The sequence below is a fragment of the Podarcis cretensis genome (assembly GCF_951804945.1).
Source record: "Podarcis cretensis genome assembly, chromosome: 1".
Classification (NCBI taxonomy): Eukaryota; Metazoa; Chordata; class Lepidosauria; order Squamata; family Lacertidae; genus Podarcis; species Podarcis cretensis.
Window position 1 is genome coordinate 111,459,714 of NC_137170.1, and position 283,196 is coordinate 111,742,909.

At 43.0% G+C, this 283,196-nt stretch overlaps 3 protein-coding genes across 15 annotated transcripts; all 3 read right to left on the bottom strand.

The window, feature by feature from the left end:
• Positions 1 to 45,407: 45,407 nt before the first annotated feature.
• Positions 45,408 to 92,388, bottom strand: GRB14 (growth factor receptor bound protein 14). Of its 4 annotated transcripts, none has more exons than XM_079979738.1 (14): positions 92,244 to 92,388; positions 85,676 to 85,808; positions 64,777 to 64,933; positions 56,842 to 56,963; positions 55,383 to 55,457; positions 53,368 to 53,505; positions 52,664 to 52,774; positions 52,338 to 52,433; positions 51,210 to 51,287; positions 49,444 to 49,560; positions 49,278 to 49,347; positions 49,088 to 49,175; positions 47,816 to 47,909; positions 45,408 to 45,839 (listed from the first exon to the last, which is right to left on the bottom strand). In XM_079979738.1, exons 1-14 carry the CDS (start codon positions 92,288 to 92,290, stop codon positions 45,693 to 45,695), a joined length of 1,473 nt encoding a protein of 490 aa, XP_079835864.1. In that variant the 5' UTR covers positions 92,291 to 92,388; the 3' UTR covers positions 45,408 to 45,692. The 4 variants fall into 4 exon arrangements, with proteins under 4 accessions (XP_079835864.1, XP_079835862.1, XP_079835865.1 ...); XM_079979736.1 differs by lacking the exon at positions 92,244 to 92,388 and adding an exon at positions 89,518 to 89,898; XM_079979739.1 differs by lacking the exons at positions 53,368 to 53,505; positions 92,244 to 92,388 and adding an exon at positions 89,518 to 89,898.
• Positions 92,389 to 102,493: 10,105 nt separating this feature from the next.
• COBLL1 (cordon-bleu WH2 repeat protein like 1) lies at positions 102,494 to 190,873 on the bottom strand. 5 transcript variants are annotated; one of them, XM_079986471.1, is made up of 15 exons: positions 190,706 to 190,872; positions 132,261 to 132,446; positions 128,546 to 128,747; positions 127,623 to 127,851; positions 122,187 to 122,225; positions 120,693 to 120,784; positions 119,669 to 119,908; positions 114,362 to 114,512; positions 113,923 to 113,997; positions 112,647 to 112,805; positions 111,186 to 111,423; positions 109,930 to 110,015; positions 107,811 to 109,378; positions 107,439 to 107,618; positions 102,494 to 104,441 (listed from the first exon to the last, which is right to left on the bottom strand). In XM_079986471.1, the coding sequence occupies exons 1-15, from the start codon at positions 190,750 to 190,752 to the stop codon at positions 104,352 to 104,354; spliced, it is 3,582 nt and encodes a 1,193-aa protein (XP_079842597.1). In that variant the 5' UTR covers positions 190,753 to 190,872; the 3' UTR covers positions 102,494 to 104,351. The 5 variants fall into 5 exon arrangements, with proteins under 5 accessions (XP_079842597.1, XP_079842598.1, XP_079842600.1 ...); XM_079986472.1 differs by lacking the exon at positions 190,706 to 190,872 and adding an exon at positions 180,371 to 180,408; XM_079986474.1 differs by lacking the exon at positions 190,706 to 190,872 and adding an exon at positions 174,530 to 174,627.
• Positions 190,874 to 219,562: 28,689 nt separating this feature from the next.
• On the bottom strand, positions 219,563 to 245,504 carry SLC38A11 (solute carrier family 38 member 11). Of its 6 annotated transcripts, none has more exons than XM_079980602.1 (12): positions 245,484 to 245,504; positions 237,784 to 237,901; positions 236,623 to 236,697; positions 234,291 to 234,425; positions 233,365 to 233,430; positions 231,937 to 232,046; positions 231,087 to 231,166; positions 226,254 to 226,324; positions 224,569 to 224,730; positions 222,204 to 222,316; positions 220,464 to 220,595; positions 219,563 to 219,975 (listed from the first exon to the last, which is right to left on the bottom strand). In XM_079980602.1, exons 1-12 carry the CDS (start codon positions 245,487 to 245,489, stop codon positions 219,709 to 219,711), a joined length of 1,335 nt encoding a protein of 444 aa, XP_079836728.1. In that variant the 5' UTR covers positions 245,490 to 245,504; the 3' UTR covers positions 219,563 to 219,708. The 6 variants fall into 6 exon arrangements, with proteins under 6 accessions (XP_079836728.1, XP_079836727.1, XP_079836725.1 ...); XM_079980601.1 differs by lacking the exon at positions 245,484 to 245,504 and adding an exon at positions 243,075 to 243,104; XM_079980599.1 differs by lacking the exon at positions 245,484 to 245,504 and adding an exon at positions 239,677 to 239,923.
• Positions 245,505 to 283,196: the final 37,692 nt, after the last annotated feature.

Consider the following 283,196-nt stretch of genomic DNA (forward strand, 5'->3'; position numbering starts at 1 on the left):
GGCAGTGGGAGGGCATAATTTCTCCAAATCTTGTCTTTCCCCCCTCACCCACAACTGAATGTGTCCTGGGTCAGAGCTAGTTTTAAACAAGCCATGCCTAGCTTAGCCCAAATCACCATTACATCTAGTTCAGCCCTAGCATGAGTCAAGTGCAGTCATGGGCAACTAGTGAATGCCCATAAGCTAAATGCAGAGCACATGTGCAGAGAGCCAGCTGTCAGAGTGTTGGAGGGGGATGAGGGAGACCCAGGTTCAAATCCTGACTTAACCATGAAACCTGTGGATGGTCTTCAGCCAAACAATCACTTCCTCTCATTCTGCCTCACAGGATTAAAAGGAGGAGATGAATATATACCTCCCCCGGGGGGGGGGAGGAGAGAGGATATAAATACAATCAATAAAATAAATATGGAAGCTCATGGAGGGGAACGCTAAAACCTCTGGATGTCAAAGCTTCTCAGGCCTTTCAGAAATAAGTGGAGTGGGTTGCCATGTATGAGATGGCCTGTAATACACAGTGGTGTCAACTTGCATTCTCCTCAACAAGTTGTCCAGGCTTAGGCATGTAAAACGTGAAACTTTTGCTATGATTAATATAGGTGTTTTATAAAAGCTGAGTCTTGACTTGCAAAGGTTTTCATCCAGTGTTTTAGAATTGTATAAATAAAATAAAATAAAATAAAATAAAATAAAATAAAATAAAATAAAATAAAATAAAATAAAATAAAATAAAATAAAATAAAATAAAATAACACCCTTCATTCAGGATCACAGTGTGGTTTATAGTATAAAAACACAAAAAAAACCACATAGCGTAATAAGAAACAGACTCATAACCCTCCCCCCATTTCATTCAGAGATATATTTCATTGATGTGCATGTATGTAAATGAAATGGGGGGTTATTGGTTGGTTGGTTGATTGATTGATTGGTTGGTTGGTTGGTTGGTTGGTTGGTTATTACATGCTTTTGTGTTTTTGTAGTGTGTGTGTGTGTGTGTGTGTGTGTGTGTGCGTGCTATATGCAGTGCTTTTTTCTAAAACAAATGTTTAGGGGTACAGTCATACCTCGGGTTACAGACACTTCATGTTGCATTTTTTTGGGTTGCGGACCGCCAAAACCCGGAAGTACTGGAACGGGTTACTTCCGGGCGTCGGCGGTTGCGCATGTGCAGAAGCACTAAATTGCGCTTTGTGCATGCGCAGAAGCACCAAATCGCAACCCGTGCGTGCACAGACATGCCCCTGCAGGTTGCGAACGTGCATCCCACATGGATCACGTTCGCGACCTGAGCGTCCACTGTATTCTCATTTTGACTGAAGAAAATCACCATTTTATAGTTCAAATTAGGAAAAATAAATACAATAAATGGACAAAAGTACAAAGATTCACATAATGCTTAGGGGTATGCATACCCCTGCGTGCCCACAGAAAAAAGCACTGACTATATGTATATACACAGTTGCCCCCAACAGCTGCAGATAGGCAGGGACATAAACACTGCTAACAGGGGTGTTTTCTGAAAGAAAAGGGGTAAAAGACTACTTAGGGATCAGAGAGTGCAAGGGAGAGGCTAAGAAATAAAACTGAAAGTGATCACATGTCATTAGATGGATTTGTACGATATGAAGAGAAACCAGAGTGATCATATGCTGTTATTCCAGTGACTTTTCTTTTTGCCCTTTAGTCAAAAATTAGTTGTTGTTTCTAACTGAAGTAGAATATAACTTAAGCAAAAAAAAGAAAATTAAGTTCATTGCTTCATTTGCAAGGTTTTTTGGTTTAGATGCAGACATTTCTGTTGCATCAAGAAACAGACACAGACAGACCATGGCTATATAGCAACAGACCATGGGGATGAATAAATGGTGTTGTGCAATTCAAATAGAGAAGAGAGAAGATGGGGGCAAATAAAGCAGCCACATTTCACCTTTGCAGAAAGGCGAATGAATACAGCTTTGGACAAAAAAACCAACGAAGCACAAAGACCGCAGGAAAATGCCTGTGCTGAACTCTAGTCAGGCCACTGCAGTTTCCGCAGTGGTCAGTCCTGCAACCTTTGTTCTGTAAAGCCGCACAGACCAGAAAGCAGAGTAATAGTTTAAGGATAAAAAGGCTGCAATGCCCCATTGCATGTGGTTTTAAAAATTGAGCATCACAATAACACTGAGTAAAACCATAGTGATTGTGGACCCAGCATTAAAACAAAACAAAACAAAAAAGAACTTCTTAAGGAAATTTGACCAATGGAAATTCCAGTATGAACTTACCCAAGCAGCTCCTCTGGAGTAATGTGTAGATTATAATTTAGTTATCCACCAGCTCTCCTTCCTAACACTTTCTGGCTCAAACTGAGATGGATGCGTGTGTGTATGTGCTTTAAATTGCATATTTGGATGGTAAGTATATTTAGAAATATGCTTTTTCAAGGAAAATACATTTTTAAATAGTTTTTAAAACACAGATTTTGTCTGTGTGTGTATGTTTAATTACAGATAAATGCAGAAACAGAACAGAATGGACTTTTTAGCAAACATATGTGAACACAGAATAGAAATACCAGGTTTCATCAATCTGTAGTTAAAATGTGGCTGGTTGTCTAGAATAATACAAGCACATCCCATAGTCTGGAGAAGTCTTACTGTAGAAGAGGGTCACCAAAGGTCTCAATTTACATGACTCAACTCATCTGATATATTTTGGTGCCACTGAATCCAAATTTTCACTTTAATCAGCCATTGGAAGTTGGCTTTTGACAAAAATAGCCTCTGTTGCTACGAGGCATATATTTGTGAATCATTCCTGAAAGGCTCTCTACAATAAAGATATGACATTGAAGGTTGAACATGTCAATGGACCCATATCTGCAAGTATCCTTTTCTGCTATAGTGCCCAGTTCTCTTAGCTCTATTCAAAATCACATTTGTATCCAATATTTGCAAAATTCAAATAAAACACATTACACATGTTGCCAATGAAATCATTATGTGATTTAAAAAATACAACAATTTAACATTTTAACATTTCACATAAAAGTAACCAACAGCATTCTGTTTCTGATTAAAGTATTCCTGTGATCATACAGATGTAGACAATATGGCACCAGCCACAAACACAAGAGGGAGCGATCAACTGATTCTGGGTAACCTTGAGGTTTGCAGGAATATGAAGCATCTTTTTGGGGAGGGAGAACTTACAGAGAGAAACATTTGTGTGTGAGAAAGAGAAACAGAGTGTATGGGAAAGTGAGATGAAGAAGGAGATGTGGAGGTGTGGAGAGAACCATCTTGTTTTCTGGATAGTTCATTTCCTGGTTCACACTAAGATGCTATTTGTAAATATCCCAAAGGTCAAAACTGAGACTGGCATATAGAAACCCACAAATACAAGATTTTAACATAGCTGGAACTGGGCAGCCAAGTGTCCTCTCTCTCTCACCCCCCCCCCCCCAAAAAAAATAGAGACAGAAGAAATCAGAACAGCCCAGTGAGAACAGAGGTGATCTATGGGAACAAAGTGTAGACTGGTGGGTGGGTGGGTGGGTGTGTATGTATGTGTGTGGAGTGGCCAAAACTCAGAACAGAAGAACTCCACACTGCAACATTTTGTTGCAGACCCCACCTCACTTGTGATAACTCTATATGAAGCATTATGCACCAACTTGCCATGGAAAATACACAAGCAACATATTGTGATCATGGTTTTCTCTGCACTGAATATCTGTACAATGGTACCTTGGGTTACATATGCTTCAGGTTACATACGCTTCAGGTTACAGACTCTGCTAATCCAGAAATAGTACCTCGGGTTAAGAACTTTGCTTCAGGATGAGAACAGAAATTGTGCTCTGGCGGCGTGGCAGCAGCAGGAGGCCCCATTAGCTAAAGCTAAAGCTTCAGGTTAAGAACAGTTTCAGGTTAAGAACAGACCTCCAGATCAAATTAAGTTCTTAACCCCAGGTAGCACTGTACTTTATTATGCTAGCATCATGTAAAAAGTATAGTAGTACCTTGGTTTGCCACCGCTTTGGATTACAGCCGTTTTGGATTACAACCACGTCAAACCCGGAAGTGTGTGTCCCTTTTTTTGGATTACAACCCATTTTTTTGAATGACAGCCATTTTTGCGGGGAGGCCGCATTGGTGAAAGTGCGCCTTGGGTTACCACCTGTTTTGGTTTACAACCAGACCCCCAGAAGGGATTATGGTTGTAAACCAAGGTACCACTGTATCTATTTGGATCAAAGCTGCTGGAGTTTTAATTCTCTCCCCTCATTTGCTGCTTTCTGGTGCACCGGCCACATTTGAAATGATCTACAGCATTATTGCAAATCATCTGCTGTACAACATATGCATGATAATACATAATATTAAATAAGTGAAAGGTGATGGATGCATGAATATTAAGATAGCTTCTGCTAGTCAAAATGTGTGCATGATACTTTATACAAATTCATTGGTTTGGGTGAAGTGACTAAGTTTTGATGCTTTGGAATCAAAGTTTTATTGCCGAAGCCTCTAACGAGTCCACATGAATAGCAAAAGGAAAGTTATAATTCAATTTATAAAGACAACTGACAAAATAAAAGTAAAGGGAACAATGATACATGTTTATTGACACAAATGATGTTAAATATTATATTTATATCATCAGCAAAACAATGACAAATGAAAGATTCAGCAAAGGTTACGGCTTGACAAAGTAAGGTTTTTTTGAAATGTGGACCCCAATCAAATTGATAAAAGCATAAATGATGCAACACTTTCTGACACTAAAGTCTTTACTTCTGCTTATATATATATATGGAATCCTCCACTACGGTGGCCTAATGTCAGCATTTGTCCATAAACTCTTTCATAAAACAGAAATGGGAAAAATGATTTAAAGCAGCTCAATTTGTCTGTTTACCTTAATCTTTAACTATTCCCAGATGTCTTAGCTACATGATGTATGACTCCTTATAAAACAATTTTTCAAAGATATCCAAGACAGGGCGGGGGGAGGGGAGGGAGTCAGACTTCTGTCCTTTTAGCCACATAACTTTACTAAACAAGTGACAAACAGCAACACTTTTTAGACTGTCAGGAAAAAAATAATTAACGGGTTGTTCATATTATTTTAATCACTCCTGTCTCTTTTCGTAAATGTCCATATACAACTCATATTCTCTCCTTTAACCAAAGGCCAAAGAAAATTTGGTGTCACAACTTCAGCACTGACAATTGCCAGTACAGTGGTACTTCGGGTTACAGACGCTTCAAGTTACAAACTCCACTAACCCAGAAATAGTACCTCAGGTTAAGAACTTTGCTTCAGGATGAGAACAGTGGGAGGCCCCATTAGCTAAAGTGGTACCTCAGGTTAAGAACAGTTTCAGGTTAAGAACGGACCTCCGGAACAAATTAAGTTCTTAACCAGAGGTACCACTGTACGATCCTACTCCTGTTTCAGATTTTGAATATACAGTTGCATTACACAGCCTGTACCTGCAAAATTCAGGTTTGATACAACCTCAGGTTATAATATTGAGTGCAACATGAGATGGAAGAGACGGGCTTATGAATATATTACACAGGGGAATGATAATCAATTCATGTGGATGAATGATGCCTTGAGTCCTCTCTGACGAGTATTATTATGGTGATTATCTTCTATATTACAGACTCCATGCCAAAAAAGAGAACAAACCAATGTGACTGTTGGGCTCTTTCTTTGTTCTAGAGTTTTATATGTTTAGAGGTGCCGACTGCTGTTTGTTTTATTACTGGTGGTGGTGGTGGTTTATTTCATTCATGAATACCTTCCTATGGAACATCTCAAAAAGTTTTCAAAACACATAAGAAACATATACAACACTGTTAGTACACACACAGGCACTGTCAGTACCTGGGACCACCCCCCACAACCCCACCCCCACAAAATCCTGAGCAAATGAACGAAGTACAACATAATTTCAATGAGAAGATTCCATTTGTTATTTAATATTTGCTTTTCTTCTGCTCTTTTGAACCAGTGTACCAAAAACAAAATAGCTCTCAGTTCTAGTAATTGAAATTCACCTTCATCCATTAAAAAATGTCCCTTGCCAGTTTGCCAACCAAAGCGGGGGGGGGGGCATCTCAGGCTTCGAGGCCAAATGCCCCTTTGGTGCTTCCCAGGCCAAATACCCTCTAGGAAGCCACAGAAACCCTCAGCAACCCTTCTCCACTCCCTCCTTGGGCTCTTTTGCTTGAATGTAATGTGTTCTTGAACTGTATCATTCCTCTTGTTTCCCAGTATTTATTTATTTTTATCAGCAGCCTGCAGGCACAGCAGACCATTTCAAAAAGAAGGGGGTGCATGTAAATTCCCACTCAAGGTTTGATCACACAGTGATACATTAAAATTAAAGGCCACAATCCACCAGACAGGACATTGAACCAAAATGGGAGCAACACAACTCCATGACAATGCTGTTGAGCTACTCTCGTTCACTCTGATGGGCTCATGCAAGGGGAGATCTTGAGGGACTTGGGCCAGACTCACAGATTCTCAAAGTCAGAGAGTAATTATGTCAATCTCCCACTTGATTTTCCCAAAGGGAAATGTGGCACTGAAACGCCGTGTTTTCTTTAAAAACCTGCCTCTCAATTAATATTCCAGGAAGACAGCTGAACACTATGGTGAAAACAAGCATTTCTCATGAATAGCTTTTCCAAAGTATCGCATGAAGTGTGTGCACTGTTTTAATGTTACACATATATTGTACTGTGCTTATCCACAAGGCAACTAGAGAGAAAAGGGATGGAAATCCCTCCAATAGAGAAGCAATTTTCATTTGGGATCCCTCACCACAACATCACCACCCCCTCCTCCACCACCAATTTCTAGGACGAAAATGGCTGTTTTAAAAACTTCAAGTAAGCTTGAGAAACTGACTGTGGATCATGTATACAACACAGGGTCAATGCTGTATTGAATTTCTAGACCATTTTCAGACTACCTTCTGGCAATGGAAGCATTTTGACCACTGACACTCCCTATGGGTATATCTGACTATCCCGGTACAATGCGCCATTCTCCATTATTGAATCTACAACAAACTGCTGTAGGTTATTCATTGATTGAGTGTTTAAGTGTATTCTTTGGGAGTAAATGGAAAGTGAATTCTGTAGACAGCCACATAAAATAAAATTCTAAAAAATCAGCAGAATTCCTTGCTGGAGAGAGATGTGCATTGGGGCCAATGTGATTATTTTTGTACTTGTTTTGTTTTTCTGCATCACTTGCTACCTACAGGAATTATTATTATTATTATTATTTTGTTCATCTATTGAACAGGCGTGGGTGGGTGTGTGAGTAGTTTATTCTCACAAAAAATTAAGCTATCACGAAGATGACAACATAGGGATATAAGGTGAAAGCCTATCTCTCTCTCCACCCCCAATGTCTTTAAATCAATTATAACAGGCAGACTGTTAATCAACCAACACAGATGCAAGAAGGTAGTCTTTAAGTATTCCTAAAAGAGGCCAGAGGAGGAGGATTAAAAGTGAGCATTTGTTCAGATTTAAGGCAAGTGTTGTGCATGCTGTAACGTGTCTATGCAAATCTTCAGTTACAGCGCTCAGAAAATATTCACAAATCATTGCCTTTCCAGATGTAGCTGGAGTCCAGCTCCTATCAGCCCCACCTGCATGGTCCATAGTCAGGAACAGTGGGCGTTCCAGTTCAGCAACATCTGGAAGGCCAATGTTTCCCCATCCCTGATCTAAACTAATTCAGCAGGGGGCCTTGAAGGCACATGAGGGTCCCCACCTCATTAAAGAAGTTGGGGTCTTGTCAGGGCCTGGATGAATGATCACCTGGAAAACACACGTGCGCCATTCTGGGTAGCATGATGACAGAAATGTGGAATTTAAATAAATTTAATAAAATGCCCATCTGTAAGAGATAGGTCAGCCCGACTTTGTTCACAACACTGTTGCACTACAGTGGTACCTTGGGTTACAAACACTTCAGGTTACAAACACTTCGGATTACAAACTCCGCTAACCTGGAAGTAGTACCTCGGGTTGAGAACTTTGCCCCAGGATGAGAACAGAAATTGCATGGTGGCAGCGGGAGGCCCCATTAGCGAAAGCGCGCCTCAGGTTCAGAACGGTTTCGGGCTAAGAACGGACCTCCGGAATGAATTAAGTTTATAACCTGAGGTACCACTGTATTTTGAGTGTGTGGCATATTGCCCCTGGCTGGTATTCAATCTGCTGTAAGTCACCTTTAAATGTAGTTTTAAAATAAAACAGAATGTATACATATTACTCCAGAAATTCACTTGCAAACAAAACAAAGCCCAAATATTACACAGCATTCACTTACTGTCATTGGTCTTTTTAAAATACAAAACAGAACACTGATTTCTACCATGTATATGAATCATAAGATTGCCAGCATTCATCTGTCTCAAGAGACTATGTAGTGCAGCTGCAGAGGTAAAGTCAAACCGCAGGAGAATCACAGCGCCTGCTGTGGCTGCAGAGACCAGTACAGTGGTACCTCGGGCTAAGAATTTAATTCATTCCGGAGGTCCGTTCTTAACCTGAAACTGTTCTTAACCTGAAGCACCACTTTAGCTAATGGAGCCTCCCGCTGCCGCCGCGCCGCCAGAGCACGATTTCTGTTCTCATCCTGAAGCAAAGTTCTTCACCCGAGGTACTATTTCTGGGTTAGCGGAGTCTGTAACCTGAAGTGTATGTAACCCGAGGTACCACTGTAACCAGTTTTTGCTGCATTAGCAGCACCAAAGTGACCTCTCTGGTGCGCAAGCCTGGCCAGTGTGGATGGAGGTCCTGGGCTCCCCAGATGGACCCCCCCCCCAGCCTTGCTCATGTGGTCCAAAGGAAAGCAGAGCAGTATGTTTGGCACCGGCATAGTTGCAGGAGTTGCCGGCAGGAGGCATACAAGACGCCATCCAACTGTCTTAGGATTTACTCCTTAGCCTTTTCTTCTCCCGAATATGTCCTGCAATGCAGTGGGTATGTATTTTTCCTCCTGAAGCATTTCTCATGAACGAGTACAGATGCAAGGCAGTGGAGGTTTAAGATCAGAGTTTTCCTTCTCCTGGATGAGCTACCTTCCCATCATAACATCAGCAACATACTGCTGGCATCAAAGAGTCCTCCACAAGCAATCAGTTCAGATCCTCCTGTCCTCAGTGGGCAAAGAGAGGAAGTTGCAGATGGAGAAAGAAAGAGTTTCAAAAGGAATGGGGATGGCCTAAAGAGGGAGACATTTTGGTTCCACCCCACACACTGCTGACATGCAGTCCCCAGTAAATTACACCCAAGGGATGGAGTGACCCTCAGTAGGAAAGAAGTTTACCAAAACTGATGCTCCAATGCTCTGGTTTAGTATAATGCAGATTCCTATGACACAATTTCCCACTGCTAGGGAGGCATCTTCTATGGTCTTCTGGAGCCTTTTCCCACCACCACCCCTTACACAACGTGAGTCCCTGGGGGAAAGGGAAGCAGGTTGAGGATTCTGCATATGAGCAGAATCAAGGGGAGGGGCCTTCTGGACTTGAATTTTGATTCTGCTCAAAGCAGTTCAGGCAGAAATGCTTGCATAACCCAGAATCCTTGCTTCAAGCACACCTCTTCAGTTGCAGTTTGCCATACTGCAGAGAGCTACTGTTTGAGGAGAATCAGTTCTATGGCCCCCTCAAGCTCACAGAATTAGTTTGGTGGGTCTCTGGATCCTGGCCCATAAATTCCAGAAGGAACACTCTACCATACCAAACGTTTAACTACCTTGTGGATTTTTAGCCATTTAAGAAGTTGCATTCACGAGACCTTGCTTTCAGGACCGTTCCTAGCTTGGGTCAGTTGACAGCCATCTTACATGCTACAGCTTAACTCTTCACGTACAAAAAGGAAAAGGAAAAATCAAGGCAAGTACTTTCTGAACCAGGTGGCACTGCAGGAAAGATTTTCAGCCGAAAGAAATTCTGGTATTGAAATTCTGAGGGAACACCAGGGAGCCTAGCTGGAGAGTGATTGGCAGACTTGTGGGGACTGAGGTTGGAGGTGGGGAAGATTGATGCCTTGGCTTGACACACACAAAGAGGGCTGTGTGTGTGTGTGTGTGTGTGTGTGTGTGTGTGTGTATGTATGTGAGTGAGTGAGTGAGTGAGTGAGAACCCACCATAAGGCATGGCACTCCCTATAAACATGGGGAATGTCAGTTTACTGTTTTGCCTATGGTACACAAAAAAAATGCTTCATTCAAGTGCTGCATGCCATAGAAAAGGGTAGCATATCTAAAATGTTGCCATTCGCCTTCAAAAACACTGCAGCTCCCTTTATGTATGGAGTGGTGGCTGCTATTGAGTTTTTAATGTAGTGTTGTGAAGGGTTTTTTTGGAGGTAGGTATGTGAGACCCTTCTAACCTCTGGATGCAGCAAGTGTTAAAACATGAGCCAGGCTAGCTTCCTGTGTTGAGGTGATCACCTGGCCATTAAGAAAACAAAGGAAAGGGGCTCTGTGCCAAATGGGTGGGGCTAACAGGGATAGTTAGAAGGACAAAGCCTTAGTTTTAGTCGAAAGTGGGCAGTGATGTGACCTAGAAAGAAAGTAGCAAGCTGGAGAAAGAGAGAGTCAGAACAATGTTTGAGAGAAATGATTGATTTCTGTTTGAATCCCAAGGCTACAGCTATGGGAGAAACAAGGCCCTTTGGGGTGTTAACGCTGTAAATCCCTCCATCGTAGGCTCAGGTTGTATATATGTGTAAATAAACCACATATCATAAAGACACCAGAGTCTCCACTATGCCTCATTTCCAAAAGGGAACATGAACCCTGAAATTGCGTGCCGCTCAGAGATTGGGGTAATGTGCAACAGTATAGAGACCAAAGCTTCAAGAGACTGAACTGTGGTAACAAAGAGGGTCCTTTTTTTCCACACACACAAAAATCAGATTTTAGGACACTTGTGTAAACACATTTTCATAGCAATCTCTCAAGCTTCCAGAAAGGCACTGCTCAGGTTCGTTGAGTAAAGCACACCGGCTTTAACAACAATTTACCAAACCTGTATAAAAACCTTGGTGCAATTCACAAACCCTCCAGTCAAGTGGGCAGAGACGACTAATAGTTAACACCCAAAGGAATTTAAAGAGTTCATTGGGAGTGTTGCATTAAAAGACTTTAAAAAAAAACACACCACCACCAAATGCTTCTCTAACCACAAGATTCATGCTTCATCAGGAGATTCTAGCTAGACTCTATGGAAGTTTTCCAGAAAAAGAAATCACCCACATTGTTTACCTTTTAAAAATTAGAAACAGGAAGGCAACTGAGGGTGAAAAGGTGTACTCTCAAGTCTAAAATTCATTACCAAGCTTTATGATCTTTTAAAACCCAGAGGGAAATTATGAGATTTGCCATTTTTATTCTTGTTACCAAACCCCGCATGGGGTTTTAAAGATGGGATTTGCCATTTTATGCAGTGTTTGCCATTCACCCCCAGATTAATCATAAGGACCTGTGGGTGGGGAGCATTCAAGCTTTCTAGCAGATGCCGGCATTTTGCTTCCCCCAGATGATGAGCAGCAGCGCAGGCAATTCACACCCCTGCTGTTTTCGCTGCACACCTGCACCTGCCGTGCCTGCAGCCAGTGATGGAAAGGAAAGGTGTGAGAGAGAAGCCACCTGGTCACTGCCTTCAGAGAAACCTTGATGTAACCTCCTTGGTAAGCAGTGAGTAGCAGGGAGGAGACTTGTCCACAAGTCAAAGAATAAAATTGAGATACAAGAAATGTAGGAATATCCTGAAAGGCATATTGACAGTGGGGAGCCCTTGTGCGGAAGACTCCTTTCCACATGAAGGAGGTCACAAAGTCATATGCATTGTGGATTTCTTTCCCTCCACTCTAGGGTGTGTGTGTTTAAGAGGAAGTCCTCCACCCTGTCACTGCTGTACTACTATAAACTGGCAGCCTGGTTCCATCCGACTCCAGCCTTGACGCTACTCATCTTTGGAAGCGGAGTGCTAACTTTTGCTCATTCCCAAATTATCTTGTGTATGTTTATGTGTGTTGCGGGGTGGGGGGTGGGTGGGTATCATTTTGACTTTTGCTGCAAAGTGACAAAATGACAACAGGTGATACAGCAAACAGTCAGAGAGGGTGGGGTGACAAAGTCGAGGCTGCTACTGGTACTAATGTTCCCCACATTTCATTTTACAGTATTATCTGTTTTAATTATGGATGTTTGTACAACTTCTTCTTTTTACACTTTGCAAACCACTAAGCAGCCTGTTTTGGAGTTATGTAGTATATAAATTCATAAAGAACAATAGTTCAGAGGTGCTAAGACAGCTGCATTACAGGTGGAGCTTCTTGCTGGGTGTGTGTGTGTGTGTGTGTGTGTGTGTGTGTGTGTAGATCTCAAGAAAAGTGTCTGCAGCTGCTGGAGATGCTCGTTCCACCATCCTTCCTATCTGTTGCCTGAGACAATTTGTCCACTGTGTCTATTGGTAGGGCCAGACCCATCTGGAGCTCTGCTCTTTTCTAGAGAAAAACTACCTTGGATATGTGCTTCATAGGAACCTAAAAGTGGGGAATAAAGATGAGGATGAGGGGGGAGAGAGAGAGAGAGAGAGATCCCTGTACAGCACTAAGAAGCCTTTATCTCTGTATTTACTATCAAGTGATCCCATGATGTATTAAAAAGGTGCACTATCAATTACAGCCGCACATTCATGGGAAGATGGCAGGCTGCTTTCCACTGGGTCAGACGACTGATCCATTTAGCCTTTGAGAGGGACTCTTGCTCCCTAGTGCTGCTAGACATCAGGGTCTCTCCTTCTCTTTCTCGATGGTAGCAAATTCAGGCATTAAGAGGAATCCTTGTTTCCCAGTAGTGCATCTCCTGTACACATCCAATATACGCAACCTGTGCTCTGCTGAAAAGTGTGCAGCTGCACATAGAAATGAGCCATAGCACCAGATCTTCTGCCTGAATTTGTCTGTTTTCTATTTGGGATTGTTAGCTTCAATGTATGGGTACGCCCTGTAGGAAGAACTGCAGGTACACGTAGTATAGCCCCACGGGTTCCATTTTATGGGGTGAGAGGAACATATATCACAAAGATATAGGACAAAAATGGGAGGAACAAAACCAGCTCGCTGTTTTATAGGGAATCTACTAAACTATTCATTTCCCATAACTTGGTTTCACAACCTTAGCTTTAAACGCACAGCCTTTCACATTTTATGGAAAACAGCATTGATCAGGAGTTATATAATAATGGCTGAATGTGCCAAGCTCAGCATATATTTATAATTATCACAGGCTTTGTCATAGGCTACACACCAGCAGCCGAGCAGTGCAAATTAACAGTAGAAATACCTTTTTTTAAAAACAAACTCTTTCAAAACCATTATGTTACCCATATCCGTATTATCTGTGTCCGTTTTCAAAGCAAACAAATAATGATGTTATATATTAAGGCTACTTATTCTGCGTAAGGAAATGGGGAGATGGTCGAGCTGTGAGCTTGTAGAATGGACTGTAGCACTACAGACATTCACAATGTGAATGTTCCCCAGAGTTCTGAGAGAAAACGCAAGGGAACAGGCTACACTAGAGTCTTCATACGTCATGTGGTTGCTGTTCTCCATTTTGTTTTACTGTTTTAGTTTGTTTTAGTGTGGGAATTTTTTTAAAAAATAAGCACCCCAATACCTGCAGTCTGAGTGGGGTAAAACCTCAGCGCCTAGGACTTGCCGGTCGCATGGTCGGAGGTTCGAATCCCCACGGCGGGGTGAGCTCCCGTCTTTCGGTCCCAGCTCCTGCCCACCTAGCAGTTCGAAAGCACCCTTAAGTGCAAGTAGATAAATAGGTACCGCTTTCTAGCGGGAAGGTAAACGGCATTTCTGTGTGCTGCGCTGGTGCTGGCTTGCCAGAGCAGCTTCGTCACGCTGGCCATGTGACCCGGAAGTGTCTCCGGACAGCGCTGGCCCCCGGCCTCTTAAGTGAGATGGGCGCACAACCCCAGAGTCGGACACGACTGGCCCGTACGGGCAGGGGTACCTTTACCTTTACCTTTTACCTGCAGTCTGAAGTGGCACAGCCCACACCACCACCTCTTAATTCTTAAGAGCCAATGCAGCATCTTCCAGAGGTTGTGGAGGTCACCTCAAAAGTGCATAAGAAGAGCTGGATCGTGCCAAAAGTACTCTCCCCACTTATGATTCTCAGTGAGTTTTATTCAGAAACACGCTGCCTCTTACACTGGAGGGACTTGCTACACAGCTACCACAGCTTGTAGTCACGAATAGTCATATCCACCATGAATATGTCTAAACCCCTTCTGAAGCCATCCAAATCAGTGGCTATCACTACTTCCTGAGGAAGAGATTTCCGCAGGTTAACTAGTAGAATTTCCTTTAGTCTATACAACATCGTCCGGCATTCACAAGCCTGCAGCCAGCACAGCAAATCCTTGGGGATAATGGAAATTTTAAGGGTAGGTCAGGGCTAAGCTAAAGCATTGATTCCAGCAGTAAAATGTAAGTTGTTCATTCATTTATAAAATTTATACCCCACCCTTCCTCCCGAATAAACCCAGAGTGGCAAACCCTAGAGTGATAAAACAAAACAGTCATACCTCATGTTACATTTGCTTCATGATACATTTTTTCAGGTTCCGTCCCGCAAGTACTGGAAAGGGTTACTTCCAGGTTTCACCACTCACGCATGCGCAGAAGTGCTAAATCGTGCTTCGCACATGCGCACAAGAGCCAAATTGCACCACGCACCTGCGCAGATACAGCGCTTCAGGTTGAAGGCTTTTCATGTTGTGAACGGGCCTCCGGAACGGATCCCGTTCACAACCAGAGGTACCACTCTAGAAATGAACAATTGACTCTATACTGAAACTATACAACTGCTATTGGCCTCGGACTATATGATCAATGGTTAGGCATGATTGAAACTGGGAATCTAATGGATTATAGGTATCAAATTGGGGAAGGCTGGTGCATAGGATTGAAGCCTGACTCCAGAAGAATTTTTTAAAAAACCAAAAACTTATTGCTGATTGAAGCTTAGGATTCCAGAACAATTTGCTTCTAATATAGAGGATTCTTCTGGCGCTGCCTGTCCTAAACCGTCAAGGCCTCCAGTTTGAGAACATGTGAAGACCCGTGACAGATATATTCTGTTAAAGCCAGTCATTCAAACTATACCCACTGAAGTATAACTCTGATAACTGTTAACTCTTAGTGTTTAAGATTAATGCAGGAGGAAATTGTTTTGCCCAGCCATGCCTGGTTTTATTAGGTATGGTGTCTATTTTTCGGATTAAACATAAAGCTCCCAGCTCCGACATAAAGTCACCCATCGTCAGCAAGGGGAAAGTATGCTCAAGATGGCAAACATCTAAGACAACTTCCCCATATCCCTCTTTGAGGGTTGAGCCATGCAAAAGAAAACCTTTTCACATTTCTCAGCTTCACTTTGCTTTGTGTCCCATGTAGGAAAGGCAGACATGTTGTACAATAATTCTGTGTTCACATAGGAGCTGCCATACAGTTTTAATACAGTTAAACCTCAGATCCCGAACACCTCCGTTTTGGAACGTTTCGTCTCCCGAATGTCAAAAACCCGGAACTACCGGTAAATGCTCCGGTTTTCAAACAATTTCCAGAAGCCAAATATCCAATGCAGCTTCTGCTTGAGTGCAGGAAGCTCTTGCAACCAATCGGAAGCCGTGCCTCGGTTGTCAATTTCGGAAGCCAAACAGGCTTCTGGAACAGATTACGTTTGACAACCAAGGTTTGACTGTAATAATTATTATAATTTATTCTTCGCCCATCTGGCTGGGTTGCCCCAGCCACTCTTGAATGACTTTTCAGCATCCAATAGAGCTTCTTGTTACTCCATGAGAGAAAAGGATTTGGTGGGTGTGAAATTCAGAAAATGTTGGGATAGGGGTTGTCGGAGCCTCCGCTACGACTGAGCTACTCCTCCGGTCAAGTCCTTCGGAATCGCCTCCGATGATGATTAACGACCTGAGCTTCTGATAAGGCTTCAGGCACATTCCCTCATTATGCAGAGTATCCAGCAGCAGGGAAGGACGAGAAATTTGAGCAACATTGCTAGGTTTTATTTCTAACTACGCAGACAGAAAAGAAATATACATGCTCTCTCTGTGAAAGCAGAGAGCAACCGGAACACAAAGGAACAGGAAACCAGTAACGTCACATCCGTCTCCCATCTTCCGTGAGACTTCCAACAGCCTGGAATCTCTGGAATGCAAACCAGAGTCTTGTGACTCCAAGCACTGCACAGTGGCAAAACACAGAAACCAACAAGGGTATGAGAAAGATGGGAAAATAAGTTGCTCAAGGGACTGAACATGGATTTTCCAGGTGACTCCCATCCTTTCATTGACTAGACTCAGACCTGCTTCACTTCAAGTAATGCTGCTGTGTCATTCACCTAGACCCTAGGCTGTGGCATGGAACTGCGCCCTGGACCCTAGACTAGGGGTTCTCAAATTGTGGTCTGCAGACCACCAAAGGTCCATGAGCTTCATTCAGGTGGTCCATGGCCTAGATTTGAGTTTGAAGATGGGAGCTGCTACATCCATCATATTAAATATTTTATTTTCAACTGTATTTCAGCTGGTTCTTTTATTTCTTATATTTTATTTTGTGGTACTGCCACTTGAGGTGTATGGAATACAATATATAATAAAGTAAGGAATTAAAATACAATTAAAATCACACAGTATCTAGTACAGCACATTACAATTACCACAGCAAGCAGAAAAACCATTAAGTGGTCCACCAAAACCATTAGCAATTTTCAAGTGGTCCTGGGGAGAGCGAGGTTGAGGTTACCACCCCACAGTCTGAGGTGAAGGAGGTGGTGGCCAGAGACAGAGCCTTCTCAGTAGTGGTACCCTATTTATGGACGTCACTCTCTAAAGGGATTCGCCCAGCGCTCACTTTGTTTTCTTTTCATTACCACGAGAAGCATTGCTCTCTTCTGCCTTGGTCAGACCACACCTGGAGAACTGTGTCCAGCTCTGGGTGCCACAGTTTAAGTAGGATATTGGAGCATGTGCAGAGGGGGATTCAAGTCACAAAAAAGGAAATTCAATCTAAACATCAGGATGAACTTTCTGGCAGTAAGAGCTCTTCAACAGAGTCGTTGGTGGACTCTCCTTCTTGGAGGTGTCTAAGCAGAGGTTGAATGGCCATCTGTCATGGATGCTTTAGTTGCAATTATTTCATTGTAGGGGGCTGAACTAGATAACCCTTCCAGCTCTACAATTCTATGGTTCTATGAAGTGTTTTTTTTTTAAAAAAAAAAATCTTTTGGGCTTTCTTTGAAGCTTTAAATTCTATTCTGGGATCTGCTGCTTTATTGCTAAACTATTCATGTGTGTTTTATTTCTGTTGATTGCATCGTTGTTTTATTTTGAGGGGGGCCAATTGTTTGAAGCATTCTATGTAAATGCAGCCGCACAACACAACCATTTAACATGGAAATTAAGAGTATATTGAGGTATATGAACCTATGATCAGGTTAGGTGATAATGGAACTATACTATTGAAACTGTGCTTTAGAAGAAGAAGAAGAAGAAGAAGAAGAAGAAGAAGAAGCATTTCACTAATTTTTGAACTATTTTTAGTCAATCCAAATATTATTTCTAATCCTTTTTTAAAAAGATATTATCCAATGCAGCAAATATACATTTGTCATTATCTTGATTTATTGGAGAGGGGGAAGAAAAGCAGGTTAATTGAACCGATTTCATTCAATATTTTCCCAACCTTAATTGTTAGAGACACAGATAGGGCTGTCATGATCAATTATACTGTTTTCTTGAAATCCCCGAAGATGGGAAGATGGGGCGCTTGGGGGGTGCACAGTTAAGGAGCTTCAAGGCCTAACCTTTCATGTGTGTGCTAATTGCAATCTTTTATTGGCCAGAATATTATACTTCAAGATATACCAAGGAGAGCTCTGAAACCTTTCTTCCCTTTGAAAGGTTAAAAAAAATGTTCTAAAAACCTAGCAGGGCTAACCCATCTCTCTCTTTAAAGTCTATTTTTGGCTAATTCTTTCTCTCCTTCCCCCACCCCTTTGTCTGAGGTCAAACCAGAGAAAAAGAATGTGAAGGATATGAACGAGAAATTTAAGTTTACTGGCCTGGGGTGCAGGGGGGGGGGAGGGGACGGAAACACAAACGGACAGCGGCAGACGCCAGGAAGAAATTGCAAGACCAAAGCAGTAAATTCTCCCCACCAGCAGAGGGAGCCTCTGCACTTCAAAGGATAAACTGTGAAGAAGCCTTTGCTGCTGTTTTTTAAAAACACAACTGCACAAGGCTCTCTAGAAGCAGCAGACAATTAAAGCATGCTAACAGATTTGTAGGTGCTAGAAAGCAGGAGCAGAGAGACAAAAGGTTTTTTTGCTTAAGCACCAAATTTTGAATCTAAGCCGTATCAGAAGTTCTTTGGGTTAGAGGGGAATCCACAAAATGGAAAAATTCAGAAAACGTCTGATTAGGGATCGCAGTGATCTTCTGAGTAATATAAGCGCCACCGAGAGAGGCTGAAAGCAACAGCTCTCCCTGTGTGTTGCTATTTTGCAGGCTAGCATTCCATTCACACCAATATAATAATAATAATAATAATAATAATAATAATAATAATAATTTTATTTATACCCCGCCCTCCCCAGCCAAGACTGGGCTCAGGGCAGTTAACAACCAATAAGAAAAACAAATTGATTGAAATACAACTTAAAAAACAAGATTAAAATACAATATTAAAACATTAAAATGCAGCCTCATCACAGGAGGAGAAAGGAAAAAAGAAAGAGGGGGAGGGAATCAAATTGATTCCAAGCCAAAGGCCAGGTGGAACAACTCTGTCTTACAGGCCCTGTGGAAAGAAATCAGATCCTGCAGTGCCCTGGTCTCATGAGGCAGAGCGTTCCACCAGGCCGGAGCCAGTGTTGAAAAAGCCCCGGCTCTGGTTGAGGCTAATCTAACTTTCTTAGGGCCTGGGACCTCTAGGGTGTTGCTATTTATGGACCTTAAGGTCCTCAGTGTGGCATACCAGGAGAGGCGGTCCCTTAGTACGAGGGTCCTAGGCCGTGAAGGGCTTTAAAGGTCAAAACCAGCACCTTAAATCTGACCCTGTACTCCACTGGGAGCCAGTGCAGCTGGAAAAGCACTGGGTGAATATGCTCCCATGGCAGAGACCCCATGAGGAGCCTCGCTGCAGCATTCTGCACCCGCATAATCTCCAAGGGTCCTGATTTTCCAGGGCCAGTCCCAGAATTACAAAAGCCATTCCGGCTTCTGGTTTGATCCCAGAATGTCCTTATTTCTCCTGCTGGTGCTGTAGCCACTGAGCTCAGGCAGGACGATGAGCCGGCACTTGTCCCAAGCAAAAGCTATAACTGCAAAGGAGCATCTTGTTGCTACTCTGTGGCCTCTTCATGGCTGCCACTTCTGGCTTCCTTCCTTGCGCAGCAAATAACATTCTGTGAACAGAGTTGACACAACTGCAGCCACACGAGTGTATGGTTACACACACACAACTCCGACTGGTGTCAGTCATGAGGCTGGGGTAATGCGAAACAGCATTCAGCGGTGGCCAACGCAAACTTTTAGCGTGGGAATCAAAAGTGTTTCTAGCTGAAACTGCAGAGGAATTTTAGGTAGGCAGAATAAAATTACTAAAGCTTGGACTTTGGCCAGGTCACTGGCATTAACATTCCTACTCCAGCAAAAAATAAAAAATCCCATTAAGACATTAATGACCACAAATGGCCAAGACCTTGATTTGCATCTCATCGGAAGGAGCTTAAGTAGGCCACACTGTTATGTATCCCTTCCCCTCTCACACACCAACCCCCACCCCCAAAATTAAGCCATCTTAATGGGGCAATTCTTCCAGTTAAACTTTGGGTTGAGAACGACTTAAGAGCAAACAGAAAATGATCTATGAGCCAGTCTGAAGAGAGACACAAGAGCAGCCCCCCAGCCGAGGTCAGATTCCTCAAGCACAGGCCATCCAACTTTTGGAGAGCGCCTGAGAAATGACTAAGTTAAAACCTAATTAAAATAAACATGCAGACAATAGCTTTTGATGCCACTCAGCAAAGATCACTCCTTTCTCTGAAATTAAGATACACCAATTCCAGGAACCTAAACTATTTTTCATCCCCCAGATTTGGAGGGCAAGCGCACGGCATGAGCGGATGTGCCAAAAACATGTCAGTGGTGCATACGCTGATGAGAAAAGAAGGGGAAGACGGATGGTCGTGCTCCTGATAATTTATTTCTATACTCAGATCTACAAGCGGCAGGAAAGCCGAGGGAGGGGAGGAAGCAGAGGTTGCCAGTCGCCTCCTTCCTCAACAGCCACAAGGATGTTTAACTGAGCATGACTCATCTTCACAGTGACTAGTCAGCCTATAGACAATAAAAGGATCTGGCTAGCAAGGAAAGGTCAGTATAGGACACAAAGCAATGGATTTCTTTTCTTTTAAGAAAAAAAAAGGAGGATATTGCAGGGTTACAACAAAGCTACTTTGCTAGGCTGAGTCTGTGCCATAATTATGAATGCGCTCCATTATTAATATGCCGTTGTGATTTCTGCTCCATGCAAGGAATGGATTGGCGGGTGTTCCGGTGCCCCAGACCACGACGGACTAATTTCAAGAAAGAACAGAGTGCCGCAGAAGCATTAGATACAGAAGCCACAGCAGAAGATTCAGATATTACCTTCATCTTAAGATATACCGCTATTTCCCCCATCTCCTACTTACTCGGAATTCTCTAGTAATTTTTAAGAGTGCTTTACTGTCTTTATTGTGTTTACCTATGAAGTGGGCTATTCCCATTTTACAGATAAGAAAGGGAGAGAGCTGGGATGAGCCTGAATCAAGTCATACTCCCCTAAATCCCTTTATTCCCCATCTGTCTGCTCCTCAAGCTCCTGTGCTTTGTTTGAGAAAATACAAAAACTTAGCCTCTAACTTTGTGGTAGACTTGAGACTGCCTGCACAGGGAGCCAGATTCCTTCTGACAGCAAGGCCAGAGACCCTCTTATCCCCCCTCTTATTGGAGACTATCTTCTACTATTTGTCCATACTACTCAGTATGGTCTACTCTGAGTGGCAACAACTCTCCAAGGTGAGTCTCAGACAGAGAGAGGACTTTCCCCATCTCCTGCTTCTTGAAATCCTTCTTACAAGCAATTCCAGGCCTGAACCTGACACCTTCTGCACACAGAGTGTGTCCCTTGCCATTGAACAAGAACACTTCTCCCTTGCATCCTTTGCTATCTGAATGTAGACAGCCTTGATGGCTCCAAGATCTTCTGTACTGTTATCCTTTTACCTGTACAGCATGCTTATTCCTCAGGGGAGGGGAATTTTGCACCTGTAGGCTAACTGAACCAGCACTTTTAGAAACCTGTGCTCCCTGGGACAAGGTGACCACTTGGCATCTGCCTCTCATTCAGAGAGGTTATCTGCATTTCGAGAGGGAAGGGTTGACCTGCCATCTCTACCACAAGGACCGGGATGTGTGTGTCTCCCTGTTCTGCCTCAAGGTCCCTCAACACAGGTTGCTCCTCTGTGGCATTTGGCTTGGGGAGCTCCAGGGGGGCTAGACTGGTGGCTGGGAGTGGCTGCTGAGACCATAGAACACTGGTCCTGAAAGACCTACATTGGTTCTCAGTACATTTCTGAGCACAATTCAAAGTGTTGGTGCTGACCTTTAAAGCCATAAATGGCCAGTATACTTGAAGGAGCCTCCCCACCCCCATCGTTCAGCCCAGACACTGAGGTCCAGCTCCGAGGGCCTTCTGGCGGTTCCCTCCCTGCGTGAAGTGAGGTTACAGAGAACCAGGTAGAGAGCCTTCTTGGTGATGGTGCCCGTCCTGTGGAACGCCCTCCCATCAGATGTCAAGAAAATAAACAACTATCTGACTTTTAGGAGACATCTGAAGGCAGTCCTGTTTAGGGAAGTTTTTAATGTTTGATGTTCTATTGTGCTTTTAATTCTGTTGAGAGCTGCCCAGAGTGGCTGGGGAAACACAGCCAGATGGACAGGGTATAAATAATAAATTATTATTATCTATTACCCTCTTAAGAGGATTCCTCCAGCTGAGACATGACACTACCTAACAACAACACCACCACTAGCACCATGAAACTTTGAAAAGGATATAGGGAACATACTCAAGTTATATGAAGCGCTGAGCCCACAAGCAAATATATTTGCACCCAGAATTTGGGCAGTGAGAATAAATTATTTGAGATTCAAATGGGAGAATGGAACGGAGCACAACTTCAGAGACATCTGCATCCAGGCCTCCCTGCTAACCAAAGTGGTGGTCAATCTACCACTCCTCTGATGATTTTTGCAACGAGCCCTGAGCCAACGGCTGTTCCCTTATCAGTACAGACTGTACAAAGTTCGGTGAAGTAGAGATTTGTGGCCAATTCACAAAGACATTTTTATCAAGCGGCAGTGGCAATCCGAGGGGGGGGGGAGGAAATTCACATGGATCTGCAGAATTAATCAAACTGAACATATACTATGAATATTCATCCCCACTGTAATTAATATATAAAACAGTTTAAAGGATAGAAATGACAGCAGTTTCTACATTTCTCCGAGCCTTGTGATGAAAGTCTCATTGCCTTCCTTATTTCTCTCCCCTTAGGGCAAGGCTGAGCCAAGTCATTTTCCCATTATCTGTCTCTGAAACTACTAGTACAGAAACCTGCTGCAATCGGAGGTCCTGAATACTTTCCTAGCGATTCTGGAAGCCAGTTGCCATCTTCATGCAGCAACTGTAAATGCTAGGGCTACATTAGTGTTATACTAGGCATTCCTGCAGTAAAGGTAAATGCAAATTGGAACTAAGCTAGTCTAAACTGTCAAAATGTCGATTGCAAACCCCTTGGGGCAGAGACTCTCCTTTTATAAAGTGCTATCATGTTCCTTGATGTCACTGTTATGGCTCAATATTATAATCTAACTAACTCAGCTAAATGTCTCTTTCCTCTTTTAGTGGCACTAACTAAGAGGCATCCACCATCAATGATTTGCTCTCAACTCCTGGCAGTTGTGACTCAGGAATGAGCTGTACAGTGTATTAGTAAAGTCTGTAACTTGCCCCCCCCCCAAATCTGGCAACAGATCTACTCTGAATTTGCATTTCCCTTGTAGGTTGTGGCAAGGTGGGGCTTTTGTCTGTCATGCATCATTCCCTAAACTGATTTTGAAGTTGCAACAGCTAAGAATTCTGGGGAAATAGAACTCCTGACTTTGCAGCGGAACTGAATATATAGAATTAGGAGTATGCTAGTACCAACTGCTTGATTTTTTTTTTTGGGGGGGTGTAGCTATTTAAAGCAAAGGTGGGGGACCTGCAGCCCTTCCAGATGTTGCTGGACTCCCTATTGAGCCACGCTGGCTGTGGCTGGTGGAAGCTGGAGCTCACCCACATCTGGAAAGCCACAGGATTCCCACCCCTTTGAGTGTGATGCAACTCTTTCAATCAATTTATGCTTATCTATTTCCTACTGCCCCCACCAGCACCACCACAATCAGTGAGCAGGTATCACCTGCACATGGCATCCCAAAAACTGAAACGTGTGTACAGGTATATTCTCATTTGCAGGCTAGAAAGCTCATTCGTGCCAAGAATCTGCAACATTTGCTTTGGAAGAATGGAGTTGAATTTCTACAATTTATTGTCAGGCACAGAACATCCAGAGTGAGGAGTCCACTCTTTATTGTCCAAAGTACACTTGCAAGTTAGGGAGAGGCGTGTCCTACATCTCTGAGCTACTCCTTGACTTGGCACCAGCCTGACGGATCTCTCTCCCCTCCTGCACCTGTTCATCATTCTCCAACCCTGCAGCTTCTCCTGCGTCTGATCTCCCGGCTGTTACAGGTTCCCCCAGATCACCGATCCCTTCATCCAAGGCAGTCTCCAATACCCCCCTTCTCATCAAGATCCAGCCCCCACTCCTCAGTGCCCAACCAGTCCCTGACATTTATTAACTATCGTCACCTCTCACCAAGATATGCAATAAATAGTAGATTTAATAATTGATTTAATTCTTTGGCTACGGTCATATCAAATTTTCATATGCATTTTTGGCTGTCATATTTTATTATGCAATTACTTTTCTGCCTTGTTTTAACAGGCATGTGGGAAATAAACACTATCCTTAAAATGTCAACCATTTCTTACACATTTGCCTAAATGTGCATTTTATATTTGAGTTCCTTTAACAATGTTTTCTTTTGAAATGATTAAGATATTTTTTTTAAAAAAAACTGTTAACTTTGCTGCGACAAATGTGCATTCTGTAGTTGACCTTTGTAATGTTTCATTTTGGAATTTTTAAGATAATATTTTATTTGCCTGTTAATTACATTTCTTTGAATGTATACTTTTATATTTAGCTTTCTTCAGCAATGTTTTTCCCCCTGGATTGTTTCATTTGATGTTTTAATGTGCTGTAAGCCAGACTGAGATTTTCCCCCCTTACAAATATAAAGCGGTAAAGAAATGAAATTAATAATAATAATAATAATCTACATACTCAGGGATAGATCCTCTTTCTGCCTAAGGCAGGCATGGGGAACCTTTGACCTGCCAGATGTTGCTGAACTACAACTCCCATCATCCCTTGCCATTGGCCATATTTGCTAGAGCTTATTGGAGTTATTTCCTCAGAAATAAATGTCACCAGCTATCCTTATATCTCTCAGTTACTCAAAATACTACTCATACTCATATAATGCTAAGTGAGATAGTAATAGACTGAGAAGAAATGTGGAGAGGACCAAATTTAGCTCACTGTCCAATATATCAACAGGATTTGAACCCAAGGCTTTTAAGGCGGAAAGGAGATATAAAAGACAGCCTCATCCCCACACCTCACAGTGTCGATCATATTTTAATACTAATTAGTCATTTGGCTGATTATTCAGTCAAAATATGCTAGACCGAAACAAATTATATTCTTAGCACATATTTCACATATTGGATCAAGTCTTGCAAGGGTTTTCTTTTATTATTTATAAGATCATATGATGCCTTCCTGCAAAGACAGAGAGAGAGAGGGAGGGAGGGAGAGAGTCTGGCGTGAGGAAAAAGGTAAAAGAAATGCAGAGAAATGAAACAATCAGATATTCCCTAATGATATTTTAAAATAGAAAATTTTGCCACTGCTACATACAGCATGTTCCATCTTTTGAGATTTAATGGCTCTCTTGTGGTTTAATGGAGAATTACTTTCAGTAATTGATTATTAAAATTTAAAATTGCTAACCATCTTCATTATTAGACGAGTGAACATGTTATCCTTGTAATTAAAAAAAGCTTGAGATTCGCTTTCATCCTGTTGACAGACTGGGCAGACAGGCTCAGCACTCTAGCCTGATGGTTTCGGGCTGGCTTCCCTGTTTGACAAAAATAACCAGCACGTTATTTTGCGATAAAAATGCAGAACATCCGCAGAGACCGAGCAGAAAATAATGAACAAAGATAAAATAATAAGAGAAGTGACAAAGCCTTAGAAGCTAATTAAACTGCTCAGGCCCAAATGTTGCCTACTCTCATTTGAGAAGCGCACATCCTATTTCCTTGTAATAACATATTTTGCATTGCATCAGAAACTTCCCCACTCAGGGAAGAATTGAGTGTGGAAGGAGGGCCATAGCTCAGTGGGGCAGCACCCACTCTGCATGCTGAATCTCTATCATCTCCAGATACGGGTAAGAATGTCAGTTAGTATAGTTAAAGCTATGGTTTTCCCAGTAGTGATGTATAGAAGTGAGATCTGGACCATAAAGAAGGCTGATCGCTGAAGAATGATGCTTTTGATTTATGGTTCTGGAGGAGACTCTTGAGAGTCCCATGGACTGCAAGAAGATCAAATCTATCCATTCTTAAGGAAATCAGCCCTGAGTGCTCACTGGAAGGACAGATCCTGAAGCTGAGGCTCCAATACTTTGGCCACCTCATGAGAAGAGAAGACTCCCTGGAAAAGACCCTGATGTTGGGAAAGATGGAGGGCACAAGGAGAAGGGGATGGCAGAGGACGAGATGGTTGGATAGTGTTCTCAAAGCTACCACAGCATGAGTTTGGCCAAACTGCGGGAGGCAGTGGAAGACAGGAGTGCCTGGCGTGCTCTGGTCCATGGGGTCATGAAGAGGCAGACACGACTAAACAACAACAAATTTAATTTAATTTAATATTGTTTCAGAGCACTTATCAATAGCTGTGACGTTGCCTTGAGTATTGCCACACAATGCTTCAGTGTTGACCTGCAGAAAAAATGAGCTGAAAGTGCAAAGGAAAGTTTGAGTGCTTGGAAACTAAAGTGTAAGTGGTCACAATTTATTTACTTACTTGCCGTATATACTTGAGTATAAGCCAACCCGAATATAAGCCGAGGCACCTAATTTTACCACAAAAAACTGGGAATACTTATTGACTGGAGTGTAAGCCTAGGCTGGGAAATGCCGACAGCTGCAGAGGCAGAGGAGGAGGAAGGAACAGCCCAAAAAGGCTGCTTTTGGGCTGCTCGTGCCTCCTCCTCTGTCGACAACAGCCTCTGCTGCTTGCAAGGGCAGGCACAGGAGCCACGCTTGGCAGAGCGGTGGCGGCACGAGCAGCGGCAGCAAACAGTAAGTGGGACCCTCACTCAAGTATAAGCCAAGGGGGGCTTTTTCAGCATAAAAAATTGTGCTGAAAAGGTCAGCTTATACACGAGTATATACGGTAATTTAGATCCTGATCCTTCAACATAGATTTATGTTCCCAGGGCAGCTAAAATATATTATTATTTTGAGGAGGGAAGGAGTGGGAGAAGAGGGGAAGAAGATTGCACTGGCAGTGTTTAGCCTTAGTGCGATGCAGAATACAACGTTGTTGTTGTTAAGAAAGAAACGAATGAGTAAATATAAAAGCTAAAACAGCTAAAGCAGCAAATTAGGTCAACAAACTGAAACAGCAACTGCTGAGTTGAATGCCTACGCTGGGAGCTTCTAAAGGTCTGGGAAAATTAAGATTTTTTTGCCTGGGACGTAAAAGATAAGTGTGCCTCCTCTGGGAGGGCATTCCAAAAGCAAGGAGCCACCACATAAAAGGCTCCTAGTAGGAGACTATGGAATATGTTTATTGCTGATACAATGCAGAAGAAGGCGCCTTAATTTAACATTTCCATGATTAGGGGCATTAGCAGATTTATAGGCACCTTAGCTTTCTACTTCTATCTGAATATATATATGGTTGGATCCAGAATTTCCATAAGCGCAGTGCCACATGGGGATGCTTCCACTGTATGTGTTTTTGACCTTAACCCTGTTCCTCCTCCTCCTGCTGCCTCCCTTTATGCTCCCTGAAAATCCGTTCTGGAAGACTGGGAGACCGAGGTCACAATTTACAGAGCTGTTACTTGCCAAACGGGGCAGCCATTCATTCAAATCCTAATATATGTATCGCTTACTGTCAGGGTAAAACAAACATCACTGCCGATTCCTAATACCACTCACTGTGCTCTCATATTGTCTCCAGGCTATCATTTCCTGGGAGATCCACACTTAAAATGTTACCCCATTAAATTCAGAATCTGCCAAGCTACTCTATACCCTGCCTGCCCCCAAACGCCATAATTTACTGTTTTAATTAATGGAAAGTGTGTGCACAACATCTGTTAGTAAATGGCAACATGTCAAAATCAACAGCTATTACTGGACGGCGATGTTTTTCTTTGTCTGCCTACCAGCGAAACTGGCTTAGCCAGATCGTGGGAGAGAACATCCCCCACCATTTCCCTTCCCCTTATTCAACTTTAGCAAAAAGTTGGATCTTTCCACTACTCTCTCAAGAGCCTAGTAATGTTATTTGCTCAATCTTTTTGTGTCAGCATGGACAGAAGCAATCTCACTACAATGGAAATGGCAGATTGTGAATAATTAACATCAGGCATCAAGGCATTGACATGTCATTCACTGGTAACACCATGGGACGGAATGCCAATAATACTTTCTAAATATGCCATAGAGGGAATTCCCAGATCCTTAACAGAGTATGCCTTGATACATAATGTATAAGGAAGCATCCACCTTCTCCTGCAACAACTGTGCCCAGATGAGAAAAGGTAACTGCATTAGCTGTAAAATATTGAGGATATTGGCTCCAAGCATCAAACAATTTTGTACAGTTAAAAAAACACACACCATAAGCAGAGTAAAGTTTTTAGGGTAAACTTCAACCTTTTGTTGAAAATGCCATACATTGCATAAGCAAACGGTGATGCAGTTCTTTTCAGAAGTGAAAAAACCAGATATTCACATCCTACAGTGCAATAGCCAAAAAAGAAGAAGAAACTGAATCATGACTCCGACCCAATAAAGGAAAGCTGCTCACAGGAAACAGGGTTCCTTTCGTGAATGGATTGCTCCCTCCATTAAGATAAAATTCGCCTTGTGGAACCTCCTACTTGGTCCTGCAGTCAATCAATGGAGCTTCGGCTATTGAAACTGTGGAGCTCCCCTCTCACAGCACCATAATCCTCCTGGGGATTCAAGCGCCCTGTATCCTCCATCAGCTGTCATCAGTTCAGTAGGGGATGAAGGAAGGAGACGCCAGTTGTTTCGAAAGAAATCAAGATAAGCACTTGGGAAACTGAGTGCCGCAGGTACAAACCTTTAAACAAATTCATTCTAATCTGTTGTTTCTACTTTCAAAGAAACCTTAGAATGCAACAATGTTTTAGTAAGTGACACACACTCACACATGTCTGCAAAAATGTCGGTGTTACTTCCCATCTGCTTGGTAATGTCCTTCTTTGTTTAATTGGCATAGTTTAATGTGACTCATTATGTAGTCGGTTAACAGCTCTCTGTTAAATGCAAGGTGGACATTTTCGATGCTTAACTTCAATTGCTTGCTTTTCCCCTTTTTGGGGCAGGAAATTCTGTCTAAGAACAGGAGTGCTGAGAAGAGGAGACAGGCCTACGAATAATTTCCAGCCCTATGATCCGACGACAGAGCAGCAATAGTAGCAGCTGCAAAATTTCTGTTTTAGCAAGCTTCATTTGATTCGAATGATCATGGGGTTGTTGTTTTTTTGGTTGTACCACCCATTCTGTTTAGGATGGTGTAACAATAATTTAATTTGCAAAACAAAAATTAGAAGAATTTAAGTGCATGGACTACATCCCTCCCTTACTCTGTCTCACTGTTTATTGTGGTAGCCCATTAGATAGTTTAACTAAGCATTGTGTAAATAAGAGAATACTTTTGTCCATCCAGAGTCTCCCACCATTCAGATTCATTGGATGACCTCAGGATGACCTCAGGACCTCCCCAATATTGTGGGAGGGGAAAAAATATTTTCCCCTTCCACTGTCTTCATAACATGAATAACTTGATACAACTCTATCATACAGGCATCATTTTGTTTGCATGCCACCTTTCCATAGTTTAAGCCATGCTCAAGGCAGCTTACAACATGAAAAAAAACACCACCACACAGAATTACAAACGTAACAAAAGTCACAAATAAAACATAAAAAGTGCACAACCAAATAAAACAATTTCCACATAAATCATAGTAAGATAAAGAAACAAAAAATAAAATCAACAGCAGCAGCAACAACCTCCCAACAAAACTCCCCAAACCTTGCCCCAACCCAAGAGTCTGTTCAGCAGCCTCAGCTTTTGCAGCTGGAGTCAGTCCGGGCCTTGCATTCCCAGGCCAGGTGGGAAAAGGTCTGCAAAGCAAGGAGCAGGTCTCCCAGGACTCATAGCCAAGACAAATGCAATTACAGTCATACCTCAGCTAACAGATGCTTCAGGTTGCGTTTTTTTGGGTAACGGACCGCTGAAACCCGGAAGTACCGGAACGGGTTATTTCCGGGTTTCGGTGGTCGCGCATGTGCAGAAGTACTAAATCACATTTTGCACATGCGCTGAATCACAACCCGTGCGTGCGCAGATGCGGGTTGCGAACGTGCATCCCGCACGGATCACGTTCGCAACCCAAGCATCCACTGTACTCACAGTATCATGTTCTCCCTTATTCATTCTTTTCTAACCTAAAAGTTGTGGATGTTGTAGCTTTTCCTCATAAAGGAGTTACTCCTGATCATTTTGAATATCCCTTTCTGCACATTTTCCAATTGTGCCATATACTATTTGAGGTGAGGCAAGCAGAACAATAATCTATTAGGCATTACGGCATCATTTTCAATTCCTTTCCTAACAATCCCCAACTGGAATTTCCCTTATTCACAGCAGCCATACATTGGATTGATGTTTTCATCCAGCTCCTCACCACAAATCCAAAATCCCTTCCTCAATCAGTCACAGAAAAGTCAAATTTCACACTGCACTATGTAACCAGCGACAGAGGAAGTATGCCATGTATAACTGATGACAATATTAGCCTTTCCCTCCAGTAACTAATATATGTAACAAGCAAAAACGATAATGAGAACAACTACATTCTAGAATGTGATTTTTTTAAAAAAATTTAAAAGAATGAGAAAAGCAGTAGAGATTTGAGAGAGATGTTATTTTACATCAGAAGCTGCACCTTCCTCCAAAAATGGATTTAAAGGTGATATGCACACACAGAATTAGGAAATACCAACCAACAATAAGGGAAACAAAACTATCCAACCAGCTAGAATATAATTGTAAATGCTTTGGCAGATAGAAAGGGTTCTAACCTGTTGCTGGGAAGAGCAGAGTGTTTGGTTGATGGGAAGGACTGGAGACGAAGGGGAAGGGGAAATGCCTGGGAGAAGCACACCTGAAACTGAGTTTATTTCTGCTCCTCCTACTTAGCTGGGAGCTGCTTGCACACAGGTGTGATCTGGAGAGCGAAATCAAGGGGTTTTCAGCTTTTGGTTCTGAGCCAGTGAGTGGGTCATCAGTGAGCCAAGAACACCTGCAGTTGTTGATAGCAGGCAAATATCATAACCACTCAAGCTCAGAACTTGACAATGGCTGGCCTTCACCTGACCATTTCAGCTCATCAGTGGAAGTTCTCAGATCAGAAGCTTTGTGACTACAGCAGAGACAAATTGTCTTCAGAAGATGTTCTCACTCTGACAAGGTGTTTAGCCAGTTGGTATGTGATTAGTCCTGTTGGGATCTTGTCATTTAAAACTTGTTTTTCTTGGGGCATTATTGTTCCTTAAGGCACATTTGCTTGTTGTTTGAAATAGGTCATGTTAAATTAACAGCACCTGTGCTTGGGCTGCCATCATTCTCTCTTACCTCAAATGAGGACACCTGTGACTGGGCAGTAGTTGTTATAATCATCTGGGTCCAGGAAGGATCTCACCTCCTTCAGGGTGACCAGGATCACTGCCTTTCCCAAATAGGTATCTAATCTCCTGGATCCACTGCCAATTCCCTTTGGCTTGAAGGAGAAGTCAAACTGGGGAAGGGTCAAGAATACAAGTGGTTGGACAGAACTCTCCAAGTCCACATCCTCATTGTGCTACATCTCTGCCACAAAACAGGAGCAGAGAGTGCTCTGGATTCTTCCCTCTGGAACATTTGCCAACGACAGCATCTAGGTTGCAAGGCTAGTAAACTTGGCACAACATTTCATAAATGTACTATTGTCACTAGCTACTTTCAAGTGAATTGACTCTTTATTACTGACTCCTTTTGGGAGGGGGCGTGTTTGAAGAACATTCCCTGAACTACAGCCATTAGCATACAGGCATTTCTAAGTGTTGATTATGAATGTGTTGAAAGTGTTGATTATGAAGAACAGACCTCCAGAACGAATTAAGTACGTAACCAGAGGTATCACTGTATAGGAAATCTCCTTAATGATCAAAGTAACTTATGAGAGAAGAGCACTAATTAATCAGCAAAACAACCTGTTTATTGAAATATGGGTTCTCTTTATCAGCTATTGGAACAGGAAAATCAGTGACAACATCCCCCTCCCTAGAATTTATTCTACCCTATTTAACTTACCTTATTTTTTCTAAATCAATATAGCAAATTTCAAAGCTTTTACAATCTCATGAAAAAGTAGGGGGGTGAGGGGTGGGATAATGAAATCCAACCCTCTAATACTGTCTTTATACAGGATTAAGAAGGGCTGATTCTGATGTTTAAAAATAGGGTGGGCTGTGGGTTTTTCGACATATTTCTAGAATATGATGTAAGAGAAGGGCACTTGCCAGTATAAGAATCTAAAAGCTAGGTGTGGGGATTCATAAATAGGGTTAACAGTAACAAAAAAGAGAGGTTATTTTAAACAGCTCATTTGTAAAAGAAGAAAGTCGAAACCCAGCCTGGAAGTTAAAGTAGCAGCAATTAGTTTCATACCTACAGCAAAGTTCATTGAAGTTTTCCTTTCCAGTGTCTTGTAAAAAGCGAGAGAGAAAAGATGATTGGGTTTGATCCAGTTGCCAGGGAAGTCAGTGTCATAACCACCAGTGGCTTCCAAGGGAACAGGATCAGACACCTCTTCAGATTTTAGTTTTAAAGTACCTACATGGTTCCAAAAAGTTCAAGGCATCGTTCAGTGTAACAAAGGGCCCTCAAAGCATAAATCATTTCATAAACGTATTTATAGGATCAGCTTAGTTGTCTGTCCCCCCCCCCAAAAAAAACCAATGTTTGTGTTACCTTCAGCTTCTTTAGGTTAGATCCACTATACTAGGCTTTATACATTTTGTACAAATAAATTTACCAACATTGCATCCTAAATTCAGAGATCGGTTGTGGCAATGATTGATGACAGGAGACTTAAAATTAATGTCACATGAGTTACATTGACCGACAGACTCTCCGCATAGCTCTTAGACACAAATCACGAACAGAAGCAACATTTAGAGAGGCAATGGGACGAACTTGCCTTCTGTGTTTCTAATCCTGTATGAATATTCTCCCGAGAGCATCTCTGGTTCTAAACATGAATTTACTGTTGTCGCAGTTAAATGGGAAGATATGTAGCTCCTATACAGTATCAAGAAACATTCTGCATTGTTTGAGCACTGTCACCCAAACACAGAAGGACAAACGCACTGCCGGATTCAGGCACATAAAAATAGTCTCTTGGCTCCCTTCTAGGCTGAGCAAGAGCCCATGGTTGTGACTTTTAAGGAAGCATACTACTGCAAGCTTATGGTGCATATACGGTAAACAAATTTGGAGAGATGCAACATTAAAAAACAACACATCCTCCAATTATTTGTGGTTCAAATCTTTGATCCTCCCTCATAGCACAGTTCTCCAAGAATCTAAGATACAGGTGTTATTCAACAACAACAATGCAGCAGTGTCTAACCTTCATCATCCCTAACGTAGCTGAGCTACTGCTTCCATCGTCCCTGACCACTGGTCATGCTGGCTGGGACTCATGGGAATTGCAGTTCAACAGCAATTGGAACCTTACTGCTGTTTGTACTCTGACCATCACAATAGACCTAACTATTGCTCCAGTCTGCTAGGCAGAGTATCCAAGGAAGAGAGGGATTTCAGGAGGCCAGTTCTGTGTGGCTTTTTAGCTGGGTGGAATGAGAGCACACATCCATGACCCTGGAAATAGTTTATTTGGATATGGCCTTAAATGGTGAGATTCAGATTTTTGTGAAGTACCCTCTTAACGGCCAGGCTACATATGACATTAACTATGTGGTTTAACACTGAGTGTATCCTGGTTTTTAGACTACCACAGGAGGGTGTGATCAGGAATGAGACCATGGGGTGGGGCAGAAAACATATTGCAATCCCAGAAAATGTGCCACCTTCTCCAATGTAAATGGACAACAGCACAGCAGAACAAAAGTAAGGCTCATTCTCTTGTTCACCATGGTTCCATTATTCTCAAAATGGAAATGAATGCGCTTAGAATTAGAATGGTGTTTGAACCACGCCATTTGGTTCAGATCAGTTTTCACAATTCCAGGATTTTTGGTAGGTTCCCTAGCATACCTAAAATCTGCCCCAGACATGTGGGCCCTACATTACCGTAGTTTTCGCTACAAAACACGCACTTTTTTGCTCCTAGAAAGTAAGGGGAAATGCCTGTGCGTGTTAAGGAGCGAATGCAGGGATCGGAGCCATGGCTGCCGTCAGTCAAGCAAAGCGGGAGCCGCTTACACACTCTACGAGGCTCTCGCTTTGCTTGCTTTAAAGCGACCTGGAGCCGAGGAGGAGGGAGGGAAGGAGAGCCATGGCAGCAAAGCGGGCAGCAGCCGCTTACACGGGAGGAGGGACAGACGCTAGCAAAGGTCCGTGTGCTCTCTAAACAGAGCAATGAGGCTGCAGAGGGACGGCAGGAAAGATAAAATTTAAGCAACCAGCAGCAAAATAAAACCAACCTCGAGCTCTGAGCCACGCAGTGAAAACCAGGAAGTTAAAAAAAAAAAGGCTGGGGATGAGGGAGAGGGGAAAACTTCACAAATCCCCACCCCTACCACTTTTTTGTGCTCCATTCTATTGCTGCTGGTGGCTGCTTATCACTCAGGCTACAAGGAGGAGCGCTTTTACACAGCTAATGGTGAATCCCCTGTAATCCAAGTCCTCCTCACTTGCTCATATCTATTCTGCCTCAAAACAAGGAGCGGAAGGAAAAGGCTGCAAACTGTTAAATGGAAAAAAACCCAGGCACAGGGCAAGTACCTTAAGTATACCTTTAAAGCAACAGTGCTCTTTCCCTCCCTCCTCCCCGCTCAGCTCGCCGAAAAGCTCCTGCTCCACGCGTGCTCCTTGTCCCTTGAGTGTTTTTCCTTCCCTCCCCACTTAAAACGTGGTTACAAAGCACGGATCCACATGGATCCTCAGGATTTTTGCATTGGGCTACCCCAAACTCACCATCAGATCACATGTCTGTGGCCACAGCATGAACCATAAAAATCATGCACCCACTGTTTCGTTCAGAATATTTTTTTCTTGTTTACCTCCTCTAAAAACTACGTGCGTGTTATGGTCAGATGCGTGTTATAGAGCGAAAAATACGGTAAATGATGCATCCACACAGCTGCACTCCCAGTTACAATGATTCCATCAGAATAATGTGAAGCAGGCATCCCCCAACGCTCTCTGTTTAGACAGCAACTGTGCCTTTCCCCCCTCTGCTTTACAAAATTGATTAACTGCTCATCCAAGGCCAGTCTGGGGAACCATTGGCCCTCCAGTTGTTGTTGAACTACAACTCCCATCCTCCTTGACCATTGCCATGCTGATTAGGGATGATGGGAGTTGTAGTCCAAAAACATCTGGCAGACCAAAGGTTCCCCAGCTCTATTAAAGCAAAGGTAGGTAACATGATGCCCTCCAGCTGTTTTGGACTACAACTTTCATCATTCCTTACCTCTGACCATGTTGGTTGAGGTTGATGGGAGTTAGAGTCCAACAACATCTGGAGTGTACCATGCTGGTCTTCAATGTTGGGTCTTTAGATGCTGTTAAACTATAACTCCTATCAACCTCAGCCAACCTAGCCAATGGTCAGTTATCAGTTAGGTTAGGGTTGTCATATTTTAAAAAGTGGAAATCCGGACACAAAAGTTGTTGAGCTTTTTTGGCAAAATTGCAAAAACAAATTCAGGTTTTGAGCTATTTTTAAGGGGGAAAGGGGAAAAGACACTCCTGACATGGGCTGCCATACGTCCGGATTTTTGCAATTTCCACCCAGACATTTTTGCAATTTCCGCCCAATTTCCAGCTATGTCCAGGAAATTCAGGATGTATGGAAACCCTAAGCTAGGTTACACCTGATTTAAACAGTCACAAACTTGTATTCTCCTTTGTATGCCTGGTGCTTTCTTTTGCTCTGTTCCAACATGTATGAAAAGTGAACATCTTTGGTAGTAGACAACAGAACATTTAAATAAAAAAAGAGCCACAACTTGGGCTGGAAAGTAACAACATTCTCCAGTATCACCCAATATTTATGTAGCAAATATCTTTTGCATGTCTGCCATTTTCTGTGTTTTCCTTTTCCTCTTAGCAGTCCAAGATTATTTAAAGTGGAAACTTATTTTAGACTTCCTACAGTCTGTACATGTCATAATAAAAATATACATCGCTCCTATCATCATGGAATAGATAGAATTGGAGAAAACTCAACAGGTATGGCAAATGATGTAGATTAGGGGAAATGATCTTTTTTGCTGTTTCCGTAGGCTCTAAAACTGCAATTGTTGATGCACTGTATATCACCACTTTTTGTTATTTATAAAGTGTTGCAATGTGACAAAGTAATGCTATCCATCAGGATTCAATCTAAGATGAATCTGGCAGAGGGAAGTGGAGTGGAGTGGATGACATTTCTGTTGTTCATTCAAGGTGGCAGCTTGGGAGATTTTGTAGGAAGAATTTTTAAACCTTGTTTATTCAATTTTTAAAGTACATGGATTACTTCACCAAGCAAAATTGAAACGGGGTTCCAATTCAGATAGTTGCAATAAAGAGATAATTTTTCTGCTCTTTGTGCAGTTCCCTTATATACATCTACATGTATACATGCCTGTGTGTGCATATGAGAGAGAAGAAATAAGAATTTCATATATTTATCTCTTTTTCCTCATCTGCATTGAAGATGCAATTGTATGCATAGTGCATGACTCACAATCAGAGGCATGGAACCCAACATAACTGAGGTCTGAAGACCTATAAGCCTGGCACAGGATGGCTTCTTTAAAATGCAAATGCCAGTTCTTCATATTTTAACATAGTTATGGATTTTCTATATTACGCATCCTTCTAGATAGTGTTGGTTGTCTCCACCCTTATTTTAGGAAATTATTTTAGAAATAAGGTCTTATTTTATTTTTTAAAGCCTGCTTGTTTCCTGTGTCTTGTTAAGGCCAGAAAATTGCAAAATGCTGTTTTGCCACTTTTCTGTGTTATATATACACTCTAATATATACTTCTCGCCCTGCTTCTTCTTCATTAGAATTCCCAGCCAATTAACATGTCTCAATGGCCTTCTCTATTGGTTATAGCCAAAGGAGCACCAGCCAATCATGCCTGTTTCCAGTGTTGTTCACCTTTGAACAAGTAAAATACATTGCAATAAGTCTTCTTGACTTGTATCACCACAGCACTGCTTAAGAATTGGATATTGCCTAACTGGGGAATTATATACAGCCATGGAGACTTGTTCTTCTTTATTATAGGTTTCTTACTGTAAAGCTACGCAGGTTGAGAGATGTATAAGGAACAAGGATCATAATTTAATACATGAGAAAATTGAAATGCCTTAGGACAACAGCATAACTAATGCCAGCTAATGTACTGGATTCAGAAACGGAATTCATTCTCTTAACTTTTTTTCCACTGTTCACGAACCACATTCAAAATACATTACAAAAAGAAATGAATGTCTGTTGGAGGCCAATGCTAGTTTGAAGAGCATAGGATCTAGTAAAGACGCCAGTGGGAAAACCGGGGTGGGGGGGTGGGGAGAGCAATTGTGGGGTGCTCCCACACGTGCCCCATCAATGAGATCCATCTACCCTCTTTTGGAGCAGACAGATCCTAAGAACGTAAGAAGCAGCTGATGGAGCAGGTCAATGGTCCCTCATCCTGTTCTCACAGTAGCCAACCAGAAGGAAGCAGGATCCAAGCACGAGAGCAATCTCCCCTTCTGTGGTTTCCAGCAACCTATGCACAGGCAAAACAAGCATGGGGTCGAGGACAGGTATTTGATGCACAAGTCATGCACACAATGCTGTATCTATTTAAATACATACATACATATGTATATATTTGAGAGTAAGGTGCACACGAGTCGATGATTCACTCCTGAATCCTGTCAAATAGTGCTGTGTGGAAACTCTGGGAACCAGTCCTCAAATCAGTCCTTACTATAATTATGTCCCCATGGTGGAAGGACATGTGGATCCAGAATTGGCCTCCACAGTCACTGTTAAAACCGTGTTTATGGAAGACAATCTTACTCAGCTACGAGTGATCGCCAAAAAAGAAGACAATGACTATAATTAGGATAAAGGTAAAGGTAAAGGTACCCCTGCCCGTACGGGCCAGTCTTGACAGACTCTAGGGTTGTGCGTGTCGGAAATCAAGCCTATATCAGGAGTAACTGGCAGCACTCCCAGGCACCCAACTTGGTTTCCTGTTGACCTCCCTGGCTGCATTCCCCAGCAAGATCCAGGCTAGGTTGCGATAGGCAATTCTTCTCAGCGTGAGAAGAACACACACCCTCTTTCCTGCCCCCCCGGCAGGGGAAAGAGATAGACAGAAACGTATTTACATGCCTTTATTTCTGTCTTTGCAGCATTACAGAAAACATGACTGCTCTCTTCAAGCTCCAGCATTCAAGAGACAAACACTTCCTGTACTTCCTGTACAGGAACAAGAGGAAGAGCTCATATTACACTCTGAGCTAATTCTGGTGCTTCGCACTATGAATTGACTGTCCCTCTGTTTCCCAAAGACAGTCCTATCATGTGATGTTTTCAAGCTAGCAATTTGCAGCTGCATTGCATCCATATCATAAGAGTGCGCTCATCTCACTCTAGAAGCCGGGAGCCAGCGATGTCCGTAGACACTTCCGGGTCACGTGGCCAGCGTGACAAAGCTGCTCTGGTGAACCGGCTCCAGAGCAGCACACGGAAACACCATTTACCTTCCCGCTATAAAGCGGTACCTATTTATCTACTTGCACTTAAGGGTGCTTTCGAACTGCTAGGTGGGCAGGAGCTGGGACCAAATGACGGGAGCTCACCCCGCCGCGGGGATTCGAACCACTGACCATGTGATCGGCAAGTCCTAGGCGCTGAGGTTTTACCCACAGCGCCACCCGCGTCCCTATAATTAGGATAACTCTAGGCAATTTTACTGCATACTTTCATAGTTTTGTTGCTGATTTGGTGTATACTCTGCCTTTCAGTATATGAGAAGACTTTTCAAAAAGAGCACTTAAACTTTTAAATATGTTAGGCAAAGGATTCATTTCACCATTTAATTATGGCATAATCCCCCCCACAACAGTCAAAGTACCTTAGTGAATGAAAACACTAGGCAGGTGCCTCTCCCAACCTGGTGTCAAGGCCTAGGTTTCTCAGGGGAACTGGGCAAGGATGTAGCGGATATATCTGACTAGGAGGAGACTTTTGAAACAGCCCTCCTGTTTATGCCTCCTCAGAAGGTCCAGCAATAGAGGAGCCAGTGATACATGGGCTTCTCCAGCCTGAAGAGGCTGGGAGTGGGGATGAAAAGTGTTTAGTTGCTCATGAGCCATGAAGTAAGTGTCTGTTAGCACAGAGTGGGGCCCTCTTTGTGGTCAACATCATGAGCAACATCATGGGAGAGGTGTTTCTAGGACAAAGGTGAAACTATCAAACTCTCTTGTAATTTTTCCTACAGGATGTTGTTAATGTAATCTTGCTATATTTAACAGTACTAAAATGCTTTATTTCTTTGCATGCTGTTATATTTGCTATTGCGTTGTTTTAATGTGTTTTTGCACTGTTTGATTTTGAAAAACATTCCTCTTTCTTTGCTGCAAACACGTGTGTGTGTGTGTGTGTGTGTGTGTGTGCCTGGCAAAGTGAGATACAAATAAAATTATGAATGAATGAATGAAATGGGGGTTGGATCTGTTTGCTAAGCCACTCGATTGCTTCAGTGTCATATTTTGGTTATAAATTGGAAACTCTAATTGTCGTCCTCACTGCCATATAGCATTGCTTGTTTTATGATGGAGTTGTGGATTTGTTCATGTTATTTACTGAATTAGTCTTTTTTAAGGAGGCTGCAATTTTTGTGTTATCTTTTTCCTGTATATTTTTCATGTCATTTTATTTCATTGTTCCCTGCTCTGGGATTGAAATATCCAACGAAGAACAGATTAACACCCAAGAAAGAAAGAAAAAGAAAACTACCTCCACGGTACCCAACAGTCTACCTCTAAGTTGTTACAGGAAAAACATGTAACATTAGACATTCTCCAGTAACTGGCATTCAAAAGCGTGCCACCTCCAATTCCACTGAAACCACACCAAGACATTGCAGACCTGTACCAGCATATCTGACTGCAGAAAACAGAAACACACCTGAAATAAATGCCATAAATGCCATCATATTTTGGGCCATTACACAGGAGCCCAAATACACAGGATTGCACGACATGGCAGAACCCGGCTATAAAATTACTGTGCGGATAAGCCATTGAAGGACAAACAAAATGATAGCATAACAGCAAAGAAACCGCTACTTTGCGATCACTAGTAGACAAGCAAAGGGAAACGCAAGGGGCTTCATCACTTCACATTACCATTCTGAAATAAAATAAGGAGTTAGCCTCGGTTCAAGTGAAAAATAAAGAGCAGATCCAGAACTGATGTTTATGTGACAAAAGTAGCAATAATGTATCATTTGCCCGAGAAGTAAAATTGACAGTTATTACCAAGGGTTATCTGGTAGCAAATCACATTGTTCAGGTGGCAGGAAGGGCAAGAAATAGCCTATTTGCATATCAGAAATTATTTCCCTTTTTGCTTCCATTCTGTCCTCAGCTTGTTTTCCCCAAGGGATGACGGTTAGCAGAGAAAACAAAAAAAATTCCTTCCAGTAGCACCTTAAAGACCAACTAAGTTAGTTCTTGGTATGAGCTTTCGTGTGCATGCACACTTCTTCAGATACACTGAAACAGAAGTTTCCAGACCCTTCTATATAGTGAGAAGGTGGGGAGGGGTATTGCAGTCGTTAAGAGTCGTCAACAGGCTCATCACAGCTATCTGCCAATCACCCATTCCCACCACCCTTCTGAGTAATACCCCTCCCCACCTTCTCACTATATAGAAGGGTCTGGAAACTTCTGTTTCAGTGTATCTGAAGAAGTGTGCATGCACACGAAAGCTCATACCAAGAACTAACTTAGTTGGTCTTTAAGGTGCTACTGGAAGGAATTTTTTTTGTTTTGACTATGGCAGACCAACACGGCTACCTATCTGGTTAGCAGAGAGATTATGAAAGTATTATGAAAGCACAGAGAGGGATTTTCCTCCCCAATGTGTTTTGTTACCTTAGTTCTCTGCTGTTGTTTTTCTCTTACTACCACCTCTGAGCTTTTCAAGATCTCCAGGAGCAATTTGATATCAGAATATTTTATATTCCATCCCTTAAGATGTTGTACATGTCAATAGACTTCAGTATGGGAAACGTCCTGCCCAGCCTGATATTGCAGAAATATCTGCGCCTTTGCCTTCCGAGAAATCTATGTTACGACTTAAGTCACTTTCTTAGCTAAGAGGAAGCTGCTTCTCCAGGCCTGTCTTTAGCCCAGGGAGATAAGACAGCTGTTTCAGCACCTTGGATAGCTCTACGCATGGTTGTTGCCCAACAGAAGCTGGAAGTTGACTGCTGCCTTATGAATTCCTCCACTCAAATGCTAGGCTAGACTACCTGCCGTGAAAGCAAGCCCTTCTTCTCTCTGGCTCCTTACCTGGCACACTCCCTGAGTCAGAGAGAAAGAACTGTGGAGTGGAAGGTGTTTGGCTCATTAGCTGAAGTACCCACCTAGGATCCACCTTGGGTGAAGAATCAGGAACCTGGTGTTTTCTCAGCTTGCATTGGAAAAGCCCTGGGCTCAACTGGCTCATCCTCCTCCAACTTGGCTATTGCTTGAGCCCAAGCAAAAAGGTCTACCTATCATGCTGTCCAAAGTGGCCAACCCAAATACTCCAGCAAGCAGGACACACTGTTGCTTCCCAGCAACTGATGCCTAGTGGCTTGTCATCTCTGAACATATACATTTAATGTAATGTGTCATTGTCATTGTCGTCGTCATCATCATCATCCCCCTTGCCAGGGCTGGATTAACCATTAAGCAAAATAAGCACATACTTAGGGCATCATGGGAAGGGGGCAGGCACCACAGAAATTTTCCATTGCTGGATTTATTATGGACCATATGGTGCAGCTGAAAGAAAAGGCACCCACAATAAATGAGAAAATTACACACACACACACACACACACACACACAATAATAAAATAGTAATAATAGATATAGATGGTATACATTAATATTGGGAATACAACAAAATAGAATCTGGTAACTAGTAAGCTGGCACTTGGTCCACGGATGTTCATGCATTTATATTTTGAATTGGATATATATGGGGGCACCAAAATCTTTTAAGTGCTTAGGGCCTCTAAAGTCTTAATCCGGCCCTGCCCCCTTGCCCCAGTTCATATTCTTAGTGAGCTAGTCACAAACCAAAAATCTCTATCTGAATTAGTCACTGCTATTACCCATGTATCTGTGAAGTTAGGTTTGTCACAACATCCATCACCTTACTGATATTCCACCTCATTTGCAAGTTTTGCTACCCATTCACCCCATTTGGAGAAATCCTTTCTTTGGGAGCTCTTCACCACCCATCTGGGTTTACACCACTCTGAGTAATTTGGCGTCATCCGCAAAATTAGGCTCGTGAAATAGCACCAGTCCCAATACATATCTTTGAGGGAGCCCACTTTCTATTCTCCTCCATTGTGAAAACTGCCTGTTTGTTCTTCCTGCAATTCCTGTTGTTTAAACTGCCTCCTAATTCATAAAATCAGCTTTTAAAACTATATGCTATTTCCTATTTAACCTCAGCTAGTAGATAGTCATTGGGCTAGTCACCATAAATAATAATAATTTTATTATTTCTCCCCCACCCATCTGTCTAGGTTTCCCCGGCTACTCTGGGCGGCTACCAACAGAACAGCTTCCATGCATATCTGAATGTACAAGTACTGTTACATCAGTAGCATTACGAAACTCGGATGAAAAGAGCCTATTCGTGTCTTCCTGGCACTGGAACCTGAAGCAGAGAGGCTAGTCTGTTGCTGGCACTGTGATCTATCCCAAAGTCTTTGGAATGGAAACCAATCAATCAAAATATGTAAGTGACACTCGCCTGTTAGCAGCTGTTTGCAAAGCATTCTCTCGAAAAGTTGATGGTGAAGCGAACCAAAGCATGAAATGCAGTACAGATATTGCAAGTGCCTGAGAGAGGGCATTCCCTCCCCCATCCCATAATCTTCCCACCCTCTCTGTTCTCAAAGGGTGCAGGAGTTCTTCCGCTCCTGTTAAAAGCAATTATGGTTTAAAGGAGACATTTGGCGACACGTGACTTGACGGGATAAAGGCTAGGAAATTTGGCAGACCCCGTTGTGAACGTAAAAAGTATAGAGCTCCCCCTCCCCTCGAGATCTGATAAGAAATATTCTTATTTTCTTAGGACTAGACTTATAGTTCTACCTTATTCTGAGATGAGAAGGTGTAGCTGCCAAGACAGACGAAGCATGGAACTTGTAAGACCTGCGACAGATCAGAAGAATATGGCAGCGTTACAGGATTCCTAACATGTTTTTAAAAATTGTATCACTCCAAGAACTCCCGTTAAGACTGGTATCCCCCAGAACTTTTCTTCTACTCGTAAAAGCTAAGGTGGTGACAGAAAAAAAGATACACATTTAGAGTTGTAAGTACTGTTAGGTATGTAAGTATATATCTCTCTCTCTCTTGCCTCTCTGAAGTATGAATTTCGATGGAATGAACTGAGCCGTCTTCAAAAATTGCTAAACAGTGGAACAATTAGCACCGATCATAGGGAAACCTTCCCAAGGGGCTCATCTGAGAACCATCATTCATATATATATATATATATATATATATATATATATATATGTATGTATATATATATGTATGTATGTATATGTATATATATATGTCATTAACTTTGGAGTCTTGAATATATATATATGTCATTAACTTTGGAGTCTTGAATAGGATCCCCACCTTCGTAGCATTTCACAGTCTTACTTTTGATGTCCTGCAACCCTCTGACCTCCTGAAAACTCTCTCAGTTCTGCTTTTATAAAATCTTTCAGGCTCCCCCCCACACACTTAATATATAAAAAAATTAATTATACAAATCATTAGTATTTTTTGAAAAAGGTAATAGAATGGTTCCAAGAACAAGCTTCACAGAGTATCTGCATATTTAATCATCTGCGTTAATAAATATTTAATCGTTCATTGAATTCAGGTTCTGTCTTGAAGCTTAACTTGATAACAAACCTTGCAACTGGTAGAACTAATTGGTACAGAACAAGTGAATAATTTATAGGGAGAAAAAGCGCTGGGTTTTCGGAAGGTGCGCAGAGACCAGGAAGCCACAGCTGTTTCTGGGAGCTGACAGGAAAACAATGGCGCCTTCTACAAATTCCATAGCACGCTGCTGCCCTCCTGAGGCCAACATTTACCATTGGTTCATATGTCTTAAGAAAGGGCTGTAAGGCCGACTACAAAGTCAGATCCATTAAGTTTTAAATATTCATGCATTTCATTAAAGCTATCATAATTGGTCTACCGTACACATTGATTATGCACAGACCATCAAGTGTTTAACCTCTGAAAGCTTGCGTGCGTATTTAAATATATCTGTTATGTCCTGTCTTGGTGGCTTCAGAGAAATCTCCAGCAACAAGGAGTTGAGCTAGGCCAGGGAGGGGGAAAGAGAGGGAATGATAGCGCAGGGCTGAAGGAAAAGAGAGAGTGCCTCCAGATGTTTCAGAAACAAAAAAGAAGTGGGGAATATTGCATTAAGTTTCCCTGATTATAATACCAGTGCTTCTGTCCCATTTGCTAACGTTCTTTTCACGCTGAAGTACTTGTTGTGTTATGGACATGTGGCTTTTTGAGCAATATACAGTGGTGCCTTGGGTTAAGTACTTAATTCATTCTGGAGGTCCATTCTTAACCTGAAACTGTTCTTAACCTGAAGCACCACTTTAGCTAATGGGGCCTCCTGCTGCTGCCGTGCAGCTGGAACACGATTTCTGTTCTCATCCTGAAGCAAAGTTCTTAACCCAAGGTAATATTTCTGGGTTAGCGGGGTGTGTAACCTGAAGCGTATGTAACCTGAAGTGTATGTAACCTGAGGTACCACTGTACCAGCATGTTACACTATTATTCACACCAGCAGCAGTGGGTGCCCCAACAATGAACATCATTGGACGTCGTCGTCATTACTCCTCACCCTTTCCACAAATGCGTGCTTCTGTTCACCCATGATCTCACCATGAAAAAAAAAAAGAACTGTGCACCAGTCTACTGCCCAAATTTTTTTCACTTTACTCCCACCATTTACCAAATCTGTTGACGATTCAACTGGCAAACTTTGAAACAGAATCCAAAAATACAGTGCAAAAGATGTGCCACATAACGATTGGTCTCACTGCACCCCACCACCATGCTTGCGTCTTTTTTATGGTTTACAATAATTGTGTAAAAAGGATTTGCCTTAAAATGAGACACACCTTGAAAGGGATAAAGGAAACTAGTGAAAAAGACATTTATTGGCATTTGAAAAATACTCCCTAGGATTGCAGCGTTACAATTTCAGCTTCAGATTCATTTTGTGGAAGATCAACTGTTGATTAGCCAGCTCTAACACGAAAGTACTGGATTTTGTTTTGCTATGGTAAATACAAATCCTTCTTTGCAAGCTGAAATTTACATTCACTGGCTTTTTGTTTACTCCCTTCATTTACAAAACTTCTTTGTCAAAAGGAACATTCAGCCTTTCTATCCTACGAGGCTTTGGTGAGGTGTTAACATTTTGGTTAAAATGCAATTCGGGCACAGTAATGTTTTAACTTGCAAGGTAAGATGCCTTTATTGAGCTGGTAGAACTCCACTAGTTGAATGAGATCAGAAAATCTGGTGTGGCCATCATCCAGCGTATAAAACAGCTTGCCTTCCTCTTCCAACTGCAAGAAGAGGAAACACCACATCAACAATAATTTCCATTGTGCTCTGCAATCCTTATTTCATTCATCCAGCCTCTGCGATGATGGTTAGGTGAATACTCATTTGCCACTAAGAACATCAAGACCAAGTGTAGATTGGGACTTTAGATTCTCCAACACCTAAAGATCAGCTCCCATCATTTTGGAGCCTCATTTGCAGGCTGTGATGTTGGATCTCCATGTTGCAAAAAGTTTGGAGGGGGCATTGCAAAACTGAGTAACGTTTGCCCATTCGGGGACGGGGGGAACAGGGGGTGTGATGTGCCGTAGCTTCTCAACAAACACTGGGAGCTAATCACTTAAAGGCTGCAGTTCTAAGACAAATAATAAAGAAGGGGATATATATTGCTTTGAAGGTTTTTGCCCATTGTCACTGATTTGCTTCTTCGTTTTTGTGATGTTCTACTGGTTAATATTATTTGCCTTTCTCACCTTGAGGCAAGAAGGTAAGCCATAAATCCGAAAACAAAGAGATAGATTTGAATACGCTTTGCTTTAACTCTGGAAGCCCTTGCATATGCCAGGCAGAAGAATGGCACAATGCGGGAAGCTTATCCAGATATCTGATATTGCTGAAAATATATTAGGAGGGATGAGCAAAGTCTCGAAAGCCACAGGGCAGACTTCCAGCATCCGCAAAATTGGGCCTGCGTTCCTTGGATAGCTCCATTTCGCCCATCCCCATGTCCAACAGGAGCATCGGGCAAAGCAAATGAAGCACATGGGTGTCCTTCCCTTTAAAAATGTTTTCCAGTAGCCCATTCTAGCCTTTCATGGTGCAGAACTCGGCTGCTTAACTATACCTACCATATTTTTCGCCCTATAGGACGCACCGGCCCATAGGACGCACCTAGGTTTTTTTTGGGGAGGGGGGGAATAAAGAAAAAAAAATTATTCCCCCCCAGCCGCGGCTTCAGTGCGCCCCGTGTTCCGGGCAGCAGGCTGCTATCTGCAGCCTAGGGAGCCCTGCGGGAACTCCCACGGACTCCCCAGGCTTGCTGATAGCTTCCTGAAGCCTGGAGAGCGAGAGGGGTCGGTGCGCACCGACCCCTCTCGCTCTCCAAGTTTCAGCGAAAGCCTGCATTCGCCCCATAGGACGCACACAGATTTCCCCTTCATTTTTGGAGGGGGAAAAGTGCGTCCTATAGGGCGAAAAATACAGTGCTTAACCTAGAATTAAGCTCCATTGCCTTCAATGGGACTTACTTCCAAGCAGGCATTATAGCATTGCTGTGTTAATATAGTGGTAAAGACCTGCCTTTTTCGAGTGTTCATTCTGACTTACTGTGTTTTTAAAACATTCCTCTTTTGCTTACTAACGCTGCCCCGTTTTCTGATAAAATATAAGGAAGTTGTCCTTGCCTTTTGACTCTCAACAGATTCTACCAAGTCCTAGGACACTCAAAACATATGGGGAGAAAAATAAAACTAGAACGACAGGCCTATAATCTGAAAGAGAGCATATATACAATACATTCATATTCTCTCTCTCTCTCTCTCTTTCTCTTTCTCTCTCTCTCTCTCACACACACGTATTATTTAATAGATTTCTATCCTACCATTTAGGGGGAAACAAATCTTACAAGGAAACTCACAATACTGCATTAATTAATTAATTAAAATGTGCAAAACACCATAATTTAAAACTAGATAACACTCAAAATAATGTGTGTTTGTGTACATACATACGCACACTTGCATTTGGATTTAAGAAAATGCAGAGACTATCGTAAGGAGTTCCATTAGAATTCCATTTTCATGTGTGAGAGGTTTTAATTCTCAAACCATCACTATTTCACAGAAAACTGTAAGCAGCAGGTTTTAGCCATTAGAAACAGAATGAATTACCAAGAGGCATGCCACCGTTTTGGCAGTAATATAAAAACCATTGAAGAAAAAATTTACTACCGATCCACAAACTTGCTGGCTATACTTACGGGTACAATTTGAAAGTGCTTTATTTTCAATCCATGGCTCAGTGACAGCACAAAGGTTTTGGGGTTACTCTGGCTATCCCGTACCAAGAAAACACTAGGAGGTGAAGGAAAAGAAACACGTATCAAGCACTTTGAAAATCTGGCAGCAGTGAGTTGCTGTTTTGTAGCTTTCCTAATAAGCATCAAAGTTTAGGGGCAGAAATAAGTACTTGTTCATGGCAAAGAGACATTATTTTACTTACTTAAGTGGCAAATCTGTGACAGCAATAAATAAATGCATTTTCAGCCTCTCTTATGATCCCTGTATTTCAGCACTCCATCTAGTGGCCAAAGAATGAAACCCGAACCAAACATTCACCTACAGATAGGTAGCCGTGTTGGTCTGCCATAGTCAAAACAAAAAAAAATTTTTCTTTCCAGTAGCACCTTAAAGACCAACTAAGTTAGTTCTTGGTATGAGCTTTCGTGTATCTGAAGAAGTGTGCATGCACACGAAAGCTCATACCAAGAACTAACTTAGTTGGTCTTTAAGGTGCTACTGGAAAGAAAAAAATTTTTTTGTTCAAACATTCACCTGTTATCCAAGATCGATGTGTTATCTCAGCAACTTTGTGGTCCCAATTCCACCGTTTGCCAAGCAAGATAATGGGAACGCAGAGGCAGGGCCAAACATGTCAACAGAGGCTCAGTGGTTCTGTTAGGGTGGGTTGCTATTCTAGGCTGCATCAACAGAAGTATAGAGTCCTGATCAAGGACACTAAATTTAGGAAACCACAAAATACAGTCGTACCTTGGATCTCAAATGCCTTGGCTCCCGAACAAATCAGCTCCTGAGCAATCGAAACCCGGATGTGAGTGTGCTGGTTTTCAAACAATTTTCGGAAGCCGAACATCCGGAACGGCTTCCGATTGGCTGCAGAAGCTTCCTGCAGCCAATCGGAAGCCACACTTTGATTTCCAAACATTTTGGAAGTCAAACAGACTTCTGGAATGGATTCCATTCGACTTCCAAGGTATGACTGTATCCAGAAAGGTAGTGACATCCAAGCTGGTGCCACAAATTCTCTCACCAAATTTAGGACCACCTGTACATTCTTTCAAGGCAGCCACTAGCATATCATCTGCCTGTTATGTCTGATTTCGTTTTATCATTGCGACCCATGGGAACAATTTGACTACTCAAGCAGTTAACAGTTAGTCCAGTTTTAATATAATAATAATAATAATAATAATAATAATAATAATAATAATAATAATGGTTGGAACTCTTACCCATCTACCAGTCCTTGTCGCAAAATTAGTTGGTGCGCCTCGTCTCTAGAGATCTTATGGTGAAACCACGGTTGTGAACTGTGTATGACTGAAGCATCAGGAAGAAAGGGGAGGGAAAATTCTTACTAGGATCATTTTTGTGTATGACAATAGTGTTGCATTCCATGAGACCTTCTGGAATGGTACATACCTATATTCGATGACACATTCTGCAGAGTATTGGGACTACTGTGAGCACCAAGTCGCAGACACCCTTTTTTCTACGTGGGAAGAAAGAAAGAAAATCGTAAATATTTCAGAAGACAGAAAGAAAAAAAACCAACAGAAAAAAACATTGTAATGAACTTTTTTTCTACCCGCCATGCTAATCCTTCTTCCACTGCAACTGAAAGGGCTTCTGTGGGGTTTTCAATCACTCTGGATTTATGTCCTGTGAAGTCCATGGCCACTAGAGAATTCTCTGAAACACTTCTCTGCAAAAAGGAAAAGGAAAAAAAATCCATTTAAAAACATTACTGACCGAAACATTTCACAATATCTCCTCAGTGTTCTGTTTTAGAAACAGCATTTGGCTTCTCCCTGAACCACTCTCAGAGCAATAATAATCTTTGCATCTATTGATTAGCCAGTTGGAAACTATATTAAGAATAAGGCAAAAGTGTTCTGTATATATATTGCAATAAATATGTCCTGAGGGATTATCCAGTTATCAAGATCAGAAAAAAAGATATTTCACATATATAAGAGGGTTTACACTCTGCTCTCTGCTTATTCGACACCATAACAATTCTACTCGTACATCTACGGGGAAGATTTTACGGTAGTTAATATAAAAATGGGCGAGATAACTTTCTGACAGCCCCTGCAACAGTGGGAAGCAAAAGAAAAAATAAATGCCCATCTGAGGAGGACCACCTATTTAAATGGTATTAGGATGATGGCAAAAGTGGTAAAAAGAATTATCTACGTCCGGCAGCTAAGTGGTCTTGCCCTATCTCTTGCTGGAACGTGATGGATTCTAAGAGCTTATTCTGAGCCCTGTAACTAAGTGAATAGAGAGATGGTCCACAGAGGGCACAGGTGGGCAACACATGAGCTAGATGTAGCTCTCGGTCACTCTAGGTCCCATCACTTCAGGTGGGATATCATCAGCCAGCTGGCACCACTGATTTCGGCACAGGGAGAGTAGCCTTTTGTCCACTGGGAAACATTAAACATCTCACCCGACAACAGCAGTGCTCCCCATACAGTGGTACCTCGGGTTAAGAACTTGATTCGTTCTGGAGGTCTGTTCTTAACCTGAAACTGTTCTTAACCTGAAGCACCACTTTAGCTAATGGGGCCTCCCGCTGCCACCGCCGCTGTGCGATTTCTGTTCTCATCCTGAAGCAAAGTTCTTAACCTGAGGTATTATTTCTGGGTTAGTGGAGTCTGTAACCTGACGCGTCTGTAACCTGAAGCGTCTGTAACCCGAGGTACCACTGTATAGCCAAAATCACTGCAGACAACTATCTTGGTGACATCAGGAGCACTGTGAGGCAGGTTAAACACTGTATCTGTGTGCAAGAGGTGGGAAAGTTTGTGTGTGCGTGTTTATACGTGTGTGAGGTTTTGTGTGTGTGTGTGTGTGTGTGTGTGTGTGTGACTGTACCCCCCTTTACCCACCACTACATGTGGGCCTTGGGCCCCCCCAAAGCTTGTCTAGCTCAGAGATATAGGAACTGTCCCCCCCCCTTTTGTTGAGCTTGCATTGCACTCTATATAGAAGCAACCCAAATACTTCTTTCCAGCAGCTGCTAAGATACAGGCACATATCAAAATGGACGAAAGCATCTCACTGAGGTTCATCCATAGGATCCTGTGCATGGTTCATGTAAGGGGAGCAGGGAGCTACGGTTAGTTTTAACATCTTTGACAGAAACACTATGAATTAAAATAGTATGAACTAAATAAATCTTTGCAGGTAATGGGATGCCCTGAGATCAAATTACAGCATAATGTAATACTCTTGCAATACTAAGGAAAACCTGGTGGATAACTGGGGCAGGATGGGGGCTGGGAGAAAGCAGCAGGCCAGGTTTTGTGGATCGGTATTGCTTCATATGAGCTGAGAAGTACTTACCACAGGTGTGCTCAGAGAAATGCACCCACTTCTACCTTGATAGGGGTGCATGTAATTCTGGTAAAGCTGCATCCCATACTACAAACAAAGAAGAAGGAGGATAAGAGCTATTACAGTCTTGTGGATTTCAAGATCAACAATCAGAAAGTACTCAGTGGTGAATTGTGCCAACCACAAAGTGGGTAATTTCCATCACACTTTGCCTCTCCCCACAATCTGCCCGCCCCCTTTAAAAATAAAAAGAAGCTTTGAAGTAGTTAGTAGGTAGCTACTTTTCTGTTTCCAAGATAAGGATGCTGACACTCCTTTGCAGGGAGTTTAAAAAAATATTTAAGAACAGAAAAGCTGGATTAGGCCAAACTGTCTACCTACGCCAGCATTCTCCTCCAACAGTAGCCAGCCATATAGGTTTGGTTCCTTCCCCCCCCCCCCTTCCTGGAACATTCACCATTTCCTACGCAACCCATGGAAATTTCCCCTGGGGATTGGGGAACTGTTTAGCATGGTGTGTGATATAATTTCTAAACTTCCCTCTTAATAGTACTGTAAAATTGACCTGTATTGGCAAGTAAGCCTGAGTGACTGCAATCCTAAAATTATTTCCTAGGGAGCAAGCCCCACTGAAGTTAGAGGGTCTTACTTTCAAGACCCTTTATTAATAATAACCATTACTAAACATTTTATTTGTCGTGTCTATATGCTTTAATTATTAAATTATTAGTAATTATAAAATTACTAAGACTCATACACAACCACAAAAGGGGGCAGAATAACAATTTTTCCAGCTAATAAGGTATAAGAACTGCTAAGGTTACTCTGTTTAACTTAGAGAAGTTTTTATTTTACTGTCTATTCATATGGGTTGTCGCTGTTTAGCCGGCTGTCTTAGTTTATAGGCTTGATCATTTTCTATTTTCATTGTTTATTACTACACTGTCAGCTGCCCTGGAAACATAAAATTTATGATGGCAAGTGTGGGGTATAAAAGTATGTATGTAAAAACAGAAAACACAGAGCTTAAGGAGACTGAAAATACCATTTTTACCCAGAGGCTGTAAAAGAGGAATGAGGCATTCTGTATACAGAAATAACTGGCGAAGACAATTAATAGGAGAAGAGGCCATTTACCTTAAGCAACCGAATTGCTGTCACCCAGCAGGTCCTATTTTGTTCACTTTCTGCATAAAGTTGTTTCAGGTCTCTGGCTCCTCCTGCTTTCTGAGGCTAGAAGGCCACAGCATATTGTTTTAACATTAATTCATATCTTGAAGGCAATACCTGTTGAAATAAAGGCCACTAATTCTCCCATTTCATAATAAAAATTTCATTTAAAAAAATTAATTTAATTTCAATATTATTTTTCCTGGTGCCAATTTTTAACAGAAGTAAATAAATCCTCCCCCTCCCCACAAATAAATATGTTTTATTTATTATCAAAACGGTTAGGCATTTACCTTAAAGCAGAACCCATAGCTGACTGGCACTCCAGATATCTTTTTGCCTGTCAAAGACACATATATGTCACTACTGCTGAATTCACTGAAAAGCTGCAGGTGCCTTGGCTCCTAAAAGGAAGAGCAATATAAAACTATTACGGACATCTTAAACTGTTTACACCAAAAGGGGGGGGGGGAGACCGTTCTTTAAAGTATATAATTCCCCAAGTCAGCATCTAAATGATAAAAGAAAGGTGTTTCAATGTAAGGTGCAACAACTTACTTTTCTGAAGTGAAGAAATTTCGATCAACACCCATTTATTATTATCCCTTGTGAATTTATTAGTCACTTTCTTTTGCCAATGGCAACTCAAAGCAACTTACAGCCTTAAAACCAGAGTAATGCCTATGCCAGCCTGGGCCAACTAGCCTACAGTTGTTTAGCAGCCTATTTAAAAGAGACATGCTAAAAATTCACTTTGCGAGTTAACTCTGCAAGTTATAAAAACCACTTTCATTTATTCAAATATTAACAAACAAAACCTCCCAGCCCATTCCATGCTTGCCTGCACCATAAATGTCTTCTTCTCTTTTCAGCATCATCAACAAAACCTGAGGGAGGGGGAGCTTGGCTTTTTCAACAGGACTTAAGGAGGACAAAATTATCCCTTACTGTGGAGAGAATATGATGCATACTGAGCTCTACCATTTGCCAACCTTACCTTTGACGTCCCCTTAGTGGAAAAATACAGACCCGATCTTCGCAGCAAAAAGTACATCCTTTTCCAGGTTTTTTTCCCTTGCTCTTTAGCATGTAAATAACTGTGAATTTCAGGATATGTACTGGAACTTAAAAACATCTGAAAGGGAAAAAAACACCATTTTGAATCCCACAGGAACAGACCTTTATCCAGCTACTCCTTCCTGTGCATATTTGGGAGCTCTGGAAGAGCTTTGGACTGCGCCGACAGGCGAGGAGTGTAAGTTCTCAGAAGCCTGTGGGAATTCAGCTGCTAATCTGACTGAAACGGAACACATAATTTGGTTTCCTATATTGCTAAGCTTTTTGCTAAAGGACCTCAGAGCTTCCACACACTCTGAAAACACTTTGCACGCTGCTAATGTTACTAAGGATATGGTAAAGGTAAAGGTAAAGGGACCCCTGACCATTAGACTCTGGGGTTGTGGCGCTCATCTCGCTTTATTGGCCGAGGGAGACGGCGTACACCTTCCAGGTCATGTGGCCAGCATGACTAAGGCCCTGCTTGTGGACTTCTCAGAGGCTTCTTGTTGGCCACTGTGAGAATACGATGCTGGACTACCTGGGCCTCTGTTTTGATCCTGCAGAGCAGGGCTTTTGCTATTGTTATTATTTCACTTGTTTTACTGAGCTCTACCATTTGCCAACCTTACCTTTGATATCCCCTTTGTGGAAAAACACAGACCCGAACTTCACAGCAAAAAGTACAGTGGTATCTTGGTTCCCAAATCAGCTCCTGAACGCCGAAAACCCGGAAGTGAGTGTTGTGGTTTGTGGACGTTTTTCGGAAGCCGAATGTCCAATGTGGCTTCCACTTGAGTGCAGAAAGTTACTGCAGCCAATTGGAAGCTGTGCCTTGGTTTTTGAACAGTTTTGGAAGTCGAACGGACTCCCGGAATGGATTACGTTCAAAAACCAAGGTACCACTGTACATCTTTTTCCAGAGCCCCCCGCCCCCGTTCTTTAGCATGTAAATAACTGATGCTAACAGAAGTAATAACTTTTTTAAAAAAATATTTTCTAAGGAACCAAGTCTGTATGCATCTCATAACCTGTTTCACAACTCCTGTCTGGGAGCCCACCTTGGAGAACAATCAGATTGCCAGGCACATGGAACAGGCTATCTTATTCAAATGACTTCTAGTGGTGAAATAATGTGAAAACTATTCAGTGGAGGCTGGTCCGTTAAGACTGAATGGGGCATTGCCCCACCAACCTCAGCCTGCCCACACCTGCCTGCCTCCTTACTTAGACCAGTCATGAGGGTGGTACTACCCAGTGGCATAGCGTGGGTTACCAGTGCCCGGGGCTGCGCAGAGGGGAGTGGGAGGGAAATGGATGGAGTACGCATGCACGCTCAACTGTCTAATGGCATCCATGTCATCCAAGAAGAGATTGCAGCCACAGAGATAAGGAAAGAGTCATTCCATTGTCTGAATAGGTCACTTTCTGGTTCACATGGAGAAGCTATTTTCAACAGAGCCCAGCGATGCAAGCATGCAACTCTATTGAGGTAGCACTGGGTGTTGAAATCTTGCACGCCCTAACAGCCCTTGTGCCCCCCCCCACACGATGCCACCGGTACTACATGTCAGCTCCCCCCTCCTCCTTAGTTTCAGTGTTGCCCCTTATAGCAGGAAAGAGGATGAGGAGAAAGTTAGAATTAGTTGGCTCTGCCAGTCATGGGCTAAGATACCATTCACTGATGGTCACCCAGATTTCTGTCTTAACATTTCTAATGAGCACCAGCCATCACTGGCTATCCTTAAACCAGAACTCCCCGTAGAACAGAATGTGAGGGTGAAGAAGGAGATTTGTTTTATAAAGCACTTAAATTTGGGGAATAGGTAGGGACCATGCCGTTCTTAACAGTGCTGGGCCATGCCAGCCCTATTGTTCTGTCAAACAAAGGCAATGCTTGAGATTTTCAGACACACTCAGCTGAGCGGTCCCGTTTTTAAAACATCAACATCTCACCTGCAGTATTTGCGTGTGGCTCATGGCTCCATTGATCTCATTTGAGAGGGATATCAGGTGTGCAGGGAAGAAAGTCTGTTAAAGAAAAAACAAAAGTACTAGAAGGGTTCAAGAAACATTCACAGATGCACACCACATTTAGTTAGAAGGCCTAGATTTCATTTCCTTTATACCCTGTTTATGAGCCCTCTTGTAAAATAAGAACAACAGTAGTTGCCCTTGCCTGAAAACAAGGCCTTACAGCATCTGCTTATACCCAGAAGAACCAAAGCTCAGTGGGAGATCACGTGCTTTGAATGCGGAAAGACCCAGGTTCCATTCCTGGCAGGTCCAGTTAAAAGGATCAAATAGAGAGAGTTGCCTGGGCTCTGAACCAGTGGTTACAACCAGAGTAGGCAAAACTGGGCTACACTTTATATTTGAGTTTCTTCAGTAACGTTTTTATCTGGGTTGTTTTATTTGATATTTTAATGTGTTCTAAACTGCTCTGAGATTTTAAATCTATAAAGTGCTATAGAAATGAAATGAATGATAATAGTGATAGCTAGAGAAATAATCTGACTAAAGGCAACACCCGGTGTTCTTAATGCTTTACTCCTGATAATAAACAGAGGGTCTTCCACAGCATTCAGAACATCAAGAGGATTAGTACTTGGGTGGATTTGTTGAGCCATATGTAATCAGGGTTTTCTTCTCAAAGAGATATCTAAAGCTGCCACGTTCAGGTAGAATGTACAGGTGTCTCTCCACTTATGCTTGCAACCGTGTTTATGCATGGCGCCAGGAAATAATTTAACAAATCAATTTAAACTGGAAAAAAGGCGCAAAACGGACTGAAAAGAGTGGGGAAACGGCAGAAATGGCACAAAAAGAGCTGGAAAACAGTTAGCAATCCCAGGAACCTTTGCAACACCTTCAAGGGTTTCCAGAGGTTTAAGGGGTGTTTACAGGCTTCTTAAGAGTGTGTTCCCCACAATACACAATTTCAAATATATATGCAGTACCTGGGAACGCAGCCCCCACGTAAGTGGGGAGATGTCTGAATATGGGGGTGGGACAACATTCATGTGGCCACCCAGGCAGTGGCGTGGGCTAGTACTAATGGGAACAGCTTTGCAGAACTATTTGCAAGTCTGCTATACTCTGTTTGAGCAGCGGCAGCAATAAGTAAGATCAAGGATCTCAACAGAGCCCAAACTCCCTGCCACTTCTTCCACTTATTCTAATAATGCTGTGTTGCCTTGTTAGGTATTTGGCAGAAACTTGTTTCATCTGACCCTCAGAGCCTAGAATTATATCCATGTTATCAGGGTGTGGGTGTATGTGTGTATGCAATGGTACAGTTAATTACATTTCTTGGCAATATTCCGGTTTTAGCTGGGTGCCATAACTGATGACTAGCCACCCTAAATATTAAGGATTAGTAATTGAATCAAATCAATATACAGTCATGACTTACCTCAGGGTTTTTGAAGAACTCGTATTTGGCATAATTCTTTCTAAAATAAAATCTATTGCCTTCTTCAATTCCCCATCTTGACTGGATTTCAATCATCATTTCATGGTCTTCAATTATTCTCTCTGTGTAATAAAAGAAACATAAATCCTAGCAATTCTCCTAAATTAATTCACCTCCAGTGGTAAAATGCAAGAATTTGTATAAGTCACTCAAGATAATGATACTACAGTAGCTGTTGTGAAACTTTTGAAAAGGGCTGAAAGGCAAGAAAGAAATGAATGACAAGGAAGGAAGGAAGGAAGGAAGGAAGGTGAAAGCAGGGACAAACAGGCTGGGTCCTGCATCTGGGCTGGCATGAATATGTCCCTAAGGGTATGACAATGTGTGTAGTTTGGCTCAGTGAAAGATGTCTGACACTCTATGTACTATATTCATCTAACTATGACCAGGGCTGCCCCATTTTGTTGCCTGAGGCAAAAAACAAGATGGCAGCCCTGGTCCATTCCACATACATATGCTGACCAGGCAGGCTGTTGAATTTTTCTTCAACACTGGTAATGGAAGACTGTCCATTGGCAAGTCTGGCTCCAGCTACTACTCATTTAATACTTTTACCCCCCCCCCCCTTCCTCACTGAGTAAACCAAGCAAACCTTCCACAATGAGAAAATCTAAAAATGAGATGCACCAAATAGATTGTCTTGTTAACGAGGCCAGTCACTATGCAGAACACACGCATCTCCTGTCATACACTTGCTCAAATAAATTCACACTGGTAGATATCAACCTGACATAACGAAGGCCACTTTGCTGCAAAAGATACATTTAATTTTCATGGCAGCAGAGAGATTGAAAAACCATGCTGAAGACTGAGCCATGTCTCAAAATATGCTTCTTTAAAGACTTTAAAGAAAGCTTTCAAACTGGTCTGACATTTAAGTGTGGTTACATGGATGTCAAAGTGACATTTATGAAAATGCCACCATTTGCAGGTTTGGAAGGTGCAGAAAGTTTTTGGGTTGTTTTTTTAATGTTGAATATATTCAAGAGAGTATATTAACCCTTTATCTGATTGCATTACGGATTATTTAAATGAACAGTCATCATCACCATCTTGGAATCAGAGCTGATATCTACAACATGGTTTGAGCAATTTTCCATTTCCTACAAAAACAAAAGCTACATCAAATTTACAAAATTACGACAGCATTCTTGGTCAACCAATACTTCAAAATGCTTTTCAATCAATTAACAAAACTGCCAGAATAAAGAAGAGTGATAGAACATCAGAAAGAATTCATGGTACAGACCCCAAGCCAGGTCTATACATCTAATGGCCTATCAAGTTAAATGCAGTTGTATATGGTGGTCTACCAGGGACTCGTGAAAACTCCCATTCTTTGCTGCCTGCAGGGAAGAAGAACAGAGAAATGCAGCCCGCAATGCATAGTTAGCAGGCTGCATTCACTGCGCAGCCTCAAGCTTTGTGCAAGCCTATTCTACGCCATATGTTTCTAATGGAGTGTTTCATCGCGTTTATCACAACCGAAGCTAGTTCCATCAAATTCTGCCTCTGGAACAAAGCCCAAGAGATGCCAAACCGTACTTCTTTTGAAAGCCACATCTTGAAAGAAAATTCTAGAAGCTCTTCGGATAACCTGCACTGTTGCTTGGCAATGGGCTCCATGGGTTCCTCTGTGCCCACCAGTCCCTTCTGTGGGGCCCACAAGAAGTTTCAGTAACCATCCCCACAATGCACAAAGAGACTTGTGCTCTTCTTGCTCAGTTCCTGTCTGATCTGGCTTGATCTCTCCTACACAGAACAAGTCCCCCTACATTTCACTAGAAGCCAGGGCTAGACATCTTCTCTCCCTTCTGTTCTGAACAGAGGAAATGTGGAAAGGGCTTCTCTTTGTGAGCAAGTGTGCTGGTGGTCTTCCATCCCTACCCAACTGAGGGGAAAGTGAGGGAAAGGGATGCCTGCACCATTTTGTGGTCCTGGTTCCTTCCCTGCTCTTTTAGATGTGGCAGCCATTTTGTGTTATGACATGCCCCCATGGCAGCCATTTTGTGACTGGAGCCCACAAGCTTCCAGGAAGGCCTGCCAGAGCGCTGGGGAAAGATTTGCCCAAAAGTAAAAAACACATATACCCCTCTTGGCCACCTTGGAAGAATTGGGAAAGCTGAAAATGCACCCCTACAGAAATTCTAAAGAAATTCTGAAGTACCCTCTGAGAACGCAGAATAATGGAAGCCTCTCTCGAAGGGGAAGAAGACATTTGAGAAACTGGAGGACAGATTTCAGCACAGCACTGTCTGTAGTTATTCCCTCCATCTTCTCTGTTATACCCAACTCATATCTAATCATAGTCAGCCATGAATCAAATCCATTTATTTTTGTTTCTTGCATCAATGGCTCTGGTCAAGCATGTTTATAGTCTTGTTTTTAAAAAGCACAAGGTCTCGTGGAGTGGCGTTTTCCCCATTTGGGATTCCCGTGGGCGAGGTTTAGGGAAGATTAACAATGTAATTAGGCAGGGAGTGGTTATATTGCTTCCCAACACATAAGCCCCACACTCTCCGCACATCTGTTTGGGGAGAACCTCAATTGAGAAGAAGCTATGGTTTGGGGGGGGGAACCCATAGCAGCAATAAAACGAGAAATGTGGGGGTTACAAACGTGTTCATTTGGTGTGATATTTTGAATGAATGCTCCCTTGTGGTCTGGTTTGTTGAATTTATATACCACCTCCCCCAAGGACCTCAAAATGGCATACATAGTTCTTTCCTTCCACATTTTTATGCTGTGAACCTTCGGATGAAGGGCAATATACTAATCAACAACAACAACAACAACAACAACAACAACAACAATCCTGTACTATATTAAAGGGAGTTATGATGGCCAAACTCCTGGACCAGTATGAAACACATGGTTAACTTCAGTTTTACCATTTCAGCTTTCAACTAATTCAAAAAACTAAAAAACAACCAATGCCAGTAGAAACCACAAATTACTGAAATTCTGCACTTGAGTCCCTTGCTAAAAGTTGGTAAAGTATCTGTAAGTTATAAACAACAGTGACACCTAGTGGGCATATCAATGTTCCACACATACATGCAAAAGAAAGTATTAACCCCTCTCTCTCTCTCTCTCTCAAAGCCTTCACACAGGCAGCAGTGATGTTGTTTAAAACATCAATATTTTCCTCCTTCCCTTTATTTATTTAATCTATTTATATGCCACCCTTTATCCAAAGATTGCAAGGCGGGTTACAGTATAAAAATGAAACATTCCTGTACTGTGCAAATTTAACAGCTTAGATTTATAGCAGTCCTGAAACTCCCATCCACTGCCGGCCCTGCCATTAGGCAGAGTGAGGAAGCTGCCTCAGGCAGCAGATTCTGGGCGACAAGGAGCAGCGGTGGCAGGAAGGCCCTGGAGGACACAGCTGTGAGCTCTGCAGGTTCTTCCCCTGAGCCCCCTAAGCTAGCCTGTTGCCTGCGCTGCAATGGAAGAGGCTGCTGTGAAAATAAGATTCAACTGCCCATCTGACCAGCTTCCGTACATAGAACTGGAGAAGAGAAGCAGAACCAAAAGCGCCTTCCACCAGCAGAACACAAAGTTAAGCTGGTGCAGAAATCCCAGGGGTTGCTCTACCACCAACCTGAAGTAGCATAATATTTCACTGACCAAGCAGGTGGTGCAAGTCAGGGGTGAGGAACCCCACACTCAGGGGTCAAATGCCAAAATTCCAAAACCTTCGAATTCTCCCCGGGGCCACAATCCCCTCTCCCCAGGATGGAGCCCTTCCTTGACCCTGCTAGGGACTTTCATTGGGTGCTTTCCCCCTGGCTGCAATGTGCCCTTGAACTCTCATAATACTTATTTTTTTATTTTACTTTTCTTCATTAAATTCACATGCCACCCTTCACCCGCAGGTCTCAGGGCATTTCACTGCATAAAAAAATGCAATACAAAAGCACAAAAACACATTATAAAAACAACAACCAAAAAAACCAAACAAACCAATAACCCCCTTCCCACAAGCACATTATAAAAGGGGTATAAGATCTTAATCAGCCCAAGGCCTGGTGGTGGTGGTTGTTGTTGTTGTTGTTGTTAGTTTGCTACCCATCTGGCTGGGTTGCTGCAGCCACTCTGAGCAGCTCTCAATAGAATATTAAAAACGCAAGAAAACATCAAACATTAAGAATGTCCATATACAGGGCTGCCTTCAGATATTTGTTTATGGATGAAGGTTTTCGCCTGGTACCTAAAGGCATATAAGGCCTCTTGCATGCTTGAATCTCTATTCAAGAGGGGTGGGTGGGTGGGTGGGTAGGTGAGAGAGAGAGAGAGAGAGAGGAGAGAGAGAGAGAGAGAGAGAGAGAGAGAGAGAGCTGCATCTAGCCTGCTGCACAAAGGTGGCATTTATATTCATTGTTCTGCTCACTTTTGAACCAGGTCCCTAGCTACCACTGGCATGCAGGCCTTGGAAGGTTGCTGAGAAGGGAACACAAGGTTCCCCATTCCTGGCGATGGCAAATGCACTTCCTCTGGCACCAGTGAAGAGCTCTAGGAATCTTTCACCACCTCCAGCCTGAACTGAGCCTGCTTCACAATTTCCTCTTCATCGGGTAGAAAACATGTAGGCAGTGCAGCAGGAACACTGGGTTAGTTAGCCTGATCCTCTGATTCAGCACAGCATGTGGACAATTACATTGAAAAGTTATGGGGGGGCGATTAAAAAACTTACGAATATTCAAAACATCTGTCAAATCTGAATACTCGAAATGTTGGATTTTGAACATGCAAACTATAATAAGCTACCTGGCATGCTGAAAAATTGCCCAGAATTCCATTTATGTTTCAGGGGCCAGGTTTCGATGCTTAGAAATTTTGGAGCTCTGAGTTAAGAGAAACCATGTAGTAAAAGCCCTGGAAAACTTACAAGGGAATGTTTTGCCAAACAAACACACACAAAAGCGGGGGGGGGGGGGGGGGAGAATAATTTAGACTAAAAATGATCAGCAACGGAAATGATTTTAGAAGGCTCGTGTTGGCCATATTACAGCTGCACAAATTAGAGTGTTAAAAGCAGCTGGCACCACATTGCAAAACCCCAGAAAGAGCGATGTTCTAATAATTAGCATGGTGTGTAAACACTTAACACACACACTCATTACAAAAGCTGACATGTGATTATTGCAGTAAATAGAAGCACCATATTCAATTTGCGATGATTTATAGGTTCGGGACTTTTATTCATGAACCACTGGAACAGCTGCTGGGTCTGTTCGTAAGAGAGTTTGGAGCACAGCTACCATGAATTATTTATTCCTGAACTAGTAAGTAACACAAATACGTCTTTCGCTGTCTCTTACTGAAAAGAAACATTTCACTTCTGTAATGCAGGGGTAGTCAACACAGTGCCCTTCCAGATGTTGCTGAACTACAACACCCGCTGGCCCCATCTGTCATGGATGCATTGCAGGGGGTTGGCCTGGATGACCCTCAGGGTCCCTTCCAACTCTACAAATCTATACAATGGTAAGGTAAAGGTAAAGGGACCCCTGAGCATTAGGTCTAGTCGTGGCCGACTCTGGGGTTGCGGCGCTCATCTCCCTTTATTGGCCGAGGGAGCAGGCGTACAGCTTCCGGGTCATGTGGCCAGCATGATTAAGCCTCTTCTGGCGAACCAAAGCAGCGTACGGAAACACCGTTCACCTTTCCGCTGGAGTGGTACCTATTTATCTACTTGCACTTTGACATGCTTTCGAACTGCTAGGTGGGCAGGAGCAGGGACCGAGCAACGGGAGCTCACCCCATCGCAGGTATTCAAACCGCTGACCTTCTGATCGGCAGGTCCTAGGCACCACCCGCGTCCCTCTATACAGTGGTACCTTGGTTTAAGAACAGCTTAGTTTATGAACAACTTGGATTAAGAATGCTGCAAACCCGGAAGTAGGTGTTTTGGTTTGTGAACTTTGCCTCACATGTTCCATTTGTAAATTGAGCCCCCCGCTACTATGGGAAAGCACGCCTTGGTTTAAGAATGCTTTGGTTTAAGGATTAAGTTCGTAAACCAAGGTACCACTGTAATTCTATGAATAGGAGAACTTCTGTGAGAGGCCAACATTTAATGGGGTGCCCTTAAGCCTGCAGGCTTTAGGAAGGAGGCACAAGTCTCCGCCAGGGTGCTGGAGCCCTCCCAACTCCTTCCCAAAGCCCAGTAAGCGCTTGCCCGGCTCTGGGAAGGAGGAAGGAGGACTCTAGGACTCATGCCCCCTTCACAGATCTGGGCAAGTGCTTACCAGAGTTTGAAAAGGCGTTCTCCTTGGTTGTACCTAAATCCACCTCTGTATACACAGAACTGAGCCCTAGCCAATTTGACATCACAGCCAAAAAGGTCCATGAGCCAGGCTTCTCTGCCCTGACCAGATCTCAAATGATGGGCATGGTCTTTCGTTCTACTTCTGGGGTGAATGCTATTCCCGCTTTGTCTGTCTGTTACTGCAGGTTCCCCTTGCGCGTTTTTAAAGAATGCAATACGTGAAAGCGCTTAAAGCCAGCATTAGATCTGAGGCTTACTGGGCACCTAAAATCTGTACTTATCTTACCGCTCATAAGCGATTATACTAACGACAAGCTGCGGCTCCAATACGCCCGGGCAAGCATTGCTAATGTAGCACAAGCTGTAAAAGTTCCATCTTTCATGCTTATTACTTAATTCAACACAGCTTCAGAACCGCACAGCTCAAACGCTGCTGGCATAGCACGGTTTGATCTGGGCTTTCAGAAGTTCAACAGCCGCAGTTCTGAATTCCCCACGATTGCTTTAGTGGACTTTAAATCAAATCTCAGCAGGATAATTTATGGCCCTGTAAGAGGATGCTGACAAGTCTCCTTCAGTGGAACAAAATGTAATTTAGAAGACAAGGCATTCACTATCCACACTGAAATATGCAGTAGGCTATCACTACTGTAACTGCAGCACAGCCAACAATGTCCTTGCAGCAATATTTTTGGCTTTCTGTGCAGCGGGGCTGATGTATGTGCAATGAAGGAAGCAAGTTTACAGATTTAGGAGTCTGTTGATTTTTTTATTTCAAAAAATACATCCCCCTCCCCCCCAAAAACCTCTAGAAATATTTGGATGAGTTGTGCATTCTTATCCTACTGTGAAAGACAATGCCTCCCCCCCCCCGATAGGATAGAATCGGTGCCTTTTTTCTGGGGGTACTCAAGGGTACGCAGCATGGGAACCTTTTTTTCCTAGAAGAAAAGCACTGGTTAAAATTGTGGCACTTACTGTAACTTCATGGTGAATACTGGCACCTTTTTTTCCTTAAAAAAAGAAGCACCGGATAGGGTGATATGTAGGCTTCTATCCAATGCAGTGCTAAGCAACTGGATAGTTTGGTTAGAGCATGGTGCTGATAATGCAAAGGTTGCAGGTTTGATCCCCTTACGGGACAACTGCATTTTCCTGCATTGCAGTGGGTTGGACTAGATGATCTTCAGGGTCCCTTCCAACTCTACTGTTCTATGAACTGCCCTAACAGTGCACTTGCATGGCAAGACTTTCAGCCCTCTCCCTGCACCCCCATCCCACTATGAAAGATTTGGGGGCATGCGCTCCCATTTAACAAGTGTAAATCCTTGCACTGGTAGGACAGTTACTTAGTACTGCATTGGTTGCAAGTGTTTCTGTGTGTTTGTGACACCCAGCGAAATATACAAAACAGTGGCTCTAGACTCCTAGAGACTTCAGGCACAGGTCCGTGACCTACAAATGCAAACTTGGGTCTCTGAGCATATTAAGAGTGCAGATTAAGAAGAACAGACAATCCGAGGCCCAGCACAAAAGAACTGGAGCTCCCCCTAGCAACATCTGTAAACGACACACTTTCTGAAGCAAGCAGTACTTACCTAAACCTAAGGAAGTGAGATGTTCAAACATAGTCCAGCTGTGATCATCCACATAATGGTTCTTTAGTATGAGCAACTGGCACAGATCTCTGGCTGTTATATCACTTGGTACTTCCAAAGCTCTGCTAGAGTCATCCTCACTATATATTTTGATTACCTGTTAAAAAGGCAAAAGAAGATTAGCTGATACATGCAGACGTGTAAAATGTGAAAATGTTGGTTTCATTAGCAGGTGATTTTGTTTTATGCTTGCAGCATGGGGAGAACCTTCCTCTGCAACAATTGCTCTGTGTGCAATATTTGACACAATTACTTCCAGTTTAACAACCATCTATAGATATAACTTGAGGGGGGGGATCCAACAGATACATAAATATAGGCAGGGCTATTTTTCTAGAAAAAGAGTTGCCGGAACTCACCATGAACAACTCCCTTGTTCACTTGTAATGGCATCAGCACCCACCTGAGATGTGCCACTACCAAGAAGGCCCTCTGCCTGATTCTCTGTAACTTGGCTTCTCGCTGGGAGGGAACCGCCAAAAGGCCCTTGGTACTGGACCTCACTGTCCGGGCAGAATGATGGGGGTGGAGACGCTCCTTCAGGTATACTGGACCGAGGTCATTTAGGGCTTTAAAGGTCAGCACCAACACTTTCAATTGTGCTCAGAAATGTACTGGGAGCCAATGCAGGTCTTTCAAGACTGGTGTTATGTGGTCTCAGCGGCCACTCCCAGTCACCAGTCTGGCTGCCGCATTCTGGATTAGTTGTAGTTTCTGGGTCACCTTCAAAGGTAGCCCCAAGTAGAGCGCATTGCAGTAGTCAAAGAGAGAGATAACCAGAGCACGCACCACTCTGGCGAGACAGTCCGCAGGCAGATAGGGTCTCAGCCTGCATACCAGATGGAGCTGGTAAACAGCTGCCCTGGACACAGATTTGACCTGTGCCTCCATGGACAGCTGTGAATCCAAAATGACTCCCAGGGTGCGCACCTGGTCCTTCAGGGGCACAGTTACCCCATTCAGGAGCAGGGAATCCTCCACACCTGCCCACCTCCTGTCCCCCCAAAACAGTACTTCTGTCTTGTCAGGATTCAACCTCAATCTGTTAGCCGCCATCCACCCTCCAACTGCCTCCAGGCACTCACACAGGACCTTCACCGCCTTCACTGGTTCTGATTTGAAAGAGATTTGTTTTTATATTAGCAAAAATGCCCGTTATTACGAAAGGGTGCGTACGAGAAGAGAACACAAGAGATTGCATTCAATGCATGACTTTGTGAAAGCAGAACAACTCTGATGTGGAAGGGGATTTCTCCTCCCCCTCTGTCCCCCAAATCTGTGCTGGGGGTTCCCCTGCCAACTCTTTGGAGCACATTTGAGGATGGCACAGAGCACATGCAGGGTGAAGGAGGGAAAGTTGTTCTGCTCACACTTTTGTTGTCAATCACTGCCCTTTGCTGCAAGGGCCCTCCAAAGGGATATGATGATGCATGTTTCCACCCATTGCCCTCTGATTCAGCACACTGATATGACACCATGCGATGTAACATTTGCAAATACAGAAGTGTTGCCTCCGTTGAGGAACGCCACATCATGTGTACCTCTTTAAAACACTTCAAAGCAGCAGCCCAAGCATTTTCCATCCTATCTTTAAAGCAATTTTTAAAACTCATGCATCTAACAACACTCACACACACAAAATGGTGGAGGAGATTCAAATGCAGGGCACAACTTGCAGGAAGAAAAGCTGTCTAGACCTCAGGCATCTGTGTATCAAGTTTAGTTTGTGGGATATTACAGAAAAACTCAGAACCCACATTTACACATAATTCATCAAAGTCGCTTCAGTGCTGCGTTTAAAAAAAAAAAAGCCTTTACTACCAAAGATCTGTAAGCAATTCCTTATGTGCAGTTTCTAGGCTACAATACTCTTCAATCTGCATCCACAAAAGAATCCAAATGTCCACTCAGTCAAGATTTACTGCTGGCAGAAATAACTGTTCGGTAGGCCGCCCAATATACTTCCAAGGCAAGTTAACAGTCTGAAGGTTAGATTCTGACCTTCTGGAAGCCTAATTTATTTGAGAGAAGACTAGGACAAAGACATGGAGCGCCGGTTTCCTCAATAGCAAGAAATCTGTTCTCTCCCCCTTTCCAAGGCAGGGAGTTCTGCCAAGGAAAGAGGATTATGAGCACTGGATGCTGCTAGCCTTGCCAATTTCCTTGGTTACTATATGAAGAATATTCAAGTATTTGGAAGAAATGAGCAGAGGGGTTGGAAGAGAAATAAAAAATCTAAGTGGGGGAGGAGGGGACGACGACAGGGAGAGGTAGAAACCTCATCAAGCCAAGGAAGGTGGTAGGCATTGGCTCATTACCATGTTCTTGTTCAAGGGCATCTAAAACATTTTCACTGATTGTGCCTTTTTCCGTGCAATTGCTCCCATACAATATAGTTGTTAGCTCAGCTTTCCTTTTAAAAAAATGAAACCTCATAAAGCTCCACGAAGGTCACTGAAAGATATCAGAAAAGAAAAAGGAAAGGAATCAAAGCACACGCTGCTGACCTTTGGATAAAAAATGTGTGCACTTCAGCAAAAGGGTGCAGTGTTCTTTCTTGTTTATTTGCACCCTGCTTAATGCCAAAACAGGCTTCTAAGTGGTTTACAAAGTATTTAAAAAGTTTCATTTCCAGCATTTATATCCTATTCTTCATCATTAAAATGACCTCACAACAATAAAAAACACTTCAAACCAATGTTTTTAAATTAAAAAATCATTTTTTCAAACAACTGCAATTTAGTACATAAATTATTCTATCCCCACACCACTCCATGGTCCAATGACCTAAGACAAAAGGCCTGAATTATGACAGGGGTTTTCAGCTAGAAATGAAAGATGGCCCAGTGTTGGCACCAGATTGACCTAAGAGGAAAGGGTGATCCAAAACTGGGGTGCCACTACAGAGAAGGCCTTTCCACAAGTCCTAAACTGAAAGGCTTTTCTTGGTGATGGTATAACAAGAAGGGCCTCCATTCACAAATCAAACAACATGGTACGTCCAATATTACAAACTATCATGCAAATGTATAAGAGGATAACTTGAGCTCAGCATAGGAATCTGAGACAAATAACTAAGGATCCTGTCTGAAATTGCTTTCAGTTTGGGCATATACACACAAATACTCAGAGCAAACCACTGCCACTAACTGTAATGAAGTAAAGGAGTGAGGTATTATAGACTTGAGAGGACGGAGGTCAGGAGTAAATCAAACCCCGACTCTACAGCAGAATGAACTGCTACATGTTATTTGCAGAAGCGTAATCCAGAACATGAGAACCAAATACCACTGTCACCCAAGAAGCATACACACATATTAAAAGGTCCGAATCCACTGCTTAAAATACTATCTTCCTAATTTTAACAGTGGTTTAGGTCTAGCAGAAGTTCACTAGGAAAGGCTGTCATCACATTCATTTCTCTTTTCAGGATTCTGCCTCTCTTTGAGGTCTTTCCAACTATAGCTTTAGTTTCAGTACAGCTCCCTGGATAACAGTACACACTGGCAGCACCCACAACCCATTTAAACAGAAAATGGTGTGTTATTCCAATTTCCAGTGACACACATTCTAGTTTTTATCTTCAAAGTTTTAAACATAGCTGATACTGGCTGGAACAGAGTTCAGAATGAGGAAGTCCCTGATCTAAACCTCACCACTGCCCATAACCACTCTGGCTGGCAGGGTTGTCAACTTTTGAACCAAGCCCTGTGCCTTTAACTGTGATTCAATTTGCAGCAGCTGGCAAGCAATATTGATCTCCACCTGGTGGGAAGCTTCACCTGCTGGTTTCTGTAGATCAAAGGGATGTTAAAGGCACAGGAGTAATCTACACCAGTGTTCCCCAACCTTGGGTCTCCAGCTGTTTTTGGACTACAACTCCCATCATCCCTCGCTAGCAAGACCAGTGGTCAAGGATGATGGGAATTGTAGTCCGAAAACAGCTGGAGACCCAAGGTTGGGGAACACTGATCTACACTATTTTTTACGGTCAGCTAGCAATTCTACTAGGAGGCCTCAGGCAAAGCACTATATCGCCTACAACATTTTGCACAGCTTACAAGATATACCGACCAACCTTGCAGGATTGTTCTACGGCCTGTGGAGATTAAAACTGAAATCCTACACAGTACACACTTACTTGGGAGTAAAACCCCATTAAACTCAAGAGGGCTTAAGTAAATAGTCATAACACAGTAATAGTATTGCAAGGGTGGGGGGCATGTGCCCCTTCCAGAAATTGCAGGACTGCAACTCCCACCAGCCCCAGCTAGCAGGGCTAACAGAGAGGATAATGGGAGTTGTAGTTCGGCAAGTCTACTCTAAGTTGTGAAAAGTGTCGGGCACATGATGCATTTGTACAATGGCACATTAGTACAACTGCAAGCCAGACACTATTTGAAAAGACATCGGTGCTAATAAATTTGTGTAACGAAGTGCAATGGTGCGAGTCAGTGCTAGCTCCAAGATTCTGGGGGCCCTCAAGCACAGCAATCCCCAGTGAGCTTCCCTTGCCTTCTAAGAGGTGAGCCATGGAAACAGAGAATTGTCTTAGGCTGTATCTGATCTTGCATATCCCGTAAAGGTAAAGGTAAAGGGACCCCTGACCATTAGGTCCAGTTGTGACCGACTCTGGGGTTGCGGCGCTCATCTCGCTTTACTGGCTGAGGGAGCTGGCATACAGCTTCCGTGTCATGTGGCCAGCATGACTAAGGCCGCTTCTGGCAAACCACAGCAGCACACGGAAACGCAGTTTACCTTCCCGCCAGAGCGGTACCTATTTATCTACTTGCACTTGGAGCAGGAACCGAAAAACAGGAACTTGCACTTGGAGCAGGAACCCCGTCGTTGGGATTCGAACCGCCGACCTTCTGATCGGCAAGTCCTAGGCTCTGTGGTTTAATCCACAGCACCACCTGCGTACTAAGTGGAAAGGGCAAGCCTGTTCAGGTGGAGAGCCTTCTGCTGGTTTGCAGGGTCTGGCAAACGTCTCACCTCATCTCACAACCCTCTGGAGCCAAGCTTGTTACCATCATTCATGTTTTGAAGTTTCAGCGGAACACAGCATAGGAAGCGAAGTATCCAGACATGTCCTCGAATCGGTTAACAAGCACTTGAATCATGTTTTGGGAGCGGGGTTATTTCGTGCGACTTTTATTTGAGAGATCTCATCATGAATGAAAACTGATTCCCACGTTACAGATATTCCCCACCCCTCTTCAGCTTTTGTGAACATTCATGATTTCAAGTTCAGTAAAGGTTGAATGAAGAGTTTTTGAACTTCTGGGTCTTTTCCTTCTCCTGAAATAAACTCTTGGCCTGTAACAGGTTAATGACGGGCAGAAATTCAGCACATACCGCTTTAAAACGTTTAAAAGCCCTGTTGAATGTTTTGGCTGGTTATTTCTGGTCAGCTTGGGAAAAATATGACTTGATCCCCAAGTTGTGCAGAAATAAACCAGCCAAAACATAAAACAGGGCTTTTTTAATTTTTTATGTATCTAAAACGCCTCGAGTTTTCACTGTGAAATGAATTATAGCAGCAATATATTTCACTGGAGTGGCTACAAGAACAGAAATCACCACACTTAGGGACAGGGGAGGAAAGAATCTAACATTGCTTACATAATCTTAATCAAAATACTAAAGCCCCATAATAATAATAATTTTATTATTCATATGCCACTCATCTGACTGATTGCTAACTACTTCGTAGACAAGGGATTGCCACAAGCCAGGCCTCTTTAAAAAAAAAAAAAAAACACCACCTAATACTCTGTTGGGTCTTACACACTACTTCATTTACAGTGACCATATTATAGAATGTCAGTACATTTAAAACAACAGGAGTGGCTTTATCTACATATCAAATCAGAAAAAGCAGCAAGAAAAAAGTCTCAGAGATGTGTTCGGGTTTTTTTTTTAAGTTATCCATTTATTTCAGTCATTTCCATCCTGCTGCCCAAGTTCCCAGGGCAACTGATGAACTGCATAATTTTGCAAGGGAGCACACATGCTAAATCCTCAGGAAGGCTGGAGATCCCACATTTAAATTAAGAGGAAAGGCAGCAATTTATGCACAGTGTGCCTTTCACACTGGATGCAATACTTATATTCTACTTTTGGGTAACCTCTGCTTCCAGAACAGAGACATGCCGCCCCCTGCCCCTCTGCCTCCGAAGTCACCTACCCGTTTTTGCAGAACTATTGGAGTAACCACAGGCAAGGTTGCCCTTCTTCCGTACAAGCTCATTTCTGTCGGCCACAGGTAATTTAGCTTAGAAACTCTTGTCCAGACCACTTGCAAAATTAAGAAGACAAAAAAAAAACCCCTCTGTGGATCCGCTCCCAGCCATCCACACCTTAATGAGAGTCGGTGCATAGAGACGACTAGCAAAGCAATAAAAGGCATGCTGTTTCAGTGAATCCACTCCTTCGGAAAGCCAATTAAGGATGACTCCCAGACAGAACTAGCCAATGGTAGGCCGATCGGGATACATGGGCAGGACTCCTCCTCTGTCCTTGGAAACACATTGCGATACTTCTGCTTTTAAAGTTTAAAGACCCAGATTGAACAAGCATTTAAATCACTCAAAATCTCATCTGCCTACAGTGCCTTCGCCGCTGCAGCGGGGAGTTGCATCTTACTCCTCTCCCAGATAGATTAATTGTTTCAGTTTGAAATGAAAGACACACACTTCTTACCTCCAAACTGTTATGCAACCCTTAGAAATGGCATGGATTGGAGCTGAAAATATATGCAAGATGCACATTCTGGACCTGCTTTTTTATCAGACAAGGATATATTCCAACAACAAAGGGAGGGAGTTACATACTGTACTGCTAAACTGGCAATAGCTTTGGTCCAGGAGAGTCAATTATCTTCCTGTGTCTCAGTTGCTAACTTACTTACTTACTGAGCTGGTCACAAAAATAGGCCCCAAAAATCCCCACCTCCCATTTATGGCCAAGCCAGGGTAATTTCTTTTTGTGCCAATAAGGGCAGACAGTTAAATTGAAGCAGTAGCTTTGACAATGGGATATTTCTCTGGCCTTTGCTTAAAAAGAGGAGCGTCTATTGCACACTACAGGAAAATATACAAGCATATTTTTATAGCACATCCCCGAATAGCTCATAGCTCCTTCAGCACTCAGGACTAGTAATCCCTGCCAAAACTGCTGTCGTGTTTTCTTGAAATAGCTGGAATGTAGCCAGTGACAGACAATAGACAAGAGGGTTAAAAAACACACCAAAAAAACAACCTCCAGATCTCATTAGTTAGAAATTTTAAAGAATTAAGTCTTAATCAGTTACAAGGGAGGAAAGACCATGCCAATATATCCAATAACTCATTTCTTAAATACAGGCGCACAAACATGCTGGAGCATGTCTAGCTAACGTTATGAAGCTTATCCTTTTTTTATCTCGGTAAGCCATTCACAGAATTAGGTTTATAAATTTTGATGGGGACCAGACAAAAGCAGTAACCTGTGATCATGATCTGGCAGTCCTTAAACCACAACACAGGAACACAGTGTTACAAAACTTGGGTGTCTCCCCCTCTCTCTGCCAAGCGACGGCAAGAGTCCACGGGGTCTTAGGCACTCACACAGGATCCGTGCTTCTTTGGAGAATTGAAGACGCGTCGGAGACTGTCGTGGCTTTAAGAAATATGGTTTATTTACACCTTCAGTCTGCATGGAGGGAGTCCAGATGTGGTCATTTCATGGCAGCAGCGCAGGCAGCCTCAAGCCTGTCCAAGATGGATCTCAGCTATTCTTCCTGTCCAAGATGGATCTCAGCTCCTCTTCCTGTCCAAGATGGATCTCAGCTCTTCTTCCTCCCAGCAACCCTTGCCCCACTCCCCAGGCAGTTACCCTGGCAACCTTCCAAATCTCCCATCTCTGTTCACACCTGGGGCAAGGGGGAAAGGAGTTTTCTTGTATTGTTAATGTCCCTCAGCTCTTCTAGCCCAGCCAGGTTGCTTTGCATAAGCGAGCCCAGGAATTCCTTTGCAGCTTGCATTCTCCCTTCATATCACAAATAACCAAAATCCTAGCATTTATTAATTTCTAGGGTTTACCCTAAATCTATATCACCAGGAAGCTCCCTTTTATTGAGTCAGACCACTGGTGCATCAAGCTCAGTCTTACCTCCTCTGACCTGAAGCAACTAATCAAGGTTTCAGATAGTATCTTTTCACAGCATTACCTGGACACACGAGGGCTTGAGCTCAGAACCTCCTGCATCTCCCCACTGTGGAAGGACCTCTGGATCCAGAATTGGCCTCCACAGTCACCTCTAAGATCATGGAAGATAATCTTACTCAGCTACGAGTGATCGCCAAAGCAGCAGCAGCAGCATGGATAACAGGGGCTCTACCAATGAACTATAGTCCTTCCCCATAGCCTTAATTCCCTAGTGATTTGCCTTGTGCAACAAAGAAAGGTGCAATGTGATAGAATCATTTTTTGCTCCATAATGCCAGTCAACAGAAGGCTGGGCAAATGCTCAGGAAACTTTGGAGATTCAGCACTTCTCAGCTTTCTACATTATTTCCCACCGCAAGCACAGTCTCTTACATTCTCCGCAAGAGAATTTTTTATTTTAAGCATTTAAAATGTTTGTGATCTTATAATGTGAATTGCATGTCTTCTGGTAGCTGCTCAGCTAGTAATCACTCAGGGCTAGAAATACGCTTCATGGGACCCCTGACCGTTATGTCTAGTCATGGACGACTCTGGGGTTGCGGCGCTCATCTCGCTTTACTGGCCGAGGGAGCTGGTGTTTGTCTGCAGACAGCTTACGGGTCATGTGGCCAGAATCACTAAGTCGCTTCTGGTGAACCAGAGCAGTGCACGGAAACGCTGTTTTCCTTCCCACCGGAGAGGTACCTATTTATCTACTTGCACTTTGACGTACTTTCGAACTGCTAGGTTGGCAGGAGCTGGGACCGAGTAACGGACGAACCGCTGACCTTCTGATCGGCAAGCCCTAGGCTCTGTGGTTTAGACTACAGCGCCACCCGCGTCCCTTTCATGCTATATGCTAGGTAAACGATTCTAAAAAGTTATGTTCATTAGCTATCTAGGAGAATTGACATGTAATATTCAAGCAGCTAGGAGTGGTACTGAGTCTTCCAATTTCACCTCTATTTAGAGGTTATTTATTTAAAAAAATAGGACACTGCAGTCACACAGGGGGTGGCAAACACCTTTAAACTATGTTCTTATTTGGCAGTATCTATAAACAGGCAAGACCTTCTTCTTTTCTTATTTCCTTCATTATACAATTCAAGCTGTGCTTTGATACCCCCCTTTATAATTTTATCCATTTCATTCACTCCTGATATTTAATTTTTCTTCTGACTTTATTATCAAAAGCCCCTTGTGTTGAACTTTTTGGTTAATGTTTGTTTTTCCCTTTGTGAACACTCTATGGCATTACATGTTGTTGGCCTCCATCTGTCTTGAGAGACAATGGAGTTCACCTCTGCAGGGGGGAGTCAAACAGCTATCTTAGCAGCACTGAAGTGACCTCCCCAGTGCACAAGCCTGTACAGTGCGTATGGAGCTCCTGGGCTCAGCCTCATCCACGTGTCAGATCAAGAAACTGAAACCAGACCTATGACAACTCTAGTCTCCAGGCTTCTGTGACATCCCATCAGCTCAACCAATGACTAATGAGAAGTCATTCACTTGTAGTTAATACACAGCACATACACTTTAGGAGTTGCTCTTTTCCTGCGGGAAATCAATATACTAGCAAATCCACATACTTGTTGTGGTAGTTTGATGCTTCTGGAAGCCCCAACTAGTCCAAAATGCAGCGGCTAAGCTACTAATGGATGCAGATGACTGATAACATGTAACATGTCTGCACTGGCTACTCATATATTACCTGTCCAGGTTCAATGCTCTTGTGTTGCTATACAATAGCCTGAACAACTTCGGTCCAGGATACCTTCAGCACCATCTGAGTCCTAATCCCAACTGGATCACTAAGCTCATGTAGACAACCACTGCTGGTTTCCTCCCCAAGTCACAAAGGCTTGTCTAGCCTCAACCAGAAGTCAGGTGTTTAGTGTCACTGGTTACACGCTGTGGAATGCTCTTCCAGCAAAGATTCAGCAGGCATCCTTGCTTCAGACTTTCAAATGTCTCTTGAAGACATTGTTTTATGCCAATAGGACTAAGTTCAGACGTTTATTGAGTAGCCAGTCAGTTTAATGACCGTTCTGTACTGCTTTTAATGGGACCAAAATTTAGAAGGATAGTCAGATATAGGACCCTGGGTGCTGCTCTCTCAAAGCTTTCCCTGGTTTATTGCAACTAAGGAAGAAAATCAATGTTCCTCAAAAAGCATGCATGTTCGAGCAAATAGTCTATATGCAACAGCATCTTTGATTGTGAAAGATGGGGAACTGCTTGCAGACCCAGCCAAAGTCATAAAAAAAAAAAAAACTGGCTTGGAGGGTCAAACATTTGCTCCTTGTCAAATTACCTTTACATCAGAAGCCATAAAGCCAAATACAGCACAAAAATTCTCAGTTTGTTGCCAAAGTAAAGAGATGCTCAGCTCCAACCTTGGCTCATATCACTACAGTCAAGCAGCAGCAAATCCATAGTAACAATATAATCACTTTCAGCATTAGACTAAATACCCATTTGCTTTATTATCTTGAGGCTTAGGCACAGAATCTGGGGCTACTTTGTTTTGGAAATTTCCACAATACAACCTCTGCTCTGCTGCAGCTCGTGGAATGAAGTTCCCTTCCCCTACACTAGAAATCCAGTGCCTTTAGTATTGGATCATTTCAGCTATCATTGCTAACGAAACTGAGTCAGAAGAATGTCCCAATGCTCTCTGTGGGCTCAGTCCAACTGAGCTCAGCATCTCACTGAACTGTCAGATGAATACAGCTCTGTATAATATAATACGCAACAAGCCCAGTGCTCTTGGGAAGCTGCTTCCTTAATGGCTGCCCTAGACCTCTTGTGATGGGCAGGTGGATCTGGGTGTTAGAATTCCTGCTCCCTTATTGCAGTCATGGGATTTTTGTCTATCACATGACGGTGTGTGTTTTGACTCCACAGTGGGAAGTGATGGAGACATGATGTTTGTGTTACTGTGTTCCGTGAAGTGGGACTATTGTCTTTTGTTCTTTCTCTTTGCTGTCTGATGCTAGAGAGAGAGGCAGTCATGTTGCAGTGCTCCAAGTGTGTTTATATGTAAATAAAGTAGATTAGCCAAAATGCTGAGTTGCTGAGGTCTGTTAGGCAAGCTGCGAAGACTCTGCGGATCCCTAAGTGTGCCAATGTCTGTTGGCATCGGTCGCTGTGATGTTCGGGCAGAAGAAAGCTTTTGAAGCTCCCAAACGATTGACCAGGAGGGAGGGAACATGCCAGTCGGGCATGTGTCTCTGCCAGGGACCTACTTGAGTGTAGGACGAGCTGCTGACACTGGGGTCCCACCTCCACCATAAAATTACAGCATTATTATCATAGAACCATAGAATTGTAGAGTTGGAAGGGACCCTGAGGATCATCTAGTTCAGTGTTTCCCAAACTTGGGTCTCCAGCTGTTTTTGGACTACAACTCCCATCATCCTTAGCTAGCAGGAGCAGTAGTCAGGGATGATGGAAACTGTAGTCCAAAAACAGCTAGAGACACAAGTTTGGGAAACACTGATCCAGTCCAGCCCCCTGCAATGCAGGAATATGCAGCTGTCCCTTATGGGGATCAAACCTGCAACCTTGGCATTATCAGCACTACACTCTAACCAACTGAGCTATCCAGGCTCATGTTAACAGACCTGGCTTCCCCTAAAGAATCATGGGAACTGTAGTTTAAGGGTGTTGAGAGTTCTTAGGAGACCCCTATTCTCCATGCGGAGCTACAATTCCCAGATGTGTCAAACTGCAGTGTCTGGGTGAACCAGTGACTCATCAGACATTGCTGGACTCGCATCAGCTCCAGACAACATAAGCTAAGCTCAGAAATAATGGAATTTGTAGTCCAATAATATCTTAACAGTCACGGGTTTCCCCATTTTGTTAAGACAACAAATCGTTTTCAAGGCTTTCCTGCTTTCCTGCTTTAAGCGCTTGCAAATATGAAAAGTGAGGCATGGGTTGTTGTTTTTAGGAATGTCTCTCCAATGTTTGCTAGAATTTCTATATCCTCATTATCACGGGCTTGCAGCTATTCACAGCTCTGAGCTCTCATAAACACAGCATCTTAACAGGCTATTTGTAGCTCGTGGGATCACCATACACCTTGGCTTGCAAGATTTTTCTTTTTCTTTTTTTAAGATGGTAGCTGACTTTCTATCGCTAGACCTTGACACCAACATATCAGTGACAAGTTCAGTTGATGGATGTTGTACGTATATGGCTATTTGCTTGTTAATTAAAAGAATCTATTCTAAATTACTACATTAAATCTGGAACTTCATGTTGAAGACAACACATATGGTACCATGAGTGAAATGCTTTGTGGGACGGTACTATGGAATAGTTGAGGGTTCTGTATCCTTTATCTTTTTCGCATAAGAGAGGTGAGGTATGGAAGTGGGAGAAGTTTAAAACAGCCATTTTTAAAATTTATTTCAGTGTCTTTATTTCAGTTACCTTCTTGCTATACTCAAAACAACGGCAGAAGTTTGAGTAAACAGGGATGGAAGAACACTGAGACCAAAACAGTAGCTTTAAATAATGGCAGAGGTTTGAGTATAGCAGGAATGGAGTAATGCTGAAGGTTTTTTTAAAAAAACAAGCAAACAGTTTTAACAATGAGAAATAGCAGAGAATGGTACAATATAGAAGCTCACACCACAAAGCTAATTATCACAGTGGGTGCCCTAAATATGCAGTGCACTCCCCAAAGAAATTTGCCTGGTGCCAACAATTGCATTGGCTGCCTATTGTCTTCCAAGCCTAATTTAACATGTTAAAATTTAAGGTGACCTGCCTGAGTTTTAATATCTGCAGGTGAACTTTAAGATCTACTAGTGGTCCCCATGCCTAATGAAATATGTGAGGCAGAGCCAGGCTCTTTCTGAAGTGCCTCCCTTGCCTTTTGAACAATCTCCCTTCTGAGGTGTGCCTCACTACAACATTCATGTCATTTCACTGACAGGAGAAGATGCACTCCTTGCCTAGGCCTCCAGGGAGGAGCAAGGGGCATTGGGCATTTGAATTTTTTGCTGCTGATGATTATATTTGTAGCTGAAGTCTGTATTTTGCTCCACAGTTGTTTAATCTTATTGTTTAATTTTTTGTTTGAACTGTGAAGATTTCTACCCGGTGACATTTAGGAGAAGGGCAGGTTATAAATACCTTTAGTAAGTAAATGAATGGCACATAAATGGCTTTGTGGGACATCTTTGGGAGAAGAAAAGGTTCAGGAGCAAACCCTACACAAATCCAGAGTTGAGTCCCTGAGGTTGGCACCTTGAGTGCCTCCTTCCCACAACTCCTGCAGTCAAGCCAGTGCTTTCCTTTGGACCACATCAGCAAGGCCAAGAGGGAGGTCGTGTCATCTGGGCAGCCCAAGGCCTCCATACACACTGCCCAGGCTTGGTCACTTCAGTGCTGCTAACGCAGAAGTTTGACTTGACCACTGGAGGCACATTCCATTTCCTCTTGAGACAGATGGATGCCAACCAATCAAAAGGTACAAACACCCTCTCAGATCAAGGAGTAAAGAATCCCAAGACCAGCCAAGTTATTTTGGCACCTGAAACATGACACCTTCCTTTCATATAATCATAGAATTGTAGAGTTGGAAAGGACTCTAAGGGTCAAGATGCCCAAAATCAGCTGCCCAAAGCTACCAACTTGCTGCTGGGCAAAAGCTACCCACCCCTGCTGCTCCTTACACGGTACGCCATTTTAAAAATAAAAACCAACAAGTAATTTTGTCAGCACCATACCTACACTTCAATAAGTTCTCGGCACATTTTCTATTTTTATTTCTCATCATCTAAACTGCTCAAGCTCACCAAATGTATTTGCAAGACTGAACAATTAAGCAAAGCACTTTCTCCATTATAAGAATGTGAAAATATTCATGCACTTCATGGTCACAGCCTATTCAGGCAACAATGAAAAGAGGGAATCAGGTGTGAAAGGCAAACTCCCTTAAGGTAAGGAGCAATTGCTAGAAATCTGAAGTTCATAGGCCATTTATATTTTTAAAAATATTCACTAGAAAAGTAGCTGTTTAGCTAGGACAATGAACTCTGGGATCTTGTTATGTTTGCTTTCCAATTAAAAGAGAGAGAAATGAGAGGCTATGTATGTATCAATATGAGAAACCTCCAGAGGATCTGGAACATTTCAGAAAAATCTGTTGTGTTGTTTTTTGCAGAGACATTAGGCAGCAATGCTCTTCTATGACTATTTAAGTTTTGCAAGCCACCATCCCTTATAGCTGTATCAATTCCCATGCAAATACGAAACATAATGGCAGGCTACACAGAAGTTCCAGCCAATCTTTGTAATCAACCCAATGCATGCAAGGTCCCTTGGAACTTGTCCTTACAACGGCAGCTCTATGTGATTCCTGCTCACCCTACTTTATGAAAACCTAAGGGGGAAGAACCCAAGAACAGCCCAATGGGTGACTGAGCATGCTCAGAATGCTGAGTGAGATCACATGGCTGAATGGCCGGAACCCTGAACAGGAGCATTCCACACTGCAACATTTTGTTGCAGGACCCACCTATTCTAGCTATCCCATAGTGGTTCCCACATAAAGATGACCTGATCCAAAATCCCACATAGGAACCTGCCTTTTACAGATCCATGCCATTGATTCTTCTAGCTTAGTATTGTCTACACTGATTGGCAGCAGCTCTCGGGGGATTCAGGCAGGATTCCCCCCCCCCCGTCTTTTATACTTTATTGTCACTTGTACAACTTGTATACAGTGAGATTACTGTATGAAAAGATAGGCTACTGAATGAAAAGATAACAACAGGGCAACTGACTTTCGGGTTTGGTGGGTGTGTGTCAGTAAACGAGGAGAATTAAGACTAAGAGAGCTGAGTGGGGGGTGCTCGTGTAATCTTACCCCCCACTCAGCTCTCTTAGTCTTAATTCCCCTCATTTACTGACACACACACACCAAACCCGAAAGTCAGTTGCCCTGTTGTTATCTTTTCATTCAGTAGCCTAACAGCCCACAGATAGAAGCTGTTCTTTACCCTGTTGGTGCGACTAATCATGCTTCTATATCTTCTGCCTGAGGGCAGGAGATCAAGAAAGTGCCTGCTAGTGTATGAATCATCCCTGAGAAGTTTCCTCACTCTGCTGAGGCAATGTTCTTCCGCAATGTCATCCAGTGGATTCACGGGACAGCCCATAATATCTTGTGCTGCATTCACCACCCTCTGTAGGCACTTCCTATCAGTTGATGTCAAACCAGCATACCACACCGTGATGCAGTATGAAAGGACACTTTCTATTGTGGACCAGTAGAAGGAGATCATCAAATGTTGATTGACATCGTTCTTTTGCAATACTCTGAGGAGATGGAGTCTCTGTTGGGCTTTCTTAACCACCTGGGTTGTATTGATTTTCCAAGTAAGGTCTTCACTGAGATAAACTCCTAGGAATTTAAAGGAAGAGACTCTCTCCACACAGCCCTTCCCGATGTACAGCAGAGCTAGTCCTACCTGGAGATTAAACTTAGAAACTTCATGCAACGCAGTTGAGTTGCAACCCTCTCCTACATGTCCCTGCCCCCATGTTGTTGTTTTAAATCCTTATTGAGGCTTGCCTGCCATTATGCAAAAGAAACATGGGTAGCATTGTCAACCCAGGACTAAGATAATCATGAGACAATTCTGTTCTTCTTAAAAAAAGGTAAAGGTAAAGGTACCCCTGCCCATACGGGCCAGTCGTGTCCGACTCTGGGGTTGCGTGCTCATCTCGCTCTAGAGGCCGTGAGCCGGCGCCGTCCGAAGACACTTCTGGGTCACGTGGCCAACGTGACGAAGCTGTAGCTAGTGAGCCAGCACCAGCGCAGCACACGGAAACGCCGTTTACCTTCCGCTATAAAGGGTCCCTATTTATCTACTTGCACTTAAGAGTGCTTTCGAACTGCTAGGTGGGCAGGAGCTGGGACCAAACAACGGGAGCTCACCCCGCCACGGGGATTCGAACCACCGACCATACGATTGGCAAGTCCTAGGCACTGAGGTTTTACCCACAGCGCCACCCGCATCCTTTCTGTTCTTCTTACCTCAAGTCAAATATTATACAGTAGTACCTCAGGTTACATACGCTTCAGGTTACATACACTTCAGGTTACAGACTCCGCTAACCCAGAAATAGTACCCCGGGTTAAGAACTTTGCTTCAGGATGAGAACAGAAACCGTGCTCCAGCGCGCGGCAGCAGCAGGAGGCCCCATTAGCTACAGTGGTGCTTCAGGTTAAGAACAATTTCAGGTTAAGAACGGACCTCCGGAACGAATTAAGTACTTAACCTGAGGTACCACTGTACTTGCCATGAGTTCCAGACTTCACAATGAAGGGTTGGGGTGGGTGAGGGCAGAGAGCAACAATCTGTATCAAAAAAATGTCCTGTACCATACATTCTTTCAAAGTTCCCAGTATTTGGCTACATTCTAGCATTAGTCAGCACCGAGGTTCAGTCAACAGTTTTTCTAAAATAAACCATGGGGTTTATTTGGTCTATTGCGATGAAATTATCTACAAATTATGAACAACTAAGAGTGAGATAAACATGCAGAGAAATGTTTCCGCAGAAGAAAATGTTCCTGGCTTTAAATACCCTTGAGTTTTGTTTTGGCACCTGCAATCGTGTTCCAAGGTAGCCCACTTTGCCTTGAACTGTTTATTGTGGGGAAGTCACAGCTAGCTTATCTTTGACCAAAGCAAGATTCATCCTTCAGCTGCACATTTACCTTCTATTTACCCCCCCCCCCCCCGCTGATTTATTTTAATTCATTGTGTCCCAAAGCAACCGACATGCCGCTGAAAATAGAAGCATATTGAAATACGGCTGTGCAGGCCCCAATCCCCGAGTGGTGACACATTCCTTGGGCTGGGTCTCCCTGGAAGGAAGCACATGGCTGCGGTGCCTTTGTGATAAACGGCTCACAGCATTAACACTCCCCACAGATCTTGTTCCCTCAGGGCCCCTTTCCAAGCCATAGATTTGGTTTCTGCACAAAGAGCAAGCCAGGGGTCTGTATCTCTTCCAGCTCCCAGATACCACACTGACCACCAGCCCTATTGCTTTTAAAGTCTCCTATGACATCATGTCCCGTCCCCCAAATCTCCATAAGTTTCTATGACTCAACATAACAAACACAGCATACTTGGCTGACAGGTCTGAGCATTTTGGCAGCTTTTTTCCAAGGGAATATGATCCTGGAGTTATAAAATCATGGGCAAGATGATATCTAGACTTAACTCCCCCCCCCCCCCAAGTCACAACAATACCTTAAGAATCACCTCTCCCCATTAAAACTGACCCGGACCCTGCGCTTGTCATCCGAGACCCTTCTCTATGTCCTTTATGCCGATTGTGGAATGCTCTCCCCAGAGAGGCTAGCCTGGTGCCATCACTACATGTCTTTAGGCGCCAAGCAAAAACATTTCTCTTTACCCAGGCCTAAGGCTATTAAATATGGTGGTCGCTTCACTGCTCTTTTAAGCCTTGCTGCTGCCTGCCAGAAGTCTGGACTTCGCCCACAGAGTTTTATCCAACGCGGGAATGTTCCATCAGGAAAAGGATTTCTGCTTGCTCAAGAGAATGTTCTCCCCGCTTCCCCGCCCCCCGCCAATTCTCCCTTAAGACTCTAATGTAGACTCACTAATTCCTATGTACTGCAATTCTAGGCACGCTTACTAAGAAGTTCTACTTCATTCCATGGGATTTACTTCTAAATAAATGTGCAAAGAATCGTCCCGTACCTGAGAGCAAGCCTCAGTGAAGAGACTGAGAAACAATCCACAGAAAGGCAAGATAGACGGAGATCCCGCACAAAAGACTTCATCAACAACTGTACACTAGCCTTCACATTTTGTATACCTTCCAACAGTATGAGATTTTGTTTTAAGAAAACTTTCCCAACTCTCACCAAGTCACACTTTACACCTTCAAGGACTCTGGAAGCATTTGACCTAATCCCTTCATTTTTGAGAAGTTTTTGCTTTCGCAATCAAATGTAACCAAGCTGGACTTTCTAGGCAACTTTCCACTTGTATACATTGAATTTGATCTCACAGTCATCACTGTTCCCAGTGAGTTCAACAGAACTTCTAGCTCGAATCTGATCCAGGGCACCGCTTGCGACAGGGTCCCCTCTGGCTGTTTCCACAACCCACTGTTTCAAAGCATGTGTAGTATGTTCTTTTTTGTTGTAAACAAAACTGTACTTACCAAGTCAATGAGAGGGTAGCTGAAAGCACATTCTATCTCAGCAGTGTCAGTAAGCATGTGGATGTAAACATTATATACCTGGGCTTCCAATGGTTTTTTCACAATTAACTTGAATTAACTTTATCAGTCATGGGACAAGAGGACAGGTCTTCTGTAGGCTAGTTGCTGGTTTAAGATCAGGAAGCAAAGAGTAGAACCAACTTTGGGAAGCAGATCCAAGGTTTTGCATTGGGACCCATGCATTTTAATTTGTTCTTAATTGACCTGGAAGGAGCGAGCAGTTTGCTGGTAACACCAAATAACTCAGGGCGGTAAAAGCAAAAGGGGGTTGCAAAGAGATTCAAAAGCTTCTCTCCAAAATGGGTGAATGGCCAATTAAATAGCAAATGAGGTTCAGTTTAATTAAGTATAAAGGGATGCAAATTGAGGCAATCAGTAAGGGGCTGTGGTAGCTAAGTCAGGAAAGAAGTAATTCCATGTGCAGCAGCTGCAAAAATAGCAAATTCCATGCTAAGGATTATTAGCAGAGAGAGAGAGTAAACCAGATAGCAGATAATATTTTTGTTAAACAAACCTATGATGTAGCCACATTTGGAATCTCCTTTACAGTTCTGCTTGTCCTGTCCCCAAAAGTTGGAAAAGGCACCGAGAGGGGAAACTAAAATAACTGAGGGGCTATGATACCTTCCTTATGAGGAAAAGGTAAATCAATTTACAAAAAGGATGACAAATAAGAAAGAGCCATGCTGTTGCAATAGGGTTTCAAATACCAGTTTCCCCTAAGAATTGTTTAGTTATAATAAAATCAGAACTGAGGGCTAACTTACATTGTTACTGTAACAGCAACAATTATGGCAGGCATACGCAAACTCAGCCCTCCAGATGTTTTGAGACTACAACTCCCATCATCCCTGACCACTGGTCCTGTTAGCTAGGGGTGATGGGAGTTGTAGTCCCAAAACATCTGGAGGGGCGAGTTTGCCTATGCCTGAATTATGGCAATAGTTCTTCCCTGTCATGAGCCAGGAGTCAGCTTCGCCTGCTGAACAGCAGCCTGAAGGGGGAGAAGGCAGAGTGACTCCACCTGCAGCTGATCAGCCATTAAGGACACAGTGGAGGAGGTGCTGATGAGAACCAGCTGGCTTCAGTCTTCTGAAGCAGAGCTTCCAGCAGCAGTCAGATGCTGGTAACAATGCCTGTAGTTCTTGGCCCTGTCTTGCTGCTTCCTGCTCTCCCTTGGCTCTGTGATCATCTGGATTCCCTGGCCTCTGGGCAGGACATCGTGGTAACAGTGTCATAATATTCAGCATGGCAATATATCACAGATCACAACGTATGGGTGTGCTATGTACAAAACCATGATGTGGGAAAAACTGGTCATTGCTTCTCTCATGATTCCTGCTGCAACAGTTGTAACAATAGGTTAAAAGTAAGTGAAAATGGATCCGTGTTTTTTTTTTACCCTTAAGTAGTGGCAGTCGCCAAGACATCACCCTGTTCGCCTCTACATAGTTCCATCCTTATTTCAGACATCATGATATATAGGTATAGCATGATGTTGAAAACCAGACCTAATCAGTATCCTAGATGATGGTTCCCTACTTCAGATCTGCTATCATTAAATTAATAAAAGTAGCCCAGTTCACCCAAGCTTATTTCTCGCCTCCTTATTTCCCTGGGCGATCACAAAGCTTTACTGAATAAAGATATGATTAAGAAGAGTGTTGAAGGTGTCAGAATCTAACAGTCTATATTTGGGATGGGGAACCAGCAGGCCTCTACATGTTGCTACAGACTACAACTCCCATCATCCATGGCCATTGGCTGTGCTGATGGGAGCTGGAGTCAAAAACATCTGGAGAGATAACAGAGTCCCAACCCTGGCCTATGACATGGGAGATTTGTATAGGCAGAAGGAAGCAAATGAGTCTAACATCAAATTCAGTGAAACTCACCATTCAAACAGAATAGATATTATTATTACTACTACAGTGGTACCTCAGGTTACATACGCTTCAGGTCACATACGCTTCAGGTTACAGACTCCACTAACCCAGAAATAGTGCTTCAGGTTAAGAACTTTGCTTCAGAAATCGTGCTCCAGCGGTGCGGCGGCAGCAGGAGGCCCCATTAGCTAAAGTGGTGATTCAGGTTAAGAACAGTTTCAGGTTAAGTACGGACCTCTGGAACGAATTAAGTACTAAACCCAAGGTACCACTGTACTACTACTGCACTGGAAGCTTGCGGCAGTGAACAAACAAGAAAACATTTACTGTGCTAACTGCAAAAGCAAAACAAAATCATTCAATATTTTGAATGTGTTCAGTTTTATGTACTGGAGTAGTTTTCTCAACAATTTGAGGGGGGAAACATAGTTTTCTTTCGCACTTTAACTGTCAGAATTGAGTAAGGCTTACCTGTTTTATCCTGGGATTTGCTTTGGGCAACAGGCTGGCTGACAAAACAGATGTAAACGGAGAGCAGCAAAGCTCTGGGAAGGGATTTGGTATGGATGGGATTTCTAGTACATCAAGTTCTGTCTTTTTCCCCCTACGTTGAGAGATAATAATATATAGTTCATACAAAACAATTCTCTTAATTCCAAGCTAAAATGCAAAAAAATACAAGAAATGAAAAATGTTTGTGAAGGGAAAAATGTAAAGCTGAAAGCCGCAGAGATTTCATTAGGCAGACTTTAAAGGTAGCAAGACTCTGAATCTCAAGGTCATGGGTCTGAGCCCCATGTTGCGCAAAAGATTCCTGAACTGCAGGGGGGTGGACTAGATGACCCTCATGGTCCCGTCCAAATCTACAGTTCTATAAATCTATGAATTCAATAAGCACCAGTTCTATTGTCTTTTCAGGGGCTACTAAACACCCTTTCTCTTCCAGCAATCCTTTTAAGTCTATCTTAAGTGTATCCTAGATTGGATATAAACTTGTTTTTACATGTTTTTACTGCTGATGATTTGATGATTTTTAAATTATTAATTACTTTGAGATGTTTCATGGGAAGTTATTCATAAATGGAATGAAATTAAATAAGTAAGCAAATAACCTAACTAGGCAGTTGCTGCTCAGTTCTGCCCGATGATGAGTTCTGTGCACTTTCAAAGCTTGCACGGTCACTCCCAAAACCTGATCCGCTAAAATATCTCATAGATTCTGGGAAATAACTTTCTATAAAGGAAACAGTAATTGCTTCTGTGACAAGAACAGTGCTAGAATATTGGCTATCGTTGGTCACCATTTCTCATTAATGACTTAGCCAATTCAAAGTCAAAATAATGCAGGTTCAAGGGTGAGACAAAAATCTTAAGCACCATAGAACAATTTCCAGTGATGTCTTCTGGTTTGGGTAAGCTTGAAGTTACAGTCTTAATCCTTACAAGGAATTATATTGTAAAAAGTTCAAGTGAAACCAACCATAGTTAATTGTTAATTTATGAGGATCACAAACATTCTGCTTGATCTCTTGAAGTGAGATCCACCGTGTTCAATGGGGCTCATTCCAAAATATGACTGCATAAAAGGGCAACTTTAGGCTTGCATACTTACTTTGGGTAAATTCCATTTAAATTCAAATTAATATGAACACAATCCAGGGCTAGCCCTAGTATGAACCAGTATAAGAGAGCTAGTTCAGGAGGCAAATAATACAAGGGACTCCCATTGATGGTCAGCAAATTTTGGCACCATTCAAATGTTATGTTTCCCATCACAAAATGTCTTGAACTGTCCCTGGCAGGGATCAGGAGTGACATTTCAGGTAATCTCAAATGCATTGTTTAAGATCTTTTTCCATTAAAGCTTTTAGAACAATAAAAACACGCAGATGTGCTGATTACCCATTACCATCAGCACCATAAATACTGACGATTCTGCTTTAAAGTTACTCTTTAACTTTCCTGCTGCTCTTTACCTGCTAGGCACCTGGAAGATTTATGGCCCATAAGGAAAGTTTCTGCATTTATTAATTTCATAAATAAGCAGACAGTGAAAATTCAACAGAATAATTTATTCTGCCTTTTTAGATATACGCAATTATAAATCCATCTGAGTACTTTACTACAATACAGCCTCAATAAATAAAAAAAAACATAGAATTTATATACTGCTTGATTGCGAGAAATCTCAAATGTCAAATACACAAATGTCTCTATATCCAAATAAGTCTGTATAACCCATCTAATTTAAACAGTCAAAATGCAAGTCTAAAGAGAATGCTACTGGAAGAACCTGGGTGTTTTCAGACTGCCACTTTTTCAGGGGGGATCCAATCACATCCCAATAAATTCAGGTTGCAAAGTTAAAATTAATTTGAAACTCATCTACTGTTGTGTATGCTGATGGGTTCGGTTGGTCTTTTGGGGCCAGTTGGCCTCCTGTAGTTTTTGCCCCAGTCTAGCTGCTGGGTGGAGCTTTTCCCTCAGTCTAGTTATGTTATAATAAAGCAAGGTTTTGTTTGAAGGCCTGGGGTATGTACAGTATTGTTTTCTCCCTGAACCAGCACAACATGCACAACCATTCTCCCTCCACAACACACAAGTCAGACTTTCTGCAATAAGGAAATGCCTTATGTCTTATTTTGCAATATGGGAAAAGCCCTGTAAAGTGGAATAACACAAGCTGCTTGATGGAATATCGTCCAATCTCCCCACACACATATCAGAATGAATGCTCCATAGGCAGCAGTTATCACCTGATCTCCCCAAGAAGTTCAGTGCAAACAAATCAGGTGGTCTGGAAGCAGCCCCAGTCTCATTAAGCATGACAAAAGTGAACATGAAACAATGATGCCTCAATTCACTTTCAGAAAATTATCCTTGTCACTTGGCTCCTTGTCAGAAAGCTCTTTTGTCATGGTAAACAGAACCCAGTACTCTCTATTCCCCAGGTAAGATTTAGCAATAGAGTGCCCCACCCTTGAGTGTGGAAAATGTTATTAACATAAAAGAATGCCAATCACAAAACCCACTGAAATAGTAACTTTTAAAAATCCATGCAAAGTGACAGTTTGATGGGATTTTCTACCACATACCTTCAACCCAATTTTACTTCCAAAATCGAATCCAATATATAATTACACAGGCCTCCGAAAAATTTCTAGCAGTTCTGTGCTGATGTCAACCTTCCCCCAATTGTTCAAAGGCACCCTAGTTCTTTGCCTTGAGTTTCACCTAGTTCAGACAGGGCCCCTGCCAGAGATTCTTTGGCCCACAGAAGCCCAAGGGGAGATCACCTGTTCAGAAGGGAAGGCTTGCAAGCTCTGATTCTTGCTGGGCGGTGTGTGTGTGTGTGTGTGTGTGTGTGTGAATAAGGATGAGGGAGGCCCTAAAAAAAAAAAAGGTGAGGGGGGCTGTGGCCTTGCAGATGATGCCGGAATGACTACCAGCAGATCCAGCCAGGATGGCCAATAGCCAGAGATTAGGAGAGCTGTAGCCCAAACTGGAAGTTGTCCACCATGTTGTCCACCCCTGCTCTAAAACAAATGAACTTTCCCCCTGCTCGCCAGAGAGAGTCTTCTCTTGAGAATCTACCTGCTCATCTAATAACCCAGCATAAAATGTAAAGGTAAAGGGACCCTGACCATTAGGTCCAGTCGTGGCCGACTCTGGGGTTGCGGCGCTCATCCCGCTTTACTGGCCGAGGGAGCCGGCGTACAGCTTCCGGGTCATGTGGCCAGCATGACTAAGCCCCTTCTGGCGAACCAGAGCAGCGCACGGAAACGCCGTTTACCTTCCCGCCGGAGCGGTACCTATTTATCTACTTGCACTTTGACGTGCTTTCAAACTGCTAGGTTGGCAGGAGCAGGGACCGAGCAACGGGAGCTCACCCCGTCGCGGGGATTCGAACCACGACCTTCTAATCAGCAAGTCCTAGGCTCTGTGGTTTAACCCACAGCCCGACCACCGTCCCTATGACCCATAGAATTGTGGAGCAGGAAGGAACCCCGAGGGTCATCTAGTCCAACCCCCCTGCAATGCAGGAAGCTCAACTGAAGCATCCATGACATCCATCCACGACGCCTCCAGTGTTAACCAGCAGACATCTCTGCAATTGTCCTCTTCCCCTCTTGCCATCATTAAGATACACTCCCCCTGCACATGGAGGCTTCTTCCAGTAGCTCTCCCGGGGCTCTGAGCCGCCCTCTTTGCTCCCTACCTAGGATCCCTTAACTTGAAAGGATGCCCCTCCTTTGTACTTGAACCCCCCCTCCCCCCCCTTTCCACTAGGCACCCAAAGCGGCCAGGTTTACCTGTCTTCCCTGAGGCGAGCCGAGAGGAGGGGCGGCGCTGGCGTGAGCCAAGGCGAGAAGGCGAGCTCTCCGAGGCGGCGACCCCCGCCACCCTTCGGGGAAAGTCCTCCGCGGCGCTCCACCGCAACCCTCCCCGCGCTGCTCCGCAAACCTGCCGCCACAGGGGTGGCCATCATCCCCCCCCCCCACAAGCCGGTTTCTGCTGCTGCTGCTGCCGCCGCCGCTCCTCCTCCGCTGCAGCTCCTAAAGGCACATCAGCACCCCTCCTGAACCGGTCGGGATCCCGGGGCCGGAGGTGCCCGCTGGCGGCTGCTCGAGCGCGGGAGAGACCGGCCCCGGCAGCCCCGGCGGCAGCGCACACCTTCCCTTCCTTCGCCCGGCTCTCGGCCAAGCCCCACGTGCGGCGTTCAGCGAGAAGGGGAGGAGCCGCCCGAGAAGCCAGCGAAGAGGTGATTCCCCGCGAGGAAGTCCGGGGCGGGGCTGGGGGGGGAGAAGCCAGGGATCGGGGGGGCGGAGGGGCTGCCGCGGGCCAGAGGGGCACGGGAGGCGACCTCTCCCACCCACCCACCTAACTGGCACTTGAAACCAGATCGCGGAGGCTGAGAGAGCCACTACACACTTACCTGGGAGTAACGCCACCCACCACAATAGGACTTACTTCCGAGTAAACATGCTATGAGGGTGGATGCGCCCCCCTCACCCCACCCCATAATTGCTCTCCTGTGCTGCCAATTACTACGGGGAAGTGAATACCATTGATTCCAGTGAGGCTTACTAGTTCCTTTAATAATCTGTCCTCATCTTTTATCTAGCGCTGCACAATTTTGTACAGTTGCACAATACCGCATTGTCATTTTATTTTATTTTTTTTTTATCCTGCAAGCTGGCCCATAATGTTTTGGGAGTTTGTTTTGCCAGAGGGCAGCATGTAATGAATTACATAAATAAGGGTGCATATAATTTCGCTCATGCATACCTTCCGACATTTCTCAAAAAAAATTGCTATTCAATAATAATAATAATAATAAATTTTATTCTTTATATCCTGCCTATCTGACTGGGTTGCCCCAGCCACTATGGGCAGCTTCCAATATATATAGATGTCTTCTAAGGGTTATCTTCTTGGCTCAGGGGTCGCATAATTCCATACTCTCCAACATTTCTTTGATGAGAATAGGGACATTCTAAGGAAAAGCAGGACATTCCTGGATCAAATCAGAAACTGGGAGGGCTTCTGTAAATTTGGGTCTGTCCCTGGAAAATTGGTGGGTCTGGCTCATGGAGCCTCAGCCTCTCTATACTTACTCAGAAGTCCCAATTATGTTGAAAGGATTATCCCTGGTCAACCTGTAGGTCAGGCTTCCTCAAACTCAGCCCTCCAGGTGCTTTTGGCCTACAACTCCCATGATCCCTAGCTAGCAGAACCAGTAGTTGGATGATGGGAATTGTAGTCTCAAAACATCTGGAGGGCCGAGGTTGAGGAAGCCTGCTGTAGGTAAATGAGTAGCAAGCGGTGGCCCCATAGGAGGTCTCTGTGCCATGAATCCAGCCCGGTCAGCAGGGCTCCAATGAGCATTGCAGTGTTGAGGCCCATGAGCATCTCTGCTCTCACTGGATATGAGCACAGCCATAAGAAGAGCACTGCTGGATCCGGCCAAAGGCTCATCTGGTCCAGCACTCTGTTCCACCAGATGCTTGTGAGAAGACCACCACAACCATCTGCTTCTGCAAAGAAGTATCTCTTCCTAGATAGTGGGGGGGGGGGGGAATTATGGCTGGATCCAGAGAAGGGTAAGCAGCAATCCACTCATGCAAGAGTCTCTCACACCCCCTCCCCCCCCCCCACCCTGCCCAAAGCTGCTTCCCTTGCAAGACACCTTTGGAGGATGTACTGTATTGGGTGTTACCATGCAGCGCAGAGCCTGTTACACAGCCATCTTGTGCAATTCTCTTTCTTTAAATAAAGATTTTATCAAGACCTTTCATAAAAGGTAAAGGGACCCATGACCATTAGGTCCAGTCGTGACCGACTCTGGGGTTGCGGCGCTCATCTCGCTTTACTGGCTGAGGGAGCCAGCGTACAGCTTCCGGGTCATGTGGCCAGCATGACTAAGCCGCTTCTGGCGAACCAGAGCAGCACACGGAAACACCGTTTACCTTCCTGCCAGAGTGGTACCTATTTATCTACTTGCACTTTGACGTGCTTTCGAACTGCTAGGTGGGCAGGAGATGAGACTGAGCAATGGGAGCTCACCCCTTCGTGGGAATTCAAACTGCCAACCTTCTGACTGGCAAGTCCTAGGCTCTGTGGTTTAACCCACAGCGCCACCTGAGTCCCTAAAGACCTTTCATAGTTTGATACAATTAAAAAACGAACTAATCTAAACACACACAGAGAGAAGTATGCAAAGTCCCCTCTCATAGGTAGATCTTAATTTGCCCCACACAGAAAGAAAGAAACCCTACCAGCTCTCACCTGGGAGCTTCCCTTCCTTTCCCCAGCCCCCCCCACCCTGAGAGATCTTCCCTTCCTCTCCTCTTGCAGAGGGTCCTTCACCAACCATCCCATCACCTTCATATGTATGCAAACCCCTCCTTAACCCAGTGTAGAGGATTAAAAAACACACAAAAAGCAGAGCAAAACAAAAGCGAGAACAAAGCAGGAAAGGAAAGATAAAAATATTAAAGGAGTACATTTTTTTTAAAAAGGAATAAAAAATGCTTACCCGCCCCCCAATATTTCATTCAAGTTGGCACCGCTGCAGCTATCCATCTGTCAGCTGTAGCTATAAGAATATTCTGAAGAACTCTTGTTGTGCAATTCTATAGTATTAGCTGGCTTGCTATTTTTCAATTTCATTCACAATTTTTATTGACAATCAACCTGGTTCAAAACATCTGCATGTTGTGCCAGGGTATGTTCTTGAACAGAAGCTATTTTTAAAAAAAAAAAAAAAAAAAGGAAGAAAGCAATTCAAGATCTCAGTAAATCATACCATAGTTTGTTACTAGTTTTAAAAGAGCAAAAATAGAAAGTTTTTTTTAAAAAGCAGCTTGTTTGGAAAAAAAAAAGTTTTTTTAAGGAATAAAATGTTGGCTGATGATTATTCCAAGCATAGAATGAAAGCTTTAATGTGGCGCTATCAGTGGCATTTATGATGGGGAGCAGGATGCATGTGGTTGTGAAGTTGCTAAAAACAGAACAATCAAGAGACCAAAGGATTTATCCCCAGGCTTCCCTTTTCATGCTGCATGATGTGCCCTAGATGCGATTCTGTTTATGCAACTTACTAAGTTTATACTTTACACTTTACTGGAATGCAGTTTTTCATCCAACCACTTGCCAGTTTTTAAAGGGAATCCCATATAAAACCAGCAATTACTTTAAGCCATTGCATTTTATCGACACGTTTTCTATAGTTTTAATTTGAACACTGTCATAATTAAAGCTTCCTCGTTTCATACAGTCAGACTGCCTGACTCACAGCCCTTTGGATTCCCTCTTTATGAAAGGACACCCACGCATATATCAGTGTTCCTATAAAACCTGGTTGGCTTTAATTAAAGTGGCTCAATGTGGAGGAAGAAGTGAATGAACCCTCATATTTTTGTACCTTCCACACATCTCACCTTCTACGCTGCGTTTTAAATTATTATTATTATCATCATCATCAGTCAGTCAACACAGGATTTATTCTAACATGCAGCTAGGCACATTTTGTGCCATGTCAGAAAATGTCTGGAAGGCCAAATAATTTGTGATGCGGCTGTGCATATGGGATTTAATAAGGAGCTAGGTAGTTTCTAAAAAAGAAATGGATGAGCAAAGGAACTTGTAGGTTGAAAGGATGTACAAAGGATAGGGAACATATGGGTTAAAAGAAAGCAGCATAAGCAATTTATCCTCTGCCCTGCTCAAAGCCTCCCTATGTCTGCAAGGAACTCTTTCCAAAGGCAAAGTGGTACAGTTCAGTGTTCAGCAGCCTGTGGTCCAAAAGCTGTCTCCAGAAGCTACAGTTCTCCTCAGGCCTTGCATGTGGTTCCTTCCTGCTCAGTCCTTCAGTAGAAGAACTTAGGCCTGGTAGCAGTTAGCTTTCTCTTTTTTTAAGCAGGCCAGTTGGCAAATTAGGGGACAGGCCCTCAACTCTTCTTTCAGCTCTCTCTGCACATGTGCCTCCTTGTCCTTCCTTTTCCAACTCTTCTGTTGCTTTTAAAAATTATAACAGCAGCTACAGCGTAGGGCAGGTCTCTGTTTTGTTATGCTACAGTCCCCTCTTGAGAGTCCCATAGACCGCAAGAAGATCAAACCTATCAATTCTTAAGGAAATCAGCCCTGAGTGCTCACTGGAAGGACAGATCCTGAAGCTGAAACTCCAATACTTTGGTCACCTCATGAGAAGAGAAGACTCCCTGGAAAAGACCCTGATGTTGGGAAAGGTGGAGGGCACAAGGAGAAGGGGACAACAGAGGACGAGGTGGTTGGATAGTGTTCTCGATGCTACCAGCATGAGTTTGACTAAACTGCGGGAGGCCGTGGAAGACAGGAGTGCCTGGCATGCTCTGGTGCATGGGGTCACGAAGAGTCGGATACGACTAAACGACTAAACAACTACAACAACAACACAGTTCCCCAGGTTCCTGGAGCTTTGTTCTTTATTCTTTTTGCCCTTCACTTATCCTGGAGAACTTAACCTTGAAGAAGACTCATTTCACATGACTAGACTTCTGGAACATTTGTAGCAAAAGCATGCCATCAACAGATCACCCTAATCTGTGAAATGCTTGGGTGATGATAGAGTCATAGAATTGTAGAGTTGGAAGGGACCCTAAGGATCATCTAGTCCAACCCCCTGCAATGCAGTCCCATGTGGGGATCAAACCTGCAACCTTGGTGTCATCAGCACCTCACTCTAGCCAACTGAGTGATGTTAAAAGATTTTACCTGGGGCCAAAGGGATGCTCATGATGGTTCTTGGCACATCTCATTGGGGAGAACATTTCACTGAGGGGGAAGGGTTTTTTTGGGGGGGATGAGATAACAATGTTAAGTAAATTGTCTTGGTTGGCTAGCATGCTTTTGAAAAAGAAGTGGGCACATATAGTGTTGATCGAATCATCTGTAAATTAAAATACAGTTCAGAAGCAACTTTCCTAACTATTCTAACCGTTCCTGTTAATCAAAACATCTCCATTCAGTAGTTGCTTAGGAGACATTCCAATTTCTAATCTAGCCATTTTGCTACTGCTATATAAAATAATAGCTTTTGCAGTACAAATAATCTTTCTACTTGATGGAATCTCTAACTTACAAGCATTTCAGCAAGCAAAAGGAACATCATGTTGTAGTTCAGAATAACCAGATGAGAAGGCTTTTTGATTATAAAATATAATATGAACATATGAAACGGGGGTTTGAATCTAGATCAAAATTCAAACCATCAAATTTAAAGTGGGGTTTGACTGAGGAGCAAATAACTCTGGTGGTTATGGGATCTGAGCCACAGAAACGAAGGTCACAGATGCATCCTTCCCATGGACAATAAATCCCACTGTGTTCAGCGAAGCTTCCTCCCTAGCAACTGTATTTATTATTGTAGGATGAGGGATGTTCATATAACATTACAGTATAGGCCCCAATGAACACAGTGGGACTTACATCTGGGTAAACAGGCATAACATTGCACTGTAAATTGCAGTATAGAAAATTGCCATTCCTAACTAAGGAGGGACGCAGGTGGCGCTGAGGGACGCAGGTGGCGCTGTGGGTTAAACCACAGAGCCTAGGACTTGCCGATCAGGTCGGCGGTTCGAATCCCCGTGAGGGGTGAGTTCCCATTGCTCGGTCCCAGCTCCTGCCAACCTAGCAGTTCGTAAGCACGTCAAAGTGCTAGTAGATAAATAGGTACCGCTCCGGCGGGAAGGTAAACAGTGTTTCCATGCGCTGCTCTGGTTCGCCAGAAGCGGCTTAGTTATGCTGGCCACATGACCAGCATGACTGTACGCCGGCTCCCTCGGCCAATAAAGCGAGATGAGCGCCACAACCCCAGAGTCAGTCACGACTGGACCTAATGGTCAGGGGTCCCTTTACCTTAGTTAAAGGATATAACCCTATGCGTTATTATGTGGAAATTAGACCACTTGGACCCTGTATTACAATAAAATCCACAGAATCTCTGCAAGAGCCATCAAAATGCACAAATGTTACAGTATTTCTATCACAAGTTTCCCACATGTCCGTTTGTGGCAAAAATTAGGAGAATTTAGAAATGGAGTGCACATGAATCCTCTATCAGTGTACCATTGATATGTATACCATCTCTAGGACATGGCATGACTTGGCTCTACTGCAGCCCTTCTCACTGGAGGTTTTCTTTCTTGTTTTTTACAGGATGAGATGACAAAGATGCCAGCATTGCCCAATAAATCTGTGCAAGAAGCAAATACTGTTTGACATTAAAAATCCTGCACTATTACAGCCCAATTTAAGAGGCAATTTTAGGAAGCCAGAACACACACAAAAGGCATTGACTCTCATAGACAACTTCTACCCAGGAAATTGCTCTGCTTGCCACTTTGTGATAAACCTGAAAGCATAATTAAGGCCAGTAAGTGTATTTTAGGGTTAATTTTGCAGCTGTTCGGATTGCCTTATTGTTACAGCAAAAGTGTTAAGCAAAGCATGACATCTCATTTTAGAAAGTGCAAGGTAGTCAGGCCGCAAAGTTACAGTAAGAGTTCCTGAAAATTTTCAAAGCATTAGAGAGTTATGCTTTTGCACATAGAATCATAGAATCATAGAGTTGGAAGAGACCACAAGGGCCATCGAGTCCATGCCCCTGCTAAGCACGAAACACCATCGGAGCACTCCTGACATATGGTTGTCAAGCCTCTGCTTAAAGACCTCCAAAGAAGGAGACTCCACCACACTCCTTGGCAGCAAATTCCACTGTCGAACAGCTCTTACTGTCAGGAAGTTCTTCCTAATGTTTAGGTGGAATCTTCTTTCTTGTAGCTTGGAACCATTGCTCCGTGTCCGCTTCTCTGGAGCAGCAGAAAACAACCTTTCTCCCTCCTCTATGTGACATCCTTTTATATATTTGAACATGGCTATCATATCACCCCTTAACCTCCTCTTTTCCAGGCTAAACATGCCCAGCTCCCTTAGCCGTTCCTCATAAGGCATCGTTTCCAGGCCTTTGACCATTTTGGTTGCCCTCCTCTGGACACGTTCCAGTTTGTCAGTGTCCTTCTTGAACTGTGGTGCCCAGAACTGGACACAGTACTCCAGGTGAGGTCTGACCAGAGCAGAATACAGTGGCACTATTACTTCCCTTGACCTAGATGCTATACTCCTATTGATGCAGCCCAGAATTGTGAATTGGCTTTTTTAGCTGCCGCGTCACACTGTTGGCTCATGTCAAGTTTGTGGTCAACCAAGACTCCTAGATCCTTTTTACATGTACTGCTCTCAAGCCAGGTGTCACCCATCTTGTATTTGTGCCTCTCATTTTTTTTTGCCCAAGTGCAATACTTTACATTTCTCCCTGTTAAAATTCATCTTGTTTGTTTTGGCCCAGTTCTCTAATCTGTCAAGGTGGTTTTGAAGTGTGATCCTGTCCTCTGGGGTGTTAGCCACCCCTCCCAATATTACATCACAATAGCTGTAAATTGTACAGTGTTTTCCTTCTTCCCCGCCCCCCTTATAATATTTTTCCAGCACTGGCTGACATGGTGGGAAATCAGATGTTCCCACATTCAGCCATGCAGACAGGAAGAGCTCTTGAATAATAAACGCCAAAATAAATGCAACCATTAACATGAGCCTCATCTGCTGGACATTTCAGTCTTGAAAAATCTCTGAAAACATCTCTGTCTGGAACGTAAATTGCAACGGAAGATATAAATACATAACCTTTACATCCACATGACCTCCCCGTATTTGGCAAACAGCTTTGCAGCAAACAGCTGAGATTTCTTATTTTGTGCATGTAAGTGGGACCATTTGGAAATGTCTGTCAGATTGCACTGGAGAGGACTGGTGGGTGGTGGAAGAATTAATTGCAGGCGAGTGTGTTTGCAAAGTAGAAGGTTGTTGCTAGGTTAAAAGGCTTTCAAGACTTAGGACACAAGTGCTTGATGCACATTTGCATATGACTATTTATATGCACGGCCAGAGGTCCCTTTACCTTTACTATTTATATGCACAGGTGCAAATATACTTGCAGAGAGAAAAACCTCTGGCTCATGCTTGCAGGCCTTACTCTGAGTAATGGGGTGCAACATGATGCTTTGAGCTAGTACACTGGATGGACCCTCTGGAATTTAAGATTGTGAGCAGCTGGGGTCTCCATTTTGCATTGTGTCCAGCTGCCCTGTAAGCAAAGGATGAAGGGCCCCCATGAAAAGCATAAGAAAACCACTAGTAGCATGAGTTGTGGATAAGACAGACAGCAGCTCAGTAAGGCAGGAAGTGATGGTAAAGAGGCTCTGCCTGAGGTTCTGAAGAGTCCATGGGTAGGCAAACTAAGGCCCAGGGGCCAGATCTGGCTCAATGGCCTTTTAAAGCCGGCCCGTGAACGTTCCGGGAATCAGCGTGTTTTTACATGAGTAGAATGTGTCCTTTTATTTAAAATGCATCTCTGGGTTATTTGTGGGGCACAGGAATTCGTTCATTTTTTCCCCCTTCAAAATATAGTCCGGCCCCCCACAAGGTCTGAGGGACAGTGGATCAGCCCCCTGCTGAAAATGTTTGCTGACCTCTGGAGTGGACAATATTATGTTAAGGGTGAGTTGGCTGAGTTGAATTTTGCTATTATAATGATAAATTGGGGGGAGGGAGTAGGTTCTATAGCACATAGCTGGGAAATGTTTCAAAGGACTGATTTCAAATGTACCAGTGCTGCAGAGGTACATTTGAGGACAGTCCAAGATTTCACAGACAGTCCAAGATTTCAACAGGGGATACCTCCCCTCCTACCTGGAGATTCACCAAACTTCTATTACAGTGGTCCCCAAACATTTTCCCCATGGACCATTTGAAAATTGTTGAAGGTGTTGATGGAACCCCCCCCCCCCCCATTTTGCAGCCATTGTGCTGTGTTAGATGCGGGGCGATTTTTAATTGTGTTTTAACTGCTTTTAGTTCCTGTGTTTTATTGTATTACAGTTTAGAATTGCATAGAAATCAAATTATAATACAATAACGCAATGTAAGAAAGACACAATTAAACAGAATTAAAAATCAGTATGTTTAATGTAATGGACATGCCATCTCCTCTGTTTTCAGCCACAAATCCAGACATGCTATGGACCACTTGAATGAGCTTACCAACCACTGGTGGTCCACAGACCACAACTTTGAAACCTTGCTCCAATATACCATAAAAGTAAATATAAACAGAACTGAAAATTTGACATTAAAAAAAAAACCAGAGAGAAAATTATAGTCACTGCTATTAAAAGATGGAGTCATCTCCTTTGCTTTCCTCAAGGTTGGGATAATTCAAAAATAGCAGAAGACATTTGGGGCTTTTTAGGTAAGTTGTGAACTCCTTTTGGCATCCTCATCAGATTTTTTATTCTCCTTCAATTAACAATGTAGATACTAAATATGCATAAGTTGTATGCAGTCCTTAATATTTTATTGTGTTTTTAATATCCTGTTGGAAGCCGCCCAGAGTGGCTGGGGAGGCCCCGCCATATAGGTGGGGTATAAGTAATAAATAAAATAAAACAACAACTTTTGAGAACCCTAGCTGTCAGTGGTGGCTGAGGCTACTGGACCTGATAAGACTTTGCAGATCACAGGGTCATGGTCAAAAAAATATCATAGGAGTTGGCCAAGTTGCTTTGGTTTTCTCCCTTTCTTCCTCTCTTGTAAAGATACTGTGCCTTGCTTTGGTTCAGAAGCGGTTCCTGCTGTCACCAGATATTCAAAGTTGTATTAATACATCTAAGTATCTTACCTTGGTTGAGAAGGGGTCCCTGTTTTCAGAATTTCTCATGTGGCTTCATGCCATCATAGCTGTGTGCGCACTGTTTTTCTTAGGCTCACAAAGCCCTCTATGTGTTGTAGTGAATGCTGAGAGAGGAATGATCTTGTCTTCTGCACGAGGGGGATCCATAGCTGGGATGGCTTTGAATGCAGGAAGTCCCACTTTCACTTCCTGACAACTCCAGCTAAAACGATCAGGTGACAGGAAAGAGCCGCTCCCAGTCAGAATTGACAGTGCTGGGCTAGATGCAGTCTCAGCTGATGCAAGGCAGTTTCTTGTTTCTGAGCACCCTTGCATGATGCACTCTCCTATTGCCAGTCTCTGGGTCTCAAATGGATGCGAGCACAGGCCACGTTTGAAAAGGACACAAAGCTCTGGTAGTCCTTTAAAGAATTAGGGCAGACAACCTGTTTATTGAAACATTCACCCAATTTTTTTGCAGCGAGACTGCTGGCTGCTTAGCAAGCATTCATTCTGGTCTGTGGAGAGGATAGCATTGTGTCAAAGCAAGTGTTATCCCCCAGTTTCCACTACATTTTCCCATTTCCCTTACTGCAAAAGGTCTGTCGTTTGAGGGGAGCAGGTTTGTAGTGCATGACTTCCCAATCAAATACAATTGTGCAACCTGAATTTGGCCATATGTGATTCAACTCCAAAAGAGTGACAGCCTGGAAAAACAGGGTTTTTTTAAAAACACACACCAAAAAACCCACATTTGCCTTGGTGACCATTTCCATTATTATAACCAGATAACCATCAGGCTCACTGGCAGGTATTTATTTCCAGCTGATATTATAGAATATTGTTAGTGTTTATTTATAGCTGCTACAGTTATTCCGCACAATTACCCCCTACCGCATTTCTTTAATAGCAATTAGACAGGTTGCCTGTGATTAGAAACTGTAAACTATTTGGATGAACTTCACACTTCAAAGTGATTCTCCACCCCTTGAATCTTTTAGCATTTCATTCAACACGAGATTGTTCTACGAAAAGAAAATCCAAATTTAGGTTCTAGGAAACACAGGAGGTCTTCTGCCTGCTGTGCCTCTTTCCCTAATTGTGTCAAATTATAGAAGCAGAACCCTGTACTATTTTTGCATTTTAGCTGAGACAACTGAGAATTTTTAATGTGCTGTTCTCAGCATGTTACACATCTGCGCCTTAGCAGCAAAATTGTGTATTCAATATTTGTAAAATTATTCTCATATTAATTGCCTCTAAGGTCTGGCCAGCAAGCAGTCTCAGGGAATCCCACCTTTTCTCATATGAACATGCCCTGGGCTAAGGGCAGACAACATGGTTTCTACCAGGAGCAAGACCCTTTTAAATAATAATAATAATAATAATAATAATAATAATAATAATAATGTTCCTCTTTGGTCACTTTTCAGAGACATATAAAAATAATTTATATGTAAAGCAAGAAGATTTTGTGCACACAGGCTTGAATTGATGGAATCAGCAGCTATGTTGCTAGTCAATTAGTAGGCATGCACCTGTTTAGTGTGGACCTTGGCAATTTCGCCTCCCAACATTGCCTGGGAAGAGCCATTGCTCAGTGCCAGAACACATTTGAATGCAGAAAGTCTCGTTTTCAATTCCTTGCATGCATCTACAGGCCAGTTATAGAACCTAAGGTAGCAAAGGAAGGGAAAGGTGTTAAGGATAATGATTTAATTTCCTGAAATGGGAATGTTTACTTATGTTAAATTACTGCGTACCTTTAACACGGTGTGTCCCCCCCCCCTTGGACAGTAGCTCTCATGTGATTGGCTGACTGTGAATCCCATGACAGAAGCATCCCATTTCTGTTGTGACTATTATTCCAGTAAATGTTGTTTTTTAACCACTTTCTGTTTCATGTGGTGAATGAAAGAGAGAGGGGAGAATGGCTGCTGAGAGAGGCTTCTCAGGCTACTACTGAGGACAGTGTTGTGTCAGTGTGATCTGTCTGAAGTGAAACAGACTTGTTCCGGCACTGACGGAAAGCCCAATGGAAAATTCCACCAGCGAAGGGACTGATAAGTGCTCTTAGGTCCTCTTGCCCTGATTCTATACCCCCCTCTTCAGTGTTGGGGGATCCTTTGAAACCAGCTTCATAAAGTCTTCTGTCTATGTGAGAGGCATCGGTATATTTAATTTCATTCTCTTTATCTTTCATCATTACCAACCTTTCCCAACTGTGATGTTTTATGTCAACATAGTATGCAGCTACAACTACACTCTGCTTTTTACTACGCAAATGAGGCGTAGTCCTTTTCCACCTCTCCTCTATTCTATCTGTGATTGTTCTTGCTGCTTCATTGAACTTGTTTCACTTTATCTTTCTCTGCTTGCAAGTAACCAAAATGGGATACTCATCTGGAAATAATGCCTTGAATAACAGTTTTTTATACTTCCATCTCGCTACTGGAAATGCCACACAAGACATCCAAAATGTTCATCTAATTTATAGCTCCATTGCATTAGTGACTCAGGCAGCAAACCTATGTTTGGTGCTGCTTACCAGGAGGTACAAGGGGAAATGGTGAGGTCAGAGGGTGCAACCATACAGGTTAAACCAATACAGCAGGCATAGGCAAACTCAGCCCTCCAGATGCTTTGGGACTACAACTCCCATCATCCCTAGCTAACAGGACCAGTGGTCAGGGATGATGGGAATTGTAGTCTCAAAACATCTGGAGGGCAGAGTTTGTCTATGCCTACGATACAGCATTGCTGCTGGTGCATTTGCATCAAATCAACCTCGTTGCCATCTCACCTACTGCCAGTAATGAGCAGTGATGTGGCCAATCAAAGGTCAGGTATGTAACAAAGTCATTCCTTTAGTTACCAACTGTATATTGCATGCCTTCCTTCATTCTGGAAGTCGGGGGGGGGGGAGAGCGTAGGAGCTTACTTGATTTTTTTTTTTGGGGGGGATAACAAGAATGTTCTAAAACGGTAAGTAGTTCAACGTAATCATTTAAGAATGAAACTAAATACAATTACTTTTATTTAACAAAACCGTAATTATTTAGAAAATATCCCAGTATTTGCAGCATATATCTACAAATTCAGTTGCTTGATCAGAACTAGGATCACAAATAGATCTTGTCACACAAATGCAACATTAATTGGACAGGAAAAGATGAACAGAAAAAGAAGCGCCGCTGAACATTTTGCTGTCTTGCACATAGCTGCTCAACCTAACATGTCTATTTCAGTAGCAATTTTTAAATTTCACAACTGTAGAATTTATTAAACTCGTAAAACTACTTCGTTGACATTGTGTTGTTTAAAGTGTCATTAAAGAAGCTTTTATAATGCAGAAATCACCACCACCTCTTCTCCTACTTACAAAAAGAGGAGTTTGGGCTTTATTTTGTTTTGCATCCCCTAGCTTTAATTTTTTGAACTTAAAAGAAATATTTTAAAAGTTACCTAAACGTGAAATAAGATACTGTTTTTTTCTGAGAACAAGAATAAATTAAACTTGGTAGCTCTTGGCCAATGGCCTTGAGAATGCCTCAAGCTGTACCTGAGCCACAGTCCTTTTTTCCTTACCCATAAATTTGTATCAAGTGCCAAATAAGGTTCTGGAGTCCTCACTGCAGTTCAGAGCTGTATTAGCTCTCGAGAGAGCTCTGCATGTCAGCTAACAAAATTTCCCATATGCTTCATTCTGCAGATCCCAAACTCTGTGTCCCTGCCCGTGCCAGCACACCCCCCTCCCTATTTTTGCTCAGCCATCACACTTGCAGCACGCTGAGAGCATGGGGTATGCTAAAGGTAAGCACAGGACAGTAAGAAAATAAACACTGATTCCTATTCATACCTACTACCTGTTACATTTTAGATTGCGCAAATCTGCCCTCAACGATTCAGCTCATAGAGAAAGGCCAGAGAACCTGTGGCCTTCCAGATGCAACGCCCACCATCCCTGACCACTGGTGATGCTGGTTGGGGCTGAGGGAGCTGGAATTGTACTACATCTGGCCTCAGTTTCCCTGCCCTGTCCTAGAGGTTGCTAAAAAGTACTCTTGCCATGCTGCTCAGATTCTTCTATAGAGGCCTGGGATGCTGACCAAGTTACTGCCTTTGGAAAACAACTGCGATTTTATCAGCATTGTTACAGCAGTTAAGGCACTTTCTAGTGTGCATGAAAACACCGTATAACAATGCTAGTATTTATAAGAAAACTCACCTTCTGTTTTATTTCTTCACTTTGGTACTGGAAAATATACAAAGGCCAATAATGCTAATCCTAAAAAGACATGATCCAGCCAAAGTTAAGCACTTTTAAACCCTACTGATTTGAATACAGAACTTAAACAATCGATGGGATTCTGAAGCAGCATGACTTTGGATGGATCTTGTCCTGCATTTTTAGCAGAAGGAAAGGAAACTTGCGCAACTGCATTTCTAGAGAGTACAGCAATAAATTTCCAAGGCAACAGGTGTCAGAACTGTGCATGTAAATTCATGCATTTGTGAACAATATTATTAGGCAGTTAAGAGCTTCATACATTAGCATCATACAACATATTGCTAAACATCATTAATTAAGGTTAAAGTGGAAATCAACATTACCAGATCACAGCAGCAAAAGAACGAAACTTTTATGCCATGTTATGCGTTCTGAAGCAGCAGTTTCAGCTTTAAAAGGGCGAAAAAAATATTGCTATAAATTATATCTATTCTAATAACTCTTTCAGGACTTCCATGAAGTTTCTGTGCTTCACTTGACAATATATACCATCGCAACCTTGCATTTACACACAGTCCTCAGCAATATGCAATTAACCGTAGTTTTATGCAGTAGTGGATAAAGTGCAGAATATTTGGTACGAAGTCCTAGTGATTGTTGTATCTTGCTTCTACGGACACTGAGGAATTGAGACTGGATCTTCCGTTAATGGCAACTGTATTTGACGGAGGTGCAACCTGAGAGAGAAAATAAGGTAGTCAGGTAGATGGAAGACCTGATGCAAAATGGAAGTCACCCACCAGTTAATTTATAATTGCAACTGTTTTGAATGCTGTCGCTGAGAGTAGAGCTGCTGAAATAAACTGGGCCTATGCATCAGTCAATTAGAGTTCCTTAGGAAGGGCGGGATAAAATGAAGCTACATGAACAGATCTACTTACACCATCCTCTCCAGAAAGGTCTGATGCATCTTATACTAATTTAAGTGTCAAAATGCTGGGAAACTCAATTCACCACCTGGGTACATCAATAGATGTTACTCTGCCTTAGGTCCAATTGCCATATTACTAGGGATCTTCGGGGCACATAAGAAATTTAAGAGAGGTGCATGGTTGTTCCACAAAAATGCATGGCCTGCCTTTGTTGAGCTAGAGTCATAGCCACTGAAGAGCTACACCCCTGTGGCTCAGTTTCACAAAGCCTATATAATATTGGTTATGTTTGTGTGGTACAAATTCATATGGTAACCAGCCTAGGAAAGAGACTCAGGCACTGAGCTTTCATATATACTGTACTTTTCTGTGTATAAGACTAGGTTTTCTTACTCTAAAGTAATGTTTAAAATCTGGGGTCGTCTTATACATGGATGTAAGTCCCCCCATTTTCTTAAATAGAAGACTCCCAAAATAGGCGTCATATACATGGAAAAATACAGTATATATGCCTGTCAGTGTTTTTAGCCAATGAGTAAAGCCAGAGCTATGATTGTTAAGTGAGTTGTTTGGACACCAAGCAATAGGAATTTATTACTTGTTTCTCTTTTAATTCTTGCTCCAATTTGTGGTTTCATGTTCCCCACAAAGCTGATTACTTTAATGATGTCACCACACACTTGCATCGCTCCTGTCTGCTAAAGCTCAACTGATTTTCAACATCACTAAGTAAAAGCTAGCTAGTTGAAACAGTCTGATCAAACATAGGGTTCAATATGCACTCAGCCGCATGAAAAATATATAAAACCCATGTTTCCAAACCACACGAGCGATTATTCATCTGGAGAACATTTATTTCTTGCCACGTCACTAATTTTACTGTGCACTGTAGACTAGGGCTGGGTGGAAGGTTAATTTGGACCCGCTGACAGATCATTGGATGACTTGCAGTAGATTTGGCTCTGGCTAGTTAGAATTTTCTCAGATGTAAATTTTTGTCATTGTAAATGACAGCCATCCCAGTGCATGTTTCGTGGGGTGGGGCACAGGTAACTGGGCTCTGCCCATTGAGTCACCATTTTGCATCTGGCTTTGTTCTTCACCAAGCCACTGTTTTCCAATTGGCTCAAATTGGTTCTGGAACCTCCAGGTTCTAGTTTTTTTAAAACATAGTTCCAAGCAAGCCTGAAGTTTGCAGATGCCTGCTGAAGACAATACAATGGGCCTATGCATTCATTTGATTATTAAACTGAAAGTAATGCCTTAAGATGTGTGAGCCCAAGGGAAACTAACAGGGAGAGTTCAGTCATATGATGGAAATATTCTGGAGAGAGAGAAATAGTTTCAAACCCCAACCTCATATGACCCATTTGGTTAGCAATTACTGCAAGCTTTATTCAGCAGGAATAAAACTGCAGCACAAAAGACCACAGAGTTTGGCTCTGTACCCTAACGAGTTATTAAAGCAAGGGGCGGCGGCAAATGCTTGGCTGAATGCAGTGGCAATTTTTGCCTTGTTTCTTGAATGCTTGGCGGATGCTGAGAGCACCTGACAGACCTTTTACCCAATTTAATAGCACAAAGCATTAGCCGAACTTTGCCATTTACATAGGAGTTAAATGTCCTTTCACTTGTTCTTCACACACAAGTGAATGCAGTAACTTTGGGTCTGCTGACTTAAGTGTTTAATTCTTTCCCCGCGCAATACGCCTTGTTTTAAAAGTTGCAGCAACGTTTTACAGACACTGTCTGACTTCATCTTCACAAGAGGCTTAAAAATAAATTTGATACCACACTTTTCTCACCCCAGCTTCACTTCTTCATACTGTAAGATAGTGAATTAGCACAGTCATTATCATGCTACTTTGAAAGAAAGAAAAATGTTCTCTTAAACAGAATATAACTGAGGGAAACTTGAAACTCCTGGAAAAAAATGACTTATACTTGATTATGTCAATACTGTCTGCATTCTTTGGTACTTGCTCTCCTTATGATGCTTCCTGGGAAGCGATTCATAAATTCATTAATTAAACAAATGTGGGATGGCATAGGAGGTGACAAGTGAGAGAGACAAAGTGGGATTAAATTTTGCATAGCACAGGAATAACAAAAGCAGAGAAGGAAGGAGATATTTAACTATATATGCAGTTTGGGCTGCAGAGCTTTAAAAAGGCATCTCTCATGACCATATTCTAGTCATGGACAATTCATAATAGGATAATATCATTGACGGGGCACTGTCAGAATAATTAAAAAAGTTCATCTTCTTGCCACAAACCAAACAAAGCACTCTTTTTTAAAAAAAAAATAAGACCCCAGGATATTCAATTTCCAGCTCTATATGGATGCCTTCTTTCCCCTAACTGATGAAATACCTTTCTGAAATCTGAGACAGGAAAGCAGAGCATTAGCAAGGAATTTTCAAATTCTGAAGACAGGTAGGAGAGGCAAGGTCCTTTTGACCTTGATCTTTAAAGCTTCTTCCTAACAGCTGTTTCAATGGAGGATCTGGCAGAGGGAATCAGCCCATACACTTTATGCCAAATGTATGTTTAAGGGAAAAGCTGTATACACTCTTTCCTTTACTCAAAGCCAGCAAGAACATTTTGCAACCAGTCCTTACATCTCCCCTATTGGCACTATTCAGAAATCACACTCGTGAGATTCCTTCAACAAGATTAATGCCAGCACCGATTGCTATGGTGATTTTGAAAGTAAGCACTGTAAATCCATTGTTATTTATTTTAATGATGAGAAGAAAAAGGAAAGGGGAGAGGAGGGGAAAAAACCCAACCACCTCACCCTTCTCAATTTGGCAGCAGCTTCTCCCGAGCGGATTGCAGCCAGCAAGCTCTGGTGGATCTGTTCCGGGTCAGGGCGCTGGAGAGCCGCAGCAATCCCTCTCTGACAGACGGCAGTTGTTGGGTGGCCAGATAAAGAGGGCACCTGCCTATTTTGCTCATTGGTTGCACAATTATTTTTCTGTTGGGAGAAGAAGAAAGAAAACCATTGCCCCGAGTGAGCTCACGCTACCTTAGACAGCAACACGCAATGCAATGCACACTTTTAGTGAACGACAGAACAGTTCTATGTCATTTTGCAAAATGCCAAGATATATGCATGTATGAAAGCACCGCGTGGAAGTTAAGGACAAACGTTATTGTTGGGTTTTACCTTGTCTGCAAAATTCTGCTGCAGCTGTCCAGTTGGGCTCTGTAGAGGAGAATGGTTCTTTATCTCCGTGTTGGGCACTGATGAGGAAAGGTCAAGGGACAATTGCTCTTTCAGTGGCCTGGGTGCACTGGGTGCACATGTTTTGCTGAACGACTGCGACCTCCTAACTGCCGAAGATACAGCAAGAGCAAAAGGTGACGGCCTGGAGCTGGAATACGGTTGTGGCAAAACGAAAGTCCTCAGGGTTTTCAGATTTAATGGAGGAGGCTGGGAGCAGGGGGAATTCAGAGGTTTGGGCATTGTTACAGGAGGAGTGGTGACTTTTGTCTTTTCCTCGCTGTGTCCGTTTTCAGTCTTTTCCTCTACTAATTGAGAAGGAACAGTAACTGTCCTAGGAAATGGAAAAGAAGTATGATCTGGCGAGGCCAACTTTTTTTCTGGCTCCATACTCTTAGCTTCGTTTTGCGTAGAGCTACTAATGGAATTGCTTCTTGCAATCGCAGACGTTACATAATGAGAAGAAGCTCTCTTTTGCATCTGTAAATAGAAGTTGCTTGGTTTTGCTGTAGGACTTAAGATCCTTGGTTTTTCTTGCACCGGTGGGGGCGGACTTTTCTTCTCCGTGCTTAGCACAAGTGGAGTTGCAACATGTTGCGGACCAGGTCTGTAATGCTCCCCTTCCATTTTCCTGCCTTCGGCATTAGGGAGAGGAACTGTGGCATTATCAGCACTGTATGTTTTATGCAGTGAATCGTTCCCTAGCAACGTAACTTCATGTCTAAAAACAGGTCCTGTTGGGCTCAGGCTTTTGGAGTTATTAAGCATTTCTGTTTGCATACCAAATTCCTGGGAATTCTCCTTGGGAGACATGTGCAAGTGGGCCGCTTCCCGATCCTCTGCAGTGTCTGACTCCCAATTCTTCACTATCTCCAGAGATTTTGGAGGCACTATTTTATAGGTAGTCATTCCAACTTTGGGTATGTAGTCTCTTGTAATCTCATTGGAAGGTTTAGGTTTAGGTTTAGAGTCTTGCCAGTGAGGTGGGTAACCTTTTGGAGGAGAACTAGCAGGGCTTTTGATGACTTTCTGTGGTAAAATGGGGCTATCCTTTTCAATTGTGTTATATTGGTTGTCGTTAGAATTTGCTCTGTCATGTGCCGATTGTTCCCTCTGTTGGTTGAACTCTGTCATAGTTCCTACGGTCTCATGTACCCTGCTGAGGAGCCCTGAGGGTTGGCTCTCCTGAGCTGATTTGTGCAGGTGAGTTGAATCTTTGCGTGTGACCTGTTGGCAGGCTTGAGGATCAGTACTCTCCCTTACTTCAGTCTGACCCAAATTACCGTCGGGTGGGGTTGCCTGAATTGCAACATCCTGAGTCTTTACTGTCTCCACAATGGACTGATCCCATTTTTTATCTTGCACCCCTAGACATGCTTGAGGGCTGCATTCCTGATTTACGACTATGTCATTTTGATATGCTTGGCAGTTCAATGATTCAAGCTTGTTACTTTCTCTCACATCAATATTACTTTCTTCTGTTGGAGGAAGAAATTTTGCGTCACTGTGACCTTTATAAAAAAAAAGGAAACAAAAATTTGAAATTAGCGTTAGGATCAAGTTGTTTGAATCATGAATCACTCTTTTTCATTCCAAATTGTATTAAAATGGAGCTAAACTTTCCCAGAGTACAGCTTTTTGGTACATAGCTTTTGTAGTCTTAAGTATATGGCATAGTATATGTCATATGACAGACATGAGAGGTTTTTAAAATATTAAAAAATATACATATGCTTTATATTCAGGTTTCTCTGAGCAACTGCAAGGACCCATCAATACCACTTAGGAAAAAAATTGTGGAAGCATCCTTTACATTCGCCATTCACACAATGGGCTGCATCCAATGTAACACTACATGAATGTTCCTTCAGTGCAAGGATTTCTGCCTCCCCTGGCGTACCTCCAGGGGGAATTCCCATTGTGCAAGCAGAAATATTTTGTGCTGATGGGACACTGTAGTCGGATACCACCCGGTATGTTTGAACAGACACCAACAACATTGCCAGGATCCCGCTGCAACTGAAAATACATCTTGCACAAATAACAATATAAATTTACTCACCATTGCTTGCATTTGGCTGCAATGCTCCAAGTGGCTTAGCACTGCCAAGTGTAATATTTGCAATGAATACTTGACTATGTTGAGCTCTGCAAAACATCACACCATAACAATAGACAGACTGGCATCAGTAACGTATTGAGAAAAACACTCAAATTCTATTCAGGCATTCTTCTCCTCATGTGATTACATCCTGGCCCCATCCCATGCATTACTGCCACTGCTTCTGTACCCCCACCAGGTGTTAAGGACTCCAGACAAACCATGAGCCAGGTACTGATGATACACATAAGTAGCAAAGAAAAAGTAGTGAGCTCAGAGGGAAATGAAACACACACACACACACTGTTATAATTTGAATTATGTAAAATAATTTTAGTGACTATTCACAAAGCACTACTGATGATAAACACAAACATTATGGCACTGGCAAAGTTAATTATCACATGTAGCAAGTTTAAAAACCCACTATCTTGATTGAGGCCAGAAGTGTGATGGAAATGAACAAGTTCAATTCTATCAGTTCAAGTTATGCAGTGGTGTCACACTGGAGTCTTCTTTTGGAGTTATTTTGTTTGGCGCTAGAACAAGAGGGTGAACGACTTGTTTAATTATAAGTAACTCAAAGAAGAAATACTGCTACGGAACTCTGCATAAACACTGGGTGCATTGCTTTGTACTTCAGAGCACCAATGCACCACTTTTCTCAACCCCTTCTCATAGATAAAAGTATTGATGTACAAAGATACCATTACAGTGGACAGGATACCCTTGCAATCACAAACATAGGCTCAGCGATCAATTGCTCTCCTTCTAGGATATAAAGGGGGCTTACCACCATGTACAGGGATGCAGGTGGCGCTGTGGGTTAAAGCCTCAGCACCTAGGGCTTGCCGATCGAAAGGTCGGCGGTTCGAATCCCTGCGGCGGGGTGCGCTCCCGCTGCTCGGTCCCAGCGCCTGCCAACCTAGCAGTTCGAAAGCACCTCCGGGTGCAAGTAGATAAACAGGGACCGCTTACCAGCGGGAAGGTAAACGGCGTTTCCGTGTGCGGCTCTGGCTCTGGCTCTGGCTCTGGCCAGAGCAGCGATGTCACGCTGGCCACGTGACCCGGAAGTGTCTCCGGACAGCGCTGGCCCCTGGCCTCTTAAGTGAGATGGGCTCACAACCCCAGAGTCTGTCAAGACTGGCCCGTACGGGCAGGGGTACCTTTACCTTTACCTTTACCACCATGTACAGAAAGAAGCCTGATGCACTCACTTGTCACGTGCAGTCTTATTTTCTGCTTCTTCATTTGAGTCTTGCAGAGTATTGTCACGCCCAGTGCTAGGATCTGAAGCCAACGAAGCAGGCTCGTTTTTCTGAACGCCCCGTGGAGTTTCAGGAGTACTGAAGGAGATGGGGGCCTCTGGCATAGTGAGAGGAGCCCCTGCACTTTCTTCATGCATTTCTTCCTTCTCATCTATCTCCTCTAGACTATATTCGGAGCCTATGTCAGCTACGCTCCCAAGGAAAGCATAAAGAGCAATAATAAGCCAAGATAAATATATCTCATTACATTGTTAAAAATAAAAAAAATACCATCCCAAATGGAAAATCAGAGTATGCTTACTAAGGAGTTTGGGGTGTGTGGGGTGAGGGGGATGCTTGTCCCTGTGGCTCAAATAGTTTAAAATTCTGATAAATGTGAGTATAGATCAGCAGGGCAGGGTGGTAGGTTTTGCTCTTATGGAGTAAAAGCTTGTATGAGCAGAGAAAGACTGGCAACCACTTGAAAACATTCCTACCTTAATGTCTCCTCATTCAGAAGATAATGAACTCATAGGAAGGCGACTTATGCACCAGGAGTCAGTTCGTTGGCTTATCTAGCCCATTGATTTTCTACACTGACTGGCCGCAACTCTTCAGGGTTCAGGCAAAACTCTTTCCCAGCCCTACCTGGCGATGCTAGCGATGGTCCCTTCCGCGGGCCAAACATTACCTCTACCACTAAACTACAGTGCCTCTCAACACGTTAACAGTCCTCTTTGTATTATTCTTTCATTTAATATTTCAGATTTATTTAGATTCCGGGGGGGTGGGGGCTGCTTGCATGAATCTCTTACAGCAAAGCAACAACAAATCACGTGGCACTTTAAAGTCTAACAAAACTTATTATGGCATAGGCTTCATAGCCTATGAAAACTGCCTAACAGCCTGATCATAATTTTGGGGAGAAATCAGCTACCTCTGAACCCCCTTAATAAACCAACAAGCTGAGCATAAAGGTGATCTGCTGGGTTTTAAACATGGAAGTTGGAAAGCAGGGCAATTAACATAAATCTCTGAAATCATCAGTGAGAGAAGAGCTAACTGGAATTGTACCATGGGGGCCCATTGTTGTGGCCACCTACCCATGACACTTGAAATGAAACTGAATGGAAAACCCTGATGTAGCTGCAGTCTCTGAGAGCGCCACCCACAGGTTCCTCATCCGCTGCTCTAGAACCGGCTCCTCCAACCTGTTGTCCTCCAGATGTTGTCATATTACAACTCCCGCCATCCCTGACCGCTGAGGTTGCTGGGGGAATTGGAATCCAAAACATCTGGAATGCACCAGGTTTCCTGAAGGCTGTCCCAGAAAAGATACCCAATTGCTTTCCCGATTGCATTATCACGATAACTTTTGCGCAAGTAATCTAAATAAACCACTCCTAAAGGCAAAACATGACAACCACCTACATTTAAGAGACACTTCAGACTCATCGAGATTATCAGCCTTAGCCAGATTAGTTTCATCTGGGACTTGCAGCGCATTGTTTTGGTCATGATTGGTTGGCTCCAAGCTGCACGAGGCATTTGCTGTTGACACTGTGGTCCCAGTTAGATCAATTACATTGCCTAAGAAGCAGGTTAGGAAACAATACAATGAATTAGCTCGCATTAATCTGATCACTAAACACAAGAAAATATGAGGAAGGGATAGTAAATGTAGCAGAAGTGCAGCCCTAGCAAGTTAGTTACATTAAAGGAGCTTGCGGTACACCGTGTTAATAGGGCTGAAGCATTTAGTCGATTAATCAAATTGAAACAAGTTGATTGATTACAGATGTAATCAAGGTGTGTTTTTTTTAATAATAATAAAAAACCCACACAATTCACTTTTAATACAAAAGAAACTAGAGGAAGTCAGCATCTTGAAAGAGGCAAAACCTTCATCCCTTTCACATGGACAGCAATGCCTTTTCCAAAATCGTGCCTGCTGCAAGAGGTGAATGAATCGTCTAAACACAAATAATACCCTTTTACTTCAATTTTTAATTTTTTTTCATAGATTCACATTTAATTTATTAATCGACTACTGTTTATTTAATTGCATGACAGCCCTACAGATATTAGATTGTATGCATGTTTGAACTTGAGTTGTGATCTTACTTTTGATCTTACTACTCAGAATTACCACCAGCATGGTGACTGGGAATGAGCCTTCTTCCCTACTGCAGAGTGAAATGACAGTATTAAATAGTTGTTTTTTAAAAAAAAACCCACTCAAACTGGATGCACTGCAGACAATAGGGACTCAATTAAGACTGGTGAAGAAAAAGCGATGTGTATGCGTTGTATGTGCCCCATACAATATTGTGCCACCAGATGACAACGTGGCGTCCCGTTTTTCTCTACCTGTTTTCCCTGTTCAAATTAACAGCGCTTCAAACTCAAGTTCAAACATGCATACAGTGTGTCTAGATCCAGCCCAAATGTGGCTGTAGGGGGAGCTACAAGCAAAGCTGTTCTAAGTTACTTCTGTTAATGTTTGCAAAGAAATGATCCTTCAACAGGCTGCTGAAGCAAAAACCATTATTAGCTGTTTTTCTTAACCCCCTTGGGGTCTTTTAAAAACCGTATGTGTGGCAAGTGACTCTCAGCAGCAGCAATGGTGATGGGAATGGAATTTTGTGGCCATGCTAGTGGCTAGACCTATGCCTGTCTTTCACTAAATGACACATGGAAAAATTACCTGTTGGAGATGGTGCTTCTGAGTAACTTCCTTTGATGCTGCCTTCTGCATGAATTGATTCTGCAGACTCTGATCCTGAAATGTTAATGCAGTTTAGAATACTAGAGGAAACATTTCCTATTCTAACGTACTTTAAATACAAACCTATATACATAGACATGGTCTAAAATTTATAGAGTGGGGGAAGTAACCTGAATAAATTTTGTCAAAGATGAACAGGCATGAAAAATTGTCAGTTTTCTATTTCTCTTGTGGGACATTCCTACTTTTCTTTCCTGAACACGTTATATGATGAGTCTCCTCTGACTCTCTCTCGTGTGTGTGTGTGTGTGTGTTTAACCTAGACGCCATTACTCTCCAACAGAGCAAAACCGCCTCAAGATTAAGCTGTGAATTCAGAAATAATATAACCTAACCTAATTTGCGTTGTAAAGATTACCTGTCTCAATGCTGTTGTCACTTTGGCCTTGCAATTTTCTGGGAGGTGGCGTTGGGGCTTTGCGCTTTGCTCGCCTCAGAGAAGAATTGACGGAAGATGTGCCACTGAGCTGAAGAGAGCCTGTCCTCACTATTCCTAGTCCCGAAAGTCCCTGGGGAATTGGGGGAGGGTAGGAAAAACAAACAAACAAACAAACAAACAAACATCAACGATGCAGCAAAAAGATTAGTAATTTGCAGAAGCAAAAATGTGAATGTAATGAACAATTCAGCAGCCCCATAACAGACACTTAACATTTCTCATAAGTGAATCAGAAATCCAGTTCAGACATAATGCTAAAAATTGGTGGCTGAACGATGGTTTAGCACAGCCTTCCCTAGCCAGTGGTCAGGGATTATGGGAAAAGCAGTCTAATATACCACATGGCACTCTATTGGGAAAAGCAGCCTTATCATTATGAGAGTGAGATGTGGTGAGCCTTCAGGCAAATTTTTAATGTTTGATGTTTTATTGTGTTCTTAATATCCTGTTGGAAGCCGCCCAGAGTGGCTGGGGAGGCCCGGCCAGTTGGGCAGCGTATAAGTAATAAATTATTATTATTATTATATTATTATTATTAAATTGCTCCTTTAAAAAAATATGTTCTTTTCATGACTTTTAACTGGAGAGCTAACTTACGAAGCAGAAAAGGAAAATGCCACAAAACCAGTAATCTCCTGTTGCAATACCAATGAGAGTTAGCAATTTCCAGTGTGATGCAGCAAGTGTCCTTATGAACCAAACATTCAGTTATCAGAGACTTAACTTCTTGCAAACAACTTCTGCATGGACAGAATTCTCCATCACCGCCCACCATCCAAAAAATAATTTAAAAGTCCCTGCATATAGAAACTCAGTGAGAAGTGTAGTTTTTCCTTTCTCTCTGAATTCCCTCTATGTGAGACAGGTGGATGGATGGATAGATGAGCATTTAAACATGTAAACTCTCTCCCCCCTTTTTTCCAATGTGAAGAAGAACAGTTCAGGCACGGTTACCCCCTCATTTGCTCTTTGTGAGAGTTGCGCCCATTTGTTACTTGGAAACAAGCACCAAGGCTTGCACTAAGATTCTTTGTGGCTCCGAAATTTAGAACAAACACTCAAAATGTCAGCAAACCTGAATGTTACAAAGCAACTTTTATTTATATTTTCTGCTACTGCCCAGTCTAGTAAGTTGGAGAAACTAAGAAGGTAACCGAAGTCTTATATTTTCCATTTAAAAATAGTTAAGACTGCAATAAATGACACAGTAGAGTCAGTGTTTGTTTTTGGCTGGTTTTTTTCCCTTGCTGTTGTCTGATATTACCGTTCTGGCATGGATAAACAGCCGCACTTTTATCAGAATTGAGCAAATTGTTCAGTTTGGACAAGGAAGCTTCAGTAATCTACTATAAAGGCAATGCAGCAAAGACGTTTTGTTCGCTTTCTCCTATCTAACAACAGATTGTTAGTGCGCTGTCAAAACTTTGTGAAAAGGCTTCATTCCAAACAAGAGGGATGTAGGCAGGGCTATTGCCAGACTTCAGGAAGCCCTCAGCAAAATCCAGTCAACGGGCTCCCCAAAAACCAATTCCCCCACCAGCCACTGGATTCCCCTGGATCCCTATAGTGCTACCATCCTCCTCTTTCCTCTTGATCACCCTTGTCCCAAGAAAGAGCCAAGGAAGAGCCAGCCACTCCGGTCTAAGCTGGTAAGGAAAATGCCTCTGCCACCACAATGGTTTGTTGCAACAACTAGAAATACTTCTTTATACTAGCTTTTTTTTTTTTAAAAAAAAAAAAACTACATTCAAAAGGCCTTTCTAGCTGTCACAGCAGCATGGACATTTTCCAAATCACGATTCCTAGAATGCCTTCCTCAAAACCCACCTGAGGCAGCAGGTAGAGGAAGAAGAGGTAGCCAACTAAGGATGTGCACAACAAACCAAGAAATTACTGTGGGATCCTTTCTCAGGGCAAGCCTGCTTTCCCCATCCTCTGACAGATACACTCAGAAATGATTGTGCTGTTGATTTTGTCCCCCACCCATACTTCATCATCTGTTCTTACATGTTCCAAGACGGGCAGAACACCTCAGGCCCACTGGACGAACGTGGCCTCCCCAACCTCTCTATCTGACCCTCAGGCCTCACCCCTTCCCAGGTTACAGCCTTTCCAATCCTGCTCCTGAATTCCTCCTGTCTGCCTGGAATTTGTGTTACAACTCTTTCTTGCCTGGAGGTGTGGGTTGGCGTTTAAAAGCTTCTGGCTTGTGTGTAGCTGGAATATTGTTCAAAGGTAGAAGTTATTCAGTTACAGTGATACCTCTGGATACGTACTTAATTTGTTCCGGAGGTCCGTTCTTAACCTGAAATTATTCTTAACCTGAAGCGCCACTTTAGCTAATGGGGCCTCCTGCTGCCACCGCGCCGTCCCCACCCAATTTCTGTTCTCATCCTGAAGCAAAGTTCTTAACCCAAGGTACAATTTCTGGGTTAGCAGAGTCTGTAACCTGAAGCGTATGTAACCTGAAGCGTATGTAACCCGAGGTGCCACTGTACTTCACCAACTTTGCCTCTGGCTCTGACCATTACAGGCATTTGCTGCCCCCCCCCTCCCGCCAGAAGGTGGGCCACAAAGGATTGTGACTCCTAGTCCAAAAAAAAAAAAAAAGGTTCCCCATCTGTGCCCTAAAATAACATTATTGATAGCAGATTAGAAAAAAGAAAAGAAAGGCTAGCAAGAAGTTTAAAAACCACAGCACAAGAAACACAAAACAGTAATTTACTGCTGCAATGAGATTTATGGGGAAACCTTTTAAGAAGAAACAGGAGGTTATTGGCCTGGGTCCCTTCCATGCTTCTGTTGTCTAATACAGTTGTATCTAGGAAGTCGAACGTCTTGCGAGTCAAACGTTTTGGCTCCCGAACGCTGCAAACCCAGAAGTGAGTGTTCTGGTTTGTGAACGTTCTTTGGAACTCGAATGTCCGTCACAGCTTCCGATTGGCTGCAGGAGCTTCCTGCAGCTAATCGGAAGCCGCACCTTGGTTCCTGGATGTTCTGGAAGTCAAACAGACTTCTGGAATGGATTCCATTCGACTTCTGAGGTACGACTGTAATTGTTTCAGGTATGCTATCTTCCAAGATGATGCCTCCCAAAATACTAAAACCAAAATTGCATGTAACACTGAAGAGAAACAAACCATGCATGTTGGTTCATGTGCAATGCTAAGCCAGCCATTCTATGGTTTGTTTCCCTGGTCTACAAAGTAGGGAGAAAAATGGAAACTGCTCTAGCATGACTAATCTCAATAGGCTTCTATGCCCTGAATTTTTACTTTTGTTGCTGTTGCTGCTATGTGTGTTTTTTTTACTTGGGCCCAAATTTGCCAAACTTCAGACATTTACACACTGAAAAGAAGAGGGGGGAAAGACCCCGTCTTCTTATTTTATATTTGGAGCACATTATATTTGGACCAGTAACTTTTCTCAGAATGAGGATCTTCTCACCAAGACGCAAAATCCCAAACCTCTGTTGAACAGCACACTCTGGTGGCTACTACTTAACAGAAAATAAATTCCTGTGTTATTCTTGATTTGAGTAAAAACAATATTAACTGAAGGGCCTTGCATCCAATTCATCTCTTGGGCCTGTTCTGTTCTTCATCTTCCTAGCATGCTCATAGGATAACGTATTAGAAAGGATGGCTTTCATTCTCAATTCAAAGTCATGTCTGAAACACAAATATGCAGTGCTCCAATCTGCACTGCCACATTTAGCTTTGAACTTTAATTGGAATTCACAACTGACAATCTGTGCTTTACCAAGATATTACCCACTGCATTAATTTCCCCCCAAACTGTGCTAGAATAAGTTCAGCACATATTGGGATTTATAGATAGATTTGACCTGGCAGCCTGCTTCATAACTTCATTAAAATGCATTATTACACAAGCAGGCAATTTTATTAAGATAAAAACATGAGTTTTGAACATCCATGTTCTTTCAGTAAGGAAAATTTAAATTTCCTTAAGGCTCTAACTTGTTCATCATAACACAAAGATTTGAACTGTTAAGGAAACCTTTTCTCAGTAACAGATTTAACTGCATTTTTAAAATAAAGGGCTAAGAAAGGCAATTTGGTAATGACATAAAATGTCAAATCCTTCTCCAGTTACTGAATATGTTAATGCGAATCATAATTTCCCCATATTTAATGCAAGTTTAAAGACTATCAGTTCAGTAGAGAACGGAGGGTTCCAATTCCAATTTGTTATTAACATGTTTTAAAAGAAGCTTTTTTCCCCCAAAAAAGTTTTTTTTTTAATAGAACGAGTGGCTGCACTTAAAAGCACTGATGCTTAAACTTGCTTCAAATTATCTCAATAGCAGGATTTAGTATTACTGAACAATGTCGGACTTCCACCAAAAGATTAATTTTAATTTCCAAAATCAACTTTTAAAAGGACCCCTTTGAAAATAACTGACTAGCCTTTTCACTTAATGTAACATGCCCCTCCCTAAGCATAGTGTAGACATACATCCCACCTATTTCAATTCAACCTATTTCAAAGCATGGCTGAGTTAGATTTAATTTACACTTTCCCAGTGCAGCAACTGCTTTCCCAAGTGATCTCTTGTCATACTGGCAAAGTGCTCAGCTGGTGGGTAAAGGTAAAAGGTAAAGGACCCCTGGACGGTTAAGTCCAATCAAAAGCAACTATGGGGTGCGGCGCTTATTTCGTTTTCAGGCTGAGGGAGCTCGTGTTTGTCCACAGACAACTTTCCAGTTCATGTGGCCAGCATGACTAAACTGCTTCTGGCGCAATGGAACACCGTGACGGAAGCCAGAGTGCACGGAAATGCATCTACCCTCTCGCTACAGCGGTACCTATTTATCTACTTGCACTGGTGTGCTTTTGAACTGCTAGGTTGGCAGGAGCTGGGACAAAACAACGGGAGCTCACTCTGTCACAGGTTTTCAAACCACCGACCTTCTGATCGGCAAGCCCAAGAGGCTGTGGTTTAGACCACAGCGCCACCTACATCCCCCTTTTTACATGTGATGTGGCATGGAATGTGACCACAAAGGAAACTGGTTTCGAGGCCACGGCAATTCCAGAGACGGCCTATAAATTAGGCTCAAAATTGTGGTCTGCTACAATTTATTCAGAATGTATAAAGCAATAAATGTTCTTGCTTATCTGTTCCGTAGCTAAACAGAAGTTGCTCTGATATTATTCTCACAGCGGAAATTTAAAGGAAGGATGAGACTTTTGACAACCAACCTTATCAGTTTCATCCACACTGCTGGATTTCACCACGCATGTCATGGGTCTGCCCTGGGTTTGTGCAAGATCCTGGGGCACACTCTGGGAAGCAGGCATTGGAGGCAAGGGCGCTCGTCGCTTCTTCGGCATTTCAGAGGGAAGGGTATTTGAGTCATACTGCTTGGAGATTGTATTAGCTCTCATGCCAAAGGTTGGTCTTGGCTTATTCATTAATGGAGTTGCAGGAGCGCTGGCAGTCTTTTGAGAAGGGGAAAAGAGGTCAACAATTAAAAAATAATCTGAATAGATTTTAGCCAATGTACTTCTCTAAACCAGGGGTTCTCAACCTTCATTATAGGACTTAATTCAAATTTACCATTACCAGAACAGAAGTTATTTCTCCGAGGGAAGATCCTAGGGTTACTACAGTAATCGGAGTACAGGCACCATTTGAATGAGGGTGGGTGGGTGGGTGGGTGGGTGTGGGTGTGGGTTGTTGCCACTCAGTCATCAGCCAGCCTTGAGAGTACAGTTTTCTTTATTCAGGGAGAACGTTAAGCCTCCACAACTGTAACCTACAAGTATCTAAGGATGAAACAGATCGAAGTGAGAATAGGCCCTTTAGGCCATGCAGGACGACATTATCTTTAGGCTGCAATGCTAAAAACACTTACTCAGTACTAAATGCCATTTAAAACAATGGCACTTATTTCTGAGTAGGCATGTGTATGATTGCACTGTTCAATCTTCTAAGGAAATACTTCCTGGAACAAAAAAACCCTCATGAAATATATTGAGTGAAATACGATCAATCAGCAAAAAAGAGGGCACACAGTTTCATGGCAGAAACTGAAAAAAATGTTATGGGGCAGCTAGTTTAACAACACATTTTTATTGCCAGTCCAGATAACTTCGAGAAGGCAGAAAAGATGTTGGAGTCTGCTTTCTCCTAGCAACTGTCTGGATCAAGAGTGAACTGTAGAGGATCCAATTGTAGGGAATTTCTATCATACATTAATATTTGTAACTTATGTTGTCTTACCTGTTCTCGTTTCTTCTTGCTTCTCTGGAAAAAGCTGAAGAATCCTTTATTTTCCTTCAAAATATCTGAATTTTGCGAATTTTGGCAAGAGTCTAAAAATAAAATACATTACTTGATGCCATCATTTACAGACTGTACTGTTTCTTTCCTTTCCTGCATCTCTATTTCTATTACAAAATATTTCTTTCAAAAAGAACATAATTTATAGAGTACCATGTTCTCTCCTTTACATGATTCCCTTCCAGTGATCATAACTATTGGAAAACATTTCATTATGCAAGGTAAAAAACATAAAAGCTGCAAAGCACATTTAGTCTGATTTTAGTAGTGTTTTTTTTTTCTTTTTAAAAAGAAAAGTCACTTTATCTATACCAAAAGTAAGATGTAATCTACATATCTTTCCCAAGCAATTAAAAAGACAAAAGTAATAATGCAAAACCCCACAACCCTGACTGAAAATAAAACAATTCTTAAAATTGTTTTTTGTTTGCAATATTGTTTAGTTTGGAGTTTGCTTCTTTTTTTAAAAAAAAAAGTTGCAAGTTACTTCAGGTGCCTGTGAGCAGCATAGCAACCCATAAATATTTTAATAAACAAGGTAATAAACAAGTAATCTAGTTGAGGAAAATTCCTTTTCCATCCAAATACAGTGGTACCTCGGGTTACATACGCTTCAGGTTACAGACTCTGCTAACCCAGAAATAGTACCTCGGGTTAAGAACTTTGCTTCAGGATGAGAACAGAAATCGCGTGGCGGCGGCAGGAGGCCCCATTAGCTAAAGTGCTGCTTTAGGTTAAGAACAGTTTCAGGTTAAGAACAGACCTCCGAAACGAATTAAGTATGTAACCAGAGGTACCACTGTATGGTAGTGGATAAGCTTTTAAGTGTTTCCAAAAGTTTGTCACATGCATCTTTAGAGGTTTTGCAGATAAGCCCAAGTGAATGTAATATAGATAAATTCCACCTAATTGAAACAAATGGTTCAAGAAATACTATATAATGTTAACCTGCATAAGACAAGCCATGCTGTAATTCAAAGATGGCAAACCCACAGGCCAAATCCAGCCCATCTCAATCAAACTAGACTCCTTTCCTGGCCTCCAGAAAAATTTGGGTGCATCCTCTTCCTCTGTAGCCATTGCTAAGTGGTCTTACTGGTCAGAAAATAGGAAAGAGTGCAATTTTCTGTTTCTTGAGAATGAAGACCTTTGCAATGCTGCCATTCACGACAAAAGAAATAACCCATTTTAATTCCCGTATTTTTTTTAAAAAAAATAACTCCTCTGGTGCTGTTCAGTGAGTATTCATGGGCTATTCTAAGTTAGGAGAACTTGCATGCCATACCAAAATCTGTGTTGTTTACTCTTCTAACAATAATTCAGACAAATCTCATTCATATTAGAAGATACTTCTTTGTCCTAATACTTGTTTAACTGGGAATGCCTGTGTTTAAGAATTTTACATCTTTCACTCTGAGGTAGGTACAAACTCACCCTGTAAAGATGAAAAGCTGAATTCAGCAGTCGGTGTGACTAGAGAGATGAAGAGGGGAGGAAGATGAAAACTTAATTATAGTGACAATGCTTCCCAAATGCTAATTATAGTGACAATGCTTCCCAATGCTCCTTCATCACAGTCTCAAGCAAAGGAACCAAAGGCAAGTTCTCAAAATGCAGAAGTGTGTGAAGTGATCCCTTCTATCAAATTTCACCCGGAAAGAAAGAAAACATTGTAATTTAAGCAAGGATGGCCAACTGGGCAGAGAAGGCATCTGGCTCTCTGCCCCCGGAGGCACCTCTAAATTTGGAAGTTTCTAACTTGGAAGTATTAAAAACAAATGAAATTCACCAGATCTATCCATCTAAAAATAGTGGTATCCATTGGCATACGACCAGACCAAACTGCCAGACCCAAATGCTTCATAGGAAATAAATCATGAAATGAAGGGCTGATTAGACGTAAACTTTTTAAGAATAAAAGCTAGAATTCTAAGTACAAAAGCAAGGAACATGCAGGTGATATTAACCACCACTTCAGACACTGGCATACTGTATTTGTAAATTTAATATTTACTTTTTACTGTATAAATTGCCCCTCCTAAAAATTTCTACCATGCACAAATCTCTTGCAGGATATAACAAAACCATGCTTTTGAGAGCTGTTTTTTTGCTGTTTCCTCCTCAGCTGTAAAAGGAATTAACAATTGTTATTAGTAAAACAAACGTTCATAGTTTAAAAAAAAATACAGTACCATTCAGTTCTAAGTATGTCAGTATTTGGAAAATGGAATTCAGAGGCAATTTTGTCTTTTTTTTATTATTTCAAAACTGAGACCTGAAAATTATTTTTAAAAATTACACTGGTATTATGAAGATAGCTACACAATATTAATATAAAATGGGCTTCTAACATTTGGTTTATTAACTTGCTTTTAAAAAAAAATCTATTGCATTTTAAAAATTTTGAACAGCAGTATGTGACAATGGAATGAAGAGGGCAATCTATATAACTAAGTTTATAACGAACACTTTGTTTTGGAAATGGATACATCATCTCTAACTGCTAACTTGTTCATGCTGCCTGAAGTTAAATTAATGTAAGCTCTTATTTCGGTGTGTATTTGGCTCCATCTAGAATTATCCAATAAACTAGTCTAGAACTCATACCATGATCAAAAGAACTTTAAAAGGACAAACTTAACAAGATAAATTAAACGTCTCCCTTGTCCAAGGGCAGTAAACAAAATGAAAATGGGTGCTTACCCCTCAAATTAATAGCTTCCATGATGAAAGGCTTCAGTAACTTCTGTTTGAATTTTATTGAATGTTCAATAAGGGACCCAAAAATCCCTGATCTAAGCAGGCCAGAATACTTAACCGAAACAAAAACACAAAAAGTGACACACCCATATATTGAGGAGGTATGTAAGACAAGAGCAGACCTACCCAGTTTCTGTACATGTGGCCTGTCCAGAGTGGAGGCAGGAAACCTGTTTATCTGTCAACCTATTTATCCGAACAACCCATTTATCTTAAAGTATTTGAACAAACATAGGAACATAGGTAAAAGTAAAGGGACCCCTGACCATTAGGTCCAGTCGTGACCGACTCTGGGGTTGCGGCGCTCATCTTGCTTATTGGCCGAGGGAGCCGGTGTTCAGCTTCTGGGTCATGTGGTCAGCATGACTAAGCCGCTTCTGGCAAACCAGAGCAGCGCAGGGAAACACCGTTTACCTTCCCACCGGAGCGGTACCTATTTATCTACTTGCACTTTGATGTGCTTTCGAACTGCTAGGTTGGCAGGAGCAGGGACCGAGCAACGGGAGCTCACCCCATCGTGGGGATTCGAACCGCCGACCTTCTGATCGGAAAGTCCTAGGCTCTGTGGTTTAACCCACAGCGCCACCCGCATCATAGGAACATAGGATGGGGCTTTTTACAGAGTCAGACCATGGGCCCATCTAGCTCAGTACTTTTTTTTATATATATAAATGTTTATTAAGATTTTTTAAATACAAATGCAAAAATAATCAACAATATAGCATATATCATAACATATTTTCAAAACCTCTTTGGACTCCCTCACATCTCCCGCTCCCACTTACATCGTCTTAAATTTTAACCAGCAAATTGTCATCTTGTTTATATTCTTAGGTCCCATTCTTTTAAATATAGTCTAATAGTTCTCCAAATGGTTTATATTTTCCTCAATCTACTTATCGTCCTAATTCCATCTAGTTTAGTGGTCGTCAATTATTTATGATCTAGCATCCTTTTTAACATTCAACCAAATTACAATATTTTTGTAAATAAGTCCTAAATTTCTTCCAGTCTTCTTCAACCCTCTCCTCTCCCAGGTCTCGGATTCTGCCGGTCATCTCAGCCAGTTCCATATAGTCTATCAGTTGCATCTGCCATTCTTCCAGTGTGGGTAAATCTTGAGTTTCCCAATGCTTGGCGATGAGTATCCTTGCTGTTGTTGTTGCATACAGGAAAAAAGTTCTATCCTTTTTTGTCACCATCTGGCCGACCATACCCAAGAGAAAGGCTTCCGGTTTCTTGGGGAAAGTATACTTAAATACCTTTTTCAACTCATTATATATCATTTCCCAGAAGGCTTTCACTCTAGGGCATGTCCACCAGAGGTGAAAAAATGTTCCTTCATTTCCTTTACATTTCCAGCATTTGTTATCAGACAAATGGTATATTTTGGCAAGTTTAACTGGGGTCATGTACCATCTATATATCATTTTCATTATATTTTCCTTCAAAGCATTACATGCAGTGAAGTTCAGCCCAGTGGTCCACAACCTTACCCAGTCCTCAAACATAACATTGTGCCCAATGTCCTGTGCCCACTTTATCATAGCCGATTTAACCATTTCATCTTGTTTGTTCCATTTTAACAGCAAGTTATACATTCTTGAAAGTACCTTAGTCTTAGGTTCTAACAATTCTGTTTCCAATTTCGATTTCTCCACCTGGAACCCTAACTTTTTATCATTTTTAAAAACTTCCTTAATCTGAGTGTAGTGTAACCAGTCTCGCACTTTATCCTTCATTTTCTCCAAACTCTGCAATTTCCAATTGTCTCCGTCTTTTTCTAGAATTTCCCAATATTTCGGCCATTTGGCCTCCATATTGAGTCTTTTTCGGGCCTTAGCTTCCAGAGGCGATAGCCACCTCGGAGTTTTATTTTCCAATAAGTCTTTATATTTTGTCCAGACATTAAACACTGCTTTCCTGACAATATGGTTTTTGAAGGCCTTATTGATTTTAACCTTATCATACCATAAGTATGCATGCCAACCAAAAGCATTATTAAAACCTTCCAGATCCAATACGTCAGTGTCCTCGAGAAGTAGCCAATCTTTTAGCCAGCAGAAAGCTGCGGCCTCATAGTACAACTTTAAGTCCGGCAGGGCAAAGCCCCCTCTCTCTTTCGCATCGGTTAATATCTTAAACTTAATTCTGGGCTTTTTGCCCTGCCAGACAAACTTAGAGATATCTCTCTGCCACTTCCGGAAGCACTCCGTCTTGTCTACAATCTGTAGTGTTTGGAACAAAAACAACATTTTTGGCAATACATTCATCTTAATGGCAGCAATTCGGCCTAACAAAGAAAGTTTCAATTTTGTCCAACTATCTAAGTCTCTCTTAATTTCTGACCAACATTTTTCATAATTATCCTTGAATAGACTCAGATTTTTTGCTGTTAACCACATTTAATTCTGTCTCTCTCTGAAACCGTTCCGACTCTGCATCCGTCAAGTTTTTTCCCAATACCTTAGTTTTCTGTTTGTTTAATTTAAATCCCGCCACCCGACCAAAGTCATGAATCAATTGTAATACTCTTTTCGTACTAGATTCTGGCTCCTGCAGGGTCAGAGCTAGGTCATCTGCAAAAGCTTTGAGTTTATATTGTTTGGCTCCGACCTGAATTCCTTCCACCCACCGGTCCCCTCTGATCATATTCAGCAACACCTCCAGAACCAAAATAAATAACCATCTAGCTCAGTACTGTCTAGTAGCCTTGCTCAATATGGTGCCCTCCAAATATTTTGGACAATAACTTCCATAATCTCTAACCATTGGCCAGGATGACTGATGCTGATGACAGCTGTGGTCCAAAAACAGTTGGATCCCCCCAAGTTGGCAAAGGCGGACTAGTGCTTAGCTCTCCAAGGTTTCAGACAGAGATCTTTCCCAACCCTACTTGGCAGATACTAGGGGTTGAAGCTGGGATCTTCTGCATGCAAAATGCATGCTCTACAGTCCTCCCCTAACAGAAATCCTATATGCACTCTGATACCTGAACAGTCCTTTATTTATGAAAGCTGCTATGTCAGCTTCTCGCTATAAAGGGAACAATGATAATAAAGCAACCATTAACAATTGCTACTATCCTGAAAAATCAGTTTTATGCATGCAAATTCAGGAACCCCTAGAGAGGGTAGGAAATACAAATGTAGGATTTAGTAGGTCAACCTTTGTGCCATTTTTTTCCTGCACAAAGACAGATGGTGCTGAGAGGGAATGGAAAGGAACCTGGTGCAGTGGCTAAGAAGCATCGAACTGGGAATTCGCCAGTGCGAATACTATGGCAGCTCTGAACTGAAAGGGGTTCGTGGCCACTTTTTCTGTGCCTCAGACTTACATCAGCAATTCAGAAATAATAATACTGGATCACATTACAAGGTCTTTGTAATGGTTACAGAAGGAATTCATGTAAGATAATTTGCACACCCCAAAGTATTATATCATTGGTTGTCATCAAGACTCTCTAAGTGCTGAAACTGTTGGAGAGAGAACAGAAAATTTTCTATTAGTCTTGATGAGGTATGGGGAGGCAGGCACAATATGGATGCACTCTGCTCCCCACTGTAGGACAAGTAGCAGTGGAGGCTTGTCCATTGGGATGAATGGGGCATTGTCCCAACTTACTTCAACCCACCCATAGCCAGCCACGACCTCCCTGCCTTTTTACAACCAATTTAGGATGTAACATTGGCTGTCAGTTTCCTCCTCCTCATTTTCAGCACAGCCCCTGTCGAAGTCAGTGAGTCTGGGGACAAAAGTAGAATTAGTTGTCTCTGCCTGTCGCTGGCTCCGGTTCTGCTTACTGTCTCCCCGGCCTTCACACTATGAGAAGCAGTAGCAACTTTGGGTGGGCAATTCTGATTGAGAAAACAGAGAGTTGACAATCTCTTCCTCGGCCAGGTTGCTCTGACTGAGCCAATTCATCCCTGTGGCTAAAATATTTTTAAATGAATAAAACAAGATACCAAGTCATCGGTTTCTCACATCGATGCAGACTGAATGAATGCAGAACAAGTTAGTGAGTGCATGTAGGTTGTACTGCTTCTGAAGATATTTGCAGCATTAACTTTCAGGAATAGTTTTGGTAAGAGACCAGTTTATAAATCTTACCTCTGCTGACATCCATAGCATATAATTCTCTGAGCCCAAGCTCATTTAGGGATTTGGTCAAGTCAAGAGTTTCCTGAGATTGGTAAGTCTTCAGTAACAGAGTGTGTAAAGGGTCGAAGTCACATTTGCTGCAGATGATTTGCATGATATCTTGCAGTGGTGCATGAGGATTAACTCTGACAATAGTCTTCTGTGTCTTCTTGTAGTTTACAACGACTCTCACGGTTTGCTGAAACAAGGGGAATTTTTAAAACCGATTATAGTCTTTTGCTTTCTGAAAGACACTCAATCCATCAAGTGCATTGAGTTCATTGCTACTAATAACTTTCGCAAAACATTTCATGGGGCGGGGATGTAACAGAATTCTAATTTATACCCCATATTCTTCCAGCTCTTCTCAGTGTGAAATGAAGATTTGGCTTAGGCCACCCCTATTAAGATTCAAGACTTGGAAGAGGATATGAACAAGGCCTCCCCAAATTCAAATATCCCAAGGATTTGAACTCATGAACTGAATATGGCTCATGTGGTAGTGATGTCTTGCCCCTGGTTGTCAACACTTTCTCTGCTCTTCATAGAACTCACAGGGAATGAGAGACAGAGAACGGAGAATAAGCGAAAGGACTTTTTGCACTTGCTTAAGGCAAAACCCATGCACACCCCTCCTTAAAGCAGATCACAGCAGGTAGGAGCCCATGGAATGAAAACCTATCTCCCTCCCTAGGCAACCACTCAGCAATTCATCTCTGAACCCAGAGCAGTCACAAGGCATGCACTACCAAAGACAAATATAGGTTAATTTCCAGTGACTTTCATATGCAATTTTATGAACAAATTCTGAATGATGCTAATGCCTCCAAAAGCTTTAGAATTTAAATGAAAAGTATTTAGGAGGTAGAAAAAGTTTCTGTAAAATATCTCACCTCTGGGATGACAGGAGTAGGCTTCTTTTTATCTATATGTTTTGGCTTTAAAATCACTTTGTCGACTTCAAGCATCCCAATGGGTGTATTTGGTTTGAATTTGATCTGCTTTTTCTCGACTGTCATCAGGTCTATGGTATGGCTGGCAGGATTCAAACGGTATTGTGCACAAAGGTATACCAGTAAGTCCATCATTGGTTTGCTGGAATAAAATGTTAATATGACTATAAATGGTTATTATATAATTTCCCCAAAGGTCATTAAGAAAGACTTGGTTGTGGTGGAGGTCTGGCTCTTGAAGACGCTCTTGCCTTGCTTGAACCAGAAGACAATTATGTACAGGCAGCTCCCCATTTGCATGGGGGATGCGATCCAGGTCATTGCAGATGTCAGCCCGCCCCACCCCCACTCTGCCCCCTTGCAGGCCAAAAGCAGTGCACGCGTCAGTGGTTGCACATGCCTTAGTTGTGTGCAAAATTATCATTCCCTGTACAGTACATTTCAGAAGATGTAGGCACTCTCAAGACTACCATATTTTTTGCTCCATAAGACGCACCTATCCATGAGATACACCTAGTTTTTAGAGGGGGGAAGCAAGAAAAAAATATTCTGCACAGGGCATGTTAGCGACTCTCGCTTTTCTTGCTTTAAAGCAAGCAAAGCGAGAGCCGCTTACATGGCTTCTCTCCCGCTTTGCGCAGCTCTCACTTTGCTTGCCCATCCCTCCTCCTGCCTCGCTGTAAAGCGCGGCGACTCCGGAGCAAGAAGAGGAGGAGGAGACACCGGGACAGGTGCTTTGCTTGCTTTACAGTGAGGCAGGAGGGATGGGCAAGCAAAGTGAGAGCTGTGCAAAGCGGGACAGAAGCCATGTAAGCAGCTCTCGCTTTGCTTGCTCCCATCAGTCCCTCCTCCCAATTCACTGTGAAGCCAGCAGAGTCAGAGGCACTGCGCAGCTCTCGCTGAAGCCAGCAGAGCAAGAGCGATAGCTGCGCAGCGGCTCTTGCTCTGCTGGCTTCACAGCGAGCAGCGGATGGGAGCCATGGCTCTGGTTGCAGAGGCATCTCTCAGCTCGCGACTGCAGCGGTAGCTGAGGGATCCCTCTGCCACCCAGTGCATTCACTCCATTTCCCCTTACTTTTTAGGAGGAAAAAAGCGTGTCTTATGGAGCGAAAAATACAGTAATTTATTTCATTGGGATTCAGCAGTATCTGTAAGGCAAAAGCCCCTTCAACACTGTCGAGAAATAGTGCGGCACAGAGATATCGAACACTTTCATAAGATTAAAACCCTGCAGAATGTCTCAGCGACTGTAAAAAAACAAGCAACATTCCTACTCAAGTTTAATCTACCGCACAGTAACGTTCAGCATAGAAGCTTTAAAGTTGCTCTTGGGTCAACCCTGATAATGAATAACAGAGATTATGATGAAATAATTTTTCCACCTCCTAATTGGAACAGCTTACACAACGCCTCCCTGAATTATAAAAAAGGGCCTTGTTGAACGCACGGCTCAACAAAACATTTTACCGAAAGACTACCAAACAGCCTAAGAGCCAAGAGTAACTTTAAAAAAGAAGAAAAAATATGCCTTCCACACTGCTTCCTGCCCTGTGACTGGTTGCTGTAGTGGGAATAGCAGGTCACTTGACTACATTTCTGAAGGTTTATGGAGTTTGTGGCGCATTTGGCCTTGCACAGCAAGACAGTTCCACACTAGCCAATTGCAATAAACAGAACTGGTCTTCCTGAAATATTTTACCCAATCACGTACCGTAAACCTTATTTTTGTACGCAAGTATACAAAAGAGCAAATCGTATTATAAAATGAAATGATTCCCTCCTAAAACAGCTTCAGGAAGGGCAGGGGATGCAGAGACCCAGCCCATTAAATAGTTAAGCACTGACTGGTGGTTACTTATTTAAAATGCTAGGACGCATACCTAATTCCTGCTGGCTCATGAACAAGGACCACCCAGATATAACTAAAGACTAGTAAATACACATGCAGCTTTTCTTTGCTGTTTTACAGTCTAGTGAAAACAAACTAGTACTTTTACTACCGCAAACCCTGTATCAATTCTTGTAAGTCTTACCATGCTGAACTTAAAGGACCTGTACAAAGGCTCCACTTAGAAGGGCTCCCAAATCACAATTCTTTTAAAAAGCTATATTTGCCAAAATACCCAAACAAAATATTTTTTTTCCCACCCAAAAAGCTATGATTCAGATTATATTTTTATTTCAACTGCCTGAGCAGAATTTCATTGCAAGTAAACATTCAATTCAATTAAGTAATTGTTTCATCGGTCTAAAATTCAAGCGTGAAAATATCAGTCACCAAATCCTGTATTTTGCACCAAACCTTTTTTTCTATTTCAGCATCTATTCTGCAGTAAATACAAATTTTGAACTATTAACTGAAAGCAATGTTCCACCGGAATTGTAGCAGCCTGCCAATCATGTTTGCACATATTTTCAAGGGGGTTCCAGTATTTCAAATTAGGCCGCATTTTGGAAAATTACTTACTGGGTCCTATTCCTAAGTAAAATTCTGAGGAAGAAACACAGACAGCCAAACCTAACTACAGCAGCGACATCTGCAAATCCACTGGCCAGGGATATGTGATAAATAGAATACCTGGCACCACACAGATCATTACTGAAAGATCTAATTTCCACTAAAGTTTTGGAGCAGGTAAGAAACAGCAAGGATGACTTGCACGATGCCTTCCTTTCTCCACACACTACAAAAATGAAAGAATACCCAGCCCACCTTCCCAGAACTTTATTCAAAATGCTTTTCTTACATAGCAGATGGCTTAAACAGCCATCATGTTTTACACCAATCTTCACAGGTTTTGCTGCAGATTTTAGCATCTAAAGAGTAATTTAGAGGTCCTTGAAGGGCCACACTCTAAAAAGGAAATAATCTGGGCAGATTTATAGGCAAGAAAATGTTTCTTTCACTTTTGTTGCTCATCGTTAATTATTACTGAGAACTGCCTCCACTTCCCCCCCTGTTCTTTCAATTTTATCATTTTGGCCAATTTCCACAAACTAGAAAGAAGTGTGCATAAGCCCCCAAATGCTGTTTTTTAAAGGCTCCAGGGACCTGTGCAAACTTTGCCCTAGCTCACAGGAACACACAGCTCAAGGAAGCTCTTGACCAAGACTTGGGAGCAACAGAGCTGTGTATCAACCTGAGCTAAAGCTTAGGGCAAAGTTGCCTTACTCTCTGTAAGCCTTCTCTTTGGGCCATGTGACTGTGCCTCAACCCCACTCTCAGTCTTTCCTAGCCACGTGGAAGGAAGGTATTACATTTTCACTCAATCCAGCCAGAGAGTGTTTCCTAGAGTTTTGCCAGACAAGCTTAGCTTCCCTTTGCCTTGGCATTTCCCTGAGCTGTGCCCCACTGGATAGCTGAAGGGCTTCACTATTCCCCGAAGTCTTAAAAATCTGTCTTTGGGGACCTCTGGTTGAACTGCAATTAAGTTATCTAGGACAAAAAAATGAAAGGAACAAGGCTCATTTAAACTAAAAAACAAAACAAAACAAATGTACATCGGCACAAGATAACAAAATCATGTGGGCACAAACAGCTTGTTGGGTTTTTGGATCACAACATAGACATTATTGGATTTCCAGGTTCAACATCCAGGTTGAAATTAGTACGTGCTAAAGCACTTCTGCTTAATGAATTCTTTCTTAAACGTACCTGCCATTAACAGTAGTAGACTTGATCACATCACCTGGGAGAACCACAGACAGCTCAATGTCTCTGTCGATTATGTTTTCTTTTTGCTCCATGGTGAAGTTAGTTAGTTCTGAATCATCAAAAGAAGAACAGTCAGTGATCCTTGTCTCAGATGGAGGACGAGGAGCTTTTGGCTTGGCTTTCCGTCTGAAATAGAACATAAATTTAACGCAATTAGGAAAAAGCGTATCAGCAGAACAGTACTGAACACTACAAGGAAGTGGGTAAAGGCTTCAGTGCTGGAGTCCTGGATGCAAGTGAGCTGTGCAGTTCCTGAGTTGTCTGCTAAATCCGAGGGAAACTCCCTGACCAAACTGAATTACCAGTACAGTGATCAAGCAATTCAAGGATTGTTTTGCAAAGCACCCCAAGGTTTCCTGAACAACTATGCTGGAATTGTCTCTCTCTCTCTCTCTCTCTCTCTCTCTCTCTCTCTCTCTCTCTCTCTCCCCCCCCCCCCCCGCCATTAAGCTCTTTCCCCCTCCTGGTTCACACAATTGCCTTTTCTTTGCAAAGCTGCACTTTAAGAAGTCAAGTTTATCTAAGAGTCCAGATCCTGACTTATTGTATTTGGGAATTCTCATTTGAATGCACAGGACTGTGATAAGATGGAACAGATATTGGTTCTTCAGGGTTTTGCCAGTCTGATTTTGGACATCCCTTTGCAAACTTCCCACTTTTTGGAAGCAAGGACAACTGTGATTGTGATGGTTGAGATATATATGAGACAGATATATTTAACCTTCTCCAAAGTGCATAATCAAACAATGCAGTATTTTTAAATTTCTCTCTACCCCTTTCATATTTGCTTTTCACAACATGTTACATGAAGATGGTAAGCTGAACATTACAGAAATATACTACAATCATTAAAATCAGCTCTGTGTCACATATTTTAAAATGTACAGCACTGGACACAGACATTATAACATTTACTTAAACACACTGCCAAGTATCTTTAAAGTATGTTGCACTATAAAATCTGGTGAAGGAACACGGGCAATACACAACTTAGTTTTGCTCAGGCTATAACCCTTCCACCTTGCAATAAGCCATGGGGATGGGTACAGCTCTGCAACGGCAATGATTTGGGGGACAGGGGCAGGGGGAGGGACATGATGGTGGCAAGACACAACTTAGGGATAGTTAACACATGTATGTGCTCCATTCAGTATACAGTAATTTGATAACTTTCAGCCGAACATGTGTATTACCAGCCCCAAAACACACACACACACACACACACACACACACACACACACAGTATTAAACACTGGATCTGAGGCAATGCAAGATTATATTTGTGTCTGATTTGTGAAGTCTGCTTCGTTTTCATGCAACTTCACTTAGCAGAATGTTAGAGCAAACAAAAGTTAAGTAAACACCTGTGGGGGAGGGAGGGGAAATTGTTCTCAGAAAACACAACTATTAAGCAATTTAGCCTTGAAATTGAACAGCACGATGCACGTAGCAGGAATGACCAGGTAAATACATGAATACAGCAGGAAATCATGTGTCATCTGTTTTGAAAAGTAAGACTTGGTTAAGGCTGCAATTCTGAGGCAGCTTGGAGTGGGGGGGGGGTTCAGAAGATAATTAAACTATCTAATCCAGTGCCCCTCCAAACATGTTGAGGGTAGAGAGCACTCTTGTGTTCATCTATTCCTTTTTTTAAAAAAATACCCTTCCCCTCTCATTATTCCCAACCCCATATTGCAACCCCCAAATAATGAGAGAAAATGATGATTGTCCCAGCCCATATCTGCATAGTATGTAAAAGGTAAAGGTAAAGGACCCCTAGACGATTAAGTCCAGTCAAAAGCAACTATGGGTTTGCGATGCTCATCTCACTTTTCAGGCCAAGGGAGCTGACGTTTGTCCACAGACAGCTTTCTGGGTCATGTGGCCAGCATGGCTAAACCGCTACTGGCGCATGGAGAACCGTGACGAGTTCCACAGCGCACAGAAATGCCATTTACCTTCCTGCTGCAGCAATATCTATTTGTCTACTTGCACTGGTGTTCTTTTGAACTGCTAGGTTGGCAGAAGCTGGGACAGAGCAACGGGAGCTCACCCCGTCACGCACACCTGAATTGCTGACCTTCCGATCAGCAAGCCTGAGAGGCTCGGTGGTTTGGACCACAGCGCCACCCGCTTAGTATGGGCCCCTGTGTGCACAGAGCATTCCGGTACCCTTATGGCAGCCTTACTACTTGATGCACTGGCCTCCGCTGTGACAGATTCACCAAAATTGGAGTGAAAGGATGTCCTGTCCTACTGGACGTCGTCCCCATCAGTAAGTACTTCCAGTAACGGCAAAGAACTAAACTAGGTTCCAGAAAAGACTAAGGTGATTTCCATATATAAAGCCCAGGCTTCCACTCTCACTCCTCCCTCCCTCAAACCGACTACTAGAATTTTCAGATTCATAGAAAAACAGTGACAGAACCAGCAGGAAAACAAGTACACTGCTGCACATATTTTATAACAGAGGTGGGGATCCAGGGGACCCCACCCCCCCAGATGTTGATGGGACTTCAAGGACAGTATCCAACTGGCACATCTTAACACAATGATTTCTAATTGAGCAACAGAATGTCCCTCCCTCTTTGCCCCCATCACCTCAAATCTGTTCCCTAAAGTTGGTGGAACCCCTAGAACATATTTAGGGGGCACATGGGAGGGAGTGCAGGGGGAGAAGTTCCACTGCACAAATGAAACAAGTTACTCCAAGCTACTTCGGATACAATCCCAAGTACAGTGGTGCCTCGCAAAACGAAATTAATTCGTTCCGCAAGTTTTTTCTTCTTGCGAGCTTTTCGTCTTGCAAAGCACGGTTTCCCATAGGAATGCATTGAAAATCAATCAATGCATTCCTATGGAGACCGTCTGGGGACAGAGGGGAAGCGCCGAGCGTCTTCCCCTCTGTCCCCGGACCTGTTTTAAAGCAAGGGAAGGGGCAGCGGGGAGAATCGCTTCTCCCCGTTGCCGCCCCTTGGTTCAAAAGGGGTCCGGGGACAGAGGGGAAGACGCTCGGCGCTTCGTTTTGCGAAGCAAGCCCATAGGGAGATGCGTCTTGCGAAGCGGCTAAGAAAACGAAAAACTCCTTCGTCTAGCGAGTTTTTCGTCTTCCGAGGCGTTCGTCTTGCGGGGCACCACTGTACCTTCAGTCCCAGCCAGCATGGGTAATGGTCAAGGATGACCGACAGAATCCAGCAGCAATTCAGAGAGCCACGGGTCAGCCTACTCTGCTTTACAGAATGAATATGTCAATAATATTTATCATCCTTCTGGAACTGGGTGCAAGAAAAAGTGTGAGTACCGTATTTTTCGCTCTATAACACGCACCCGACCATAACACGCACGTAATTTTTAGAGGAGGAAAATCCGTAGGCATGCCACCCGTAGGCATTCCCTCCATAACACGCACAGACATTTCCCCTTACTTTTTAGGAGGAAAAAAGTGAGTGTTATGGTGCAAAAAATACGGTAGATAACTGAAAGGAAACAAGTGAGAACTGGACTGCATGGATGTGTGGTGTTTCTTCAGTCTGTGTTGTCCACCCCCAACCTAGAGGCTAATCTGACTGTCAAGAGTTGTGCCTCGCACAGACTGCATAATTGACATGCAACACAAAGCTCATCTTGATTCAGAAAGCTCTGAAAAGAAAACTTTCAAACCACAAACAGAATACAGTACTGAGTTATGTGAAACTTCAGTGTTTATATTTAGAAACGTAATTCTAAAAGGAGTGTGGGAAAACAAATGAATGGTGCATGGGAGAAGAAGATAAAAACCAACCAACTGGGCAATTCATAGCATTCTGAAGACGGTTTTTCCAAATTCAGTCCTTAGTTTATTTCTTAAATTTAAAAAATGCCAATTTATGAAAATAATGAATCATTATCACACAGCTGTCAACATGGTATGTGCTCTGATCATCATCCACCTACATCTTGGCTGTGAGTCCTGGAAGACTTGCTCCCTATCTTACAGATCTTTTCCCACCTGGCCTGGGAGGGCAGGCCCAGACTGACTCCAGCTACAAAAGCTGAGGCTGCTGAACAGACTCTTGGGTTGGGGTATTGCTAGGGGTTTTGGTTGGGAGTGTGGTTGTTCCTGTTTTTGATATTGATTTTTTTGTATCTTTGTTTTAGATCTTATTATGATTTATATGGAAACTGTTTAATTTGGTTGTGTATTTTTTAATGCTTTATAATTTTTTGTTTATGGCTACTTTTGCTGTGTTTGTAGTCGCAAGCCACCTTGAGCATAGTTTTAACTATGGAAAGGCAGCGTACAAAAGTAAAATTATGTATGTATACTGTTACAAAAGACAGTGAGTTTTTTGTGATCTTAACACTATACCATGAGCTCCAATAGGAAAAGGTGCATAAGAGGCCCACTGAATCAGACCAAAGGTTCATCTAGTTCATTATCTTCTTTCTCACAATGGTTAGTCATTGACTATTTTGAAAGCATTTACTGAATATTTGGAAGGAGGGATGCCATTTCTTTGTTCTTTCTCCAGACACTATTTTTAGAAAGGCAAAAATTATAAATATTTATGTAAAGTTCCCAGAGCTTTGAGGACAGAGAAGGGCATAAAGCTAAAAAAATAATAATGCATAATATTAAAGATGCACAACCACAGCCTGGGATGTTGGTTTCTGCTCTCTTCACTGTGCAGCGAAGTGCTTGTCACGAGGCAATGTTTACATTCCAGTCAGAGTTGCTGTTGGAGTTTCTCACGGGAAAGGAGACTGGATGTGACGTACACTGGTTTCCTGTTTTTCACTGTTCTCCCAGTGTTCTCTCCGTGCTTTAGAGGAGAGAGGATGCTTTCTCTGCTCCGGCAGAGGCAAGATGTTTTTCTGTAATCTACCAGCTTTGAAGTGTAAATAAAGTAATATAGAGTATGTGGCACGTACTCCTCATCATTCCGCTGTGCTTGGGACACTGCAATTTCAACATGGAGTGCCTCATGGGAATTTCTCTCTTTAGAACTTCAATGTAAACAAAGTAAACAGGAGAACTATAGACTAGTATATGTGTGTGTGTGTGTGTGTGTATATATGTATGTACGGAGAATTTAGGAAGGATTGGGGAAGTTCTAATCCCTGAGATTGGACCTTTGCTTTAAAAGAGGAGGGGGTTTTTTGCCTTAAAAGGAAGTTGCAACTTTCCCCAACCTTGTAGAATGGGTGAATTGGGGCAAAGCTACAACACACTGGATGAGGGACTGGGAAGTCAGCTATTTCCCACCTCTACTGTTTCTCCCCCTCCTCTCACATTCAGCCAAGCACTGCCCTCCCGTCTCTGATACAGTGTGAGGTGTTTCTGGTCACCCAATGAATTTCTGTGTGAGCAGGATCTGGCAAATGCTGCACGACAAATGGATACCTGTGTTCTTGGGATAGGAAAGCAATCTCCTGCCCTTATTGATTATTGACATACAAACTTTGCAATTTCCTTCCCACCTGCTTGCTTTCTGCCAATTCCGACCTATTCCATGCGATAAAATAAAACCTAAACTGAATACTTAAGGATTTCTAAAATAAATTTTAAAAACAGGTGTGCATGCGCCAACGCACACACATATCACTTTCTATGAAATTCAAATCTTTCGTATCGGAAGCACATTTCATAGTTCAACCATGCATTGTGTAAAGAAGTAGTATTTTTTGCACCATAACACTCACTTTTTTCCTCCTAGAAAGTAAGGGGAAATGTCTGTGCGTGTTATGGAGGGAATGCCTAAGGGTGGCATGCCTACGGATTTTCCTCCTCTAAAAACTACATGCGTGTTATGGTCGGGTGCGTGTTATAGAGCGAAAAATACGGTACTTCGTTTTTTCCATCCCAAATCTTCCAATGTTCAGCTTCACTGGATTGCTCCAGGTTCTAGTATTATGAATAAGCAATAAAGTAAACCGCAGTAAAGGACTGTGTTATTCCTCTCTTGTAAATGACTAACAAGTTCCATTGATTATGGGGTAGTGTGTGCCCTTTTTTAATTCTTTACTTCCAGCCAAGGAAAACATTTCCCTCTAATCCTGAAGGAACCCCTGGACTCTCCAGGAAGGTCTGTAAAAGATTCCTCGTCTGAAACACTGGGAAGCCCCTCCAAATCAGTGCAGACAACAGTTAGATGGACCACTGGTCTAACTCTGTATAAAGGAGTTTCCTATGCAGCTATGCATCAAGTATTTCCCTTAAATAGCTTTTATACATTTGAAGGGAAGAGTGATTGGCCCCGTAAAGCACGATAATTAAGGTGATAATTTAACAGAATGCTGGAAAACCCTTTTTTGTACCACATTGAAACCAGAAGCCAGCTCCGCCAGTTGCTCTCTGCTTCTTTCTAAGCAATTGGCACTGACCCCTCCGCAGATCTGATAATATGACCTTTGGACAGCAGCAGTCCTGGAAACAGAAACGCTTTTCAGCTGGCTCCAAGTCCAAATGACATTTTCTTACTTCAAAAGGCCAAAAAAGCATACTTTGAGCAGCAGGTTAAAGCCAAATCTGTCACAGATATCCATGCTTTCAGCCAGGGTCGTTATGGCACCTAAGGAAAGTGTGTCAGACCCTGCAATAACTTGGGAAAAAAAATCCACTGTGTAAGCCTTTGTTGCCCGATTCCATAGCTGAAGTGAGCCACTAACAGTGAGGCTCCGACTGTTAGCATCTCGGCCATTCAATTAAAAGGCTCCTGCAGTTTTTAAAACACACTTGAACTTCCGCAGTGTTGCATGACTGCAGATCAATCAACATACATACTAACAGCAAACGCATTCTCCAACTAGCTATCATTACGCAGCTAAAACAGCACCATCCACGCACAAGAGGGAGGTTATCAGGTTTCTTGGAACCAAAGCATTTGCAGAAATAGAAAAACTTTAGCGGGGTGGGGGTAGGGGCTTAACGGGCAGGACCCCCAAAAGATAACCCAATGGAGGATCCAGCAGACTTAGAAGGGAGGAATAATAGAATCACTATAGCTAATTGTTGAGCTGGAAGGGACCTTGAGGGTCATCTAGCCCAACTCCCCGCAATGCAGGAATCTCAATTAAAGCATCCATGGATGGAATGGAATATCCTCAGAAAGGTCATAGCTAGCTAGCTGGCAAGCAGGCAGGCAGGAACTCTGAACAGGAGCATTTACGTGCCGCAACATTTTCTTGCAAGCCCCACGTGTAGCACAGCAAAGAAAAAAAGCTGCAGTCAATCCCAGGAGAGAACTAAGAAAACACTGGGTTAAATAAATCCTGCCTGTGGCAGTCCCCAATCTGGACTGACACCACAGCCCAGCAGTAGCCAGGGGTGTTATATAGCTATGAGAAGGGGGATCCCAATCATAGCATTCAAAATTATATCTACTGGCATCAATTCTAGTTTGACCCTAAATGTACCTTTCACTAAGGAAAACAAGAAATGAAATTAGACTGCCACCAGAAAAGCAAGGAAAGGAAAAGAAACAAGCTAACAGGCAGTAGGAATTTCTTTTCTATACAAAATACTTTTAATCTTTTAAATCAGTTTGTTAGATCTTGCTTTGTTGAATCAGCAGCATTATCCAAATAAATAAGTACAGACGGATTTATTTGGTGTAAACAGGAGTTCAGAATTACAAGCTTCTCTTTCTTGCACTTTCAAGATAAGGCAGAAATAAACATGGCAACAATAAAAAAGTCATGGTTCCATGCATAAATTTCTGTTTTATTAATATTACGGGATAATAGTGGAAAATAATGAGTGTCGTTTGAAGGGAATTGCATGCCAGCGGTCTGGGAAGCTTTGCAATTTAAACGACTGCCTGGCCCCTTTGCAGTCAGCTGAATAAGCTGGAAAGATTAGGGAATCAGCTGAGGTGTAAGGCTGAAGACACAAGGGGGGGGGGATCAGAGACAGACCAATATACACCCTCACAAGCAACGCATCCAGGTAGCGATACATTTGGGAATGTCTGTGCTATTTTAGCTTTTCTGCTTCCTGCATGACAGACATGCTGGCTGCTTCAGGAAACACCCCGACAAGGCAAACAGGAAGTGAGTGGCACCAGCACCAGTGTGAGAAGAACAAGTCATCTGCCTGTCATCTGCAATATTTTACTTACACTGAGTGAGACAGCACTTAGCAGAGAATGCAGGAAACCTGCCTTACAAAAGTTTATAAACGAAGACAGTTGGCGTGCACACACAGTTTCAACTGCAGGAGGGTTCGAGAGAAGAAAACCAGCAATGTTTATATTTGATGGCGTTTAAAGATTTGATACCCAGTTTATTTAGCAATATCCCTTGAAATACACCAGCAGTGTTCTACTAAAATTTAACGTGTGGTGCACAGTAGTTCTGTGCTTGCACAGAAGCTTGCAGTAGATGTAAGCTGTGCTGTGGCCTTAAAGAAACAAAAGGAACATATTCTGGGGAGGTTGGGAGATGATAAATTATTTATATAACCTGCAATGCCAAGGGCTTAGATTCAGGAAAAGTTAAGCACTTTTAAACCCCATTTATTTCAGCACATGTGTGGGTTTTTTCTGTTAAAATCAATAGTAATCCAGGGTACTCAACTTTTACTAGATCGTGCCCAAGACTTCTACCACAGCCTGAAATTTTTAGTGCACACATTTTATTTCAAGGATTTACATCCTACACTTCAATAAATTCCCAGTACAATGTAAAATACAATGAAAATGAGAATATTAAAATTACACAGTTTAGAGGAGCAGCACAACAGCAGGACAAATATATATTTAAAAGCCCAGATCAGATTAAAATGTCTGGAATGTGTTTTAAAAGGTTCTTGCCTGACAATGAAATATTAAAATAGGCACCAGGTGAAATTTCCTACAGAGAGTATTCTACAGTCTAGTAGCACGAGAAAGAAGTTCCTTCCCCAAGTAGTCAGACACCAAACCAACAGCTGCTAGGGTACCAATAGAAAAGGCTTCTGCTGTATATCTTAAACTTCTGAAGGCAAGTAGAACTGCCACTTCCTCCCCAATGCTGATAAGTCTAGCTATGGGCATCATAATCTATGGCACGGTATCCCCTGTCATTCATTTAAACCAAAACTTCCAAATACAAAACCATTTTGCAGATACCTTCAGATAACATTGCTTTAAGAGACTAAGCACTGCTGCAGGAAATAGTCGATTTTGGACATGTCTAAACGAAGTTACTTTATCAAAGATTTCAATCTATTTTAGAAAGCAAGCAACCGACCACTCTATTTGTACCATATAGAATGATGGTATAGCTGCTAACATCCATTTCTAACTCAAGTCATGGGAGTGGGGTCCATTTTACAAACTACAGTGGTACCTCGGGTTAAGAACTTAATTCGTTCCGGAGGTCCGTTCTTAACCTGAAACTGTTCTTCACCTGAAGCACCACTTTAGCTAATGGGGCCTCCCGCTGCCACTGCGCTGCCGCTGCACAATTTCTGTTCTCATCCTGAAGCAAAGTTCTTAACATGAGGTAATATTTCTGGGTTAGCGGAGTCTAACCTGAAGCGTATGTAACCTGAAGCGTATGTAACCCGAGGTACTACTGTATGTGCCACAAAATCTGACCAACCATTAAATGAAACGGAAGAGAATCCTTCGCATGCCTATGTGCAGGGTAAAACTTCCTTCTGATTGTACATGTATAGGATCGGGCTGTGTGTTTCTACTTCCTTGGAAATTAAAAGTATAAGGCAAAGAGACAGATAGGAGGGTAGCAAATATACCGGGTAGCAGGTGAAGAAAGAGGTGCTATCCAGATAGGGTTGCCATCCATCCCTAGAAAAACGTGAATGTCCTCCCCCCCCCTTTTTTTGGAGAACAGTGTCCCCCTGTCCTGTATGAACTTCACGTATTCAAGCTCCTCTTCTTCAAAACTGCATAGGAGATGGTGGGTTCGGTGGGAGGAGAGCCGAGAGTGAGAGCAAGAGTTATCGTGGGATGTGGGCAGAGGTTGGGGTGGGACCAACTGCGGTTGGAAAATGTCAAGTTTTTTTTTTTTTACAAGTTTTATGCCAATCATGTTGAAAAAGCCTCCTCTAGGTGACTTTTGTAATTTTACAGACTAGCAAAAATTGCACAAGTATAAACTATGCACCTGTTTTCATCACAAACCAAGGAGTGCATATAATACAAATCAAACGGAGCACTTGTCTCTGCAAATGTGGGAAATGAGTTCCCTTTCCTCAAGCTCCCTAAGCAGTAAAAGTTATTACATCCCACAAGCTGCCACTGTGTTAACTACTACCTAGCAAGGCAAGCACCCTTTGATCTTATCCAACACATCCCTGACAAACAGCAAACAATGCTGTGACCTTGTAACAGAGCAGCATTACCCACCTTAGCAATAAAATAAAATAATCCATACTATATGTGCAATGTTACAATCCTTTAAAGTCTGATTCTTGAGGTGAAGATATCAAACTGTGTTCCAAAGAAACTTACCAGGAGTTCCCAAGTTACTAATACCTGTTTATTAGGTAAAGGTAATGGGACCCCTGACCATTAGGTCCAGTCGTGACCGACTCTGGGGTTGCGGCGCTCATCTCGCTTTATTGGCCGAGGGAGCCGGCGTACAGCTTCTGGGTCATGTGGCCAGCATGACTTAGTCGCTTCTGGCGAACCAGAGCAGCACATGGAAACGCCGTTTACCTTCCCGCTGGAGCGGTACCTATTTATCTACTTGCACTTTGATGTGCTTTCGAACTGCTAGGTTGGCAGGAGCAGGGACCGAGCAATGGGAGCTCACCCCGTCGTGGGGATTTGAACCACAGACCTTCTGATCGGCAAGTCCTAGGCTCTGTGGTTTAACCCACAGCAACACCCGTGTCCCTACCTGTTTATTAGATGACTAATAATTGCCAAAAAATGCCCTTCAAAGGAGAACTCACTCACCAATGCTAGTTTTTGTAAGCAATGTACTGTAGGGTACAGTCTAATTTAGCCCAGGCTGATGGTAAGACCCTCATAGGCATTGATACATTTACAGCAAATTAATAATAATAATAATAATAATAATAATAATAATAATAATAATTTATTATTTATACCCCACCTATCTGGCTTGGTTTCCCCAGCCACAAGTGGTTCATACATACTAGAATTTAAATAAATAAGCCTCCTGGATTTCAAACCTGTGCTTCTCTTTCAAATATGGGCTTCTCTTTATGTAGCAATTGCACTGTTCTCTTCGTTTTCGTGGCGAGGTTAGTGTGTGTTTGGGGTTATTGTTGTTGTATTAATTACATCATATCTACACCTAGCCAGACAGACACGTCTCTTATATGATGATAAATGATGTGTTTTGTTAGGATCAGAAAAAGCAGGAGAGCAGTAATGGTCTCAGTGGCAAAATCAGAAGAGTAACCAAATGTTGAGAAGACATCTATGCTAAGTAATGAATAAGGGATTGAGTGCGCACATTGTTGTATTTTGTTGTTGTTTTTTGGCAGTCCAAGCCAAAATCATGTGACTAATCACTGATTAACATATTGCCCAGCCAAAGGAATGTACAGCACAGCCAATGAAAGTACTGTGGCGTGATTTTTAGACACAGGTTTTCTCTTGGATTTACATCCATGTCTTTTCAGCTATGTGGCCATTTAGAGATGTGATTCATTGTGTTCCTTCTCACCTGAGGAAGATAACAAAGGTGAACTAGGGATCTGTGTTGCAATTTGATGGCAACAGATTTCAACCAAAACTTGATTACCTTCTTCATCTGTACCTCTCCTACCTGTTTTAACACAATAAAGGGAAATGGGCTAGTGTGTTGGACAGAGGTAGCAGGAAAAGTGGTTCCAGGATTACCACTGGTTCCACATGTAAACGTAAAAGAACCCTGGACAGTTAAGTCCACTATGGGGTGCGGCACTCATCTTGCTTTTCAGGCTGAGGGAGCTGGCGTTTGTCCACAGACAGCTTTTCAGGTCATGTGGTCAGCATGACTAAACCGATACTGGCACACGGAAGACCGTGACAAGTTCCAGGGTGCATGGAAGCGCCATTTACCTTCCCACCGCAGAGGTACCTATTCATCTACTTGCACTGGTATGCTTTCAAACTGCTAGATTGGCAGAAGCTGGGACAGAGCAACGCAAGCTCACCCTACTGCATGGATTCGAACTGCCAACCTTCCGATTGGCAAGCCCAAGAGACTCAGTAGTTTAGACCAGGCTTCCTCAAACTCTGCCCTCCAGATGTTTTGAGACTACAATTCTCATCATCCCTGACCACTGGTCCTGCTAGCTAGGGATCATGAGAGTTGTAGGCCAAAAACATCTGGAGGGCCAAGTTTGAGAAAGCCTGGTTTAGACCACAGCGCCACCCGTGACCCATTCCGCATGTACCCATAAATGCCAATGCATCTGTGGTGGCTTTGCTGCTCAGTTTATACATTACAACAGTGGCAGAGAAAACACTTTTTGTGGCTTTATCCCATGGTACTGGGATAAAGGAAACAGAATCATCTGGAGGAAAAAGAATTGTACAGGAAGGCCCACAATGATATGCCTGGCCTGCATAGGGCTGTGCCTTTAAAACTTTCCGTCAGGACAGTAAAGCCACAGAAAACCAGTTTCCAGACCACTACTGTAACATATAACCATCACATTTACAAAACTGACAGAAGATTGGCAGAGAGAACTACTTTGCTTACAGCAGTTGGTTCAATATATATATATATATATGTTTGTGTGCCTGAAGTTGCTCCCCAATGTTTGCAAACATGCCATTTGGATTTATGTGCATGAGCAGAACCTGAAATTATGCACACCACAGCAAATACCTTTTAATGTGTTCTGAGTGATTGTTTGCAAAATGTGACTTTTAAATTTTTGGCCTTTAAATTTTTCTGGTGGAGGGTGGGGAGATGAACAAAACGTGTCCATTTACGAAGATACATCACTTTGGTGAAAGGAAGCAGAACGCGATGCCTAAAATACAAGAACCAAGCCCTGTTTTGCAACCATTCTATACCTCCTATATCTTCACAAAAGTCATGTGAGATAGCTTCTGCTGATACCTGATGACTGGTCCAAGTTGAGAAGTGAAAAACCATAAATTACGTAAGTGAGTTTAAAATGTGAGGCTGTACACGTTGAGGAGATGCTGAACTTAGTGCAGACACCTGATCAGCAGAGCTCTCAGCAGCCCTGAACTCCTGAGCTCAAGCGATCTGCCAGCCTCAGCCTCTAAGAGGAGCTGGATTGCAGGCATAAGCCACTGGTTCTTTTGGAGATATCCAAACCGAGACTCACTGTTGCAGCTTTGAAATAAACCTTTCTTTCTTTCTTAACTTCTCCACCCATTGCCCCTTGTCATTTGGCTAAGAAGGACAGCATTTTGGACTTTTGTTCCAGTAACCGGGAGGGAGTGGGAGAGAAAGAGACAGAGAAAGAAATATGATGGCGAATTAGTGCTTGTGATAAACAAACAAACAAAAAAAGGAGTTAAATGTAGGAATCAAGGCATGGAGTGTTGGGAGGGGTGTTTGCTTTCCTGGCTTTGTGTGTGTGTTTAATTTCACATGTCTCGCAACCACCTGCTGCCGCAATTCATCATTATTATATTGCTTTAAGAGTTATTCAGGATTATCTTTGGTTTGCAGATACCACTAGGAATGCAATGCAATACAGTGCCCATCTCTGTGTTGAAATTATTGCTCAACATGTTAGAAAGAATGCTAGCAACACTGCCTTTGCTCCAACAGCCCTGTCACTAGCAGGCCAGCAACTTGCAAGAAAGAGTTGGTTTGCCCAAGATGTGCACAACTGTACTTACTACGTGGTTACAAACCAGACAATGGAAGAAAGGGGAATGCTAAGCTTCTCCACCTGAAGTGATCAACTCTCCCAAACAAGACATCTACCAGTCTCCTGGCATCCTTGCCAGCCTGGCACACAGAAGACAGGTTCCTTGCAGGATGGTGATTCTCTGACAGGCAACACACTCCAGAGTACAAGGCTGTCTCATGTGACTCTTGGTTGCACCCCATGCAACTTTGGCAAATATGTGTGTTCTGGGGTGTATATGTGTAATGTCTCCACTAAGAATGGGGGAAAGGACACCCCTTTTGGAGAAAATCTGATACACTCTCTACTTTCTACTTCTAGAAAGTAGAATCATAGAACTGGAAGGAGTCAAGAGGGTTGTCTAGTCCAACCCCCAGTAATGCAGGAATATTTTGCCCAACGTGGGGCTGGAACCCACAACCCTGAAATTAAAGAGCCTCATGCTCTACCAACCAAGCTATCTTATTCTCATCGAAGTGGTAAAGCTGTGTCTGGACAGCACCATTTTAGTCATGGTCTCGCATGAGTAAATGCTCCTTCATATGAAAAGAAAAAGAAAGTCCTTATTGCCTATAACCCTCAACAAGGCTATTAATGCAAAAATAAGTAAATATGTTGTAAAGTGCAAGTATCCTCATCCAGTACAGCCCCACCAACAGTTCTGCTACATCTTTTCCAGAAATACTTTGTGAATTGCTGGCTTATAAATGAAATATTATTGGGTGCCAAGAGGTCTAACAATCAGAGTTGGGGGTCAAATCGTGCCTCAGGAAGCCAGCTATTAACAGGGTGCCTCTGAGAACATGCTCAGTAGGAATATTCAGCACTCCTCATACATACTAAGGTCCTTTCACTTCGTTCTCACCCATGCTAGAAAAGAAAGCCTTTAGTCTTCTCAGCAACCTCAATTATTTTGTATGTAATATTAAGGGAAGGGGCACATTTTGTTGTTGCTAAAACAGCTGAGAGTCAAAAATCCCTACCCAAACTACTAAATTCCACTGGAAGATTCCAATCAACCTTTAGCTTGCCCTCACATAATAATGCATGTTGCTTAATATTAATTTTTGAAATGTAGCAGAAAGTTATTTTTACCCCACATTTGTTCTATGGACTCTCTAATACTATGATGTTACTAATAAGGAAGGCAGAGAGAGAGAGAGAGAGAGAGAGAGAGAGAGAGAGAGAGAGAGAGGGAGGGAGGGAGGGAGGGAGGGAGAGACCGTTTTCTTAGCCATACCTTATTGCTACTATAAATTGGGTCAGATAATAGTTCTTAGCCAATATTAGCTATTGATTGTTCTGTATTGATTTCAACAGGCTCAATAATAAAGTAAGAACCACTGTAATATCTCTGAAAATAAGCAAATATTAAAATCCTAAGACTGACTTAACAAATTCCAGCATGCTCCCTGAAGATTTTGCTAATGGATTTTTATTCATACATTAACAAACAAACAAACACATGTTAATCTAGCAAAGGTCACAAGCAAAATCAGTATTCAGGTTGAGGAAGCTCAAAATAATGCACTTACAGCCTATTCCTATGAATTTTTCATTCAAAATCTAAGTCTTACTATACTGCATGGGAGTTACTTCTAGGTACGTTTGAGCAGGGCTGCAATCTTAATGCCACAAAACTATGTAAAATTTGCACTGTATTTTTCTGCTTTGTTACAGGCCTCAAAGGCAGAAAGCGCCAATCTATCTTCCAAACCCTTACATATTTACTCTTCTACTTGTAAGAATTTTAAAGTTTGGAAATACAGAAACTGCATTAAGCAGTCAATGGTAAAAAAAACACCCCCATACACACTCCCGCCCTCAGACCCCTCTATACTCTTAATGTCTCTAGCTGCATGCCGCAGGTAAGCCACGTAACTAGACTTACCTCAGGTATTTTTCCAGCAGTAGGTGCCTCACCAGCAGCCGTTCTGGTGTATGGCTCTGAAGTCAGCTCCAAGCATGGAATACAAAGAGTACTTTTACTCTCCTCTTAGTACATGGAAGGGGCGGGAGGGAAAACACGGTTCAAAGTCCTATTTAAACAGAACATTACAAGCCGCTTCCTAAGTTGCCGGTAGCTCTTATTCCAGTTCTTCTCCCCATGTTTACAGCTACGCCTGTGGAACAACCCATGGAAATGCCTCCAAAAGGGACACAATCTCCTCCCAAATTCTGCTTTCTCTTCCTTTCTGGAGAAGAGAATGCTTCCCCAATAACAGAAAGTGTGCGTGGAAGTTGCCAGTATTTATTCCCTGCCTCTAAGGAGGCACGAATAAACCACGCCCACTTGCTTCTAAAATTCCTGTAGAAAAAGAGGAAGGCAAAAAGAGGGGGAAAGTTCCTTCAATTCGACAAGCCAACACCTCTGAAGCAGCTGAAAGCTATGCAAGGTGTTGGCAAGCCCATCCCCATCAGAGTAGAGACTCACCTGTTTCTAAACTTAGTTTCCAGGCAAGGAAGGTGATAGATTAAATAGCGTGTGCTGCATCTGAAGACATTTAATGGCAAGCTGCTATCAAAAGGGTTGGTTTATTATCCTGCGTCTCATTCAAATGGAAATATCTTAGGTGATTTTGGAATCGTACCCTATTCTGTTTGGGGTTTTCTTTTTAGTTCTGGAGATAGTGTTTCATTTCAGTGTGTTAATTTGTCGGTTTAAAGTTGTGTATATTGTTATGTGAATACCGGTAGTTTATTCACACTATGGTACACCGATATGAGAACTTTTGAAGTAAAGTTAAGCATAAATAAAACAAACAACGTTTTAATAAGCCATCTAAAACACAAGGGGGGCGAGAGAGAGAACATATCCTCAAACGATGCAGAACATTTCACAGAAGAGGAATGTGAAGTGAATTGATTGTTTATTCCTATCAATTACTAATTGCTAAGTCAACTAGCATTCAAGGTGATATGCAGAAGATACACCAAAAATATAACATTATCGGTTAAAACCCACAATAAAATACAAACAAAATGTAAGTCTAAGACAGATTTGATGTTCAAAATTACAATGATATGAAGTGGGAATCCCCAATATTACCGCATCCCAATCCCAAACCGAAATATTTCTGCTCAGGACTCCGTCTACCAGGAAATTAAAGTTTTAAAATACTATTTAGGGCTTGTGGAGTAGGGGAAGTTTCAGCAGAGAAAAGGGACACCGTCTCCTTTTCTGGTCCCCTAAAATGTTCCTGCATTGTACTATACAGTGGTACCTTGGGTTAAGAACTTCATTCGTTCTGGAGGTCCGTTCTTAACCTGAAACTGTACTTAGCCTGAGGTACCACTTTAGCTAATGGGGCCTCCTGCTGCTGCCATGCGGCCATCGTGCAATTTCTGTTCTCATCCTGAAGCAAAGTTCTTAAGCTGAGGTACTATTTCTGGGTTAGCAGAGTCTGTAACCTGAAGCGTCTGTAACTCGAGGTACCACTGTACTAGATCATGACTAAACAACCTGTTCCCCTCTAAATGTTGGGCTGCAACTCTCCTCATCTCTGACCACTGGCCATGCTGGCTGGGGCTGATACTGGGGCTGTTGAGAGTCCAGCAACTTAAGAAGAGCAACATGTTGGGACACCTGAGTAACAGATCCTGCCATGGGCAATGCATGAATTGAAAGGAGATTCCGTATTGCACCTCCCATCATATCACATACACAAAACATCTCTGATGATGTAGAGCAGGATGCACAGATCATAGCACACCCTGCGTTTCAGGCATAGACCGTTAACCCAGAGATCGAGTCACAGAGTCCCCCGTCTCCTGTCACCGATCATCTGCACAACAAGGATAAGAAGAGTTCCAAAAACACTATTGGACTTTCATCTCTCTAACTTGGTGCAACTCGACAGACAGAAAGGCAGGCACAAAACTGCACAAGTCCGCCGATGACTAATGCTTCAGTCAAACATCAAGGAGTGTCATGTGTCTCAAGGTATGGAATGACAGGTGGAGATGGATGGGGAGGGGGAATGGAGGGTGGGGCTGTATCCAAGGAACAAGGAACAGAGGCAGGAGGAGACAGGTACTTTCTTCTCCCAGGATATGGTTGCTCTGGTCGGGGAAGCAGAACTCCCACCTCCACTCTTCTCTCCCAGAGAGAGAGGAGAATCAATGGAAACCAGGGAGAGCATCAACCAACTGCTGGGGGCAAAGGGATGGAGTCAGAGCTGGCCACCCAGCATTTGGTGCTGCTGTCACTGGGGAAAGATCTACCCTCTGCGTGACACAGTGTGCATCTGCATGCTCAACTTTCTCACAAAGCAAAGGAGTCTCGTGGGTAAGCTTGCCTTGCCTATCAAAGCTTGGGGGGTGGGTATGCCAACCCATTGGGACAACTCCAATTCTTTTACTGCCTTGCCCCAGACTCAAACCTAGGCCACAGCTTATAGCCTGGCTACTTAGCCTGGCTAGTCTTTCCCTTCCTGTTAAACAGCCCAAGTCTGCTGTGACTCATTGCCAGCTGCTGAGACAGCACCTTTACTGCGCCTCAATCATCCTTGTTCTTAAGTAACAAACTCTGTCATCATCGTGGTATGAGCTACAGCCAATATAAGCAGTAAAGGAAGAAACAACCGGCTTGTCATCTTTTTAACATGTCTTCTTGAAACAAACACAAATAATTCAACAGAAAGTTATATTCAAAGTTTCAGCAATGTAATATGTAAATTAATTGAGGAAAAAGGGAATATTGAAGTTTGGGGATGTAGTACAAAATTAGCAGCTTCACTTTATCATATTTTGTCTCCCCGCTCCCACCCCTTTTCATCAAAAGAAGGGAGAGGCTTGAAACATACAGACTTAGTAAGACCTACCCATGGGGAATGTATTGACTCTGAAACAAAGACACACTGATACAAAAGTAGTCTAATTGTACAGAACTCTACACCCAAGTTATTTTAAGAATCGGCCTTTGTTAAAAAATTGTTGCAACTTGGGTGTTTCTCTGGCAAAGTCATTTTCAGATATGTTGAGATTCTTGATAAATTATGACATCAGTGTGCTTTAAAAATCATAGCATTTGAAGACTGAACATCTATATTTAGACGGGGGGGGGGGGGGAAACACTCAGTAAAGTTTAGCCCAGCATTCATTTATATTATTTGCTTAAATTTTTTTAGAATGCAGTGGTACCTTGGTTTTCGAACGTCTCCACTGACGAACATTTCGGTTTTCAAATGCTGTAAACCCAGATGTAAATGCTTTGGTTTTTGAATGTGTCTCAGAAGTCAAACATGAAACGCAGATTCCATAGTTTTACGTTTTGAGACTTCCATATTGAGTTTTCCATTTTTGAGCATTTTGGAATTTGAACGATCTTCCAGAATGGATTACTTTCGAAAAGTGAGGTACCACTGTATAATGAATTCATTAAAATTAAACTAATTTAACCACCAGCCGCATTCACTATTCATTATGGCTTGAATGAATATAGAACTAAAATCCCTGAACTAAAGTTGCTTCCAAATGGGGGGGGGGGGGTCCTAGGTAAAGGTAAAGGGACCCCTGACCATTAGGTCCAGTCGTGGCCGACTCTGGGGCTGCTGCGCTCATCTCGCTTTATTGGCCGAGGGAGCCAGCATACAACTTCCGGGTCATGTGGCCAGCATGACTAAGCCGCTTCTGGCGAACCAGAGCAGCGCACAGAAACGTCGTTTACCTTCCCGCCGGAGTAGTACCTATTTATCTACTTGCACTTTGACATGCTTTCGAACTGCTGGGTTGGCAGGAGCTGGGACCCAGCAAGGGGAGCTCACCCTGTCGTGGGGATTTGAACCGCCAACCTTCTGATCGGCAAATCCTAGGCTCTGTGGTTTAACCCACAGCGCCACCCACGTCCCTAGCGCCACCCACGTCCCTGGGGGGCTCCTAGTGCTACCCAAAACTTGTTCATCCACTGCAAGCAGAATTACAACTGACTTTTCATGCAATCAGGATTACTGTGCTTTTTATTACAGGAATATGATAGCATAATAAGAAAAAAATGCATTATACTGCTATTGTGTTAACTGCATTTTTTAATGAAAACAAGGCATACCATACCATAATGCTAACTGCATGATCATACAATATTGTTAATTTTTGAAAATGAATTTAGAAACTTTATGGTCACTGCTCAAACGGGAGCAACCAGAATTGATTTTTTAAATATATTTTTAAAATAATAATAATATCATAGCATTATGGTGGCATAGCACTGCACGTCTTTCATTAAAATAGCCAGGAAAGTGTTCTAGTAACCCAAAACGGGGTCATAAAACAATATAACCTGCAAAAGGTTATAATGAAGGTGTGCTAAGTCATTGTATGTTCACTTTTCTAATGTATCACTGACCATGTCAAAACCCCATCCTTTTAAAATGCCAAAAGATTAGCACTAAAGGCACCTAAACCTGTAGAGATGCACTATTCTCCTGTTCTGGAAAGTGGTGTGCGTTTCTGTAGCCTAAGAAAAGACAAAATAACCACAGGGAAAATACAGAACGACAATGAAGGTGGTGTTTTCTAGGTACTCCATGAAGAGAGAGTGAACAAAGAATCGCAGTTCTGAACACCTAATGTGGAAGCACTTTAAATAAGTCTGCAATCTTACACACAGACAGATGCCTAAGAGCAAGTACCACTGATTTAAAAGTAACTTATTTTTAAGTAAGCACACATGCAGTTTTGCTGCCAGTTTTCCAGCTGTTCTTAATGTTCCTTTCAAAGTGTAAAAGATACATAAAGCTCAATATTTGTATAATTGAAAAACTAAGAAACATCACATAGAAGTAGCCAGTAGCATTTTTAAAAGCAGCCTCAGCAAGTTAAATTAATCCAAATATAAAACGAGCAAATCAGACTTCAGCATTGGGGAATATTAGAATAAATTTATTTGTAGTTCACAGCTATAATCCAGGCAGGCAGTTATGAACCTCTGAATCCCACGGATGAATCATGGACTGCAGCCCACGGCTGAGATGTCTGCAATATGATATTTAAAATATCCACAACCAATAAAGAATGACTAAGATTTTGCGTTTTTAAAGCAGAGCTTCAAAGGTTGCAAAATAAATAATACAAAAACCAGCCAACACTTTGAATATCAAGTTTCTTTTGTCATGTAAACATAAACTCACCTCAAGCATGGTTACAAGATAGCATTAAGCCATAACAAAGAATAGATTAAACAGAGACACTGACAACTATCGATACTGACTATATAAACTTCATAACCTGTGATACCAGACCTCTCCAGCTACTAGGATATACAGTATACTCACATAAATCAGTCTGCATTATCAACACTAGCTTTAAAACACTGGAATTTTAGTGTACCCAATCTTCTTAACGCAGAATGCCTCTTTTTTCCTTTTTTTTAACAAGTTAAATATATTTATCACAATACCCTGAATGTTCAGCTTACCCCAAACTCGACACATGTTGATTCTTCAACGCCACCTCAATATAAACCCCTAAAGCATACATATAGACGAACTGACCATCTCGCCTCATCCATTGCTCTTCAGCTAATTACATCATTAAGCCTTCCTATTTATAATCCCACTGCTGGACCAAAACAACCTAGATAATACATTTACAGATTTGGATCGTCAGTAATCCTGACATGTCTGCTTCAGCTAATTCCAGAAACTGCATTAAGCAGCCTAAATATTTTCTGGTAGTGCATACAGAATAAAACAAATCAGTGCAACCTGATGGGTTGCAATTGAAAGTTTAAAACATTGGGAACTGCTATTAATGGAAAGATCTACTTCCTGCTACGGAAACCTCTACTTGCATGAGATTAAGTATGCATCTAAATACCTTGACAATAGCATCGAAGTAGCCCATAAATCCCTGTGCTGAAGGAATCTGAGTGTTCAATCAACTGCTTCTACTGTTGGAGGTTTTTCTTGGAACCAACGGGCGCTGGATACAGAAAGAAGCACCGTGAACAAAGGTGTATTGAGCAGGCAGGAGGCACAAAATACCAAAGAGATAGCAGCCCAGGAAAGGCTTTGGGGAACAAATGCATTCAATCATCCCTTTACTCGGGCGAGTAAACTGTGGAGGGGACAGAATTTACGCATGTGGATGCAGATGTTCCCAATTTCAATTCTGGGTACCTCTATTAAAAGAACGAACAGGAGGGGGTAGGCATTAGAAAGGTGGAATGGAATAAAGGCCTGGAATCATAAAGGAATTTCAAATATTTGCAGCATTGTTAAAAGTCACCACCTTTTGTTTCAAACTTAACTCGGAACCATCTCAGATATTTCCACCTTGGGGAGTTGTTTATTAAAAAGTTCTCCCATGAAAAAAATCTCACTCGTTAGGAGGGGGGAAATTTGCCACCTCGGAAGAGGGGCATGATTTGCAAACAGGAATACCGCCCCTAAAAGTGTTCAGCTTCTCAACCAGGGTTAACGCTTGAACCAGTCCTCTACATAGCTGGAAGCCTGTGTAGGGAGTTGGCTTGATGGACATGGATGCTGTTCCAAGCTCACAGAACAAAATACTGGAAATCAAGAGTGAGAGTAGAGGACCAAGGCGACTGCAAGCATATGAGCCTGCACAGAGAGCAAAAGGCAGGAAACGAGGGCAAGAAAAAGTCGAGGGTGGAAGGATGAAAGCTTTAAAGTAGACATAAAGCAGCAAACAGGCAAGGATAGCGAGAGACCTGCTTAGGAGGAGGAAGATACCTTTACAGCAAAAAGAAATATATTCTCAGCACAGGAATTTTTATTTGAGTAGGGAAAGAAGGTAGAAAGCCAGTCCAACCAGAGTAATTAAGATGGTGGAGCACAATAGACTTAGCACAGAAAGGAGACAGCAGAGCAAGCTCAGCAAGATCGACCGAAAGGCCATCAACAGGCAACAAATCTGGAGAAAGATCACCTGCCATCTGGTACCCACTGGAACTGGTGGGGCAGAAGGCAGGGAAGCTAATAGCAGATGGCGCCAGAGTCACTGAGAAAGCAGAACTGACTAGTTCTTGTTCTGTCCCCATCCTTCTCTACTAAGGACAACAGTGAGACTAAGAAGGAGGAAGCTCACAGCCAGTGCCAGCCCTGGGACTGGATGTAAACAAGAAGGGCGACATGTAAGGGCTGGCTGGCTGACTGACGGCGGGCCAAGGTTGAGGTGGCAGTGCCCTATTTGTCCTAATCAACCAGCCTCCATTGCCTGCTGCCTTACTCTATCAAAACCAGAATAATGGGCAACATTCCTTTTGAAACACGCACCGGCACCAAGATCAAGGTGTAGAATGCATTCACACAGGAAGGGGTTGAGCCAATGCCAGTGGCTTCAGTTAGTGAACGACTGATATAAAAAGTTTTCATAAGAAGACACTTGTTATCCACAAATTCAGTTATCCAAACAAAGAATTATGACCAAACCTCACTACACAGCTGATTCCGATATCCTAACAGTCAGAGATTGCCCACTTCCTTACTTTTGTGGTTTGCTGGTCAACAGCAGTCACTTTCAGGAAGAAACCATGGAGAGAGATTAGACAAACCAGTTTGTTTGTTTTTCAATTTCTCTTTTGCTGGTTGGCTGCAGCCATTTTAGGATGAAACCATGGTGTTACTGGAGATCAGAAATATTCCTGTAGGAAATAATGGAAATCTGCAGCGTTATATGAATGCTCGCCTAACGAACAATTTCCTGGTAAAAGCGGGACCTGTGTGTATACTAATCCACGTTTGTTACTTCTCTAAAATTCAGCAGAAAGCTTGGAGTTTATTGAATGGGATGTCACTTGGACAATTTGGAATTGAAGGAAATCTTTAATTTATTTGAGCTCTGATTGTGTAAGGAAATTTCACTCATGCAAGTTTCCAGATCTCAGCTCAGTATGCATCGTAAGGAAGGACACAGAAGATATCATCACTAACTCTTGGTAACCAAAAGACACTTACCAGGAATACTCCAGGAGGTTTACTCAGCTCCTGCTAGTGTACAGTATAGTACACACGACTGTATTAGTGCCACAAAACAGAGCCAACAGCACATGCTCAAAAGGCACTCAGCCTGAAGTGCTAGAATTTTTATGGAGGGGAAAAATAACATCCTTAACTATCACATGGTACACTGTGCATTTCCTATGTGGGAGAGGGGTTCTCTGTGTGATCTGACATAGTCCTTTGAAAAGGTACCAGAGAGTAGCAGAAAGAGTTGGCTCCAAGAAGGATATTGTGAAATGCATCAGGGCAAGTGTAAAATAAACTTTTCAAAGGAAAAAAAATGGGAAAGCACTGGAAAAGATTTGTTTCTGGACCCCCTGCATCACAGCACAGATAACCAGAAGGAAATGAGAGTTTAAACACAGAAAGGGCATGTGGCAAGTTGGTATACAGTCTCCCAAAAATCTTCCTAATTCTTCTCTTGACTTGGCAGCTTGCCTGCCCAGCATCCATCTCCTTCGGCTGAAAAACAAAGCACCCCACAGATAGGTGCCTGGGATAGAAGGCAAGCAACCTCAGGCATCCAAGTGTGGTGTTTTGTTTCCCAGTTGGAGGAGAGCAGCAGCAGTAGCTGTGCAAGTAGGGAGGGACGAGAATTGACAGGTCGGTGTTTGATTGGCTGATATTGCTAGAGGCCCACATTAACCGACAGCCTGAATTCGCTGGAGTGCTCGTACAGTATTTTTCAAAATACTAACATTACAAGTGAGGCCATACCAACTTAAAAACCCCAGAACTCAGCAAAACCTCAGCAAAATTGTTTTAACAATTTCCACCCATTACAGGAAGAGTTAGTATAGTTGACATCTTGGTAATCTTAGACGTCGCCTAATGTTTTTCATTACACAAATGCCTGGTTTTTGGAAGTTCGGAGCAATCCATTGAGATTATGATGTATTTTGGACAAACACCTTTTCTTTGCCTTATTAAACTGCCTCAGGTATGGTTAAGGCACCGCCTGGCTTCTTTCATCTCGTTTGCCTCCTAGTAGCATGGCAAAGAGACAAATTAAAGACTAAAGGGCGAGCTCTGATGAACGCTGCTTCCTTGCTCCCGGGTGTCTCGTGGCCCAGATTCTTGTAGTCACTGCTACAGACCAAAGATCATCTTCAGATGCCTCAAGAGTTTTCACCACAAGCCCAAAGATATACAGTTATGACTTTGTATTCGGTTGCAAGCATATTCACACACATCAGCAAACAAGGTTTATGTCAATTCTGTCTCTGCACCCTGTAAGAAGAGCTCTGCTGAATCAGACCAAAGGTCTGTCTAGTCAAAGCATCCTGTTTTCACAGCTCATTCTGTAGGCATGAGTATAACAGCACTCTCCTGCTGTTGTCCCCCTGAGGACAGGCATTCAGAGGTTGCTCAGTTGCTGTTCCTAATCCATATATTTCTGATGGGTAGAAAGTCTATCAATTAGTATTTCTAGTATACATTTCTATCCTACTTTTCCCTCACCCTGCAAGCTGCATGCATGGTTCCCACTTCCAACCTCATTTGTTCCTCACAACGATCCTGTGAGGTAGGTTATTTGGAGAAGGGGTGATTTAGCTTCATGACAAAATGAGGTGTTGGACCTTCGGTCTCCTCTGTTTTGGTGTATATGGTGACTATCATCAGTTGTTGTTGTTGTTGCTGCTGCTGCTGCTGCAACTATTATTAAAATTTTAACAGAACAACAACAAAGCAAACCCATCCAGACTACACGTTATATATCAGTAAACTAACTCTGTGCCTTATACCTAATTGGGCATATTTATTTCTTGAGATTCTGGTACAAAATCTCTTGTTTAACATGGGAGCTCACAATTAAACCAAAAGAATCTCTCCATAAAGACCCCTGAAAAAGAGGATGAACTAGACTCTTTATAAATATAGTTTATTTATGAGATCACAAATAACTGACTGATACTCCTCAGTTTATCAGGCTTTCAAAGAAATGTATCAACAACTGGTTTAAATTTGATTTTAGACCAATTTTAGGGATTCCACACACACCCCCATGTTAGTTAATATTTTAATTGGCTAAAATAACCCCAAAGGTGGCTTGGAACACCTAGAACCACAAAATTAAACCTGCATACAAGACATCTTGCTGGCCAAATAAAACTATACAGAAACTTAATATAGATTTGTTTAAAAAGGAAACAAATATATTTAAACCAGCATCTAGCTATGCTGCCACCTAGTGGGTTGCATTTGCATTGCTCCGGAAACTTTTCAAAGGCAGCCTGACATAGGAAAGCATTATGGATAATAGTAGCATGTTTCGCTCACGTGGAAAGTGATTCATAAGCAAATAATAATGCCTAGGCATGTATAACTGTGACCAGAGTTGTCACGTCTGACCTCTGTTGGTTTAAGGAGGATAACTCCCACCAGGAGTTTTTTTTTGCCTTCTCTTGACTCATTGTGGTCGGAAAAGTCGCAGCTGGAGAAATAGTCTTTACCTATGCAACTCCAGGCACTTTCGCAGGAGCTAATCCTAAGAGGGCTCTGGCCTACCTCAGGCCTTAAGTTTCTTTCTTCTTTCCAAGCTGCAGGTTTTTCACACTTATATCAGACCCTTCAACTGCCCCTATTTTTCAGAGCCAGTCCCAGATTTATAGAAGCCGCCCCAGTTTATGATTTGATCACTGCTTTTCCTTAGGACGTCCCTATTTTCATCGGAGAAATGTTGGAGGGTAAGGAGTTAACTGACCAAGCCAAGGAGATAAGTAATTATACAACCTTTAGAAGACATCTGAAGGCAGCCCTGTATAGGGAATTTGTGTGTGTGTGTGTGTGTGTGTGTGTGTGTGTAGCTGCCCAGTGACTGGGGCAACCCAGTCAGATGGCTGGTGTATCAAAATTATTATTATTATTAATAATAATAATAATAATAATAATAATATCATGGATGTCCCTATTTTCATTGGAGAGTTCAATGTAGTGCACATGTTCCCCTGTCCCTATTTTATTCCCAGAACTGCTCTGTGAGGTAGGTTAAGGTAAAAGTAATTGACTTGTTCAAGATCACACAGCAAGCTTTGTGGCTAAGCACACATTTGTACCTGGGTCTTCTCAGCGCTAGCCAGACACCACTACACCAAACTTGCTTTCAAATGGGCCACAATATGGGTAACACCATAAATATTACAGCAATAGTTCCTTTGCTCTGGCTTCACAAAAAGATGCAATCACCACACTCATTTGAAAAGGAGTCTTTTTTTAAGGCAAAAAAGAAGTAGTAGTAGTAGTAAAATAAACCTCATGGAGTTATTCCAAACCCCCACGTTATTATATACTCATAACTCTTTTAAAGAGTCACCTGAAAATGTAACAGCATTCTTTTAACTTAGGTCTGGAGGTTTTTTGTTTTGTTTTTTAGTACTCTTTGCCAAACTCTTTGCCAAAATATTTCCAAATTATAGAGGAATGCAACTGCTCCCAACACACACACACACAAACCAGAGCACACTTGCTTTAGCATATTACTTAAACTGTTAAATCTTCATAAAAATGAGGTAATTGAGCTAAAATGTGTCAGGGCATCAACCAAGCTGCAAACTATTTCTAGTTTTTCCTACCCCAGGGGGGCAGTCGTTCTGAGAAGCAGAATCTACTTTGTCAAACAAAAAATTCCAAAGCTCAGTGTTAACTGTATTGCCTTGCCAACTCACAACTAAACTTCAGTCTCTCCAGTAAAAAGGTTGTTGAAATAAAAAGCTTGGGCAAAAAAAAACCCCAAACACACACACAAACCCCAACCCTATAAGATTACATTATGACTAAACTGCACAGCCAGCTACTAATTGAGGTCTTTTGGAAAGAACATCTTAAGGAGGCAATGATCAGCTGGTAAATTAATAACAGGAGCTCCTGATCACTGGTGCCAGGATTTTAAAGGCCTGATTCAAATCTAAGTGAAGTCAAGGGGAAAACCAGCTAACTTCAGGGATGCTATATTAGATCTAATTCCATTTATAAATATGCTAAAGAAAATATTATTTCCCAGGGTAACTCAATGAAATGGGGCTGAACAATCTTACAAGATGTATTTTTCAATACTGAGAGCATAGCACAGGAAAACAAAAGAAAAACTTACAAGGACTGACCTTACCAAAAAAAGCCAAAAAAAGCACTAAACTGAAATTCCAGGTGTATTCATGTGCCCATGTCCTCTTGCTGTGCCCTCACGTTTTCCTGAAAATTCCTTCAACTATTATGGTGCTCTGTATTCCTATCACCACCCTAGGATAAAATTAATATGGATATGCTTCTAAACCCATTCTGAGTGAGCGACAATTAACCAGGCTTCTCAAAGTGGGTTTTAGGGGTGTCCTACCAAACTCAGGTAGAGAGAACATAGAAGGAAATTCAAAAGGTAGGGCCACGAGGCAAACAATGTCATTTTATTTATGTATGGAATTTCTGTCAGGGTGTTCCTCCCAAGGAGTGGCAGACAGCTGCTCATAGACACTTCCAAACTGGGCAAAGATTCTGCACCGGCCCTAATATTTATTTGACAGAATTGGAATATGGAGAGAGAGAGAGAGAGAGAGAGAGAGAGAGAGAGAGAATATTCCTTCGCCTGTTGAAGAAGCTAACAGATTACTGTACAGTGGTACCTTAGAGCTTAATTCGTTCTGGAGGTCTGTTCTTAACCTGAAACTGTTCTTAACCTGAAGCACCACTTTAGCTAATGGGGCTTCCTGCTGCCGCTGCACGATTTCTGTTCTCATCCTGAAGCAAAGTTTTTAACCCGAGGTAATATTTCTGGGTAAGCGGAGTCTGTAACCTGAAGCGTATGTAACCTGAAGCATATGTAACCCGAGGTACCACTGTATTTGACAACTTCCCTAAAGATGATCAGTTGCACCACAGAAACTAACTTACATATGGCACCTTTACATGACTTGTTGTTTTTTATTTTTCAAATATGGCCACAACACCTGGAGCAATGCTGGTTCCCCAGATTTCCCATATCCTCTTTCTCTAAAGACTATTGACCAAGAATTCTTCACAGACATGAAATGGGGATGAGGTACAAAAGTCAGCTTTCACCCTCAGTGAACAGTTCAGAGGGGGAACTGCTGACCAGGGCTGTCCAAGGCTTCTCTTTATTGCTGCTTCTTAGAGCGTACAAAGTCTTCTACATAATAGCTTCTATATTTTGCTAGGATATTAGGAAGTAAGAATACACACATCACAGAATCTCTTCACATTATACTATTCTCTGCAAAGCCACATTTTGTTTTGCGTTTAACTTAGCATCTTGTTCATGCCTACAATTATCAAAAATAACATCTAAGATATTACAAAGCTGTTTTAATGAACAATGTGGTTATGTGTCCATCCGTCCCCAAAGATTAAAAAAGCTTTCCTATTATAACAGAAGACAGAACCTGAAAGACTTGTTCTCACATCCCCTGGAGACCATAAAACTAAATATCCACCGCATAGTTTTACTTGCGTCACGTCCAACTGAAATACTGGACAGTACACAAATTTTGATCTCCATCACATGCAGGCACACAAACAATCATGGGAACTTGGGAGCTTAGCTGTACATCTGCTCTCTGTTTATTGTTTATAGAACAGAAACATCTTCCTTTTAAAATAAAATACTTTTTATTTGCACAAGATCAGATAAATACAAAAAGGACAAAAAGAAATATTTGGAATGCTATTAATGAATGACTACTTGGTACCTCTGAAATACAGTTGCCCACACACATCTACATATCTCCTAAAGAGGAGAATTAGTCTCCAGAGATATCTCTGAGTATACACAGAACCTGAAAACAATAGAATGTATTATATATTCCCAGACTGTGAGGAATATTCTCAAAACCAACCAACCAGAAAAGAGGCAAACACAGGAGTGAAGGTGAATGGTTTTCAAACCAAAAGAGGAGCATTCTCCCCAGCTTCAACTACTTGAATTTGTAATCAATAACTTGAATTTGTAATCAATAACTGTATGGGGAGCTGGCTTCAGGCACCAGGCCCGTCGGCAGACCAACTCTGTGTTACCAAGATGGCTGCAAGCGTGACATGAAGGCTGGCAACATCAACTCTGCCATGTAGGCATCCCTTGCAGATGACCGCAGTACCAGAAGACAAGCAGTCAAGTTGTGTATCCATAGCAGTGACCAGAGGAGGGATGGCCACTGGGATAAGAAATGCCATTGCCCATCTGCATCAGCACAACTGGATGACTTCCTCTGCCCTAACTGCAACAAAATATGTCTCTCCTGCATCGGTCTCTACAGCCACAGCGAGCGCTGCAACCTTCCAACAGCTTGCCCTCTCCCCCAAGGGTGCACATTGTCTCCCAAGAGACAGACAGATGCCAACAAGCAACAGCACCCTTAGCAACCAACCTGTGCTCATTTGCATTGTTGAGAGGATTCGATAAATCAGTACAGTGAAAATCTTCAGAAGTAGTGTTACAATACTAACTGTATCACACCATTACTGGCAAAACTCCTTTATCATGCTCCCGTTCTTCCAACTGTAAAAACAAACATGCAGACAAAGGCCGTAGGTTCACATGATATTTTGGCACACCAGGCCAAGTTGTCAGTGACTTGTTGCCATTTGCCACTTTTAGAGTACCATTTGTTTCAATTAAGACCATCCCAGATGCTGGGCAATCTTGAGACATTATTTCTATTTTTGGCAGAATCACACAGCACTGACTCTTACTAAAAATAGAGCTTCCTGCATGACAATTGCATCAGATTCCTGCATGGCAACTATAAGAATACCAGGCCTTTCTCTTGTTGCCCACCATTTCATGATTTTGTTCTATAACTTCCATACGTCGTTAAATGCTTCCTTAAAGGAATATTTCTCCGGGTTCTGTGTTACCCTCCTTTCAAACTGTAAGTTTGACTACTTTCCTATGGAAGAAAGCTCAGAAACTAAAAACATGCAATAGAAAGGAAGTTTTAACAGTTAAGTGTGCGTCATATTCCCTTGGCAATAATGTGGAATTTCCAGTAGGCATTAATACTCTGTGTGGGTGCATCACATAGAATTTTTTCCGGCCTGGTTTGGAAGGGGATTCCCATGAGAAGGGGAACCCAGGACATCTTAAAGACTAAATAATGGTTGCTCCCAAAGTTATCACCACTCAACTGCTTCTGGGCACTGTGACATGGCAAACAAAACCGCAAAAAGCAACACAGATGAAAGCTCCCTCACGGTAGTTTGTCAGGTGATAAATTCTCATATTTGTTTTATTTTATATATTTATTAAATTTGTTTACCTGTAGGTTACAACAAAAAGCTACAATATAAAAAGCACAAATTGCATAACAAAAAATAATTAAAACAGTTAACAACACAAATGAACACAAACTAATAAAAAATACAATTTCCGGCAAGTCCCTAAACAATACCCCAGCCCACAAATATGAACTACAAAGTAATGTATAACATTCAAAAACAATTTTAAACAACCCCACAGTTTTACTACAGCAAGTTTCAAACAAGCCAGCTTCTAAATCTAGGTACCAATGCTGTCTTAAAGATTCAACACAACCCCTTGTACAGACAACACAGCAAGCTGTGATGAAGCAGAAATTGAAGCTTCCAAACTTCTTTTATTTATTGAATTTGTATATACTGCCCTATACCCGGAGGTCTCAGGGCGGTTCACAGAACAAAACTCATCCTCTTGACTGGACTAGAAATGGACGAAGGAGAGTGAGCCCAAGATTCAAAGTGGCTCGTTCCTGCTTGTGTACGTCGTGGTGAACAAATGAAAATCTCTTCTACACTGCACTATTAGGGGAATATTGTTATGTGGCGATAAGGGATGGAGCTTTCTCTATGGTGGTGACCCACTTGCAGAATGCTCTCTCCTTACAAGCACAATAAGTGCCAACACTGTTATCATTTCAGCACCAAGTTAAAATTTGTTGGTTGTGTTAATTAAGTTACACTCGGGGTAGACGTACTGAAACCAGTGACTTGACTAACGAAAGTCAATGGGCCCAACTCAGAGAATGGCTTAGTCAGATACAACCAAACTTGTTTGCCCATGAATTTTACTTGTTCGTAAGCGTGATGGTGTTTTTAGCTGCCTGTTTTTGATTAGCTGGTTCTACAATTGTGTATCTATATTTCGTTTTATGCTGGGCCCCACCCTGGATGGTATCTGTGCTGATGGACAGCAAGTAAATCCTTCAAATAAACAACCGAAACTTATGGCTTAACACAATATGTAAATACAGCCATTGTTTGGGATCTTGTGCAATTCCTTTTGTTTCTTACTGATTAAGTTCTCTTTCCAAATTAACCCTGAGGAATTAAAGAAATTATACACAACAGATAATGTTTCACTAAATATTTGCCCAGAGTTCTGCTGATATCCTGGGGAACATCTATAATCCGAAACCAAACTCATTCAAACCCCACCCGCTGTATGTAGCTACAAATACTTTCGGATATTCCCAGAACTTCTTAAACATCAAAGAAACAAGAAGTAAACAGAAAGCGTATAACTACTTACTTGTTTTGAGATAGACCATTAGTATTGTCTATTCCAAGATGGGAAACCTGTGACCCTCCAGATGTTGTTACACTACAACCACCATTATCCTTGTCCATTGGCTATACTGGCTGAGGCTGATGGGAACTGGAGTTCAATAACTTTTGGACAGCTACAGGACGCCCATCCCAGTTCTATTCAGGTTGGCCCAAGCTCTCCAGGGTCTCTTTCAGCCATGTTACCTGATCCTATTTAACAGGCATTTATGAGGAAATTACACCTGCAATCCCACATACGAAGAGCTATCCCTACTGAGCTCTATGCTCATCCCCAGCCATTTTACCAAGTTAAGAATATAGTGGCCCCTGGTGACATAGCCTACAGAGAGGGCTGGCAAATGTTGCAGCAAATAACAAATGGATGAGAAGGAATAGAAATAATAGACTAAACCCAGTTGTTGTAAACTCTTGTGTTCTTTTGAAGAACACACAACACTTATTTTGTAACCAGAACTAAGATAAATTTTATGCAGAACTAATGATTGGTAAGCTGTTCAAGAGAGAGATTTGAGCCAGGAGGTAGCATTTTGTATGCAGAAAATCACGAGCGTTAATTTTCTGTCACAGAAAAAAAAAATGTAAAATCTTATTTTGAATGGCACTTTAAATGGACATATGGTTTTCTTTTATTTTTAAACACCATGGTGAAAGGCTATTCAGGCCACATTATCCAGAAGCTAAATATGCGATATGCTGCTGTTCTGCTCAGTTTGTATTCTAAAGCAGATGCTGTTTTTGAAGATGAACAGCAGATAAATGCAAACCAAATGTCTGAGAAGGAGCAGCTTCAAATTATGCAAATATAGCGTGATCATAAAAGGAATAAGAATTCTTTCTAATCCCTATTTAAAGCTGACTCACACAGATGTTTCAAGTGGAAAACTCTGTCCACTGAATGTCCATGCCAAAAGGGTGTTTCCCACAGCTTATTTGCCTGTAGCACATACAGTTTTAGATTTTGAAAATTAATAGAGAAATAAATTAAATTGCCAACCACGGTTTCCAACTCCAAGGCTCTTTACCCTGATCTTTGACAACAGAGATGCATATTTTCAGGACGAAGCCTATTTTTAATCATTGAACTTTTTTGTAATTGTTAAGTTTTGAAAACTGTTTTCAATGCTGAATTTTAAATTGTTGTAACCCACCCACAGCCCACAGAGTGACGGGAAGATATTAAGTTAAAATCATTATCGTTTTGCAATCACAAGATTGGCCTTGTTAACAACGTGGTTCAGTTGCACGTGGGTTTGTTTGTTTTTTTGTTAAAGTTATTGCATGGCCGGAGAGAACTACCCTTAAAATAAACGTTTACAATAGCTTGCTTGTTTGCTTAAAAGCATTTCTAAATCACTTAGTATTTTTGAAATCTGTAAGCGATGTAAACTATGTGATCCTGCCTGCAATTTTCATGTCTGCCTCAAAAAATGTTTTTTTTTAAAAAAGTTATAGAAGTTTCCTGAAAATAATAATTAATGATGATGATGATGATGTGTCCAGCACAAATGCCCCAGATATCTATAATCTGGCAGGTTTTATCCACAAGGACTATTGTACTTTGAAGATTTCATCTACTTTCATCTCTAAAGAAAGTTATAACCATCTTTTTAAATTTCCTGCAGCAAAGGGAGTGAGGAGGGCAGGTGGATGAAGCAGACTCAGATGAGCCATGAGTCAAACTGGTCAGGCTACAAAGGGCTTGAGACCAAGACAGCATGTTTTTTGTAGCACCAGACTGAGGCCCAAATCCAATCTTGTGACTGATGTACGGCCCTGGGCAGAGGTGACATGAGCAACTTTAGCAAAGGGAAGTGGTGGCCAAGGACCATCCTAGGACTTCCTCCCCTGACAGGAAGGAAATATGAACACAAATGTGTTCTCCTAGACTAGCTACAGTCCCTGATAAGCATCCTTTGCATTCTGCTTTCCTGATCCAGCAGGATGAAGACCCATCTCAGGCCACAACGGAAAATATGGCAATGCCCCCATCATCATCACCACTGGACAGTCTGCACATGTGCAGCTATCAAACAAGGAGTCTCGAGAACCAAAACAATGGTGCTTTTTGGAAGAATGCAATGGGCTATTTCCATGTACATATATGCACACGGAAAGTATTTGGTACACCTAGTCCTGTATTATCCATTCTAACTGTTAGGAGCACTTCAAGTTCTTAGGCAGAGAACCTTCTCATCGCTCGCCACCTGATCCTTGACACTGAAGATGCCAAGGGTTAAATAACAAGAGCAAACTGTGATGTTCCTAGTTGCATCACTGTGTTGGGAACATAAGAAGCTGCTTTTGTACCAGGTCGGGCTGTTTGTTCATCTAGCTTAGCACTGTCTTCTCTAGGGTTTCCCAGACTTGAGTTGTTTTTGGACTGCAATTCCCATCATCCCTGACCACTAGCCCTGCTAGCTAGGGATGATAGGAGTTGTAGTCCGACAACAGCTGGAGACCCAAGTTTGGGAAACCCTGGTCTACTCTAACTGGCAGAGATTCTTCCACATCACCTACAAACAGAGCCATTTGGTTTGCTGGATTAAACATGGGACCTTCTGCATGCGAAGCATGCGAGCTACCACAGCTCACCACTTTGCCTAGCACAGATTGGCAAGGGAGGAAAAGTTATGGAGGAAGCCCACAGCCTTGACGGGAAAGACCACAGTTCAATGGTAGACCATGTGTCTTGCAGGCAGAAGGGACCAGGTAAAATCCTAGGCAACTCCAGGCAGAGCTGGGAATGTTCCCTTTCTGGAACCCTGGTGAGCTGCCGGTGGTCAGTGCAGACTCTGCTGAGCTAGATGGACCAATGGTATGGCTCCATATAAGGCAGCTTCCTATGTCCCAGACAGATGTGTTCTGCAGTCTTCTCATGGAAGAACATGTAAAAAAAATAATGAGCAGAGATTGGAGCAAATTAAAATGGAAATCATGCAGCTGCCTTCCACTCAAAACACACACACAGCACTCAAAGAATTATGGAAAGAAGCCCAAAATTCTGCCTTATTATGCAGTAAAAATGTTGGCAACTAGCCTAGAGGCTAACAAAACCTGCTGGACAGGGATTTCCCCCCCCCCTCCCTGGTTGGTTAGCAACCCTAATACAAAATGGACACCCCCACTTCAAACTGGAGGAGGAAGAACCTCATGTTATGATATTCCCCCTTTTATTTAATTTTAAAAAACCCTGCATGCAAAACTAGTACAGAAAAAAACCAGGTAGTAGTACAAATTCCACCATCACCACACTTGACTGTGCTCTTTTCCACCTGCAAGGAGTTTTTTTTAAAAAAGGAACAATGAATATGTGCATACTTGTCCATCTTTTGCTGCATGTATAGATCTAGTATAAGGACCAGACTAAACAATATGAGAAAGTTCTCTTTTAAAAAAGAAAAGAATTGTAGCTGGTAGGGGAGATGATTAAATAACTAGCACTTTCTTTTATTTTTCTAAAAGTAATGGGAGTCTGTTGCCTCTGCATAAATATTCTACAGGTTGTTCTCAATATAGCAGTTTCAGGTCCCCTCAATTTCTCATTATTCCAATCTTAAACTCAGTTCTCCACATCTGCACATCAGTCTGAGGTGCGTTGGTTTGTTTTTTTAAAAAAAAAGTTCTGATGTGCAAAAATCTTCAACCCTTTAGTGCATATGTCTCCCGATACATTATTATATGCAATTTCGCCCAGTACACTCATTTTTCAAGTAGGTATACACATTTGTGGACACTCCCCCGGTATATGAATTTGTGAACGCATAATTTGGTTGCAGAATTTCATTGCAAAATCTGGAGGAGTGTGAATGGAATGTCAAACGATGGCTGTGTTTGCATATCATTTTGGGAAGGGTGAATTTGGGGGAGGGGGAGTTACTTTTAAATGCAAACTGAACCTAATTTCTCCCTAATCCTTAATCCTCAATATCATAGGGGTGTATTGTTGTTTTTTTGCTTTTTACCATTGTTACTTTTAAATATATTAATAATTGTAAATTTTTGTGTGTGTGTTTTCTAATAGAAAGCCTGCTGAAAACATTTTAAAAGATAATACAGCGAAGTTTTAAAATCGCTTTCGGTGGAATTTTAAGTCTTAAGACAATGTATATAGCAAACTCCTATACATACATTATTAGACAAATCTTTTCATTTATAATTTTAAGGAATTGCAGGAGCAAGTAATCTTTAAAAGGTTGAGAAAGTAAGACACTTTGGAAAAACTCACAGACCACACTTTAAAAAAATACCCAGGGAGGAACATGTCCTCAGTAAATATGGTGACTTACTATTACTCAATGCAATACAGTTGACTAAAAGGTCTAACACTTCCTTCTATAAATAGAAACACATCCTTTCATTTATACTGTAAGAAACAGAACCAGCATCCTGTTTTCCTCCTGTAAATGCAGCTATGTAATTAGTATGCATGCTTTGTGCATCACTGTTTCCACAAATCCTTTCCAGTCTTCACCCTCCAACATGGCAAGTATTTTATTTTGGGGAGTGTTAGTTGCTGAGCTGCTAATTTCAGTTTTACTTACATGGAACGTACTCCCCCCCCCAACACACTTCCCCCCCCCTTTAATGTAATGGTATGTCCATATCGTCTAAAAATCACAAGATCTGTGGAGTTGGGAGGCCACGCCACACCATCTAATCTGCTCCCCTTCTCCTCTGTTCTGCCATTAAACAAAACAAAACCCTCTGATTAGTTTGGACAGACTTATTGTACCCTCCCCTCTTCGCAACCATTTGCCACTTCCTCTATTATTAGGCCTGGGTAGTGAATGAGAAATCGAAGTGCACTTCCATCCACTACATATATCTCAGTAATTCATTATCCTAATTTCTTTGGGGAGAAAAGAAGACCTTGAACAAATATTATCACTTCATAACCTCATCTTTCAACATCAAAAAAACTAAGATCATGGCCACTGGTCCCATAACCTCCTAGCAAATAGAAGGGGAAGAAATGGAGGCAGTGAGAGAGTTTACTTTCTTGGGCTTCACGATTACTGCAGATGGTGACAGCAGTCACGAAATTAAAAGACGCCTGCTTTTTGCGAGAAAAGCGATGACAAACCTAGACAGCAGCTTAAAAAGCAGAGACATCACCTTGCCGACAAAGGTCCGTACAGGTTACAGATGCTTCAGGTTACAGAGTCCGCTAACCCAGAAATAGTACCTCGGGTTAAGAGCTTTGCTTCAGGATGAGAACAGAAATCGTGCTCTGGCGGCACGGCGGCAGTGGAAGGCCTCAATAGCTAAAGTGGTACCTCAGGTTAAGAACAGTTTCAGGTTAAGAATGGACCTTCAGAACGAATTGAGTTCTTAACCCAAGGTACCACTGTATAGTTAAAATTATGGTTTTCCCAGTAGTGATGTATGGAAGTGAGAGCTGGACCATAAAGAAGTCTGATCACCAAAGAATTGATGCTTTTGAATTATGGTGCTGGAGGAGATTCTTGAGAGTCCCATGGACTGCAAGAAGATCAAACCTATCCATTCTGAAGCAAATCAGCCCTGAGTGCTCACTGGAAGGACAGATCGTGAAGCTGAGGCTCCAATACTTTGGCCATCTCATGAGAAGAGAAGATTCCCTGGAAAAGACCCTGATGCTGGGAAAGATTGAGGGCACAAGGAGAAGGGGACAACAGAGGACGAAATGGTTGGACAGTGTTCTCGAAGCTACTAACATGAGTTTGACCAAACTGCAGGAGGCAGTGGAAGACAGGCGTGCCTGGCGTGCTCTGGTCCATGGGGTCATGAAGAGTCGGACACGACTAAACGACTAAACAACAACAACCACCTCATCTTACCACCGAACCATCCATCCTTCAAGGCAAAGAAAGAAGCCAAACCTAAAGTCTTGCAAGAAAGCAACACATGTGCATAGAAGGTATCAGTACTAAGGTAACAAAGGATAAGCTGAAATGAAACGAACAGGTAAAAACATTAATGGAACGAAGAAGGGGGCAGTGTGCCCAATGGACAGTGCAATTTGACAGCCTGCTCAGAATGTACATGCTTTAAGCATGTCAGCAGCTTCGCCTATCTCACACAGTTAAGAATTAGGATGAATGTAGGAACTTTACATTTATTTATGAATACTTCCCCCCCAAAGAAACTATCTAACCAGAGTTAAAAATAATTTTTGTCTGCATTTGTGTGCATTTAAGTAGTATTAATTTCATTACATATAAAGCAACCAATATACTATTCCATAAAAAATATAATGAGCTGCCATTTCACTAATAAAAGAGTTTCTTTATTTTTTATTAAAATGCTAGGCAGTGAGAAGGACCTATGAAACTCTCTTCCAACTATTTTCTGGAAAGAAGACACGACACACATGCGTCCCAACGTCACCCTCTCTCTTGGCTCAGTCCACCAATAATTCCACTTTTAAAAAACTGTTCTCTGCTATTTCTGCATCTCGGCTACTCCCCCGCTGCAAAACGCAAAGCCAAAGAGTAGGTCATATTATACACATGGAACCGAACTATTATGTGTGTCACTGTACAGCGATTTATGGACGCATACCATTCTTATGCTGTCCTGTTTTAAGAAACAGAAATATCCACAAAGTATTCCTCTATCCATCCACTCCAGATATGGAACAACTGCTGACAGTCCACACCAACTCAGTTTTCAAATGGCATTATGCCAGAGTTAAAAACAAACTATTGTTTCGTGTGAACAAGCAATGTGCTGGTGCATGGTCAACATGGTTTATTTAGAGAGATGTCACATGGTTTATTTAGAGAGACAGTATGCACCAACAGGCTGTGCATTCAACATTTAACCATGGTTTGTTGTTAACTATTATTTAACGAGACATGCTAAACAGGCCATAGTTTGCTCTCAGACCACAGACTGAAACTGGGTCATGATTTTAATCTCTGTTCTGAGAGCCAGCTACGATAAGCAGTAACTGTAGCGATGCCAATGATTTGGCAATCAGGCCAGCAGGGCATGTTAGCTTACCCAACAAAAACCACTCCTAAACTCTTAATAACATTCCACAGTTGTCACCGATATACAGGTTCAATGAAACACAATCTTTACCTAACTGTGACAAGGGTTTTTTCTCTAAACCAGGTTCTAGTTTAACCCACATCATCCTTGCTGTTGACAGCAGCAAAGAACAGTACGATGATTGATTACTGATACAGGATTGATTCATGTGAACAAATACATTTTGTTGGAGCAAGTAATCCATGCCACTTTTTCCAAATACAATCCCATAAGTCAATTTGCTTTTTTAAAAAAACCAGCTTCAGCAAACAGGTCCATTTCTAAACATGTTTTGTGGGTGACCTTTCAATAATAAGACACTTTAGCATTTGTATCCACGGGAATAATTTGATAAATCACCCAAATGAGTGGCCTGTTAATGCAAATATTTTACCTAATGTTTTGGCTTCTTCCAAATCTCTGGGTCACGCCAATCTGCTGCACTGTTTCCAATACACCAAACTCTAAAAGATAGGCTGTGCTAAAATACCAGTGAAAGAAACATCCATTGGCATTATCTGAGAAGCATCTGGATTTTATCTTCAATCTTTTGCAAAAAAAGAAAAAGAAAAAAGAAAAAAAGGAAAGAAAGAAATCAGGACATAGCTAAACAATCTAAGTGGATGCAATGTGACAACAAAATGTTGAAATAAAGCCATCTGTTTCGCATCAGAAGTTCAGATGTCTGGTTTTAAAAATGTAAAAGGGCTTTATCCAAATTAAATATTTAAAAACTCATATACATGAGTGTAAATTTTTCCAGAATGCCAACTTTTGACATACCAGAAACAAGGTTACAACAAATGGTGTTAGCTGTGTAACTAACACCAAAAGCACAATTAGGAAACCAGTATCTGACGTGATGACAGTATATTGACCCCTAAGGCTGTTTACAGAATACCAGTCAGCTACTAATTTTACCAATGCATTTTAAATTTTTGTTTAACTACCGTACTTTCATTTTCACGGGCTGAAGAAGCTCACTGTTAAATCAGTATGCAGAGAAAGTCAAGTTAGTTGGTAGAGCACAATACTCTTAATTTGAGAGTTGTGGGTTCGAGCCCCACATTGGGGAAAAGTTTCCTGCACTGTGGGTTGTTGGGACGAGGAGACTCTTGTGGCACCTTCCAATTCTACCATTCTATGATTCGAGGAAATAATTTCAGGACTACCTTTGCTTACCCAACAGCCTGAGTGCTCACTGGAAGGACAGATCGTGAAGCTGAGGCTCCAATACTTTGGCCACCTCATGAGAAGAGAAGACTCCCTGGAAAAGACCCTGATGTTGGGAAAGATGGAGGGCACAAGGAGAAGGGGACGACAGAGGACAAGATGGTTGGACAGTGTTCTTGAAGCTACCAGCATGAGTTTGACCAAACTGTGGGAGGCAGTGCCTGGCGTGCTCTGGTCCATGGGGTCACGAAGAGTCGGACACAACTAAATGACTCAACAACAGCAACACCCAACAGCAAGTATTTCACAAGTTTCCACATCAGTTTTTAATCACCAATTCAGAGGCAAGCAATATCTTAAACAAAAGGCCACAATAGAACTGAAGCAGCCAACCAGGTAAAGGTAAAGGTAAAGGTACCCCTGCCCGTACGGGCCAGTCTTGACAGACTCTGGGGTTGTGCGCCCATCTCACTTAAGAGGCCAGGGGCCAGCGCTGTCCGGAGACACTTCCGGGTCACGTGGCCAGCGTGACATCGCTGCTCTGGCGAGCCAGAGCCGCACACGGAAACGCCGTTTACCTTCCCGCTGGTAAGCGGTCCCTATTTATCTACTTGCACCCGGAGGTGCTTTCGAACTGCTAGGTTGGCAGGCGCTGGGACCGAGCAGCGGGAGCGCACCCCGCCGCAGGGATTCGAACCGCCGACCTTTCGATCGGCAAGTCCTAGGCGCTGAGGCTTTAACCCACAGCGCCACCTGCGTCCCTAGCCAACCAGGTACAGTATAAAATATTTAAATACAGTGCATACCCAAATGTACATTACTGTATTCAATTTGTGCCCAGTGAAGTAATATCTCAGTTTCCTAAAAGCGGGACGAAAAATGCAAACTCTCATGATGCTTTGGGGATGATCAATATAAGGCATCAATTTACACATTTTAAAGATCTGGTAATCAAACTGATGGCTCACGAAGCTATTACTCTTTAGGTTCCCGATTCATCAATTAATATAAAATATTTGAAAAGTTATTTTTTATATATGCTTTTCAATATAGTATTTTAATATATATTGATATTCATTTTAAATATATGCTTATCCAGATTCCCACACCCCGAGTTCATTTATCAATTAGATTTGAATACTTAAATGTTTAAGTATGGACAACCTATTGATTCATCTTTGTGAATTTCAAAATTATGATGGTGACATGAACATTGAATGAATGGTTTCTTCTGATCTGAGACTTTATAAACCTGTACTAGAGAAAGAGAAGAAACCTCAATATTCCGGAGGGGAAATGCTGTGGCAAATTCGGTGCATATTTGCCACTTCTTGCTCACCAGGACTAGTACTGCAGTATTCTGTCATCAAAATCTCTCCTTTAATTCCATAGTTAAAATCTGATGAGAGTAAAAATGGGGGCAAGGGATGCCAGCATGTTACAGAGAACTTAACTCTATTTGAAATTCAAGGTCTGAGTTAGATATGTTCATTATTATAGTTATTTTGCAAGTAACTTTGCTTTTTTTCCCCTTTCTATCTGAAACTTGTTGATAAAAGCTAACTAACAAAAAGCAATTATACATCAAACTGCAACACAAAGTGGCATCTTTGATGAATAGGCAACAGAACTTCATCAGGGGACAGGGCATAAATTAAAAGTGTTATTGTTATTGTAGTCTTCACTTTGAAAGGACTGACTACACCAACAAAATCCCAGCTACTTACCTTCTGAAAGCAAGCAGAGTTTCTATGACTGCATCAGAGTAATGACTACTTGTATAATGAGAAGGAGGGAGGAGGGAAGCCTCCGAGCTGTCACAACAAAAGTGAACTTTCTTCTGGGAACCCAACCTGTTGGTGTTGAGTAAACTATTCAAGCCCTGCCTGTACACTACACAAAGCCTATCCTTTACCAGCCGGCAATATTGCAAAGGGTGATTCTTTCAGCTGTTCCATGAACACGATTCCCAAAGGTTTACACAACTATGCCATAAACAAATTTGCTCTGGGCTGAGTTTTGGCAAGCTGGAAATCCTTCCACAACCACAACCACCTCCCTCTCCTGTGCTAGTTTTGGCTGCTTTTCAGCGTAAGGAACTGTAGAATGAAGAGCTGGCTGTTTGGACGATGGAAAAGAATTAAAACCAAGGACTACACCACTATAAATAGAGAGAGAGACCAGAGTGGGTTTTTATGCCAGGTAATTTTTGGGTGTGTTCCTTTTCATCCCAAGAAAAAGAAGAGTATTTCTCAAGCTTGCAATGTTCCTGTGATTTGTAATATTTATTCACAGTAAGGCATCCTCACTATTAAGGACTGGAAGAGCAATATCAGGAGAACGATTTTTTAATACTTGCACAACCATAAGGGAAGAGAATGTTAAGGCTTCTTAATATCCCAATAAGCACCTCGGCTTCATAGTGTTTGGCCATTCTGATAAACAGAGAGCAGAATTTAGAAACGCAAGTAAACTTAGAAAGCACAGTCTTTGTGTTTCTAATTCATTCTAAGAGGCAATTTAGGGTTCTGCTTTTGTATTTACTTGCAGTCAAGGATAGTTATCAGCACCATGTTTGTGGTACTGTCCAGGTCTAGGAAATAAAAACAGTATACAGTTAGGACTTTGGTTGTCTGATTTCTGTATTCTAGATATATTATCGTGGTGGCAACTCCTGCTTCTGCACCTACTGTAAGGATTACATGGTGCTCTGTGGCTCTGGGGTAGGGCCTGGGCAGGCATTACACAGCAGAGCTAGTCAGCTGCTATGTGTTTATCTGCTACTCACCTCCTTACAGATTAGCCCACAGATACTATTTAGGTGGCTCAGGCTTGAGCCCTGGCTGTTTGTTGCTGCACAGTCATACCCGTTGCCCTGGCAAGTGCAGGTGGTTTAATTACTCCCGTCTTTGCTCATCCTACTGGTTATTTCTAATTTCGGTTATTTTAATAAAGCTGCAGCGTTTAATCTCCAAATCTCATGTCCACCTCTTTTTACAATTTTGCACATCAATCTAATTGAACTAAAGCTGAACAGACAAAAGGCACCTCAGGCTTTACCTTGGTGGCAACTATTACCATTCCAATACCACTTGGAAATGAGAGAAACAGAAGAACTACAAGTCTGGTCCTCTGTAACACACATTTTGACTCGTCTTTTATAATCATCACCAATTATCATGAGTAAATCAATACGTTTGATGGTGAGTTGATGTGGCCTAGATGTGTGACACCAACGTCTACAATTGTCAATGAATTCACAGCCATGATTTCAGCTGATAGGCCATACATCAGTGGTAGAGTATATGCTTTAAAAGCAAGAGTCCAAGGTAGAATCCCTGCCATCTCCAAATAGCACTCTTGTCTCAAACCCCGGAGAGCAACTCCCAGTCACTGTAGTCAGTACAGTGGTACCTCAGGTTACAAATGCTTTGGGTTACAAACGCTTCAGGTTACAGACTCCACTAACCCGGAAGTAGTACTTCGGGTTATTAACTTTGCTTCAGGATGAGAACAGAAATTGCGCTGCGCAGCGGCAGCGGGAGGACACATTAGCTAAAGTGGTACCTCAGGTTAAGAACAGTTTCAGGTTAAGAACGGACCTCCAGAATGAATGAAGTTCTTGACCCAAGGTACCACTGTATACCTCAGTTAAACAGTCAATGGTCTAACTCAGTGGTCTCATTCACACATAAAGCTGAAATCTGAACCATAGTTTAGTGTTATGAGGACAAGTCACAGCAAGAATGAGGCTCATGCACCCTACCTGGCTCGTTCTTCTCCAAGAGGAGGTGGTTTAGAAGCTTTGGCTTCCATTTTAGAGTAGCCATGGTTTGTTCTTCATAACCACACCCAGACAAACTGAGGTTAATCACAACTGTGGTTTAACAAAACAAGCCAATTTCAAACTGTAGTATATGAAGTTGGCTAGGTTAAAAAAACAACCATCCAGTTAAGATTAACTACAGCTTGCATTTCCGACAACACACTAAACTGCAGCCAATCTGAAGTGGAAGCAGAAGATTCTCGATCTTCTCTCAGCCACACAGGGGTTGGAGCAAGGAAAGCACGTAAGTCTGCAGTTTGCTGCACCTGACATGCAGCAAACCAAGGGAGCAATGGAGCAAGGGAACAACAACGCAAGGGAGATTTAAAAATCACTTTCCTGAATTGGCCGAGATACTACACACTTAACTTTTATATGTTCCCTAGGCCACAAATGTTGACCCACCTAATACTTAAAAAATATAGCTAAGCAAAGACACAATCTGCATTATTCTGCAATATCAAATCTGTTCTGCCTGTCTACCTAAACATTAAACATATTAAGTGGCTTTTGCAAAAGTTGGTAAACTTGCAACGCTGTGCTAAACAATAGGGAGGTACTCAGGTATTCCTCTCCCTTCTTTAATTGTCCGATTTAACTCTGATTGAAAAACAGCTGCAAACAATTTAAATTGGAAGCATGTGAAAGTCAGTGCAATGACAACAAAGAAAACAATATTCATTGTTATCTGTACAACAGGAAGAGCCTGTTGCAAGCTTCCCACCACATTTTTGGTAAGATTAGTGGCTGAACCTGAACCTATTATGGCGAACGATTCCCAAAGCTTGCTTAATCTTTTGCTTACTTACTCAATGGGCACACAAACAGGAAGTATATTTCTAATACATTTTGTGAGGAGCATATGATTATTTTCCAAAAGGATGCAATTTTTATGTTGGAAAGTTAGGGAAAGTATTCTGATTTTAAAAATAACCAAGTCAGAAAGGGACAGATGACACATACACACACAAGACTATTTGCAGGGAATATTTGAAACTAAGCAATACAGCCATTTAGACTAAAACCATGGAAACTCTTGTGATCCGCTTCTACGTTCATCTTCTGATTTGTTTTTGGTCTATGTGCTAATTCAGATGTGCATGTACATGGTTTATCCTACACCACTCAGGGACTCATGTGCATGCTGAACATGTGAACTCTCTCTGTTGGGAGTAGGGGAATGTACTGGAGATGATGTGAAACTCTGACAGTTAAGGTGATCTGCACTGGTTTCTTTGGTCATTTAGGTTACCAAGCAATGGGCATGCATGCATTAACTCAGCTTCAGCTGCCTTCTTCTAGTCTTTTTAAACTTTCCCAAGTGCTTTGGACTATAATCAGCTCCAGCCAAACATGGCTAATGGTCTGGGGGTGATGGGAACTGTAGTTCAAAACACCTGGATCGAACCAGGTTCGGAGAAGCTGCCTTATTCTATAGGATGAGTTAATGTTTCATTAGAGAGAGAGAGAGAGAGAGAGAGAATCAGAAATCAAAATCTCTTTGTACTTAGAAGACAAAACTCAGGACCGAAATGGCTAAGAGTTCCAGACCCTTCACTGCTCTCTTGTTACAATTCCAAGTGTTCTTAAGATGCACCACTATTAACAGAAAAGGAAAAGTCACAAAGTCTTCCTCAGAAGCACACAAACAAAACGGCACTGCATCTTAAAGCAACACTGTTTAGGTTTCTAATTTAATCGAGGCAGAATTTGGGTAAGTCATCAGGCCACATCAGAAATTCTTTCGGCCACTGGTATTTTAAGGAATGTCAGAGCCCGGCTTCTGTTAGTCTAACACAGAACAAGCATTGTTCACACTGCTCTGTGGGCTGTTCAAAGACGCCTTTTAAATAAGACTGAGCCACGTTTCCCATACTAACAATGTAGATTACTTAACATCCAGCACATCTTGGGCTTCCAAAGATTCGCCACCACCTCCCTGAGCAATTATGAATTGACATTTGGTGATTTGTTTTACACTTTTCTGTGGTTGCATTGTTTCATATATTGTTTTTATCCATTACTTTGATATTTACTCACTGCCTTATTGTGATTTATATTCTACATAATGAGATACTATAGAGACTGTTTCTGATTTCTCTATACAGTGGTACCTCGGGTTAAGAACTTAATTCGTTTTGGAGGTCTGTTCTTAACCTGAAATTGTTCTTAACCTGAAGCACCACTTTAGCTAATGGGGCCTCCCACTGCTGTCGCCACACTGCCGCCGCACGATTTCTGTTCTCATCCTGAAGCAAAGTTCTTAACCGGAGGTAATATTTCTGCGTTAGCAACCTGAAACGTCTGTAACCTGAAGTGTATGTAACCCGAGGTACCACTGTACTACCTCCACTGTCAAAGGTACTATGCCTCTGAATACCAGTTGCTAGAAACTACAGGAGGGAAGAGTTGGGCTTCCCAAAAGGCATCTTCTTTGGCCACTGTGAGAACAAAAATGTTGGGACTGGGTTGACCACAGGCCTGATCCAGCAGGCTCTTCTGCATCTGGTATACCTGCACACTGTCTCGCCATAATGGTACATGCTCTCGTTATCTCCTGCTTGGACTACTGCGATGCGCTCTACATGGGACTGCCCTTTGAAGGTGTCTTGGAAACTATGACGGCCTTGGTCCTGTATACCTGAATGAGCGTCTCCACCCCCATCATCCAGCCCGGACACTGAAGTCCAGCGCCGAGGGCCTTCTGGCGGTTCCCTCACTGCGAGAAGTGAGGTTACAGGAAACCAGGCAGAGGACCTTCTCGGTAGTGGCACCCGCCTTGTGGAACACCCTCCCATCAAGGCAATAAGCAACTATTTTATTTTTAAAAGACAACCCTGTTTAGGGAAATTTTTAATGTCTGACACTGTATTGTTTTTAATATTTGGTTGGAAGCCGCCCAGATTGGCTGGGGAAACCCAGCCAGATGGGCAGGGTATAAATTTATTATTATTATTATTATTATTATTATTATTATTATTACTACTACTACTACCACAAATAATCCAGAATGCAGCTGCCAGACTGGTGACTGGGAGCGGCCACCGGGACCATATAGAACACCAGTCCTAAAACTTATACATTGGCTCCCAGTACATTTCCAAGCGCAATTCAAAGTGCTGAAGCCCTAAACAGCCTCAGGCCTGTATACCTCCATTCTGGAAACAGATCCAGCTCTGAGGACCTCCTGGCCGTTCCCTCACTGCAAGAAGTGAGATTACAGGGACCAGAGTTGGATTTAAACTACCGTGGGATGCAAAAGTCCCTGTCAAAGGCCTCGCCTTCTGCCAGGTTTCAACCTCCCTCGCAATGCCACAAATCTTTCCACAAATGCCAAACATGCCCCAGTGTTATTCACAAACTTTTGTCCACTGCATTTTAATTGTGTTTATGAATAAGAAAGAATAATGCAGATATTACTCAGCAATCTTTCACAAGTCTTAAGAATTTGCTGAAGAAGCGTTCTCTCTCACATAGTTCTCAGTATAATTTTTGTTAAGAGTTCATGAGAGTCCTGCTGCACTCAGCCAAATCAACAAAAGAAAACAATTTTTCATCATATTCAGCAGCTGACAAACATTCAGGCTCCCTAGGGCAACACCTCCCAGATAGATGAAGATTGTTCCCTTAATCGCCACAGAACCTTCAGATCATTCTTAAAGAAAAAACACAATATAACAGTGTTTATATATAAACAACTGGCATATAGCCACTGTTATCTATATGACATAAAACTACTTACGCGCTAAATACTTTAACCCGCATTGCCTACCAGGCATGCTTACTCATGCATTAGTGTAGCAGTTGTTCCTTTTTCTTTTCAAAGCTGGCATCTTTTTTGTCATGCAAAACACAAGCCTTCAAGATGCAGATTTATGCTACATGTACAGGCGGTGACCATTTTAGATGCATCCAACTGACGTGTGATTGTCAATGAACAGGTCCTTTTGGATCTGGAAGAAGGTAGGACAGGGGCAGAGCAGAACGAGGCAGGGGGGCCACGTTTATACACGCTGCACCAACGCATGTGGTGGCCGGGAACAGAACCCCCAGGCAAAATGGTCACCGTCTTTATCCAAAATGTTGTTTAGGCCTCAACAGGCTGCACAAAGAAAACCAACCCCTTAGTTTTCACTGGAAAGATTGTTTTGAGATGGACTGTCTCCTAGCAGTAAAGCTGCTAGTAGGGTCCAGTATGGTTTCATACTTAGAATAAGAAGAACCTTGTGTTTCAAACCAAAAGTCTGTGACTGTTTTAAGCCAGCGACTGGATGCAGTGGTAGGCTGGGTAAGGGTCAAAATATTGAGACAGAAGGTATCTAAGAGCACAGTGCTGTTCAGGGGCATTGTTTTGCCTATGGGTGCAATACTAGCACACCAGCTTTACATATTGCTAACTGCTTTATTGTATATTTATGCATTTAATATGCCTTCTGTAATAGTATGGTGTTCTTGCTCTTTACCAATTCCATTTCCTAACTGTTTTCACACCTAAAACAAAATCACAACACCGAATTGTCAAAGCAGTTTTTCCAAGTATAAAAATGCTTAGCAGTAAGAGCTGTTTTCAAACTTAAGAATAAAAGCACCATACTATTACAGAAAGCACCCAAATGCATTTATATTTTCCTGCAGAACACACATATACACAATAACATATTCAGTAATATTCTCAAGTTTTGGACCTCTTTTCTCTCTTAAAATATACCTTCAACACATAGTCATCCATAAGCCCTATCATTTGTTTATAGACTTCTGACAGGACAGCATTCATCTTGAGCTAAATTCTACTTGCACACCCTTGTTTCTGCTCCACATGTGCACATTATCTTCCCACACATCTTTTTTTTTTTCCACCCTGGTAGCTACATTCCCCAACCCCCAAAAGCTCCCTTGATCTGCTTCCCACAGCAACACTCTCCAGTGGTGAAAGGCTACAACATCAGCACTGAAGATATTTCAAACACGCAATGAGGATTTCTGGCAAGCTATACTAGGAACCACACCAATTCCTGGACACAGCAGGATTAAAAACACTACAGGCCTGCGTCTTAGGCCTACTTGGCGCCAGCTTAGTTTCAGAACAGAGAAGAGGTACTACAGCTACCAAAATCACTTTCCACCCTCCTTACCACGAGGTCATCTTAGCACCTTCCATGATAAAGCAATAAAAGAAAATTAAACACTGGGTTTTGAAACAGATATTTTCAAAGGAAACGTTCACACACTGCAGTTTACAGCCATCTTCTAAATTTCAACTGGCTGCAGTGAATAACAATTTTGCAGGAGAAAGGGAAGTGCTTAAACCTGATTCTGAGCAGCCAACTTAAAATGTATAATCGTATTCTTTCAGGTTGGACTGGTGGTTTTTAAAACAAATTTGCACTGTGATGTTCGCTAGCCCCTCTTCAGGCAAATAAATAATGAAATTTAGGGGGTCTGAAGCATAGAAAAAGCTAGTGCATTCTTTTCGGGGATGAGAAACAAATGGCTTAACTGCAAAAGTATTTATTATATTTTATGTATATTATTTAGCTGCAGCAGAAAGGACCGGTTTACAGAATTTCACTAGATCATTCTTCCTCTCCATTCTCAATATTTGTTAAACTTCTCTAATCTTTGTTATGGTTATCACTACTGCATTTTTATCTTGTCCCTTCTTCAATAAATACCAAAGTAGTATAAAAGGTTCCTGCCCTCCTTTTTTACCCACACTGCAACCCTGTATGGTAGGCTGAGAGAGAGAGAGTGAATCACCAAAGGGCTTCCAATGGAGTTCATGACTTAAAGAATTTTTGAACCTGGGGGTCTGGGTCCAAGTCTGACATTCTAACCCAGGGTTTCCCCAAACTTGGGTCTCCAGCTGTTTCTGGACTACAACTGCCATCATCCCTGACTACTGGTCCTGCTAGCTAGGGATGATGGGAATTGTAGTCCTCCCAACAAGTTTGGGAAACCCTGCCTCACCACTACGCTACAAGGGCAGCCAACATCACACACCCCAATATCTTCTGTTTGTATATGTTTTTCAGAGCAGGGTTTCCCTAAAGAAAGACGACTAGTGTCTGCCTCACAGCTGTTCACCTCCCGTCCTCATGGGGGCAGGCCAAAGCTCAAGTCATTTTAACACATTTTCCTTTGGACTGGGTTTTTGTAGCCAGAGTTAAGCCAATAGCGTTCCTGCTTAATTATCATTTATAGCCTGTCCCACCTGAAAGGCTCTGGGTGGGGAACATAAACAAAAGAACAAAACCTGAACCTTAATGAAGGCAGAATGGAATTCTAGTATGGTAAAATCCATAAGCAAGAACCATGCGATCCTCTGTCCCACCTCCCACTTCTCTTGAGAAATGCCAATCTTCCCAAGCAATTATACTGATCCTATCCCGACTTCTCTTGCAAAACAGACCACATATTTACCTAAGTGTGCTTTTCTGTGCATTTTATTCAGCTTTGAATCAATTTGTAATTATCTATACAATATTGTTTTCATCATAAGGATACGGCTTTTTGCAAAGAACACAAACTTCAGGGGAACAAAGGCACACAGATAATAACAGATACAAAAAAAATAGAATCTGAGGAGTATGTCACTACTGAAAACATTAAGACCAACAACAACAACAATCATCATAATAACTCTTCAAACGCTAGAAGCAGCAAACGAACTAGGGAGGTAACTGTACCTTCAGATGGCAAGGGAGTCAAGAATGAGCTAAAGGAGGAAAAGGTGATTAGAACACTGACCTTAACACACTGCCCTTAAAACGGTATTATTTTTCACTACTTAGAGAAACTAGGATGATTTAAGTGCAACACATATTTGTTCCCTATGTTCTCTCCAAGAGTTGCTGCTTCAGTTAAAAAAGGCTTGTGGTAGGATGAACAAGCTGCTAGGAAACATGAAGTTACTTGGGCTATGTGGGGAGTGTACTTCTGCAACTTAATAGTAAAAAAAAATATCAAATGCAACAGAAGTCATGTGGCTGCCTCTAAAGCAGCTTCCCCGTACCTCTTTCCTCCCCTTCTTTTTTTTATATATAATATTTATTAATAGTTTTTTTTTTAATTATAACATAATAAACAAAATATACAAAAAACATCACATTTCATAACATATTTTCTTATCCTTTTTGGACTTCCTCACATCTCCCTCTCCTACGTTCCAAAATATAAAAATTAATTCAGCAATTTATCACCTTGTCCCCACCTTATCTAATTTTCCAATGTTATATCTTAAATTTTAGATATATTCATTTGACTTTTTAAAACTTTTTAGTTTAGCCTAATCATTATCTAAAAATTGATTTTTTCCTAAATTTAGCTTATCTTCATAGTTCAGTTTATCTAATTCAATGGTGCCAAGTTGTTTGTGATCAAGCATCCTCCTTAACATTCATACAGTTTACAATATTTTTGCAAATAGTCCTTAAATTTCTTCCAATCTTCTTCCACCGTCTCCTCTCCCAGGTCTCGAATTCTGCCAGTCATCTCAGCCAGTTCCATATAGTCTATCAGTTGCATCTGCCATTCTTCCAGTGTGGGTAGATCTTGGGTTTTCCAATGCTTAGCAACGAGTATCCTTCCTGCTATTGTTGCATACATAAAAAATGTTCGGTCATTCCTTAGCACCCTCTGGTCAACGATGCCCAAAAGGAAGGCCTCTGGTTTCTTAGGGAAGGTATACTTAAATACCTTTTTCAGCTCATTGTATATCATTTCCCAGAAGGCCTTAACCCTAGGGCAAGTCCACCAGAGGTGAAAGAACGTTCCTTCACTTTCCCTGCATTTCCAACACTTATTGTCAGACAAGTGGTATATTTTTGCAAGTTTGACTGGGGTCATGTACCATCTATATATCATTTTCATTACATTTTCTTTCAAAGCATTACATGCAGTGAAATTCAGCCCAATGGTCCATAACTTTTCCCAGTCCTCAAACATAATATTATACCCAATGTCCTGTGCCCACTTTATCATAGCCGATTTAACCATTTCATCTTGTGTGTTCCATTTTAACAGCAAGTTATACATTCTTGAGAGTACCTTAGTCTTAGGCTCTAACAGTTCCGTTTCTAACTTCGATTTTTCCACCTGGAATCCTAACTTTTTATCAAGTTTAAAAACTTCTTTAATCTGAGCATAATGTAACCAATCTCGCACTTTGTCTTTCATTTTCTCCTGACTCTGCAATTTCCAATTATCTCCATCTTTTTCTAATATTTCCCAATACTTCGGCCATTTGGCCTCCATATTGAGTCTTTTCCGGGCCTTAGCTTCCAATGGTGAAAGCCACCTTGGAGTTTTGTTTTCCAATAAGTCTTTGTATTTTGTCCAGACATTAAACACTGCTTTTCTGACAGTATGGTTCTTGAAATTCTTATTGATCTTAACCTTGTCATACCATAAATATGCATGCCAACCAAACGCATTGTCAAAACCTTCCAGATCTAGTACATCAGTGTCTTCGAGAAGCAGCCAATCTTTCAACCAGCAAAAAGCTGCTGATTCATAGTACAGCCTTAAGTCTGGCAGGGCAAAGCCCCCTCTTTCTTTCGCATCAGTTAATATCTTAAACTTAATTCTGGGGTTTTTGCCCTGCCAGACAAATTTAGAAATATCTCTCTGCCACTTCCGGAAACACTCTGTTTTGTCCACAATCTGTAATGTTTGAAATAAAAAAAGCATTTTCGGCAATACATTCATCTTTACAGCAGCGATTCGGCCTAACAAGGAAAGTTTCAATCTTGTCCAACTTTCTAAGTCTCTCTTAATTTCTGCCCAGCATTTCTCATAATTATCTTTAAATAGACTCAGATTTTTTGCTGTTATATTTACCCCTAGGTATTTTACTTTTTTAACCACGTTCAACTCTGTCTCTTTCTGAAACCGTTCTGACTCTGTAACTGTCAAGTTTTTCCCCAATACCTTAGTTTTCTGCTTATTTAACTTAAATCCCGCTACCCGACCAAACTCTTGAATTAATTGTAATACTGTTTTCGTGCTAGATTCTGGCTCCTGAAGGGTCAAAACTAGATCATCTGCAAACGCTTTAAGTTTATATTGTTTCGCTCCGACCTGAATACCTTCCACCAGCCGGTCCCCTCTGATCATGTTCAAGAGCACCTCCAGAACAGAGATAAATAACAGTGGGGAAATCGGGCAGCCTTGTCGTGTTCCTTTTTCACTTTCCTCCCCTTCTCTCCCCAGTAATATCCAAGAAACCAAAACGTGTAATAGGACTTCATCACACCATGAATTTTTCCCACCCCCAGAAACAGAAGCTAATAAAGTGGAATGGAGAAATGAGCAATGCAATGGCATCGCATCATACATTTCAGTTGCTGCTCCTGTCAGCAGTCATATGATCCCTACTGTTTCTCATTCCAGCTTCCAGATGATGTTTACAGCTGGAGCCTCTGCATTTTGATGTTACAATAAAGGAATGCACATGCATATTTCATTCAAAAATCAATTGCTTTCAGCTAGCATGGGGTTTAACTGCCACATCCATTCTAAGAACATATGAACATCAGTTCATGGAAGAGACTGCCTTCATTGTGTTGTTCATTCATTCATTCATTCATTCATAGGAAATTACTCTTACAAACACTGTCCCCTTTGGGGGATTACACAATCTTTCCAGTAACCTCGTTCAGATACGGAGGCGTGGGAACTGCTGTGCTGCAATAAAATGTTTCAGTGGATCGTGTTTACCAGTTAAATTCCAACAGTTAAAAAATAATAATTATGGGAAATAAAGATTAGTGGATACCAAGCTACTACAAACCAGGGCTGAACCTTACACCAGAAATACACAACATGTTACTCATTTATGACTTAGCAAGGGAACTTAGCTGAGTCACTTGATCTTGTATATGGATGGGTCTCCCCCCCCCCCCCCATATCTACAGTATTTCCTATGGTCGCTATGGCAGCCCCAAACAAATGAAAACACAACAGTGAGTTGAGGACAACGTGGATATGAAAGTTAGCAAATATTTCCTTTTCAACACCACATTTTAGAGAATGGAGGGGGGGGGAGGCAGAAATCTTAAAAACACATATCGTCACTGAAAGGCTATAGGTGATGGTTTTCTCATCTTATTCAAAGCATACCTCCCTAACAGCACATCTCAGAAAACACTAATTTAGGGGACTGAATGTACTTCACCTAAAGGACATTCCTAACTCGAGGGTGCTTCAGCTCACATCATTTCCTACCTAGTCCCCACAGCTGACATCCACTAGCAAGGGAGAAGAGAGAGTTGCACAGTCCAGAAATGCTAGTATTCTTGTGTACCATTTCCTCCGAGTTCAACAGCTGTTTGTATACATCTGAACATATAAAAAGACTACCTTATTCCAAGTCCACCTTATACATGGGTCCATCTAGCTCATTAACCTGACAGGAGTTTTCCAGGGTTTCAGCCAGCAATCCTTCTCAGCCCCAACCTGGGACCTTCTTCACGCAGAACGTATGTTCTACATTGTGTGACAGCCCTTCCCTAAAGCAAAGCTAGCTCGGTTTTGCTTCTGTGCACGTGGCCTTTATAAGCAAACTTCTCTACAAAGTCTCTACAACTCTCCCACGTACAGGAAAGAGAGACAATGATGTTTTCTTTGGGATTTTCTTTGGTATTGTTCCTGAAAGGGCTTTGACAATATAATCCTATTCACACACTTAGAAGGAAGCTTAACTGAGCAAAGTGGGACTTGCTTCTGAGGAAACCTGTATACTAGGATTGCACTCTGGCTGGCAACAGCTCTCCCAAAGTTTTAGACAGGCATCTCACGCAGCCCTACCCAGAGAAGCTGGTAAATGAATTTGAGATCTTCAGCATGCAAAACAAAACCTGGAAGAGTGCTACACTGTCATATCCTAAACGGAATAACAATCTGTTTGCACTTCCCCCAAAAATGACATGTCTAAGACATTTTATGAGTAAGTGGAGTAGAAATGCACGTATGTTTTAAGTGAAATATATGAACTGGGGCATAACAAAGGTCACTTGGCTTATAGCTGACTTTTCTGTGTATTTCTTCTATTAAATTTCTATCCTGGCCTTCCTCCCAAGGCAGCAAACATAAAAAATAAAACAACAAAAAATACAAACATATTAAAAATATTTCAAAACAATTTAGACTGTGGCAGGCTAAACCATAACACCAGAGGTATACAGTGGTACCTCAGGTTAAGAACTTAATTCGTTTTGGAGGTCCGTTCTTAACCTGAAACTGTTCTTAACCTGAAGCACCACTTTAGCTAATGGGGCTCCTGCTGTGGCCGCCCCGCCGGAGCACGATTTCTGTTCTCATCCTGAAGCAAAGTTCTTAACCCGAGGTACTATTTCTGGGTCAGTGGAGTCTGTAACCTGAAGCATCTGTAACCTGAAGCGTCTGTAACCTGAAGCGTGTGTAACCTGAGGTACCACTGTAAATTTAAGAGTCCTATGAAAAGCCAAATGATATCCCACCATTCTGAATCAAAGTAAGGGGCACACACAAAGCAGAGGGACTTCAACCTAAATGAAGTTTGCTAGGAGGCACCAGGTGCCTTGAAACAAACAAAAACCCCACCAGCCACTTATCTGTACTATTTATACCCTAGTCTTCACTCCATGGAGCTCAGAGCAGCCTTCCATATGGTTCGCAGGTGGTCTACCAACCAGGAACCGTTCGGGGCAGATGCCTTTTCACTTTGTTGAGCCACTTCATGTCCCTTCGGAGTGTTCATTACATCCTTTGGCCCTGATCCCAAAACCACAGCACATGCATTTTGCATTATTGTCTTGTTTTTATTTAACAGCCTTTGTTCGCATTATTAAAGCAAGCAGCACTTGAGTTCTGATTTGTTCTTCTTCCGTTACAGTTTTCCTACTTGCTGTGCTTCAGCATGGACAACAGACAAGAAGCAGACCCATTCTTCTCTTTCCAACTTCTCTTTCTGGCTCGCAGACACGGCGAGTACTCTCTGCAATACTGTCAGCTAATCCAGACTACTAAGAAATATTTCTTCCACATAATTAAGCTTTTAAAATAGGCTTGGTGTCCCAACAGATTTCCTGCCTATAACCAAGACATATTAACGTACAATGATATGAAAGAACAGGTTCTGGCCTGTTGCTAAAGTAAATTCCTATCATAATCTACAGGGAAAAATGAAATCTGCACTTTTGTGCTTCCACTATACTTGCACACAAACCCGACACAAAAGACAGATTAGATTATTTTCAGAGCGGCGTACTCTGTTTCACACACCCTCATTTATACCTGCACAAAATGAACAATGAAATGCCTTGGGGAAGAGACTAGAGTGTTACTTAGCCTGGCTACATTGCTCCTGGTTTCTTTGGACAAGGCCAGCACCTGAATTTCTCCAACAATATTTTCAGATTGTCAAGCTGCCATGTGCTGAACTACCTGTTCTTTTATTTTGTGTACACAAACGCTAAGTACAGTCAGCACACTTGTTAACTCTTCAGATGCAGCCCCTGAGGAGGAAGTGAAAAGAACTGGAGACACAGGAACAACATTCACCCTTTTAATTCCCCTTGGAAGCATGATTGAACCTAACCATTCCAATGGACTGAAGGCAAGTTTCAACTTTTCAGTTTAGTGGCTTTTTCTTTTCAGTAACCAAAAGATGATAAGGAGAAGACAAAGCACACTTATGAGGTTATTCTTGCGGTGCCTTCCTTGCACTACTAGAGTATGCATTTTTTATTTTGTTTTAAGGTTTTCTTTATTAGAAGCACAGCTGTTCCCTCCACTAACACCCCACGTATACTTTCCCTGTTCAGAGAGATTTCCCTTCAACTCTACATCACAGTCACACACATGCTAAAGATGGTTTGCTACGTAGCAAGGAGATTTTCAAACTCTGTGCAGATTCCTAAGCATTCCCAGGTATTGCCTTTCAAACGCTCGAGCCCAACAATTGCCTTTTATGAAGCTAAATTGACCTGACCTCCATGGGTGTATTTACTGAATCTGAACAGGGTGCCTTGTAAGGTGCATTATTTTTTCACCAGAACACTCTGTCCACATCCCCTCCCTTTCCCCTCTCTCCAAGTGTTCCCACATTGTATTTTACTTCTAAGGATGGGTTTCTCCCACACACAAACTTTTTATAACAGAAAAAATATCAGCATTTTACACCAGATTGGCTCTCCATTATACCATAGAACGCCTTTCACACACAAAAAAAAACCCACACAAAAAAAACCAACCTCACAAAACCAGGCTGCGATCCTGTGCACACTGATGTGGAAATGTGCACCATGGAACATTAAATGGGTATTCGGGTTTTATGCCTTTTCATTGAGTCCTGATCTGCTTATTCCAAAGTAAATGCCCCACAGCCTGCTCCCTGTCCCAAGCAAGTGTGTATACTATACACTGCTTAAGAGATACACACACATAGATAGATAGATGGATAGATAATGTGAGTATAAAATACGTGCTTCTTACAGTGCGAGTCTAAGCAAGCATGCTTACTCAGAAGTACTCTGGCGAGTCTTAACTGCAATCCCCAAACAGAACACCCAAAACTGTCAGGAAGAATCAGAAACTAAATCCAAAGAGGAAATGCCCTGTTCGACTAAGAGCTGTTCGACAGCCGAACGGGTTTCCCTTGGGACATGGCGGTCTCTCCTTCCTTGGAGATCGGGTGACCACCTGCCGGGGATTCTTCGGCTGAGATTCTTGCATTGCAGGGGGCTGGACTAGATTACCATAGGGGGTCCCTTCCAAATCTACATTTCATGGATTCTATGATCCCAGCAACTCTACAGACCACGTTCTTCACGTGTTGAGGTCGCTGTCGAGTCAAAACCACCACCACCCCAAACACAAACGCCCCCACCCACCCCGCTCCACCTCTATTGAAACTCTCGACCTCTTGGCCAGGGCAGAAGAAAAGGAGGCGGAGCGCGCCAGAAAGGCAACTTGTTGCAACTTAGCCAAGTTGCTCGATCAATCCGCAGAGGCTTGCGAGGGGTGGGGGTCGGGCGGGTGGTTTGCGTTGCTTCCGCGCGCGTTGAAGCAGACGGCAAAGGCTGCGGGTGCTGCTTACCCGGAAGGAGGGAGGCGAGCCGGTGCCGCGCACGTCTGGCCGTCCATTCCTTTCCGAGGCGGCTGAGGCTGCAAGGCTCCAGGTGGAGGAGCTTGGAAGTCTTTTCCGGCGGCGGCGAGCGAAGGAAAACGCCCCCGCCCAGGCGCGCAGGCAAAGGCAGCCGCCCGCCCGTCTCACCTGCGGCGGCGGCGGCGGCGGCGGAGGGGCAGAGCGCGCTCAAAGGAGGCGGCAAGGGCTGTCGTCCCGCCGCCCTGGGAGGCAGCAGCCCCGCATTCTTCGCCTCCTTCCCCGGCTGCGGCTGCTGCCCTCGCGCGCCCAGACGGTCCGCTCTGAACCTCCCTCTCCCGCTCTCCTTCCTTCCTTCCTTCCTTCCTTCCCTCCCTCCCTTCTCCTCCTGCTGCTGCTTCCCCTGGGGCTCAGCGGGAGCCCCGGCACGGAGCGCCAGAGGGATGGGAGGCTGCCCTTTGAAACCACACCTTGGAAAACTTCGCCAGCGAGTGGGGAACTGGCAGCGAGGAGCCTTCCCGGACGCAAACGCCAGAGGGAAACAGAGCTTCCCTGTTCCTCCGCGCTGCTGCTGGCGGTGGCCGCCGTCTCCTCCTCCTCCTCCTCCTCCCCCCGCTTCGGGAGCCCTCGCCGCGGCTTCCCGCCTTGGCGCACACTGGCTCGCCACACGCGCGCGCGCACGCCGCCGTCCCTCCGCGCGTTTTCCGGGGCTCAGCCTCGGCGCTGGAATTCCCCCCTCTTTTCACCCAGCGAACTGCCGGAGCCGGAGCAGCAGCTGTTCCCGTTAACGGGCTGCTCCAAGCTGCCGTCCCCCATTCCGGCCGCTAGGGCGGGAAAGCCAAGCGGACCGAGAGCCCCTTGCAGGTGGGGGCGTGGGAGGGACTGATCCTGCAGCGTCTCGCCCTGCGCTCCTCGTTTCGACCTCTCCTGCTCTTTTCCCGCCTCTTCTGCTGGAGGAGAACGCTTCGTGCAGCCTGATGAACCAGCGGTGCTCAAACTTTTTCTCTGCGCCACACTTTGGGAATAAAGAATTGCTCGCGCCACTGCCCAATTTGCTATTGATAAGAAATACGCTGAGTAACGAAAAGAAAGAACTCTTAGCAGTGCTTGATTTAGAACGCAGAGCACAACTACTTTATAATGTGATCGTGGGACATACAGAAAGTATAAAACAATGCAGCTACAATGCATGAATCATTCCCAAAATATAATAAGTAAGCCACTTACATATGTACCTTAAGAATGTCTAAATTATTATTATTATTATTATTATTATTATATTTATTTATACCCTGCCCATTTGGCTGGCTTTCCCCAGCCACTCTGGGCGGCTTCCAAACAAATATTTAAAACACGATGAGAGGTGTGAGCTTGCTATTGCCGGGAAATCTCATTGATTTAGGTCCAATTTGAGACAAATTCTCATCAACACAAAGAAGCTTTTCTCTTTTCTCATCTTTTATATTTTTGGGGAGTTCAAAATCCCCATTCACAACAATATGAAGTGGAGAACGGTAGAATAGCCGATGTTCCTGAATATCCATATTCTGCAAATAAATAATAATCATTTGATACAATACTACTGAAATATTTAAATGTTTCGTTGATGGTCCTTGAATCTTCACACTTGCCATCTTTTCCTGCCACAGAGAACTGCTCTAGCCCATAAAAGCCCAGGCGACATTTAGTTATTATTACATTTGTACAGGGTGAGTCTTTTAAAAGAGGCCCCGTGGAACATGTGTACTCTGTATCCACGGGGCCTCTTTTAAAGGACTCACTCTGTATTATGTTCCACCTTTCCTTAAAATGGGTACATTGCTTTTTCCTCCCCTTGTCCTTACGATCCTCACAACAACCCAGCGAGGAAGCTTAGGCTGAGAACTGAGAACAAGCCCAAGTCATTCAGTGAGCTTGCTGACTGAGCAGGGATTTGAAGATGTGTTGGAGTTGTGGGGACACAGATGGGGAGACTGCTGTTGTGCTCATGTCACAAGGACTACCTGCTTCCTTATGTTCCACCTTGATCACTGAGATCCTTTGATGGGGCACTTCTGTTGGTTCCCCAAGTCCCTGGGGCCATCACCAGAGACAGCTTTTTTCCCATGTGGCAGACCAAGCCCTGTGGAACTCCCTACTGGAGCGATTCAGTAGGAACCATTCCTTCATTCAGATGCCTCTGGAAGACTTTCTTGTTTCACAGGCCTTTGCAACGTGAATTCTCTTTCTAACCCAGTCAGTATCTAACAATGTTTTTAATTACGCTTTTATGGATCTTTGTTGCTTTTGTTTTTATATGTTGCATTCTGCCTTTTTATATTGTGGGCATGCTTTTTAATGAAAGTGTGGGTTACATATTTGCACCTGGCACCGACTCCGAGGGGCCAAGATAGTTTCAGATGCCCCAAATGTATTTTTTAGGGGGCTGGGCTCCCTAAATTTTCAGAGGGAGTTTGGCTCTGCCCCCTGGCTCCTTTTGATGTCAGGACATCATGTGACATCAAGGGCCCCCAATCCTCTGGAGAAGCCAGACCCTCTGTACATTTGTAAATAAATTTCCTTCTTGAGGGCTTCTGATAGACATCTGGTTGGCCACTGTGAGAACAGGATACTGGGATAGATGGGCATTTTGTGAGATCCAGCAGGGCTTTTCTTATGTTCAGTTGGCATCATATGATTGCTGTTTATCTGACAAATGCAGATAACCAAAACTGGCTTTGTGTTGGACTTGTTTTTGGTCTCCTTAAAGCTGGCAAGAAGATCATAAATGTGACTGGTTGTCTACGTATTACATAACTGTCCTTTCAAGAGATCTTAACAGTACCTAATCTCACATCAAAAGCACAGCACATTACATATGTGGATAAGTAAGCCTTTGTTCTCGTTACGTTTACAGTGCGTACCACATAATGCAAGTTGCATAATAAAAGGAAATGGGCAAACAATGGTTTTTATATCTTTTGTTGATTTTTCAGCCTGCTCCTTTGGTAAAACACACAAACGCACCGGAATCTGCCGCTGTGCAGAATAGCTTAAAGTAACGATGGCATAAGAAAAATCGACGGGTCGTGCTTCCCCTTATGAAATGAATGTGTTTTCTCTGGAATTTTCAGATTAGTCAAAGACTGAATGATTTGGGGGGGGGGCATGGATGCTCCATTTTGCTCCTTGCTTGCTTACCAGGTATCTACATCCTGATCACATGTTGTTTCTGAAAACACCCTGCTAAGCTGTCCTAGTTCCCAGCCCAAGACAAAAACTGCTAGAGAATTGGCTGGATTTCCATTGGTGCTGTGTCGCCTGAGTTCCTAAAAAGAAAACAGTCTCTGTTAAGTCCCTGTAAGGTGAACAGTCCTGGACCTGATCGGTGGCTATATTGATGAACACTGGCTTTATTGAAATCAAAAGGAGTGGAATTATACTACCTGTGCCTGTTTGGGCTCCTCTTTCTCAGGGCAAAATAAAGACAGAGAAGGGACCAGTGGGAAATTTCCATTACTGTGAATGAACTTACGCTGCTCTCTAAGCTACAGTTCCCTGAAGCATGGGACACATTGGCATTATTCCTTTATCACATGTTAATGGAGCAGTGCCCATATTCCCAGCTGTGAGGAAATGCAAAAGACACATCAGCCACAGCTGCAACCAGGAGAGTACAACTGTGTCAGCTATAAGCAAGTGAAAAGTCTTTTGTGTGCTTGTTTTCCCAAGCCCCATCCACTTGCACTTTCAGACTGCAGCCACAGATCATTTCTATTAAATCAACTTTTATTCCCCTAATATTCTATTAATTCAACTTCTGTAAAATGGTTTTGTGCTTTTTCATGTTGTTTGTGGGGGGTGCATATGACCAATTCTCTAATGCAGGGTAGCAAGAAAAAAAATAGTGAATCCTAAACTGAGTGCCCATTCAAGTCATTTAAAATTTTATGTTCAATAGGCATAGGGTGTCTGGTTTTGTTTTGTTTTTTTAATACCTTGAGCATCACTGGGGAAAATGTTTATAGGCTGCTGACAATGAACAGTTCAATTGTCACAACCTTTGTGCTGTGGCAGATTTCAAGTGCAGAGTGAAAGTAATTTCCCATGAAATTAATCCTGAAATCCTTTTCATTTATCTTTCTGTGTGTGCCGTGTGCATGTGTACACATACTTTTGCCTATTAGAAAATGTTCAGTTATTTTGAGCTCTAAATAGGTCCTCTTTAGCCTGTCACTTGATTCTACAAAATTGCTTCTTCTGATAATACAACACTTTCTTCGATGCCTTTATTGCCTCCTCAGTGTTCGTTTTGATCTCAGGATTACATTGCCCACCCAAAAAACCAGTGAATTTCAGAGCATTCGTTGCAATCAGTTCATTTTTATGCCCCATAATAATCTGATATGTAATCCATGCTCCTGAGGAATAATCATATGTGGCCTGAAATACAGGGGCAAGATTTCAGCTATCCCCTGATGGCATCTCCACATACAATATTATTTGGTCATTCAGTTGCCACTTCTTGAGTAGAAGCCAAATGTGTTGCATAGTTCTTTTCAGGATTTAATTTGCTGATGAAAAGAGGTACGTATTTTAAAAATACATTTTGCAGTGTAGAGTATGATGGCAAGTGTTTTATTCCAAATTCATATTAATTTAAAGCAAATGCTTTGAAGGGAATTTCTAACATCTCTGGTGTTATAAAAGTTCATCCCATGATCTTTCCAATGGCAAAAAGTCACAGGATTTGTAGAGAACAGAGGCCCCCTCTCTTGTTCATGTTTCCAAAGGGATGGCTTGCTTCCCATAGCACTATGCTAGGGTTCTGCTACAGGCTATTTCAGGGTTGAATATGCCACCAACTACTGAGCCATGAAAATAGGGACGTCCCATTCCATAATGATAATTTTACTATTTATACCCCATACATCTTACTGGGTTGCCCCAGCCACTCTGGGCAGCTTCCAGCATATATAAAAGCATAATGAAACATTAAACATAAAAAACCTTCCTTATACAGGATTGCCTTCAGACAGCTCGGGGGTTGGATAACTTCATACCCACCAACATTTCTCTAATGAAAATAGGGACATCCTAAGGAAAAGTGGGTCATTCTGGGATCAAATAAGAAACCGGGACGGCTTTTCTAAATCAGGGACATCCCTGGAAAATAGGGACACTTGGCAGGTCTGAGATCTTATGGGTCTGTACGCTTCACTTTGGCTGATTTGCCCAAGTATACAAACAGGTCAGAAAGAGAAACGCCTTCTATTAAGGAGAGCCTCCAGATATTGCTGGACTACAATTCCCATCATCACTTGCCGTGTTGACTGGGGCTGATGGGAGTTGGAATTGAGCATGATATGGAGGGCCACAGGGTTACCCATTTGTGGCCTAAGCTTTGAGCGGGAGAACAGGAAACCATGTTGAAATGTGAGGCAACAACTGTATTGAAGGATGAGCAGGAACTGTGGAGGCAGCACAAACTATTCCATACATTTAGCAGAGATGGGGTGGGATTTCCTGTCTTTCCAGAGTTGTTATTACAAACAGACGGGACACTTCAGCTGGGTTCATCCCAGAAATGTGTGTGCACAATAAATCTACACAAGTCATTTGATAAAGAGCTCTCCCCTGTGTAGTATTACATATTAAGCACTGCAACTCTGGGGTTGTTCATGCCACTTATCCCAAAGTACAGTGGTACCTCGGGTTAAGTACTTAATTCGTTCCGGAGGTCCGTTCTTAACCTGAAACTGTTCTTAACCTGAAGCACCACTTTAGCTAATGGGAGCCTCCCACTGCCGCCGCGCCGCCGGAGCCTGATTTCTGTTCTTATCCTGAAGCAAAGTTCTTAACCTGAAGCACTATTTCTGGGTTAGCAGTCTGTAACCTGAAGCGTATGTAACTTGAAGCGTATGTAACCTGAGGTTCCACTGTACTGTGAATTTTTCGTTTCCTTCCAGTCAAAAAGCCACCGTTCCTAAATGATAACTGCATCCCAGATGTTGCGGAGGGGGGCTTAATTTTTGGAACTGGATGTTGGGGCAGTTAAGGTGCTGCATTGTTTAGGAACAGCAGGTGGATGTTCAGTTTCACTGAAAAAATGTTAGAGGACCAGTGTGTTGAGAAGAGAGGGATAAAATGGCAAGTTTCCTCTCAGGTTTTCAAAAATGACCTGGAAGTTGTTTTTGACAAAAGAAGTCAGGCTTCAACATAACACCAGGCATAACCTAATAGTTGTGCTATCTTCTGCAGCACTCCCAACGGTGATGTGGTCAATCATTTACCCAAAGTACTTACCCACTGCTTGTATCTTGGCCCACTTTATTGAGTTAATGTACTCACTGCCACCTTCAAATTTCACTGTGGTGAGTGGTGCAGAACGCTTAAGGTTTATCAAATTCTATCCTGTGTTAGCATAACTTGCAGGTACCAGGGACAGCTTGTTACAATTTATACTAATCATGTATTAATCAAACCCCAGAAGAGTTGCCATGTTTGTCTTTTCTAGCAAACCCAGCCATTAGTCCCACAGTCTCTTAAAGATGAACAATTTGTGTGTGTGTGTGCCTTTCTGCATGTGTTTGCACGCATCATTCGCAACGTTGTCTTTAAAACACATTCTATGTTTTAAAATTTAGTACAATGGACTTTGGAATAGCATTGTGCAAGCTGGGTGTGGATTATAAAAGAGAAGGGTGTTTTCCTTGTTAGATTCATATTATGACTCACTCAGCTAATTAGGTGGAAAATAGAGGTGCTTTATTCTATTAATAAAGTACAGATAGACAGCATTACAATTTTGCTGTTGCAGCGCAATGATGAAATACAGGACAATGAATCGAGATCTTCTAGGATCTTCCTCTCCCAAATAGCTTTGCATTATTGTTATTATTTTCAGATAGTTTTTGTAGCATTCTGTTCAATCAGTGTGTTCCATCATGTTAGCCTCCAAGTATCTCTCTCAGGGAACAAGTAGGGGCAGGTACACGCCACATGAAGTATTGCTATGAGCCAATAGTTGTTTCTTCATTTTAATCATTCACCCATTTGCAATCTACCCATTTAATTAAGCCTCAAAAGTACTTTGTGGTGGTGGGACGCTCCTCCTTATTACTTCATGTACTCTTACTCAAGGTGCACTTTGCAAAGGAAAGAGCGATGAAAGAGAATAAGCAGGAACAAGGACTCCTAAATTGCTCCCCATGGCAGCAGCTAACCTGTGTGGTGAGCTCTTCCTTTTGCTCACCTCACCTTGGAGTTATATATCTATATATTCCATTTCACTAGTGAGGCTTCTCCATGTGACAAACCACTGCAAAACAGCTCAAAGCATAGAGAGAACTACTTCTACAGGAAGACAGGGATAAAACCCTATTGCACCCCACTTCCCACATTTTTCTAGGATGAGAAAGAACCCCTGGTGAGCACTCTTGGTTCGGTCTGTCAACCAGCCACAAATCCATGTAAACCGTAGCATAGAACTCAGCTATACAGCTGCAAATAAAACATTCCAAATGTGCTGTAAAGTGCAATATACAAATGTGACACTAGATGGCGAGACTGAGCTAGGCAAAATTCAATTTATTTCTCAAAATGTTCTTTAAGAAAGCATTTTCACAGCGTTTTTAATAGGCATGTAGATTCCACCATAGTCTACCCTGCATTTTACAAGTTTCTCCACAAGAATGTCATTGAAAGCCTTTCTGAAACCAAGATATGCTACATCCATGACATTTCCTCGGTCTACTAAGCTTGTAACTCCATAAAAAGCAAGAAGTAAGATTAGTATGTCATGACTTGTTTTTGAGAAACCCATGCAAACTCTTAGTAAACAAAGCATCCTTTTCTAATTGCTCACAGGCACTTAGGTCCTATTCTAGGACCTTTCCTGGTATTAAAGTCAAGTTGACCAGTCAGTAGTTACCTGGATCCTCCCCCGCCCCCCACTCTGAAGAATTGGCAACTTTTGGCTGCCACCATTCCACAGGGACCTCACCTGTTCCCCAAGATTTCTTTAAAAAATTATAGACGGAGCCTCTGAGATTACATCTGCAAGTTCCTATAGTAGCCTTGGATGCAGTTTACCCAGCCCTGGAGATCTGGATTCATTTAAAGTAGCTATGCGTTCCCTCACCACCTATTTTCCTATCTTGAGCTGTAGTTCCCTCTTTGTATTATTTATTCTATTATCAGCGGGTTGAGCACTGTTTTCCTTTCGGGAGAAGACAGAGGCAAAGTAAGCGTTGAACAGTTCTGACTTCTCTCTGTCACCCGCTAGCATTGCTCTGTCTTCTTCATAAAGATGACCTACAAATTCCTTGTTCTTCCTCATCTTTGAACATAGCCTCCCGAAAACCCCCCTTTTATTATTATTTTAAACTTCCCTTGCAAGCCTGTATTCATTCTGAACATTAGCCCACCTGACCTTCTCTCTCCCTAGCTACCCCTTTATATTGTTCCTTCATGATTTCTTTATTTTTCCATTTCTTAAACATGTCCCTTTTAAATCTTAGCTCATCTGAAAGCTCCTTATGCAGCCACACCAGTTTCTTTAGATGCCTTTAAATGTGCACTCCTCCATTGTCTCCTGAGATGGACGGATGCCAACAAATTTTCTTTCTTGTTGGAACTGTTTGTGATTGTGACCTTTAAGAAACTCCCGTCCATCATGAACTCCCTTCTCTTTGAGTATTTCTGACCATGGGATCTCACCTAATAGTTCCTTATACTTTCACACACACACACACACACACACACACCTGTAAAAATTATCAACCTTATCGTGCTGATCAACTTTATCACAATCTGAGTCACCCTGGTGCTGTCTTCAATCCCTAAGAGTATAGAACTAGTGGCTTGACTACTTACAACATGATGAAGACACTCTAAAATGTAAAGATTTGTAAAGGTTTCAGCGGTGGAGGGGGGGTTTGAAGTTCCCACGATAATAAAATTTTTGGCAGCTTCCTAGTGGCAGGGTAGCATGTGCATTTGCTTTAAGTAAACATGCTTAGTAATGTCTTTCTTTTTGTTATTCCTTCTTCCTAAGAAGTCAACAGTGAACAAATCGACTCAGAAACATTGGAGACGTTTATATGTTTTGCCTGTTATCTTGTTGAGACATGGTCAGGATCAGTGCAATGAATTCCATGATGATTAATGGGGCTTTTGTTAACCATTAAATTATAATTGCTACCATTGCAGATTACCTGTAGGCTTAAGTGTAAGTTGAAAAAACAGTTGCGGAGATATTAGAGAAAGGCCTTTGCTGAGGAACACGAAAAAGCTTGGGTGAGTTGTAAAAAAAGTGGTGAGTGATTTGCAAATCAGGAAAGGCTATGCTCTGGAGTAACCAACTACGACGATAATTGTTCCTGTAAACGTTTTGTATGTGCTTCAGAAGTGAAATAAGGATAGCAGTTTGTCGCAACCACTTGTATGTCAAAGGCAGCCATGTCCTATATGACAGATGCAGTGGTACCTCGAGTTACAAATGCCTCAGGTTACAAACTCCGCTAGCCTGGAAGAGTTACCTCAAGTTGAGAATTTTGCCCCAGGATGAGAACGGAAATCGTGTGCAGGCAGCGCAGCGGCAGCAAGAGGCCCCATTAGCGAAAGCACACCTCAGGTTAAGAACAATTTCAGGTTAAGAACGGACCTACAGAACGGATGAAGTTCGTAACTAGAGGTACTACTATAATCCTTTGTGACCTCAGTTCTGTAAACAGAGCTACACTGAATTCACCATTGTGGGTAACTGCCATGAACCCAAACACAAATACCCACATAAACTCTCCTCCGTTATTTTCAAATTTGGACATAAATTGATGATTTCAAATCAAAATGTTTGAGAAAAAACAACCAGTGGGTTCCCACTGGACTATACAATGCCCAAGTCTATTAGGCAATGATTATTACACATAAGCTTTGCTCCCTTTCCCCCACTGTCATTATTCCTACTCAGATGTCACACCCTATCCCGGGAACAGCTTCTGCCGCATGTAAATTGCTCCACAAAACTCACTTGTTCTGCTGAGCTATACCAAGACTAGTAATTATTATCCATCCCTAAAGTTGCTCAGGGAAGTGTACACTGTCCCTGCCTTTATGCCCTTCACAACAATTATGCAAGGTAAATTAGGCTGAGAAATAGTAACCAGTCCCAGGTTGTCCAATTAAGCTTTGTGGTGGTGTGAGGATTTGAACTCGGGTCTCCCCACTCTAACCACTGAACCACACTAGTTGGTATAGTGGAGATTAACTCCTCTGTTCTCAGATACATTATTTCAATTAATCTTTCGTATTCCAGCTAATTGTGCAAAAACAATGCCTCGCACCACTAAATGACTCTGAAAGGGAAAACACGGTTGCTTCCACACCAGAACAGCTAGAGTAGAATAAAACTATCCAGCATTGTCCTCCTCGTGGCTGAGAAGCCCCATTCCGCAAAAGTCTCTTTCCGTGTTATCAAAAGCTTCTTGCTTGCAAGTCAAAGTGAATTGTCAAAACATGTCTGCTCAGAAATAAGTCTTACCCAGTTTCAAAAAGATGTCGTTTGGATTCTCTAAAATAAGATACAGTAATACCTCTTCTTACGTCTGCTTCAGGTTGCGCATTTTCAGGTTGTGTCCCGCGGTGACCCGGAAGTACCGGAAAGGGTTACTTCCAGGTTTTGCCGCTCACGCATGTGCAGACGCGCAAAATCACATCATGCGCAGAAGCGATGAATCGCGACCCGTGCATGTGCAGACCACACCCCGAGGCTGGCTGGAGCACATGAGTCCCTCTCCACAAGGAGCGCAAGCGAACCAACACCCTTTTTTCTAGAAAAAAGGCACTGGTCTAACCCCTCTGCAAATAAATCAGAACAAATGCTCAGTGAATAGCCAATGTTGTCTAACCTCTATGCAAACTTTGTGCCATTGGATCAGGATAAATGTTCAATAAGCGTGCTGTCTGGAAGCAACCCTAGTGTGCCTGAAGAAAATCCACTACAGTGTTACCTCGGGTTAAGTACTTAATTTGTTCCGGAGGTCCGTTCTTAACCTGAAACTGCTCTTAACCTGAAGCACCACTTTAGCTAACGGGACCTCCTGCTGCCACTGTGCTGCCAGAGCACAATTTCTGTTCTCATCCTGAAGCAAAGTTCTTGACCTGAAGCAATATTTCTGGGTTAGCGGAGTCTGTAACCTGAAACGTATGTAACCCGAGGTACCACTGTAAATGCTGTTGAAATGTCGTAGAATTGTAGACTTGGAAGGGAGCCAAAAGTCATCTAGTTCGGCCGCCTGCAATGCAGGAACATTTTGCCCGAGGTGGGGCTCAAAGCCATGACCCCAAGATTAAGAATCTCATGCTGTACTGCCTGAGCTATCAACTGCAATTTCTATAAATCATGCACAACCTTTTTAAAATAATAATTTAAACAAATATTACTTTTTTTAAAAAAAAAATGTTTAATTTCCAACCTTCATTCCTTCCCCCGAAGGCACCATTTCTGTAACAAATTGCTGGATTAGGGTGCTTCAGTCCTGTCTAGCTTGTTCGTATTTGTGAGCCTAATTCAAATGCCTATATTGTTGACAAAGTTTGCCAAAGTGAAAGAGCATTACTTATAGATCTTTTGATTTCCATTTATTCAGCAACAGGTTGTGTCAGTAAACCGCAGCCCCAGGCACTCATCTTGACATCCAAATTGTCACTTGTTAGTAGCTATCCAAATTATGACATTAACAGCATAATAAAATATCCTCCTATTATGTAAAAGTGTTAAGAAGCAAGTGATCTTATCCATGTCATTAAAAAAAAAAATGGGGGGAGGGGGGGAGGAACATGATAAATAAATCCTACTTTTTGCTCTGTTTATTATGGAGTAAAAAAAAAAGTATTCATATGCTAATTATAGTGTTTGCTCTCTCTAGAAACAAAGTCTACATTGTTCTTGCTGCTAGTGAATTCAGTTATTTATCCCCAATTAGAAAATGTGCACTAATTCAATTTAGAATTGAATTGAGATGCTGAAATATATATATACATACATACACATCAACAACAAAAAACATAGGGACTCGTGCACCAGGTGCTTAACCTTAGCTGTTATACAAAGATATTCAGAATTTACACTGCATCTTTTTCCTGAATTCATCACACTAAAGCTGAGAGTCAGATTCATTTGGGATTCATTGCTGCTTTGGCAACTGGTTTTGCATTCTGACCAAGGCCTGCATGACTTGTCATTTGACAAGTGAAAAGCAGTCCATCAGCCATCTATGGCAGCCCACTAAAGACTGAAAAGGAGCCTCTTAGTTTTAGTGCCTGGGAGATTGTTGGCTGGTGGACTGTGTTCAACACAGGTAAAGGTAAAGGGACCCCTGACCATTAGGCCCAGTCGCGAACAACTCTGGGGTTGCGGTGCTCATCTCGTTTTATTGGCCAAGGGAGCCAGCATACAGCTTCCGGGTCATGTGGCCAGCATGACTAAGCTGCTTCTGGAGAGCCAGAGCAGCACATGGAAACAACATTTACCTTCCCACCGGAGCGGTACCTATTTATCTACTTGCATTTCGACATGCTTTCGAACTGCTAGGTTGGCAGGAGCAGGGACCGAGCAACGGGATCTCACTCCATTGTGGGGATTCGAACTGCCAACCTTCTGATCAGCAAGCCCTAGGCTCTGTGGTTTAACCCACAGCGCCACCCGCGTCCCTGTGTTCAACATAGTGGGTCATAAATTAGGCCTGTTGTAATTATGAATTCAGTTCAGCACTGGTGGAAGATTCTTAACGGTGCAGCACCATACCCTCCAACATTTCTCCAGTGAAAATAGGGACATCCTATTCCATGATAATAATGACAATAAATTTACTATTTATACTCCACCCATCTGACTGGGTTGCCCCAGCCACTCTGGGCAGCTTCCAACATACCGTATTTTTCGCTCTATAACATGCACCTGACCATGACATGCACGTAGTTTTTAGAGGAGGAAAATCCATAGGCATGCCACCCGTAGGCATTCCCTCCATAACACGCACAGACATTTCCCCTACTTTCTAGGAGGAAAAAAGTGAGTGTTATGGTGCAAAAAATACGGTATTTAAAAACGCAATACAGTGGTACCTCGGGTCAAGAACTTAATTCCTTCTGGAGGTCCGTTATTAACCTGAAACTGTTCTTAACCTGAAGTACCACTTTAGCTAATGGGGCCTCCCTCGGTGGTTGGATAACTCTAACATTTCTCATATGAAAACAGGGACATCCTAAGGAAAAGCAGGATCAAATCAGAAATCCGGAAGGCTTCTGTAAATCTGGGACTGTCCCTGGAAAAGAGGGACACCTGGAGGGTCTGCTGTTCATTCCACACCCAGTGCCTTTCCTTCCTTCCTTCCTTCCTTCCTTCCTTCCTTCCTTCACCCCCAATTGCTTTCGTTTAATGCTGTGTATGTGGATTTATAAACAGCTCTACGTCTGCACCGATCCTTCTATGTTTCAGGTGCCTGGGGCAGACAAAGCTAACTCTACCCAGGCATGGCATCAGAATACCAGACATCTCCCATAAGGCAGTAATAGATGCTACGATCATCTGTCTGAGAGGCACTTCTTAGAAAGCCTGACTCACAGCCAGCATCAAACATGGGAGAAACAGAAGATATGATGAATCAGACCAGCTACTGCTTCTTCCTAGACTTGAAGCCCCAAGCAGGAGCCAGATGCTTAAAACAGCCATATCCTAAATCACACCAAGCAGCTATAACTCCTTTCAAATGAAGTTACAGAAAACAACCCAGAGCTATTTCCATCCATCTCCCCAACTCCCTTTCTCCAAATTAACTGTTTGAAACCACTTCCATTAAGCAACGACATTAGAGATAACACAGCCACTTGTCTGTGGAGATATATGAAGACCAGAGCATCATTAAAACGGCAGTTCTACAGGATGTGGTAAAACTCCTATCTTTTCACGTAGTGTTGGTGGGGAAGTTGCATTCCAAAGATAGAAAGAAAAACCCCTCAGTTATAACATGCTAAGTGAAAGGTGTTTTGTGTCCAAGGAGCTAGACCAGAGGTCAGCAAACTTACTGCGCCTTGGGCTGGTGTCTCCAGCGCCGATTGCTCAGCGGGCCGGGGGGGGGGGAGCATGTGCCCATACGCATGCACACACACTATTTCTGGCGCACTTCCGGGTTGGAGGAGCACCGGAAATAGCTTGTGCTAGGGGTCTCCTCTAACCCGGATGTGCACCGGAAATAATGCTTGTGCATGCGCAAATAACGTATGCACATGCACACAAGCTGTTTCTGGTGCTCCTCCGACCCTGAAGTGGGCAGCTGCGCAGCGCAGTGCTGGTAAGAGCGGGCAGCGGGGGTCGCCGCGGGCCAGATAAACAAGTCCCTTGGGCCTTATCTGGCCCGCAGGCCTTAGTTTGGGGACCCTTGAGCTAGATTTTCATAAACGCACACTCCAGTTAGAACGAGTGGTGACCGTATGCAATTTAGGTTCCCCCCCATACACATATATTGCATACACTTCAAGTGCCCCAATTTTCCAGGGACAGTCCCAGAATTACAAAAGTCATCCCATCTTCTGTTTTGAAAATGGAATGTCCCATTTCCCCTGCCAGTGATGCTGTTGCTAAGCTCAGGGTGGAGGATGAGCCGGCGCCTGTCCTGAGCGACGGTGAATGCAACTGCAGTTGCTGCAAAGGAACATCCTATGACCTCTCCATGGCCGCCACTGCTGGCCTCCTCCCTTGGGCAGCTTGTAGTGGCTTCTGGAGGGTGGGTGAGGAGGAGGAGACTGTGGCTGCCAAGCCCCAGCCCTGTTAGTATATATACATAATATGTGTGATTTTGTACCCATTGCTTGGCTGAAGAATTGCAAAATTTGGAAAAATGCTAATTTCAGCAGGGGGCTGTGTTTCATTTTACTTGTTTTGCGGGGAGCAAGTTAGGTAAGCTCCCTTAAAAATATGAATGGGGTGAAATTTCTCCTCCCCCACCCCCACCCTGGACACCCTTTCCAGGGTCTCGCTGCCTAACAGCAGCATTAAAAATGCTCTTTCTTTTTCGGGAGGGTGAATAATTAGCAGGTCCCCTGAATGATATCAAAGAGAATGATCTTCAGGAATTGCCTCCAAACATTTACGATGTTCAGTTTCCCAACCGAGAAGCCATCAATAACTTTTTGTGAGGCAACTGAAGGGGAGACTGTTGTTCAAGCAATTTAGCAACAGCTCTGAAAGTATAGATTCCAGAAACGTATCTGCAGTGGGGAAGCTGTGAGGCATTCTCTAGGCGGAATGCAGAAATGTGCCACTCCCATGATATGCCTGATTATTATATGCACAAGAATGTAACAGATGACTCTTACGTTTCGCCTCTTCCCCTCCCTTCCCTCTGACATGCTCAAATCCGATGTACTGGAGAACTTTGGTGAACTTTTTCAAAAGGCAGCTGGCAAGATTTACTGGCTTATTTCTACGTCATTCAGAATTATATTCTGCCTTTCCACAGTGGTGGCGAAGAACAATACTAAAACACAAACATGCCATACACAATGACGATAGAATTTAAAAGCAATATCAGAACTTGTAAAATCAGAGGGTGAGATTTTTACATGCTAAAGGTAGATGATTTTTTGACAGAAGACAATAATGTGGCTCCCCAGAAATTCCTACTCCTACGGCTATCAGACAAACTGAAAGGGCAGGCCCTACCATTAGACAGAGTAAAGCAGTTGCCTTAGGTAGTTGATTTAAAGGTAAAGGGAACCCTGACCATTAGGTCCAGTCGTGACCGACTCTGGGGTTGCGTGCTCATCTCGCTCTATAGGCCGAGGGAGCCGGCGTTTGTCGCAGACAGCTTCCGGGTCATGTGGCCAGCATGACTAAGCCACTTCTGGCAAACCAGAGCAGCACACGGAAACGCCGTTTACCTTCCTGCCAGAGCAGTCCCTATTTATCTACTTGCACATGACGTGCTTTTGAACTGCTGGGTTGGCAGAAGCATGGACCGAGCAACGGGAGCTCACCCCGTCACAGGGATTCGAACCACCGACCTTCTGATCGGCAAGTCCTAGGCTCTGCGGTTTAACCCACAGCGCCACCTGTGTCCCTTAGGTACTTGATTTAGCATGTCCTAAATGGCAGAAAATTGTTGCTTAGTTGTTTATTATTATTATTATTATTAATAATAATAATAATTTTGACTGCCACAGAAGGAAAGAGGAATTTGCGAGATATACTGCCTCAGGTGTCAAAATAACTTGGCCAGCCGTGGGTACAATGTGCCTTGATCTGGGAAGGGAGGGCAGCAAAATTGGGCTAGCCCTATTCCTCCTTGGTTCACAGCTCAGACTGCATGTACTGTCAACCAGTGCTATTTTTTTAGAAAAAGAGGTGTCGGAACTCACCATGAACACCTCAGGCACCCACCGGAGAAGTTCCAGAACCGAGTTCTGGTGAGTTCCAGCTGAAAAAAGAAGCAGCAGCCCTGCTGTCAACCAACATAAAAGCAACAGTTTCCCCCATGGAAACACTATTTGTGAAGTTTGTAGACTGTTGCCTGAGGTGGAGAAAAACTCCCAGAAAGACACTTCTGTCAGAAAAGGTAAAAGATGTCAGAACAAGTCTCTCTCAGCCTGCTTTAGCTTACATTCCTGTATTCTATTTGATGAATCTTGTGGAAGCCACCATGGGTAATTTTTATTTGAAAGGGAGGAGTAAAAATAAAAATAAAATAATCCTGACAATCAGGCCCCTTTGTATGTGTGTGTGTGGCCTACCCATTGGCGACTGACATTCTTCTATTGTGCTGGTCATCCTGCACTGCGCTACATCAAGCTCTCTGATAGCAGTGTTGTAAGCACAAGGGTGAGATAAGGACAAGTTGTTTTTAAAGTCTAGTGCTGTAATAGTTTTATTTTGAGCAACTGCCCTGTTTTTGAAGGGAAAAGGACTCTTGGTAGCTGCTCACAATGTGCAGAGGTCAACAGATCTCACCCATACTTGCAAAGAAAATTAGGAAACAACTGTTTTTTTCCAGACATTAAAAAAAACAACATGCTTATTGCAAAAACAAAATAGCTGCTTGGATGGAAGGGAGCTTGAAGTGTTCATTTACTAAGGGGAACACAATGTCCAGTATCAATTTGCCTTCTAGATCAGGCTTCCTCAACCTCGGCCCTCCAGATGTTTTTGGCCTACAACTCCCATGATCCCTAGCTAGCAGGACCAGTGGTCAGGGATGATGGGAATTGTAGTCTCAAAACATCTAGAGTGCCGAGGTTGAGGAAGCCTGTTCTAGATTAAGGGGAGAGGACTGCCTTGGGAGGTTGTGGTCTCTCCTTCATTGGAGAGGTTTTAAAGTAGAGATTGGATGACCATCTGTCATGGGTGCTTTAGCTGAGATTCGGACTGGGTGACCTTCGGGGGATCTCTTCCAACTCTACAATTCTATGATTCCATGAGATACCGTACTTGACCGCTTAATGGTCACACAGTTTGTGCCCATTTTTCCTTTCCCAAAAAGGGGTGTGTGACTATTATGCAGTAAATTACGGGGCGGAGGTGGAGGAAGGGGTTGCAGACGGGTGGCCGAGGTGGTTCACCTGCTGCTTCCCCTTCTTGGCTGGGTACCAGAGCGAGAGCCCAAGGTGAGCAGCAGCAGCAGCAATAGGAGCAACATTAGCAGCCTCACCTTGCCTCCTCCAGCTACCTCTGCTTCTTGACTGGGTCCAAGTGAAAGCCAATGGCGCCTGTTTAAAGCAGGAGCCCCGCATCCATACCGCCTCCTTGCCTCTCGACTTTGTGCAGCCCAAGGCGGTGCAATGGGCCTGGCTTTGCCTTGCCTTCTCCAGCTACTGTACGTCCACTTGGGCTGGCAAGCCAATGAGCCCTCACTTCCTCAGGAGCCCCCAGGCTGACCCCCAGCTCACCTCAGAATTACCTCTGCGATTATTATGTAGGGGATGCTCTGGGACCGATTTTAGGGCCCAAAAAAGGGGTGTTGTGACTATTATGTGGTGGTGACTAGTGAAATACAGTATTTGTATCTCACTTCCACAGCAAACTGGTCCCCAAAGCAGATTGCAGCTGTTTATTAGAAACAACAGAAGAGTATTGAAACAATTTTTTGGAACATTACAACGAAACTAATGCAGAAACAGGAGCAAGAAGCTTTTGACTGATAATAAATTCAAATCCTAAGAATTAGATGTGGGTGAAAGCTTGGGCGAACATCACATTTTCAGTTGTCTCGTTACTACCTGGAACTTTTGTGCCAGATCTCTCTGCCCCGCTGCCATTGCAAACTTACTTTTTGTTTTCAGGAAACTTTGTTGATATTTGGGCACCACAAAGCACAGTATGGGTTGCACTCATTCACCCGCCATCTTAATTTGCCTAGAGGCACATGCTGGACAACACACCACTCTGCAGCACCCCTCCCACAAAATAAAGCTAAAAAAATATGTTTAAAAAATCTGACCCAGGACATTCAACACTTAACAGAAGCTAAACTGCCGCCACCAAGCCTGTCTAAGGCACTCTGGCTCTGGAATACATTAAACCAGGAAAAAGAAATCATCTTGGTCATTTCAACAGAACTGAGCACACAGATGCAACCCAAGGGCATAAACACAGGCTGCTGCCAGAACCACAAGAATAAGAAGTGCAGCTAATTCTCTCTGCCTTGGGACCAGAGGTGAGACATGCACCCCAACCCTCTACATGTCTATACACAACCAAAGTCAGGCTGTAACCTTACGCACTTCTACCTGGAAACAAATTTCTTTGCTTACTTGGTGGTGTTTTATATGCAATATTGGGTGAATTTTAAGCAGAGATAGATAGATAGATAGATAGATAGATAGATAGATAGACAGACACACACACACACATTCATTCATTACATTTATATTGGATTTGTTTGATGACAGTTGTGATATCTTTGTGGCAATGGCCCAGTGTGGTAGATGGCAGCCTTGCAAACCGAAAAGTCTGTTTTTAAGTGTGGATACCAAATTGTTGGTAGCAACCCATTTGCTCTGTGCTTAAGTACAGAGTGCCACCTGGTGGTTAGTTTCTGTCCCAAGAGCAGCCAGAGCTGCTGCTAATTTCACAAGGTGATTCAAAGTTAAAAGTGTCACCACTTGGACGCTTCTGCCTGTCCAGCCGAGAGAGTCGACATTTGCTGCATTTACAGATTTAGCTCAATGTCTCATCAATTCAATACCAAGCTGTTACAGAAATTAAATATACAGCCCCTCAAGGCCTAATTATAACATACCAAAACCGCTAACACGCTGGATCTCTGAAACATATTCCCCACCAATGTATTGCTTTCAAGTGAAATCTCAAGTAAGCATATTTTATCCAATATAATTCCTTAACAATTAGTAAGTTACTACCACAGTCAAAACCTGGCTTTCACGTCTCTCTTGTAACTGCTTCAAAAGTTATTTTACAGATTCTTTAGGGCAGTGGTTCTCAACCGGGGTGCCTTGAACAATAATCAGGGGAGCTGCAGGTGGGGGAAGCCATGGGCAGCTCCCATCTCCCTCCCTCCCTCTTCTGATGATTATCAATGCCCCTTCCACATGCATAGCTGCAGCTGCAGCTGCCTGCTTTGGTCAAGGGAGCTGTGGTGTCAGGGCTGGAGTCAGGCATAAGTCAGCAACAAGAAATCAACCAAAGTTAGGGAAATTAACTCTTTATTCAAGGAAACAAACCACAGCTCTTGGCCTAGTGGTCTCAGCAACTCTTTCATGCCCGGATGAAGCAGTTGAGAGGACTGAAGGCCCCCCACCTTCCCCGTGCCCGCTAGGAATCCTCCTCTCCGGGGTCTGTCTTGTGCAGTCTCAGGCTGTGTCTGTGCCCAACCCCCACCTGCTGTGCCTTTTTCAATTATCTACAAGTTCTAGGAGACCAGGAGACAGGGAGATCTGATCACAGCAGGAGGGGAGCGGGTTCCCTGGATTCTTCAGGAAGCCTATCTTCGCTCTGCCTCTTGGCCACCCTCCCCTTCAGACTCCAGAGTCTGAACTGCTCTCTGCCACAGCCTCTTCCTGCTCACTAAACCCTGTCACCACTTCTGCTGACACCTCCACCTCCCAGTCTGCTCCACCTTCTTGTTGCCCTCTAGATGTTACCAGACTACAACTCCCATCGTCCTTGACAGTTAGTCATGATGGATGGGACTGATGGGATCTAAACTTCCAGAGGGCACCATGTTGGCTTTGCCTGCCTTAATCCCTAGGTGAGCCAGAGAGGGTTAATGAGATCAAACGAAAACAGCCTACCACGCTACTTCATTCTTCTCCTCCCCCCCCCCACAATGCGATTTTCACACACCCTCTCTCACCTCTGCCTAGGCCCAGCGTCAAAGTTTATTTGAATTCATAAGCTCCGGAATCCGCTTATCCCAGAGCTTATCCCTAGCCTCTTTGAGAAATGGGCCCACAATACAGTTTGCTGATGAAACAACATATGGCCGGTTATGCCTTGATACAGTACAATGAACGCTTCCTTGGCTGACTGGAAACTGATGTCTCCTTAATCCTGTCTTGTCTAAATTAGAGTCGCATGCATGTGTGTGCGTGGGGGGGTGGGAGAGAGATAAAAACTAAAACTTCAACAGCTTGTAGCACCTGAATCCAAATGATCAGATCCACACAGGCAGCTGGGTGAATTGTGGTTCCTCAGGACAGATGAGATCACAAGTGACGGGAAACCACCGTTAAATAATATTGTCAAGTGTCCCGTGGCATTGACCACTATGTTTTTAGTTACAATGGCCCTGGCAGAAATCTCCAATTAACTTGGAAAAGTTTGCTCCAGTATGTATTTACAGGGCCATTACATCACCCTGCCAAGGCACAATTATTATTATTTGACATCACTCTGATTGTGGTGAGTAAATTAGACAAACGCTCCAAACCTGGGAGTCTATCCAGCAGAGGCATTTTGATGATCTAACCCAGAGTTACTAAGAATGTTTGTTAAATGAAATGGTTTCAATGGGTGATAATTGAGAAAGCTGCAGACAGTGTCTTCCAGGGTGAAGACCACTGTTTGCTGCAGAAAGTTACAAAGATCTGGCAACATGTTTTGCACATGTCCTTACACGCTGCAGAACCACTTGTATACTAAATTCTTTAGAAGAATTTAACAGTAATGATAACAATAGTGTAAGTGTGATTATTACAACTGTTCTATATGATCTGTTTTTAGGATTAAAGCACTCCACATTGGGTCTCCTTATTTCAAAAAGTTGCCCCAATTTGACACATGATGGGATTTTTTCTAGTTGTTCAGAATTGACCTTGTTCACATCTCATGAAAACCAAAGTATGGTTTATTAGGACCGTGTGAATATGTTGGCTCCTGGAGAGGAGTTTGTGGCTGTTTTGCTTCTCAGTGCATAACAAGTAAGCCAAGGTTTGGCTTGGCATATCATCTGAATTCAGAATCCTGATTAGGGTATTTCCCTAACTATGAGCTGTAACCATATGGAAAGCTTTGACTACAGATCATGGTGAAGGAGGTAAGAGACATTAACCATGATCCCAGTTTGGATGACACTCTAAACCAGTGTCTAAACTTGGGTCTCCAGCTATTGTTGGACTACAACTCCCATCATCCCTAGCTAGCAGGGCCAGTGGTCAGGGATGATGGGAATTGTAGTCCAAAAACAGCTAGAGGGCCAAGTTTGGGAAACACTGCTCTAAACCAAGGCTTGGCTTAGCTGCTGTGCCCCCCTGAGCTAAAGAGCTTGAGGAGGAGTGAAGTGCATATTTAAAGCACCTAGCTTTCCCCAAAGCATCCTAGTAACTGTAGTTTATTAAGGGTACTGGGAATTATAGCGTTGCGAGGAGTAAGCTACAGTTCCCAAAAGCCAAAGGCTGTTTCCAAATCTCTCATACTTTTATGCAACAGAAGGAAGCCCCTACCTCTCCTTGTCCTATTCTCCAATTTATGCTCCAAGGTCACTCAATTTCTCATAGGAACATGCACAGAACCATTGGTGTTTAGCAGTGGTTCTCCAGGGTTCGAGGCAAGGGACATTCCCAGTCCTACCTAGAGATGTTGCAGGATGAACCTGGGAATTTCCATACATACACACAAGAACTCTCTCCCACTGAGCTACAGTCTTCCCCCAGTAACAGACGCAGTGCAGGTCTTAAGACAACCTTGCTGGATCAGTCCGAGAGTAAAACACACCATCCTGTTCCAAAACAATGGACAGACAGATGTTTCTGGGAAGCCCCTGGGAAACCTTGGGAGGAGGAAGTGCATCTGTACAGGAAGTCATTAAAAGGAGCACTCCAAGATACAGAAAGGCAGCGCTGGACAAAGAAGAATATGAAGAACGATGTCTACAGGTAGTGATGTAGACAGATCAGGAGCCTCTTAAAGCAGGTCAGGATTGCACATCATTTACCAGGGTGTAGTCTGAAAGCACCATTTTGCTGGCGCTAAGCAGATCTGGGGCTGGTGGTCAGTGCCTGGGTCAATGACCACATGGGAACCGCATGTATGCTGCCTTGGGTTTCATGGCAGAGGAGAAGAGGAACATAAATTTAAGCATCCATATCTTTATGAAGAGCCCTCTAGGTGCTCAGCCTGTCAGCTCTGATTAAACCCCAGCACACCTGAACTTAAGAAGGGGAAATCTGGCACTCAGGGATCTGGGGTGATCCCTGTTCCCCCACTAACCCATAGTGATATAATGCACAACAATGAAAATGTTTCTAATCTGTCATTTGCTGACTATTTCAGGTGCCCCACGCCCTTGCTGAAGCCATTCCTACATTTTCCTAATCTCATCCAGCCTGTAAGCTTCAGCTCATTATGACTGAAGCCATTTGCCAGTTTGTCAGGGGAAATTATAGTTTTGAGTGAAATGGTGTGTGATGAGCAAAAAGAAAAAAAAAAGGGGGGGGGAAGGCCAGAAACTAGACAGTCTGCTTTTCATCCAGCACCATATAATCTGCAAACATGCCCCTTTAGATTAACTAATTAGGTCTCCCTGAAGCTGATTACAGTCAATGCAGCGTTTGAACACACCCGATACAGCAGCAGCAGCAGCAGCAGCAGCAACATCACAACTACTCTAAGACCACAAAAGGAAAAGGTTTTAGTTGCAAAGTTTGTTTCAACTTGTCCCCTCAGAGGCTAAAGGCAAATATTACCTGCACATCCTTTTGGTGAAGTCCTATCTCCACAGACAATCCTTATACCCAGTACCAGAATTCCCAATCCCAGGAGATAATATGCAAAAGGCACTCCTGCACCTTTAATCAAGCAACACCTGCTGAAAATCCCTCTTTTACTGGACTATTAAAGGTGCAGGAGCCCTGTTCTCTTTTGCCACCCTAATTCTGGCTCTTTCTTCCCTCCATTCTCCTAAACGGTATTCCCAGTTTCAGCCACCTGCTCCTCTTCGTTCATGTGGTTTGAAATGCAACAGGAAAGCTGGCGGCCCCCATTTTCCTTAAGATGATACCCCAGCAGACAAAGAAAATCATTGCATAATAAACAAGCAAAATGGAAAGCCTAGGACCATCATGCCTTTGCTAGGAGCATCCTTTCCATGACACCTGGCTAACTGATGCAGGAGATTCATCTCTGGATTGGATGTGGCTTTGTTCTAGGTCACATCCACGCATGCATTTATGGGGGGGGGGGGAGTTAAGGAGGGTCAGTTGTGGGGGGAGTGAGAAATGTCCTTATTTTCACCTGAGGCATGTTGGGACGGTATGTGATAATGGCTCTGGCTTACCCCTCACAACTCCTAGGACCCATAACAAATTACAGTTCCCATGGTTATTTGGATGAGGCCATGTTCTTTAAATGTAAGGAGTGGATGAGACCCTAATCTAGCAAGGCAGTTCTTACCTCCTTAGGCTCTGAATTGCTCTTTCTGTGTACTTTCCTTGGCCTCAAATCATTCTGCAGCATTAAAATAATATTACAAATATGAAATTATCTATGTTTTTTCTCTCTCTTCCTCTCTGTAAAAGGTATTTAGTTATTATGCCTAGTTAATCCATATTAATTACATTTTTTGGACATTTCTCACAGACTAAGTAGGTTAGTTTCAAACAGGGTTAATCCTCCAAATCTCTACTAAGAGCTAATTTAAAAAAGCCACCTTTTAGAAATGTAATATATTAATACAGCAAATAAGAGGGGGGTGGGTTGGCAGACAACACCAGATATGCAGTATTTTTGGGTTGTCTCTCCCAGGTTGGGTACACCTGTGTCTAAAATAGCAGCATGGGTGGAGATTGTAACATGGGAAGAAAAGGGTTTGCTTTCTTTTTTTCTTCTTCACAGCTGCCCACAAAAAAGGACTCTGGTATGCTTAGGCAGTTCCTGCTTTTCAGCATGCCTGTGGCTGTCTTATAAATACGTACAAATGTGTACAAATAGTTCCAGTCACATGGTTTTAAAGAAAGGAACGGCAAATTGTAGAGGCATGCCCGTGGGCTTAAATGCAAAGGCTGGTGCAAAGACCCTAGTCCTCATGTCAAGACTCCTGAAACTAAGCCTTTTTCACGAGGCCTCAGGCTTTTAACTATCTGTGGCCTTTTTGCATGGATGGAACGTTTTAATGTTGTTCTTTTTAAAAAATAAAAATAAAATGCTGGTTTTAATGTAGGTATGATTGTTTTGTGTTCAAATGTTTTTATGTTGCCCTAATGTTTTGTGAAAGGGTGTGTGTGTGTGTGTGTGTGTGTGTGTGTGTGTGTTTATGAATGTTTGTGTATCCCTTTCCTCCTGGCCTCTGAGTCCTTCCAGACACCTCCATTCGCTGGAGCTTGGAAGCAGCATTTAATGTTCTATGTGAGGTTCTCTCTGGTGCTGGTAGCCTGCCAGGGAAGTGGGAAAGAGAAGAGGGAGCTTTGGCTGACTCTTTGATGTACATCATTCTAAGGAGCCTGGGGCCTGTGCCACAACCACTCCAATGTCTATATGTGAGTTTGTAGCCATGGTTACCGCTGCTGGGCCCTTGCAGGACTTGTCTGCTGGCTTCATGTGTACGTGCTATTCTGTCCCCTGGAGCTGAAGATTAGGTAGCGGCTGGTGTTGAAGTTTGGGTGTGTGGTTTTGTTCAGTGTGAGGGGGTAATACTATTTTTTCACTCGTTTCAGCTGACGGTGGATAGATCCTATATTAGCACCCCCACACAGAATCCACATTATTAGTAGTAATGGGCTGCCAATTTAGAAGTGGAGGAAAAGATATTTGAAATACATTTTGTCACTCACCATGAGCATGCTTCAGTAAGGTCTGTGGTGACATTTCTCATATTAGGCTGCCTGAAGACCAAAGGCGCTGGGGCAGGCATGGCCAAACTTGGCCCTCCAGATGTTTTGGGACTACAACTCCCATCATCCCTAGCTAACAGGACCAGTGGTCAAGGATGATGGAAATTGTAGTCCCAAAGCATCTGGAGGGCCAAGTTTGGCCATGCCTGCCTAGGGGGAATGTGGCTGGGGTCTGCATATTGGCAGTGGACAAGTCCAAACATTTACACACCCTGCACACACAAATCAAACACACAGTTGATCACAGCTGAACATGGCTATATTTCTATGGAACAGAGGAGAAGGATGTGAAATAGTGGGAAGGGTACGTATGGCTAGATTAAGAATCCAGGGTGGCGGGGGGAGGGGGAGTTCAGGTTCCCCACATCTGCTCTGCACTAAAGCGTTTCAACCATGATGGTTGTTTTAAAAATGTGCTCTAAGCGGTTATATTCATTTTACAAGCTTTCATATAACGGTGTGGTGCATTTTAGTGAGCCGCAATTGTAAAAGGCTGGAAGGCAAGTGATGTCTACTTTACAGCCCTAAGTATAACATTGTTAGGAGTGGGGCAGGGGTAGGCTTCATGTCTGATGGATCCAGTGTGGATTCCATTCCTGGGACTGCCAGTGTGCATTCCATTCCTGGAACAGCCAGGATGAGGTAATGGTCCTCTTAAGTATGGGCCATTAAGGTAACAAATGAAGTGCCTCTGTGCCAGCTAGCAAATGGGTGCACCCCCCTCAGTCACTCAATTCACAGGTGGTGAGAAAGACAAAGGCCAGAGTTGGGAGCTGTGTGTGCAAGCTAGAAGCGGCCAAGAGACACATGCTATGCCCAATTTCTGTTGGGATCCAAGGCTGTGGCTATGGGAGAAGACCCTCTTGGGGTGTTAATGCTGTGAGCCCCTCCATCGTAGGCTTAGGTTGTATATAGGTGTAAAATAAACCATATATCATAAAGACACCAGCGTCTCCACTGTGCCTCATTCCGAAGGGAACCAAACCTTGGGTAAGCGCCTGGAATCTTGCCCTGCTCGGAGACTGGGGTGGCGTGCAACATTATATTGGTCTGTACACTGGTCCAAAAAGCAGCAGGAGGCTTCTGATGTTGATAGAAGCCATCTGGCCTACTAAATTAGAACAAAGCTCAGCCTCAATATTTATGTTCTGCAATGGCCCTTGTTATGCTCTTGCTTGTTTTGAAGCTATATAACTCAGTCGTTACTGAGATGGCCTAATACAGGGTTTCCCAAACTTGGGTCTCCATCTGTTTTTGGACTACAATCCCCATCATCCCTGACCACTGGTCCTGCTAGCTAGGGATGGTGGGAGCTGTAGTCTCAAAAAACAGCTGGAGACCCAAGTTTGGGAAACTCTAGCCTAGTACGTGTGTGGAGAACCCTTTGGGCCTACAGCTGTTGTTGAACTACAACTCCCAAGAAAGAGGCATTATCACATTCCAGCCAGGTAACAACACTTGAAATGGACGCAAATTGGAACTGGTTAGGGATGTCACCTGGAGAGAGGAGGTCTGGATCCTGGGGAGAATCCTGAGGCTGGGACTAGACTTGAGGCTAAGACCAAACTACAGTGTACCTCAGGTTACATACGCTTCAGGTTACAGACTCCGCTAACCCAGAAATAGTACCTTGGGTTAAGAACTTTGCTTCAGGATGAGAACAGAAATTGTGCTCAGGCGGCGTGGCGGCAGCAGGAGGCCCCATTAGCTAAAGTGGTGCTTCAGGTTAAGAACAGTTTCAGGTTAAGAACGGACCTCCGGAACAAATTAAGTACGTAACCAGAGGTACCACTGTATAGGGAAGCATGCCTTCTCTGTTAACATATTTAATCGGATGTGACTTTTCCAAAATGCAAATAAAGAGAATGTATTTGTAATGGGAAGCATAGTTGTTCGTAACTTGGCAAAATGTTTCTTCCTGAGGGGTTTGCAATTCGTATTCCATGGACCGTCAACAGTCTCCAGCTCATTTGCCGATGGTTCTCCAAGGACAGCTCTTGCCATTTCATCTTGGCTTCTCGACTGTGTTTCCACCAGTTAAATCCTATTAAAATGCAACAGAAATCTGTTCTAAATTCCCTCAACAGATCTTTGTGGTATAAGGAAGCTGCCTTGCAGGGTTTTTATTATTATTATTGAATTGCCTTGTCAGCGTGATGGAGGTAACCACATGTCATAAATGGGAAAGTGCTCCACAAACTAATCTAATTATTATTATTATTTTTGCAGTACAGTTCCACTAGGCAAAAGAGGAGGGAGAAGTCCCCACTGCGCCGAAACTCTTTGCTTTAGACATTCGCTAAACGCTGCCGGAGTCAGTGCCTGATTCCAATTTATGATATGGAAGCTGTTCCCATAAATAGTTAACATTTGGCTTGAGTTTGGAGGCTGATTAGAAACATTTCAGACAAAATTTCCTGTGTTTCGGTTTTCTTTGTGTTTCACTGCCAGCTTTTGCTTCTGTATTAAATGAACCTGAATATATTACTTTAGGCTATATCCTGCATTTTAGATCCCCTCCTGCAACATTTACTCCCCCCCCCCCCCGGTCCTCTTTGGCATTCTGAAGAGAAAAACAAATCATAGAAGAACTGCTACCCTCTGCATACTTGCTTTGATATCACTTGCTTTGAAATAAATGGGGCTTACTTTGAAGTCAACATATGCTGGAGACAGGCAATAGGCTTTTGTTTTTAAGTTTTGACTCTCACATGATACAGTAGGGATACCCAACCTGGTGCTTTCCTGACATTGCTGGACTAAAACTCCCATAATTCCTGGCCACTGGCTATGCTTGCTGGGACTGATGGGAACTGAAGTCCACAACATCTGAAAGGCTCCACATTACCATCTATGATAATTGAGGGGTTTTTGGCGGGGGCGGGGTTGGGGGGGTTGTGCTTCAAACTAAAGCTATACAAGGAGAAATTATTTCAATAAAAACAGAGTTCAGTGTCCCAAATTTGTGAGGATAAAAAGTGAATTACAGATAAATACTTTTACTGTGCAATCCTATCTACTTCTCCTCAGAACTCCCATTGAGTCCTAAATACTGTAAGTGTATTTATGGTATTGCACTGCTATTTACTTGTTAGCCTCCTGGGCATAATACAATAATGACTTGTTTTATAACATAAAAATGAAAGGTCTCAATATCTTTTGGAGAATTTTAGTAGAATCAATTAAATTAAAGATGGGAACCCCCCCCAAAGACATCTGAGTATGAAGGATTGAAAGTTCCTTTGATTTGCTAAGAGATCTCCTCAATTTCCCATACTTTACTCAATCAACCGTTAATCTGGGGTGAATTTTACACCACCATTGTGATGCTATTGGAAATATGAAGGTGCTAGTAAACAACAAAAACTGTTTCTCTCCTTCTAGTGGGAACCAGCTCTCAGTTTAGGCTGTCCAATAATACAGCAGCTGGATCCAAAGAAATGGGGTATCTGCTTAAACACTGCACATACTGGAGAATATATTGCATTTTTGCAATTTAGGGAGAGTTCACAACTGCAAAAACCGATAACGTTTGCAGCTCAGTGTTTAACTTTTATTATATCTTGGGGGGGGGGGGAGAGTACGTTTAAAAACCTGAAACGCACAATGGACTTCACAAAAACGTTTTTTTTTTAAAGTTTATATTTGCACTGCTCTTGTCTGGAATGCACTGTCTCCTAGGGTTGGTGAGTTTGCGGAGAAGACAGGACTGTTTGGTTGTAGAGTGAGGCATTTCCAAGGAAGCAGTATGGCATTTCTTGCCCATGGCTACAATCCTGAGGATGCAGGACAGTCATAACGAAGCCTACTATCATCACTAGCACCCCAATGGTAAGGATCAGGGCAGAGAGAAGGTTGTCAGAATGGGTCCATCGCTCCTCGGAGAACCTCAGGTAGCAGGCGGCAGGCAGGATGAAGACCAGTGGAGTAGCACTGAGCACCCCCTGCAAGCAGGAAGTAAAACACCAAATATGCATTTGTGGTGTGTTGCAGAGGCATGCTCCTGAAATTAATTCTATGCAGAGAGTTTAGAAGGAATGGGGTGGAAATCACAACGAGGAACCAGTGAACTTAAGGAACTTGTTCAATGATTTCAGTGGGCAAAACTTACTCTGGGCAAGACATAGCGGTTGTCAGTTACTCAAACATAAACAAAAACAGGCATCTGCAAGACTCCTCAGGATGGAGGAAGCGACTTAATAATTTTGCTTGAACAGGGGCTTTAGAATGCCCCTTCATTTTTCCCCAGGGGGAAAAACTTATTTCTGTAGCTTCAGACAAAAAGTTCATCATCTTGCCACAAAGAAGCACAGCACCAAATTTCTTCCTTAAGCATATCCCATTAACACAATAACAATTTGAGGAAACAGTCTACTTCATTAAGCCAAAACAAAACAAAAATTTAGTAGTTGTAAAATCCCCGTGCACTTACATTTAGCTCTAAAACTATTCCCAGGCAATCATACACTAATGATACACTTGTCGCTAAAGCAATGACGATGACTGTCAGAGCAACGTGGCAAATGGTTGTAAGGTTTCCATCAAAGAACACGTTTGCGAGGACCTGGAACAGAAGCACAGTTCTAAGTACTGTTATGATGTGGCATATTTTAATTTTCTCATCCTAAGGTTATGCACGAGCCAAAGGAATGGATTACAACTGAACATCAGACTTCAATGAAAGGCCCTTGCCCCCAAGGCACCCAGGTTCACATAATTATTTATTTTTTAAAGCGTTTCCAGAGTAACACATAGCTGCTTTTAAATTGGCCAAGTATGAATTTTTTTGTACAGCTGGAAAAATAGATCAATATTTAGATTACGGACTGTTTTTGTTTCATTTTCATTTTTTTAAAAAAATAAAAACAAACCTAGGCAGAGGGTTAAGGATCCAGTATTCATCAGGACCAAACTGAGGTCATGTACTTCCAAAAAGAAAACAAACATTATCTTTGTCTGTCAATTAATCTACGTTCTGAACCTCTCCAACATCTATGGGTACAGGGTGGTATACAAATTTACTAAATCAATAATCAAATAAATCTTACATTTCCATGAGCGTATGCTTATTCCAACATTCTATAAAAAGGATGCAAACATTTCAGAGAAAGATTGTTGGATTTAGTTCCATCCTATCATATCCTACAATAAGTGATTTTGTACATAATAGTAATACATCGGAATCCTTGGTTACATATGCTATACCTTCTCCACTGAGCCAGACAGCACTTGTTGCTTCCCATTTTTAGTCACTAGTATATGTGATGCAGGGGACGCAGGTGGCGCTGTGGGTTAAAGCCTCAGCGCCTAGGACTTGCCGATCGAAAGGTTGGTGGTTCGAATCCCTGCGGCGGGGTGCGCTCCCGCTGCTCGGTCCCAGCGCCTGCCAACCTAGCAGTTCGAAAGCACCTCCGGGTGCAAGTAGATAAATAGGGACCGCTTACCAGCGGGAAGGTAAACGGCGTTTCCGTGTGCGGCTCTGGCTCGCCAGAGCAGCGATGTCACGCTGGCCACGTGACCCGGAAGTGTCTCTGGACAGCGCTGGCCCCTGGCCTCTTAAGTGAGATGGGCGCACAACCCCAGAGTCTGTCAAGACTGGCCCGTACGGGCAGGGGTACCTTTACCTTTTATATGTGATGCTGTTAACTTAATAATATGGCTACCATCTTTTTTGAGCAACCACCCTCTGCACACAATGCTATGAAGCAATGGAAATTCCAGGGCATTACATTTTGGGAAAACTAAGATGGCAGCGAACCCTGCAGTCACCCAGAATGAATGAATGCATCACCGAAAGAAGTGGCCCCCAGCAGTTACCCAAGAAGATTGGGTGGTGTCACTGAGTCAGCTTGCATTGCAGCCATTGCTTAAACTGAGGAATATTCAGTCTGATTAGGTTTCTGTCCAATATGTCCTATTGTCTATTTTAGCCAAGGATCTCAATAAGTGGACTGAAATGAATTCTGCAAGAGGATTCATCGCATCTGATTTCTTATTATAGCAACACAACATAATTGTAATTTCCGTAGCAGCAGTGTAGAAAACATTAATTTAATGGAACTGTGATCTAAAACTTCATTCTTGGGCACTTATCACAGTTCACTGCATTGGGGGCTTCAGAAATTAATGGTGACTCTCTGCAATCTAAGACACAGGTGCGATTAACACTCACCTCTCTGGTAACAAAGCATTCTATTGGAAACGTTAAGATGACAGTGATTCCATAGCAAAACCTCCCAAACGTGGCAAGGTCATCATCTCGGCAATAGTTCTCAAATATGTCTCCTGAAGAAGTGGCAGACAATGAAATTAACTTTGTAATGTGAAAGAGAAAACAGAAATTATGAATACAGACACAAGCATTCATGAGAACTTTTAAATTTGTTCTCAGTTAAATTCCGATAGATCCAAAGAACAAACCTAGACAGCCACAAATACTGACTGGATTCCAAAGAGCATCTCTAGGCAGGCTCTTTCTTTCTTTCTTTCTTTCTTTCTTTCTTTCTTTCTTTCTTTCTTTCTTTCCTTATCAAATCACAATGTGTTTGGGAAATCCCCTCTGGTTCAATAGTGGTTTGCCACAAGACACAGGGAACTTCTATTTTTGAAACATATGCCTTTGGTGTATGGCCCTAGCAGCACAGACCATTTCTGCTGTGATCACTCTACAGAATTTGTTCTTAGCTGTGCATGTGAGGGGCATTGTGTATTTTCTGCTATTGTGGTTGTGTGTGTGTGTGTGAATCATTTCCAAAAACTAAATCTTGCAGCCGAGCTTGTGCTCAGCATCCTTTGCACACCAAGGTTGCTTTTACTGTAGGAGTATTCCTGGCATCTGAATTGGGGTCAGGGTGCAAGGTGCTTTCAAGATGAATAAAAACGCATGGTCGAAGCAGACAGATTTCCTCTGTAGCTGTTATTCTTGTGACAAGAACAATCACTTAAGGAAGAGCAGGGCAAGGAATCTGGGCGCACACACTTCCCATGCCGCAGGATCAAAGCTGGAAGGCTTCAAATATCCAACAACCTCTGAAGCATTTGCTATGTGTAGGAGTGCTTACGGGAACTTTGGAATGTTACCTTAGGGGTTTTCGCACTCTGCGCACAGAACTATAATAGATTGTATGTGGTGGCTATAGCAAAGGGCCTGGGGTGTGGCACAAGTGAAGAACTGTAGCCATTGTCCGCATGTCCTGCTTGAAGGCTTCCCAAGAGGCACCTGCCTGGCTATGGTGGAAAACAGGATGCTGGGCTCATGGGCATTTGGTCTGATCCAGCAGGGCTCTTACGAATTATGTTAGCTCTATGCCCAACTCCACCTCTCCCCCATCTCATGTGCAAGTCTTCCAAGAGGCAGATTCCCCCATACAAGGTTCTCTGCAGACATGGAAGTAAATAGATTGAGAAGAACTGGTTCTGTGTGATCTTCTACTCCAGGAGCAGGCATCATCCTGTAACCTTCCAGGTGTGTCCAACTCCCATCAGCCCTAGCCAGGATAGCCAATGGTCAGGGATGACTGGAGTTGTAGTCCAGCAACATCATGGGAGGCCCACAGGTTCCTCATTTCTGTTCTACTCTTCATCTGGTACAAGCTGGATTGGCTTGGTTGGTAGAATACGAGCCTCTCAGGGTTGTGGGTTCAAGCCCTATGTTGGGCAAAAGTTTCCTGCATTGGCATGGCGCCAAAGAACATTGTTTTACAGAATTCCTCATGCTCCTGCAGCCTGGCAATATCATGTTTCTGTTTGTTCAAGAGGTTTCTCAAGGAGAAGAGTATCCTTGGGCTTCCACCTGGTTTGCTCTCACCTCGTCCAAGGAATGGAATTGGCCTTTCTGTGAGTGGAATACACCTTCCATATGCGAAGGGACAACTTCAGCACCAGTTCATAATAATTAGCATTATACTTGCTCTTTAGAGCAATATGTTGTTGTTGTTCTTTAGTCGTTTAGTCGTGTCTGAGCAATATACACTACTTCCAATTCAGGATTATCTTTGGAGAATCTTCAGTATGTAAGCCTGAGGTGTGGATATATAGGAAGCCATAAGGCTGGAGTGGGGAACCTCGTGCCCAGGGGTCAAATATGGCCACACCTGGTCTTCAGTCACATCCCTCAACTACCTTACTTCAGGTCCTCCGTGAGTGCATTTGCCTGGCTAGAATGTGCCCTTGAACTCTTGGCTGCTGGGATGGAGAGAGAGAAGTGTGCGAGTCTGTGCCAAAACTGGGCTACTGTACAGAGGTAAAGCTTACATGGGTTTCTCCACCCAATTTTGCCTCTGGTCCCACCTATCCACATGGCCCCTGGAACCTGCTCATATGGGGATTTTGTTCTGAAAATAGGTCCCCTAGATACTTTTTGGGGGGTTTGTTTTTGAAGTAGGTTTTGCAGATGCTGAATTGTGTACCAGCAGTAAATCCTACACAGAATACCCACAGTCTTGGGTGAGGGAATCTAGGAGAAAAGCTTAATGTGGGTGAGAATTGTCAGAAAGCCAAGGTAAACAATAACTATAACCCGGAACGGAATAACTTACCTTCTGTGTATTCTCTAAAGGTCACATACCCGCACATAGCGAACAACAAGCTGACAAACACAGCAAACGAGACGGACACATGCGTGACACGTGCCCAGTTGCTGAGTGTGGGTTCTTTCAGGGAGCCGTAAATTAAGAAACTATTGTGGTGGCAAATGAATGCTGGAAGAAGCACAACAGTATTTTTATTTTTAAAGCAATCATGTGCAATATACAGTATATATTACTGAGTCAACTAGATTTGGGACAAATGTACTGAAAAGAAGAAAGGCAGGCTATTGAAAACAATGGGCTTGAGCCAAAGTAAAGCACAATGGAAGAATTGTGTACATGTTTCTTGCTCCCCTATTGAAATTGGTGAGAATTAAGGGCAAACCAGATATATGTGCAATGCTTGGCTGCTACTGAACACTTCTTTAGCCTGCCTTGCAGAACTTTCCCATGTCCTGACGTCACAACATTCTGTGTGTCACAGCTTCTACACCACAGGATTGGCTGCTGTCGGCGGAAGGTAGGGAAAACACGTTGTGTTGCGACATCAGGACATGGGTAAGTTCCATGAGATGTCACTGGAAGTGGGAACCAAATAGCTAGCAGCAGCCATGTGTTTACTATAACGCCTACTTTTGACCCTTAAAGTGCTTGACTTTGGTTGGGTCCAATGATGGCGTTAGTACCCCCTGCTCCACTTGTTCTACAGTGGAATAAAGTAGAGGTGCTGCTGTGGTGACCTCTGGGAGCAAGAACGTCTTCCTGAACACTCTCTAAGGAATTCCCTAACTCCCAAAATCTGTACAGACGGAAATGTCTGTAGGACGTGGCATTTTTCTTCCCTCAATGCTCCCACTACAGAAATGTTGCACAGTAGGGCTGGGTGATCTATTGATATGTCATCCAAAACCGGTTTGAAATCCGTATCGTGGTATCAGTTCCATAATTTTTGACCTGGCAATATACTGCAAATCATGATGTATGTGTGTGTGTGCACAGGCTATACCAAAATCACCATGTGGGAAAAACCATGAAGCCAGCCAATGCTTCTACATAACTCCATCCTTATTTCAGTCACTGTGATTTATCAGTATATTGCAATGTTTAACTGGTGATGTATCACGAAGTTGAAAACGAGATTATTGCCCAGCCCTATTGCACAGTTAGAAGAAACAAATTTAACAAGCGCTTCATTAGGGAATCTCGTTAGAAGAGAAGCACAAAGGGAAAGAAGAAAATGGGAAGAACCTTCAAAGTTGGTCTGATCAGTAGAAGAAAGGGTGTAATCATTCAGGTCTGTTTTGCCCTAACACAAAGACAAAGGACAAATCTGGTCAAGGGTTATCCTTATACGTTACAAAATCAGACCCGGATTATTCCAGCAAAGATGGTGATCAGGTGGGTAGCTCAAAGGGATAGCAGAAGGGCAGTACTCCAGATATTGTTGGAATATGGTTCCCATCATCCCTTGCCATCAGCTGTGTTGGCTGAGGATGATGGGAAATGGAGTCCAACAACATCTAGAAGGCCACAGGTTAACTGCCCCTGCTCGACATTTCCCACAAATCCATCAACGTTCGCAAGAAAAATAAAAACAAATCTGGAAGAGTAAGAATCTCACTAATGCAAAGGGAACCTAAGGGTGCTACATGCGCTGCAGATATTAAAGAAATGCCGCCAAACATGGCACATACCAAATGACATCACCCCGATGGCTTGGGCTGCATTGGGTTTTGCAAACACCCACGGATTTTCTGTTTGGGTTCTGGAAAAGAAAGCAGCATTTGAGAGGTTGCCACTTCCACCAGGAATAACTCTTTAAAAAAGAAAAAAAGGGAAAGCTGAAAGTCAGGAGTAGGGAATCTGTGGCTGAGCAACTGTTGGACTGACTCCAACTCCCATCAGCCCCAGCCAGCTTGGTCAGGGTCACGGGGGCTTTCCCCCCAGCAACATGCTAGCCACTCTTGCTCTAAACAAACTGCCAGGGCAGTCACAGAACCACAGAACTGTAGAGTGGAAGGGACCCTGAGGGTCAACTAGTCCAACACCCTGCAACACAGGAATCTCATGTCAATTGAAGCACAAACACTGAAGAGATTTTTTTACGAAACGGAAAGTAAAAAGGCTCCCCCCTTCTGCCGCCTTGCAGCCATCCAGCTGTTTTCTTGTTAACCCGAACTATAGTTAGCGACAGCAAAACTTTCACATCTCAGTCTATCAGCAGCTTTCTGGACTTGCCTGTGCTCGGTTTAACCTGCCTTGGGCCCCTTGAGGAGGGCAACGGGGGCACAATAGCCTAGGGTCTCATACCTTCAGTGTTGCAAATCAACACTGACAAACTATGTTCTAACTAAGAGAGAAAATGACAGCGGCAAAGGGTGCAGTGAGATAGGAGAGGCTCAATTGGATTTGTAGTCCCTGGCTCTCTCAGGCTGAAATCCTAAACACACTTATTTGAACCAACCACGGGGTTCCTTCTGAGTAAATCTGTGTACGATTGCTGCCTGGGAAAAGCCCTTCCATGCATCATTATATTCATTCATTCATTCATTCATTCATTTCATTTGTGGTGTAGTGGTTAAGAGTGGTAGACTCGTAATTTGGTGAACCGGGTTTGCTTCCCCACTCCTCCACATGCAGCTGCTGTGTGACCTTGGGCTAATTACACTTCTTTGAAGTCTCTCAGCCCCACTCACCTCACAGAGTGTTTGTTGTGGGGAAGGAAGGGAAAGGAGAATGTTAGCCGCTTTGAGACTTGTTCGGGTAGCAATAAAGCGGGATATCTTCTCCTCCTCCTCCTCCTCCCCCTCCTCCCGAGGAGCCCAGGGTTCTCCTCCTCCCATTTTTATTGTCACAACAACCCTGTGAGGTAGGGTTAAGTTAAGAGTGACTGGCCAGCCCAAGGTCACTCAGCGAGCTTCATGGCTGAGTGGGGATTTGAACCCTGGTCTCCCAGGTCCTAGTCCAACGCTACCATGCCAGCTCTATACCCATACGTGACGTTACAGGCCAAAGCCTGTGCATGGGAGAAGCAATTCAAGTTCCAAAGCAAACAGCATCACAGTCAAAGCTGTGCAATGCAAACACATTTTTTGCATAGCATGCCATTTGTGCATTTCTGAACTTAAACCACTTTGAATTTGGAAGCAGTCCAGATGAAGCTCGAGAAGAGGGAGCTGGCACTGACTTTTCAAAATTTGACTGGGCCAAAAGATTCCTCCCTTCATGTAATACTGCTCCATGCCAGCGGGGGGCAGGGGGTTAGAGAATGCCACCTTTCCATTATCCCCCTACTTCCTAAAATATACAGCGTCTTCAAATATAATTTTGCAAGTGAAGTCGTACCTCGGTTCCCGAACACCTTGGGAGTCGAATGTTCCGGGTCCCAAACGATCGAAAACCAGAAGTTGAGTGTTCCGATTTTCGAACGTCCGACGGGGCTTCCGCGGTTTCCGAATGGCTGCAGGAGCTTCCTGTAGCCAATCAGAAGCTGTGCTTTGGAAATCGAACGTTTCAGAAGTCGAACGGACTTCCGGAACGGATTCTGTTTGACTTCCGAAGTACGACTGTATACAGTTGTCTTCAAACAGGAGTGCAATAAAATGAGATAAAAACATTGCCAGAGGGCAGAACGCCCACCTTCAATAGTCAGGGGCTTCAGTCCTCATCTCTCTTGACAGGGGAGGCTGCTGCCACCTGCCGTCTCAGCCGCTGCACTTTCAGTGAACTGCAAAGCAGCAGCAGGACACAGCTGCCAGGCCAGAGGACAGCGCCCAGCTGTCAGGCTTTATCTCTGCCGCAGACAAATTAGCTTTTCCAAGCACCATTTACCTTGGAAGATGCAACTTCAGGTTTTTTACTCTTACCAGTTCTATGAAGCTCCCCCTACTCCAGAAAGAGTTTCTTTTGACATCCAATACTCTTCTGAGGTATCAATCAGAACCTGCAGAGCATCTTAGCCACCACCTTTTCTTTTATAAATAACCCACCATTTATTAATTAGCAGTTATGCTGCAAATTATTCCAGCTTTGGAAATAAATGCTAGTGGCATTTATGGCCCATTTTACTGCCTCAAAGCAACACAACAGCTAGGTATTGAAATGTGTTTCTTTGCTTATTTACAAAATGTGTGTGTGTGTGTGTGTGTGTAATTTGCAATATTCCCACCCATATACGTTTCCAGGCCAGACAGGATACATTCTGCTTTGTTCCCGACAATGCTCCTAAGGCAATCCTTATACATGTGTACATTTCCATTGTCTTTCAAGAGGAAATAGAAGCAAAGTGCTGAAATATCACCAGAATTAAGCGTCCGTATAACTGCTTTTCTGAAGCAGGAATTAAGGCTGACTACCTTATTAACTATCACACAAACACACTCTCCTAGGCAGCTGCTATGTCCATGAGAAAAATAACTCAAAAGTTATTAGGACCTACTAAAAATATTACAAAGGGTCAGCTTTTCAAAGGTGTTTGGAATCCTTTCTCTCCTTCCATCTTTTACTGTGTAGCATCCAGTTGTAAAAAGAGTTCTGGTAATTTTGAAAGCTCAATCCCTCCATTTTAATATGCCCTAATAAAGGTCTTAACTCTTCTGTGACTAATTGATGTGAAAGAAAAGCACTTTAAGTATGTGAAAAATGCCGTTCTTTCAAGTAACCACAGGAACCCAAACATAAGACATTTGCCCCTCACCCCCTTTGCTGGTCATGACTGGTGTGAGAAAAGAAATTCTTCTGTCAGGAAACTACAGAACACTGAAAAAAGTTTAAATATAATGGAAACAAAAGCAGGGCATTTCCTCTCCCCCCCCCCCCCCAATTTCATAAATAACACATGCAATTTTAACTTTTTCCATTACATGATGTAATGGCAATTTTGAAATTTTAAATTTCAGAAAGACCATCGGTCAGTGGAAAATCATCTGCTTTGCCTGAAAAAAGCTCCAGTTTAAATCCCTGGTATCTTCAGGTAAGCTTGGGAGAGACCCATAGAGACACAGAATCATAGAGAGACACTGCCAGGCAAGGTAGACAATACTGAGCTGATTTACTATTAGATTTACTAAGTGGAAAAAGTTCATCATGGCTGCTCCCATATCCATATTCCCAACAAGAGCCCCAAAATGCAAGCAACTGTTTGGATCTAGTATTTCTCTCTCTCTCTCTCTCTCTCTCACACACACACACACACACTAATGCCCAGTTTATTAGGCTCAGTATGACTGCAGTTCTAGTTTCCTGGGAACAAGCTCCAGTGAACTCAGAAGGATTGTAAGGCTCAAGTTGCAAGCTATACTGAGCTTTGACCTTCAGCCCTCTGAAACACAACTTTCAGCTTTTAAGTTAGGAATACGAACAATCTTATAGGGTTACTATTTAAACGGCTAGTGTAAAGTAGGTACTCTATTAAAGAAAAGGTGAGTAATACCCAGCCTCTGCATGATTATTTCCCTCATCCCTTGGCTTCACTAATCAGTCACAAACAAACTTGGAAGCCTCCTTATATCCCTATAACAACAATCATAATTTTATTATTTGTACCCCGCCCATCTGACTGGGCTGCCCCCCCCCAACCACTCAGGGCGGCTTCCAGCATATATAAAAACATAATAAAACATTAAACAATAAAAACTTCCCTAAACAGGGCTGCCTTCAGATGTCTTCTAAAAGTCAGGTAGTTGTTTATTTCCTTGACATTTGGTGGGAGGACGTTCCACAGGGTGGGCACCGCTACTGAGAAGACCCTCTGCCTGGTGCCCTGTACCCTCACTTCTCACAGTGAGGGAACCACCAGAAGGCCCTTGGAGCTAGATAAAAGTGCCAAAGCAAGGTCAGTTTGTCAATTATCCTGGTGTACTAGCTCTGAAAAAGAAAAATGTACTTGAGCTGCAGTTCCACTACACTACTGGTTTCAGTTCAGGCATCACGGGAAACTGATTAAGGAGCCAAGAAGTCACCCTCTTGGGCACAAGTGGAGGTGGGCGCACTCAAGCTCATTTCTTTGTCATAATGTCAGCACCACCTGAACTCACTGCTCATTTACCACCAACAAACTTTGATGGAGCATCTGAATTACATCTGAATAGATTCTTTGTCTCATTGTCAAGCGATATTTTCTGGAGAGCACCAATGAAATATCCTGTGACTAAGCAGCATTATTTTCCCTGTCATCTTCTCTTTCTGTCTTGTTTCAGTGGGTTTGGATTTCCCCCCAGCCATTTTTATTGTGAACACCAATCAAGATGGCAGCTGTGTGGGCCGAAAAAATCAGAAAAGGCCCTTTCCATCACTACCGTGATTCACCAAATCACCAAGCGTAATTCAAAGTGATGTTGCCGTGCTGCAACTTTCCTGCAATTTGGGTTTACTGCCACAAGAGGCCTTCTTTTGTATCTTAAAACAAAACATGCAAACTCAGCTCTTCCTCAAGCTGGATTCAGCTCTCTTACAAAGTATCAACTGCCTCTAACCGTGACCTTTATTTCTCCCAAAGAGATTATGGAGAACGAGACAAGATTACTTACACCTGTGCACTAAATGTAATTGCCCTTATTATCCCAAACACCAGGATGAGGACGGTTAAAATCAGAGAAACCAACGATACCTGCGAATAACAATAAAAGCATTAGCTGATTATGCCCATTAGTGGTCAAACATTTTAGAATTTCCAAAAGCATAATCCCGTTTGTCAGAGAGAACAGAAATTTCCATGGATGACAGGCCAGTATAATTAAAAGACCTGCCATTCAAAATGTATATACAAAAGAGGGGGAAAGGCAGAACAAAAAGTATTTGGATTCCAGTCTTCCATCCATATTAGAACCAGCTTAGCTTCAATAAGGTGGCTGTATGATGTGCCTTTAAGCCATGTTCATCTACCTATGGCTATCACATTTATCACACAGAGGATACCTTCCATGCTGCAATGTCATACCATGTGACACATTTTGATAACCCTCAAAACACATAATGCAGGCATAGGCAAACTTGGCCCTCCAGATGTTTTGGGACTACAACTCCCATCATCCCTAGCTAACAGGACCAGTGGTCAGGGATGATGGGAGTTGTAGTCCCGAAACATCTGGAGGACCAAGTTTGCCTATGCCTGACATAATGTGTCTGTTCAACCTTTTTCTCCTCCCATGTGTTAAAACACTTACCCCAGTTATCAACCAAGGTCAACCTCCCCAACCTGGTTCCTCCCTCAGATGCTTTTGACTACAATTCCCATCGTCCCTGGCAAGTGACCATGCTGGTCAGGGCTGACGTGGTCCAAAACACCTCAGAGAGCACTAGGTTGAAGAAGTTTGATCTGACGCTATTTTCATTCTTAACCCAAATGGATAACTTAATTTCTATACAGTAATGATTTACCTTCCCCAATTTTGATATATTTCGAAAGAGGGAAAGAGGAAGGGTGAAGATGATGGTGACACAGAGAATAATGACATGGCGACCAATGAGCAAATTGTCTTGATCGACTGCTTAAAAAAAAAGAGAGAGAAATGTTAAGATGCATATTTCTGTAAGAAATGGATGTTAGGTTGCTCATTAAATGTGAAATGTACATGATTTTTTAATGTGTTGAATGTCTAAAAATCTGTTCATGAAATGAGGACAGGTAGGAGGGGAACAAAAAATGTGCGATTTTTGGAATATTTATATAGCACCAACAGTATTTAGGACAAAGCACCTCAAAATACTTGCCAACAACATTTATGCTAAGAAATTATATTACAAAAACTCAGTCTGCAATCCCGTGTCATTGGAGTAGACCTCATTGAACTCAGTGAGGATTACTTTTAAGAAAACATTACAGGATTACACCAATACATAATGTACAGAATGCTTCAGCATTTCCCCAATTATTAATATTAATATAAAAAGGGAGGTATTATAAAGCACAAAGTTTACAAGCATAAGTCTTTTTTCAAAAAATTAAGCCGATAAACTTATAGCAATTATTTATACTCAGTATAATGAAAGGTGTACTCCATATTAAATAATGCAAATAAATGTATGCATGTTTGTTTCATATAAATGATCTCTACTGCCATGCTTTTATTGTTAACTGAATGTTAAAATTTATATTTGTGGTGGATGACAAGCCACAGACTGCAGTCATATATGCCTGAAGAAAGTGATTGCAGACTATGAAGAACACCATAAATGCTAGGCATATCTACCCAGAGGGAAGTCCTATTTAATTCAATGCTCCCAAAGTATGTGTAGGACTGCAGCCTTAGTTATGCAGGACTCCAAAGCTCCACCCCAATACAGTGGATCCTTCTGGAAACAACATATCCCTGCATTCATAAGAACTAGAAACATGCCTTTTGAAAATGAAACCTGAGATTCTCAGAACGGGTCAGGTTATATATCAGATACAGTGGATACAGTTTAAGAACAATCCTGTTTATGAACAATTCGGTATACGAACTGCGCAAAACCGGAAATAGTATCATGGTTTGCGAACTTTACCTCGGTCTAAGAACGGAATCCGAACAGTGGAAGGGCACCGGCGCCAGGAGGCCTCATTAGGGAAAGCACGCCTTGGTTTAAGAAAGGTTTCGGTTTAAGAATGGACTTCCGGAATGGATTAAGTTCATAAACCGAGGTACCACTGTACCAAAATCTGAATCCCCAAGATATACCAAGAAAATAAAAAAGTATGCATAACTTATGGTGAGTGTCACAGCCCTTTACAATATTCAATTCGTGGGCAAATATTTTGATCACCTTTCCTAGCAAGTTAAGTAAAAACATTTATTAATCAGGAAGAACAAAAACTGATCGACTCACCTCCAGGAATTCTTTGGAAAACTTTAGTCAAAGTGTCTCCTGTTATAATGTTGTAACTAATCATGGCTTTAAAAGAAGAAGCTACTTTGTTAGTAACGCTTTGAAAAGATAAAATGAAACCTAAGCATACACTATGTGGAATGAAACTGTGTCAGCGAAAAACTATGCCTTCTCCGAACATGAAATGTATTTTATGTTCAATACTTTTAGGCGAATTTAACCACTAAACTTGATGGGGCTCATTTCAAAACAGGAAGCCTGCCTGCCTTCTTCCTTAAAACCAGCCTCTTCCTTACTCCTCCTCCTTCTCACTGATGCCCTTGAACAGCTCAGCAAAGGAGGATGGCAGCAACACTAGAATGTGTTGGCCCTGGCTGCCACTGGCTCTGGTCCCATCTACTGTCACCTGCTCTATCAGACCCAAAGGGTCTGCCCCCACTGGGTCTGTATGAGGGGCTTCTAGGGCCACACAAGGAGGCCTCACCTCTTGACCCCAAGTCTGATGACCCCGCAACCCCTCTCATGCAAATTATCAGTGCATGGGGGCGCTGTTAAGAGCCCCTCTTTCACCATCCAAGGTTCCAGCCAAACAAAGGGGAAGATTAAAAGCTAAGCCTGGACCAATTTAATTTATGTATTTCATTTACACCCCACTTTTTCCTCCAAGGAACTCAAGGTGGTGTACATGGTTTTCTCCTTCCTCATTTAATCCCTACAACAACCCTGTGAGGTAGGTTAGGCTAAGAGACAGTGACTTGACCTAAAGTCACTGAGTGAGAGCTTCATGGCCAAGTGAGGATTTGAACCCTGGTTTCCTAGGTCCTAGTCCAACACCCTAACCACTACACCACAGGGGCTTCCAGCCTTCTTCTTTTATAGACTGCAAAAAGGCATTGTTCTTTAATGCATCTGCAAGGGGACCTTACCAATGAAAGGGTATAAGAACTGGAGAGCTGAGAGAATTAGGTACCCTACAAAACCAAATGCTTTATGGACCAGAGCCTGGTAGCTGTTGGTTCCAGACAGGTTCCCTCCTTTAATCAACAGGATAATAGAATAATCTGTTGAGGAGAACAAGAAACATTCTATTAAAAACAATCTCTTTGGGATCAATTTCTCATGCATTATTCTCTTGATTTTTTATTTTTATTTTTAAATCAGACTGAAAGAAGTCACAATGGAGAATACCTGGGAACACAGAATAACAGGGGAAAGGAGATCTTACACAAAACCTGCGGGAAACCAAAGAAAAATGTTTTGGTAACACAACTACATCTCCAGTGTCCATTAGGGGAGGAATTGCTAGAGATCTTCTGCAATTATTTCCAGAGAGCTGACCTATTTATTTTGTAGGTCAGGCAAGGAGAGCTGCCTTTGATCCCTGTTACTGCCAGGCCAGTGGATCATTCTTTCAGTCCACATGTGCCCTCGCAGGCTGCACTGGGTGGTGTCAATTAGCATTCCATATCCATCTCCAGAGTCACAGGCTCCTTCCAGTGCTGTTAACTAGCAGCCCAGTTCGTGCCCATGTAAGGAGCAGGATATAGGAGCAAATGGGCTTCCCTGAGGTCTGCTAGCATGGCTAGGGTACAAGCTTTAGTACAAATTATTTTTAAAAGGATTCTCTCCCATCCCATTTCATCCTCACAACAACTGTGTGAGGTTGGTGAGGCTGAGAGACACTTAATGGTCTCTGATGTCTCAGTGAGTAGGGATTTGAACATGGGTCTCCCTGGCTCTAATTTGCCACTGCACCTAGACAGAGCCACATATAGTTTTAAACTTTGTTCACAAGGATTAATAAGGGAATATAATAAGTCAGCAAAGCACATGGAACTGATGTGTAATAGATTGGCATGTTCTGTTGTAATGGGTAGAATAGAGATCCCCCCCCCACACACACACAACAAATGTAAAATTAGTTGCACACTATGAATTGCATTGTGTCCCTAACTGATTCTCTACAAAAGAGATTCCATGGTTTAAGTGCTCTCTACAAACCAGAACTGCAAACCAGTTTGATCCTATTTGCAATCCTAGTTCACAGGAGAAACTATGCTTTAGAGCAGGGTTTCCCAAACTTGGGTCTCCAGCTGCTTTCGAACTACAGTTCCCATCATCCCTGACCACTTGTCTTGCTAGCTATGGATGTTGGGAGTTGTAGCCCCAAAACAGCTAGAGGCCCCCAGTTTGGGAAACCCTGGTTTAGTGTCCTCTGCACTAGGCTATGTGAAAGGTGGATGGGAATGCTTGCAATCATCTCTTGTTCCTGTTCCAGCAAGCCATTGTTCCATTCACTAGGAAGATCCTCTCTGAGCCCTGCCTTCTTTCGTGGTATCCTAATATCACATAGGAAAGGACATCCAGTGCAGAACAGTGCTCTACTTTTTAAAATCACCTCAGAAGATTAAGCGCTTTCCCTGTACACTTGAGTAAAAGTAAAGGACCCCTGGACGGTTAAGTCTAGTCAAAGGTAACTATGGGGTTGCGGTGCTTATCTCGCTTTCAGGCCAAGGGAGCCAGCGTTTGTTCGCAGACAGCCTTCCGGGTCATGTGGCCAGCATGACTAAACCACTTCTGGCACAATGGAACACCGTGAAAGAAACCAGAGCGCACAGAAATGCCGTTTACCTTCCTGCCACAGCAGTACCTATTTATCTACTTGCACTGGAGTGCTTTCAAACTGCTAGGTTGGCAGGAGCTGGGACAGAGTAATGGAAGCTCACTCCGTTGCAGAGATTTGAACTGCTGACCTTCTGATCGGCAAGCCCATGAGGCTCAGTGGTTTAGACTACCAGCGCCACCTGCGTCCCAGTGTGACACTTGAGTAACACTGCATGGAGAGACAGTGGGGCTCTATAGGCAAGCCCTGCCCTACTGTTGTGTCCCCTGACTGCCCCACCCATATGCTGTCAACACATTGGGGAAGATATGAAGGGCAGAAAGCTACCTAATGCATACAGTCTGTTCCTGTGAGCTGAAAGCTGGATTCAGCAGAAATGGAGCCCATAGGGCTAGCCCACATGCACCCAAAATTTCCCCTTCAGACCTTTCCCCAATGTGTGGACGTGGGGGGGGGCAGAGCATGTTGGGGACACCACAGAGGGGCTCTCTCTCCAAGCAGAGTCGCTTGTGTGGAGAGAAGAATGCCTAATTTAGGACTTCTAGTATCAATGAAGACATTTTGCACATTCTGCCCATCTTAATTCCTGAACCTCTCTCTCTACTGAATGACAACGGCCACTTTTAAGGCAATACCTGTGATATAAGCAACAGCCAACAACAACAGTATTCCCAATGGAAATCCAGCTTGCTTCAGAGAATAGGGCAGGCCTGTGAAAACGATGCAAACAAACAAATTAGATTGGAGGTTCTCTCCCCCCTCCCCATGTTCTTGCCACTTGTTGATCCTTCCAGATCCTCCCCCATCTTCCCAGGGGCTACTTAAGATCTGAGGAAGCCCAAGCCACAGGAAGCTCATGCCATCGGCTCCTGAATCTGGAGGGAAGTGGCTGCGAGTTCCTATCCGTACACCAACATATTTGTAAGGTCCCAGGAAGCTGTAGTATGACTTACTGTGTCATGTAAAGCAAGCCATTGACAAAGTCAAATTTTAAATATACAAACAGCCCATTAGGATCCCTGATCTTGATTGAGATTAATCTGCACTACGGTAATAAAATTACAACCCCCCAAAATATGATTGATAGTAAGTCCAACAAAATACCGTATTTTTCGTCCCATAGGACGCTCCGTCCCATAGTACGCACCTAGTTTTTTGGGGGGGAAATAAAGGAAATTTTTTTCCCTTTATTTCCCCCCCAAAAGCAGGTTGGGGAAACCGAACCAGGTCGAGGAATGGCGCTGCGCCTCCCTGCTGTCCCCCGAGCTTGTGGGGCTGGCCGATGTCTGCCTCAGGTGGCAGGCTGCTATCCGCAGCGTGGGGAGCCCTGCAGGGAACTCCCGCAGGGCTCCCCATGCTGCGGATGTCTGCCCGGCGCGCGGGGCGCTCTGCTTCAGGGCGCCCCACCCGCCGGGCGGCAGGCTGCTATCCGCAGCGTGGGGAGCCCTGCGGGGAACTCCTGCAGGGCTGCCTAGGCTGCGGATGTGTTCCTGAAGCACTGGGTGCTCTGCTTTCAGCGCACCCGGCGTTCCGGGAAGCAGGCTACTATCCGCAGCCTAGACAGCCCTGTGGGATGTCTTTCTGAAGCCTGGAGAGCGAGAGGGGTCGGTGCGCACCGACCCCTCTCGCTCTCCAAGCTTCAGCGAAAGCCTGCATTCGCCCCATAGGACGCACCCAGATTTCCCCTTCATTTTTGGAGGGGGAAAAGTGCGTCCTATAGGGCGAAAAATACGGTAATAAACTGGAGTGAAATTTATAGTAATTAACTGGAATGAATAATAAACTGATGCATTTACCTATCATACCAGATCCTATGATAGAGTTGATGACATTAAAAGCAGCTGATGAGAGGTTGCTAGTTCCTCCTTTGTTTCTCGGTTTACAAACCAGGGTTGTTGTTTCATCCAGTTCCTCCTATTTCAATAAAGTAGCATTGATGTCAGTCTAAAATATATTCACTTTAAAAAAAACCACCACCACATTTTTTTAAAATCATTTAACAAAACTAAAAAGACAATGGACAGTGTTCTCGAAGCTACAAACATGAGTCTGACCAAACTGCGGGAGGCAGTGGAAGACAGGAGTGCCTGGCGTGCTCTGGTCCATGGGGTCACGAAGAGTCGGACACGACTAAACGACTAAACAACAAGAAGACAAGGATTTGGTTTTGGAAGGGCTTCCCTTCCTCCCTAAAACAAACACATACCAAGTGACATGGAAAATCTTGGCAGTCATAGAATCACAGAGTTGGAAGGGACCTTGAGGATAATCTCATCCAACCATCTGCAGTGCAGCAATATGTATTGTGGGTGGCGCTGTGGTCTAAACCACTGAGCCTCTTGGGCTTGCTGATTGGAAGGTCATTGGTTTGAATCCCCACGATGGGGTGGGCTCCCGTTGCTCTGTCCCAGGTCCTGCCAACCTAGCAGTTCGAAAGCATGCCAGTGGAAATAGATAGATAGGTACCACTGCAGCGGGATGGTAAATGGCATTTCCATGCGCTCTGGCACTTGTCATGGTCCTCCATGTGCCAGTAGCGGTTTAGTCATGCTGGCCACATGACCCAGAACACTTTCTGTGGACAAATGACAGCTCCCTCGGCCTGAAAGCGAGATGAGCGCTGCAACCCCATAGTCGCCTTTGACTGGACTTAACTGTCCTGGGGTCCTTTACCTTGCAGCTGTCCCATACAGGGATTGAACCTGCAACCTTGATGTTATCAGCACCAAGCTCTAACCAACTGAGCTATCCAGGCTGACATTTTGTATGCATCAGAATAAGGACTAGATTTTGAAAGTATATTGGTTTTTAAGGGTTTTTGAAAATTTGGGCACAAATGTAAGTTTCCTGCCCTTTACCCTAAGATCCTAGGGCAGGTACTTTTAAACCTTTAATTGCTTTAACGATTCAATCCTAAGCACACTTACTATCCCCATCAGATGGTAGTTCGACTAATTTCTTCTGAGTAAACTCGCACAGGATTGTGCTGTAAGTCCAATGTGCTTCGCAGGGTGGTATATCTGAACAGCAAAGGGCGCTCTTTTAAATCTAAGGAGAGCTGGGCACCCACACCTGATCGTCAGTTATCAGAAACATTTTGTTATCACAATACCCCTTCTCCCCATGCAGGCCATATCTGCGTAACATTATATAAATATACATTGTGTTTTATCTTAGTTGCGGGGTGGAGGGTGGCCACTGTCACACACTGACAGTTTCTATGAGCCACAGGTGAGAGCTGAGTGCAGGGTGGGGACCAAAGGTGGGCAAACTACCCCAGACATGTCCCCCACCAGAGGTACTACCCCTCCCCTATCACCCCAGGAAAGGACTTTGACTAGGTGGCTAAACCAGGTGAAGGTAGCCAATGGGTCTCAAACCCTCGAGGAGTTACAGACTTTTTTGGCATGCAAAGACAGGCTCCGGTGGATTGAGCGGACAAGTTATGGCTAGCTCAGATGGTTAGAGTGCGGCGCTGATCATGCCAATGTCACGGGTTCGATTCCCATGCTATTCTTGCATGGCAGGGGGTTGAATAAACTCTTCCAACTCTTATGATTCTGTGAAATAAGCGAGGTTGTGTTTCTTAAAGAGAAAGGAGGAGTTTGCTTTCCTACCCTAGGGACCAGTTGAAAGGCGAGGAGAAATTAAGAAAACTTCCCAGGATCCCAAGGAGACGCGCGGCTTACCGGGTGGGCAGGGCTGGTGGCGGGCGACGGGGGGCGCTGGGCGAGCTCTTCCATGGCGGCTCGCTCGCCCTGCCCGGCTTCCCTCGGAGGCCCCTCTCCGGATCCCGCCTGCAGCTCTCATGAACGGAGCGAGGCGGCGGGACAGAGGCTGCGGGGGACGCCGAAGGAGAAGAGCGCGCCGGCTCCCGGGCTCCGGATCGGGACGCGGCAGCACGTGCGCGCCTGGGAATAGCCAGGCCTCCCGCGGGCGGAGGGATCAGCGTGATCTCCATTCCCAGGAGCGCCTTGGAAGGGAGCCCGAAAAGGGGGGTGCGGGGGGGGGGTGGGGAGTGTCGGAAGGCCGGCGGAGTTTTCTGGTCGGGCTCAGCAGTCCGCCCATTTTACATCAGAATAGTTGAGTTGTTAAGGGACTCCCAGGATCATCATGGGCGTAGCTGGGATGGGGGGGGCGCAGGGGTGGCAGCTGCCCCTCTAAATCAAGCAAATAAATAAAAATATTAAAACTAACCAATTGCACCGCAGGTAACTCTGTCCTGTCCCCACCCCAAAAAAAAACTAAGCTTGCCCCCCCCCCCCCAATAAATGCTGGCTATGCCCACGGGGAGTAGAGTTCATATAGCCATCATGGCTAGAGGCCATTCGTAGCCTAATTCTCCAAATTAAGAGCCTTGGGTCCCTTTACCTTTTTATCTTGGTGGCTAGGGCCGCATTTGAGGAAGTGCTTCCCATATTTTAGCCATGCACTTCACGAAGAAGAAAGTCTCGTGTCTTCCTTGCAACAAAACACTGTCAGAGCGGAATGGTTCGAATAAAACTGAGGTCAAAACTGAGAAGGGAAGACAAATTGGCCACCTGTCCAGTCTTTCGCTGGTAGGAGATGCTATCATTGGGAATGCTTGATAGATAGGTAGCCGCCAAGCCTGATGATGAAACATTGGATCCTGGACCTGCCAAAACTGAAAAAGCCTTAACATGTTCCGACAGCAACTCTCCCCCCACCATAGGGTAGTTGTTGGTGGTTCTTTTTCTTTCCTTCTTCTGTTATTATTTTTTTAAGTGATTGTTTCATCTCTCTCTTTTTTGGTTACAAATATGTATATGTACCTATCTTATTATGGGAGATTAAATAAATAAGATTTCAAAACAAAACAAAACTGGATTGAAAAGCCAGGTGTGAAAAAAGGAATACACACGAAGTCCTGGTTATTTTTGAATGCTCCTAGACTACCTATATAGGCATGAAGAACCGGTAGCAGCAACCAGAGATTTACTTGACGGTGAATGTTGACTGGCCTTGTTTTTCATATGAATAGTAAATATCACCAGTGAGCTGCTCTGATATTTTGTCGGGCATATGATATCCAGCCCAGCCTCTGGTTTCTGACAGTTATCAACAGATTTGTGAAATTAAAGTTCACAACACCATCCTGTTTACTAGCTGAAATAGAAAATGCAGTGAAATTCTGAGGTTGAAGCTGCCTCTTTTATACATGAGGCATGTGATCATTTTATACTTCCCAAAGTACCATTTGGTTTTGGCATAGCAGTTTTCATCAGATACCAGGTAACCCTCAGGAACCTTTTAACAAGTGACCGGATTTCCCACCCAATAGTTACCTGTCGTTTTTAGTGAGTCACCAAATGCAGAAAAAATCATGGAAAGAACCTCCATGAGCTTAGCAAACAAATGTGTTTTGTTATCCTTACAAAAGGTCTGTTTCCTTTGTTCAATGTCTTCTTAAAGAGGTGTGTGTAAACAAGGTAAAGCAGAGTTTAGAGGCAATTCCTTAAAAACAATTTAATTGTTTCTGGTTCACTGAGTCTGTCCATATATTTCATCATCTCTTCTCTCTTCACTCTCATGGTGTTCGTTTGTTCTTGTTTTGATCTCTCTGATCACCTACAATGTTATTTTGGGGACTTTGAAATAAGTATAAAATATATTCATGCTACTGTCTCTAAACGCTGGTGGCGCTGTGGGTTAAACCACAGAGCCTTGGACTTGCCGATCAGAAGGTTGGCGGTTCGAATCCCCTCGATGGGGTGAGCTCCCGTTGCTCGGTCCCTGCTCCTGCCAACCTAGCAGTTCGAAAGCACATCAAAGTGCAAGTAGATAAATAGGTATCGCTCTGGCAGGAAGGTAAACGGTGTTTCCATGTGCTGCTCTGGTTCACCAGAAGCGGTTTAGTCATGCTGGCCACATGACTAAGCCAATAAAGCGAGATGAGCGCTGCAACCCCAGAGTCAGCCATGACTGGACCTAATGGTCAGGGGTCCCTTTACCTTTACTGTCTCTAAAATATACATTGTTACTGTCTGTAATTCTGTCTGTAGATTCGTAGACCTCATGAGGGAGGGGGTTGTTGGCATTAAGTATGGTAAAGCCATATTGACTCAACCCCCATCACTTTTCCAGCTTGTATTTGTGGAAGTTCCCTGCACTTCTCAAACCCTTGTTTCCAATAGTTGCACTAAAAAACATGGACGAGTTGAGGAGGTGGCCTATTTCAAAAGGTCAATTTATTACTAAATGTGTACAAAAATCTCCTCTGCTGGGGAGAGGGCACAGGCCAGACAGCCTTTTTTCTAGCCCACCTTGGTTGGTGCTCTCTACTCGATAAAGGATCAGTTCCATTCAAAGCTACACGCTCAGAAGTATTCTGTACTGTGTGTGACCAGTCAGCTGACGGGCTCAAAAACTTAAGGAGAACCTTCCACTTGGCAGCAGCTTATGCCTCTTCCCCCTCCCTCCCTCCCTGCAACTGCATAGATTTCCCACTGTTATTATACATGGCTGGCTTATGATAGACCGCAGAGGTCAAAATGGGATCACTTCACACGAAATTGGCGGCTTTGAAGCAGTGCAAAATAATAATAATTTTTTAAAACCCCAAAGGCTTTTGTGAACCATCCCCCCCAAGGTGTGATGGATCTCGTTGCTGCAACTGAAGAACAGCATTCCGTCTTGTCATAAAGATTTTAATTTCAAATCTGAGATCTGTGCAGTTTCCAATGATCCACAGTACTCCAATTATTCGATGCTTTGTGTGTGGGGAGGGGGCACTGAGTCAAGCATGGGTGGGCTGTTCACATGAAGCTCGTACCAAAGAGCAAAATGAAATCACTGACTGACTGAAAATGAAATCTAGCAGTTCTCCTTTCTTCAGGTTGAAAGAAGGCTAACCCTTTAAAGTTATTTTGATCTCTTTGTATGCTGATCTCTTTTTAGTAGTAGTAGTAGTAGTAATAATAATAATAATAATAATAATAATAATAATAAATACCACCAACAATGAATGCTTTCTGGTAATTTGATAAAGCTGGTGGGTACTGCCAGAATATAACTTTTTGTATACTTTTTACTTTGGATGGTTCCATTTTCTCAATATAATTCTTACCATGGATCTTTGCATCCAGTGCTATTTTTCTAGGAAAAGAGGTGCCAGAACTCACCATAAATACCTCCCTTGTTCTCTTATAATGGCGATGACGCCCACCTGAGAGGTTCCGGAACTGAGTTCCAGAGAGTTCCGTCTGAAAAAAAAGCCCTGTCACCCAATAAAAAATGACGTATGAGGGTGAATGGGATAGTTTTGGGGAATACTTTTAAAAAATACAATACTAAACCCAGTCTGCAAGTGGAGTAATTCTATAAACAACAGTTAAACACAACGAAGAATTACAACAGGGGTGAGCAAACTTTTTTAGCAGGGGGCAGGTCCACTGTCCCTCAGACCTTGTGGTGGGGTGGACTATATATATTTTTTTTTGGGGGGGGGGATGAACGAATTCCTATGCCCCACAAATAACCCAGAGATGCATTTTAAATAAAAGGACACATTCTACTCATGTAAAAACACGCTGATTCCTGGACCGTCCGCGGGCCGGATTTAGAAGGCCATTGAGCCAGATCCGGCCCCTGGGCCTTAGTTTGCCTACCCGTGAATTACAATGAGAAAACTAAGGAGGGGTTATATACTGATATGCAGCATAAGCTAGGTTTGTTAAGAATGCCATGGAAGGTAAAGGTTGGGAAGTATCCACAAAATCTTTGTATGATGGTAAATTGTGTGTAAATAGAAAAAATGGGAAATGCACATGAGAAGACTTACAAATTTAATCCACAATGTTCTGAAAAGCCTGACAACATCAGGGGCTTCAGGTACATTCTCTGGGATTTCATGTCCACCCAGACAACGGCACCTTCTTAGGTTTTGGTTCCAGGACAGAGAACATTTGCTAGGGCTTGATAGGATGAGGCCCAGTGAGTCCCTATCCCAGGCTGCCTTCTATGTGCTCTCAGTGGGTATAGTCATGCAAACCGTAACTAGGCAAATTTGACAAGATGGACCCTTGTCAAAACACAAATTAATTTAAAACCCCACTTTGTGACTCAGTTCTCTCTTGAATTCTCCCACATGCTGACTATGATCACAGAATGCTTCCTTATGTAAGCTCGGGTTTTGTCTGTCTAGGCCAGTATTGTCTACTCTGACTGGCCAGTGGCCGTCCAAGGTCTCAGGAAGAGGCCCGTCTAATCAAACACTACTTGAGATCCTCATATCTGGAGATTTGGGGGCTTGGACCTGGTATCTTCTGCCTGTAAGGTGTGTGAGAAAGAACACAAACTTCTGAAACAACCTTTTTTAGGTATTTAAAATAAAATTAAAAAATCTGAAAAACGGCTTCCAAAGCTGCAAGGGCCTCTGGGTCACAAACCCAGCATAGGAAAATTCCGCTTCTTCAGGTAGAAAACTCTGGCAACCTTTGCATCAGACAGTCACCCTCTGTGAAATGCCACAGGCTCCGAAATATCCCTCCGTTTTGTTTCTAAGCTACCACTTGCTGCATTAGTCATTTCTGCCAGCTGCCCACAATATCGATATTTTTATTTCTTGTTATGTATTCTCCCCCCACCCCACGTTGTCTCCATTTCTAAGGCTGGGAGAGAAACACAGTCCTGCAACCCACACAGCCATCCTAAATATTGTGCTTTTCTGATTATATCCTTTCTATTTTATAATGTTTTGCCTGCTTTTATCTGTTGTTATTTTGAGCTTCCAGATTTGGGGGGTGGGGTGGAGGGGGAAGGTGGTTTGTTGTGGCTGAAGCACGAGAAAGCTTCAGAAATTCAGAGATGTAATTCACGTAACAAATCCAATTTGTACAGGACACAGCTTATTTAAATGAGCAGAACCCTCATTTAAGGGGAAGAGAGAACGTTTTGATCCACTTGTACTCGGGAGCAGCTAGACTGTGTGTCCTAAAGACAAAATTATCTGGCCAAGTTGTCCTGGAGTGTTGTCACAGGCAAAAGAACACCCAAGTCACATTGTGGTTTGTGCCTCCCAGTCTCCTGGAAAACATTTCCCGACCTGTCTCTTGCACCGCCGCAGTCCGCAAGCAATCCACTTCTATTCGTTTTGAGTAATAACTCCAGAGTTAAGCTGCACAACAGGGGTGAGAATCCCAGACCCTCCAAATGATTCAGTGGCATCTGAAAGGCTCACCCAACCGCCGTTGGAGGTGGGAGTTTGCTTTCCTTTGCACAGAGCCACTGGCAACCTCATCCCAAGCAACTTCTTGTTATGTTTGGATATCTCTGAGTCAAGTTTAGACCTATTAAGGAAGCAGGGATTTCCAAACTGCCATGTGATGATGACATGCACTATGTGAAAATGCTAATTATACTGTGCCCGTTCATTCATTATTTAATTTTTTTAAAAAAGCAGGTCAGAGAGGAAAGGAGGTCTTTTTGTCTCCCCCCCCCCTTGCAGAATCACATGGCTCCTTTTCTCATGACTTACTTGCATGCCAATGCAGCTTGTGTCTTCTCTTCTCCCTTACATCCCTTTCATCCCACTTGCATCAAGTCAGACTTTCAGATCTTCAGAGCGGTGTTATACAAACAATTCTATTATTCATTGGCACCCCCTCTTCTCAGTTTCCCTCCTCCAGAGGGCTTGTTCTAATTTGTGGCTTGTTCTAGGATAGCCTTTCAGATGTCAAACCCTAAACTTAAACGCCCTGGGCGCAGGCTGAGGTAAAAATTATTTCCAATTATATACCCCTACAATTATGTGCCCATTAACTCAGTTTTATTCAATGTAGAACCACTGAAATTAATGGAGCTAAGCAATGTTCATTAATGTTAATGGGTCCACTCTAGGTAAAACTTAGCTGAATAACATCTTATGTTCAGGGCCATGGGTCAGCATCCCTGGGCATCTGCACGGTCCCGTATCCATGCAGGGACACCACTGCTAACCCCTGGAGCCTCTTAGCCCTGCTCCTCCTCCTTGCTCTCAATTAATGGACTGGCCGGATGCTGAGGAGTGGTGTGAGGCACCAGCTGGGGAACCTCCAAGGGAAGAAAGCTCACAACCCGGAGATTGGTGGTGGGACAACGACAAGTGGTCAGAGGGAGAAGATGGAGCAGACTGGGAGGAGGAGGTGTCAGAGGTAACTGGGTTTAGTGAGCAGGGAGAGTCTATGGCAGACAGAAGTCCAGAAGCAGGAGGGAGGCCAAGAGGCAGAGATTAGTCAGGCTGGCGAATAAGCCAGGGTGTCTCCCTCTCCTGCTGCAACAAGCTCCTCTCCTCACCCAGTCTCCCAGAAACCGGAGAGGTATGAAATGGGAGGAGCAGAGGCAGGCCTGTCGGTATAGTCTCAGATTGCTTAGGAAGGACTTGGGAGAGGAGGAGTCTTAGGTAGCTGCGGGAAGACCCTTCAATCTCCACAACTGTCTCCGAAGGGTAAGCCATACCATGAAGAGTTGCTGTGGCTGGCACCCCTAAGCAGACCCTGTATCTTCTAATAAAGAGTTGACTTTCCTGGCTCGCTCCAGACAATTAAGATAATTTTTTGGTCCCATGCTGCAAGTACCTAATGAATTACTTCAGGCACAGGAGTGACGCATGCGGTGGTGCCAAGCAGTGGAGGAGTGACACTGGTAATGCTATTGCTTACCTCAACAGGGCTGGGAGAGGGCAGGGTGGTGGCTGCAAGGTCATGACAGCACAGGTGGAGCAAGAGGGCCACTTCTGTGCTCCCACCAGGGCTTCTGCCTGGCTCCAGACATGCTGCTGCCTGACCCACTCCAGCGCCATCCAGGTATGGAGCAGTCACACTGGAGGGCAGCTCCACAGTCCAACCCACCACAAACAAACACCACTACTGACAGAGCAGCTTGCAACAATTGCAACCTGATGGAGCAAAAATACCTGCTAGCACGTTTTCAAAGCTAAGCAGGGTCCAGCATGGTTTCAAGTTGGATGGGTGACCGCATGTTGATATTCCTGCATTGCAGGGGCTTGGACCAGATGACTCTGGGACTCCCTTCCAACTCTGCAATTCTATGGTGCTACGATTCCAATCCAATCAAAAATCACAATATCATTATGCATTCAACAAAAACACAATAAAAATACAACAGAAGCAGAGGTAATTTGCTGCTCTTGAACCAACATGTCAAGCAAAACACAGTTATCCTTCAAGATTTGCACTTTTCTGAATTTTGCGGTGCACGTCTCCAACCAAATAACGTGTACAATAATGTATCTATTTTAGGGGAAGTTGCATGCAAAAATGTGTATACTATAGAAGACATTGCACTAAAACATTGACAAATTTTCATGAGTTATTTTTTAAAAAAGCTAATTGACAAAGAAATAATAATGAAATGATTGGAAAATTAGAAACCGAAACCGACGTATTCACTCCTAGTTGTGTTTAAAGGAATCTGTTCTAGTACAATAAGACAAACATGGTTCCAATAACTCAAATCCAGCCAACATCCAACTGCGCTTTGTTTGCAATCCATTACCTTAAACCAGCTGAACTTTGTTAACTGCGGAATTAACAATAGTTATAGCTCTCCTGTCCCAGACATTTGCCTTGCTTTCCCACTCCCTGAGTCACTAGAGGGCAACATTTGCTTTCTTATTCAGCATCTCATTCCCAACAATAAACCCATCATCCTAAGCTCCCAATATCAGCAGCTGTTAGTTGTCCCCCCTCCCCACAATTCATCGTATCAATTATTTTAAGGCTCTATTAGTCTCCCAATTCTGAGATGTGTAACTTAAAAAGAAGACAAAACATTTATTGGTTATTGGTTATTTATTTACTGAAATTGTAACACTTGTCTGCAAAAGGCACTCTTCATAATTGCAGAAGGCACTTTCTCTAATTATGAGATTTCCCAATCCTGTTTGACAGCTTTAGATGACTTGCTGTTCAAAAGCTTTGTTTCTAACTTTTTTGCTATTCTATCAGAATGATGAAAGGACTCCCAGCACTGTCTGGGGGATAGCTTTGATTAGTTTAATCATTTTATGTTGGCAGACAGCACAGAGTATACTCTATTAATGGTTACTGAACAGCTGTTGAGTTCGCATTGCGCTCAGGCTGTAAAGTAGGCAGCTTATATTCAAATGGAAGCAAGTAAAACCAAGCGACAGGAATTACTAGTTGTGTTGTCAATTTTCCCCAAGTGTACACATAATTTAATTGTACTTTTGTGTGGTTTCAGTTATCTAGGATGACAGAGGATAGGATATTGGTAGGAAGCTATTAATTATTTGGACTCCAAAGGAAGTGAGCTAGTCTGAGGCTATTTGAAGCACACCATTGTATTATCACGGTGACTGTTGGCAGTACAGTCAAACCTCAATTCCCGAATGCCTTCGTTTTGGAACGTTTCGGCTCCTGAACACCGAAAACCTGGAAGTAACTGCTCCGGTTTTCAAATGATTTTTGGAAGCCCAATGGCTTCTGAACTGTGTTTTTCATTCCCGCCCCCCCTTGACTTTGCAGCCAGCCCATTGATCCTCAGTTTTTGAACTTTTCAGAAGCCAAATGGTCTTCCTGAATGGATTAAGTTCAAAAACCAAGGTTCCACTGTACTATACCTAATGTGACTGCAGTAATTGGTAATTATAGAGTTAAATATTGTATCAAATTATTATTGGGTGGAGCTAAGACTCCACCCTTTAGCTTGTTATTGTGGTTGCTTTCATTTCCCTACATAGATGTGTATTAATGCTGGTGATGCTAAGGCCATAAACTGGATCGGAACCTCCATGGGTAATCTGGATAAGGTGGGGTAGGGTATCCCATTGAAGTGAATTTTTCCTTAGGCAAATTGCCGGCATGGAAAAAGAGAAGAAGAAGAGTTTGGATTTGATATCCTGCTTTATCACTACCCAAAGGTGTCTCAAAGCGGCTAACATTCTCCTTTCCCTTCCTCCCCCACAACAAACACTCTGTGAGGTGAGTGGGGCTGAGAGACTTCAGAGAAGTGTGACTAGCCCAAGGTCACCCAGCAGCTGCATGTGGAGGAGTGGAGATGCGAACCCGGTTCACCAGATTACGAGACTACCACTCTTAACTACTACACCACACTGGCTGTGCAGGTGGTGTATGTGATATGAATTGGGGCAATTGTGTGTGTGGGGGGGGGGAGGAATGTAGCCCTGCCTACACCCCATGCTAGGATCCTAATCCAAATCTCACACACCCACACCCATGCTGGCAAATTTTGTGTGTGTGCTTAAATCATCCTGCTCTTGTGAGTTAACATATTGTCCAGCTTTGTCCTGAGTTGCCATGCCCTCAACTCTTTCCCTCCCCAGCCCCCGCCACACACAGGAAATTAAAAAGCAGTGCCCTGGAACATTTAGGCAGCCACGTTTAGAACATGTATTTATCTGTCGGAGTGTTCGTTTATAGCCCTGGTCATTCCACCATGTTCTAAGATGCAGGAAAGCATCCTATACTGATTTTGACCCACAGTTCCACATCCTGGTCAACGTATAATTCTGCTGGTTGGGGTGTGCTGAGGACAGGCTAAATATACCTCCTGAAAATGCGGGGGGGGGGGAATATTACAGGAGTGGTGTGTGGGCACACATTGTCCTGAACTCCCTGGGGCTTCCTGTTGTCAGCCATGGGTCCTCGTTTTGAATTAGGCACAGTTCCTATGTCAAAAGCACACATCACGAATTGAAATGGCACATCTGCTCCAAGAAGGAAAAGTGTATAGTCAAGAGAGAGGCTATATACAGTGACTTTTTAAAAATCCTGAATTTGCAGGGAGCTGCATCTCAGCAGGGAAGGAAGCAGATAGAGGTGTCTGCGCAGAGAGCCCTCAGAAGTCTAAAATGAGTGGGATCCAGTGTCATAAAATAACACCCCCCCCCAAAAAAAACCTACACCAGTCTAAACAACTTATTTCTCATAGCCATCCAGTTTCTTCTAGATCAGGATTGGGCAGACTTATCCGACCTATTTTATGGGGGGGTGTTGTTGCTTGAACCCAGGTCAACCAACCTGAGCCAGGTGGAAAAGGAATATTGTTAGAATCAAAGGTTTTCTGTGAACAATTCTGAGCCAAGAATCTAGTTTTCAGCATTGGAACGGAACTGGGTTCAAATTCCTTTCACAGAAAAGAGCCCACTCCTAGTGAGCTTTCTTCATTTCAGCAACCTAATTTAGGAACCAGAAGCGCTTGCTGCTCACTGTGAGATCTATCAACAGATCCTGATCTACTTTCTGGCCAGCCCTGACTCCTTCAGATCACATGAATTTCTAGCCTTCTAAACCCTGTGACAGGCGATAACTAGGTTGAAGTGGGGGAGGCCCCTCAAGGAGCCATCAGCCTCTAAATCTCCGCTAATTGCAGCTTTGCTCACATGGATAATACATCAGTCACAGGCTCACAGCTGAACCTTCAACAATTAGCAAGCATCTCCTGTAGTTTTGGTTTTAAGAAATGGAGAACGCTGCAAGCTGCCAACCGTTTTACTCCTGCCATCTTAATTGAGAACTTAACTCTTAACTTAACTCTCCTTACTCCCAGGAGAGGGTATTGTGGATGGCAGCCTAAGTGCCAAAGAAAGAATGGAACCGTGCTTTCTGATAGGTCAGCCTGTTGAGCGAGTCAACTGGGTGTGTCAACTAAAGGTCTAGGCTTCTGTACAGTCTGTTTCATCTGTAAAATGAACAATACTGCTACTTACCTGCCTTGCATATACAGGTGAAACTTGGAAAATTAGAATATTGTGGAAAAGTTCATTTAGTTCATTAATTCAACTTAAAAGGTGAAACTAATATATGAGATAGACTCATGACATGCAAAGTAAGATATGTCAAGCCTTTATTTGTTATAATAAAGGACTTATTGAAGCACAGTGGACCAACACCAGCTGATGACATGGCTCCCCAAATCTCTTTTCTGATGAGAGCAGCTTTTGCAATTCATTTGGAAACCAAGGACCCAGAGTCTGGAGGAAGAATGGGGAGGCACACAATGACAGATGCTTGAAATCCAGTGTGAAGTTTCCACAGTCTGTGTTGATTTGGGGAGCCATGTCATCAGCTGGTGTTGGTCCACTGTGCTTCATTAAGTCCAGGGTCAATGCAGCCGTCTACCAGGAGATTTTGGAGCACTTCATGCTTCCTTCCACAGACAAGCTTTATGGGGATGCTGACTTCATTTTCCAGCAGGACTTTGGCACCTGCCCACACTGCCAAAAGTACCAAAACCTGGTTCAATGCCCATGGGATTACTGTGCTTGATTGGCCAGCAAACTCACCTAACCTGAACCCCATAGAGAATCTATGGGGCATTGCCAAGAGAAAGATGAGAGACATGAGACCAAGCAATGCAGAAGAGCTGAAGGGCGATACTGAAGCTTCCTGGTCTTCCATAACACCTCAGCAGTGCCACAGGCTGATAGCATCCATGCCACGCCACATTGAGGCAGTAATTGATGCAAAAGAGGCCCAGATCAAGTACTGAGGACATGTGCATACTTCTACTTCTCAGAGGTCCAATATTGTTCTATTTGCAGTCCTTGTTTTGCTGATTTCATTTAATATTCAAATTTTCTGAGATTGTTAATTTGGGGTTTTCATCAACTGTATGCCATGATCATCACAATTATAACAAATAAAGGTTTGACATATCTCACTTTGCATGTCATGAGTCTATCTCATATATTAGTTTCACCTTATAAGGTGAATTACTGAACTAAATGAACTTTTCCACGATATTCTAATTTTCCGAGTTTCACCTGTAGGTGACGCTGTGATGCCGAGCAAATGGTTGTCAAGTATTTGACAGTTGTAAAATATTGTCAAATATACCATGAATTCAGAAATGTGCAAGTACTAGCTTGCTTTTCTTACTGCACCATGTCCTCAACTAGTAACAAGGGCAGGAGTAAAGGTTTCTTGGTCTCCTGCACTACAGAATGGATACACATACCGCCCCCCCCCCTACATTTGTTCTACATAGAACTAATATTCACCTTGCTTTAATTACTACGGACATGATTCAGCCCAGTTGGAGGGGAGGAGGATTAAGTGAAGGAGCTCATCATGGCAGCTCCCATAGCCACACCCCAAGGAGAGTACAAAAATCCCAGGTCAGTGTATTGATCTGTTATTTCACAGAGAGGGAAGGAGTGAGGGAGATGGCTGCAGCACATAGGATAATATACACTTTATTAGGCTCGTGGTGGTGCTCCTGTGAATTGTTCCCTGGTACATCTCACTTGCAAAACACGCTGGGTAGTATTCAGCTAAGTTTTTACTCCGAGTAGATCCTGTGAAATTAATAAACATGACTAAGTGAGGTCGATGAATTTTAATGGGTCTACTCTTGAGTAAATCTTACTTGAATACCACCCATTGAGCTTTAACAAATGATCTGCAGCTAGCTAAAATGGAACCTTGTGCTTTTAATGAGAAAGGGAAAACGACTTGTAAAGATGTGTTCACATTTAAACTGCTAGTGTGAAGCAGGGACCACAGCAAAGGAAAGGAAATCAATCAATCAAAACTTTATTAGCAAAGCCAACAGGCCACAGCTAGACAAGAATTAAAAATAAAAATAAAAATAAGAATAAAAAGAAGAAAAGAACAGGCAAAAGGGGGTCCGTCAGATGAACAAGTCTGTCACTCAGATGGTGGCCCTCAATTTCACAGCTCTCTCGATGTACCTCGCGACCTTCTCTGTTATCTGACTATCCGTATCAGATAAGAGAAGATACAGTGTAATGTCTGGTGAACGGCCGGGGTTGGAGAGAATAAGTGGAGTAATAATCTCATTCCTTAGGTCTTTGTAAATAGGGCAAGATAGAAGGACATGGGACACTGTTTCCGTGTTACCATCTCCACATGGGCAGAGTCGTTTTTCAAATGGAGTCTTTTGGTAACGACCTTCGAGTACGGCAGAAGGAAGAACATCCCATCTAGCCAATGTAAAGGCACGTCTGTATTTTGGGATGGTTAATTTAGACAAATATGAGGCTGGGGAGTCAAAATGAGAAGGGGGAAAGTAGGTATACCATGGGCACAGTTTCTTTAAGATGGTCAGGTTGTTTTGCCGTTCAATGTCTTTCAGGCGCTGGCCAATTAGACTCTTTGCTTTAATGAGGCCCATTGATAGTAGGGACTGTGAATGCAAACCGCATGTAAGGAGTTTTTGATGCACAGTTTTGAACCACTTGCTTTTGTGAGAATCTTGCATTACTAGAGGCAGTAGACCAGGTGGGTTTAGATTAAGACGAAGCCAGTAGTTGAATGTTCTTTGCCAAGTCTGAGTTTCTACAGATGGAAGGCAGGCCTCGAGTCGTAATGCTGCGTTTGGAACACAGGGGGGGACGCCGAATATCTGCCTTAGAAATTTAGACTGAACAGTTTCAAGACTGGAGCAGTGGTTCCCCGTCCAGATTTGTGCCCCATACAGTAACTGCGCCAAAGGTTTTGCTTGAAAAACTTCAAGGGCTGCTGGGATGTATCTGCCCCCCTTTGTGTAAAAGAAGCGGGACAGCATCTTAATACTTTGAGCTGCTTTTTCTTTGGCACATTTTTGATGGACATCCCAGGACCCGGTCGACTGGAACACGATACCCAGATATTTGAAGGCTTTAACCTGTTCAATTGTCTGGTTATCCATCCTCCAGCTGTACTGTCTGTGTTTCCTTGCAAAAACCATAATTTTGGTTTTCTGATAGTTTATTGCCAGTTGCTCTCTCCTACAGTATGCTGAAAATTCACCTATGAGCCTATTTAAGCCTATTCTTGTTCGAGATAGGAGTATCGCATCATCAGCATACAAAAGTACTGATATTGATTTGTCAGCCAGTTTGGGGGCGTGGAAGTCCGGAGATGACAAACAGTTAACCATATCATTGATGTAAAAGTTAAATAGAACTGGGGCCAGGATGCAACCTTGCTTGACCCCCTTGCTGACAGGAACTGGTCCTATAAGATGGCCATTTAACGAAGTTCTTACATGCAGCACCGTGTCTTTATATAGACAGCTGATCAGGAATAATAGTCTTTTGTCTATACTTGATGTGCTCAATTTATCCCAGAGTCTTGCACGTGGAATTGAATCGAAGGCAGCCTTTAGATCGATAAAGGCTGCATATAGCACCCCGCGGGATTTTTTGGCATATTTATCAATTAAATAGGCTAGGGTGAAGCAGTGGTCTATGGTGGATCTGCCTTGCCTGAAACCCGCTTGCTCTTCCGCTAGAATAGCTTCAGTTTCCAGCCAGCTAGTTAGCTTAATATAAAGATGTTTGGCATATAGTTTGCTGGGTATAGGCAGAAGGCTGATTGGTCTATAGCTCGCCGGGTCTGGCGTAGGTCCTTTTTTGTAGATTGGAATAACTATTGCCTCAGTCCAACCATCTGGAAGTAAACCCGTTGAGTCGATCCAAGAAAATAGAGACGCCAGCAGGGGGGCCCACCAGCCAATGTTGGACTTCAGAAGTTCGGCAGGGATGTAATCAATCCCTGGGGCCTTGTTGTTCTTTAATTGTGCGATTAAGTTCTCAACTTCCTTAACAGTTACTGGTGGCCAGTGAGGTAGGTCCTCCAATTGAATACATAATTTGTAATGTTGGGCTTCCTGGTCATAGAACACAGATTGAAAATGGCGCAACCACTCCATTGGTTCCACTGTACAGATGGAATTAGTACGCTCCTGGTCCAGTAGACCAGATATGGTTCGCCAAAAGCAAGTGGTATCTTTCTCGTGTGATGCCTTAACCAAACTGTGCCATGCGGCTCTTTCAGCTTCCAGTTTCTTTCTCCTTAGTAATTGTTTGTAAAACCGTCTCAGATCAATATAAGCATTAAGTAGGGGGGCAGTCCCTGATTTCCTATATCTCTGGTAGGCAGTTCTCATTTGTCTCCTTGTTTGCCTGGACTCCAGGTCAAACCAGCTAGCTCCGTCCTTTGCCCTTTTTGTAGCGGCGCTATGTATCACTGTTGTTAAATGGGATTTCAGTCTTTCCAAAAGTAATTTAAAGCGCTCCATAATCACATCTACTGAATTGCCTGACACAATAGCGGAGCGAATAAGCTTTAACTCCACTGACTGAAGAAGGAGGGTTAGGTTTTCATTCAGTATTGGGGACCATTTGAGTCTTTTGGGAGCAGGTATACCCAAATTTACAGAGGGTATATATTGTGGCTCGGCAATCGAATAGTCAAAAGGCCGACCTGCAAGCTCTAAAATTAGAGGTAGGTGATCACTCAGAGTATTGTGGCCCACTAGGAACTTCCTTACAAAGCTGTGAGCAAATCTTGAGATTAGAATATAATCTATAACGCTTCCCCCAGCCTTGGAGAAATGGGTATATTCCCCGGGGCGATCCCCCTCTATGTTGCCGTTTAATATCAGCAGTTCCCTCCGTCTGGCAGCCTGCACTAAGCAGAGACCTGAAAAATTACTTCTGCTATCTTTGGACAGTCGTGTCGCACCAATATCCGTCAGTTCTTCAGGGTCCATAAATAGGTTGAAGTGAGTGTATAGACTGTTGTCATCTGTTCCTATGCGAGCATTAAAGTCTCCACACACAATAGTCAGGGCAGACGGGTAAGTAGATTCGAGAGGCTCTAAAAACGCCTCTAGCTCAGCCCATATAGCCTTGACCACGGAGTTTTTTTGGCCTGGGGGGATATAAACATTGACCAGCAAAAGAGTAGTTCTCTTGAAGCTAAGTAGAGCGGCTGTTGCTAAAGAATTGCAGCTGGGTAGGGCTGTTAGAGAGTGCGCCAGCTCCGTGGAAATGAAGCAAGCTAGGCCACCACTAGATCTGCCGCCCCTTAGAGATGGAGAGGCAGGCAGGTAGTGGCAGTTATACCCATTGAGAAATATAGGGTCATTCTGCCATGTCTCCTGAAAGAGGATGATGTCAAATTGCTTAAGGTAGCACAAAAATTGTTGAGTGTTTTTCTTGGCGTGCCAACCCGCGATATTCCAAGACAGCACTTTTAGGCCCCGGGCCCTTCGGGGAGCTGGGTCTATGTCACCACCACGTCCAGCAATTCTTTGGTGTCTAAAAAAACACACCCGTTGGCTCTTTTCGAGGATGACTGCTTGGAGAGAGTGTAGTGGTCCTCTCTTCTTGGTGATTTGGGGCTAGATTTTGGAGTTGGGGGGGAAGCTAATTCATTCGGAGACAATTTAAGATAGCTGTGCCAGGAGCTTTGAGATTTCACACCTTGATTTGGTCTTACTTTATTGTACATCACAGGGGGCTCAGATTGTAGTTCCACGTCTACGCATTTAAAGGTGCCTCCCACTGTCTTCTTATCCACTAGACATTTGGGAGATATGGGCTGCACATAAAGGTCCTTCATTGTCTCACCTTGGTCATCCTTTTTTTCTAGTCTGCTTCGAAGTAAATCAAGTCTTTTCAGGATCTCAGTTTGAGCTGGTGGATGCAGTGACCAGAATCGCTTTATCAGCGAGAGTTCTTCCTCCAAAAAGGAGTCCTCACTATCACACGTGGGAGGCCAAATGCCAGTTGGATGTGGAGCTTCCTTTTTATCATTTGATACTGTTTGAAGGAGATGATCCTGCTGGAACTTATGCTTTCTGTTTTGATGGTTTTGGTAGTTGGTTTTTTCCCTTTTGTGAACTTCCATTCCTATGCCCTTGGTCCCCATCAGAGAGGTTAAAGGTGCTCTGTTTTCAAATATTCTTAATAGGACTATTCTTTCTTTTTTGAATAGGTTTTTAGCTCTAAAAATAAGGCTGGCCAGATTATGATCTAAAAAGGTAATCAGTGCTCGTACCGAGCAGTCATCTTGATGTAGATACTCTATAGCGGCTATGTCAGTTGCTTTTACTATCCCCGGTAAAATGCCTCTTATAATGGACAAAAAGTGGTCTATACGGTCCGACCCTGCATAAAATCTAGGCGGTTTAGGGTAATTAGCAAAGACAAGCTTTTGTGGGATTAGGACTAAACTCCATTCTCTTTTGGGCCACAGCATCTGTCGAGCTTGAGAGGAGTGGTTCCCCTCAATAGTTTGGGTCGCCAGCTCACCTCTGTCTACAGATTCTGTGCTGGCCATAAGAGGACTCTGGGGCGGTATAACTGTAGATGGATTAGTTCCTTTGTCCCCGCTCGGTGTTGATTCTTCAAAACTTGGTTTAAATTCTTTTGTGGGTGTATCTACTTTACGTGTTTCTTTGATAGCACTTGAGTTGGGTTTGTTTGTTCCACTTGTAGAAAGGGATGGAAGAAGGTTAAAGAGCTTCTGCCAATATTTTTTGCAGGTACGGTGAGTTGTCTTAAGCCGCCTTAGATTTTTTATATTTTTGCTTTTCTTCATCTTAGGCTCAGCTTTTTTCCTCCGGGATTTGCTGGGGAGTGGTGGATCCGAGCTGGCTAGGGGATTTGTATTCTGGACTGAAGCGCTCACATGTTGTTTGAAATTATCCACTAGGGTCAGGAGAAGCCCGTTTGTTATCGCTAAAAATTTTTTGACGTTAAGGAGATCCGTAGAAATCTGGTATATCTGCTCCTGAAGATAATCACCCCGCATTTCTGTTCCGCTGTCGTTGGCTTTCAACCAATGGGTTGAAAGGTTACTTCCAAGTTCCAGCGGTGACAAATAAGGATTAGCATCAGGTGTGTTGGCTGTATTAGCCTTTGTAGCATTCTCTGCTATGGCGAGTTCTTGGGCCAAATTTGTTGGATGGTTTGTCCACTTGTTGTTTGTCTGCAAATCCTTTAGCTGTGTTGACCAATCCAACACTGTGAGTGGCAAAGGCATAGCTACATCTAGAATACTCTCGTTCTGAGTTCTCTTACTCGCGTCTTTTTGAGGAAAGTAGCTGGTAATTTTACTTTGTCTCCTTCGACGCTCCATCGGGCTCTGTGGTGAATTAGGCAAGATTCCTTGGTCCTTGTATTTTTTCCTGGTGAGGACCATAGTGGGTATATGGGTATATATGGATATATGGTAGGGGTTGCTTGCTTGACGGTAACTTATCTTTTTGTTCTAAGCTGGAGTAAGCAATAGCAGAAATGCCGATTTGTGGACGTTGCCTCCTAAACCTCTCCAACCTCTCCAACTTGTTAGTTTCTCCAGCAATTTACTTGTTACCAGCAATTTACTTGTTAGTTTCTCCAGCAATTTACATCGGAGCTTGTGAGGTATCAGTTATTTAAAATGTTAGAAAATGGTACTAGTCCTAGGCTTTCATACTATAACTTGTTTCTTTTAGAGTTCAACTAGGACTTTCTCTCTCATTCAACAGCCTCACGGCGTAGCCAGTTAAGTAATTATCGAGTTGAACTTGCCTTGTGTTTCTTGGGGTTGTACCTACTTCAATTCCTCCCTTTTTATCGATAAAAAGCTCGGCGTCCTTCCAGTAGCTGACCTCCCCGTCTGCTAATTACCAGCTTCGTGAAGATAGGGCGGCTGCCGAACCTCTTTTGGATAAAAATAGGCCTTGAGTTTTTCCTTCCCAGTCCCAGTTCTAGGAGGTGTATGGGGAGATGAAAGGGAGAGATTGTTCACTGAGCACAACCCCAGAGTCTGTCAACCTTTCTCAGCAGATCTTGGTCGCTTGCCATGACCCATTTGTCACTGTCTCACTGACTACGGAGGTTAAAAGTAGAGGTAAACGGAGATAAAAAGAGAACTTATCTTTTGTGGACACAACTCTCAAAGGAAAGGAAAGCTGTACCCAACCTCCACTTAAATTGCTAATCTGTCACAAATGTGAAAACTTTGTTATCACGTCATTCGCTTGCCAGAGGAAGGAGTCTAGCAGGTGATATTGTGTCTGCTCTGAAGAACACCCCGGAGCTTTGCTCCCATGAAATTCCCCTTTCATTTGACTTCTACCCTAAGTTCCAGCCAAAGTTGGAAGAGTTAAGCCTTTGTTTTTTACATATCAAATGGCCAACCCAACAAATCAGTTTGGGGGATAAACCAGTCAGATGCCCTGGTGTTCACCTTTTGGAATCATTGTGTACTCATACAAAGCAATCCTTTCTTATTTGGAAAACAAATCTGAGCTTCAACGAAGCATTATGAAATTGATTTTTAATAGCAGTTTCAATTTCATTTCAGTCCTCCAGAACCATTTGGAGAAAGCCTTGCGTGGGAAACAATCTGAGCAAACTTAGAACTTGTTAATGCGGGGCCTGGATGTAGTTGCTAAAAAAGACATGCTATGTAGGAAGAGCCTATAATTTTCAGTGCTATCTTTGGACTTGGAGGAATGCCCAGGATAGGGACAAATTGAATTGTTACCGCGAAAAAATTAAGAATCACCTTCCCCAGCAATAATGATTGCATGGGAATAATTTTTTGATAGTTACATTAAAACACATTTTTGATTCCTGTATGTAGTAAAAAAACAACAACAAACCCACATGACTCCATACCCTCCAACATTTCTCTGATGAACATAGGGATGTCCCAAGGAAAAGCGGGATATTCCAGGATCTGTAAATCTGGGATTGCCCATGGTAAATGGGGACACTTGGAGGGTCTGCCACATGCCCCAGCTGTGGTCACTCCTTTATCACTTGGGGCAGGCGCTGAGCATAGATGGCTTTGCAGGGTACCAGCCATCACTGTCAAATACTACTGGAGCGCTCAGAGCAAGGCATACAGTTTAATAGGCAGAACCTTCATTGCCGTGGGCATTTGCTAACCCAGAAGTTATTCTCATCTGCAAGAATTCTGTGAACCAAATTGGTAACACTATTTATAAACCACGTCCCAGCATCAATGGAATCATAATGAATTGTTCCAGACATTAACTAATTTTGTTTGTAGTGCCGAGGACTAGGCTAAGTCTGGTTGTTGACACAAATTCCTCTGTGGGAAATCTATGCACAGATAAGGCAGCTGGGAAAGAGAGAGAGAAAAATACTGTTCCACATAGTGGATGCCATTGCTATAGGCACTGGTGTCTTCCTTGCAGAGTGCAGGAAAATGAATAATATAACCGTGTGACTAATTATTAATGATTTTGAGCGGAGGATAACATACCATGTTGGGAGACAGAAAGCAGAATAGTTTTAATGTTGACAGCAAAGCATAGAAATTTAAAAAGACACACAGAAGCTTGAGAGCTCAAGCAGGGCGGAAGTACAGCTACGTGGGAGGTGAGGAGGAAGAAGATGCAAAAAGAATATTGTAGAGAGAAGAAGCTGAATCCTGAAGCAGCATTAAAGATTAAGGGTGTGGAGCATGGACCCGTGTTATGGTCCTGTATCTTCCTCATAGAGCTGCTGACGTAATAAAACCAAAGTGACGTATGCAGAAAACTGCCTATGGGCTCATCCAGACGAACAGTTTATGCCTCATTCATCCTGATTTGTAAAAAAATGACTTTTTTGAGGGACAATATTTCTATGATATATTAGGAAACTTTGAATTGGATTCTGTTTTGCACCTTGCCCTTTAAGCATTTGTGGCTTGTTTGTCTTTTTTTTTAAAAAGCTACCCTAAAAAGAGAGAGAGAGAACAAGATTGAGAGAGAGTTTCATTATGCACTCGAATCCCTCCCACCAAGCAGTGATGGTCTGGGATAACAACACTTGAATCTAGAGATGCTACTAAATCCTAGATAACTAAGATTGGGGAGAGGACCTTCTGAGGTTCTCTGAATGCACCCAGTCAGAGCCCAAAATTGACTCTGATTCCTGCATCGCAGGGGGTTGGACTAGATGACCCTCGGGTCCCTTCCAACTATGATTCTATGATATAATTCACGGTCTGTTAAAAATAAATCAGGACATGCATGGCTAGCACAAATTGCCCACCCAATTCCATATCTTATGCTACAAACTAGGAGGACCAGAAGCTAATTTTTAAATAGAAAAAGGGAAATTATATGTGGATTTCCAGGGTTCTGCACCATTTCCCAGATTTTGCAGCTGAAGTAATATTCTATGCTCTGCCACAGACTTTCAACACACAGATTTTTCCAGATGCTCTTAATAACCGCAGGTTTTTCCAGATGTTCTTCATAAGGCCAGGTGCTGACATAATTAAGAAGAGAACAAAAGTGGTTTCTGTGCCTGATGTCACTTACACTGCCATGTAGGAGTATATACTATTAAGAACCTGGCTAGATCTTAGTGGTAAAATCACGGCAAATTGTTATGCATGAAGCACACACTTCTGGGATGAATCTGAGCATATATAACCTAGGGTTACTAATAACTAGCCTGATTGACGTGATTTGTTGGCATTTTAAATGCACCAAATTCCATTTTAGAGGCAGGGAAGCGTGAAGATTGCTAACCTTGTCAGCCCTTCTTGATATGCTTATTCTTCTCTTATTTAGAAAGCAAAATGCAGTATTTTCCCATCAACATGACCTCCTTTCTAGTCATGTCTGTACCAAATGGTTGTTTCCCAGTGACCTTTCAGCAAACAAAACTATCCTGATTTGAAACAGTTCACTCCCTGTACCAAATGGAAGCCATTGTGATACCCTTCAGATATTCTGGATTTCAGGGCCCAGCTCTACTACTAGGCAGAGTGAGAAACCGCCTCAGGTGGCAAATACTTGATGGTGGCAGCGGCCATCTTGGCAGTAAAATGTGTTGGGCCAGTAACATCACCCCTGACAATTGGTCGTCCTGACATGAACTGACAGGAATTGTAATCTATATCTAGAGAGCATCATGTCTGTTCCCCCAACAACGGGCATAAATTAGGATGTCTTTGCTTCCTGGACTCACTAAATTTCCCAACATTTGGAATATGTTGAATCTGAACTAACCTCATTAGGATGGAAATGGAAAAACTCAAAATAAACTTTCATTCCCTGATTGCCTTTTCACAAGCCCTGCCTCTTATGGTCTTATGTGGCACTGTGTGTCATGTCCATATGATACCTTTCAAGTGCATTCAAATCGCATTCTTTCCCCTCAAAGAATTCTGGGCACTGTAGTTCATCCTTCACAGCATTACAGTTCCCAAAAACCTTTAGCAAACTACAGTGCCCAGAAGTCAAGGGTAGCTTTTCCTTTCTAAGACTTTGGACTTTAAATTGAGCTTTGGAAATAAATTTTGGCTCACAAGACTCTGAGAGTTTCACCAAGGCTCAAAACCTCAAACAAATGAAGGCAAGGCATGAAGATATTTTAAAGCTCCCTATTAATAAAACAACTACAAACATTTCTAAATTGCCCAGGAAGGTAAAAAGGTAAAGGTAAAGGACCCCTGACAGTTACCGTAAGTCCAGTCATGAACGACTCTGGAGTCATCTCATCTCATCTCATCTCATCATCTCATCTCGCTTTACTGGCTGAGGGAGCTGGCGTTTGTCTGCAGACAGTTTTTCTGGGTCATGTGGCCAGCATGACTAAGCTGCTTCAGGCAAACCAAAGCAGCGCACGGAAAGGCCATTTACCTTCCCGCCGGAGCGGTACCTATTTATCTACTTGCACTTTGACGTGCTTTCGAACTGCTAGGTGGGCAGGAGCAGGGACCGAACAACGGGAGCTCACTCAGTCGCGGGTATTCAAACCACCAACTTTCTGATCGGCAAGGCCTAGGCTCAGTGGTTTAGATCACAGCGCCACCCATGTCCTTCGTCCAGGAAGGTACATTATTTTCAAAGAACTCTGTGTTTTTTGGCAAAGTACGTTTCCCTGCCCCCAAAGGATCTCCAAGACATCAGCATATTTGGGGTGAGAACAGTGCAAAATACCAACCAGCCCTACTTTTATAATGGCAAGGCATTTGCTGTGCCTATTGAAGAGAGTTTCAAATGCGCATGAAGCCTGACACATCTCCTTTAATCTTTTCCTCTGAAGTCTGTTTCGAAAGATTTGTTTCTCGGAATTGTTTATGAGAAGGCAAAGCCCTCCTAAGCGCACCAGCCCTGAAATCTTTTCATCAGCTAGTTGTGTTCTCCTGTGCACCAAGCTATCCATTGATCTGAGTTCTTTATGCACTGACAAGGCCATAGCATGATCTATAACAGTACTGCCATTTCATTTCACGCAGAGCTTCAGAATTCCCTTGGCACAATTATTCTCTTTAAGAGCTCTATGAAGGTGTCATTCCTGCATTACAGTTATGTAGCTGAAGGGACTGGAAGAGGAGATGCTAACTCTCCAAGACCCCCTTCAGGGTCACTTCCACACCACACATTTAGCACATATTTAAAGCACATGGTTTCCCCCGTAGAATCCTGGGAACTTTAAAACTATTATCTCCAGCACCCTCAGCAAACTATAATCCCCAGGATTCTGTGCAAAACCCCCTGTGTTTTAATTGTCTATTAAATGTGCTTAAAACATATGGTGTAGATATGCCTCCATTGACTTGATGGCTAAGTTTGGATGATGATGATGATTAAAGTCTACATACCACCCTTCACCATAAGATTCCAAGGCAGTTCACAGAACAAAATACAAGAGACAAGATAAAGACACAAGGGAATAATTAAGACACATTTAAAAGGCTGTAGAATCTCAATCAGCTGAAGGCCTGGCTGAAGATGAATGTTCCTGGCACCTAAAAATATATAACGACGGCACCAGGCGAACCAACCTGGGGAGAGCATTCCACCATCAGGGAGCTACTACAGAGAAGGCCCCGTTCTTGTGTTGCCCCCCCTCCAGACCTCACATGGAAGCAGCATATGAAGAAGGGCCTCAGATGATGGATGCAGAATCCATGGGGAGAGGTGGTCCTTGGGGACTGGGTCACAATTCTCTAAAGACCATCTTTTGCCCTCGAGGGCTCTGTGTGGTGGGAATGCTGGGCAGTGCGTTAAGGGCTGACATGCTGGCTAGGCTTCCCCCATCTCTCTCACCTACAAAGAACCCCCTCATCTCAGTTTCAGACACACAGACACACACACAAACTTGACCACAAACTTGGCATGAGCCAACAGTGTGACGCGGCAGCTAAAAAAGCCAATGCAATTCTGGGCTGCATCAATAGGAGTATAGCATCTAGATCAAGGGAAGTAATAGTGCCACTGTATTCTGCTCTGGTCAGACCTCACCTGGAGTACTGTGTCCAGTTCTGGGCACCACAGTTCAAGAAGGACACTGACAAACTGGAACGTGTCCAGAGGAGGGCAACCAAAATGGTCAAAGGCCTGGAAACGATGCCTTATGAGGAACGGCTAAGGGAGCTGGGCATGTTTAGCCTGGAGAAGAGGAGGTTAAGGGGTGATATGATAGCCATGTTCAAATATATAAAAGGATGTCACATAGAGGAGGGAGAAAGGTTGTTTTCTGCTGCTCCAGAGAAGCGGACACGGAGCAATGGTTCCAAACTACAAGAAAGAAGATTCCACCTAAACATTAGGAAGAACTTCCTGATAGTAAGAGCTGTTCGACAGTGGAATTTGCTGCCAAGGAGTGTGGTGGAGTCTCCTTCTTTGGAGGTCTTTAAGCAGAGGCTTGACAACCATATGTCAGGAGTGCTCTGATGGTATTTCCTGCTTGGCAGGGGGTTGGACTCGATGGCCCTTGTGGTCTCTTCCAACTCTATGATTCTATGATTCTACACCCTTCTCCTCGTCTCTGTCACTCATACAGTCATGGCCCTGAACCAGAGAGTCTCAGATGCAGAGTCCTCCTAGAACAGTAGCTCTGAGTAGCAGGAGATGGATCCACTCCCTGGTCCTCCTGGAACAGGAGCTCTGAGAAGAAGGAGTCCTTCCTATGGGGAGCCACAGCCCAAGTCTTGTATCATGAACTCCAAGGAGAGAAGCGCTGCCACAGTACTCCCATCATTCAACACAGGCTTGTTAGAGAATTAGGAATGTCTTGGATAGATTCCCAAGTATTGTATGAAACCCCGCTATCTAGAAGAAGCCAACAGGTTGGAAAGGCACTGGCTCTTTAACTGGTCAGGTGCAGCACTCAGGGGCCAGGGGAGACTTCCATCTTTGCTACATAATCCAGGCTTCACAGGCTGTGAAGATGACTTTCCTGCCTCAGTGACAAGGCTGCTAGCTATAGGTTAAGCAACAAGGTGTTGTTTTTTGTAATGCCTATCATAATTATCACAGGTATGCTGATTTCAGATATCACTGCACAGTTATTTGACCGTGTTCCCAGATAGTGTGCAAGAGGAACATGCTTAATGCCGTTCCCACTGGTGTTAACAAGGGTTTGTGATTTCAGGCTAACTACCCTGAATCAGCCACTTCTGATGTCTGCGGTAATATAAAGTGGTATTTAGCCAACGGGGAAGACTCTTAGGCGATTTCTGCCTCACAGATAGAACGCTCTGATCCTTCAAACAGCTTTGTGAAATTTCAAAGAAGAAAAGAAAAGCTCAAACTTGTTTGGAAAGTCCTGCTGGTGAATGGGAGACCCAGTTCTGTCGAAAATAAAGAAAGAGATAGATGAGCTGCTCCTACCATGAAGGTGATAACCTATTTAAAAAACATTTGATAGGAATGCGCCATAAACATCAAGGAATGATGTTTTGCCACAACGGTATGCAAGAGAGAGCCTCTTCTCCAGTCAAAGCAACTGAAAGCTTAAACAGGATAAATCTGTACGTTCTCCTTTTATTATTATGTTCATTACAGCGTACTTATTAAATTGGGCCTTTTCTGCCTAGTGGTAAGTATGTATAATACATCAGTTTTCTGCAACAGTGGCTAGAAATTTTCTGCCCTTGTAATCGGCTGCCAGTGGTGCAGCCACTGGCTCTGGATAATGGTTTCAGCATCTGCATCAGTGAGCACATTTCACAATCACTTCCAACTATCCTACCAGACATACACTTGTTCATTCTGAGGAAATATTGTATCTGTTTGGACCATGCATTGAATTCACTTGCAGAACTCCCTTTTTTAAGAAATAGAATATCAAAAGGCATCTGATGTCTGCCAGATTCAGTATTTCTCCTTGTTGTTGATGATGATGGTGGCAAAAGTCCTCACGAAAAATAGAGGTGTTTTTTTTTTTTTAAAAAAAAAGATATTTCAAACGCAACCTTTTAAAAAAAATTTAAGCTGTAGAAAAACTGCTTTCAAGTGGAACACTCGTGTTGTGTGACAAGCTGCAGCCTCAAGCTGATTTAGCACTGAGCTTTCAGTCTCTGAATTAAAAATAAAAAATCATTCCGCAGTGAAAATGGCAATTAAGTCTCATCATAAATGTGTCAGGATGTTAGCAAGACAGAGAAATCTAATGCTAAATTCTGCATTCATTGAACAGTGCAATTCTGTATGTGACTACTCAGAAGTAAGGCCCTTTGAGTTCAGTGGGGCTTAGTCCACAGTAAGTGGGTATAACATGTTGCTCTCCAAATGTAAAGTAAAGGTAAAGGTAAAGGTACCCCTGCCCGTACGGGCCAGTCTTGACAGACTCTGGGGTTGTGCGCCCATCTCACTTAAGAGGCCAGGGGCCAGCGCTGTCCGGAGACACTTCTGGGTCACGTGGCCAGCGTGACAAAGCTGCATCTGGCGAGCCAGAGCCGCACACGGAAACGCCGTTTACCTTCCCGCTGGTAAGCGGTCCCTATTTATCTACTTGCACCCGGAGGTGCTTTCGAACTGCTAGGTTGGCAGGCGCTGGGACCGAGCAGCGGGAGCGCACCCCGCCGCAGGGATTCGAACCGCCGACCTTTCCATCGGCAAGTCCTAGGCGCTGAGGCTTTAACTCATAGCACCACCTGCGTCCCAAATGTAGGTGGACTACAACTCCCATCATCCCATGGGACAGGGTCCAACCACATCTGTTTAAGTCAGGGGTGTCAAACTCAAATTCATCAGGGGCCGCATCAGCAGTTTGGTCACCCTCAAAGGGCTGGCTGTATCTGTAGGACTATGTAAAGGACATGTAAAGTGGAGGTTTCCTGTGTAGAACGACCGGTGCTGCTAGAGGGCAGACATTCTCTGGCTTGTAGGCTGCCACGCATGTGCTGAAGAGGCGGCTTTCTTGTGTCAAAAAAAAAAAAAAAAAAAAGCGAGAATAAAAGGTAAAGGCTGGCGGCCGGCGGCGGCTACACAGGCCACATGACGAGGTCTGGTGGGCCGGATTTGGCCCGTGGGCCTTGTGTTTGACACCTGTGGTTTAAGTGGTGAATTGTAAGTGGCCTGAACTATAATCTGCACTAAGGGCACTTCCAGACTGTCACTATTTTCAATCACATACTGGCAGATTCAAGTTGCAGAAGTTGACTAGGATATATCGAGCAACAAACCTGCTTCCCCAAAAGATCAGACTTTTGTGATGGGGAAGTGTGGGACCACACTTGCTTTGACATCTAACCTCCCTGAAAACTAATGAGAACAAATGCCCAATAAATAGATCATCTGGAATCACCCTAACACTGCCAGCCAGGCAATATTCCATTGCTCTGACCAGATTAAAACCATGTTCAATTACATTTTAAATGTCATCTGTTCATTTCATAGATTAATACCCTTCAATATAAATATATCCAAGGCAGATAACTGAAAACCCCAAATACCGTTGATAACATTAAACAAGAATAAAAATATAGAATGACCCAAACAGAGTGAAAGCAGCATTAATATGGCACAATCCTAACCATCTCTACTTGGAAGCAAACCAACGAGTATCAGCTGGGGCTTACTCCCAGGGAAGCGCACCATTGAGGTGTCACCACTGAGAAGACACCATCTCTAATGGCTCTCTGCCTCACTTCTGAAGGTACTGGGGGAAGGCCTCTGATGAAGATCTGAACAGGCAGGTTCATGTGAGTGGAGGTCATCCTTCAGATCTCCCCAACAACATCCTAGGGGTATTCAAGGCTACAATTGCATACAGTACAAGTATGTGAATACATTATTTTGAGAGTGCTCACATATTAGGGAAACTGCCCCAAAGCAAACAACATTGCTTGCTTGGGGTGGGGAACCTCATTCACGCTGTATTCTACATTGTTGTAACCTGCCCTGGGATCTCATGGTGAATGGTGGGTGGAAAATCTAACAACAGCACATTTTGCAAAATGTGTGCAGTTTGTTCCTTGAACATGGATCAATTGTATGGATGGATGCAGCCATGTATGGGCTCTTGTTACTAATCAAAACCATGTGTTAGGGAATGCGTGTGATCACTGCACACCTTATCATTATTATTGACTTCCAGATGATTATGCTAGCTATCAGCTTTGCTTAAAAAAAAAATCCCTTTATTAACTATTGTTATAACCCTTTAAATTTTCTCCTGCTATCATAGTATTAGAGGAAACTATAGTCTGAGCAGATGGAGAAGAGGCAAACTCACAAAATGGGTGGGTTGTCAACAAACTGCAACCTCATTAAGCATATATTAATATAAGCAAAGCAGTCCAATTGCCATATGTCTCTTGAGGCTCAAGCCCAGTTTCCAGAAAAATACGGTAAATAAAATGTGAGTGAATCCAGACACAGATCTGTCTGTGCTGCTTTTGAGCATTCCCCTAGATATGCAGCTTCTACCCTTTCTAGGTGTGCAAGTCGCCACCAGAACAGAGATCTTGAGATGACTGTTGAATTTTAGAAGTGATGTATCCTGCCTATTAGCCTTCTCTATGTCTCAGTCCTTGCCTGTTGCCCAAAGGAACGATGGTATCAGGATAATAATAATAATAATAATAATAATAATAATAATAATAATAATTTATTATTTATACCCCGCCCATCTGGCTGGGCCTCCCCAGCCACTCTGGGCGGCTTCCATAGAAACCAAAAATACAGTAAAATCACACATTAAAAACTTCCCTGAACAGGGCTGCCTTAAGATGTCTTCTGAATGTCAGGTAGTTGTTTATCGCTTTGACATCTGCTGGAAGGGCGTTCCACAGGGCGGGCGCCACTACCGAGAAGGCCCTCTGCCTGGTTCCCTGTAGCTTTGCTTCTCGCAATGAGGGAACCGTCAGAAGGCCCTCGGCGCTGGACCTCAGCGTCCGGGCAGAATGATGGGGGTGGAGATGCTCCTTCAGGTATACTGGACCGAGGCCGTTTAGGGCTTTAAAGGTCAGCACCAACACTTTGAATTGTGCTCGGAAACGTACTGGGAGCCAATTTAGGTCTTTCAAGACCGGTGTTATATGGTCTCGGCGGCCGCCCCCAGTCACCAGTCTAGCTGCCGCATTCTGGATTAGTTGTAGTTTCCGAGTCACCTTCAAAGGTAGCCCCACGTAGAGTGCATTGCAGTAGTCCAAGCGGGAGATAACCAGAGCATGCACCACTCTGGCGAGACAGTCCGCAGGCAGATAGGGTCTCAGCCTACGTACCAGATGGAGCTGGTAAACAGCTGCCCTGGACACAGATTTGACCTGTGCCTCCATGGACAGCTGTGAGTCCAAAATGACTCCCAGGCTGCACACCTGGTCCTTCAGGGGCACAGTTACCCCATTCAGGACCAGGGAATCCTCCACACCTGCCCAACTCCTGTCCCCCAAAAACAGTACTTCTGTCTTGTCAGGATTCAACCTCAATTTGTTAGCCACCATCCATCCTCCAACCGCCTCCAGACACCCACACAGGACCTTCACCGCCTTCACTGGTTCTGATTTAAAAGAGAGGTAGAGCTGTCAGTGGCCACCGGCTGGTTGCCCAGGAAAGTATAAAAACAAGGAAAAGTCTCTTACAGTCCTTTTTTTATTTCAGACTTTACAGAGAGAGGCTGTAGAACCCAGTCTCTTGGATAATGTTGTTGTCCCGAGTGAATCTCCACCCTCCCTGTCCCTCCCACTTCCACATTCGTCATCAGCATCATCTTCTCTACGGGTGCTGCAACGTGCCTTCTGTCTTCGAGTTCTTTGCTCTCCTACTTTTAAGGCTCACCGGTTTCTGGGAAATGGTGGGTCTGGAATGCTTTCTAGTGACAACGTGTCAGCCAGCTGCTGTTCTGGCTCTGCTTGCTTCTCCTCTTCCATTATTTCCCAACTTTCCCCCTCATCTACCTCTGAGCCGTGACCTCCCGCAAACCCCTCTTGTAAATCTATACTGTCTTCCTCTTCCTCATCCCTGGGTCAGGATGGGGAGGCGTTCTCCACCATTCCCCCTTCTCTCATAGCCATTGACAGCTGCTTGCACCACACAAGCCATTAGCTTCATTGGCTGCACCCAAAAAGCTCATAGTTGAGAGCACTCCACCAGTTCTGTTGTCTATCCATCTGAGACATATCCTCACAGAGATGGTTTTAGAGTAGTGTGACTGCTACACTGCCATGCTGCAAGGGGCTCCACAACAATGCTGTAGAGCAGAGTACAAGAGGTTGGGGTGCCAAATGTTAGCGTCACACAGGGCGGCACTGAAATTGGAGAGCCCAAAGTCCACCACTTATCCTCAAAGGTAGCAATCAAAGGGGCGATACAGACAGAGTGTGGCATGGCTCACCTGGCTTCCCAACGCAGAGCATCGCTGCCAATTACCAAGAGGGAGAGGGGAAGGTGTGAGGCACTGGGGGCACAGTGGAAGGAACATTAAAACCATACTCCATGTCAAGTTGTGGGTGTACATATCAGATGACACAGAGATTCTTCAAACAGCTCTTGTTTATTCACAGGCCCAGAACAGAACTGAACTGAAGGGTTCAGCCAGCCTGCTTATATAGAGCTCTACTACAACGCAACAGTAACAACTTTCTGTAACTATCCAATCACTGAACGTCACATTCAATTCCTTATTTGCATATGTGGACCTGAGTGAAAACTATCTACAGTATCCCCTTGCTGGCCCAGGATGAGAACTTCAGTACATAACACTCCACCTCCACACCCACACCACCCTGAGCTCCCTGTGCCCCCTTCTCCTTCTTGATAATTGGCAACAACACTGCATTCAGCCATTTCCCACACATCTGTTAAGATCTGATTCAGCAGGTAAGATGGGATTTTCACAAGGCGGATCTGCGGAACAAGATGAGAAGCTCTTAGACATGTCGGAATTAATTGGTATGCAATACAGTCAAAATACAGGTCAAGCAAAGTGGGGATGAGCCTCAACAGTCATGGATCACCCCCCAAAAAAAGAATCTCAGGAACTCTGGCTTGTGAAGAGTGCTGACCTCAAGAGTTACAGTTCCCAGGATTCTCCATGTTGAAGTGGAATAAGAGTGCTTTAAATGCATGGAGAGTGTGTGTGTGTGTGTGTGTGACTTAACTTCAGTGCTGGAAATGGGACAGCGATCTTCGTTGCACCTGAGGACAGCAGAACAGCTTGCAGGATGGGCAAGGTGGGCATACGGATCATAGACATCTCTGCCTTCCAGCTCCTCACTGCCACTCCCCATTCCCTGGCATGGCACCTGCTGCCTGAGGCAGTTGCCTCATCCTGCCTAATGGTAGAGCCAGCCCTGCTATAAAGAACACCTTTGGGAGAGAAAAGGCTGGCTTTCACCAGTGGAAAGCTACAGCTCTGAACAGAGATGTGCGAAGCTGTCGCAATGGGATGTCTGTTCTAGCAAGCCGTCAGCTCAATCCGGTTGTGGAAAGAGTCGAAGTCAAAAGGACATGTCGGGCACTTGTTCGCCTGAAGGGGCAAGTCACCAGTTCCCACCCAGAGGAAGACAGCCTGGAGAGGACCAGCTTGCTTGATTCATCTTCCCAAGGGGGAGCAACCTCAGGGAAGCCATCTGCTGATGGATAGGGGCCTTCTGGCTGGCTGCAAGTTGTCTATCATCAGGCACCCTCTAAAGTCTGACCATTTGGAGAAAGGACTGGACAGGAACAATGGCATTTGCCCCTCATGCCAAGTATTGCCCTTATAATTCAAAGGCACAGTTTTATTGGAAGCACAGGGACTTCCATGCACTTTTGTCATACTCTATTAAAGAACAGATACGGCAGCAGTGTTTTAAAATGGCATGATGAATCGAGCAGCTAGCCACGTGTTATGTGCACATGGCTAGGTGACAGGTGAAAGTAACCTTTTAATTACTCTGCCAGGCTTCCGTGCAGCGTAGCCATTTATTTTAACTAATGCCATCCTCTTGAAATGTCAGAGTTGTCGAACAGGCGTGCCAGGCCTCCCTTGCCAAGCCCTACACAGCTGCCAAGTTTATGAAATGCTCCTTCGGGAGATGCAGAGACCAGTTAGCCTAAGATTTTTTTTAAGAGCTGTGGGATTTTATCATTGGCTGCTTGCCTGCCTTAAAGAAATCAACCGTTTATTGCATGCTTGTGGGTTTCCATTAAAAAAAAAGTGAGAAGCTGTGAAGCACGGAGAAGGAAAGCTCTGAGGAGAGGCGTAAGGGTCTCAGCGCAGAGCGGGGAGATGATTGGACCGAGGCCCATTGCTGGAAGCCGCCATCCTTGCTGTGCGGATGCTTGCATCCCTCCCTCCCTTTCTTCCTGTGGCACAGGCATATTTCGTGAACAGACCTACATGTTGCTTGGGGGGCAGGACTCTTCCCGGCCCTTTTGTCACCGAAGACAAACTTTGCACAAACTGCATATAGTCAGTCGTATGAGTGTGTGGTAGGTCACCTGGGAAGGGGTGAATTCTGCTCTGTTTCCAAAGTATTGTTTGCATGCATTGTTACACCTTTTGTTATTACTATTACGTTCGTATCTCGCTTTTCTTCCAAGGAGCTCAGGGTGGAGCTTCCAAGGATCTCACAACAATCCTGCATTAGGCTTGGAGGTAGTAACTGAACCAAGAGCATCTAATGAGCTTCATGGCTGAGTGGGGATTTGAACCCTGGTTTCCCAGGTCTTAGTACAACACTCTAACAGCTACACAACACTGGCTCTCAGCCAAGTCTTCTACATCTGTTGTTTCCCCCCGGGTGCATTTCAAAAAACTTCCTCTTTCCATAAGCCTTATCATGTGGAGATTTTTATCCCATGTACCTGTTTTGGATCTGATTATTTTTTTTTAAAAAAAGATATACAGTGGTACCTTGGGTTAAGTACTTAATTTGTTCCGGAGGTCCGTTCTTAACCTGAAACTGTTCTTAACCTGAAGCACCACTTTAACTAATGGGGCCTCCTGCTGCCGCTGCGCCGCCAGAGCACGATTTCTGTTCTCATCCTGAAGCAAAGTTCTTAACCCGAGGTACTATTTCTGGGTTAGCGGAGTCTGTAACCTGAAGCGTATGTAACCTGAAGTGTATGTAACCCGAGGTACCACTGTATATGTTTGTATTGTGGATGATGGTGTGTGTGTATTTTCATAGGAAGTGATTGGTAAACAAAATAAAAATATAATATTTACACCACAGCCGATCAGTTCTATGCAATCTTTTAAAATAACTGTTGTTAATTTAATTCCGTAATGGATTTTTACGGAATGATTCTATGCATCAGATAACCATCCAGGATTTTGGAGGAATGCAGTACAGCAGTGTTCATGCCACCACATTCCTCAATGCAAATCCCATTTTACTTTTTAACCAGGGTATGTCCTTTAGTGGCTTATAGCATTATAATTTGAGGCTAGCACATGTTCTAAACCTGCCTCTGTTATATATTTGCCTCGTGACCGCCTCTCAGTCTCTGGCCTGATATGGACTTGTGTGGTCCATGCACACTGTTCGGCGCATTCTGATAACAGAGGACTTTAGGCTCTGAGTTTAAGATAACTAAACGCCTAACCATCTCCCCCCCCCAATCCAAAGGATATCAAATGGATTATTCTCTAGCACTTGTTTAAATTTTAATTGCCTCTTCAAGTAACAAACAAGCTTTGAGCAAAGACTTGCAGATGTTGAAAACTAGGTCATCTTGTTTATACACAGTGTGTGTTTCATACCGTACAACTGATGGTTTGCAATAAACAAATTAGGAAGATTTTTCTAATGTTTAACAAGTGTGTGTGTGTGTGGGGGGGGGACTTTGCAAACCTTTGCTGCACACCAGCAGGTCACCTGTTGTCGGGTTTTTTATAGGTTGTGTAAGCAAACTGTCCACATTTCTTTTGCTGCATATGTTCTTGGATTTATGTTAACTAGCTAGCGAGTGGTTGTAACTGCTTTGTGATATCTGAGTGTGGGAGTCTCAGGATTAAAAAGTCAGACCTTCCAGGCAGTATAATTTAAGGTGCTATCCATTGCTATCTGTAGAATGTAAGTCTATTAATTGGGCTGTGCTTCCCCCACCCCCCCAGGATGATGACCATTAACCCAACTAGTTAGTTTGCTAACCATTCCAGTATCTTAAAAAAAGGGTAAAGGACCCCTGACAGTTAAGTCCAGTCACGAATGACTCTGGGGTTGTGGCACTCATCTCGCTTTACTGGCCGAGGGAGCCGGCGTTTGTCTGCAGACAGTTTTTCCGGGTCATGTGGCCAGCATGACTAAGCTGCTTCTGGCAAACCAGAGCAGCACACAGAAACGCCATTTACCTTCCTGCCAGAGCGGTACCTATTTATCTACTTGCACTTTGATGTGCTTTCGAACTGCTAGGTTGGCAGGAGCAGGGACTGAGCAACAGGAGCTCACCCTGTCGTGGGGATTCAAACCGCCAACCTTCCGATCGGCAACCACTAGGCTCAGTGGTTTACACCACAGTCCCAATACACTCACGTCCCTTTTCCAGTATCTAGAGAGAGGTAAAATGCAGTAAAACCAACTAATGAGTTGTTAAATGGGCTATTTACCGTCTTGTGTTGGTTTCATATTTATGAGATATTTTAAGCGTTTTAAATGTATTACCATTATGCTGTTTATCTGATTATAAATCACTTTGAGAGGCAGCCTGAAAAACAGTTCAGAAGTCTTTTAAACAAATAAGCAAAATGTGACATTTGTTGCTGCAAACGTTAGGAAAATTATGCATGCACAGATGGGATTTTAAAGCAAAGAAACCATATTCTTAACTCTGTGCTTCTCGTGGGAACAAACAAAATGGTTTTATTTTATTCTTTTCTTGCAAAAACTCTTGAAAGGATTTATTTCATGGGGAAAAGCACACTCGGGAAATACTTTGATTTCAACTTCATGTCATTTTTAGAACGGTTCACCTGTTGGGCAGTGCCTCCGGTGGCCTTTATGTCAGCGTTCACCAAGCTGGTGTCTTCCAGATATTTTGGACTACAACTCAAATCAACACCAGCTAGCACTGACTAGGGTTGATGGGAGTTGTAGTTCTAGGCATCCGCAGAGCACAAGTTTGGTGAAAGGGTCTTTATGTAATTGAGCTTCCCATCGATGCGGCTTGTCCCAATCTGATGAGGTCTATATAATTTATTGCCAACATGGGACCAGAAGAGAAGGGGAGAGAAGGTTAGCAATGAATAGGTAACCCCTTTTATCACTTTGGTTGCAGGTCTCTCCACATACACAGCTGCAACTGAAGTGACTAGTATCAGGCTGAATGAGAAACTCTGCCAGTTCTTCACTGAAATAGCTGTGACTACTGAGCAACGGCACAATAAACTTGCAAAATGAAATCCAAAGTAGATGGTGTAGGACTGCTTTGGCACAGACAAAACCTAGATGCATCTACCTGTTTGCCATAGCAACTATTCCTTGGGGAAATTGTGGCTCTATCTTTTTGTGAGTCACTCCAGACAGTTCCAGATTCTTTCTGCTGAATCTTTTCCTGCTAGTGGCATGGAAACAGCAGAAAGAGCTACCAAAAAATTCCAGCTAAAAATAGGCAGGAAAGTTACACAGTCTGATTAGAAAGGTGCTTGTGAGAAACTCATCCAGGCAAACAGCCAAGACATTGCTCTTTCCAATATTTATATTCCAATATAATTGATTCCATCCCATGAAGTTCTCCCAAGCTCTTCCTAAGAGCATAATTTGGTGGCTCTCATGTTAGCACTCACTTAGGGTTTTTTCAGACAAGCTGCTTATTCAGCATTCATCTTTGCTTGCACATACCTTATGCGGTGGGTTGACCCTATCTGGTCTTTATCAAGCATTTGTTCTTATTTGTTTGTGGAATGGTTATATGACCATGAACTGCTAACCTAGCAGTTCAAAAGCACACCAGCGCAAGTAGATAAACAGACACCGCTGTGGCAGGAAGGTAAAAGGTGTTTCTGTGTGCTCTGGCACTCGTCACAGTCCTCCACGCACCAGTAGTGGTTTAGTCATGCTGGCCACATGACCCAGAAAGCTGTCTGCAGACAAACACCAGCTCCCTCAGCCTGAAAAGTGAGATGAGCGCCGCAACCCCATAGTCACCTTAGACTGGGCTTAACCATCCAGGGGTCCATTACCTTTTTACCTATATGACCATGAGCATTCATCACGATTTGCTTGTGGGCTGTTCACATTTCTTCCTGTGCACATCTCCATCACTTTCCAAACCACAGAAATGTTTTCTTTTTTAAGTGAATCTGTTGAGCTAGGATGACAGAGCAATTTAATACATTTTAAATGTGCAGAGTTGGAGTTTGGGCATGTGCTTGAATGTCTTCCTTACCCTTTCCAATCAATACAATATATTTTACATGAGTATGATGGTGCAGAAGATAGCATATGCCTGGGAAAGTAGAGAGGGCTGCAAGATAGCCCACTGGCACAGCAGCCATTTCAGGGACGCAATACTTGATGCTCTGCAGGAGAGATCAGTTGTATTTTGGCCGCTCTTGCCTGTCCAGAATTTGTACATGTGCTTGTGCTGAGCCAAATATGAATTGTTCCAGAAGCTTTGCCAGCTCCATCTTCGTAGTCAAGATAAGCCCAAAATAAGAGGGAGTGGCAAGGAAGTGATGGTAGATGGCAGGGATTTCAGGGGACAATGACATTCAAACCCATGCCTAAATTCAGAAGGAGGGTTAGCATATATTCAAGTAAAGGGTTTGAAACTTTAAGGCAGGGGAATTAGTATTTTACATCCACCCCCCTCCCCAATTTCAATCTCCGACACCAGCATTTAGTGTTCATAGAACCATAGAAATGTAGAGTTGAAAGGGACCGTGATTTCATTTAGCTCAACTGCCTGCAATGCAGGATTCTTTTGCTTGAACCCAGAGCCCTGAGATTAAGAGTCTCATGCTCTATTGACTGAGCTACTCCTTGAAGGCTCCATTGCAATAATGATTATACTAATAAGGTCACACCTACAGCACCAGGATCCCATTCAGCCTCTAATTCTAAAGTAACCCACTCTGTCTCCTTGTTACCTTTGTCTCATCTTCTGGGCTGGTCCCATTTAGAAATATGGTTTGGTGGGAATCTTTGGAGTTGATCCTACAAGGACCCTATGGTTAGCTGTTCATGCAGAGTCTTCTGCCACACTAAGTATCTGGAGTAATAGTTTTCATCAGTTAATGCCCTCCAAATATTGATAGGATCGCTTTGGACAATGTACATCAGGAATGGGAGTAGACGGTGCTGATGAAATCCCTCCCTCTCTTGTCAACAGAAAGAACTTGTCAATCCATCCAGTTTACTTAGCAAAATGCACCACACATGTCCACTTTGGATGGGTTTACTAGGCGTTGTATAAAGTTGATGTTGCAGAAGCAGTGTAGTCCATAGAACAACAAAAGACTGTGCAGGAAAGGTGGGTGAAGTCTTGTATTATTGCAGCGTGCTGCTTGGTTAGATTCTTTTATATCAGCAGATACCCACAAGGTGGCAGGATTTAGTTGTACATACAGTAATCACCAGTGACTTATGAATGCAGTTGTGGGACTGCCGGAAGCTGGGGTGCCCACTTGGAGATACAGGCAGTCCCACATTTAGTTATTTAGCTCAGCTACTGAGGGCCCAACTAGCTGTGAGGTTAATTGTGGGGATGCAATTAATCAGCAGCTCACATTTTTGTGGCTGTTATGTTAATAGCAGTGGAAGAGAAGCTTGAGCAGCCTCTGAACTGGGAAAAGCAGGGAGGAGAATGTTGGAAGAATAAGGGCAAGAAAAAAAGGAAGAACTTTTTTTCCACACAGTTAAACTGTGGAATTAATTCCTACAAGAGGCAGGGATGGCCACCACCTTGGATGGCTTTATAAGAGGATGAAACAATTTCAGGGCTGCTATGTTCTCCCTGTGCAGATGACCTACAAGGGTCATAGAAACCAAACCACACCCACAAGGCACCATGTGTTATTGCTGAGGACAAACTTTCCACAGATTCAGCATGCTTCCAGGCTGGAGGTATTTGTGGGAGGGATTCAAGGGCATGCTGAAAGTTTAGCCTTGCAGATTTAAAATGGATTAAAGCGCTCTGGTACCCTAGTGCAACAAATCCACCCAATAAAATAAAATAATGCAACCAGCAGTCTTTTTGCTGTTTGGAACAGGATGGGGAAATGCATAGAAGGGGGGGGGGAGGGGGGACGATGGCAATGGCGAATGATTAGCAGGAAGATGTGTAAACACAAGCAAATCAGGATGAATACTCACTGCCATATAAGCCATCCTGCAAACAAATGACAACAAATGCTCAGTAAATGAGTAAGTGATAGGAAGAAGTCTAATCATCACATAAGCTTTGTGCAAGCCAACCAGCATTCTACAGACAGGTCATCTGGAGGAAGCCAACCTGGAAGGAACTGACAGACAAATAACAGACACCTATGTAATGGAAGCTAAAGAGAAGCATCATCAAAGGGGTTGTGCAATGCTGAAATACCCCTAGGGTTTTCTGTTCTCTCTTTTCTGCTGAATTTTCAAGAAGAGTGCAGCAGTTTTCACGGTTATTTCTCATACCTTCCATTATACCCTGGAAAGGAGCATGTTTCCTTTAAATCTCCACCAGTTCTTGTCACAGTGAAAGTAGCCTGTCTGTAGCATCCACTTGTCTGTATCCCCACCTGCTTTTAAAATGCTTTTAAATGAACATGCCACAAAAGGAATTCATGCAAATGTACTCTGCTGTTCCATTTATTGGCTTTTTCAGATTTGCCTGTCTGAAATTCCTCCCCCTTCTTCTTCTTCTTCTTCTTCTTCTTCTTCTTCCTCCCCACCCCCATTGCTTATCCTTTTCCAATTCTCTCCATTTAATATTTCTTCCCCCTTCAGGTCACATGTGGGATGCAAAATGTATCAGGATCAAAAAGCATGCTCTGAGGAACAGCAGAACAAAGGCATTTTATTCCAGCTTGCCGCCTCCATTGCAGGGACATGCAGGTGGTGATGCCTCGTCACCATGACGACATGCATCCCACAGGGAGGGCTCTCCTAGGATCATACAGAGATCCCGAGGCTGGGATTGGGGGAGAGGGGAGAGCGAGCGAGCGGTTGTGTACAGAAACTGGAGAGAATGCAGCCTGGGGGTAAGGTTTCGATTCCTCCTTCCCCCTCTTTTATTGAAGCACCTTCTTCGCACAAGAATAGAAGAAAGAAGACAAGTTGCAGTTCGTTAGTCTGGATTCAGGTATTGCTTCTGATAGTATATATACCAGCAATTATAATGGCTCCAACCAGAACAAATGGTCTCTTGGAATTCTCAATGCTAATTGTAGACAGAGTACAGTGGTACCTCGGGTTACAGACGCTTTAGGTTACAGACGCTTCAGGTTACAGGCTCCGCTAACCCAGAAATAGTACCTCGGGTTAAGAACTTGGCTTCAGGATGAGAACAGAAATCGCACAATGGCAGCGGGAGGCCCCATTAGCTAAAGTGGTGCTTCATGTTAAGAACAGTTTCAAGTTAAGAACGGACCTCCAGAACGAATTAAGTTCTTAACCTGAGGTACCACTGTAGTTGGAAAGGAAACTTGGGGTCAAGATTAATTCCGCAACATTTCCTTCAGAGGGTCACTCTTGCCATTATCAGTGGCAATCCATAGGAACATAAGAAGCTGTCTTACACTGACTCCGGCCATTAGTCTGTCTAGCTCAGGGTGGTCTGCACCAGCAATGGGGAAACTTTGCCCTCCAGATGCTGTTGGACTCCAACTCCCATCAGCCTCAATTATTGGCCAGACTGGCTAGGGATGGTGGGAGACTAAGGAGGAGGAAACTGACAGGCACTATGTAAAGCAAGCAGGCTGGTGGCAGACTGAGGTTTGGTGGGGCAGTCCCACATTTGCAAGCAGTGGTCCAACTTCTCCTACTCTTCATCAACCACTTTCCTACAGTTTTTAGTGCATTTTCATGTCACTTTCCTAGCTGCAAAAGGTTTCGTGTGTTTTTTTAAAGTGGATTTGTTGAGGCAGACCTCTTAATATGCTTTAATTTCGTGGATTCCATTTCCAGTATGATCTGGAATCCCTCCTGCAAAGTTCTGACAGTCTCGAGGTGACCCATCATTTGTCAATCAGGTTCAAGAGTGAAATCTTTATTCTGTTGCTGCTTGTTTCCATGGAGTTCCTTTCTGATTCTACCCAAGCAGACAGAGACATGTTCTGATTCCTGAGAGTGGGTAGCAAAGCCCAGCAAGCTGACAGCCACTATGTACAGAGATGCACCCCAGAAAATAGTCATCAAGCAGAAAGCTTTGGTTGGCTGCATTAGGTTCTCAATGCCATCTTTAGAATTTCTTTATGGAATAAAAGCTTCACATGCAGCCCTTGGCATCACATCCTGGTGTATCTATCTGCCTTTTGAGTCCAGGCAGGATCCTAGTTTTCTGTACACATATTATTCACTACATTGATGACCAAGCATCTATGACAGCAGAGCCAGATGCTTTTGTGAGGATCCAAGTCACGCCAAGACTTCCCCCACATCTTGTTTTAAATATAAGCAGTGAGAGAGGTATGATTCAGATGTGGACCATGGCTGAGTTTAACCCCTGCTGTGCTCCTGATGGAAATTCTCTGCCCTGCAAGCTATGTTTGCCATTCCAGGTTTCCCAAAATGCATTTACCGTATTTTTCGCTCTATAAGACACACCAGACCACAAGACACACCTAGTTTTTTGAGGAGGAAAACAAGAAAAAAAAATCTGAATCTCAGAAGCCAGAACAGCAAGAGGGATCGCTGCACAGTGAAAGCAGCGATCCCTCTTGCTGTTCTGGCTTCTGGGATAGCTGCGCAGCCTGCATTCGCTCCATAAGACGCACACACATTTCCCCTTACTTTTTAGGAGGGAAAAAGTGAGTCTTATAGAGCAAAAAATACGGTACTTGCCATCTGTGCAGAAAACTGTGCAAAATCAATACCCCCCAAAGTTACTTGTGGTTGGACAACAAAACAACGCACTGGATATACATTAAAGAAACACTCATTAACCCTGTATCTGAATACCATGCATAGCTAAACCAGCTATGAACCGAACCCTGTTCTCTGCAATCCACGACACTCCCCAAAATGTGCCAACCACTGTTAGAAATGAAAAGCAGCTGGGACTCAGAACACTGATGTCACGGGGAAGCACGATTGTGATCTCTGAGGCATGTTTTACTTTTAAAGGTATACAGTGGTACCTCTAGTTACAAACTTAATTAGTTCCAGAAGTCTGTTCTTAACCTGAAACTGTTCTTAACTAGAGACGTGCTTTCGCTAATGGGGCCTCTTGCTGCCGCTGCGCTGCCGGCACACGATTTCCCTTCTCATCCTGGGGCAAAGTTCTCAACTCGAGGTAACTCTTCCAGGTTTGCAGAGTTTGTAACCTGAAGCATTTGTAACCTGAGGCTCAAGGTACCACTGTATCCTGCTTACCCCACTGTGGAAACCTGCAAGGCAGCTTGCAAGCATGAAATAAAAACCACACCTACACACAGCATCTAATTCTGACTGTAGGTTAGTGGTTTATGCCAATGCTAGAGCAAAAGGAAACGTGGGAATGATAGAAGCAAGAGGCAGAGATGGAGTTTGCGCTTCATAGTGTGGGTCCTACATGATTGATGACGCTTTAATTATCAGCTTGTCTTGAGGTCCAATATCTGAAGAGGGCTAAGACCAATGCTATTGCCTCTGATGTTCTCCTCCTGCGCAAAATCCACATGACCCTTGTAGTCCCATGGGTTTTTCCTAAGCATTGTATTGTCTGTGCTAGCAACAGAATGGAAAATCTCAGAAGGGTGGTGTGTAATTATCACTTGATATAAGCAGGGTTAGTAGTCCATGAAAGTGACAATTTAACAGAACAGGTGCCAAGGAAAATAAGAGAGCAAGGGCCTTTTGGAGAAATCTGTTTTTCTTCTTTACTTATTTCACATTTTAATCCCATCCTTTCTCCAATGAGGTCAGTTCATGTTGATGGGGGTTCCTCCTTTTATCTGTGCAACATTCCAGTGTAGTACATGAAATTGAGAGAAAATGACTGGCCTTTGTGGCCACACCAGGACTTCAAACTAAGCTCAACACTTAAATCCAGGAATGGGAAATCTCTGTCCCTCTAGATGTTGCTGGACTACAACTCCCATCATCCCTGACGACTGACCACACTGGCTGGGGCTGATGGGAGTTGTTGTCCAACAACATCTTGAGTCACACCCTTGCTCTTAATGCTGTACCACAATGATTCATTCCAGTTCAGTTTGTATTTCAGTTCTGTCCTTGAAAGGGGTACAATACCAGGTCTAGCGAATGGGGTTGCTTCTTTTACATTAACTTCCAGAATGTATATTATGCCCAGTATTTAACACTATATATTAATGTCTCTCTGTGTATGAGAGAGATATCTATATATCTCACAGTCATTTATTTTTCCTAGCGTGTGCAAAAGCTATAAAATGTAAAGGTTAATAGAATCAGAATATAAATATTCAGCTTACATGAATGACAACAAAATTTGCAAGCCCAGTTGTAGAATATTTGCTCAGTTTCTTTAAGGACCAAAGTAGGTAGGAGGAGAGTGAGATATGTCCTCTATGCATCTAAAGCAAAATGGAGCTGAGAAGCTGGGCCATTAAGTTGGCTCTGCTGAGAGACCAACCCTATCAGAATTCCCCTCCTTCAATTGTCTCCTGATCAAGCTGCAGAAGATGGAGAGAATGGAAGCAGGATCACTCAATCCTTAGTTCCTCTACCGTTTTTGGCAAATTCCCCTTCCCCTTTCACCACAGCCCATCCTACCCTTCAAGATAGATTTCTAAAGTGTTTTTTAAGGGGAGAAGGGACAGGAAAGATACCTTCCACCAGCCTCGTAGGGCTTCTTTGAATCAAATGTTGTTCAAATTAGAAATAGCAACTTTGGCTGACTCCTTTTTTTTAGTTCCTAACCCCTGCGCGGGTGCATAAAAAACTTAAAATGACATTTTTTAGACTAAGAAATTACTTAAGTGTTGAGTGTGTGGCATGCCCGCCTGCCTGCTATAAATTGTTCATGATATGTCTTCTCGAATATGCATCAACCCCAAGTCCTGAATCCAAGATGCATGTGATTGCTTTCTCTCTGGAGAGATGCTAATAGCCTTCAGTTTGCTCTGCTTAGGTTACTGCAGTATAATATTACCTTTTTATTCTGCCCAGGATTGAGATTCCAGGGT

Bases quoted from the DNA above. Each gene is read 5' to 3' on its own strand.
- SLC38A11 (XM_079980599.1), bottom strand. From the start codon at position 239,730: ATGGAAGAGCTCGCCCAGCGCCCCCCGTCGCCCGCCACCAGCCCTGCC. The intron at 237,902-239,676 runs GTAAGCCGCGCG...TTATTGAAATAG, and splicing joins CCACCAGCCCTGCCCACCCG to GAGGAACTGGATGAAACAAC. The intron at 232,047-233,364 runs GTGAGTCGATCA...TTTTTTTTTAAG, and splicing joins TTTCCAAAGAATTCCTGGAG to CAGTCGATCAAGACAATTTG.
- COBLL1 (XM_079986471.1), bottom strand. From the start codon at position 190,752: ATGGACGGCCAGACGTGCGCGGCACCGGCTCGCCTCCCTCCTTCCGG. The intron at 119,909-120,692 runs GTAAGACAACAT...CCTTCTCAAAAG, and splicing joins GCAAGAAGAAACGAGAACAG to ACTGCCAGCGCTCCTGCAAC. The intron at 114,513-119,668 runs GTTGGTTGTCAA...CCAATTCCCCAG, and splicing joins GTGTGGATGAAACTGATAAG to GGACTTTCGGGACTAGGAAT.
- GRB14 (XM_079979736.1), bottom strand. From the start codon at position 89,693: ATGATGGCCACCCCTGTGGCGGCAGGTTTGCGGAGCAGCGCGGGGAGG. The intron at 52,775-53,367 runs GTAAGGTTGGCA...TCTTCCTTTTAG, and splicing joins CCACTAAGGGGACGTCAAAG to GAGCCAAGGCACCTGCAGCT. The intron at 45,840-47,815 runs GTAAGTATAGCC...CTCTTCTTGCAG, and splicing joins AGCACTTTCAAATTGTACCC to TTGGAAGAGGAAGGCAAGCT.